This window comes from Lingula anatina, chromosome 3 (assembly GCF_051362555.1).
Source record: "Lingula anatina isolate TDL-2025a chromosome 3, LinAna3.0, whole genome shotgun sequence".
Taxonomy (NCBI): Eukaryota; Metazoa; Brachiopoda; class Lingulata; order Lingulida; family Lingulidae; genus Lingula; species Lingula anatina.
In genome coordinates, this window is record NC_141769.1 from 5261732 (window position 1) to 5510638 (window position 248907).

Genomic DNA, 248907 nt, shown 5'->3' on the forward strand with positions numbered 1-248907 from the left:
GATACCCAAAGTCTAAAAGTGAAACCCTTGTCAGATTTTGGGTATTCCCTCAATAGAAATGCTTTGTCTATGGAAATGGAGCCCAGTAGGTTTGAGGGAAATTTTATTCAACCAAGGAAGCACACGATCGACTTCCTTGATTCAATGAAAAACAGTGTATCGTTCTTCCTTTAGGACAACGGATTGTAGTCATAAAACGTCCACATTAATATCTTTTTAAATAAAGTAATTTTAAACAGAGTTTTTTCGAGATTAGCGAGTTATATCTTCTGAACGGTTTCATACCTCGACGCCGATATAAAAAATGAGGAGAGGAGAAAAGCAGAAAAAAACATCACTTTTAAGCATATCTTTGGCCTATTTTGATGTTAACACTAGCGTGAGATAATAGTGGAATGTTATTTTGATTTTTTTTTGCCTGAAAAAAAAAAACATGAAAATGAGTTACGCACTGCACTTAAATGCTCTTAACACGTCACATCTCTATATCTTGGTGCTCATTTTCAAATGCCATTGTGTACCGGTCGGTAAGAATTTTGTCACACACGATCATTAAACATCTATGTTTCGAGAAAAGGGATAAAAATACAAGTTCAAGAACAAGTTCACTTATGTTTTAAATTTCTATTTTTTTCAGAGTGGTTTCTTTGGTTGGTTCTTTATGAAATGTTTTCTTTGCTAAGGTGGCTGTATGGTCCCTTTTGGAGAAAAAAACTGACCTGTATACCTGTAAAGGTTTATTTCCTTTTTCATATTTCCATTTATTAAACCCCTAACCAATGTATATTCACCAGCTCCCTCTGAGATCTTAGATGCAGACTGTACGCAGAAATGAAATATAATCACGTAACATAATTGATCTATAAGTTCCCAAAAGAAAATTGCTCAAGTAGCTCCATCGTGTAGTCACCGGAAAAGAAAAGTTGGACAAATGATAAAAGACCTGAGGTAGTTGATATAAGGCTGACTGTTTTTAGAGGTTGTTAAGATGAATGAGGTGATTATAGCTAATTAACGAGTGGAATTAACGATTGAGAAACGAAACAGATGTGAGAGATGTATGGCGACAAAACGAAGAAACACGCATGGGCTCCGTAACTCGAAAGTATCGCGAATTGCGAATAGCGATATCACCTTTTATTTCGAGGCTATTATATGGGGCAAGTATGGGCGAGTTATGGCGTCGAGACGCTTGCGCTCGGTCGCAATGCGCGATGCTTTCGAGTTACGGGGCCCTGGCCAATCATAATAAACATCATCACGGTTGTCTAAGAAAAGCGCACAGTTTTCATAGTTGTAATTTCTTGTTTGTTTTACGAAATATTACCCTTATTAAATTACGAAAGCGACGTCGTTCTCATTTGCAAACAAATATTTTAACTTTTTCATTGAAATCGTGTTTCCCTTTTAAGTAAAAAAATAAAAAAATAATAATATTTCACTGTGTCAAAAAAAAAAAAAAAAATCAAAACGCAGCTGTTTTTTCAAACTTCCATAAAAATTCAATAAAATAGCAGGACCCTATGGCAAAGATACGTGTGATGTATTCCCTCTGTGGCCTTTTCTTTGAAAGAGGGAAAAAAAGAAAGTTAAGGCTCAAACGTAATATGACGTGTGATCCCTATGTCAAAAGCAATGCTGAAACTTATTTCAGTTGGTGATACACCAAAACGAAAGAGAAGACCCTTTTTTGCACCAAATCTTACTTGAGCATGGGCAAATGTGTTAAAATGCCAACGCCTAATCCTTCCATGCATCCCGCCGTCTAGATTCCAACATAGACATATCATGTTATATGTCATCGTGACATTAGTATAAATATAGGTATAACTATTATCATCATGTATCCTCACCGGATATAGAAGATGCGTGTTAATGATCAATTAAATCACATACGTGCTAGGAAATTGTTTTATACATGACGTCCATCTGACGTCAATTCAAAGTATTTGGACATACATGCATTTATGTATTTATATATAAACGTACCGCAGTCATGATGTGATAAATGCCATTTATTTCAATTCGATGAAACTTGGCACTTAGCGATTCAAACGTTTGACTCATTTACCATTGTAATATCAACGTGGTGCTAATGAGAAAAACTGAAGTCCAAAATTGCCGGAATGTTTACTTTTGCTGTGTTATATTTTATTCCGTTGTTTGTCCATGCGATGAAGAACTTTGAATTTTCTGATACCTATAATAACGATATGACTTGTTTTCGAGCAAGCTGCTTGTAAATTCAGGGTACGAATATACATCATGCAACTTACATTTTATAGGCCGACCACAAGAGATTTTGAAGCACCGAGTTTACACTCAATACTAGAAAGGTTTCTTGCTATTGCTTGCATACGTCTTCATTAAATCCTCCGTCGCCTCTGATCATTCGTATGCTTGATGAAGATGGACATCGTCATTACCTCAAATCTGGACGACTTTGAGGAGAAAAGAAAATTTAGTGTGTGACATTACTCAAAGATGCATTTAAATTAACTTGGAATCGATACAAGTTGCGATACGATGTGAGCACAGTCGATGTAGACAAACTGTTTGACACGTATTCCATGATTCGCCAATATGAGACGCCGTTCGTTATGTTTTTGACAAAATCCTTTTAGTTCCATGTTCGATATTCATACAATCTCTCTGAAGTCAATGTCGTCTCTTATTGTGATGACCTTGACCTCGTTTCCCTTGACCCTCAGTCTCCAAGTTAAATATTAAATCTTTTGGCAATTTTTCTGTCTTATTGTTCCAAGCTGCCCTATAAGCATACGTAATGCATTTAACTTTTAACATTTAACTTTTTATGGATGCACATTTATGTCTAAAGTGAAAACTATGGTAACTCAATGTACAATTCATTTGCACGTCAAAAACATTCTTGTTAATTTTACAAGATTCGCCTTACTACCCCATTTGTTAAAATCTGTTTCTGTTTTAAGTTATAATGTGACAAGAGCTTGAGAAAATGCCACTCCTTCAAATTTTACTGAGTGGCAAATTTGGTTCCTCTTCCCCTTTGGAAACCAATGAAAGATGTGCTTATATACAAAATCAGATTTGTTGTACGTCTACCTTTAAATTCGTTTTAAACAAATTTCGCGCGGCCACCGCCTGCCTCCGCAGAGACACCACACAAAAAGGGTTTCACGGGCAGTATACGAGCACCATACGGACATTACGTGGTAAATGTAATCAAGGCTTAACTTATGGAATTTATAATTAGCTGCAACTTTCTTGCTTTAAAACAGGCATAATTTTTCAGTTGTTTGGACTACTACTAACCTGCTTTGGGACAAAGTAGACTAGAATTTCAGTTTTTGCAGTTCCGACCAATTTTCGGTCTCATATTTGTTTGTGAAACCATTCCCATGCTATAAAACAGTAATGTGAAGGTTAGCTTACTTATAGTTCTTGGGGATGGAAAGTTTGAAGAGAGACAGAAAGGATGATATCTTTTATAGAAACTACGTAAGAGATCACTGTAATAATTACAAGGTACTAGTATACTGGTGTAGCAAGATCTCTGGTGAGAAATATAATAATAATCATAGGACAAATAATAATATAATATTTGAAGACAACAGGAATTTGTCCCTGTTAGAATTAACCAAAACCAGATCATCGTGACGTGACCATGTCCAATAAATGAGTTGAACTCCTGGGAGTAGTGTACCTCGGTTTACATAAGAGTTATTATTCGCAGCAAAGATAATTCATCATACACCAGTTCATCATACAAGATCAATACATGTCGTTCCCTAAGCTATTCTTGCACTCGGAAATGAAACAAGCTAAATAGCATCATCATCGGTGACATTACAAAACCGTTGTGCATAACTTGACGGTGATGATGTAATTAGTGAGAGACACTTTTCTCACGACACAGAAATAAATGCGTAACAACTGTAACACGGGTTTTGGAGAGCAAATTTTTGGCCCACTCTCACAATTATGGAACAAAAGAAAAGGCTGCAATATTAAGATTCAGCAACACTAAATTTGATGTTGACTACCAAGCGTTCAAGTCCCAATTCTAAATGGGGTAAGAGAGGACCAATTTTTGGTATAGAAGTTCTTTTGTACGGATGGCTCTAGTCTTGGATTATTATGATTTTCATTTTTTTGTTGACTATCATTATCTTCATTTCAAAACAAACGAGCCATCATATTGTCATATAAGTGGTGAACACCGATCAATAAATTATAAAGGCTATTGCACTCTTCATAAGATGCTGTTGGGTAGAATTTGTAACACGAAAAGATCCTCTGTTGATGGAAATAATATTGAGTGAATAAAATAAAATTTTAAGCAACCATTCATGCTAATTGAAAGCAGTTTCACTTTCTAGCACATGACAGTATTGCCTTTGGTTAAAAATTGAACTATATAGCTTTTATCGACACTTTTGCACGATAAAATATTGGCGCTTTAATAGTATATTTCAAATACAAATGCCGACCCCTATAGCTACCAGCTGTTTGAACGGGGCTTATTTGCTGAAACACAGCTTGGTACCGAAGGCAATGTATTTCTGCAAGTGATTCTATATACAATTTGATTTTTTTGTTTGTTCGTTTTAGTGCAGCGACTGCCACTTTTCAAGTACATGTAATCGTATTTTCATCGATTTGTTCTTGGATCTAGCCCCATGGTGTCATGAAAGGCTCGCTATCACCGAAACACAAACGTTTCCCGCGAGAGAGCTCTGACGATGGTGCAGGATGTTACGAACCATGTAGCTATGTTGGAAAAGTCGCCTCAAACGAAAAGAGATTGCCAATAGCACAATAAGGTGTAGAAGAGAAATGCTACATAATGAATGGTGTATCTGTGTTTTGGAAATTAATGTGGACTAAACGTTCCAATGCCGCCAATTGAGAGAGAGAGAGAGAGAGAGAGAGTGTGAGAGATTCAAACACGTACGAGTTTTGTTCTTTATTCTTATATTAGTTAAGATCCTATGAATACATTTTTCCAGAAATTTCATCTGTACAATTTCTAATAAACATATTTCACTTACAAGACCATAGGATATGTCCAAGCAAAAACATTAGCAAATACTCCGTCACATTCTTTCAGAAAAGTTAAAATATATATGAAATAAAAGCAAAATGATTGTTCCAGACAGCTCATGGAGCAAGTTCATAAAACTCTGTAAGCTGATGAAAATTCGCAATGCTCTTTCAAGACTCAGATATGTTAACAATCAAGGAAAATATATGTATGTCATTATATACTCAATGCCATAGGTGACAGAACTGCGCAATGTACACACGAAATCGCCTTAACACGTGGCATGGAAATCTTTAGTCTGTCTTCACCATTTCCCAGGAGAAACTCGTCTTCACACTTACAAAATAACTGTTTCTTTGGCCGAGCATCATAACTCAGCCGAACCACTTAAAACAGCGTAATAATTAAATGAATAACATGAAAACTAAAAATAAATAAATAAATAAAATACTCAGAAATGATAATTATATAAATGCTTAAAACTGCATGACCGTACAAAGACATGGCGAAGATAAAATATCAACGATTAAAAACGGCCTCTTCACCTAAATCTAATCAAAGCGTTTTGATCCTTTAGATCACTGATTATAATAAATTATCCGGTTTATTTCATGGCGTTTTTTTTTCCAGCTAGGATCCATACGTCATCCTTGTTGAAATATAAACCAATTAAGGAATGGAAAAATCTGGCCTCGCCCTGAAGTGAGGGGCAAAATGATTTAACAATGATCACAAAGAAACAAACACGGTCATTTTTGTCTTAATTAGAATGGAGACTATTCACTGGGTTTATTTCAAATTTACAGATTTATTATACTGATTAAGCGAATCACAATGGAGAGGCTCAACCCCCCCCCCCCCCCCCCCATAAAAGAGTCTGGTTTGCTTCATTAATTTTAACCTCTATATATAGAGCTGCAGTGTGCTAACATATAAAATTATCTAATACATCTTAATTTAGGTGTGAGCAAATTTTGTGGCAAATGTTGTCATTAAACAAAAATAATGTATTGTACAGTTAAGAACAGCTCTGTGCGCATAAAGGCAACAGTGCTTTGAGTTAGGGAACAGAGGGACAAACTGGCAAAACCAAAATAACTTTTTGTGTTCATCATTGCATGTGAAATCCACAATTTTTTGCATTTTTTTTTTTGAACACCCAAAGGTGGAAAACCTCCAAAAGTTTGAAAATTCCAATCATATATTTAATGAAAAAAAGGGGCGGGAGGGGGGAAGGGGACAAGCCATCACTTCATACCCCATGTGAAATTATTGAAATAGGGACTGCTGAAAACATTGGATTTAAAATAAACATGACTTCAGCATTAATATCATACAATACCAGATGCTATAAAACAAAACAATTTAAAATATTTTTAGCAATTAAAATAAATAAACCTCAGAAATGCTATCCTTTCACTATGTAATACCCCCTTTAAAGGCACACACAGAACAATAGACCTTTATTTAGAAATTCAAAATTTCTGGTAATTTCAACTTTTTTCCTTAGTCATCAAAGTAAGCCACATCCAAAACAGTTCTCCAGTCAATTCAAGCTAGCTTGTTTATGAGTTTAAATGCAAACTTCTTGGGCCAACAATTCCAAAACATTCCTTCAATTTCCCCCTAAAGATTTTAGAATGCAGTCCATTGTGCTTACGTTAAAACTGGTGCCAATGTGTTTATGTTACTTTTAATACAGATAAAGCAGATCTTCACATTGTAGGTAATGTGCAGTAGGCAATAATTAAAAGTATGTGTGTGCTTGTGTATGTGGTAATTATGATAATTATGCAGTAACTGCTTTAAATCTATACAAATATAACACTGTACACATCTGTGAACAAATTTTCAGCAAATATATTACTGATATATAACGTAAAGTGTGCGCCAGAATATACCAAACAAAAGTGAAAAATAATTATAAATGACAAGGTTTGTCAGCTTGTTGTGTCCATCTTCAGTAAAGATTTTACTGCTTGCGCAAAAAGTACTTTTCACTGTAGGATAATAATTACAATGTGTACATCATTATCACCTTAAAAGGTAAAAGATAAAAACTCAAAATGCTAATCCTACATAAACCACAGGGTTAATCAACTTGGTTCACATATACCAAAATGCTCATGCTGCTTCTAAAACAGTTCAGAATTAGAGCAGACTTTACCCTGAACACTTGAGAAACAGAAAATGTTTTGAATTAAAGAAGGGTTCAAGATGGGCATACAATAATTCATCAGTTTTAGCTCACACCAAAGAAAAAAAATCCATGCCACAAAATTTGTTTGACACAAACAATAATGGTAAGTATAAGGTGGTGAATTATGAGGAGTTTACTATGTGACAACTAACAATATTTCAGATCAATTGGGTTGATTCCAATTAACCTTCTTGGTCCAAATAAAGCTGCCCAATCAGTTGATAGACTGATGGAACTCAACTTGAACTGATGGCTTGGCCCATCGGGTTACCTTACCAACCCAGGTGACATGAAACTTTTGCAGCATGGATCCAGGAACTAGTTTCTGGGCTTCTTCTTAAAGAAGCATGCACTGTGAACTGAACTTAAGTGGCCAATACACAGCACATCACATCTAACCCAACCCAGACATGGGCTGTGGCAGTTTTGCTATTGATCCACCCAGAGCTGGCTGACTAGATTGCATTAGGATGTGGGCTCCAAGGGTTGACCTTATCGTGTCATGGAAACATTTCATCCCAGTTCAATCACAGCTGAGAAGTTTGAGAAAAAAATGGAGAAAAAAGAACAAAAATGAAACCCATCATGCAATAATTCAATGAGAATCATTCTACATGCACGCCAGATTGAAGTTTTGACTCACTGGTGCTCATCAATCCAAATCTACATTGCAAAATGGCCCTGAAAAGGCCAACTCTCAGCTTCATATTCCAAAAAGAAAATGTGAAATCTTTTGCAAAGTAGTCACTGCTGGCGCTGCTTAAGATCCAAATGAATGCACTCATTCAGAACCTACCATATAATTGGTTAAGTGAATAATTATTTTTACATATAAATGTAATGTAATGTCATATTACCATGCAGGAACTGAAAAGTGAGCTCCACTCCATAAATATGTCAAACAGAATTATCTGCTCCAAATGAACAACTTTCCAATGCAGACAAGATTAACTATGTTGGTTAAGCAGACTGTGTCATCTAAATCCAGACACAGTGACTTAATATGCTTTCCATTTTGAACTTTTAGCCAGGCGAATACATTGTTGAATTAGCGAGCATCCTCTGGACATATGATGGCAAATCTTATCATTGCTGAGTGCTCTTAAAATAAGATATGACTGAACTGCTTCTCCTTGTGATGAAATGACTGAATACTTCTTCAAATTTTTCCATTTCCAATTATTTAATGTTTTGGTTAAGTAATCCCATTTCTAAAATCCTTGTCACCTTGTTGTATTGGAATCGCTTAACCTTTGGTGTGGTTCTGAAACTGCTTACAAGAATGGCCTTGCTTTCTGGTGTTAAATCCTTAATACTTTAGAATTCTTGTCTGACACAAATGGCATAAATTGGACAGAACTAGTCTCTTACTGATCAGATGAAAATTTAGAGTGCTCTTTGTGCAGTTAAATGACCAGCAAAATTGTCTTTTTAAAAGTTAAATTTTGAAGATCTTGTGGCATAATTTTTAAGTGGCTTGAGCTATTGCGGTTTTTTTTTTCCTTTTCATTTTAATGCGACACCATCAGCATCTCAAACCAAATTGGTGTAGCTCATGAATAATTTGACTTAGAAAATGATAATTATGAATACTTCATTCTCCTATGTCTCTGTAATGGTGATTACTTGGTGCGGTTCTGAACCGGATTGCAAGCAATACCTCTCTAGAGGCAGTAAAGTGCTCCCACAAATACATTTACTCTAATACATCCGCTTGGAGTTTTTGGTTCAGTCTTGTGGGTTTTCAACCCAGGTGCAGAAAGCAAAAAACGTGATATACATAAATGGGTGTTTAAATTCCTTTTCAAAGAATAAGTAACTGATGCTTTCCCCATTCTTCTCTGGTTTTAAGAACTGTGCATGATCCAAAAAAAGTATGGTTTGGTTCATCCGTATATAAAAGCAACTGATCTTTCATTAAAACCATATGCCATTTGAACACTACCTTTGCCACTTCATGCCACTGAAATGTAACATACTAGGTAATAAAAGATAAATTTTCCATATTGTGAGTATCTTTTTATGGATTTTCTCACATTGTTAAGAAGCTGGAATTGTTTCGAGCAGCATGACATACTATCCTGGATTCATCAGTATCATTTTTCTTAAAGTCTGCAACTCATGCAAATGTCATTTCTTTTTCTTTTTTCCATTCACTGTGCTTGGCTCAGTCACATTTTTTGTGTCTTGGTCAGTTTCAGACTGTTTCTTTGGTGGTAAAACCGACCTTTGTTCGTCAAGGCGATTTGACTGTATACGCTGAATAAGTGTGAAGAAATCTTCATCTGGAACTGTTGGTGCTGAACGTACATCAACTGGTTGTAGATGACTTCTCTGGTCCTCTAATCTTGTTCCCTGTAAATATACAAAAAAGCTGAATATCAAAGAAGTCTACATTAATGACTATGCAAAAGGGGTTACTTTTTAGTATAGACAACTAAAAATTCAATTGCTTGACTATCACAAAAAGGAACTTACTTAATAATATAAAGAAATTAAAATTTTTTCCTTCAAATTATAATGCAGTTGGAACTGGTAAAAAAAGGCATGTATACTCATATCAAGACTACTAATTGGTGGGTACCATATTTTGACCACTCAGAAATGTACAAAACTGGCAATTGTAGTACTATTAAACCAAATGTTATCACCTGGCATAAGGAGCCATGTGCATAGGAGGTAAAAAAAAAAAAAAAAAAAAAAATCAGAAATGAAAAACCAAACTGTGATTAAGAGTTTCATGACAAAGACAAGAACAAAATTTGTAGGTATAATGAACAAGCCACTGGGAACTAGTGAAAATCACCACCATTTGCTCTCAAAATTATTAACATTTTTTTCTTTGTTTCACAACAAACATTAAGAGCAATACTTATGGACCAAATAATCACCAATGCTTTAAAAGGGGTGATTATATTGTTTCTCATTTGCCTAGGTCATCATGACATTTCAGAAATATGAAGAATTCTGTAATGGCTAAGTGTAAGTGCCAATGATAGCATTACATGGAATAAATATCAGGTAGTCATGCAATCAAATTCAGCATGCACATCACATCTGCACATGTTCACGCACACTTTATCATCCTTGTGCACGAACTGGAATTGTAAGTGAGTAGGTGTAATACTTATTACCCAAAACATGTGCACAGGTACATATCGGTTGTGGCATGTGCTTCCATGGACATGCTGTACTTTGTTGGATATACAGTGATGCAATTTGTTTGCGAAGCACTGCTGCCAATTACATTCATGCAAGCAGACAAAATGTATGGCTCACACGAGCAAAGATAAAACTCATGAGACCTAACAACATGCAAAGAAAAATAAATTTAGAATATAAAATTGCATAAAGGACAATGCTTAATTTGATTTTTTTGTAGGACAAACATCAGTTGAATGCTCTTGCTGAAACTACCCAGAAATCGCGCCATTATGCAATGTGATCCAGTTCATGTAAAAACAGCATGACAAGAACATAACTTGATACACACTTTCCATGTGATATATCTTGATACATCTGATGCAAAAACAAGTCTGCCTGGTTATTAATGAATAGGCTAAAAAAAACAAACAACAAAAACAACCACCTTGGCTGTAGACAGATGAAGAGTATTGACATATCGCTTAATCCCCTGCAAACTGCTGTTTGAGTCAATGAAAACAAACATGTTTTGCTCATAGTGAAGCAGTTGTCATTTGTTTTTTTTTAATTAAAACTTGTGAAAATGATGCTCCTCTTTCTACCATTTTTTTTTAGAAATAAGCAGCACACACTGTCAAAGTAAACTAGAGTCTTTGGAGAGGAAAAATATTTACCTATAAATCAGCATCAGAATAAATAAAAACATTAAATTCCTAACAATCACAAACACTTAATTAAATTTTTTATAAAAGTGTTAAGTAACAATTCAAATGGAATATTTTAACACCTATACTGGTGATAATCAACATGCAGTTGAATGATCAAATAATGTCCCACTATTTATATTTTTCTACATAACCTGATTTTGTGGTTTGAAACATTCTTCGAGTCTGCTACTAAAGTCCAAGTTTTGGTGTACAAATTTTCTTTAAATTAATGACATCCTTATCAAAAACTATGCCCAATACACATGACAATATTATAGCTGCTTTTGAACAGTCAGCACCACTGTTTGGCAAGAACATATTACCTACACATTGTCAAATTTGCTTACAGATAAAAAAAGGAGAGATTAGCTCGTCTCTATTCTGCAGTGTTATGATTGGTCAATTCCTTGTGAGAGGCTTTGTACTGGGTTGACCTCAATCCATCAAGACAATATTTGCTGCAGCCCTGAGTGCTGGTCTCATCTCTTGGGACAGGCTAATGGCTGGTGGTTACCTTACTGTGAGGTTATATAGAAACTGCAGAGATAAAAGTCCCAAGTGTGTCTACAGCTCACACAGTGAAACAGACAAATACAGCTGCGACAATCACGGAAACCAACAATAAACATATTTATGTGTTCTGTCGGGTCACCCACTGCATGTCCACTTTTTTGTAGTGAAGCGAAGAAATTTGACATAAATGCGAGATGGAGATATGTTTTTTTTTCAAAATTATTTGGAAACATCAAATGGACAATGCATAGACTATCTCTTATTGGCCAATACCTGGTGCAGTGTTTGAAATTGTAGCCCATCTCACATCTACACTTAACATAAATATGCAGATGTATATTGGAAGTCACAGGAAACTTAAAATATGCAGAACATTCTTAAAACAGACAAAGTCCACAACATTCAATCGTTCAGAACTAAGTATTGACTTACAGGGCCTGTATATAATAATTACTATCAATCAAGCCAATAATTCCCATTTTCTTCAGCCTCACCCAACAAAATTAATTAGGTCATTTTTGGGTACTTAACAAGCTGGCAGGAATTACTCCTTTATGTTCATGTGTTTTGCAACAGGAGATGAAACGCCTTCACTTCACCATCATTCTCTCTTAATGACGCAATTTTAAAGGGCCATTTCTTGCCTGATTAGGTGTCAGAGACATTGAGGTGCACAGTTCCATGGATAATTGTCTTATATGGCAAGGAGATGGCAACATATGTCATTCCATTCCATCATTCTTCTTTTTTTTCTTCACACCCATGTTATTGATTATTTTTTTCTGCTAAAACTTAAAAAACCCAGTTCATACCATATGTCTTGCAGAGAAAGATAAAGTATATGATGTAAACCAGCTGAGAGCTAATTCATTTTCCTGTAAATTTTATGAACAACCTAAACCTAACAATAAAGCTCCATAAAGGTCGATGCACAGGGGTACAATCTATGAAAATCAAAATCCAAGTTCTAAAATTTTATTAGATGCTCTCATGAATAAATCTCTGGTGCAAATACCGTGTTCTAATAGCAGGATGCCAGCAGAAACTGATATTTCTGTCAAGGTAAAGAACGACAGGCTATGGACTGATAAAGTTGCAAAACATGATTTATCCATGGCTCAAAATACCGTCTAGAGCTGAACAGAAAGTCTCCATCATTCTATTTAATTCACATTTCCAACACTGCTTCATAACAAAACCATCACAAGATCATTTGGAAAAAATATATATATTTATAGCAACAAGAAACGAAGTATGTAATTCTATGTTGGACTGGACCACAGTTGAAAAATTCTCAAGTTCAAAATTGCTGTAATTTATTAATTTTGGTCCTACTCTGTCCAGAATCTACATGATCAAAACACAGATCTTTATTCCATTTAGTCCATTCAGGGTGAGAACTGTGCAAAGCCATATAACCTCCATGTAACTCCATATAAAACCCTAGCTGCATAAGTTCACACATTGCTTTGGGGTCCAATCACTGTTTGTTCAAATGTCAATGGCAATATAATGATGCACTTTACGGAGGAAGTGGAATATACGCTCTAAGGTGTGCTGCAGTAAACTGTAAACTATGGGTTTCGATGAAGTACAGTCATCACTTACAATTTTCGTAGTTAATACTAATATCATTTCACTGATTATTTTCAGTTATTCATAAAAGCAATTTCTGACACAAGGCCAACTACTTTGTAAGACATCTGAATCAACATTTTGAAGTTTAACTAGGGTAATAAAACATTGTATAATGGATGTGTATTATTTATAATGTTCCAATTTAATGAGTTCTAACCATAATTCTTCAGCAGGCTTATCTCAAGATGTTTCGGGTAGAGCAAAGATTGAATTGTTGGTGTCCAAACAAAATCATGACCAATGCTGATTTTGTTGGGGTATGCTTATACTAAAATTGAGCAAACATACAGTAAATATATACATTTCAAGGCACATTCACAAATGCACTAACTTCATCAAACAACAGGTTAAGCATCTTCACCAAACAACATACCCCTGTAGTTAAAGGAAAGTGCTTTCAAATCTGGCTCACAGATTTGTTTACAGCCTAATTCACATTCTCTTGATGATAAAATGACACAAAACCTACACAACTGTTTAGTCTAGCCACTCAGCAAAGTAAAAAGCCAGTTGCCCACCAACCAATCCTTTCCCTTTTTGCACTTCGTTTGAGCCTATCTCAATTAGTCTTAGTCTAGTTCAACAAGATTCTGCAGGTATCTTGGGAGTTATAAGTTTAGGTTTGTAATGGGATGCATCCTGTATAAATCTGTTTCACATTTAAGATACACAAGTTATTCAATGACCCGAAATGATGTGTTTTTTTCTGTCTGTCTGTGTTGGGTTCCCAAAGGGTCAATATGTCAATCCCACCCCCCCCTCCTCCAAACAAAAATTGTTGAAATTCTTCCAGATAAACAGTTTTGTTGAATGAAAATTTTGGCAAAATGACCAAAACAGAGAGAGAGAGAGAGAGAGAGAGAGAGAGAGAGAGAGACTACAAAGTTTGACCAGATAGTCTAGACAACTGTCTTATGAGCTCTAGTCCGATCAATCCATATCCGTCAGTCTAAACCTGCCTATCAGTAAGAACGTCCAGCCTACTCCCCAGATATCCATGTCTTACCCGGCCTTGCATGCACCGAGGCTGAGTGTGATAGATAAAATTTGATTTTCACATGACTGAGAGCTCTGGCGTGGGTTACTGAGAATGATGAGATGAATGTAATATAGAAATCAATTCAAGGCAATTTGGCTTTCCATATTCCCCGTAGAAGAACAGAGATTTGCTTTAGCCCAGTGGCAAACTCGGCATCTTCACAAATATTGTTGATCATAGTTGCCCGCAAGGGCAGGAGCTTAGTTTAAGTGATGCACTGAATAAAAAAATTCTTAATTTCATTTCTTCCGTTGTTCCAAATAGCTTACTGATCCTGGGCACTGACAACATGCCAAATGAAAAGACTGTAAGCTACAGATCTTTCAAGACTATATTAAGTAGCCTCTGAGCCCCACACGGCCTGTCTGCGTTCATCCTGGCACTTCAGCCATTTTGTATCGTTATACTAACCTTGACATTTACCAAACCATCACCGCCTATCACAGGGGCGGATGGAATATGTGTTCTGGGTCTTCCAGAAGAGGGTCAGAATTTTTCAAGTTTACATTGAAAGGCATCCAATTTTTTCTGTCGGAAGACAGACAAAAAAGGAGGATGGATCAACAAAGATAATTTGGAAGACTGTCAGAAAATATCTCTGGAACCGCCCCTGTATCAGTTGTCTGTAACCACAGCAACAAGATATTCTCATCCTTAACAAGAGTTGAAAGCATAATAAATATCAAAAGATGAAGTAATAATTAGTTATGTGATACATTAAAGCATGATTTTTAAAAACTAAGCTACCAAGTGGCAATATATACATGTAAGTTTTGGAAGCCAGCTAAACAGTCAGGTAAAACGATTTATCTGTATTGTTCCAATTAATTCCAACACAAAACTTCTACTCCAAACATTGAGCACATAATATACTGAAAAAAAAAATCATTTAAAGTAACTTGTAATTTTCTTAATAAAAATAACAATTTTCAACTATTTCAATTCAATTTATTCAGACTATAGCCATAAAATTGTTTTACGTATGTTGAAGTTGGCAGTAGGCCCGTTAATTTTCCCAAGCAACAGTTGCCTGAGCTTTTGATCTGGATAATACAATAATCATTCTTAAATGACACAGTAAACTTGAACAGAAAGAACAGAAAGGTTAGAGGTTTGGAAAAGATAAGCTCCGTGCCAGTTAACAATTCTGTAAGAATATAATGGTAGTCTCTGGAGGGAAGACTCTGAGTCACTTATGTTTGTTTATGAGTCCTTATGTGGTTAAGAAGCCCAACTGGGGATTTGCAATGTTTCTGGCATATTTGGCACTGGGAGTCTATATTTGCACTAATCTGCATGGGAACTATTCTGGGAAGTCACTCTCTTGCTGCCTTCACTTTCTTATTTTCCATTTTTTCAAAACCTCAGAGCAGTCAAGCAACACCAATCTCGGTCTCTAGCTATAGTGGAAAGTTACACCATTTCAGGTTAACTTTAAGATTGTCTTTGAAGCATTCGTGTTAGTATCCTTTGTTTCCCTGCCCTTGTGCAAGCTCTCAGAATAGAAACAGCTTGGGAATTTGGTGGTAATCCATTCTAATGACATGACCTGACCATCAGAACATTATCTTCAGCATCATTGCCTCAGTGGAGATAGACCAATCTTTCAAGGACTCCAGTGTTCATGATCTTGTCTTGTCACTTTATCCCAAGATCAGAACCTTGGGAATTCAGTTATTTTCAATGTTTCTTATATGTAGTCCATGATTCACAACCATACAGAAGAGAGGGGCGACAACTGCATTGTATATTTTGTGTCAAGAATAATATCATGGTGTTGAAGTATTTTGTTGCATAGTCTTCTCAGAGCTTTATCTTGTTTGCCATCACTTGTGATAACACTGCCCTATATTTGAAAAAGTGCTTCAGAGCTGGTTGCTGGTTGATAAAGTGAGTGTATAGGTGGTTGTGGTGCTTCAGAGCCGGGTGCTGGTTGATAAAGTAAGTGTACGGGTGGTTGTAGTGCTTCAGAGCTGGGTGCTGGTTGATAAAGTAAGTGTATGGGTGGATGTGGTGCGTCAGAGCTGGGTGTCGGTTGATAAATTAAGTAAATGTACGGGTGGTTGTGGTGCTTCAGAGCTGGGTGCTGGCTGATAAAGGAACTCTGCTTTCTCTAAACTTATTGTAACTTATCTGCAGATCATGCTTACAAAGTTCTGAGGAACAGCTAAGAGATTTTGTAAGTATATAATGTTCAACTAAACCAACAAAACAAAAAATTTACAACTCAAAGTTCATGTTGCTTAAACATTTTACTCTGCATTTATTTACTAGAACTCAACATATTCCTAACTCAAGAAAACAAACAAAAACTACAGTTTTTTTTGTTAACTGTGCCCCAAATAAGCAGAAGCTTCAAAAAAGCATAATTATAGCTGTCTGGAGGAAAAAAACAAGTAAAACTGCAGGCATATTTTGTAAACAAAACTACAAATAATAACCCAAGATTCAGGAGAACATTTCCCTTTTCCCAATACACACATTATATGCCACTTTCACTCAATTTACCAATCTCTTTTGTTTCAATATAACTCTAGAGAGGCCACTGATCATGATCTATGGATAAGTAACTAACTAAGCAATATTGATTCCATTCAAAGATGCCTAGTTTTCATCCCCTTGCGAGAGCTGTTCCTGATATTGTGAAAACATCAAAGGAGTGTACCTCGCCCACACTGTGTGAAAGAAGTATTATCTAACCTGCTTCTGAATTAGTAAAACTGGGTGGTATTAACAGCAATAAGGGCAGATGCATTTACAAATTCAATGCAGACCTTATAAATATGATAATCAAAACATTTGTATTAATCCTACATAAGACTTAATTGCAAATTAAGTACCTCCAGTCTGGACCATAATGCATATGTTAGAGTAGTATGATAGGTCTATTTTCAAACTGGTCATAAGGAACATCAATAGCATGATAAACCTACTTTTAAAGAGTCACTCTGGCACAGAATTTAGAAAACATTCTCCGATTTACTGAGTGACTTGTTGCTAATTCACTGCTTTTGTGTAAGGGAAAACTCTCTCTCTGTCTCTCTCAATACAACCAATATCATGGGAGAAAGATACATATTGGAACAAAAATGAAAAAGTTTCCTGCAACAGCTGTTCACATGCTGTACAGGTTTTATTGATCACTGATCAAATGGAATACAAACACCTTCATAAAACCTTACATGTCTGAAGCAACATTTTGTTTTGTCTTAAGCAATCCAATGTGCATATGTAATAAATATACCATCTAGTCTACGAGGCATACACAATGTACACATGCCCAGAGCCTGCATGGATGTCGCATACACCTCGCTGACAAGCAGTGTACCTGACTTGGCATACCACTGCAGTTATCAAGAACAAACCACCTAAGAGTGTGCTGCAACTTGCAGTCAGGTGTGACATGTGAGATGCATCACTTCTGAATCTTTTGTTTTCAATAAATGTCATAGAGTACATCCTGCAGGCATTCCACCTCAAACAGGCCATTATTATTATTATTATTATTATTATTATTATTATTATTATTATTTTTATTATATAAAATTGTACACAGTAGCAGCCGTACTATACCTGATATGCATAACTGAAAGTTTGTAATACAGTAGTAAGCCTAAAATACAGAATTAATCTTATTATCATATTTTCTACTTCCAATGATGCAGGTATTTATATTTCTAGAATGTATAATTAAACAATGACTGAATAGTTTTAAAAGACAATGACTCAGCGAGTGCTTTCTCAATTACTGAACAGGAAAAAAACCTTAAATGGGTTTATATTACCTAATTAGTTTTCAAGAACTAGCTAGTTTTATTGCTGTTTATTGCAAGGCAAGGTAATTCCTTAATGATGACGTCTGATTAAGCAGAAAAAACACCACATTTAAAGAGTTAATATAATTATTATATCAAGTTTGGGTATCACTTATTTTCTTACCCACTTTAAAGAAAAATGACTGATTCCATAATTCCACAGTTCTGTATTTCTGACAAATGCAAAAACTTCAAGATGATAGTGAAGTAAATGAATTACAAATTTTGCATCACTCTATCATAAACTCAGTCAAAGTTGAGGACATTTGAGCCTTGGCTCTAACCTTTGACCTTATGCTCTCTAGTGGGCCAAAGTCCACTGAATAATATTAAATTAAAAATCATCTGCATTCAATATAGGTCTGCCACTATCTTTTCAGTTAACACTAACAGGATTATCACATCTTAAAGATCTGTCATTTTTACCAATTAAAACTGTGAAAGTGCCAATAATATGGGGGAAATAAAGTCAAACATAACATAGTATATTATCGACAAAAATGCCAAGCTTTGAGATATTAATGTTTGGTTTACCAAAGACCTTAGATAAAACCTTCCATTTGCTAAGGAAGAGCATTTAAATTATTGAAAACTGTCAAGACATGAGCAGGGGCGTGCCAAAAAATGGTGTTCTTTATGTTATTGACTGGTGCTCAATCTTAATATGACAGGTGCTTGCTTAACTTATGAGGTTACTGGATTGCAATAGTCTGCTTCAGGAGGATTTTTTTTTAAATGGGGCAAATCAAAATTTGTTAATATCTTTACTTATGAAACTTAATATGAAAGTAGTTTTTTTTTTCATGCCAACTTCTAATCACAATCACCATTTTCTTTTTTTATCTTGTTGGAAATGTCAGCTGTTGCTTAGCACTCTTCTTGAACATTACTCCTTTGGTTTACCCATAAAATATTCATTTTATCAGACAATCTTATCTCCTCATGTCTCTTGCGGGTTGAAGAGCATATTCATTGCTTGTTTTATGGAAATTAGTGCTGGCTTGACACACTTGATTAGTTCCACAAATGGCAGATAGGGCGACTTCAAGTACAGAGGTTTAAACATCTGAAACTTCTTGCGCGACCAATAAACCTTGATGGGCAATTCAAGAATATTCCTACCATATAATTTAAAAAAAAAATTTAATCCAATGTTAAGTATGCAACACTGTTAACCATCTGACTACATTGAAAGCCAACAAATCCTTCAAACAATTGAATTTCAGACTGTGCCAAAAACTTATCAGTCAACTGACTCTTGGGGACAACAGGTCTGAGCATCTTATGGCCCTGTAGCAGTAATGGTGGCCAGTAACTGAACAAATTTACAACATTTTACTGGCTTCAGTTTAGCTGGTATCTGGCTGGAGACCAGTGTTGGCATTACACACTGAAATTTATGTAGAAAATTTATTTAGGACACAGATTCCATTCAATGTACGAGTTCATAAAGATCATACGCATAGCTGTTTTATTATATTTTTTGGTAACCAACCAAATGACCGTGCAACCAAACTGGACATATTTAGAAAATTTACAATAATAAATTTGATAATAAACATCATGGATAATATAATAAATAGTACAGTACATGGACAGTATAATAAATAAACAAATAAAATACAACCGTGACAGTGGGGAATGTCACTGAATTAGTTCAAGATATGCTGGGATGTGTACAAAAGCTCAGGAGAAAAAAAAGATTGTTTTGACAAAAAAAAAAAAAGAAGAAAAAAAAAACCCCACACACCTTAGTACATCAAGTAGTACTACCTGGTTTTCTAATCAGATTAACAATAATCCAACAGCTATTTTAATAAACACGATTATCATTATAAAGAAACACACAGCAATTCTATCATATCTACCCAATCCACTGTCAGTGAAAACCATTGTTTCTTCTTTGATTATACTTATAAGCAACTACGGAATATACAAACCCTATTATGAGTTTCATTCATGCTTACAATTACTTCACAGTAATAAACTGCTCTTGAATAATGAAATGAAGAGATGGGATAATAATCTTTTCTATATTTAACTCATTGTGACAGTTATTAGACAACAGTGTGGAAATTTTACGTGTAGCAAAGACTAATTTTAATCCTATTCACATTCCAACAGTGCTGTTAACACCAAAAAGTGGGTTTATTGGACCATGGTTTACTTCACTGACTGTTTTAAATTATAATATATATATATGACACATTTTCTTTTCAAAGCCTCAACTCCTTTGCAAACCCTGCCCCATATTTCCATAAAAGCCTCCCTCACTGCTGCAGTTAGGGCATTCTCTCTGGCCACAGAAAACTTAAGATGGTGAAACGGAGCAATCAGTCAGGAAACAATTATCCTCTAGCTGTCTTATCTGATAGTAATAAAGAACACTTACACAGACACCTGTAGAGATCAATTTCTTTACAGTTTAGTTTAGGTGTCCTTGATCACAATTTACATCCTTTGTATGCACTGACTAGGAATGCTATTTGCATGTTTTCTGGGAATGATCGTTTGGATAATTATGGGATTTTGAAAAAGAATCAATAGCAGGGGAATATTTTTTCTGATGATAATAAGAAAGGATAAGTTTTCCCTCCTCTTCAGCATCCTTTGCTATTTTATCCACCAAGTTGCAAATTGAGCAGACAACATTCTGTTTCTGAAATGTATTGTAAACTGTTTGTCTACTGCTAGCATCCATAAAAATCCTAACTTGAACAATCATATGTCACGTGCCGCAAAAGAAATCCAAGGAGAATGATACATCTCTTTTTATTCTTATTTAAAAAAAAAAAAAAAACTTTTCAAGAGGCAATCACATCTGTTTACATAAGCCTTACAGTTTTCAGATATCCAATACTGGTTGAAAAGCCAACTGAAGATAACTGAAATGATGACAAAAAACAGTATTTTATCTATATAGCATCAGACCTAGAAATTCCTATCCACCAGCAAAACTTTGCTTTTTCAAAGTTCAGAGAGGTCTTTTCTGAGAGTTGTGGAAATCTGATATAAAATTTTTGAAAGTGGGGTGTGGTAGGGTGGAGAAGGGGAGGGGGTAAATTCTGCCAGTTGATGGTCTGCTGTTCTTATTTCCTTGGCACTGCCAGGTTTGGGGAAAAAAACAGAAATCCCATGATACATCCTAATCATCGGTATGCGATGTTATTTCTCTCAGGACACAAGTATGTCTGTTTATATTAACTATGGTCATGCTATGTAGGATAATATATTCTAACAGCATGAAAAACTTCTCAGTCCTTTATTATTGATCACCTTCCAACCACAAGCAAGTGGGTACTAGAAAAGCACTCAGAGAATGCAGACCTCTGCCAAGGCAGTGCAATTCTACTTAACATCATTTATTATTTGGTTAAAATGTAACCACCGAAATCTTACCAATATGAATTCTAAGTTAGACCATTTCTGGCCTATCCTGAAATTTTAATTAAAATCCGTCCATAACTTTTTGAGTCAGGCTGTTTTAACACTAACACTTTAACACTTTTAAAACTAACAAACCAACCAAGGCAAAAAAAAAAAAAAAAACATAGTTACCCAGATTAGGTATATCTATCCAAATATAACATTTCCCTGGAGACTTCAACATCCTTATTCACTACCTGCATCCAAAGAATTGAGATCCAAAATCCATTTTTGAGTTGTAAGTTTGTGCCTCAACATAGGACAGCATTTCTTTCATAACTTACGGTAGCATAAGAACTTTTAGCTTTCTGAATCAAACAAGTGTGTATATCAAGTTTAAGTAATTTAAATAAATTGATTTTAGAAAACTTTAGCAGCCTTACCATTGGCCAGGTTGTACTAAGAGTGACACCTATACTCAAGTGAGGTCTCTCTTGATGTTGTTTACATAAACAGCACGTTCATGGAATGTGTGACCCAAACCAAGACGAGTATATACAACGTAAAAATCCATACACATTTCCTTGAAAAGGGATATCCTGCACACTGTTAATGGGGCATTTACAGCAAATTGAACTGTAGCTTGCGGCAAAAACAGGGGATTGCACTTCACCGACTCATCACTTTCACACAGGCAAGGAACTGGCAATCGGAAAGGAAACTGTATATTTGATAGGGAAAACTAGACCAAAGTTAGGTGGTCAAGTCACTTTTTGGGAGGTTATGGGAACGTCTATAATTGTACTATAATCGTACAACACAGCAACAACACTGGACCTTTGTTTCCAATGGTAGTGAATATAACAGTTAATTTTACAAGCCAGAATACCGTGCACGAGTACAGGTTTTTTAAGTTGACAATTGCCATGACAGCTGGTGGAGTTTAAGAATTTATCTGTATAAGAAATAGTTTCATTGGATATGTAAATAGTTAAACTGAATTGAAAAATATATAGGGTGTTTAGACTTTCAATTTTTTAAATCATGTGGGTGGATTAGCAGTAGATTAGTTTGGCAAAATTAGTTGAAAAGACCAGAAGCAATGATCAGTAGCTCAGGAAACCTACATCCCAGTGCCTCTTAGACTGGGTTCCCATGCCTAGATCGATCCATCAGGATCGGTCTAACTCCCTGGGGAGTCTCACTAAATTGCTATCAACTAACCTGCTTAAATGTTTGTCACGCCTACCAAATTATCTAGAGGGTAAAGATAATTACCCCCTAACAGCTTTACTAGGTGTGACAGACATTTAAGCCGGTTAAGTTGAAAGCAATTTAGTGAGACTCCCCAGGGAGATAGATCGATCCAAGTATCTGTGGGAATGGTCCCTTACTGCTACATCTACAACAACTGTGATTTCCTTTCTTTTCTTCTCTTCCATTTTTAAATCTCCTACATGCTGCGAATCCTTAAACTGTTCTTCAACTATAACAACAATTCAAGCCTAAAAAGTGTCTACTGGCATTTATCTTTATGTCACCTAAAAAACAATTGTACAGAACTGTAACATTCTGTGAAAAGCATCATTAATCAAAACCCTGCAGGTAAATAATTGGAGGCTTTTGTTCACATTCTACTGGGACAAATGTCCTCAGAATGAAAAGATCAATATAACAGAAAAGTTATGCAACATGCAGGGGGAAGATAACAAAATGACCACATTTCATGTTATTATTATTCCCACGTTGACTTTTCAGGATAAAATACATTAAAAATTCTAGGAGACGTAATGACAGCAATACATACAAATCTATACCAACATATACATGAAGGCACACACGTACACACATAGCACTAATGAAAGCCTGTTCATATAAATAATGAGAAAAAGTAAGAAATACTTCACAATTATTCACCAATTTTAAACAGTAAAGGCTAAAACTGGGCGAATTTGCCAAATCGAAAAAAATATATATATATGCTAGTAAACTTAACATGCCATTATATCAGTTTACCTACTGGGTCATTCTGAGGCCACATTAGTACAAGTAGTTTCTCGTCCTTAACAAATATTGCTTTGCAAATATTGAACCCCACTTCACCCTTATCATCCCAGATGATCATCCATTATGAAACCACTTCACCTGCTTCCAAACATGCCTAACAACTGCTAAAACAATGGCTGAATCCAGGGCAAATTTGAACCAAAAACTTACAAAAATGTTATGACATGCATGCATTTCATTAAAGAGTGCACTGGGTGGATTTGGTGAAACTGTAAGGATCTGGTTAGTATTACACTTCTCTACAGTGTTGAGTCAGCATACGAAAAAGATGAAAAGGACACAAAATAGCACAGTATTTTCTTTTTTCGTCTATTTTTTTTTTTTTTTTTTTGTAATTGAAGTCTGAGGTACCCCATGGCTGACTATGCACCCAATGACTCTACAACTCAATAACACAAAAAACAACAACTACAAAACAAAAAGAGCTAAACTGATGGATTACGTAGGATCTCTTGCATGACCTAGAAACTTAATTAGAATCATAATCTACCTCCCGGAATTAGCATTAAATTGTTTTGGTTGTGATGATGCTGGTGCCAAAGTCCCAGCATTGAAAAAGGTAAACATCTTTGGCATAAAAACAATTAAGACAAGAAAATTCACCACTGGTAGAATGAATTTACCTTATTATGGTCCGAAAAATCTTTCTGTGGTTTCTAAGAAAATGTAATTACCATTGGCATACGATTATATCTCTCATTATAGGTCATTTCACTAAAGAGAGCTGTCCATAATACCAATAATCCCCCAGAAGATTTATGTTCTCTAATTGGAAAACAAAAGCATAAGGATTTTGCGCCCAGAGTAGGCACGATCTATAACAATGCTGAAGCACACACGGCACTAGTGGCTAATTTTGTTTGAAGCCGTGAGAAACGCACTTCATCGTTTTCTCCATATTGGCATTCTTCTAGCTAAAAAGCCTTTATCACCTGCCCCGGTGTTTTCATTCATAATTTCTTTATTGATATTTCTGACAAGCTACACCATGCAGCTGCATGGATAGCATTGTCTATGCTGTTAGGGATAATAGCACAGCCATTTGCCGAGCAAAATGGAATGAATATCTGACCATATTCCAGTCCACAATAGAGAAGCCATTGATTAGGTTTGTGCAAGCTCATCCATATGGCTCTACATGATGATATAGGTCTATGTCATGATATAAACATCATTTTTCAAAATAATAATTATAATAATCACAATAATAATAATAATAACCATAAAGAAGTACAGTAAGTAGTTTACAACAATGTTATTATTGGATATAGAAAAACTGCCTGTTAACACATTCTTACATCAAGCAATAAACAAACAAAACAAAAGTAAATAGATAAAAACCATAGCAGAAGGTTTTGTTGTTACAAAAATAAAAATATCCTATGTCATCTAAAAGAGCTTTAATCACAATCATTTTCAAACCAATTCAGGACCCTTGGACAATCTCCCTAAGAGCAGAATGTCACATATCAAAAGCTCCAGCTGAAACTGTTCTAATGCTAACCAAATCTTACACTCCCATGGGCATGACTAACCTCCTATCCTAGTGTGGTACACAACAATATATAAAAGATTTCATGTGAACATGTAAATCTCAATGGAAATCTAACCCGACTGCCTACCAGCAGGGCTGAAGACACACCTGGAACCCACTAAACAAAATAACCTCACACACCACTGAGATTATACATCTGGGCATTTTTCACACGCTGTTTCTGCAATATATACAAATCTAGGAGGAATGATCCTAGTCCACCAATGCAAAATCGTAATTCTTAGTGTTTCTTAGTAAAAAAAAAAACCTGGAAACCTTGTCAAAGAAACAAGGAAGGAATGAGATAAAGAGATACAAATCAATACCTTCTTTGAAATCTTCAAATCCTGTGGTTATATTGTCACAGATCCTCCTTATACACATGTATCTACCCTAAACTGATATCTTTGGCCAAAAGAGAGTTTATTGGGAGAATGGTTTTAAAATTCCAATTATAGCCTCTCAGTAATGCATGTGTAATTTGCTAGGAAATGACAAACTGCCTTTGCAATGATTTCTGTTGGCTGGGTCAAGTCTTTTAGAAAAACAAAACATTCAGGGCTAATATGTTAAGGGAGCCTGAACTTAACTATAACTTTCAGCTAGTACAGTCTCCAAAACCTGGCGAGACAAAAAATTGATCTCCTCTGTAAAGCCAGTAAAGGTAATTATCCATTTGAACTTGCAAGAAAATTGACAATTATACATCCTGCTATCTTCTGCTTTTGTACCTCACACAGAACTTCTGGAGATTGAAATGACCCTATATTTTCCCATGCTCATTTTTTTCTATGTTTTATCATATCAGTAATAAAACAAAGCTTTTTTTTTTTTACAAAATCTAAATCACCAGTATTACCTTCAACACTTAATGATTTACCTGATCCACGTACAAGATAACCAGCAAATAAACAAAATGGAAAAAAAAAGAAAAAAAAAAAAGATCATACCTCCTCTCCCGAACTGGCTGCTTCAATATCACAATTCAAATTTGCAGTGGCCATTTCTCTGAATTCTGTGAATGAATTCCTGGGAACGGTCTACCTACTTCCCCTCCACGACTAACAGCCAAGCTAATCCTCACTGCACCAGAGCAGTAATTATATCTTTTCTCTTTATATAAAAAAAAAAAAATCCCACTAAAGATCAGCTATAGGTACACCCAAAGACATCTCCACATCCTTTTTTCCGACTCTCCAGGTGCTCAGGCTGCCAGACGCTTACAACAGGATGTCCAGTTTGAATAATGTTTTAAGGTTATAATATATGAAACACTTTTAATCTCATTCCTATTGATCCAAAGGATGAAACTGTACAGGCTGTTCCGTGTGCGTGAAAGCACAGTTTGTATGCTGGCTGAGAAAGAGATAGATAGAGAGGCAGACAGGCTCTCTGCGTATGGGCTGTTTCTAGCCTATTTTTTAAGACACATGGGGATTTGAGGGTTTATGAATGCCTTTTCTCTATCAGAAATAACTGATTTTTTTGTCAGGTAAATACAACTTACACATGAACTGAGAGTTTTAGGAAATGTTTGTTTGTGGCTAGTCTTATATCCCTGCTGCCATGCTGCATTAAAAGACCTATAAGGGATTTCTTCACTTCTTTCATTGAGGTTATACAGTTTGTATAAGAACTCAGAGAGAGAGAGAGAGAGAGAGAGAGAGAGAGAGAGAGAGAGAGAGAGAGAGAGAGAGAGAGAGAAGGGGGGAGGGGGATATGCCTGTGCATGCTCTTATCTTATGTCTCACTGCTTATAGGAAATAAACACAATTAACAACCTTGCTTCATATGATTCTCAAAGGAGAAGACACAAGTATGGTAAGCAAAAGGTGGTTACACTTCAATATTTAAATTTTCTTGTCATTAAACATTAAAAAAATCAATAGAGATTGAGGTTTATCACAAGGTTAAGTATTTATAGTCTGAATTATACAATCTAATGCATAGCATATTCTAGACTCATGCTAGCATATTAAATTTTAAATGATAAAGATATGTTAGCTTACAACAATGTAAAATACTTGATTATCTGCTTTTGTAAAGAGGTTTTTCATATATATTTTTTAAGTATCACTTACCAAGCACTGTTTTTGAAAAATCAATTTATTTTGTTAGAATTTAATGAACGATTATTTTAAATGCATCAAATGCATTATAAGATATGCAAAAAGCAGCAGTATCGTACTATAATTACAGATTTTGAATAGGACAACAAGTTAACTAACACCTTCCAAATGAGTTATTTCAAAATACTTAAATTTTACATTGTATACTGGAGTCTCAAATTAAATACATATTAAATACACATCCACAAATCACAAAACAGCCATTACACTTCTGAACAGATGCTTTAAAAACAAGAGACCAATTATTTTGGAAAAACATCTTGCAGTATGGATCACATTGTCAAGGCACTAATCCCAAGCAAAAAGAGTTGTCTTTCAATCAGAACTGTTCCCCCCCCCCCCCCCAACCCACTTTCTTTTATGAAATTGCACACACAAAACCACGATAAAGAATCCTAGAATACAAAAGACGCAGTGCCAACATACAGTATTCATTTACAGTAAAGAACACAGCTATTGTTCATACACATTAAAGGTGGAAAAAAATACAATAGGTTTATTGTCAAATCGATTTATCTCAAAGTGCAGTTTGAAGGCATCTCAGAAGCACTTGGTAAAATTGTGATATTAGTCAGGAGGCATAGAAAATGAAAGGTCAATGCAAAAACTGAAAGCAACATTGATGTCTCTTAAGAAAGCATGCTAAATGTACCACAGAATGTACGAATGTACATGTTATAAAAAATGCCCAAAACACAATTCATTAAAAATTTGGTATAGACAGGTAACACTATGGCTATATGCGCAGACATGATATGTCTGTACATAAAAATGAATGGCAGAAGAAATGAAAGCAGACACCTGAAAATTACTAAACAGCCTCACAAAATGGGCAAGAATAGAAGTATACAGAGCCCCTGAGATAGACTGTGGAAAAGAAAAGAGGACCCATGTCAGCCAGGACAGTATTAAAATAAATTGATGATAATGATGATGATTTTCTTAACAATCAAGGAAAAGTAATTAAAAAAAAAAAAATAAAAATATAGAGACATTTCATTGAAGTTAGCAATAAAAAAGGGGGTCCTACCTGGCATCTCATAAGCATTTCAAAGAAGTTGTCGTCTGGTACAGCGGTGTCTGGACTGTTGTGGAGAAGCTGACCTATCACAGCCTGGCTATTATTCAGCCCTGGAAACTGGGGCAGATGTGCCCGTTGGTCATTCATCCTTGATCCCTGGATCCCAGCCACCATGTCAAGAAACTCATCTGCTTTGCCGGAAAGAGCTGGAATTAAAATGTTATTGGCATTAATGATTATTTCGATCATCACTTTAATCTGTAAGAACTGGTGCTGCATACAATGAAAATAAAGAAATACAAAGTCCTTTCGGAAAATGACTGTCCAAAATATATGTTACAGTACTTAAAATGTATAGTTTTAACATGTTGACTTGAGGTATATTGGGATTTCCCTTATCTATAACAAGTAATGATATCACTACATATACCCCCTGCACAAAAATAGTCCCTAATACAAAAACTGTCCAAATCTGCTAAGCTGATTTTCTGATGCTACTGTTTTCAAAGAAAAAAAGTAAGTAAGCAGTATCATTTTTGACTTACCTAGGCTATTTTTATTGGGAACTGGATGGTCACCTGTCACCTTGAATGAACATCTTTGGTCCTCCATGCGGCGGCTTTGAAATTTCATGATTTGGTTAAAGAAATCATCCTCGTCATTTCCGCTGAAGTCGGTTGTATGCTGAAAATGGATACAGAGAGAGGTGACCAAATTATTTTTTTTACTGTAACATAAAGCCAGTTCTACTTGTTTATTTTACTAACCTTACTTAGTATAGAAAAAACTGTGGATAATTCTGCCCATGAGTCTAAAAAGTTATCCTAACCCAACAGTTAAAAAATTGGGTTTAAATTGGGTTTTATCAGCTCACTGTTTCCAACTAAGAAGTGATAAGAATTCAGTTTCAATACTGATGAGTATTATGCCTCCAATCAAAGGGAACAAGTCACTCAAGAGAATTTGCCAAGTAACTGATTCCATTACGATGACTTTGATTTTCAGCTCTAAAAGCCTGGTTCATTATCTGTTTGACATAACAACTCTACTCAAAGGCATTTTTTTCATATTCTCTCCTTTTCTGCATAAGTTAAATATGTTAAGGCCAATCTGATATGGGCATCAAGTAATTTTGTTGGCTATGCAAGCTATATCATGATTCAAGGTTGTTGTACAACTGTGAAACTTGTGAAACAGCTAACTACTTTGTAAAAGTCTGTTGTGCCTATAAACAAGGCTGTTGTGCATGAGATAATTGACCACCCTGTTAACAAGGCTGTTGTGCATGAAATAAATGACCACCCTGTATACAAGGCTGTTGTGCATGAAATAAATGACCACCCTGTAAACAAGGCTGTTGTGCATGAAATAAATGACCACCCTGTAAACAAGGCTGTTGTGCATGAAATAAATGACCACCCTGTAAACAAGGCTGTTGTGCATGAAATAAATGACCACCCTGTAAACAGATATTCTCTGTACTGCTCATTTCATGTCAGGGGTGGTAATCCAGGGGTTTTCCAAGATAATATACCAGCTTTACTGTGAAATAGCCACACCATAGAGGTAAGTGTTTAAATTTTCCCCAGGCACTCACTCTGACTTACCCCCTTTCCAATGGTTTTCAAAGTGACCACTTTGGCGGCGTGAACTGTATCCCCACTGCTCTGTGGGTCGCGATTCTCAACATCGATATCCGTCGCCACGGTGGCAGACTTCTGTAGCCTGTGGGATTTTGGCTTGGTATGGGATTTATGCTGGAATATCCAAGTAATAATGATTGAAATACAGCCAGGTTGCCTCAAATTACAAACTAATAGGCTTAAAGCTAGATCTTCGTTATAGGTTATGTTGGTGTTACTTAATATGAAATACGCATAATACTGAAATTTAGATTAGGCACAAAGGTATCATCACGTTGCACCTTCTTTCCATTAATCTGAGATAATACTGGACTGAAACCTAGCCTGAAAAACAACTTCAAGAACATCAAGTACTCACATTTTTCTTGTCAGGAGTGAGCTTCATCAGCTCCATGTTTTCCATGCTGTGTCTTCTCTGGCGGTTTGAATTGCGGGTACCTGTTAGAAACAGAGAAGGTAAGTTTTGAAGACTATTCATATTTAAGTAGATAAGAATATATCCTGTCAATTAACAATGTAAAAATAAACATACTAAGATTATTTAATAAAATACCTAAATCTTTTAAAGTGATTAGATAGCCAACAAACAAAATCATAATGTCATCATGTCCTCGAGAAATGACTTGATAGTCTCAATTAAACTGTTTTCAAAATTGGTGCAAGATGGATAAAAATTCATGCCAGTTTATTCATTTTGCAGTTATTTAAAGGGTATCACCCTGTGTGTTCATATCTTAGCCATCCCATAATATTTCTGCCTACCTCCGCTGTCGTCTGTCCTGTCTGAATCTGTCGTGGTGTAGGAGGAAGCCAGGCTCTGCTGGTCTGTGCTGATACTTATAAATAAAATATAATAATAAATAAGAAAATATCGTAATTGAAAAATACTATTAAGTGTTTGCGTAAAAAGTGGCAATAGTTTAATAGTAACATACCAGAATTGTATCTTTAATATATCTATCAAAATATATCAAACAACAGGTACAAGTTGTTCTTTTCTGAATGCTTATCTGCCTGTAGAACTGAAGGAAGGTCTGTAAAATCTAATACATCTGTTCATTTACTGGCCATTGTCTCTGCTTTCAAAGCCTTTGGGACAAAAAGATTGATTCTTAGACCATTTTAACTTTGAGTGCTAGATGGCTAACTGTTTGTGGCACAGATTGATCTCATTTTCAAGACATCACAATGAAATGTTCATAGCTGGTTTTGAACACAATGCAGTCTTCCCAGCTAACACAATATACATGTTATCTTATTCTTGTACAGATGGCTTTGGATCAAGATGTGCAAGAAATCACATCTAACACACTCAGTATTCAAACCACAAGTGAAAAAATTTAAAGGAAGTATAAATTCACTCCCAAAATTCTACATGGTTCATTGCAGAAAGCACAAGATAAATCAAGATTTTTTTTTGCTTCTCAATGCAAAATTTTGTGTGGGAATGAATAAAACCCAAAGTCAAGATGCAACACTTCCTATATAAATATATCCGAGAGCAACTTCTTTTTTTTCGTGCAAAAGTAAAGATTGTGACTAAATGGACTGACACTCAGCAAATACTAATAGAGGTATCACTGAATTTTTAGTCTCCCCCCCCCCCTTGGACCCTGTTGTTTTTTGCTTTGTTTTGGAGGGCAAAGAGAAAACAGTAATGGAAAACATTCCCAAGAGGACCACTTTGTTATCCAAGTACATCGGTTAAAACGTCTGTAAAACTATCTGAAACACTGCCTGAGGTAATGGCTAGACAAGATTGCATCCAACTGATAAAAATTGATCCCATTGAATTCCTCTCCATCTTAACCCACACAAGGGAATAATTACATAACTATAATTTCAGAGCTGAAACAGGCTCGCTTTTTCATTTTCAAAATTTCCATCACTGTAGTTCGGCATGCCAATGACAAATATCAGCCGAGACTGCCCATGTGCTCTTATACATAACTACAAAATCTGAATGACAGGACATGGGTATGTGATTGACATGGAAAGCTTGTTGCTGATAACAAGAGTGCCTTAAGCATGAAAATATGTGGACCTCAAAACAAGTAAGAGGCGAGAATGCATCTGACCTGAATTTTGGGTTATAATTACCTGGATGTGTCAAGATCTGATGGCAGTCTCTCACTGGGACTGATTCCAAGTAGAGTCCTGAGATCAGACAGGTTCATCTTGGCAGTGGCTTCACCTGTGGAATCTCCAATCTAAAACATTAAATATATGAAATATTAACCATTGATATACATGGCATCCATATGCTGGTGGAAATACAGCACCGGTATTTATTTTCCATTTATCGTAAATGTTGGAATGTTTAAAAAAGGTTAACATGGTTTTTTGTAATAGGTCTACCTTTTACCTTATTTTTGAGAGTTTATAACATGACAAAGCACTTGCAAAGAAGGTCCAGCCAGTCTTGGTACTACCCAAAGTTAAAAAGATGGTGAAGGAAATTACACAAGTTGCATATACCTTAGATAATTATGAGACAACTTCATTCTTTTTATAATCTAAGGCAGCATTTCTTTTTTTTTTCTGCCACAAAACCAACTGACAATGTGAATATCAGTTTCAACACAATGATATGATCAATAGTATCTCTTTTCTCTCATTGATAATATCAAAACCAATTAAGATCAGGTTCATGCAGCCATGCAGTGAGGTTACCTGCATCCAGGTGGAAGTGATTACTGCCATTAAGTCAACATTAATTTCACAGAGCTCAATCAATTTTGTCCCTTTTCCTGTTTAATTCTGTTTTGATTCAAGATTCATGACCCTTAACTCGGGTCAAGCACTGGTCATATAGGATACAACAACTGGGAAACCAGTAATGCGCTCTTACCTCTTTGGAGATCAGAAGGTGTTTGCTGGCAAACTGGAGTGCCTGCTCATGGTTCCCCAGTGCAGTGTGCGCATTTCCCAGACTCCAACATGCCCGACCCTCTCCGATACGGTCCTGGAGCTCCTGGGCAATCCGCAGGTGCCTCAAATGATACTCGATGGCTTTGTCATAGTCACGGAGTAGGGTGTAGGTATTGCCCAGGCTGTAGCAGGCCTGCGCCTCCAGTGCACGGTCTTGTAGCTGCTTGGCAATTTGGAGCGTTTTTCTGAAAAAGAAAATGAATAGCGAATCATTCGTTGAAGTTATAAGTTAAATGCATGTAATTTGACCATTGATCAATCTGCAAACTGGGTGCCCTGAATATTTGAGGACTTGTGGTATTTACTCTATCTAGTTGCCCTTTTTTAGGAGGCGGCAAAGAGCCTTCAGAAATTGGGAACACCCTGACCAACTCTACTACTTGAATCACAGCTAACTTTTTTAATGTGTTATACTTACCTCACTCTCTCCATTTGATTAATTCTATACACAATACCAATACTACTACAGTTCAATAATGAATATAGTATAAAATTTCCACCAAAGATTTGGATAAAAATTGCAACTTATCACAAATACATATTGATTATGAATATACTTCAGATCTGCATATGCCATTCCTTCCTATACCTATTATCCTAAATTTCTACCATCCTACTCATCATGCCTATTCATAGGAGTTCTATAATATCCTTAAGGAAAATGGAAGAATAGCAAGAACCTAATAGAACCTGGCTTACATCACAGCTAAATATACAAACCAGTCTGTAAACCTATTATCCAAGAAAAATACCATGAGCTTTTAGGGATTGTTTCATAAGGTTGAAGGTCTCAAGGACAAATTCAAGATAACATCTAAAAAATATTAGATTTCAAAAAAGCAACATATCACTAAGACACTCCAATAACAATAAGCATTTGCCAGAAAAAAAAAATCTCTGGTGAAATTTTGTCTGCCATTTGACAGCCAAGGCATAAGGTAAAAAAACAAAAGTAAAAACCTTACTTGTAGTGATCTGCAGCCACCTCAAACTCTCCAAGGAAGATGTGAGCATTCCCAAGATTGCTGTACGCCCTCCTCTCTGCTGCTTTGTCACCAAATTCCTTGGCAATGGCAAGACGCTGAAATGACAAATATTTTCCTGCAGTGTACCAGACAATTTTTGTTTCAAAAGCTCTTGACATTTGCGGTCTACCAAAAAGCTGTCAACATACCTAATCAATCTGCTGCCTTGCTATTATGAAATTACTTGGTGGTTATCTCTGAACTACATTTAGATCACATTTGCTACAATGTATCCAAGGCATTCAATAAAAACATACCAACAAAGATCTTACTTTCTTTCTTTCTCTGTTCATTTCTTTGAAGTCAAAGCCCTGTTCATTACTAATATACAGTATGCTGCCAAAATCAATTGAAAAATCACAAGAGTAACACCTTGCCACATTTAGTACTCCTTTTCTCTTCTGCTGTCCACACACACACACACACATACACACACACACACAAATAGCACTTATAAGTTCTTTTTATTCGATAGCTTTTGTTACATCCATGTAATGTCAACTTAGAAAGAAAATTCAGTCCTAAAACAATGGGTTCATACGGTGATACAGAGTTTCAGCTGTAATCTCACAGAAAAACTGTTTAAAAAGGTCTTCTTAAACACACTTGCATCCTACCATTGGTCTCTTTCTTCACAACAAATTTGACCTTTTCCAAGAAAATGCCCAACTGTATTTGTGAACTAAAACAGTCATTCTATTTACCAGCAGTGATACCACTGTAACACTTTCTTGATTAGCTGGTATCCAATTGCTTTGGCCTAATGATTACAAACAGGGGATTGTAAATCCAGTCAATAATCTTTATGAATTCAGACATAACTTGTTCAAAATGTTCTCAAGTGACCTTTATGGTATGGAGTTGTTGCCCATGCTGATTGAAAATGCAATTATTAACTGGATAGAGCCTGTCGTACTCTGGAAGAAGGCCATCATTCAAGTACACTTTATTCTGGCGTTGTACTTTTTAAGGCTATTATTTTTGTGCTCAGCGCCACAAGAATGTTATATGATCAACTGAATCAAAACTTTAAATGTGATAGATAAAACATCATGTTGAAATAAAGTGGATAGTTTTCACAATTTTAAAGTTTTCTTTATCAATCAAACATAAAAACAATATGAACCAAGATACCTATGTCAAGTCAGTCTGTCAGCACTGTAAACATGAGCCTCTGACGCAATCCATAATTAAACAGCAATCTCCATGGCATATGCAAAATTAATACTAAATGCTGGAGAAATCACTCTGGCCATAAAAACTGGATTCAGTTTCAATCGTTTTTTCTCCCATGTTGCCCAAATTTCTAATATTCTTTGTGACTTGACTAAAATAAAAAGAACAAGAACATACATTTGCAGGCAAAAAGATACTCAACAAAAAATTGAAATTTTGAAGTTCATCATAACTGGACAACTAAGATATCTGCAATTACTAGACTCATAAACATTTCAAAGAAAAATATATAATGTGAAGAGTGTTTAAAAGGTGCACTATGTACTTTTCAAACTGCCTACTGTAGGATAAAGTAAGATAACTAAGTCCAGTTACCAAATTTCTGAAAACTTTGTACAATGCCCACCTGCTGCGTGTTCACCATCTGGTGACTCTGTGGATGTAACAGCTTGGATTAGTTTTCATAATTTAACAGGAGCTCACAATTTTCTGCTCATGTAATGACACAACATCATGTTTTATCAGAGTAACAAATTTTCTGATAAAAGAGAGAGTTAGATTTTGTATTAGACCTGCCCCTAACATCTTGAAGAAGGTAGTAGCATCATGACAATATGTCGTTAAGCACCCACGCAAATTCTGTGCACAGCTTAATATATATATAAATTATGCATGTGCAGTGTGCAAACAGTGTGTTGACTTGTACACACGTGTTTGGGCATGCGAGTCCTATTTGCATTCAGGTCCAACCTCTGAGACTTCAATACGCAGTGTCCATCATTCTTTTAAAAAACACATCGACTTTTGATATTAACATATAGAACTCTAACTGGTAGTTTTCAAAAGACCCATGTTTAAAGAAACTTGTTAAAACCTCACCTGTGACTTTCTCATGAATTATGATAAAAAAGTTGGTCTGGCAATAATGAAAGGCCAAGTTGTACCATTAGTTCTTTTTCAAGAATAAGATATTGTGCATTCCCCAAGGCCATCCCAGACCTGCCTATTAATCTTACAGTCAATCAATGAATTCTGTACACAAAGCAGGCATCAAAATTATCCTTGAAAAGTTTTCTAATTATGTTAAAAGCATTTCAGGCAATGCACAGTTATCTAAATTGAAATGCTAATTATGATTAAAAGCCAGAATTAAGGTTAATGTGATTGTACACATTTTGCGTGATTAACAGATATGTAATTTTGTAATTTGTGAATTCCTTTACTTAAATATTTTCGGTGACTTTACCTGTGACACTGACACTGACACTGTTAGGACAAAAATTACAGCATACATACCAAAGGGGCAATTGCCAAAAGAATGTCAAAATTTGAGTCCATTTCTTTGAAACCTCTTTCTTTCTTGTATAAAATATTGTGGAATGACACTTTATGGTTTTTGAAGTAACTATTGACCAAAATCTTGGCTGCACTCAGCAACAAAATAAAAAGCCTGAGAATCTCCCTTAGGAATGTTCCCCATCTCAGGACTCATTAACAGACCTTAGATATTTCTTCAAAACCAAACTACAATTCACTCACAAGCCAATTTAAAATCAGCCATTGTGGTTCAACATAACAAAATAACAATCAAATACCGACTTATTGCGATATTTAATTAAATAAGGGGACGAAAAACATGTCCTGAAAAATTTTGTGCCAACAGAGTTACAGGATGTAAGGTTGACACAAAATGGATAATGCTGAAAAACCTATTTCTAATTTATTTTCTAGATCTGCTGGTCACTGTAGATGTTTCACATATATACAAAAGTCAAATGTCTGAAATGTTAGCATAAACGTACCGTCCATATATAAATATGTATATTCACCATCAACCAGTTCACAAAATGATCACTTTTTAATACTTTATACGCTAGTGTAAAAAATAATCCATAATAAATTTATCAAATCTGTTTGTTTCCTACTATCTCAGTCTAAATGCATGCTAATGCTACTGCCATTTCATATTCAAAATCCTAAGAACATATTGATTAAGAAAAAAAAAATCACTTCAAACGCCTAACTCACCGATTCACACTTGGCCATGTTAGCTTTTGTCTGCCTTTGGCACATAAACATTAAAGCAAATGCTAATAGATTGAGTGTAAGCAAATGCCTCTGCTACTGCAAAACTCGATGTGGTTCCAGGCAAACTCTTTGCGCAAAAGGTGCTCCGAGCAATTGAAGCCAGAAGAAGAGTGTCGTTTCCACTTCTGTTTAGCACCACTACTTGTGGGTGCAGCCATGCTGAAGTCCTCCTGTGCTATAGCATCCCATTAAGAAAAGTCTCGATTTTACTCTGATATTAAATGATATCACCCTTCATACTTAGCTTCTACGTTTATACTATATACTGCCAGTAATGTCCAATGAAAAGCCCCCTAATATTAGTATTGCAATATTCACCTTCAGGGCCCTCTTTCCTGGCAATGAATTTTTAAAATGAACAGGAGATGGCTTAAATTCCTACGACTTTGTTTCAGTGCCAGTGACAGATTACTGCAATGATTGCTGGGTTTTATTTACTGTATTAAAATGTGCAACAATGCTGATCAAAAATTTTTCTTAAATAAACTATTTTAACTGCTAAGTCTTACACAGAAAAATATAACAGCTAAGTTTCGTCTGCGAGGATGAACACTCTTTTGCTCATGCAGAACACGCATGTATGCACGCACATGCACATACACACACACACACACATACACACACACACAACCTGTGTCTTTGGTCTGATATTTCATTAGCAAAGAAACCGAGCTATGCTCTACTGGGGACTATCCATTATCTTCATATACGACTTCTCGCGGGACTGCAGATTAGTGCTCCCTTAAAAAGGGTTGTACAGATCAATAAATAATGCTTCACAACATTTTAATGCCTTCATTACAAAGTCAGTCTGAATTTTGTCATCGACTTTTTAAAAATTTATACAGCAAACACGTGACCAACCCGAGTGTCAATGCTCATGGTCATATAGTTATAGGAATGATAAAGCGGGCCAAGTCCAAATTGTATTCTAATACCCAGGGTATTGTGCTATTTGACTTGTATTTAGACATACTTCACTTATAAGGTCACATCTTGGTGTTGTATTGGCTTTTGGTCACATATCTGCTATCTCTGTCTAATTTTAATACTCAGTGAATTGAATAAGACTTTAGTTTGCATTACATAAGTTATCTGTACTTTTTTATATATTTTGTTAATCTGTGTGTGTGTGTGGGGGGGGGGGGGGGGGGTTTGGGGGACTCTGTGTTATGTACTGGATAGATGGGTCACCATCATCACTTTGATTCTTAGGGTGAAAGCTGCAATACGACCTACAGACAAATAAAGATAGAGCTGTTAGAGAAAAGGCAATGCCAGGTCTAACTTTGGCCTCCGTGTCTGTACAACACTATTAACCTGCAGAACTATGAAAATAACTTCCAACTGCCATTAGAGCAGAAGAGAATTACCATGGCTTCAGCATTTAAAAAATGCCGCTAGGGATATCCGATAATACTCTGATTTCCTTCTACATTACTCAAAAGAATTTTCTCTTTTGGCCATTTTTGGTTCCATTGGGCTGTATCCCTAGCCAGCCAAGTGCATGGAGGTTTCTTGAGTTCTGCCTATACTTGAAGGAACTCAAGTTAGCATACGGCCATTATTGATCCATAGTGGGGTACGTCTGGTTCGGTGCCAGTTTCAATCTTCTGTATACTGTACAATCATACGTATTATATATTGTTGAGAAGGCATACCCATCATCTCTCATGTGTGCAACTGCCAGCTTTATAATGCTAATACTCCATTACCAACTACATAGCAGCCAAACTTTTTAACTCACAACCAATCATCAATCAATCGATCTATTGACCAATCAGTTAGTCATTTATTCATTAAATACCTCTGTTGTCAGGTACACTCGGCACCTTTGATTATCATTATTTTAATGACTTTTGAGGAAAGTCTAAATAAAATCCAAGGGAACAACAATGAAAATGCAATTACATATTCTCAATACCGGATTCCAAGAAAACAACACAAAGCTATCTTCATTTGTTTCTTTGAGGATAGCATTAAAGGTACTTAATGGGGTTGACCAAAGTTGAACCATGATAAAAAACAGTGGCATATACATCATCATCATCACAGAAAACACTAAATGGAAAGAAATAGACTTTAAAACAAAAAGACATGCATTCTTGCATGTATCATGTATATTAAATCATAAAAAGAAACAAAAATTGTGATCTTACTTTTACAGAATTATATCAAATAACTGTTGTTCCACTGGATTTTCTAGGCACTTCATTTTGTGGGAATAAATCAATTGAAAAGTTGAAGTAGGCAGATTCTCCTAAAATAATTTTTTCTTTTGGCAGAAAATCAATAAGTTAGAACAAAATCGCTAGTTTCTTATTCTCTCTCTCTCTCTCTCTCTCTCTCTCTCTCTCTCTCTCTCTCTCTCTCTCTCTACAGCTTCCAAAGTGTTCACAAAGTCACTAGAAGCATGAGGGCTTGAAAATTTAAACATAATATGCAATTGTGTAATAAATAAATGATTCAATTACAAATTCATTCATGATAAAATTACAATTATATCTACTTGTGAAATTTATCAAGTAAAATTTTTTTGGGTAGTGAGTCTGTAACTCTGACATTAACAACCCAGATGATAACCTTTTCTTTTCTATATTAAAATATTAATACAGATTTTGTATGAAATCTAATATGTTATCTGATCTCCAAGTTTCAAAGGTTGAAAAAGCTCCTCCAGCAATATATGGGACAAATGATGGAACCTATCCACAAACCCACTCATTGCTCTCCCATACATCTTACTGACAATCTTAACTTTCTGAATTCTCCATGGGCAGAGTGAAATAAGGAGAAAAAAATGCCACAGACAAAAACATGATGAAAATTACCTCCTCATGGTAGCGAATAGCCTGAGCGAAATTACCCAACAGATAATGGGTATTGCCGAGGTTACCGCAGGCTCTTCCCTCAGCTGCTCTGTCCCCAAGCTCTTGTACGATTTTGAGATTCTCCCTGAAAAATCAATTCAAAACAATATGAAAACATATCTGAGTCACATTTTTCATCTTTTACAACATTTTCTTTGAATTATGAATTTAAAAAAAAATTGGTAATTGACTGGTCCTGTGGGTCTAAATAAAGAGATAAATGTTTATCTATATTTCTAATACGCTGACAAGCAAACTATTTTGTAACACATACACAAAATAGACTATGATAAAAATAAGTTAATTAATTCAGTCTCCATGACACATCACTCAACTAATTACTAAAGCACATATCATTAAAGTTACAGTGACTAATCTGCAATTCTATTTGTAGAATTAATCTGGGTCAACCTGACCTACTTACTCATAATAATCTGCTGCCTGTTGCAGGGCCTCCTTGACCTCTGGTGTGAACTCCCCAGGGTCCTGTTGACCGTTACGCCCAACTTGCTTTCCTTTGGCATGATACACGTTACCAAGATTGTATAGGGCTCTAGCTTCTCCTACCTAAAATACATTCATCAAATTGAGAGACGGTTAACAGAAAATAGAGTTAAAGACAAAAAAAAAAAAAAAAATAGAAGAATGGGACACAAGAAAGGAACATAAACCTCAAATAAAATCCACTGGAATAAATACCAAAAACATTTTGAATTAAAACTTAAATAAAATTTACTGAAAAAAACAAAGATAAATTGAGAAACTTAAAGAAAACAGATATTATTTGGAAAAATTGATAAAAGCATGACCTTTAAAAAAATTCCAGACTTCACTTTTTTTGTGGAACTGAAGCACAGTCCAATTTTTAAACTCATTTACTTCACTGTGATGATCATGTAACAGTTTTCAGATTGTCTGTAATACATTCTTATTTTCATTTTATATCACAAACGTTAAAAAATTCAACTGCCACCTTATGAATCTTCTAAGACTGAAATAAATTACAAATATACTGACAGCGATCAAAAATTATTTGGTAATAGTCTGTCTCTAATATCGTCATACAGAATTATCAATCATTTACACTGAAGTGGGAAGAAAGCTACATAATGACCAGCAGGTAAACATATCCAAAGCTAAAGTTCAACAGAAAATGCCACTCTCATTCAAATGATTCAGTTTCCACTCCCATGCAAGCACTCAGAAGAAAAGAATTCTCATAAAACTTTAAAATTCAATCTCCGTAATCCATTGACTCAGATTCCAATCTTTTCTCCCTTTATATCTGCCATTTTTTTCTACAGGACAGAGCAGCAAAACTGTCAAATGTACAGACATAAAGCAGAAAGAAATGATAACAGTGCACACATACAAAAAAATTTTTTTTTGAAAATTTGATGCAATATTACACAATGCTTAACAGTGAAGTCGCCATCAATTTTCATTTATGTACTAGAGGTTACATGGACAATCAGAAAATGAATCTAGCAAAGGGCATCAGGGCCATGGAGATTTTAAATCACACACTGAAAATGTCAATAAGTGCATACAGAAAAAGAATGCAATTAGGATTGTTTTCAAACGCAAGCTGTATTTTAATCCTTATAATCATTCCTTTAAGTATGGATATCCTTTAAGTATGGATATCATAAGTCATATGATTATTATTTACAATGAAAGTTGCCTTGCTGATGTCAGATGCAGGTGATAGCTATATGTACAGATGCTGTGTCTGTACATAAAAAAGCAAACCATGCCAAACTGCATTTATCTTCATAAAGTGAACAAGATTCCATAATTATTTGAAAGTTTTTCATTCCCAGTTATAAAATATATCCATCTCAGCAGAAACTGTCGTATCATTCAGAACTTTTTTTTTTAGAACAACAAACAAAACATTCTAGGGAGATCAATCAATTTTGTTTAAATCTAGTAAAAAGTTGCAGTATGTGTTTGAATATTCCCACAGGTTTCAGCAAGCCTAATTCAAAATCTATTCAGGAAGTCTCTGGGTAGCCTAGTTAGCCGAGTCGGATATCAACTTGAGGTTCAATGAGCTTTACACTAAAAAGGCTGCATGTACTCCTGGGTTTTCAACATCATGCATGTAAAACATATTAATTTCAAACAAGCTGGCTCTGCCAAACATGAATCAATAACAGTGGGGATACAATATAGACAAATCAGCATCTTGTGTTTGAAACTTCTGGAATCCATATTCATGATATGCAGTTTGCATGGTTTCCAAACCCCTGTGGATTTAAAAAAATCTTGATTGAATTTGCTTTTTTCTTGCATTTATATTGGAGAAGAAATTGAATGTTGTGTCTTTTGGATAATGAGCCATAGCAAACTCCATAACATTAGAATAATGACACTGATGGTTTCCTTTCATTTGTAACTTATAAAAGAGGGGCAGCTTCTGGTTTCTGTTATTTAAAATCTTTAAATTAAAAAAAAATGCTATACATCACCTTTGCCAAAAAATGAAAATAACAGCAAACACATTACCATGATATTGACATTTTTGTTGAAGTCAAGAAAATTGAAGTGATGTACGTCTATAATAGGAAACTCCAAACAACATTTTTCATGCAACTTAAATCATAAGAATTGCCTCTTAATTGCTGCTTGACCTTCACTGCATTTCTAGAACTGTGCAACATTAGATACTTCCATCTGTCAAACACTCATACACTTTAGCAAGTTAATTATATAAATTAAACAATGTATGCAGTACTGTCAAAATGCATCTTTTTTCAAAAGAGAGATATATAGCAATTAGTTTCATTATAATATTCATTTAAAACAGGATTTAATATGGTGACATTATTCACGAATGAAAATTTTAATTGGGAATCAAAGATTAGAACGCTAATAACCAATATAACACATACGTTCAGCATATAGTTCACCAATAGCGATGGCATCTCAGTTTTTTGTTCAACTGTGGTAGAGAAGCAGTTGAGATTGCTCATTGTATTCCAGCAGAAAATGAAATGTTCTGTAGGAGTAACATGAACTAATATAACAACAATAATTTGAATTAATTATTTTTTTTTTTTTGGTTGGAGATGGAGATATAATGGTATCCTTTTTATATGCACAGTTCTATATAGCTAGAATGTAAAATTAAGATTATTCCTTTTGGCACTTATTTCGACCAGAAATTGGAATTAAATGAGTCCTCAGATGACCATATAATGAGGCTCAATAAAACATCTTTGTATTATCCTCATCTTATGGCACAAATTTGCGCAATTTCCGATCGAAAACAGTGCCAATATGAAATCACCCAATCTCTCCACACCAGTAAAGCACACTGCTTTGAACTTCTCAACAATTCAAACATATTTCAAATGTACCCTGCCAATTCGTCTAACATTTCTGGTTAGCCTTCCACCTTCTGTAGGCTGAAATATGTTCACATTATAACATGATGACAAAATGTTTATTTTTAATTTTTATATCCAGAAATGATTAAAAGTGGCCCTAAATTTACATCGATTCTGTTAGTATGACAGTTGACATTTGAAAATCACCTCTAGTAACTATCACATAAACTATTATTATTATTATTATTATTGTGTCATTATTATCACATAAATGAATCCTTTGGCCAGAGGCAATCCCTTGCCAGATTTATTATTGTGCTTCAACCTATAAAAAAACTTCTTTATCATGACTTCTAATTAGTACACAGAGAGTAATGCACTTTCAATCCTCTTTTTCAGGAACTGTGCACTTTGTAGTAAAGACTGAAAAAATGATGGAAATGATAAATTGATGAAATGCAATGGTAGCCAGAGGGCACAATATAAACATATTAGGGAACTGAAAAGAAATTATTTATAACCATTACAACTATCATGTTGAAAATGAGAATGTTTCACCTTGCGTGTATTTTCTCCCTACAAGTTGAAGGCTGACGAAAGACTGCTGAAAAACAAATCGGGATTCTTGGGTAAAAATGTGCACAAATAGGATCACAATTCAGAGGAATAAAAACAAACGTGACTGAAAGACAAACTAATTTGTTTCAAAATCAATATCAAAATGTCAATCTTTCTTCTTTTCTTTTTTTCACAGAATTTATTTTATTTTTCCTCATTTTTGTAGTATGCAGCTTTGTCTCACACATTGTTTGCATTGAGAGAGAGAGAGAGAGAGAGAGAGAGAGAGAGAGAGGGGAGAGATGGCTTTTTGCCCTTTGGCTTGAACAGAATAACACCAGTCAAACCCAAATATATGGCTTCTCTCCATTAAGACAATGTCTTTGTTTCATCTTCTGTCAACCTGTTCTAGTTGGCAGAGTCATTTCACCATGGATGAACCTGCCTTAATTGCTGATTAAAAATAGAAGGAAAAAGAAAAAAAAAACTGCCAAACTCTCTTGGGATGAATACAGAGCCTGTGATCTTGAAGAAAAATAAAAAATCTCCCTTAAAACGGTTGGGTTTGGTCCAACTCTTTTCAGCTGATTGTGCAGGAATGGAGACTGATAACTAACTACACATAGTTTTATAATGATAGGATGTGCAGTCAACTGAAGACGAGACCTTGATTCTAAATAAATGACTTAATCGGGCAAAGTCACTGAATGGAAAGCTCAGGAGCAGTGGCAATCTGAATCTGTCTGCTGAACAGAGACGATTCGTGTTAACAGTCAACTCAAGTCACATTTTCAGAGTCATATATCCTATTTTCAGATTCTATGTATGCTAAGTGTGTGTGTGTGTATGTGTGTGTGTGTGTGTGTGTGTGTCAAAACTGTGTGGTTATCAGTCTACACTATTTGCTACTTATATTATAAACTGGCAATGTTATCATTCTATCTGTCACTGAAGGAGGTCATGTTTTCAGTATCCTTTTGTCAGACTGATAAAAGTCTATCTGTCTGTCTGTTTGTAAGTGGCTATGATATCTAAAAAGTTCCTAACACATTTAGTTTAAATTTTAAAGAAATACAGATATTCAGATGGGAAAGAAATAATTACAACTTCGCCTGAATCTTGGGTCTCCTAATATCTTAAAAAAATTGTTTTATCTTAGTTTTAGATATCTTTTTCAGTCAATAAATGTTTTTCCTTAGTGGAGGGCTGTCTTTTTGAAGTTCTCATTAGTTGCTACTGGTATTCACTACACAGTGTTAAAAAGACAGATCTATATTGACATTTTCAGTGTCCAAAGAAAACTAAATATTACAAGTAAAGGTCACACCAGTTGTAGCTTGATATGAAAAGGATAGAGTTCAGCACTGTTCTCTGTGAACTGCATTCATCTGAACTTGCTCTAGGAAGTTGGTAGTCTGATTGTCATTAATCATGTGTGTCACAATGGGGTACCTCTGTAATCTACAGGTCAGTGACCATTCTGACCATTTAACTCAAAGATAAAAAATATTATCTGGTAAAAAAAGTGTTTGGTGCAATTCCAGTGTCTACCTGATTTAGGTCCTTCATGGTTTTAACCAAAACTTCACTGGACTCTGTTTAAAAAAAATAAGAAGAGAACAGCAAATTGTTTTCTTGTGTAACTTGTTTAATGAAAATGGACTTTCCCTGTAAGTAGATCTAATCACCTTGCAAAAGAACAGGATTATCAGAGTATCTGGTTACCCATGTTGTTCTGGTATCAAACCATTTCATAAGCGGTTTTGACTGGAATGCGAAAGTTTTTTCCCCAATAAGTAATAAAGCTAATCTTAGGCTGTGTGTTCATGTAATCTGATCATCATTTTTTGATTGGTTTACACATCTGCGCATTTTTCCAAGAATTCAAATTCCTAGAAAGAGATAAAGGTGAAGAAATTTATGCAAATAGAAAAAAAAAATGCCATTTCTACCATTTCATATAAACTGCAGTGTCAAACCAATGGTCCTCCAACATTAAAAGCATTTTGTACAGAAAAAATTATATAATATTATATATATTGAAGTTCCTTTTTGTATTTTTGCATGATCAAAATTGGTAATTAATTAATTGATTAATAAATTACTTAATTCTTTCTCTCTCTCTCTCTCTCTCTCCCCCCCCCTTGCCAGTGTGAAAGAGTTAGAAAACTTTAAGAATGGATATCTCACAATCACTATCAGTACTGATAAGTTAATTGGAGTGTATGTGCAAGTGTGTGCATGTAGCATATTTAGATTGTCTATGTTTTTCAGTGCCATTTCATGATCATAGTTTTTTCTTCTTTTTACAATAGATGCTTTCCAGGGCACTTACGGTAAAGTGCCATGAATTTCAAATGGCTCTTGAATTTCAAACGATCTTAAAATCGGCCGTCTGGAGTTTTTTCTGTACCATGAATTTCGGCCAGTAAGCAATTTTGCGCGATCTTGATTTCGTGAATTTCGTACGCCTTAAAATCGGCCGCCGGGCTATTCTCGCGCTTATAAAGATCTAACAGTCGGCAATGTTGCCCTAGCGTACCTTTACCTGAGTACTACGTGTGCGGCCCAAGGTGCAAGATAACGATCGGTACAGTTAGTTTAGGATGCTAAACAACATCGTCATATCCATTCATTCAGATAACAGGAGAATCTATTAAGAGTTGTACTGTCGGGCTGTTGTTTCTTTACCGCAGTATTCGGTGTGAGATAGCGATCGGTAGTTTTGCTGAGGCGCACAATCGCATTGTTAACAGTAGAGACTTCAGTAACAGAACAAAAGAGCAATATTAAGAGCTGCAAAAAAGATTACCATTATTGCTTTCTTGTCTCGCTCAGATCGTTCACGATCTCCCGCTGACGATCTTCCGCTAATGTAGTCACTTGAAATGTACAAATGAAATGAAAAATATTTTTAAAAATTATAAATTCCAATGGGGAGGGATGGAGGGTTAAAAACAATCGAGAACGATCTCCGGCTGACAATCTTCCGCAAACGAAAGCCACTGAATGAGTATGAGCTTTCTCGTTTCACTCGGATTGCGACGCTGACGATACGAAAATTGCGTTATGGTCTCACCCTTTTAGCTTACGAAGTCTCTTTAACAAATATGAAAATTGCCTCCTGGTCTCTCTCGGATTGCGAACGATCTCTCGCTGAAAATTTGAAATTTTCCTTTCTGTCAATCAGCTTTGTCAGTTGCCGTGCGTATGAAGGTCCGGAAGGTGTCCCCTTTCACAAATTGGCCTGTAGTTTGCTTAGTGTTTTGTACCGCATGAAGGTCACTCTTGTCACTGCTGCATACGCCGTGGAATGTGTATCTTAAAGTTCATAGAAACATTTTATTGTGTTTTGTAAGCTTTAGGAAGTAGTTTCATCGTGACTGAATATCAGCGTACACTACAAAGTAGTACCATTCATCTGTGACGCATCATAAAAGCTAGGTACGTCAAATTACTCTAAGAAAATTTCTTACAACGTCCACGGCTGTCCCGACAAGCCAAGACGTCATTAAAAAAAAAAAGTCGCAAGCCGTCTAGCCGTCTTTTAAAATATAGGCCGTCCGGTGATGTCAAGGGCGTGTCAAAATTCTTTAAAACTTTGCAGGAAAAATCAATCTTCCTTTGTTTCTCTGGCTCCTTGTTTAGCCCGATGATCAGATTTATCTAATGCCCCCAGGTCTGCTGGAGCAGCTCTTTGAAAATAACACACAGGTAGATTTTTATCTGAGATAAATATCGCGTTCGATACACTCAAGACAAAAGCTACCTGTGAGCTGAAGGGCGCTTTACCCTCTAATTAAGAGGTAAAGCAAGTTCCAGCTAGATGGACGATTAAGATTGGACTTCAGATGATAAGGAGTATTGTTTACCTCAGTTCTGTGAAAGCAAACGAGAAGGGTGTCAGAACAATGGTGCATATATAAATTATACAGAGAATTTGTACATTCAGGTGACGTTAACTTATAATCGAAGGGGATTTTCGATAATATTCCTTGAAAAGTACACTAGATTTATAGAGAATAATATCATGGTTGGCCAAAAAATTATATACGCACAGTGTATCCGTGCGTATGCCTGGTTACGCCTCTGTCGCAAACCAGCAAACCATATCCTGCTGGCTACATGAAAATTGCCTTCTAGCATGGACAAAAAGTCCAAGCTTCTATGCTTGCTCGGATCGCTGACGATCTCTTGCTGACGAATATAGTAACGAAGTCCCTTGAACTAGTGTGGAAATTGGCTTATTGTCGCGCTCAGATCGCTCACTATCTCCCCTTGACGATCTTCCAGTCCCTTGAACGAATATAAAAACTGCCTTTTCGGTTTGCTCTAGATTACCTATCTCTCGCGTTTGTTTGAAAATGGTTTCAATGACAAAACGTACACGCTTTTCAAATGCGTACATTGACGCAACTATGCGCCAGGAAATCAGTTGCTGCTGCTGGTTAAGATTGGGTTGCCTGAGCGAAAAAAAAAAAAAAAAAAAAAAAATATAAAAAAAAAACGGCCCTGCACCCCACCCCACCCCCAAACCTAGTATATTTGATCGAAGACAACAATCAGCGGTCATCTTGGTCGCAGCGCACGACGGAGAGAGACCGTAATACACAGTTCGGCTGCCGTGGCGAAGGCTACCTGTGCGCCGCACATACCGATCTGCGGTTGTAGTGGCCTCCCCGCATGGAGGAGAGGCCGTAGTGCCGAGGCCGGCTTCTGCAGGGAAGGCTACGTATGCGTCGAAGACACTGACCCGCGAACGGCGAGATGAGGACGCATTCACGCGTAAAGCTCCGCCCGACTTTAACGGTAAAGGCAACGAACCTGGTCGCGGAAGACACTTATAAATCGCAGATGAAGGCTACCTGCACGTGCGCCATAGACACTGATCGGCTGTCGTCTCGGTTTCAGTGCACGGAAAGGAGCACCGGTACCACTCAGCTTCCATAGTAAAGGTTATCTGGCCGTGGCAGACGCTAATCGTCGGCCGTCTCTCCCTCCGTCCACTCCCGTTCTGAGCGCCAGGATTGTTTTTGAAAAACGACACTAGTTTCTGGCTGCCAGAATCGCTTTTGAAAAACGACACTACTGATAACGATGCTGTTTTGCGGCCCTAGACAACAGTACTGCTCTATCTATGGGCCATACACAGTGATCGGGTGAAAGTACGTGTATACCTTTGGTCGCAATTACCGACACTCACACATCATACATTATGGTAACTCTAAATAGATCGTCGGGAGAAGATAACAGAAGGCCTAGCGACGAACAGACAACTTCCGGTCAAAATTGACAGAATTCCATGAAATTCGAACTTTCAGAAGTTCTGAGCACCTCCATTTCATGAATTTCGGCCAGAACGATCTTTTCCCAAATTTAATTATTTTCTACTGTTCGAAATTCATGGCACATTACCGTACACCAGAAAGTAGTCCAGCCTTCAAAAAAAATGCTTCAAAATAATAACTCAGCATATAAATCAATGTTAACTATATAACAGTTGCATAACATACTCGGCAATGTGATTATATTTTAAGGGGCACTTTCAAAGGTTTAATGTACTAAGAAATATTTAATTCTTTAAACACGTGCATATGGAGGTTGGGTGGATAAAGTGCATTTCAGTTTCAAAAGAAAGAAAATCAATTAATGAATAAAATACATTTCAGTTGGAACTTTATACCCATTTTTTATTTAATCAAATAAGACAACATTATCAAATAAGACACTTTGAAATGGCCCCAAAAGCAACTACAAATCCCAAATGATGCTGGCACTGGGCTCCTAGATTATGGCTGATCTGAATAAAAACAAAGAAGCATTTCATCGAATTCAAACCCAAGCTTAACAAGGTTTTTATGGAAGATCAGTAGTACTTACCTTCTCTCCCAGCTCCCTCGAAATTTCAAGGTGTCTTTCACAGCAGGCGATTGCCTCTTCAAATTTACCCAGAACTTTTAGCGTATTCCCCAGGTTACCGCTGGCTTTTGCTTCCCCAAGTTTGTCTCCTATTGTTCTAGAAATGTTAACAAGTAGAATAATAAGCTAGGACACTGTTCTTTAAACAAAAATATTTTTGATAAAACGTGACACAATACCATTAGTATTTATTTACAGTATTGTTTTCCATTTATCTACAAAGAAAATCTTAAGGAGCAAGGAAAACTTAGGATTGAGAATTGAACTACATCAAACTGCCAGTGGACAGCAGTGGAAAACTTGATTTTCCTTTTCAAAAAAGCCATAGACAATGTTCAAGAAAACTATTTAACTCTGCAGTAAATAAATGTTAGCATAAAAAAAAAAAAAAAAAAAAAACTGAACCTTTTAAACGCTAGTGTCATTCCACCATATTTCTTGCTTTTTTTACAACTATTCAATTTTTTTTTTTAATTTCTCTAGTCAAAGAAAAATAGTTTGAGGAATGGACAACCTAAGTGTGTACACTGATTAGATCTACTATTCAAAATCACTCTAAAAGAGGAAATTAAAATCAGGACGAACAGAAAATATTATCATATAACAAAGAGTGCTCATGAACGTGCACTATTTTTAGAGTAAATGGTCATTTCTTTCATTTCTTCTCTTCCTTCAAGTACCAATTAAATGAAAAAATTGCAATTAACCACTCTTTCTTCTGTGAAATAAAATTTCCTCAGTGCTCTTCAGCGTATGACAAAAAAAAAAAAAAAAGAAAAAAGTCAATCAACCCAGTTCACAGATACCATGTGGACACATTAAAAGTATTCTGTACTGGCTGACATACATAAAACCTCTAAAATAAAAGACTTGGAGCATTCCTTTGCTAAATCACGACGTAATTGCTGGTTGCTGAGATATTGACCAATCAATATTATACGGAGTTCCACTAGGAAATAAAAAGGAATCAATCAAAAGAACCAGAAAAAAAAAGAGATTCCAGGATCATTAACGAGAGGGCCGCTGGGTTAAATCATGTATGAAATATAAAGAGTGTATATGTTGAATCATGGACGTCATTCCTATATCCAAGTCCATCAGCCAGGTGTATGTTTTCCATGAACGTTCTCATTTTGTTACAAATCATTAAATGAAGTGAAAATATTTAATAAAGGTTATCTATCCAGTCTGACTTGAACAGCTTGGGCAATTTTCAAAGTTTTTAGCAATGGTGACTAAGACCATACATATTGCCCATGTTTGTAAAATTCAATTCTTTAATCTATCAGGTGGGAAACCACCTTCTGTGGCCTAAAAATAAATAATAACATTCTACCCATTTGCAGTTATTTTGCATTTTGATTATTTCGGAGGTTACTGAGAGAAGCAAGGATGATCACCAGGTATTGATAAGGCAGAAACCACCAAATACGCCAATCCTGCCCATTATACAGGGGGGTCCAAAAAGAAGTTTCCAGTTTTGATAAAGTACCATTTTCTGCTGAAGGGAAAACTTGACAATTTTTTTTTTTCATAAACTTGTCTCAGAGCATGTAAGCTTTGTGTGGTGTATTTTTTCCTTGTATACCATCATTTGTGAGCACAGCTCAATAGTTTTTTATGTGTTCAAACCAAACTCCATGGCACTGCATCACTGAGTGCTCAGCATGTCATGCAAAATTCCCTGATCACCATTCGATTATTATTCTTGAGAGTATGGATAGTTTGGGGACTGTTGGCATAGGCACTGTTTATAAGGTATTCTCACAGAAACAATTTAGATTGTTTTCAGGTTTATAGGTTCTTGAGCTCGCAGCCGAACTATTTTCAATATGGGAGTTATGTGCTCTACACAGCATCCTGCACATGAATACTAGTAACAAACAGAATGGATAAGAAGGCAGATGACTGTTTTGTGATTTGCTTGCGGTGCTCAGCTGGTGACTACAATTTTTTAAATTCACGCCATGAAATGTTTGAGTTGTTAAGTCAGCATTCACAATCACAGACCCAAGGCTTAAGAACACAAACGGCTATTTTGTGCATAGAGCTCAAACATAATGCACAGTCTAGTAATAATACCCACCTTGCTAAATTCAAATCATGTCTGTGATACTCCAATGCCTTTCCATACTCTCCAAGATAAAAGTACGCATTTCCAAGTTGACTGTATATAGCTGTCAGAGTCTTCAAATCGTCAGTGCCTATTTGGACTGCGGCCTCGAAGTATTGGACTCCAGCGCGGCAGTCTCCCGCCTTGCACAGCCGTTCCCCTTCCAGGGCCAGCTCCATACAAGAGCCCTCCATATCTGGTAAAAATATCAAGAATGAAAACATTCCAGTCAACATGATGAACCATCTTGATTGATTTCACTCACACTCTCATTCAGAGATAATCTGTGCAGGAGCTAAAATGAAAATTGTTAGATTAATGAAATTTCTACCCCCCCCCCCCCCCCCCCCCCCCCCCCCCCCCCCCCACCAACATAATCAGAGTTACAAGTAGTATTTCCTTTACCATTCCCACAAAACAACATGACAAGTAAAATGGGGCAGAACCAAGAAATTTGATCATCTGAGCCCTACATATTACAGTTACAATGGCCTCCTCATCATTTGCCAATGCAGGCGAGGAAATAAATATATTTTTTAATCGGTTTGCCCTAGCCCCTCCTCAAAGCAAAGTCCTGAATCCCCCCCGTGAAGGTCTTGTACTTGAATGAAGCTTAACCCCGCTATCTTTTACACAGAGCTGTAAACCCAGGCGATGTGTCCTCCTGAAACCAATTAGATCAATACCAATATATTTTCATCTCCCAAAAGAACAACACACAGAATGGGCCAATTTCATTACACAGCTGGCTAATCACCACATTACTGTACTTGGAGTGATACTGCAGACTTTAACAATAGTCATATAAACTGTCGATTTGTTGAGATTTATGAGCAATTAAAACCTAATTTTCTGATTTTCAGACAACTAATTTTGAACTGCAACATAACTTCTATAGACATAAATTTTGATAACTTACGGTTAAATGTCTCTTTTTTTTCACTTAAAGGGAAGTTTTTTAAAAGTGGTAAAATATCTGTTAATAGTCAATGTTCAGGTAATTAGCTTTCTTGCACAGCAAGAATGTTTAAATTATATTCCCATTCGATTGTTTTTTATGTCAAACAGAAAAATTGAGAAATTGAGTGATTTCCGGTCAGCAAACATGAAATTGCATTTCACCATGACTTCCTAGTTCAGCATGCACTAGTACTTGCTAAGTCACAGAGCCCTAAAAACTCTTCCACCATTCTTGCTAACTCTGTTATCACCTGTTTTAACCACACTAAATTGTAAAAAATATTTTACAATCTTTCAGATTAATCATGGATTTAAAAAAAAAACTCAAATTGTGCGTAAACATAGTAAAAGTGAAAAGTATTGAAGGATAATTTATGAGATTTTATCAGATCATGACTCTAGTATCTTTTTCTCTATCCATCTATAGCTAGTGTATATACACACACACACACAGTTTATGTTTGACACAATCAAAAGTAATAGGACAAATATAATGACCTTTTACAGAAAACTGAGACAAAAAAAATCGAATTACTGTCACTGAAGGCTGTCAATTGCAAAAGGGAAATTGCATGTATAAAAAAATTGACTTTTGTGATGCTTTATCAGATTTAACTAGCGAGAAAACTGCATTATCCTCACATCATTTTTCTGAAATACACATAAAGACATGAGACAAAAATACAATTCTATGCCCTGGTTTCAAAGTAATATCACATTTATTCAAGCACATGCCAACTTCATGTGTCATCTAAGAAAAACTGCTCAGTTTCAAGCAAGTCTTAGAAATCTTAAAAGCATTTGTACACAGTGGCCTACAGGAAATGTCAATCTTACGTCACATTTCTGTTAAAACCTCTTAATAAATTTTTCACAAAATCCAGGATATGTTGTCAAAGATGTGTAATTCTTGGAAAAGACAGGTTAAACAGTTAAAATTCTATAAAACAGTTAATTAGAAATTGGCTGTATACATTATAGCTTTAAATCATACATTTTAAAACTAATTATTATAACTTTCCCAGTTACTTTTTACCATCGTTTCACCTACAGCTAAATAAACAAGTAAGTAAAACAGGTCTTACTTTTAATAGTGCACCAAGTGAAGCACAAGCTCTACTATCAATTACTAAGTAGGGTTCCTTTTGCCAGCCAACTGAGAACAAACTTATATCATTAGTCTTCAGGTCTTTGCTGGTTTCCCTAGAGAAGAGTTGGAGAATCAATGCTCCATCAAGTGTATGTCAATATGACGATAAGAACATGTTATCTATCCTTATGGATTTATGATTTCAAAAAGGAAAATGGTCCCAGACTCCCAGGCCAACCATTCTTATACCATGTACGTCTTATCTTACGTAAGTTCAAAGAAAACTAATGACTCTCCTCCTTTAAGAAATATGTCACATCCTTCAAGATATGAGTGCAAGTTACTTACCTAAGATAATAATTGTTCATTTTTTTTTTTTTTGCCAAATACTTCAGAAAAAAAGACAGTGAATTAGATGTCTACATCAATACAGGATGTCTCTAAGGGGGTATAGGAACAGGAAATTTGCAATCTACAGATATCCCGCAGAGCTTACGACAATTCAATCACTTGCAAATTAATATTGAGGTTATTAATTCTCTTTTCAATTTCTATATGTTACGATTACTAAACAGTATATATACAGAAATGTAATGGAATTTTTTTAAGTATCTTCACCACAAACTGACCACACCACTCGGCAGACAAGATCACTGATGAAACTGACCCAACATTAGTGTGCCTGTTTAAGCCCTCCCCCCAAAACACACACACTTTTTTTTCCAATTTCTGGTAAGAAAAAATTAATAATTCTAAAAATATTTTTAAAAAGACAAAACATAAATTTTCTAGAGATTTGACCTCATACTTAACTTTACAAAGCAGGCCATTTGGTAACTATTTGTAACTCCCTTCACTCTTAGGCACAACTGACATCATAATTTAGTAGCTGACAGAACAATGAAGGTGGTATGATTGTCTCACTATGATTCAAAACCCTTACCACAAGGTTTGCCACACGCAGTTGCTTGCCAAATCCAAAAACATAGTCTTAACTCAACTTGCCAAAGCATCTTTATACCATTACCTTAGTTCAACCAGATGCTATCTCAGTTCACATTTCAATTTATTTTATCCCCAGAAGATTGTTTCAATTCCTTGGTAAATGCCTTTAGGAACAGATATTCCAGGGATCATGGTTAGGTATCTTTATTTACAAAACGCATCAGTCTTATCAAATTAATAACAAAAGACTGCAGCAAGGGAAAACAAAAGGTGGAAATGTCCATTCATTTTGGTTCCTTATAAATGAGACATGCATCCAATCTCACACCTTTAATTTGATGGAAATTTTTTTTCTTTCTTTTTTTTTTTTTGTACTGGTACACCAAAGAGATCTCAAAGGCTGTCGAACTAAAAGCCAACAAGTAACAGATAGTAACACCTTTTATTTTTTTGTCTGTTAACACTAAAAGACAAATTCTCTTAGTAAAAACGTTCACATAAAATTTTTTCTAAACAGCTTGTAACCCAATAGTCCAGCATCTAGTAAAAGTAACTAATCTGATATTCTCTGTATCCCTGTATCAGGCAAAACACATAGAGAACTATTCTCATTTTGTTAGCTAATGACACCATACATTTTGGAGGGAGGCACAGGCTGCTGTGCACAGGGCACTCCATTTCTAAAAGAGAAGGAAGTTTTTTCATCATAAATTGACCATACTTGGTCGCAATCAGATTGAAGATAAGAAAAGAGAAAAAAATTTACTGTTAGAAAAAGACTGTATAATAGCATTCAATGAAATCATCTTACAACATGTCATACACCCCATTTCCATAGATTTTTAGATCGATCTATCCCTGTGGGGAGTCTCACTAGATTACTGTCAGCTTGGACAGCTTAAGCGTCTGTCCCGCCTACTAAAAGCTGTAAGGGGGTAATTAACTATGGTGCCTGCTCGGCTGACTGCAATTTAGCGTGAACCCCCAGGGAGTTAGGTCGATCTAAAACTTAATCTTTAGATCGATCTAAATCTCTGGGAAAGCACCCATATTTTAAGTATTGTAAAGCGATATGGTATGGCATACAATGGCAGTCTGTACAATTAAAGTCACATTATTATCTTATGTTCAGGAAAGCTTACAAGAATCACTTCAAGTATGAGAGTCAGTCTACTGGTAAATCAGTTAATCACCTGTGTTAAATAGTGTGGACCATATGCCTGTGCAACTGTACACTGAAATTCAGGGTAGCTAATGAAAATAAAATATATACTAGAGAATTAATATAAGCCAATTGCCTCAAGTAGTTGATCCACTCTTTTTCCCCAATTTCACAAGTGTAATAATTCACTTCTGAATCATGCAATCTCAAATTCATTTTATTTCAAAATGTCCTGGATTTCACTTAGCCATGGTGACACCATTTGTTGACAATTTTTAAAGAGAATGAAGCAGTTATATAATCTTTCTTCAAGTCTTTCCCTTCCTAAAAAAATTTTTTTTTACGGTTTTACCCGACACCTTCCTTTAACTGAAGAACCTGGAAATTACATATGGCTGACACAGAGTAAAAAAAAAAAAACTTCTCTGATTGTAAGTCACATTTTACGTTATTAGCAAAAACTAAAATCATGCAAAACTGGGCTTAGCTACAGTATCTCTCCTCTGTATCTCTGTACACCCGATAGACTTTTTTCTTAAACACCATTCATTATTCAAGATTTTTGACATTTTCCAAGAACGACAGTTAATAGGAAGTAGCTAACATGATGAAGCAGCAGACAACAGAACTGTGGGCTGGCAGAAGCCACACATTCATTATGGAAACACATCATGAACAAATGAGACCGAATATATAGCTTTTGTATGTTGTGCTAACAAGGGATCCTGGCTTGCCTTGCTTTGCTTTTTTCCCTGTTTTAGGTGCTGAAAATATCAGTTTTGTATAAACAGTTTTGCCTCTTTGTCATCTTTAACAACAAAAACACCCCCTCCCTGTTTAAACAGCACAAAAGGAGCGCAACAAAAAAATCTGATTTTCCTGGAAATTTTCAAATCTTGAATTAACTTTGGACTACGCTATGAAACAGTAGTACCATGTACAAATCTGTATGCAGAATTTAGCTGGGTTAAACCAATTTTGAATTTTTTGTTTCAAGTTTTTGAGCCAATCTCGTAATGGAGTAGGGGTTAGCCAATTTTACATGTGATCATAAAAAATCAAATCTAAAACTTACTAGTTACTTCATAGGTTGCATTTTTTCATGATAGGTTTACTTTGTCTCTTAGTTCACAACTGGCATCTTTATTCTTTTCTAGCTCTATTAAGGTGCATGTCCACAAAAAATGAAACTAACAAAATGTATGATTTTAAAAATGTTAAGTACACAAACAACTTCTTGTTCAAGTAATTTTGAGTCTGAGAGCAAGTAATTACTTTTTGATCATATTTTAACAGATAAATTAAATGACATGAATTATGTCTCAAAAAATAATCAAATTTACCCTTTCCCGACGAACCCTGCATCATGATACAGTTAAAACCCTGACTGATTTCAAAAGACACTAAGAACTGAGCTCAAAGAGATGGCGGAATTTTTGGGGAAAAAATATCGCTTATGCATGGGTTAAGGACTTTTTTATTTTCCCAGATTGTTACCGAGTTACAGCAAGTGTCAGGAAAGGTGGATCAAAGGTTGGTTAGTGGGAAGAAAAATACCATTTGCACCAGGAAAATTTGTTCATTTAAAGTACAAGATTTTCACAGAAAAATCATAACTTCACAGACTGGTTTCACTAGGCAAGGCAATCACAATCAAATCAAACATCTCCTGGGATAGACCATAGCCATTAAGAGTGACCCGATGCAATCCTGACCTGAAAGAAAACAGTGGTCAAGAAGACATCACTTCCTCTTGCTGCTTACATCCCTCAATATCATGCAGATGTTTTTTCTAGATGAACAGCTTTTACTGAGTAGTGAATAGTAAATGGCTGATGGTGCCTTCCTGGGTTATGAATCCCAGTTAACTATATTGATTTTTTAATCTAAGTAACTGGTGGAGTAATTTCAAGCAACTTCAGAGTACGGGCACATCTGATGTTGGTTAGACATAGCATTGGGTCCACACAAAACAATATCCTGTGCCAAGAAGTAAAAGGTGCTTGAACGCTTTTAATTACAGTACTAGTATGTACATGGACATTCAGCAGAGAATAATGCATAAAGCCATGTTATTAAAGGAAACATCTTCACAAGGAAACGAATAATGTGGTACTGTGACAAGTACATGAGTGAGCGAATCTAGAGAATCTAGGCAAACATTAAACAGTAGAATTTTTCACCATTTCATGTACGACACAGGCAATGAAAAATAAATTGACCTTAACTTGTTTTCTTCGTTATACAGTTTTTTTTTAGGAGAGAGAGAGAGAGAGAGAGAGAGAGAGAGAAGGGGAAAATATCCATTTAAAAATACAGACATGCTGAAAACTTTTCAGAATGGCCGGACATTTGGACCAGCAGTAATGAAAATTTTGTCGGACCAAATGGATTTTTGTCGGACCGAAAATCACTCTGTTCATTTGAGACAGATACTACCAGTACGATTAGGGTAGCTTACTTTGTTTGTGAATGTGATAGTTTTGAAAAGGAGGAGAAAAATGCTTTGGGTTTTATATAATTTTATTAATGAAGTATGTCAAAAGATGACTGTAAATTCAAAATTGCGGTTCTTAAAGCTCTTGTCGGTCCTTTGGACCGACCAAGTCCAATTTTCTACCGGTCCAGACAAATTTTCCTGGTCATGACCGATCGGACCGACAGTTTCAGCATGTCTGAAATATAAAATCAAAATCAAAAATTAAATGTCAAAAAAGGCAGCAAAGCTGTTTAATGTTCAGTCAAAAAGCAGAACATATTGATGCAAGTGCAAAATCATTCTTAGGTCAAATTTGATGCAATATTGCATAATGTGTAACAGCATTATCGCCACCAATTTTTGAAATGGACATTCAGAAAATTGGGCTGGTGTATATGGATATACATAAAAAGAAGGTATGCAGTATCTAATAACATCTTTAAAGGCATGCAATGCACTTTTGATCTTTATAGAAAAAAATAATTGATTTTCCTGGAAAACTGAACGGTTTTCCCCCTTTTCACCATGGTATACCCTATCCAAAACAATGGAGACTACTGGTACATGATTTCTATAAGCCTGTTTTATTGATCTAAATTTTTAATATTTATTGTCAATAATGAAATCAAACATTCTCCATCTCCATTATAAGAGTAAGGGTGGCTCAAATGCTAGTTTAAAGATCATTATTTAGTTAACACTTTTGGATACAGCCTACTTTGGCAATTAAGCAATGTGTTGACAATTTTCAGAAAATTTCAACTTTTGCTATTCAGTCTAACTCTCATGTAACTTAATGTTACATGATTTTTCAAGAGCTGAATTCAAAAGCAATTTCAAGGTGGTCTTTTCTGTGAATACAAATATGCACTTTCTAATGTATGTGAGCCAAAGAAACAACACTTTTGCACCATCACAAGCGTTCACCAAATTGGAAAAAAAGGAAATATATTTTGGCAAAGAAAATGAAAAATACTTAAAGGGATAATAACTCTTCATATGAATCTATATTTCACAATAAAATCATTGTGAATAACTCATAGAAATATAATATATTCTGTTTTACCACAAAAATGGCAGTTATAGCTATTATTCTGATATCTGAGCTTGTCTTTAGACCACGTGACCTCCATTGATGGCTATACTCTGTTAAAATCTCTTAAGAGGTTTTAACAAAAAACCAAACTTTTTAGAAAAAAACCAGGGACTAACTTTGAATGTAAAAATGGATTCAATAACCTTTGGTTAGTATGGGAAAATTGTTGTTTACTCCAGGAAAATTCATTTTTTGGCCGAAACGAAGAGTTATTATCCCTTTAATTCATTAATGGTTTATTACTGATTTGTGAAAATGGGTGCAAGGCTACAGAGAAATTACATTTTTGCATGACATCACCTAATGACAAATATTTGAAGGGATAACAACTGTCCATTTTAGCCGAAAAAATGGATTTTACTGCAGTAAATGACAATTTTCCCATACTTACCAATGGTAAAAGAATCCATTCTGCCATTCAATGTCAGTCCCTTTTTTCTAAAAAGTGCTTTTTTATAACAATATCTTAAGAAATTTATAGTTTAGGGGTTGGGGTTAGCCATCTATGGAAGTCATGTGGTCTTATGGCCAGCATTGATTTCAGAATAACCACGATTTCGGTGGTAAAAGAGAATTAATTATATTAATATGTCTATGGGTTCTTTACAAAGTATTTATTGTAAAATATGGATATCCTACGGAGACCTTTAATCCCTTTACTAGTAAGTACCAGTAGACATTTACAACAAGTGAAGAGCAGGTCAAAAAAGGAAAAAAAAAAAGCAGACATCATATTTGTGTCAATAGGTACATACTGGAATTAATCATACAATTCAGATATCATAGCGGCAAGGCTTTCCCAAGAGAGCTGTCTAGCCATCATTAGGACGGCCACTGGCCTCAAACGATGCTCTATGTTTTCAAAGATGGCTGGATTGCTTATGAAATATCTGGGGAATGATGGTATATATATTTGTAGTTGGACTCCCTGTAAAGCGATGACCAAATAATTTTACAGATCAACACTTTGGACTCCCTGTACCCCAAATCCTGGAAAAAACCCTGGCAAAGCGGGCATATGCTGATGATGCTGCAATGTACACATAGTGATCTCTGTATGTACACATTTTAATGTACTGTAGGGAGCCAGTTGAACTACCAAAACAATATTCACAATAAAGCAGAAATCTCCTACAAGTACAAGGTGCTAAGAACAAAGTTCTGAAAAAATATAATATGTCATGTCCAAAATCAAATTTTCATCAAATCATTAGCAGGAAGTTTACCACCTGGCTGAAAACAAAGGGAATCACATTTTCATGGGACACATTAAATATTTTATAGACATAAATCAAAACATTTTCACACATAACGCTGAATGGAAAATCAATTATCAATTGTTACCACGAGTTGGGGCCATATTTAGTATTGAAGGAGAAGTAAAGATTAGAAATGAAATACAGAAAGTATGTACTAGTAACCCTGTTTCCTTTCGATCACTGAACTCACCAAAATTTGATTATGCTAGCCTAGGGATAATTTGCACTGGGAATAGAAAACGAAACACCTTCTTCAAACCTTGGCCAATTTATTATATGATTTATCATGTGATCTATCTAAATTGCTGAATGGAAAGGAAACCAGAGCTGCATGGATGAACAGAAAAAGCCAGAGCGATTTCAGCACCACTGTCTTGTTCTGCCACCCTGTATAACAAACTATGTGGATATCTACAGTACAAATCCTGATATATGCAGCAAGTGACAAAATGGCTCTGATATACAGGGTGTGTTTTCCCCCAATTGTGTGATCTCAGACTATCAAACCACCTGTTAATTGAATTGGTTTTCAGAGTATTAAATCACAAGTCAATTACACTGGTCATCTGGGTGAAAGATCTGGACCTAAACCAATATAAAACTACTCTGCTTCTTATAACCTACAGCTTTATACCCTTATGAAAAGCATTTGGGGTTTGTGCTTTAATGTTTTCCCCCTCTTTTCAGAAAATAAGCCCTTTGCATTAAATAGGTTTGAAACAAGTACATCAACTGAACTCATGGATGCATGAAATTGAAACCTTATTATATTTTAACATTTTCGCAGTTTAATCCGATTGATGGTTGATATGCACCATGCCACCAAGTCTGAATCAGAATTGTAAAGAATACTGTAGATATTATAAACAGAAAACAATGAAAAAGAAATTCTGGAGATATTATATATAGAAAACAATGAAAAAAAATCTGTTTTTTTCCATTAGCACAAGTGCTTGGTATTGACGTCACAGATGTTTTAGCATGTTCCACTGTGATACAAGAGGCCATGATCTACATGTGCATTATACTGGAATATTGTGATGTTGGTACTAGGTTGATAAATCACACTTGGGATTTACCCATCAAACTGAATTTTCCTCAAGGGAAAAAAGCAATTTACTCCTACTCACAAAATGAAATCATTGCTCTACTCCTCCCTGAATTTGGTTTACTGTTTTATTGCATTTTTTATTTAATGATTTAGCTTTAAATGACTGGCCAGTCATTTAGAACGCCATATCTTCTTGTACATTTCAATTGGCATCAGTGCTTTTATTTGAGGGATATTTTAGTTTTTTAAGGTTTTTTAAGGAAAGATTTGTAGCTTTTCTAGATATATACACATGGAAAAAAATACGTCTTTCAGAAATTGTATACCTTTTGCTTGGTGTAATCAAAATTTGCACAAAATGACTGCAAATGACTAAAGTTTAACATTTTACTAGTACTTAGGCTCTATTCCCATAGATTTTAGATCGATCTATCCCCGCAGGGAGTCTCACTAGATTACTTTCAGATAATCCGACGTAAATGTCCGTCCCGCCTACCACAAGCTGTAAGGGGGTAATTAACTTTCGTGTCTACCCGGCTGACAGCTATTTAGCGTGAACCCCCAGGGAGTAAGGTCGATCTAAAGAAGGTCGATCTAATCTATGGAAATGGGGTGTTAGTCTCAGGTCCCAGAAAGTGGCACTCCCTTAATTAAAAGGATCGACCAACATCATTGACGCCAATGTCACTTTATAATATCATAACTCATAAATAATGGAGCACAATTGGAAGAAACAACACACACTCATCACATCACCAATATCTTTACTTCGGACACAACGGGGAAATACTATTACTGTCACTAGTACTGTAGTACGTACTACTAGTAGTGAAAGACGTTCGTGTGCATGTATCATTGAAACTTCCGAACTTACTAGGAAGTAGTTCCTTGGATATGTGATTAAAAGCCACCAATAAATAGCTTAGGGCAAATAGTAGAGATAATATTTGACTCAATGGAACTAGCATCATGATCAACTAACTCATTGATTTAGGCCGATTGATTTAGGCAAGTTACGAGTTTGACGTTACTAGTACAAGCCAGTAAGAGACGAATTTCGCTTTGTAAATATTACAGTTAGAAATATTAAAGAACCACAAAGTGCATGTATACTATACCTGCCCTATTTGCTTCTTATAACATAGAATGGGCCTTCTCTGTTAGATATTCTTCGGTGGCTGCTGTACCAATATTCGTTGAATGGGCACTTGACTTTGCAGTGACGGTTGTTGATTTCTCGAATTACGCGCGAGAATTTGCGTTATCTGAACAGGGCGAGTCTAAGATGAAAGGGAGCACAGTTATCATTTACGACTTCGGCGTGAAATATGTAAAATAATGTAGGCTTTTAAGTTCAGATATTTTAACTACGAAAAAAAAATATTGATATATAATTCAAACAATTTCATGTTTGATATTGATTGTGTCTGATTATGCAATCTATATCAATTTTCTCTTCCCAATAAAAATATCTCTGCCCTGTTTGACCTAATTAGATCCAACATGGTGGACATGCGGCTAATTCTTTGAAGCAACGTCCACATCACGTTAGATATCCTTAATTCGTTGAATTTTGAACTGTTTTGTTTAAGCTCTAAAATGCCTGTCTTGAAGGGAAAAGCGGACATATATTTTGTAAGTATTTTCATGCTCAACTATTTAATTCACGAGCAAGAAAAGCTCGAATTTTGTAGGTTATAGGCACTTCTAATGTATCTGGTGGTCATGCAACATACCCAGTTATAGTAGTGACTTTTATCATTGTATATGCTATTCAGATAATTATGTTTTGCAGTTTACTTACTGATTTTTATGTTCCACTGGAATGAGATCCGCTCTGAGTCTCATTATATTAGAAAGGGACTTGACATTTCTTGTTAAAATATCAAAGCAGATCATGAGGTAAATCTTAAAACTCATTTATTAGAAAATCAGAGAGATGTTAGCCACAACATTGCTGAATGTAGAAAATATTAAAGTCAGACACTTGTAGTACAGGTCAGCATAGTGTATAAGTACAAATATTTCTATCTCAAAAAAGTTTTTTTTTTTTCAATATATGTTACTAATTTTTCATTTTATTTTGATGTTATCTATATTTGAAGGAGGAAGAGGATCTTCCATACGAAGAAGAAATTCTAAGAAATCCATATGCAGTGAAGTGTTGGCTTAGGTATATTGACCACAAGAAAGCAGCACCCAAGAATGCAGTCAACATGATCTATGAAAGAGCGCTAAAAGAGCTCCCAGGAAGGTATGTTATTACTGAATACTCCACAAAAATTTGATTTTGAGTAGGTGAAAAAGTTCAATGATAGTGATAGTTTAAAAGGATCAGTTTGGCTAAAGGCTGGTGAATTGGAAAGTTATCTTTTAAGCCACAGATGTAGCATGATTTGTTGGCAAATAACTTAAAATTAACAACTGAAAGGCCAAAAATCTTAAGCACTATAAGTACTATATACATTTATCATGTAAAATCAAGTAGATAATAAGTGAACACAAAGAAATGAAATCAAGATATAAGAGCAAAATTCAGATATGGGCAGAAAACATAGTCACATATGCTATTTTTATCTTTTATTCAGCTACAAGCTCTGGTACAACTACCTGAAGCTAAGGAGACAACAGGTCAAAGGTCATTGTATCACAGATCCTTTATATGAAAGTGTCAACAATGCCTTTGAACGTGCTTTGGTTTTCATGCATAAGGTAGGAATATTACAGGAATAACCAACTTTTAATTAAGCCATGTTTTCAGACTTGAGTTGGTTTTCTGTGGAATCAAATTATTCTGAGATTTTTTAATTCAGCTTCTGATGGAGCCTAAGGCAACCACTTGACCCCCCCTCCCCAATTTGTTAAAGTGTTTGATCCCTTATAGAATTATCAGAGATATTTTAAAGGCCAAGCCCCTATTGTGGGAGATTTACCTGATTTTACACTTGATACATATTTATTTGTTGTCCTCAGATGCCTAGGATCTGGTTAGACTATTGTCAGTTTCTAATGGACCAGAGTAAAATCACCCTGACGAGAAGGACCTTTGACCGCGCCCTGCGTGCACTCCCTATCACTCAACACAATAGAATATGGCCACTGTACCTTACCTTTGTCAAAAAATACCCACTTCAAGAAACAGCTGTCAGGGTATATAGGAGGTATTTAAAGGTAGGTTTTTAATAAAGATTTGATTTCATATGCTTCATCAAATCAGTGTGGTCATCATTTTGCCAGATGATAAAGATGGGCAGCCTCTTTAAAGATAATAATTTTTTAAAAGTGTTCTACCGTCTTGGTTACTACTGCTTCTATTACTGTTATTGCTACTACTACTAATCCAAAAATGTTTATTTAGCTCTTCCCAGAAAATGCTGAAGAGTTTATTAATTATTTGACTACAATTGATTGGCTGAACGAGGCTGCCAAGAAATTAGCGGACACCATCAATGACGAAGATTTTGTTTCTAAAGCAGGGAAGTCTAAGCATCAGGTAAGCTTTAAGAAAGCTGGGAAATTTTATGGAAACTTCTTCTTTGGGAAAGACTTATTTGGCAATGATAGAACTTTGATGTTGAGCTGTACAGACTTCTCATGTTAGACGTTTTCCCAAAGCAATGGTAATAATAATACGATTTTATCAAATATTACATATTTGTCAATTGCAAAGTTATACCTTCAACTAATAACATGAAATTTAAACTGCATTAACTTAATTCATTGTATTATTATTATTATTATTATTATTATTGATAGCTTTGGAATGAATTATGTGAAAGTATAACAAAAAACCCAGACAAGATCTCAGATTTGAAAGTGGAGCCCATTTTGAGACAAGGCATAAAGAGATACTCTGACCAAGTTGGCCTTTTATGGAATTCACTGGCAGACTATTACATTAGAGGAGGGAATTTTGAAAGGGTTAGTGGTAACTTTGTAATACTTACAGCAAATCTGATGTTGTGCAAGGCACAGTTATTCATCAAATGCTATTGATAATTTGTTTTGACTGAACACAAAGGAAGAAACTTTATTATTTCTTGTTCAATTTATCACTTACTTGAAAGAGAATTGCACTTCAAAGAAAAAGAAAAATGAACTGAAAATTCACCATTATCAGGCCCATAGCCTGAAATTTCAAAGAGGGGGAGGGGGGGGAGTTCTCTTTTGGAAAAAGTGAACCTTTTGTCTTGAAACTTTCATGTGCCTCTGTCAAATTTTACTCAGAGCAGCCCCATTGGCAAAAAGTTGGTTCATTTCATAAGTATGCTAGGAAAGTTATTACTGACAGTGTTATTAATCGTTCTTTGGCAACCAGTTATGCGTGAAAACTTTCTTCATTTGTAGTATAATGCTTGTAAAATCTCAAAGCCTTGTTAGAAAAGTTGATGCAGTGGTTTATCTTTAGTTTAAAATAATCTTTTTCTTTAAAAAATGTTATACTTGAAATGAAAAGTTTTGTTTTAAATTTTTTCATAACAGGCACGTGATATCTATGAGGAGGCCATCCAAACTGTTCTGACAGTGAGGGATTTCACACAGGTATTTGATGCATATGCACAGTTTGAGGAGAGCATGATAAGTGCCAGGATGGAAACCACAGCAGAGATTGGTCCAACTGAAGAAGATGACCTTGACTTAGAGCTGCGATTGGCTAGGATGGAGGAGCTGATGGACAGGCGGCCTCTACTGTTAAACAGGTATTTCTTATACATATATTGAATATTCAGCAAGTTTTCAAACAATCAAACAATTTAAGGAATGAATTTGAGGGAAGATTTAATCTTATGAAGGAAAGTATTTTAAGTATTGAAATGTTTATGAAATGAATTTTTGAAAATGTACCACTGATGGACAATCTTTGTATTTTCCAGTGTTCTTCTGAGGCAAAACCCACACAACGTCCATGAGTGGCATAAAAGAGTGCAGCTTTATGAGGGAAAGCCAAGAGAGGTATATTTAGAAAGAAATTCTTGTTATTGTGACATATAGAAGCCAATTGGTATGCATTAAATATTCTCGTATATAACTTTAACTGCAGCTCCAGAAAATGATTATTTTTTTGTATTTGACAGGCTTATTCAGCAGTTATCAAATTATCACTATTAGTAACTCATTTGATTTGCAACTTGGTAGTTACTCTTACTAGTTAGTTCTGTTTTGCCATATGGATGCACTGATTGAAAATGTGATGTTAGGCATACAAAATTAATGCAAACAAAATTTTCTCTGTGTTAGATAATCAACACCTTCACTGAGGCTGTGCAGACGGTGGACCCCAGGCTGGCCTCTGGGAAACCCCATACATTGTGGGTAGAGTTTGCCAAGTTTTATGACACTGCTGGGCAAATTGAGGATGTGAGTAAATTATGAACATTGAGTATCAAAATTTTAGTGAGCACCAGGGTGTGAAAATCTAATGTCTTTGGATTACAGGAAAACAGTTCAATATTGTGTTTTTATTCTCAAACCTCAGATCCACAGTAAGTTCAAGATCGATGTTAACTGTATAATAATCACACTTGTTATTCCATGAAACAAAAGTCCTAGGTAAGCTTAATGCTACTATATAACCACCATTATTATATCCAGGCCAGGATCATCTTTGAAAAGGCAACCAAAGTGGCATACGTTAAGGTGGACGACCTGGCTTCAGTTTGGTGTGAGTGGGCCGAAATGGAAATAAGACACGAGTAAGCACTAGCCTTTTATGTTGAATGATTTTAAATCTAGACTTCTTAAATTCTATTTTGAACTTTTGAAAGCATACTGCAGTGAAAGCTTTCATCCCAGCATCCATGTCTTCATTGATCCGTGGTTTCCTTTCTTAAGTCTGTGTAAAAATTAATAAATTCTGAAATTATTCAGCATGAAGCACAATACTAACTTACATCAGAATAACCACAAGTCTATTTCTGTGGAGTTTGTTTTTTCACAAATGAAATTTGTCTTTTAGCTTAGCCTGTAGACAAGATCTTGACTATCCATCTCCTCAAGATTAATTTTAAAAAGGGCTGCTCAATTAAAGACCATAACACACGGTTGTGTAATTTGCAGTAAATTTATTTATTCATATATAGACCTGGTAAGCTACTTTTTATGGTGATCTTACTTATACAAAGCATCAGAAAACTGAAATATTTTAACTTAAATTATTAATATGAAACTTGTTCATTTGCATTTTATCTTGCTTTGTCAAGATTATTGGTCGTATTCTGATTTTAGGAATTATGAAGAAGCCATTAAACTTCTTCAAAGGGCCACAGCATTGCCTCCAAGGAAAGTAGACTATCACGACATAGTAAGTCTTAAGACAGGGTGAAGAAATGAGAAATGTTCATTTTTTATGCACAGACTAAGTGTTTGTTAACTCACTTCTAGTGAACATTTATGTCCACTTTTGAAATTTAGTAACTGGTACAGTGGATACCACTAATATTATCACTTTTCATAATTTAATGTATTTCAAAGTTTTGTGTGGAGTTTTCTTGTTTTAATATATTTATTTGATTCAATCACATTATTTTAGAGTGAACCTGTACAGAACAGATTGTACAAGTCCCTGAAGGTGTGGTCACTGTACGCTGACCTGGAGGAGAGCTTTGGCACCTACAAGGTGAGTGCTGACTGAATTCTCTGTTTGTTCTCATTACAAGCAATACAGCAAAAACTGCCTTTTACAAAACTTGCTGTGGGCTGTCAAAATGTGTCTTACTTTCTATGCCAAAGTTGAGTAGCACTGTGCATAAGAAACATGGGGAAGGGTTTTGTTTGCTTTAAAATAGAATATATGAATTAGCTTTAAAGTTTGCTATTTTCTGTCTGACCGGACAATCCTGTTGGAAGAATAGGATCAGAAAGATCTTATACATTTAATTTTTCCCATTGGCAAAAGGAAAGTCAACTTATTTATTTTATGTTTTGCAATCCCTTTTCTCTGTATAATATGTATATTCCTAACTTCTTATTGCATTGAGAGTTTGAGAAATTTCTTTAATTTTTTCTCCAAATTTCTGAATTTTCCATTTCAGCCTCTGTGTACAAGGCATGTGTACTTTGATTCTGTATAAATTTTTTTTTTTGTATTTTTAGCATACTATTATTTTCTTGAATTGTAATCTTTATGTTCTTTTTTTCCCCCCAGACATGTAAAGCCGTGTATGACAGAATAATAGACCTGAGAATAGCCACTCCTCAGATCATCATCAACTATGGCATGTTTCTGAATGAAAATAACTACTTTGAGGAAGAATTTAAGGTAGAAAATTACATGATAATAGATCCTCATTTTGCAATGAAGATTTTAACTAAGAGAGAGAGAAAAAAAGTGAACTATATTAAGATAATGTAGGGATGGCTCTTGCAGATTCTTTTTCTTGCATTTGATATATGTTCAGTAACTTGGAGTTTTAGCCCTGATATGAATATTTACGGAAGATTTATTAATCAGAAAATTAAATTTCAAAGTCTTAGTTTGTCATTTTTCAGAATTCATTATGTTAATGTTAACATTTTTTTACATTAGGCATATGAGAAAGGGATTGCCTTGTTCAAATGGCCCAATGTGTACGACATCTGGAACACATACCTCACCAAGTTCATTGAAAGATATGTAAGTAGCATCATTAAACTAGTATGTGTGATTTTATAGAATAAATGATTTATGGTCACAAAAACACACTAAGAAAAATACAGTAATCCATATATCCTTTGTCAGTAGTGCACCAGAAGGTACAATTTTTACTATTCTCTCATGCTCTCTATTCTCTCTTGTATTTAAATAAAACTTTCTATTTCTTCAAATAATGGTAACAGTTATAATCCCAGTTATGCTATTGATATTAGCTTTCGTTTGGATATATAATTTGTAACTGTCCATAACACTGATGATGAGATTTTTTTACGGGTTAACAATTGTCTTTTAAGCTATTTTAATAATCAGTCAGCCATGCCAAGTGAACAAAAGCATTCAATATTTTAAAATATTTAATTTCAATTAAACACTGACAATGTTTTCTTTTGTCATTCTTCTTATTATGCTGATTGTTATTTTATCACAGGGTGGAAAAAAGCTGGAGAGAGCTCGAGATCTGTTTGAACAGTGCCTGGAAAAGTGCCCACCTAAGTTTGCTAAAGGTAATACAACTTCAGATGGATTTAAGATTCTAGTCGTTTTCTGCTATTTTGGTCACTTCATATGTTATCGAGATAAATGGAGGTTTATCATCTTGATAGTTCAGCGCGATGTGATGTAATTTTAGTTCCCAGAATGTGATGTTCTCTTATAATGTTTTCTGCCATCTAAAACTCTAATGAAGTCTAAAAGATTGTTGAAAATGTGTATGCTTTTTATGATATATACCTTGTCGTGCTGAAATAGTAGTTAAATAAAAATATTTCACCATGTTCTTGTTCTGTGTAATAGCTCTTTTCCAGCTGCAGTAAATTTGAATGTCATTGATATTTTCAATTCCTGTCCTAGCTATCTATTTACTGTATGCCAAACTGGAGGAGGATCACGGGCTTGCGAGACACGCCATGTCTGTGTATGATAGAGCGACTAAAGGAGTGTTACCAGAGGAGCAGTATGAGGTGAGTTTTTAAAGGATAAAATATTCACCTATTTATAGATATAGCTGTGACCAGATGTGGGCAAGATTTTTATTGGGAAGGCAGCTGTAAAAATGTTGCTTCAACACCTTGAATTGTGCATAGTGTTTAACATATAGTCAGATTGTTATGAGGTTATATGTTTGAATGTGACAATGTATGTGTTCAGTTGTCAGGGCTAGAGTTTATCTAGTCCAGTATTTTTTTTAGCATGAAAAAAACTTGTGGTAGTCCAAAAGTATGCGATTCCTTTTGCCAGTGTAAAAGAAAACCAACCTTTCAAACCAGATTTAAATCTTTAATATTCCATAAATATTTTTGAATTAAAGAAACTGTTTTGCTTCTTGCTTCCTATACCTCTAGATGTTCAACATCTACATCAAGCGAGCTGCAGAGCTGTATGGAGTGACCCACACCAGACCAATCTATGAGAAAGCCATTGAAGTTTTGAATGAAGAACAGGCCAGGTATGTGGGAAAGTGTTCCCAACAGGTTTTTTACTTGAAGATAATTCTAGAATACAGCTAGAAAAAATATTTCCTCAATCACTGCAAATCACACTGAGAAAGGTGTTATGGATATTCCACCACATTTTTAACCTCATGATCATTCTAGAAAAAAATTTTTAAAAACGGTGTCCTTTCTGGAAGGATGTGGGGGAATTTTTCATGAGGTTTGAGTTAATTAAAACAAGTGTTCCTCTTTTATGTCCAGTTAATGTAGACTTTATGGCCAATTTTGATTTAATGTTTTAATGATAAAGATGATAAGAATTTAATGTATTTATTTAATATTATTTATATGTTAATTTGTAAAATCTTTGTTCATAGTTGGATTTTATCTCAATATTTATGATGACAACAATTTCAGAACAATTCTGATATGATTTTAATTTGTATCATTCAGTACTGTGAGACACTTTCATCATTACAGGAGTATGTGCCTCAAGTTCGCTGATCTTGAAAGGAAACTGGGAGAAATTGACCGTGCTCGAGCCATCTATGGGCATTGTTCACAGATGTGTGATCCCAGGGTGGGTATTTATATTTGAATTGCCATTGAAATGAATTAAAAAATGGACTGTTGAATAGAATATTGTTTGTCATTGGTTAAATGTTAACCTGAATGTATGTTTAGAATTTTATGAAAATATTAAAATTTGATGGATAAGTGGTACAGGTTGCCTTTATGGGCATCATCTAAGATGGAAAAATTGGCAGAGGGCCATGGATGACATAATACAAGACTAGAAAAGGATTGAGAATCCAAGTGAATTTGGGGTTAACTGTTTAAGCAATAAGGGTACAACTTTATATGCCAGGAATGTCTAAAAAAGCAAAACGAAAGTGACACAAAAGTGGTGAATTCTGCTATTTGCAATTATAGTCTGTGACTGCAATTAGGCAGAACCTAAGAGTGAAACTTAAGTGTTTTGAGTGAAAACAATCTGAAAAGTATCCGTTTGCTTTTATACATTGCTGCACAGCAACTGCTTATCTGCCATAATAACTACTGACCCACCTCTCCCCCAAACCTCACAAAGTTTTCCTTGATTTTTTCCTAATTCACAATACTTTGAGAAGTGTTCCTGATAATGACTAAAATTATAGTATCAATGCACAAACAAGCAAACATATTTTCAAAGCCAAACAATTTTGATTTTTTCTTTTCAGATTACTGCAGAATTTTGGCAGACGTGGAAAGACTTTGAAATCCAACATGGCAACGAGGACACTGTGCGAGAAATGTTGCGAATCAAACGAAGTGTCCAGGCGACGTTCAACACCCAGGTCAATTTTATGTCAGCCCAGATGCTTGCTGCACAGTCCACTAAAGAAGAGGCTGGTAGGTGGAGAGGATTCTCCTGAACCACTGGGCCATTGTGTGACAGTTTCTTAATAATAATAAGAACAGTTCTTTATTTTCAATTCTTCATATGTGCTCACTTTTAGAATTCTGATGTGGGTGATGAATGTAATCAAAGATTACCATGCCAATCACAGTGGCACATTCTGGTCCAGATTTTTTGTTTGTTTGTTTGTTTTTTTTGTGTGTGTGTAAAATGCATATGGCATGTGAGGCAGTCGATAAACCTGTCTAAAATTTCTGATTTGAAGGTAAACTTAAATCATATTCCACAAAACGTTCAGAAGTGACCAGTAAACTTCAGTTGAGTTCCGCTGTTTTCACAAAATTTTCACTTCTGATTGGCTGAATTTCAGACCCATAGAGGGCCAGGTTTTTCACTGTCAAATTTTCATACATACCAGCATGTTAAATGTGAACTTTTAATTTCCTTAATGCAATTATTATTAAATTTCTGGATTAAACGGACTAATTATGATTGTTTAAAAATAAAAGCTTGCTAAACAAAAAATTATGTACAGCTATCATAGTCTGAACACAGAAGTTCAAATTTATAAAGGGCATATTAGACTTCCTCTGTTAATGCAAATATACTTTCAGAATTTATCAAGTTTTTTTTTCTTGTCAGCTTCAGAAGAAAAGAATGAGATGGAAAAACTTGAAGAAAGAGCACGTCAGTTGGCTGAAGAAGCAGTGCGAGACCAACCCAAACCTCAGAAAGGAATATTGTTTGTTAGGTACACACAAATTAATAAAAGTAGTTTTTAATTTTGTTATGTCGAAGTTTTGTTTTCCATACTTTATATAATATGTTGCTTCAGTATTGTATAAAACTGTTAAGTTAAGGACATTGTTTCTTATCCTTTTATCCATTTAATGTATCTATTAATGCAACAGTACTTGAAAATACGAGTCGAATGAATAAGATTGTACTTATACAGTATGGCACTGAACTGAAGAACCAGTTACATTTTCCTCCCATTTTCACAACAGGAGTAATACAACTGAAGAAGAACTTGGTGAAATGACGAAGACCAACAATCCAGAAGAGATCAACATAGATGAAGACTTTGAAAGTGATGAAGAAGAAACAGTTGAAGGTGCAGTTTTTTCACTTACTTTTCAGTACTTTAAATAGTATTTTTAAGTACAATATGATAAAAGGCCTGCCCTTTATACCTTGGAAGATCATGAAAATCAGGATTTTTTGTCAGTTGTACTAATTTACATCTTCTGATTTATGTCATTGGAGTAGGATGTGTCGTAAATGGTTTTTCCTTTTTCTTGTCCTATGTTTTTATAATTTTGGATGTTTTTTTTTTATTTTTGGTCTTGTATGGGTCTTCACTTTGGTTTAAACTTTATACCTGACAAAAAAGAAATTGATGGATAACTAAGTCTTATTTTACCATTTTAGAAGTGCACCTGGAGAAACAAGCCATTCCGTCAGCAGTTTTTGGAACATTGGATAAGGATGATGATGATGATGATTAAAACTGGAAAGATGAAAATGACCAAAGATGTGGAAATTATGACTCCCTGGTGGTTCAACTTCTTACTTAAAAAAAAAAAAAAAAAAAAAAAAAAAAAAAAAAAAAAAAAAAACACTTATGAAACTTTCACAATAAAATATCACTTAGAATGGACAGCAAAACGAAATTTAACATTGTTTTGTAAGTAATCAGCAAAACAAAATTTAATAATGTTTTGTAAAGTGATAAGACTTTAGTGACCACTTCTTGTGTGACTATGAGAATGGACTGAGTATAAAGGTCTGGCCATTAAAAGATGGAGTTAGAATACTGTCAAAAAATTTTTAAAGAGCATTTTATGGCTGAATGGGCCCTGAGTTTCAGAGGTCCCTGGAGATAAATCCCTCTACCATCAGAATGCATTTGAAACAGTACAGGTATGTCGTCTCATATATCCTCTACCATGCCCAGTGATTGATCTTTCACAAGATATTCACAGATGATGTCTTTGGCTAAATATGGTCAATTTTCTAACTGTGCTGGCTAGTGGAAAATGTGCCTATAATATCTGCTGCCCTGGTAGAGGTTAACTCTCATACAGGCTGATAGTTGGTGAAAGTCTATTGATCTCAGAACCTCGGGGTGGATGCAGTGTGACTCAGTTAAGGCTGTTTATTTAAGCTGGTTCATGATTAAAAAAGATGGTCAAAAATCTTTTTACGGAAATTGATGAAACCAAGGTCACGCTGGGCATCAGTTATCTCAGAGACTGGAGTTCCACTTGGAAAATGTTATTTCCAAACAATGGATCTAAATTTATCTTTAATGAAGCTGTAAAGATAGAACCTTGCCAGACTTGTGAAATAAATTGCAATGCTATTGAAACAGGAAAAGACTATTCCTGTCCTGTCGTGGAAGCACTTTCTCTTGGGATCGCTTGAAAAAAAGGAGAGGAAAAAACCACTGAATACTTGCCGGAAACCAAAAAGCATTATAACTTTGTTTTTCCTGAAAAGTGTTCTGACACCCAAAACTTATCATGGAATTTGGATTTTTCATGTGAACGGTGCCTAAAACTTTCGAAAAATTTTAAAAATCGCAATGTGGAAAGTCAGACCGGAATTTTTTTTTTAAGGGTGGCATGCTCCATGTTGGAGTGGTGGAACTGGTTATTTGTAACCAGGGATTTTATGTAGAGGCCTGCCCAAAGAAGGGTTAGGTAACAGAACGGGTGTTCTGTGGGAACTGAGTAGATTAAGATTTAAGTTTTTGGCTGTTGTCTTGAGTAGCCAGCCATGATTGAATAGATTGGACAGGTGCTCACATTACTTGTAAAAATAGGTGGTATTTTTCCTCATTATTTTTTGGTTGATGTTAATTATTTTTAAAACTAAGGCGAGCTCGTTTAGGGATAGTTTTCCTGGAATAAATTGTCATATCCAAAGTGAATATATATTGTTTAATGCGATTTAAAAAGAAATTGTACAATGACGTCAGAGACTGGAGAGCAGTTTAAATAACTTCCATTATCTTGGGATTCTCTGCAAACTTTCTTTGGCCCGCTTGACATGCCTAATGCCCCTATTTCTGTTTTCAAGGTGTGCGACAGTACGCATTTCACAGTATCATATCCCGGAACAAATTTTGAATTGAGATGCACTACTTTCCAATCCCACTGAGAATTATCACTATCACATCGCGTACTAGGCAAGAGCGATGTCGCGTCTGATACTTGGAAGCGCGCACTGATACCCACCTTAAAAACGGGTAGTGTGGTCCGATCTACCGGTGAATTCGGGATCATTCGGTGCTGAGTCTGGTAGTTGGGTAAGCCTGATGGTGGACCCCGCCAACGAAGAGAAGATGTGCAATTCCACCCTGCCGTCTGCCGATGATTCTATTTGAAAGACTCTAAAATACTATGATTCTGATATGAAAAGACTTTGATTATAAGACGCTCAACTGCCTGGTTTCCAGAGCTATTTTTCCCCATATTGATAAAGAAAGATATAAATTAAAGGGTTTTATCTCTGGTTTTCCCCGGGCCTACACTTAAGACATGTAATTATGTATAATTTTCGTAAACTTTTGTAAATATTATATATGTTATTATTTACAGTAAATGTCTGTAACACGAGTAATGAAAAAAAGTTTTTATCTGGAAAAAAATGGAAGGAATATGTCGTGCCCGACATAGATATCTTAAATGATGTTACGTGTTGTGGTCCAATAGTTCTCGAGTAATGTGGCGGCCTCTTTGTATAACGCCGAGGTAAAGAAATTAATTATACAATTATAGGTAGTTAAAGGGCGTATTCCCATAGATCTTAGATCGATCTATCCCCGTGGGGAGTCTCACTAGATTACTGTCAGATAATCCGGCTTAAATGTCCGTCCCGCCTACTACAAGGTGTAAGGGGGTAATTAACTTTGGTGCCCGCTCGGCTGACAGCTATTTAGCGAGAACCCCCAGGGAGTTCGGTCGATCTAGTTTGGATCGATCTAATCTCTGGGAATGGAGTCAAAGTTTGCGTCATCGAGCATACATGTAGATAAGTAATAAGTATATAAGCGATACCTTGAGAGGGGGAGAGAGAACGAGAGGGGAGAGCGAGAGGAGACAGCGAAGAAGGAGGTTGGGAGCGACTGAGTACGGAGCAGACGAGTTGAGTTGGTGACTTCACTTAGAATATGTAGCTATCTACCGAGCGTCAACAAATAAATCGTTTAACTGGTCATGGGTTTTCTTCGCGCGACCATACGTAAATCTGACACGAACCGTGGAATCTTTGGATTGCGTTATCCACTAAGTAAGTCTATGGGTGCTTTCCCAGAGATTCAGATCGATCTAGAGATTAAGATTTAGATCGACCTAACTCCCTGGGGCTTCACGCTAAATTGCAGTCAGCCGAGCGGGCACCATAGTTAATTACCCCCTTACAGCTTTTAGTAGGCGGGATAGACGCTTAAGCCGGCCAAGCTGACAATAAGGGTGCTTTCCCAGAGATTTAGATCGATCTAAAGATTAAGTTTTAGATCGACCTAACTCCCTGGGGGTTCACGCTAAATTGCAGTCAGCCGAGCGGGCACCATAGTTAATTACCCTCTTATAGCTTTTAGTAGGCGGGATAGACGCTTAAGCCGGTCAAGCTGACAGTAATCTAGTGAGACTCCCCACAGGGATAGATCTATCTAAAAATCTATGGAAATGGGGTGTAATCTAGTGAGACTCCCCACAGGGATAGAACGATCTAAAAATCTATGGAAATGGGGTGTAAAACGTAATGTCCTATTTCGAGCCCACGCTTGAATTAAGTGTTCAAAATTATATAAGGCCACACTTTTTTAATTTTATGGATGACATCCTGCGCGCGCACCGATTTTCGTCCGTTCTCCAAAAAAAAAAAAAAAAAAAAAAAAAAATCCCCCCCCCAAACCCCTCCCTATCCAGCCCAACCATGTGTTCAGGTTCTCTAAACTGACAGTAAAACTACCAGCAATTCATTAAACACTTGCTTCATTTTTTTTAAAAATTCTGTGAAGTGTTTACAATGCTTTAATTTTCTGAGAGTACAAATTAAGACACGCTGTTTATTTGATATTTGTTTTATTGGATGCTATACCAACAGAATGCATGAAATAACCTTAAATAGATTTGGTAATATGCAGCATATATATTCATGACTTTTTACCTTTCTACGAAATAGGCCCTATTCACAAAGCTTTAATATTTTGAGAGCATGGATAAAGACATGTTGTTAGTTTGATACGTGTTTCTGTGGTAAATTAGTGTTTCCAGCTGTGTACTGAAAACATAACTTTTCTTAAGCAGTTTTTTTTTTTGGACTGTTTTTTTTTTTTCGCCCGCTCGCACCGACTTTGGGGTCCCCAGAGGATGTCATCCATAAAAATAAAAAAGTGTGGCCTAAGTTTAGGACACTCATTCCATATGTATGAAAAGTTTCATTACAACAAGGCCGTATCGTAGGCGGCATTGCAGATTTCCCGCACAGGAATTGTTCGGTGGACTTGAAGTGGTCGTGGCAAGGGCTGAACCTGTTTTTTGGTCTCTTTCCCTTCCACCTTAGGAGGCATAACAACAATGAAGATGTTTAAAGGTGTAATGCGCATGCACGAATTTGATAAATGTTACTTTACAATTATGCCATGCATTTGTATCTTCAGTCAGTATGTTTGTGCACTGTCTTTGTGTTTGACATCTCCAAATTCGGCGTGCTGTAATATTGATGGGACATGTAAAACAGATTCATTTCTGTGCTATGTTTGTGAATGGACGTCTGAGGTCAGCAATTCAGTCCTTATCGACGATAGGCGGAGAGGAATTTTACTTGCTGTGTTATGGAATTAATTGGCCTTGTGTAAAATTGTCGTAAAATCGCTATATGACCGATTTTAACTGGTTTTGATAAGATTTTTTTTTATCTTTATGGTAGACTAGTAAGGCACTCTAAGATCGTTTTATGCGGGTTTTAGGTGTTATTGCCTGGTTTTAAAATCATATCGCGATTTAACGACAAGCGTTTTCTAACCAGTCAAGTTGGCAGCCGAGCGAGCACGATGTCTCTTCGAGGTAGGCTGTGTGTCTGAAAGTTGAAATTCGTGAAGTTGAGACTAAAATAAGGGAAAGTAAAGATTTCTTGCTAATGCAGTTTTAGGGTCGTCTTGGCAGCCTGAGGCTGAGCACGAAAATTCATGCGTTAGCACTCCTATTGGCGATTCTGATATGTAGGCCCCTACAGTTTGTGCAGAGACAGTACATATCAGAATCGTCAATAGGAGTGCTCACGCATGAATTTTCGTGCTACCTGAGGCTCGAGCATTGTTCGAAAACGTGACGACAGCTGGTCATCGCGCCGGAAGTTCCATCATTGTGTAATTTGTTTTCTTAAGCGTTCTGTCTGGTTTTTTTAGCAGTACTTCAGGAGGTTCAAAACTCCAAAGGTTCGAAAATACTTTATATGGGTAAAGCTTACATGACACTACTTACTACATAATACTCCAGCAATTTGGTGCAGAAAAGAAGGGGGTGAATCATGAGTAAAAATGTGCATTAGCTTGGTAGTTGGGTCACAAATGCAAATAATCAAACACAATTAAGCCGAGGTAAGACACCAGAGGCTGTCAACATCAGCCGTCACCAGCCACCCTTAAATAGGGACGGGGGTCGATCTACCTAGCTGACATTAAAGATCTGTAACGGCCGAGTCTCCTGTTCTACGCGCTTGCCGTGGTTTAATTAAAGGGTCCTGGCCGCTATACCACCGAATGGTCAGTGAGTGTGAACATCTACTCACATCAGTCTGATGAAGGCCTTCGCCCATGTTGTTGGCCCATTGTATTTGTATTTGATCATGCCCGGATGTAGGGTGATAACTTCTGCATTCTTTATTTCGTAAGCCCGGTGTAATGCGAGGTTAGAGGAGACCGACTTAAACTTCAAGGTGGGAATTTGATTGTGCGTGTGGCATGCACGGGATTTACAAACGAGCGACGGGATGATGTAGCCTGCAGTATTTGCGGTAAGCGAGCCAAGTTTTAGGTCGCTCCGATGCCTGGCACTATTTTAATTCGATTATTAGTACCACCAGCGTGTACGCTGGCAGTACTCATGGTTTTAGTCCCGACCCGTCTCGTACAGCTCCGCCGGCTCCGCAGGATGACGTGGGATACAAGTCACCGTTACCGCTCTCCTCCTAGACCGCAAGGACCTGTGTCCCCATCTCTTGGATTTAGGTCACATATAATCTCAGCTTGAACCCCCTGTTTTTTTTTTTTTTTTTGTCTCATTCGGTGCATTGGCCTGGGCGTGACGCTTGTTGAAACGCACCCTTGTCAAAATTTTTGAAAATTCAATGCTACATATCTCCTAAACCGAAGGAATTATAGGAAAAATTTCTACAGTTGGCTGACCGAAAGTCATATGTGGAGATTTCAAATATGCCCTTGGATTTGACCTTTGACCTTTGTTTCAAGGTCAAACGGGCCAAAATTTTCTAAAAATGTGAATGTTTTGCGAAAAATAAAAATTATTCCTGCCAATTTTCAGAAACTACACAGATTTTACCAATAATATTATGGGCAGGTGTTACCCTTAAGGTTATCTTTCATCTTCGTGCGTTTGGGGTCAATCAGTGCATTTTCACCGGAGTAGCGGCCATAAGTTGCTGAAACTGAAAACTCTCTCTAATTCTGGAACCGTTAACGCTAGAGACCTCTTGCTTTTTGCATTTTGTAGAGCTTGACAAGTGCAACACTGAAAGTGGTTTCCATTTTTTGTTTTCGATACGGCTTAGGCGTTGTGCTATATCAAAAAGTTCAACATCCAATATTCAGTGGTGAAAATAAAATGTGAAATACTCCCAAATTAGCAGAGATATGCCCATAGTTACTATTGAACTTGAATAGGAAGTCATATACTGGTAATCTATCTGTGGCCTTGAAATTGACCTTTGACCTACTTTTCATGATGAACTGCACTTTGCATATCTCCAAAACTGGCAAAGATAGTTACTGTTGAACTTGAATAGGAAGTCATATACTGGTAATCTTACTGTGATTCTGAAATTGACCTTTGACTTTCACCATGAACTGAACTTTGCAAATTTTGCAGCCCTTATATAGTAGGCCTATCTCTAAAACTGGTAGAGATACGCCCTTAGCTACTGTTGAACTTGAGTAGGAAGTCATATATTGGGAATCTTACTGTGACCTTGAAATTGACCTTTGACCTACTTTTAACCATGAACTGAACTTTAGAAATTTTCTTTCCCTTATATCTCGAAAACTGGCAGAGATACGCCCATAGTTACTACTGAACTTAAATAGGAAGTCATATACTAGCAATGTAACTGTGATCTTGAAATTGACCTTTGACCTACTTTTTATGATGAACTTTATTGTGCATGTTTTCTGGCCTTTATATCTCCAAAACTGGCAAAGAAATACCCATAGTTACTATTAAACTGAACTTTGCATATTTTCTTGCCCCTCTTATATTCAAAACTAGCAGAGATATGCCCAGTGTTGCCCCTAGGTTTTTTTTCTTTTGTCAGCATATATGCAACACTGATAACACATTTCAAGGAAAACCGACAGGCCTATTGTCTAGAAAATCACAGGAGTGATCAATGTTAGGAAAATACAGGTCAATTGGAAAAACCATTTGATTGGACCATTTTTACAGTTGTTCTTTTTGCATTTATGCATATTTTGAGAACTCTTGTTTATTGCATTTTATAGAGCTTGTCAAGCACAAGACTGATAGTGGTGTCCCTTTTTCTTTGGTTTTCCATCCGAATGCGCTTACTTCAGCTGGTGGTACAATATCCAGAGGCGGTATCGCCTCTCTGATCCTCTAGTTATCTTTAAATTTCTGGAATCTTGTTTCACAAGCTTACTCTATTTTATTGACTCTGTGGGGACTTTACGACACTCTTTAACCACTTTTGAATAGGCTTTTTTGCATTGTATTAGATTAATGTGGAAGTCTTAGGTTGTTCTAGGTGGTTTTCAAATTTATGCACCCGGTGTCACGTGTACGGTCCGTTCTGCGTGAACCATCCGTCCTGACCGCTTGTACACGCAGCAGACGCGTGTATAAGCCGTTCCGTGAATGATCCGTTGTTATTCACCTGTACTGTTATATTCGGCTAGTTCATTTCCTACCTCATTATACATTTACTATGATGGGGATAAAATTCATGTTTTAGTCGATAATTTTGATAGAGAATCAGCGTCAAATTACAGTTCGACGCATGGATGAACCTACCGTGGACGGACCGTCGTTATTCAGCTGCTGGCTACTATTTTAGTATCGATTTTACTAGGCTAGTGTGTTGATATGGCCACCTGAGGGAAATCGCAGAGGTGAACATCTAAAAGATATGAATGCTTCTTAAGATTATGTTTGAATTTGCAGTATGTTCTCAACAGCGCATGTTTATTAGGGAATAAGCGTGTATTGATGACTGTATAGAGACGGACTGTAGTTTTGGGACTTGGCAGCAGAGACATAGAATTGGATGTGGACAATGTTTTATTTTTATGGACAGATGCAAGATGTCTGGATATATTGTTATTACCTGCATCTGTTATTGTTGTTGTTTGTGTTGCGTGGCACTTCCTACATTATGAAACATTGTATCAGAATTGACAAAAGAAAAACACTTTGTGCTCTTTTATCATTAGATTGGTTGTTCATCATTTTTAGACTCTAATATCACTGCTTCTAACACTTTTGTCGTGTGTATGTTTTCCATACGAATGTGGTAACTCCATCTGGTGGTACGTATTGTAATACCCAGAGGGGGTATCGCCTCTCTGATCCTATAGTCAAATATTGAAAACAGTGTGAGTATTAGAAATATATTGGTGCAGATTCAATTAATTATAAGTTCTAACTTCACGAGATAGCTGTTATACATAACAATAAACGTGATAACTTTGTGCTCTGCAGAACAAGTCTTCACGGCAATCTGTCGAGTCGATTTCGCCTCAGCAGTTCAAATAATCTGACTTATTTCTAAACACATTTATTTAGAGTCTATTAACGGCTAATGTCTGTTTGTAAAAGCCAGCTATCGTTTAAGTTTTGCAATAAAAAAACCCTGCAGGACGGAAATTTGCACAGATAGTAAATGGCCAGAGATATATTATTAGTCGTTCAATCAGTGAAGGGGAATATTCCGCGGTCGCGTCTACGTTATTAAAAGCGACAGTGACTAGACAGAGTAGTTCACTAGTATCTTACCAGAGACGTTGTTGTTTTTGGTCCGATAAGACCGTGCCCTAACACTCGCACGGCTGAGCCATATACTAATATAGCGTTATCCAAGAACATTAAAAAGTAAAGGCACGAACTGTACAGTGGCTTAGCTCGTCGGGACCTGGGCCAAAAAAAAAAAATAATAAAAAAAAAAAAATAAATAAAAATAAAAATAAATAAATAAATAAATAAATAAACCAACCAACCAACCAACAAACCAACCAACAAACCAACAAACCAACCAACCAACCAACCAAAAGAAACATGTCTCAGGAGCAGTTCCACACGATGCTCGAAAATATCCGCGGTCTGACGGAGCATCGTCAAGTGGAGGCTAAGAGACAAGGCCTCCGACGGGCAGAGGAGAGAGAGAGGGACTCTCTGCAGGACTTGACAGATCTGTTTCACCTTTGCCATGGAACAGTCCCATCAGAAACTAGACAGCGGATCGACCAAATGGAACGAGCCATCGCCCGTGGCCGCGATACTGTAACATGCTGTGCTGCCAGACTGGTCCTCAAGACCGGCCGAGGTGCCCTAGCGGCAGAGAGGGGTTATTGCCTTCACCAGCAAAATGATTATTATGGGACTGAATGGGTTGTACCCCGCGACCACATCCGCCGCTCTTTCCTATCACCTGATAAGGTGGCCTGTCTCCGGACAGAGATTGAACAAATACAACAAACTTCTTGCGAAAATTGCACCGCCTACATCCGGCGATTTTGCAACCTCGCGAGAAAGGCATACAGTGAGACACTCTCCTTCGACGCCGAGCAGCAGCTGATCATTACTTATGCACGGTGTTTGAAGTATCGTAGGTTCACGCGCAGACTCGTAGCCGTTGCACGGCTCAACACCCTCAACGAGACACTTGCGTTCGTGGTCAACTCAGAGGTCGGCGCGCAGCTGTTCGAAAATGTCGTCGGGGAAGAATCGCGCCGTGAGGAGCCGATGGAGGTGGCTGTCAACTCCGCCGACAACCCGATGGAGCGCCTCGAGTCAGGGATTAAAACTGACCAAAGAAATATACAGTCTAAATGAAAACCGCGCAATGCCGCTCGCAACCCCAGCGGCGAAAATAAAATGGCCAGAGATATATCAGGGGCTGGTCCGAAGATGGACCCCCCTTATGCTTTCACTGTGGCAAGGCAGGCCACAAAAAGAGAGAATGCTAGCAGCTGAAAGGTCAGCAGAAGCGTGAGATGGACTCAGAAAACTAGCTAGTGCAAGAGACCTACCCGACCCCCGAATAGCCGTAGATATAACGATATTAGGTGTGAAGTGCCATGACTGATAGATACGGGGGCCTTTTGCACAAGGTATTCATGACTATTTGTAAAGAAATTAGGTTAAGATTAGTACAGCCCGCTAGTGTTACTTACGGAGTGACAGGTCATGTTTTGCCAATAATCGGGGAAAAAGCAGGTTAAGGTTGATAAGGCTTACTGATAATTAAGGCTGCGGTGGTGGCTGTTTTGATTGCGGACAGAGTTGACCTGACTACGCCCAGGAGAATATCGTCATAACATTCTTCACTGGTGTGGACGTCAATGGCCCCTAATGCGATTTTGGGGCAGTTGACCTGTTAAAAGTCTCGCCACAGTTGCACCGAAGGCTCCCTGACTGGAGTTAAATGTGTGGATGAAGTCTTGACCAGATTTGAGAACGTTTTCAGCGTGGATGGAGATCCACACGGCAAATGCAACCTCCCAGCGATGAAAATTGGCACAGGGACGACAAAACCAATAAAGCAGCGTGCCTATCGGATCTCGTTATCTAAAGTGGTGGAATTAGAAATAAAGGAAATGCTTTAGATAATTAGACCTAGCCATCAGGAATCAGGAATCAGCGGCGCCGCTTTTGAACTGTGGTCGGCCATATTTAGTTGGCAGATCCATAAGTACTCTGATCATCCATTCTGAATGGGGCTTTCATTAAGTATAAATGTCTAGATAGACAAGTACCAGTCCTATTTACCCACGCTTACTGCTCCCGTCGCTTTATCGTGAAGGCGTGATAAAAAGGTGCCACGAGGAAGCCGGGGCACTGCGCAACAGGCAAGACTCTAGACAAAATACAACAGAGTTATGTCTGCCGAGGTCAATAAGCAATTGGACCGCTGTGCCACGTGCAAGGTGCATAGCCTATTCCTATGCCTACTACAACGAATGGGATATGGAGAAACGCCCCTACCCACAGCTATTAACCAGATAGTAGGTATCGACCTCATAGGTCCATTCGTGGAATCACCGAATGGCAATAAATACGTACTATTACTAGACAATGTCTCAATCTGATTGACCACTTATCAGGGTGGGTAGAAAGCTATCCTATTCCGAATCAAACATCTCAGGCCGTTGAATCCGCATTGGTTAGAGAATTCTTCCCTCGATTCTTGTTTCCAGAAATTATCATAATGGATAGAGGAATAGTGTTCTGTTCTTAGGCTTTTAAACATTTTCTACAGGTTGTCGGCGTGGAATACAGACGCACCATCAGTTATTGAGTTATTCACCTGAAGTGAAGGAAAGACAGAACGTGCCAATCGCTGCGTTTAAGAAACCTTGGCACCAAACCAAGCAGTTAAGTTCACAATCAAATCGACTATATCTTCATGTCAAGAATATATATATATATATATATATATATATATATATATATATATATATATATATAAAACAGGAGTCAACAAAGCAAGAAGAAGCACATTCAACAAACCAGATATTGGAAGCGACCATGATTTGGTAATGATGACTTTAAAAGTGAAGCTGAAAGCAAATTAGATGGGAAAGACCAAAACATATTTTGATCTTGAGAAACTGAAAGATCCGGAAATAGCAGCAGCATTCCAAGAAGAACTAGCTGGTAAATTTGTACCACTCCTACGTTTAGATTTCATTTCTCAAGAACTATGTGACGAGTTTACTAACACGTTGGGAAAAGTTGCAGAAGAGAAGGTCGGAAAGTCAAAGAAGGTCAAGAAGTCATAGATTACACCTGAGGTACTTAGTTAATTAAATAATTAATTAATTAAGACGTGTGAGGAGAGAAGGGAAAAGAAGAGGAAGAAGAAAATAGGTGATAATGAGGTGGCAGAGCACAGAACATCAAATACAAGAGCAAGAAAAGCACTTACTTAGGCCAAAAACAAGTGGATTGAAAACCAAACGAAAGAAATTGAAGATAAACTTAACAAACATAACACGTGGAAGGCCTAGTTATGAGGCTGTAAAGTAGCTAAATGGTAGGAATGAAACCAAGCGGAAGCAAGCAAGTGTAACTGAAGATGCAGATGGGAGGTTGCTGACGAGAACTGAAGTTATCTTAGAGATATGGAGAAGCTGTTGCGAAGAAGTACAACTATGAGATACAGAAGGATGCCATCAAAGAACTGAAACAGAACAACTCACCTGTTGCAGATTGCATCTTCGCGGAGTAAACCCAAGTTGGAGCTAAGGCCACAGCACAGGTACGGTTTACACAAGTTTGGCAGTGAAATCTTTTAAGATTAAAAGAACTAAAATCATTGGTAAAAGAATTAGCTCACGAATTAAAATCTGCATGATGGAGCAAGGTCTAAAGTGATGGTTGATGATCGATTCAGTGAATGATTGGTGAAAGACAAGACAAGGATGTCTACTCTCTCCAGCTTTATTCAACCTGTTTTTGTAGATGATTATGGAGGATGCTCTACATGAATACCAAGGAGAAGTGAGATGTGCAGGAAGAAGAATAAAAGACCTACGATTTGCTGATGACATTGATATTTTGAAAGAAAGCGAAGAAGGATTACAGGACATTATAAGAAGACTGGAAGAATCATCTAGGAGGTAATATGGGATATGGAAACATATGCAGAAAATAGCGAAGCAATGACTGTTGGTAAGAGTTAAGATATGGGGCACGACGTGGTGGACGTGATGATCAAAGGCGTAAGATTAAAGCAAGAACTTCGCTTACCTAGGACCGAAGATACTAGTATTATAACTGTAAATCAGAGGTGGAATGCGAGTAAGGATTGGAAGGGCCACTAGTGTGGACAGCACCTGGGGTGCAAAGAACATAAAGATGGACAACAAACTGCATGTTGTTGATGAGATCTGTGGTAGTTGCAACTCTGCTCTACGCATGAATATAAAAAATGAACAACGATGAACAATGAATGGGTTAAGGCAGGGCTGGGTTCCAGAATTTGTGGGCATATGGGCACAAGATGGAAGGATTTGTTAAGATTGTGAAGAAGAGTAAGTTCAAGTTTTTTTGGGCATACAGTACGAGAAAGAGGAATGGTGAGTGCAGTGATGGAAGGTGGAATGCAAGGACAGCCAGCAAGAGGGAGACCCCGAACAAACTGGATGTTAAATTTGAAAGAATGGAGTGGAGAAAGTGGGGCTGAGTTAAGTAAAAAGGCGAAGAACCTGGATGGCTGGAGACATGCTGGTAATACTTGGGTGCACCAATGGCCTAATCGGCTACGAACCAGCTGAGTGAAAATTAAAGGATCCCCTTCTCATCTTGGGAAATCGGGTAGGTCTATAAATTTTTTACGGTCGTAACTAATGACATTTCTTAAACCTTTTATCAAAATTCATTCTTCTTATATCTAATTTTACCAAATTAACAAAAGGACGTCAATTAGAAAACGATATAATAGATACATATTTCAGTATAATGCGCGCGCCAGAATGTTTTGGTATTGAAGTTAAATTTTCTGGCCTGATATGGCACAATTACCTGAGGTGGCACATCTCAATGTCTTGTGGCCTTACTAGGCATGTCTCCGAGCACGATCCAGTATTATATAAAGCCGGTCAGCGTAGAGTGAAGTAATAAAGTACATCTCCAAATTCGGTGCGGTGTTATGTGATTGATGGGACCACAACAGATTCATTTCTGTGCAATGCTAGTGAATGGACGTCCGAGTTCAGCAATTCGGTCCTTATTGACAATAGTCAGGGAGGAATTTTACCAGCTGTGTTATGCAATTGGCCTTGTAAAGTACCAAATTGTCGTAAAATCGCTATATGACCGATTTAAACTGATTTTGATAAGATTTTTTTTTATCTTTATGGTAGACAAGTATGGCATTAAGATCGGTTTATGTGGCTTTTAGGTTTATTGCCTGGTTTTTAAATCATATGGCGATTTAACGACAAGCATTTTCTAACCAGTCAAGTTGGCAGCCGAGCGAGCACGATGTCTCTTCGAGGTAGGCTGTATTTAAATACCTGAAAGTTGATGTAAAAATTCGTGTAAGTTGAGACTAAAATAAGGGAAAGTGAAGATTTCTTGCTAATGGAGATGCAGTTATGGCGTCTGGTCTGTAGCCTGACACTCATTGTTTGAACAGGAAAACGTGACGACAGCTAGTCAGCTGTTGTCATCGCGCCGGAAGTCCCATCATTTTGGAATTTTTTTTTTCTTAAACGTTTTTTTTAGCAGTACTTCAGGAGGTTCAAAATCCCAAAGGTTCGAAAATACTTAACGTGGGTACAGCTTACATGACACTACTTACTACATGTCTACTCCAGCAATTTGGTGCAGAAAAAAAAGGGGGGGGGCGTGCATCATGCTTTTAACCTACAAGAATGAAATTTTGTACAGTTGTGGCGAATGAAATTTAAAAAAAAAATAAATAAAAAATACTGGATATAGGGGCATGTTTGAAAATCACCATACGGCTGCCAAGTACAACATGACCACCCAAATTCTTTTATTGATTACTTTCAAATTGTCTTTGTAAGTCATTTATAGAACTATGCTTTATTCATACTTTCTGCACCAGACTGAGCTGGTGAAAATGTACAGAGATATAATAGCAACAATAATAATGATGATAGTAATAATAAAATACATAGATAAAAAGCACCAAAATTACATATATAGAAATGTACCATTATTATACATACATATCCAGTATTTCGTAATCATAAGCTAGGTGCGGTCTGAATGCTGAGTCAACTGCTCACTGTGCCACAGCACTGATCATACACTAGCATATCACACTACAAGTATTGTACACATGACTAAGATTTAGATATTAATTATGCACGAGCCTGTTTTCTGCTATGTGAAACAAACCTTCATATTTATGGTAAAGTTTATATGTAGTTGAGTACTGAGAATGATATGTCTCTGTATTTTTCATTTTCCATTTAATTTTACAAAAATAATTTTATACTGTTGGACCAGGTGTAAGTTTTATTATTGAAGTTTGAGTAAAAATTTGCTACTTTTATGGTTTTACAGGTAAATATGGAATGAGTCCCCTTCTGAAGATGCTACTGAGACACAGAAAGAAGAAATGTTTTTTCATTGCCTTCGCTTTCTGCTGTGGAATCCTTGTTCTCTTGTACATATGGGACTATTATGGGTTATCAGACGTCCTGTATGAGACATCGTTTTCTGACTTTGCATGGCCTTTAAATATAAATCTTGCAGAGGCTGTTAGAAAGATACAGAATAACGAGAAACTTGACATTGCGCAAATTAATCCATTTCCGTTCAAAATACGTATGCAGAATGAAAACCTGTGCAAGGATGTGATAGTGAAAAACTCAGCTATCTTTGTATTGATTGTGGTTAAATCAGCCTGCTGGAGCTTTGAGAGTAGACATATCATAAGAAAAAGCTGGGGTAATGAGAAGACGATAAGCGTGAATCACTCCGGCACAGAGTACCAACTAGTAACAAAAAGAGTTTTCCTCATTGGCCATTCCTCATCATTGGACAGTCAGTATTTACTCAGAGAGGAATACCAGATGTACAAGGACCTCATACAAGGTGATTTTGAGGATGGATATTTCAACAATACATATAAAACAATGATGGCTTTTTCGTATGCATCTCTTCACTGTCATAATGCTCACTTTGCATTTTTCGTGGACGAGGACTTTTACATATCTAAACGAAACACAGCACAGTTTCTTGCCTCTCTCCCTGCAACAAGTGCACAGAATTTATACATAGGCTTTTCATTATTTACTAATACCAGAGTTAATAGGAACAAAAAACACAAAAGGTATGTACCACTAGCAGAGTACCCATACAGTAGAATCCCTCCATATGTATATGCCGGAGCATACATTCTCTCTATGAAAAATATTAGGGACATGTCTGTAGCAATGCATTATGTGAAATTCTTTAGAATGGACGATGTGTACCTTGGGTTGATAGCATACAGACTTGGAATTACAATCTCAGATGGCGGTAAGAGGTTTTTGATGGAATTTTATACCTCCAGCGATGTAGTCAATTCTCATGTTATCGCTTCGCATGGATTTAGAGGCAAAATGTCGCTGATGCGGGAGTTTTGGGACTTGGCAGCAGAGACGTAAAATTGGATGTGGACAGTTTTATTTCTATGGACAGATGCAATATGTCTGGATATACAGTTATTACCTGCATCTGTTATTGTTGTTGTTTGTGTTTGTGTTACATTATGAAACATTGTAACAAAATTGACAAAAGAAAAACATTTTGTGCTCTTTTATCATTAGAATGGTTTTAGACTCTTATCACTGCTTCTAACACTTATGTCATTTACATGCATGTATGTTTTCCATACGAATGAGGTAACTCCATCTGGTGACCAGTACAATACCCAGAAGGGGTATCGTCTCTCTCATCCTCTAGTCAAATATTGAAAACAGTGTGAGTATTAGAAATACATTGGTGCAGATTCAATTAATTATAAGTTACTATTACTAATACCTGTGTACACCGTTCATCTTTTTGTGAACTAAGTACGCTCTCATTCAGAGCATTTCTTGCAGGGCATGCAATTTCACATTTTGTCTTTTGTGAATTTCCTGTTTTCGTATGCTTTTTAAAGAATTGATATGTCTCGAGTTGAATGTGTGTTACTTGTTAATTGTTGGACTTTTATGTTAAAACTAGATTCCCTGTGAGTGAGCTTTTTCTCACTCACATTAAATAAATGCAGTTATATACTGAAACTTTATAACATTGACTCCTACTTTGGTTCATCAGCTTGTAAGGAAGATCTGGATTGACTAATTTGTTTTGGGAAAAGGTGAGGGGGGCAAAACTCTGTATATACATTCTTAGTATATGGACCTCCTGTATATTGTTTTATATACTGTATTCAAGATGTTAGTGTAATATTCTGCACTGTTAGTATAGGGTCACATTTGTATTGGAAGCATATACTGTGCTCTGAAGTCCTGTATTATTACATATTGTGTTGCAAGTTGAGGCATACTTCATTGCAGAGTTTTATTCACTGCTTGCATGCACACACTTGTAATAAATTTATCAAGCAATATGAAAGCTCACAAGTACCATATTTAGCAGTGCCCTCTTTCAAATGTAATGATGAACATTTTGGATGTAAGGTTGTATATTTGCATGTTGTTAGTTTTAGGGGGAAGGAAATGGAAATCTCTGTAACTTGCAAAAATAGGGATATGGTTACTTTTAGCTAAGTGTCCAAAATCAGACAACTTTCAAGGCCAAATTGAGAAACATGCCATAATGATACTAGAAGTTCACCTCAGCAGCTTAAAAAGAGAGATTTATGAGCTATTACCGTGTGTGTGTTGAGATATATGGCATATAGGACATATTTGTTTTAATGGCCCTCCGTGTCGTGCAATTTAAGTTTTGCCACATTTAGTGCTTAAGAGATTATAAACTAAAGGTAGTGACCTATGAAGGTCTGATGGCAAGATTTCAGAATAATTGTGATCATTGCTGTTTTGGTGGTAAAATAGAATTTATGAAAATTTGATGTGCTGTTTTCCATATATATATTGTGGAATTTTGAAGAGTTGTTATCGTATTAGCATTTTTGTATTTGGCAGGGAACAAATTATTCAACAGGAAACTGTCAGACACAGATAGTATTAATTGATTGATTTTTTAAGAACTACTTTATTATGTAGTTAATTAAGAAGTTTAAATTGTTTATCTCTGGATTATTAGCATGGGGGAAGTGGACAGTATTTATGAAAGTTCTAGTCCTTATGATAATTGAAGAGTAAATCCAACAGCAGCGTTTTAGACAGCTCATACTGTTAAAACCCTGCCTTAATTTTAAGAAATCCCACTGGTACTTAAAAGTACAATCTAGTCTATGAGAATGTTATTTTAATTTTCCCTGTACCTAAGAAAAAAATATTGCCAGTTGCATTAACTTTCTCAAATATATCCCAGAAAGTTAACAGAATTGAGTATTTCATGTATAATTGTAATTTGCATTACTTAAAAATATTAGTTTGAAGTGGGTTATGTGATAGTTTGAAGTTGTGGAGTATTATTCTGAAGTGGGACACTATCTTGCATCTCAAGCAAAAACCTGTATGTCCAACATTCCTTGCAATTTTATAATCAATAAAATAAATGTTCAAGACTGGTGGTGTGTTTTCCTTTATTGGTCAAATTTTGAACAGAGTTGGGCTGCTCACCTGGTACCCAGACTCCATTGACTTCATACTAAATAATACAATTTATTTGCAATAGCAATCAACACAGACAATTACATTTAATTTCACTGTTCATAATATCTCATAAGTGATAACTTCCTGATACTTTAGCCATAAGGACTCCAGACATATGAGGTGCTGAAACCAGCATGTGAACAATATTTTTACTGGCCACCCTGGTACAATTTACCCCTGCTTCAACCCATAAGTGCCATTTGCCAGGGGTGGAGACGGGTACCATTTTTTGGAGGACTGGTAAAACCTGCCTCCTGCAGGACTATCACAAGGCCATTTGGTCTTGCATGCTTTCATGAAACTATTAGTATTTTTAAACCCACTGAATTTGTTAAAGCATCTTTTTTCACTTTTTTCTCCAAATCTCTAATCTGTAAAAAACATTTATAAAATGACAAGTGGAAACTCAATTCCACTTGATGAAAAAATAACTTTAATGTTTTTGTAGGATTTTGTATTTTTTCCCCACAGAAGTTAAGTTTTACTCACTTGAAACATTTTAACATTCTGATGGATACTCAAAACTCTCCAGTTTATTTATGAAAAGAAAAGAACATTTAAGTTCTCAAACAAATTATCCAATCAATTAAATGAACTTAATTCAACATCAGATTTTTTCTAAGTATGTTAAATTTGGAATAAGTTAATTAAAGGATATAATTTAAACCAATATTAATTTAACCTTTCATCACAAATGATGTTGAAATAAGACAATCTGATTTCTCCTGCACACATTGAGAAAACATTAGAATAAAATGTGATATAAATGTAAATTTGGAAGAAATTAAATTTGAGTTGGCACTTTATATTCAGTCAGCGAGAGAAAATCAATTAAATATTAAAAATTGTTTCAATTTTAAATATAACCAGCACTTGGGGCATACCTCAAGTGTTAGACTTCAGCAGAAATATTAATTTATTCTTTAATTATTCCCCCAATCACAAAGGTCTGCCATAATTAGCATTATGCTAAAATTAGAAATTCAAATACAGTTTTATATATCGTAGGGTAATCTTTAATTAAGGAAAGATGGCTGAACATTCAAGAATTTATTACTATTATTTATTTTATTTAATTATTCATTTTTTCTCACTGAATGCCTTAAGTTAGCTTAAATCTCTTATGCACTCTAAAATTACAATCATATGCAAATTTTATTCAGTATCAATTTTTGAATTCAAAGTAACTAAAAGATACCAAACGAGTAACAAAAACAAGCACTTATTTCAGATAGGTGCATAATTTCCACATATTTTCTCCATTTTTAAGGACAAACATTTAATATAATGGGTCATTCCAAATGGAACTACTGTTCTGTATAGGTTGATTCAGTTCCACAGGGACTCTTGCTGAATGCAATCTGATTAACAAACCTGACATTGAGTCGAATGCAGAAAAACTGGCAATTATGCGAATATGTATGAAGCAACAAGAGGCCTGCTAATCTCTAAATCTGATTGCATTTAGCAAGACTCCCCAGGGTATTGAATCAATCTATGTTGAACAATAGTTACATTGGGAATGAGCCCTTAGCAAAAATAAATTTTCCTTGATATTTTAAATTCCCCTTCCTCACCAGTGTACATTATATCAAATACTTTTCTTAGATCTGAATTACAATAATTATTCCTAATAAATGCCATTTTTTATTTTAAAGTTTCTAGTTTTTGGGTAAACTAGCAGTTTAGATGGAGACAGTTGAATGACTGTTAAAATAAGGATTTTAGAACTCAAAAACTGATTATTATTCAATATAAGTTAAAGAAAGGAAATACCTTCATGATAAAGGAAATTACATTAGTTCTTTGGTACAGTGTTTGCCTATAAAACTTTATGTGTTTAATTGCCAATCTACCTCACTGGATATATAGCCCGCCCACAAGGTCTATTAAAGTAATACAAACTACCATCCATATGTATAAAGGTGTTGTTACAACAATTACCTTTATTTTTGCAATAAACAAAGACAACATGAAATTCCATAATATGTGTGAATCTAGCCAAGTTTATATCTATTAGCATGCAGTAAACAAAATTAACTATCCTCTTAAGCCTAGTTAAAATTCTCTCAACATTGCACTGAACATCGCTCGATCAACATTTGTAGAGTAATGTTCAGTGATTTTGAGTAAGGCTGCTAAAATGCATTCAACAATTTCACTCGATCAACATTTGTTGTGCGGTGGAAATTCAACTTCCGAACACTTTGAAGATCCAGGGGTGGTTAAAAGCTCTCATCATCTCTCAACAACAACAAATGTTGAGTTGACCCACTCTGGATACTGCTGTACATCACTCAACAGGGGGCTAAAAACTCAGTCAACATTTGCCGTTAACAAATGTAGAGCAATGTTAAGTGAAATGTTTAGAGCATTTTAACTAAGCCTAATAAAGCAGGGGGAAAAAGAGTCAATTGGCTTTTCACAGTTACTAAATGCTTAGTATTTTTGATCATGTTTACAATTTTGAAACGTCAAGAAAGTTACAATTGCAAGTATCAATCAATTGTGGGCAAACTTCATGCTAAGGTCTCACACTTTTACACAAATCTTATGTCATATTGGAGGTAAGCCCCATTTCTTTGTTAAAATGCTTTTTACCCACTTTCATTACGATTTTTAAGTTATTACCTTTGCTTTTTGTGAACATCTACTGACTTACCAAGCATTTTGGATATAAACACAAAATTATGAGATTAAAGGCACAAATCTTACTTTGCCCAACACATAAGATATACACTAAATGTATAATTGCACATGAATAGAAAGACTCTAATGATTGGACATTTATTCAATTTTTTAAAACGTTTGCTCTTACAAAATTACAAACATTTGCATTTGGTAAGTGTCTCTCTTCTGCACCATCATTAATTTTATATAAAAAAGCAATAAATCTGCATATTTGGTCTCACAAAAGAAAATTCAATTTAATAAATTATTCATAGCTTGTGATTCACTGATATGTAAACTATACTTTTTTTAAGTGAAAATAAGACACAAATCACAATAACAAGAACTGGATCTGCATGCAAACATCAAACATGATGTTAACATTTCTATATTCATGATATGATAACAAACTGAAATCAAAGACAAAACACCGTCTGTTTGTCAACCCTTAAGAGAAGCATGGACCTCTGACAACTTATTCACGTTATTCAGTTCAGCCCAAGTAGAGACAGGCCGTGTCATCTCTATGTCATTTCTTGTGTGTGCGTGCATTCCTGTGTGTGTGTGTGCGTGCTTGCGTGTGTAAAAATAAATTGTGCTTGGTGATATGTAACCATACATTGGGGCCAAGGTCACATGTCGAGTTTCTTATGATAAACAATATAAATATTTACTAAATAATATGTTAAATAAATTAATTAATTAAAGTATTCACTCTACTTACATTTCCACTCATCACTTTAAAAGCACTAATGAAAATTTAATGCTGTTTAATTGACTTGTTCTTTTGATTAAACACAGTGCTCTGTAAGTAATCCCCAAGGGTATGGACGCTATGTAAATCATTAAACTTTAAGATAAATATTATTAGTTCAACAACAATAATAAAATTAACAACAAATATGAACTGTCCACTTGTTCCAGCTGTCCCTCAGTATCTCTCTAGTTCTTTTACAGCATGGTAAACTAACTTCACAGCCTGTACAAATAATATCAAGAATGTGGCACATTTCTTTGCCACACAGTGTTAAAACAACTGAATACTATGCTAACAAGCAACCTATTGTGTAACAACTACTTTGATAAGACTGGAACAGTATGGCATCCAGAACAGTTATTTGCCTATAGTATCAGTCCAAGGCTTCTTTATGTTTTTCTGATGACTTTCCAATACTTACATAGCTTTAAAACTTATCTACATGTGAAGACACCTTGTCCACAATTCACAAACAAAATCAATACCAATATTCTGTACAAGAGTTTTAATTGTACAACTGTGGTTAACATTACCTTACCCAATTAAAAGAAGCCTACTAGTACCTACTATTTTGGAAAAAATTCTGATTAGCTCAGAGTATTTTATCTCACATAATATTGTCAGCACAACCAATATTTAATTAGGACTGCAGAGAATGGCTGAATCTTTTCCTTTGTGGCAGTGCATGCCCTTTGTCCATGTACAACTTTGTCAGGACTTATCATATTCAGAACCAACTCTCAAAAATCTTTCTGTCATTTTTCCACGTATTTTGCAGTCTACCCATTGCTAGCACTAGCACCAGCAATGTCGTGGCCTGTCAGCTGGCGCTGTCGGTTTCTTGACCGCCATATTTTGATGGAGTTATCATCACTGACGGTGACCAACATCTCGGGATCCTTAGGATTAAAGGCAACAGAATTTACTACATCAGTATGTGGGTACTTCATCAAGCATATCCCATAATGCCTATCCCATAGGTAGCCATGTTTGTCTTCAGCACCACTGGAATAGTAAAATCATACCAATTGTATAAATTCTAAATTCAAAGTGTGTATCTAAAGTTAATATTTCATATCATTAAACATTGCTTACATTACTGTACAAATGTAAATGAAAAACCATTCAGCCCATTTACAAAGTAGTTTTAATGTGAAACGGCTTCAAGAAGTTGCACATTATTTATAATAAATACTGTACAGCTGGTGTAGAGGTTAATTTTAAGTTCTCAGTTTTTAGTCAAATTTAAGAAAAAATGTTAACAGAAATAGCCTACTGCTGTGGACTTAATTCTTTAACTGACAACTTAAACCTGGATGCTGTCATACTACTAAAAGTCAAAACACTAACATCTCTCTGCAAAAGCATAACTTGCACCAATTTTTTTCTTCTTTCTTACCTTGCGACATACTCATCACACACATCCAAGAAAATGAAGAAGCACTCATCATTTGGGGTATAAGCCTTGTGAGCTCTCAACATTGTCCCTACTTCCTTCATAGTTTGCAGGTCTATTACATGGATGTCTATCTCCTGGGCAATGGGAGGTGGGTACAGGGGGTTTTCTATGTGGTAGTTCTTAGGCCAGGGTCGACTGTTCACATAGAGATATCTGAAACAGAATTTGTAAACTGTCATCAGAGTGGGTTGATGGTAACGAAATATTATCATATACACCTACACATACAACTTGAAAAAAAAAAAAATAATAAATAAATATATATATATATATATATATATATATATATATATCAAACATTTGAGTGTTATTATATCACCTTAACATGTATAAAATATAGAATAAATTTTTTTTCTAAGGAATCATTACTTGATATAATAAAAATTTCATCATAAAACACAATCATGTACCAGTTAATGTGCCGTACAACTGTCCACATGACAGGTCATGTGACACCAGGTCTGTCACATGACACATCACGTCACCAAAGCTGTCATATCACTTACCTGTGATCAGGAGACAGGCACATGCCAATGATATGACCTCCAAGGTCAATCAAGTGGTCAATCCCATCATAATTCACACCATCTTGACCATCAGGAGGCTGGTCCATCATTGAACCAGGCTGAATAAGGGTGTGGGTGTCCTGCATCTTGGTACGCTCAGGGTCGATCTTCTTAATCCCTATCAAATGGGGAGTATAGGTGCTGTTGCCTGTTGTGAAGATCAGATACTTCATCTTGGCTTCTGTGGGTGTCTCAGGGGCACTGGCTGTGCCGCTGCTGCTACTGGCTCCTGGGGAAGGGGAAGGACTGTGACTGATATAAGAATTACTAGTGCTGGGAGCATACATGCAAGGAGAGAAAGAGTCTGTGCTTTTTGATATATGCGTCACAGCTGGACCTGCCTCTGCCATGCTCGCACTGGTCAGCTTACCAGATCCACCTCTTATTTTCGGTCCAGCTGACCCTGCCCGTCTATTTGCGCTTGTGCACGCTTTGCTGGTTGAACCCAATGAGTTCTGTCTGTCTATCTGTGTCTTTGTGTTTGCACTGGGGGCACTGCCAGCTCTGCTTGATCCAGCTGCGCAGGCATTTGAATTCATGTTTGAGACTTTTAGACCTGCAATAGGTCTGCAGAGGGCACCCTCGGCATATTGCCTCTCTCCTATCATTGACCCGTCTGAACAGGCCTTGTCAGATGTCTGGCAAACATGATCGTTTTGTTCTTCGATCCTCCAAACTATCTGATCTTCTTTTCGAGCTTTCTTTTCCTCTTTTTTCTTCTGGTTCTCTCTGGTGGCTCTAGCCACCCCCTCCCCATCGTCTTCCCTGTCAGACAGCCTGGCAGACTCAGCACTACGATAATCTTCATTGTACAAAATTGATGCCCCTCGACCTCTGTCAGCATTAAACTGGTCAACCTCAAGGAGCTGAATACCCTGTTCATCTTCATAGATCTGTATTCTTTGTGACTTCCAAACATTCTGTTCAACGGAGTTTTGGCTCACGGACCTCTTTAACGAGCCTCCTCTGGCCAAACTGTCATCAAGACCCAGGTCAGAGTTGGACTTGGAATCGTTGGGGCATGTGGCCACAAGGATGGTACGTATGGAACTGGCGTTGATGTTCAGGAATCTAAACAGTGTCATCATTACAGATTCCCTCTCTGATTCCGTGGCTTGGAAGGCCTGGAAAAGGAGAAATGTACAGGTTTTGCATTCATTGAGCAATTAGTGTGATCAAAAAGTACAGACAGCACATATTTATATAAATGCCAGTTTGGGATCAAATTCATTAATCTGATTATGAAGTGATATCAAATAAGAATTATGTAAAATAGTGTTGAAACTGGTTAAATAGATAGACTTACTTTTAGACCAATTTATTGATTATTTTATCAAAATGTACAGTATACATTAATAGCTGCATTAAATTCAAAATCAATGAAGCACACATTAAAAAATCTTCAAACTTGTACTTTGTCATCATTTGACAATTCAAACTACAAAAACACATTGCGTTGACATGCATGTTCTTAAGCTTCTTTAATTCTGCAAGCTCCAAGCTCCAATTTTCCAAGCTCACTTACTTTATTAATTGAAATGGTGGAACACGAGGACAGGTTTCCAAGCCAATAAAGATTCCCAGCCAGCAAGTAATTCTCATCATACCAGCAACCAAATATGTCATAGGGCTTGTTGATTACCCGGCACTGAAGCTGAAACTCATCTGAAAATCAATCATAGCTATTATACAAATCTGATATGAACAGGACTTTAAAAAATACATTTGATCAATTTAAAGCTACTAATTTAGATGTTGTTTAAAGCTTACAGACTGGTCTTTCAAAAGAATAAAAAACTATACTTCAAAAACTATCAAAAGAGAAATAATACTGAAACAATGACCAATGCATTAAACAATTTAATTAATTACATACAAAAAACCAATAACCTTGAATTTTAATTTAATCTATTAAATGAAGCACTTCTTTTGGCACAGAGAGTATAAGACCCATAACATTAAAACTTGCTTTATTACCACATAAATAACAATTTCATATACCTACACATTGACAGATTTAGGTTATAAAGACTTGGTGTCTTCCCCCCCCCCCCCCCCACTCCCCCAATTTACCTGTGACCAATTACCTGTTCGTTCATCTTATGAACTGATGTAAATCACAATGGGATTATTATAAAATACCCGCAACAGAAAATTAGCTACATGCAATTACATGATACTTCCTCACAGAAATAATAAAATCTTTATTGACTAATTTTTACATGACATTTATCTTTGAGCAAACTGCTTAGAGCTTTCTTTAAAAATACAACTGGAACCTTCCAAAATTTATGCCACTGGTCATGGAATAAAAGTTAACGGTTATTGCTCTATTATATAAAGCTTTATGATTATGCACAGGGGGTAAAATACTTCACTACATGCTAATTAAACACATCCTGCTAACTGCATCATTTGCAATCCCATAATGCACATATAGCAACTTGAACTTCACAGGCAAACAGGGGAGAATATTTCACCAAAATGCTTCTTTTTTACTGTTTTTTTTTTTAGATCAGTAACACTGATCACAGCTTTTCTATATGGTTTTGCACTATCTTTGTTACATTTTTTCAAAGTAGCACAGAAAAAGCCCTCTATCGTCCACTGAAACTGTACAGCTTGCATCAAGTAAGAACCTACTTCAATCTAAGCACTAGAAAATAATCCCAAAAGTAGAATATTCCAAGACAGAAGTATGCTGTAACACTGATTTACACTATTATTTAAAAACTTTAAACAATAAAACTTTTTAAATAAAATAAAACAACCTGATCAGAACACTAGTTTTCAAACTTGAGCTTAACTAAAAACTAACTAAATGAATCAAGATATTCCAACAGCGACATTGCCATACAGGTAAATATAAGAGTTCTCTATATCATTATTTCTGAGGCTCAGTAGCACAATCTCATTAATCCTGCTACTTCCTGTACGTCACTGTAACGTTACTCCACTCATATCATCATTACTGGAGGGCCATGGGAAAGATCAATTTTTTACTTACAATGTTTTCACCTTCATGAAGTAAAGTTGACTAAATAAATGAATAAAAAAATGGATAAATCACTCCTCCAATGATAAAAGGAGTAACGTGTAAGAGTGAGGATATCAGAGTTATTTTATGGAGGACATACATACTAGCAGATTTGTAGACCTGTTGATGTGGAGGGGGGGGGGGGGGGGGGAGGGAATCGATGCAGGTAGTATAATGATATGTTAGTTTAAAACTAACATTCGTGTATAATATGTTAGGGAAACATTAAGGTGTTATTGCTGATAAGGACATACATTTATGAGGTTATTCACTAAGAGGTATTTTGGTCCAAAACTGATGGATTATTTTAATTTATTTTCTTAATAAGGCCTGATGATATAACGTCAAAGACCCATTCTTTATGTAGACAAATATGGAGGTGGTTTGGTAATTTTTAACCCACATGTATGTCATGAATATGTAGATCTAGGTTATATATTTTGGTATCATTAGTGTATTGTTAATGATAATGAAATTTGAGACTGGTTTCTTAGAGATATATTAAGTCTGAAATGGAATGATTACTAGTACTCCTATTTAAATATGGTGAAATGATATAACAACACATTATATGGAGCTGGTTTGGTAATATATGATAACTATGCATGGATTAACTGTGCAATCTTCGTTGGCCTGAAAACACTGTCTAGACAATACAATATGAGAATGTTTATCTGAAGGTATCATGGTTCAAAGGCACTATACTGCGGTCTTATCCTCATTATCTTGCATCCTAGGTGTTCAATCCAAAGTTATTTCAATATTCAGAGCACATTCAGAAGAGACGACTAACAGATCCGCGTGTCAAATAGGGCGACCCACTAAAAAGCTTGCTGCTTAATATATTACCCATTGAATGCTAAACAGATTCCCCGTAGGGATTATGCAAGTGGGTCGGCCATGTTTGATCCGCTGATCTGTTAGGGTGCTGTTCAGAATGCAAAGGGAAATGCCTTGGACACATGTTGGCCATTTTTTTTTAATAAGAAATTTTTTTTAAACTAGAGGATCAGAGAGGCGATACCGCCTCCGAATATTGTACCACCAGCTGGAGCAAGCGCATTCGTATAGACCCCCACATACACAAAATAAGGGACACAGCCACCAGTTTTGTGCTTGACAAGCTGTAAAAATGCAATCAACAAGAATTTTTAAACTATTGCAAAAAAAATATATGGTACAATCAAATTTAAGTTCTTCGTTAGGTAGGTCAAGGGTCAATTTCAAGGTCACAGTAAATTGCCAGTATATGACTTCCTATTCAAGTTCAAGAGTAACTATGGACCTATCTCTGTCAAGTTTGAAGTTAAAAGAGAAAGAAATTAGCAGAGTTCAGTTCATGATAAAAAGTAGGTCAAAGGTCAATTTCAAGGTCACACTTAGATTGCCAGTATAGGACTTCCTATTCAACTTCAATAGTAACTATGGACCTATCTCAGCCAGTTTTGGAGATAAAAGGGAAGCAAAATTTGCAAAATTCAGTTCATGGTGAAAAGTAGGTCAAAGGTCAATTTCAAGGTCACATTAAGATTGCCAGTATATGACTTTCTATTCAAGTTCAATAGTAACTATGGACCTATCTCTGTCAGTTTTGGAGATAAAAGGAAAGCAAAATTTGCAAAGTTCAGTTTATGGTGAAAAGAAGGTCAAAGGTCAATTTTGAGGTCACATTTAGATTGCCAGTATATGACTTCCTATTCAAGTTCAATAGTAACTACGGACCTATCTCAGCCAGTTTTGGAGATAAAAGGGTAGCAAAATTTGCAAAGTTCAGTTTATGGTGAAAAGTAGGACAAAGGTCAATTTTAATGTCACATTTATAATGCCAGTATATGACTTCCTATTCAAGTTCAATAGTAACTACGGACCTATCTCAGCCAGTTTTGGAGATAAAAGGAAAGCAAAATTTGCAAAATTCAGTTCATGGTGTAAAGTAGGTCAAAGGTCAATTTTAAGGTCACATTTAGATTGCCAGTATATGACTTCCTTTTCAAGTTCAATAGTAACTATGGACCTATCTCTGCCAGTTTTGGAGATAAAAGGAAAGCAAAATTTGCAAAGTTCAGTTCATGGTAAAAAGTAGGTCAAAGGTCAATTTCAAGGTCACACTTAGATTGCCAGTATATGACTTCCTTTTCAAGTTCAATAGTAACTATGGACCTATCTCTGCCAGTTTTGGAGATAAAAGGGAAGCAAAATTTGCAAAATTCAGTTCATGGTGAAAAGTAGGTCAAAGGTCAATTTCAAGGTCACATTTAGATTGCCAGTATATGACTTCCTATTCAAGTTCAATAGTAACTATGGACCTATCTCTGCCAGTTTTGGAGATAAAAGGGAAGCAAAACTTGCAAAGTTCAGTTTATGGTGAAAAGTAGGTCAAAGGTCAATTTTGAGGTCACATTTAGATTGCCAGTATATGACTTCCTATTCAAGTTCAATAGTAACTACGGACCTATCTCTGCCAGTTTTGGAGATAAAAGGGAAGCAAAATTTGCAAAATTCAGTTCATGGTGAAAAGTAGGTCAAAGGTCAATTTCAAGGTCACATTTAGATTGCCAGTATATGACTTCCTATTCAAGTTCAATAGAAACTATGGACCTATCTCAGCCAGTTTTGGAGATAAAAGTGAAGCAAAATTTGCAAAATTCAGTTCATGGTGAAAAGTAGGTCAAAGGTCAATTTCAAGGTCACATTTAGATTGCCAGTATATGACTTCCTATTCAAGTTCAATAGTAACTATGGACCTATCTCTGCCAGTTTTGGAGATAAAAGGGAAGCAAAACTTGCAAAGTTCAGTTTATGGTGAAAAGAAGGTCAAAGGTCAATTTTGAGGTCACATTTAGATTGCCAGTATATGACTTCCTATTCAAGTTCAATAGTAACTACGGACCTATCTCAGCCAGTTTCGGAGATAAAAGGAAAGCAAAATTTGCAAAATTCAGTTCATGGTGTAAAGTAGGTCAAAGGTCAATTTTAAGGTCACATTTAGATTGCCAGTATATGACTTCCTTTTCAAGTTCAATAGTAACTATGGACCTATCTCTGCCAGTTTTGGAGATAAAAGGGAAGAAAAGTTTGCAAAGTTCAGTTCATGGTGAAAAGTAGGTCAAAGGTCAATTTTGAGGTCACATTTAGATTGCCAGTATATGACTTCCTATTCAAGTTCAATAGTAACTATGGACCTATCTCTGTCAGTTTTGGAGATAAAAGGAAAGCAAAATTTGCAAAGTTCAGTTTATGGTGAAAAGTAGGACAAAGGTCAATTTTAAGGTCACATTTAGATTGCCAGTATATGACTTCCTATTCAAGTTCAATAGTAACTACGGACCTATCTCAGCCAGTTTTGGAGATAAAAGGAAAGCAAAATTTGCAAAATTCAGTTCATGGTGTAAAGAAGGTCAAAGGTCAATTTTAAGGTCACATTTAGATTGCCAGTATATGACTTCCTATTCCACTTCAATAGAAACTACGGACCTATCTCAGCCAGTTTTGGAGATAAAAGGGTAGCAAAATTTGCAAAATTCAGTTCATGGTGAAAAGTAGGTCAAAGGTCAATTTTAATGTCACATATAGATTGCCAGTATATGACTTCCTATTCAAGTTCAATAGTAACTATGGACCTATCTCTGCCAGTTTTGGAGATAAAAGGGAAGAAAAATTTGCAAAGTTCAGTTCATGGTGAAAAGTAGGACAAAGGTCAATTTTAAGGTCACATTTAGATTGCCAGTATATGACTTCCTATTCAAGTTCAATAGTAACTACGGACCTATCTCAGCCAGTTTTGGAGATAAAAGGGAAGAAAAATTTGCAAAGTTCAGTTCATGGTGAAAAGTAGGTCAAAGGTCAATTTCAAGGTCATAGTAAGATTGCCAGTATATGACTTCCTATTCAACTTCAATAGTAACTATGGACCTATCTCTGCCAGTTTTGGATATATAAGGGACTAAATGTTATAATTTTGGAGTTACCATAATGTGCCTTAAATTTCGTACAGAAAAAATTAATTAAAATAAAGAAAATGTCATTTTGGTCAAAATTCTTGAAATAGGAGGTGCTCTGAAGTTTCAGAAGTTCAAATTTGATGAAATAATGTCATTTTTGAACACAAGTTGTCTGCTGTGCCAAGCCTTATGTTTTATTTTTCCAGAGTTCAAAATTTATTATCCATTACCGTACTGCACATTTTGCTTTTACCACCAATATGTACTTTTTGATACAGCGTAACTCGAAAACCGTATGGAATACAAAAAAAACGAGACCACTTCCAGTGTTGGGCTTTACATGCTCTACAAAATGCAAAAAAGAATGGCTCTCTAGCATTAACGGTTCCCGAATTAGAGACAGTTTTCAGTTTTGGTATCTTATGGCCGCTACTCCCGTGAAAATGCACCGATTGACCCCAAATTCATGGAGATGAAAGATGACCTGAAGGGTAACACTTTCCAATAATATTATTGGTTAAGTCTGTGTGGTGTCTGAATAACAGGGCAAAAAATTTTTTTTTCGTAAAAAATTTCATTTTTTAAAAAATTTTGGCCCATTTGACCTTGAAGTAAAGGTCAAAGGTCAAATCCAAGGGTATATTTGAAATCTACACATATGACTTTTGGAAAGCCGTCTATAGAAATTTTTCCCATAACTCCTTCCGTAGGGTAGATAATTAGCATTTAATTTTGCCATTTTTAGACAAGGGTGCATTGCAATGAGTGCCACACCCAGACCCCAATACCGACAAAGCCCAAATTTTACGTGGAACGAGTTGAGATTATAGGTGACCTAAATCCATGAGATGGGTACGGGGGCCCTTACCGTCTAGGAGGAGAAGCGGTAACGGTAGCCGTCCGGCGGAGCCGGCGGAGCCAACGGAGCCGGCGGAGCCGGCGGAGCCGGCGGAACGATCCGGACGGGACCGAAACCATGTGTACCGCCAGCGCTAACGCTGGTGGTACAATAAGACAATTGTTTGCAGTATTGAACAGAATAATAACAAGCGTGACCAAAGACATGAAAAGTGCTGCTGCCAAACCTCTATATTTCTACCTCATTTTTTGGGATTTCTAGTCAAGGTCACTGCAACTTTGTGTTTTAGCATAGTACTGAAGCAAAATGTCACCATAAATACAGCACTATAAGGTATTCCCTTAAGAACTTAAGAATCCCAAAATTGCCTGAAAGCTCCCATTAATTTCCTGCTTAAAAGTCTTCTTTCCAATTAGACAGAAAAAATCCAGAAAAACATAAGCAAGCTGGGGATTTGGTTTTTGGTTGGAAAAAAAAAGGCACATTTACCAACCTAATTAACCAAAAGCATTGTAACCTGACCTATAAAACAATAGCCAATGCTGCAGCATATGTGAATATATTGTATACATGTATTATGTCAGGACTTTAGAATAGATAAAAAAAAGACAAAAAAGTAAAAAATTCTCTTTGTTCCCAAAATGGTCACTAAATGTTATGCACAGTTTCAACTGTGCACATTACAATAAATGGCCTAAGGGCATCAAAGATAAATATTTGTTGTAAAGACATCAGGGAGATAGATATGCAGTTCTTCCAAAACTGAAAGTTGTCTTTCTTTATACTTTGGTTCTTACTTCGGTATAATGAGACAAATAGTGCTAGGTCCCTCAGTGACTTCAAATAGTGCCTAGTGAAAGGAAATAACATCTTTCAAATTGTGTCAGGGTCCTCTCACTGAACACTTCATCAGACTTGCAAAGGTACTGTGCACTATCTTTTTATAAGTTTTTTTTTTTTTTTTTTTGAAATGAAAGATGTGCACTGTCCCAGTTCCATGGCAGACTTGCTATTCAAGCCTCAGTTTGTAACCACATAGATGAAATAGATGGAGAATTGTTCAGAAATGATGACTTCTGCTGACTGATTACATATGTATCATCTTGGTCAATTAATCTTCCTGAATATTCAATATCAACCATACTACTCAAGGTTGTAATACTAAATAATGGAAGTGATTTTAAAAAATTAGGATGGAAGAGACATGGAAGTTTCAAAGTAAATGTATACATAATGTTTGTTTTCTAGAGATCCTTAAAAAAGCACATAATTATATCTGTATAAATAACAAACAATCATTTTTCTTTTTTGACATTTTAGGCAAAAAGCCTTTTTTAGTAATCCTATTTCTATTTCCCTTGCTACATGGTCTAGAATGAGTGGTTGATGTAATTCATGTAGGTGGGGTTAACTTCCCTTCAATAGGATGACATTTTCTATTTTCATTAAATTTGATTTACAAGATCTTAATTTAGACAGACTAAGACCCCATTTCCACAGATTTTAGATCGATCTATCCCTTTGGGGAGTCTCACTAGATTACTGTCAGCTTAACCCGCTTAAGCGTGTGTCCCGCCTACTAAAAGCTGTAAGGGGGTGCGCGCTTGGCTGACTGCAATTTAGAGTGAACCCCCAGGGAGTTCGGTCGATCTAAATCTAAATCTCTGGATCGATCTAAATCTCTGGGAATGCACCCTAAAGGTACAGTTCTGACTCGATCTTTTCAATGGTGAATAATTATCAAACTTTTAGATACATAATTTTATTATGGCAAAATCATATTTCTATGTTACATTTGTGATGCTTTTATTGCACAGAATAGAACTATAGAGTAGCCTGCTTTTTTAATATTGTTGCTACACTCAATGGGAATGTTCTTATTTTAAGAAATTGGGACTTAAAAAATAAAGTATCTGTAAAATTTACTCCCCCCCCCCCCCTCCACTGAAAAGATGGAGTAATTACCATATGTTATAGTGTAACTCACCCTGGAGGCTGAAAACTGCAATTTCCCCAGAAGTGCTGTGGGACCCAAAGTGAACGCCAGATACAAGGAGAAGTGTGTCGTTTTCATTGAATTCTGAAAACTGTGTGTATTTCCAAGTCAACTTGGTCAAATCTTCTGAATATTTTAGAGTGGCTGGGTATCCTGCATTCCACACCTAAAAATACAGATTTATCTCACTGAAACATTGGACCATTCAACACTAATGTAATTTTTGTTTTGCTTTGTCTTTTTCAACTGTGACAAACATTCTTAGGAATCCAGTTTAACTTGTTAAAAGGCAATCAAAATGGCTTGCAAAGGCAGAGTTACTTAATTTTGACTCCAAAATGAAAGCAAAAACCTTTTCTATTGATGCTTTCCTCTAACAACGTACATTTTTTTCTCATGTTTTATAAAGCCATCAAATCTACTATCTTACTTAGAAAACAGAACCCTGGATATTAACAATCCCATTCTTTTGGTTATAATTCCCACACTTTTGACAAATAAATGAACTAAAGAGAGGTTTTTCACTTCAATTAACCTCAATTTATTTTGTACAGATAATCACTGGCCAAAGAAACAGCATTTTTTCTTAAAGCTTTCTCTATTTTGTTTAAAATCTCTATGAATCTAAATCAAAGAACAATATTCAGTGTGGTTTCTGGGTTCTTTTCAAAGGAAGGTGGTCCTGTATCACTCTCTTATTATATTTCCTAATCAAATTTAACTGCTAGCAAACATATCTCTGGGACAATTGCCAATCAAAGGGCACAGTAAGCAACATCTGACCTGATCAAATTCATTATCATTATCAAATCAGACATTATACACCACTGAAGTGTGGGATATAACATACAGTACTTATCCCAATCAATTTAAGAGTCTAATCAAACACAAAAAATAAGAAAGAAATGACAATTTTTTTAATTCTGATTTGTCAAGAAGAGATTAGATGACAATAAATTGGGGATGAGTTCCACAGATTAAAATGGGTTCATAATTGAAATCTGTTCAATTAAAAGTTTCAGCAGCTGAAACAAGAGAACACAAAATATTACAATTTAATATACAATTACTGCCATTTTCTTTTTCGTCTGCTATATATGTTGTTTTTTAGACTCTAGAAATGTGATAATGATGATAAGAGATGGGCAATTCAGTCCATGTGTCTTTATTTTTTAATCAATTTTTAATTAATCTCTCTTTAGAACTAAATTAGGTTTGTCATTATGGTTTTGTTTCTACTCATGTCAGACAACTTATTACAAAATAGAGATCTATGCACAAGTTATTCAGTCAAATTTTGACTGGATACAAAAATTTATATTGCCATAAACCAACATTTTTTTCTTTTTTCAGTGATCAAAACACTGGCTTTTTAGCCATTTTTTCTTCAACAAAAAAAAAAAAAAGCATATATATATAAAATGTACCTTATATCAACATTGAGTACATGTGTAACAGCTTATCCAATAAGCAAGTTTTTAGAAGTATTTCCCTTGCACCTGCACAATCAGGCTGAGCCCCTATCAAAGGGTGATAATAATGGTTGGAAATCAGTAACTGATCATACCTTGTCTTGACATGGCCTATATAGGCATAATATCCTCTTTGCAGTTGTTTAATATCAAATGTCACTCTTGATTACAGTGCAGAGCACCCAATATCCTTTCAGGCAAACCAAAATCGATGGTCTACACTTTTAATTCAATAAGTTCAGTTTTTAAATGAATGAAAAATTTACCTAATGGATATGTAAACAAATTATAAATCTCAAAATAAATATGAAAAATGCATAAAATCTGGTGAGAAAACCAATCTATGAAAAAAGTTTAATCTATGAAATGACATACCATACTCAAGTTAAGCATACTGTCACATTTAAATACTGGCCCCACACCAAATGCCAGCAAGAATGAAGCCAAGACTGTAAAATTTCTTTAATTTGTCCAGCAACTGCCCATTTTTTTTTTTTTTTTTTTTTGTGCTTTGTGCCAGTATATTCAAACACCCTGATTGCAAGAAAGGCTAACAGCCTGTGAAGTTTTCTGGCACAGCCTGGGTTAGGCAGCACGTGTCCTTACCTTGATAGTTCCATCTTTGGAACTAGTTGCAAAATATTCCCCGTTGTGAGAGAAGCTGACGTGAAGCACCTGATCGGTGTGGCGGCCTGGCCCTTCCTGGAGATTCTCACTCTGAATCACGGGGGTGTGATAGTAGAGTCTCTGAAACTCGTAGTACCAAGATGTCTTCCCCGGAGCTATTGGCACCTGCCTGTTAATATCCAGCATTCTGGGAAAGAAAGTTTTATTTGTTTAATAATAAACTGTATACATATGATTACCAAGTTATTGTATGGAAATAAATGTTAATGACTGGTTTCCCTTCTGCATTTTTTTTTTTTGGCAATAAGTTTTTTGCCAAATCAGATTGGCAAGATGTTAACCAAACTTTTTTTTTCAACTGACCCAATTTTTGCATTCTATCTTGACACCTAACAAACAAGGCTCATGATCACCTCAAGTTCAATGCAATCTCAAATATAAGGACTGAAGTTGACGTAACTGTACTCTAAAATTGTTTACCTGTAAAAAAGTTCCATCCACAGAAATTCATCATATGAAACACGCATCCACTGCCGACACGTCAGACAGGCATGGAGAACATCGCGTGCACTCAAGAACGAGAAGATATGGTACAGAACCCCATCTGGCAACTGCTGCCAGATGCTGACATCCTGCTCCGAATCATCATCCAGCTTGCAACTGTTACCATCTTCACGGGCCTCCAATTGTTTTGCATCTTTGCACTCAGAATTTGGCATTCTGTTGTCTATTTCCACATCACAATGACAAAATTTTCAAAACTGCTCACTCTTCGTTTCACTAAGTTTGTTTTTGGCTTTAAAAGTCTGAGCTTCTGCTCAACAACTTCTCATTAAAAAAAAAACTTGTCTGTTTTTATTACGAAAATGTTCCGTGTACAAATTTCTAGTACACTTATGTTACTATCCTATCGTTGACATTTTAAGAATCAGACAGTGATGGAGAAGAAGAAAATCAAATCCATAATCTTAAGCATCTTTGTAGAAAACAGTCCATTTTCCAGTCAGAAATGAGCAGGAATCACAGTCACCTTTTTATATCAAGTTTTGAAGTGTAAACTGCATTCCTAAAAGTGAGAGCGGCTAATGTGTTTTTCACGAAGAAACCAAGAAGTCTCACTTTTTTATTACTGCTGATACTTCCATAATCCGCAGAAAAAAATGTCATGTCACACGTCAGAGAGACAGCAGATTCGTTGTCACGTTTTAAACTGGAGATTATCACATGGTCCAATTTGAAGCAATCTGTAGATGTTTCCAGATTCTTCTCAAATATATGTTCACTTCTGGAAAATCTTACTTCTTGGGAGTTGGGAAAAATCCTGACAAGAGAAGAAAAAGATATCATTTGAAAAAATATCATAACTGCTAGAAGTGTTCATAAATAATACAATATAAGGTCAAGCACAAATAAATATATAACGCAAAATTAAACATGCAGACATAAAAACTTACAAGTCTAAAGTGCAGAATTTTAACTGAAGAATCCCTGAAAAAATATAAGGAGCTCTAACACCAGATTATAATCCATAGCACTTCAAAATAATCTGTTTTCAAAAGAAGACTACAAAAATTACTTACCATGTTTCTGGCACATATTTATCAGGCCTGTTGGTTTTAAGTCTTGGTATAACAAAACAATGTCAAGAAAAACACCCATTTTCAAATTTGTCTATACAATCTTACTGTAAAGAAACGCCACTTGATAAAAACTTACCCTTTTACTGGTATGATGCTGTGCTTCTCCTCAAATATTGATTTTAGAATACCTACAAAGGCAAAGATCATATTTAAAATAATTTAAAGAGAAGAAATTATATTTATCACTGTATCAAGCCAAAATTGTGATTAAATCAAGATTCATGAAATAATTTCAAAGGTGTTGTTATTCTTCATTACCAAGACAGCAATTTCACTTGCAAATTATTATTGAGGAAACCCACTTGGCAAAATTGGTGTGGTGCAATCTTATGAAACAGAAAAGGATTTAAAAATATAAAATAAAATGAAGAAAAAAAATCTTGCTTTATCTCTGAATACAGATATATTTAATTTATCATAGTAAATCGGCTTCAACATTGGAATCTACTTGCTTTATTTTTCAGATATTAAAAAAAAATTTTAATAATGCATTTATTTTTTCATCCCCATCTATTAGTATATAGTACACACGTATTTATTTATATATAACTGTATTGATCTGTCCATTCATTTCTTTACTATTATTGTTGTTGTTGTTGTTGTTGCTGTTATTAGTCCTGGCTGTCGTATTCAGGCTAATTGATCCCCAGTGCATCAACCACATATATATCCTGTCAATTTTCAGTCATGCACACAAAATCTTTCCACTTGAATAAATCAGATATTTTTACGTCACAAGTAACTTATAGCTGGTACTCACGTGGCATAGGTCTATTCATTACTACATTTGTACATGGGGCACATTTTATGTTGCCATGTGGGATCATAATATATTAAGTAGCAATGTGTGGTAGCTTATTTTTTTCCAGAAGGCATTTGATTTTCATTTTTCATGCTAATTTGGATTTACTCTTCAGTGAATGAAAGCATACTAGTACATGGATGCTATACTTCTCTCTCTGCCTCTGTCTCTCTTTCTCTTTTTCCATCAGGAAAAGGAAATCTCGAGAGAGAGAGAGAGAGAGAGAGAGAGAGAGAGAGATGCAAAAGAGCTTGTTTTCAACACAAAATAATTTCATTTTCTATAACCAAAATTGCTATCAAAACAATTACCAAAAACTTTGTATGCCAACACAAGCCATAATTTTGAAGGAGCATGGAATAGATTGTAAACTGTTTTTACAAATGAAAATACTGGTAATACTTCTTTTTTAATAGCTCCAAATCCATTAGTCTGAGTAATACAATACTCCTATTCAAAATTTCGTAATATTCACTGTTGTACACTAAAAGTTTTAATGGTGAAAATCATTTCTCATGCCCCTTCTCTACTCACACTGCTAAAAAGGCAAGGAATTCTGCTACCTTTTGAGATAAGCTAAGATAAACTTAAACTGTCCACTCATTATCAGAATACTGCCTGGTTAACTGGCTCAGGCAATTCCAAGCAGCCCATCATAGAAAACACATAAATGTACACACTCATCTACTCTGACTGTATCAGGCTTTGCTCATTCAATAAATGGACTTCAATTCTATTAGTCCCAAGATTTTAGTGTCTGGTACATATAAGGACCATTCAAAATGAGAAGAGCCGAATGCTAGCTAGGCCACGACCTAAATATGGCCGACCTACATGAGAGGAAGACTACTTAATCCTGTAATGGTCTCTCCCCCTCTCATACACCTCCCCACGTGTCGTCCCTGCAGGGGCACAGTAATTCGATCTCAGCTCAATTCAACCGGTCCAGGGATGATGCATGGGAAGACGTGCACGCGAGAGGCGGAGAGACCATTACAGGATTAAGCAGTATTCCTTTCATGTAGGTCTGCCATATTTAGGTCATGGCCTAGCTAACACTCGGCTCTTCTCATTCTGAATGAGGCCATACCCACCCACACACCCACCCACCTACACACCCACCCACCCACCTACACACCCACACACCCACCCACCCACCCACCCACACCCACCTACACACCCACCCACCCACACACCCACCCACCCACATACCCACCTACACACAATAAACATGACAGAGAGGAATTATCTCATTACAGGATAAAACCATATATCTATCATTTTGCCACTGCTTGAAAGCACTTGCTCATTTTGTTACACACCAACTCATTTTCACAGTCACATTTGGCAAATGGCCACAATTTCATTTCCATTCCCAAATTATCACCATAGCAATGACAGAAGCACCGATTCTATTCAGATGCTTTTACACAGGCAATACCCTAATAATACGAGTAACTGGACAGATTTTCTCAAATTTCATTTATAGCCTCATACAGGTTTAGCAGGACAGATGTTTACAAAGAAAAATTAGATGATGTTGAATACATGTACTCCACAGTGAGAATGTTCCAAATACAATTCACCTATTCCATTCTAACTCTGGCACATACTGTGGATATCAACAGGAGTGTTTGGCCTTTCCACGCATGCATTACACCATTGTTTAGTGGGTCCTATGTTAGACATAATCTGTATTATAAAACTTAGAGAGATGGACAGCTTAATGAGTCGGCTATCATGTACAAGAGATCAAGTCACTTAAATGGAAACCCAGCACTCAGCAAGGCCAGTTAGTTGGATTAGTGATCTTGATAGGTCAAAACAGCTGAAGGCAAATGTGAAAGCGAGTTTAAACCAGTCTAAGTGTTTTGATACTTACTGTATACATGAATATAATATATGATGTGTTTTGGGGGCTCCACACTACTATACTAGTCAATTACTACAGTGTACCTCTCCATATATATTAGCAAATACCGTGATATCAAACGACTTAAATAAAGATGAAAGGGAGCCACAGATGTGTTAATTACTACTGCTAGAAATCCTGGCAGCGCCAACAGTTACAGTGCATACCTTCTGTTTATGTGCGTCAGTTTCACGTTTGGCTAATTGCTGGCATGGTAACACTACTGACATACGGATTTCTGTAAAAATTACACGATGAAGAGTACATGTTTATACACTTAAACGTACAAACATTATATTTAAATTTTTACATAAAACTTCACGCGATTCGCCCTGTTTCTCTTGTTACTTACCTACGCTGGTTGTGCCTTCCTAATGACATTGGGTGCCCGATTTAACCAAGTCCAACAAGTTTAGAGGAGGTGGTCCAGGGAAAGAAAATGTAAGTAAAATACTCTCTTTTTCGATTGTTCCAGCTGCTTACCACCTCAATTCAGTCTCTGATACCTGATAGACATAGCCCAACGACCCAGCACATAAAAATTGTTTGCAGCTCGCAGTGTGGCGTAAAAACTTAGATGGGTACAACACCTATTCTTCCCACAAGTCACTCCATCTTTATTTTGATTTGTAGCTCGATTTCATGCCGCCAGATGGCAGCATTACGCTAATTCTCCGCAGTTTCGATCTCGGCGTCAAAATATCAAATTACGGGGATTTTGGGTGGATATCAGCTACATATATCGATTTTTTTTGCATTTTAATGCACATGAACTACTCCTCCCTTTATTATACAAGTTTCAGTTTGATAGTAACAATTGTCAGTGCTTCACTTGGGCTGCCCAATCAGGTATTAGGTGAATTTTAGAATTTATGATAAGACTTATCAAGTTTTCCAAAAATACACTCTTACCAACTAAAAACCTTTGCACAAAGTAAATTTTTCACAACATTTAAAGGTGTGATGAAAAATTAATTTTTGTTTGATGAAGAGTGTAGATATATACTTATAACAATTTATGTATTAAAACCTGAAAAAATCCGCGAAAATTTTGACCTAGATACGAGCACTTCTAAAGGTGCGTGTGGTGCAGCGTTTGTTGAAAACTTGGACCTAAATCTATTTAGGTCCAAGTTGAAAATAAATACGCATTGATTACATATAATGATGCATCGCCATCAGTCAGTAGAAGTTTTCTAAGTTGCTTTATAGAACAATCACCACTGCTATATCAGTTTGCCTTAGTTTAAGTGTTTTCTCTGCTGCTTAAACCGAGATAACCCAACACCTCGATCCGTACTAGTAGTTCCAAGTCGACTTGATCAGTGGCACGTACAGACGAGGTAAAATTATCTACTTGAGTTTCAATTTAAAAAATCACAAAACTCGTTTTCGATAAAAAATTGAGCACTTTTCACAGGGGATGTTATATATATAATGTGCTTTATTTACAGTATTTATTTATTATTATTGACAGAGTTTGATTTTCCAGTTTATGCAGCGGACAGACAACACTGGCATCTCTGGTGGATACCTCTTGTGCCACCTTGAAGACAGATGATATTGATGATGCAAACTTAACAGAAGGTATTTTAAGTCATTGTTAAGAATTAAATTAAAGGGACAGATTGTAAGTTTTTGATTGCACATTAAGTATATAAAACAGTTATGTGATGGCAAGTACTTTTTATCATATTTTTGCAGATTAATGGCAAGAATTAGTGTCTACAGAAATAATTTATCATGTACATGTACCTCCTTACAAACCTCACCACATATGCGTGTTAACCATCTTAAATTTGTTATTTGTAGTTGGAAATGTAGAGCTGGAATTGATAGTAGAATTAAAAAAAAAAAAAAAAAAAAAGAAAAAACATCCCTCAATGTGGATGAATTAGGACTTTTTATTTTCCCAGATTAATTTTGTTACCGAGTCGCAGCGAGTGTCAGGAAAGGTGGATCAAAGATTGGTTAGTGGGGAAAAAAAAACATTTACATCAGGAAAATGAGTAAAGTACATGTATGAGATTTTTTCCAGGAATAGTTTATGCTGTGCTACTTTCAAGGGCTTTTGTACTTAAAACACAGGTAAGGAATTATGTTAGATGAAATGTAAACTTTTGTTACATGATATGACTCAAATGGGACATGTGATGGCTATTTCAGAAGAAAACTGGAGGACTGAAAAAAAAAAAACTTTTATTCTTGTTCATGGTGTTCAGGGACAGATTTTAATTTTGTTTCTGAAATACAGTACATTAGAAAAGTATTTTTTTTTTTTTTTGTGCAAATTAACATCTTTTGATATAGTGATATTGTATATATGTGTTGTAACAAATAAAAAAGTAATGATAACATAAAAGGAATTCAATGCAGTTTATTTATGTACTGGTATATAAATAATCATGACCTTGTACAATGTAATATAATAAAAAAACAATACAGTTGGTGCATTACCATTCTCTAATTGGTAATTGGATTGCCAATTGTTGAGTGAACAAGTATATATCTTAATATAATGAACAGATGTACTACTTTAGTTACTAATAATTAAAATATTTAAGCTAAGGCAGTGAGATCTATAACTTCTTAGTGTGGTTATAGATTTACCTTAGACACAAACTGTGACGCATATTGCTACAATCATATGTTACAGTACAATATGAAGCATTTCAAATTTACAAGGAAAAAAGAACTATACATATATAAAGTAATAGATAAGTAAATAACAAGGTTAAACTGATATAAGTATTGTGAGCCTAAAAGAAAGATAAGAGAGATATAAGAATTAGGTAATTATTATCAATCATTGATTTATTATTTTTATTTTGTGTTTTTATCTAAATATTTGATATTTCTTTTCTTTTTGTTTATTCTCAGTGAACTAGAGTATTTGACAAAATATTGTGAATGGTAGTGTGAAGTTGTATTATACACAAGGAGGAGATAACAAAAATTTCCCAACTGTTGGTAGATTTCCAACTTTCTGTGAGCCAAAATATCATTGGTGTATGTGGCCCCCTGGACCTCTTGCCATATTTTTTGATTTTTTTTCACTAAATTGCTGATTATGAATAGCATTAATCTACAAATATTTCTGATAACAAACTAGTCCTGTACATAAACCAAAATTATTCCGAAAATTAATGGCAGCGAACATATGTCTTCAGTCATGCTTCCCTCTACAAAGTCTGTGATATGGATCCATCAGTTAAAAATGGCCTTGTAAGGAAAGATATTTAAGAACAGAGAAAACTTTGAGAATAAAATGCCCATTTATCAATATCATTTTGATAAACTACAGCGCCTGGAAGCATGATAGAAATAGACATGTATAAAGGTGACTAGCACAGGGGAGATAGTGCATTGTGTTCACTTCTCAACAACTGCAATCAAAATTTTGTTTGCCTGCAAGATGTTTTAAAAGGCTTAAGAGGAATTATGATTTGTCACAAGCTACTTCATGATTCTGCGTTTGACCAGGCTTTTTATGTTTGGAGACGAATGCAAACTTCAGCTCATTTATTCTAGAAACAATGGTATAATGGTTATAAAGTATATATCCACACCTGTTTTCCAAACCATTATATTATTTATTTATTTTTGTTGTCCTTACAAAAATTAGTTTCTCAGCGTGTTAAGCCTACGTGTGTAATCTGCAATTTCAGTGTACTTCTCACTACTAATGAAGTTAATTTTTTTTAACATGTCACATTGGAGTTGTGTATTATGGCTGTCTGCAGTCACAAAGCTGCCTTTTTATTGATACAAAAGAGCACCTCTATGCCTTTAAAAGATTTCTGTAGGTGGGATTACACAGCACAGAGCCAGCTTGTCAGTTTGTTTTTATACACAAGTTATTATTGATGTTGTTGAGGGGGAGAGGGATAACTCAAGGTATGAATATTTATTTTCAGTGTATGAGCCAATTAAGTGACCTGTTTGCTTAAATTACTGATGAGATTGGTTAAAAAAAATGTTCCTTTCTCTTAAAAAAGATCTAAAAAGGCAACACATTTTTAAGTAAATTTGATTGATTCTTCATCATTGGTGAAAATTGTGTGTTTTCGTGATCTCAGGTGAGGTGCACTAACTGCAGGTGTGCCCAGTTCATGTTCTATTGATCTCGGAGTATGCCACCAGTACTGCAGGGTACAGTCAGGCAGTGTAAGGCTCATGAGCAGCATGCCATATTTGAACTTCGTGCTGCTTTGATCCATATTTCAGTTTGACTAATGGATCAATTGTTGTTTGATTTTTGTTAAAAGATGATTTAACCTGAAATTCAACCAACTACAATTACATTAAAGGGTCATGGTTTGTTGATTTAAGCAACCTAAGCTGTGGTAAAAATTGGCAGATTGATTCAGTAGACTTACATGTGTTTAATGCGAAGGGTAATCATTCCTTGCTTTTCATTTTTTAAGTAGCCAAATTGGATTATATGTCTGCTTGATTTTTTACATGTCACAGTTGCTTATCTGACACCAAATATTTAAAATGTGTATTGATTTTTATGGTATATGCATGTGTTTAATATACACCTTCCTTCCACTTGACAAATTTGAATGAAATAAAATGAAAAGAATTCCTGAAATGACAAAAATTGTTGTGATGGCATTATGCTCATTATTTCATTCTTTCAGTCACATAGAAATAGATTATAAATATGAGACAAAATGGCAGAAAACCCAAGTCTGACAGACTTAATCAATAATGTTGAGAAAAGTTCACATAGACTTTGACAAAAACATTAATTGATATTGTTTTTAAAACACATTGTCAAGATGAATCCTGATTTTGCTTGTTTTATGACATTAAAATACTAAGAGTGCCTTCAACTGTTTACAGAAGTCTTTGGCAAAATGCCAATTTAAGTAAGTGAATAGCTGTTTTTGTTTAATTATGACATGAAATTTGATAAGATTTTATACAACCTTAATTTAATTGTCAATTAAGATGATTGAATGAATATTTTTCATGTGAAAACATACCTTAGAGAAGTGGATTAAAAATATAAAAAGTTATTTGAAAAAAAATGAATGTAGAGTGAGTGCCAGTAAAATTGACATATTTATGTATGTGTCTATTACCAAAGTTATACTAGAGTTGGCACAAAATATCATAATCGGACACTTACAGAAAATCAGTTCCTTAAAGTGTAGGATCTAAAAACACTTACAGTTTGTGATTAATTGCCTTGTTGTCTCAAGGTGGGGACATCATTGTTGACACACTGGTCTGGAAACGTGGTAAACATTAGGAAAACACAGGGCCACATGACATCAAATATTTGGATGATTGGTTTACAAACCATTTTTTAGGAGGGAAAATGTGCTTCAAAACAGGCTTAGGTGTTTGGAGGACCCGATCTGTGGATTTACAGAAACTTTGTGTGGGGAGAAGGCAAGTTTCTGCTCATTTGTGGTTAATTTATATTGGTAATGTTATGAATTTAAATGTTTTTATCAGGTCACATAATGGAGAGTGGAGGATGTAATAATATTGTTTAACTTTAATGTATATGTGTGTTAATCTCTCTCTCTCTTTCTCTCTCTCTCTTTTTTTTTTATGAACTGGAATTAGCAATTCATGTATGATGTATAAAACATCATTTTTAGCAAGCTATAAAATAAAAAAGGCGGGATATATATTGTTTTTTTTTTTTTTTTTTTTTTTTTTTTTTTTTTTTTTTTTTTTTACAGTAACAAACTCTGTAACTATATTAAATTTAATGTCTGATGATTCCTTATTTGAAAGAAATCTGAGGAATTTACTGAGGTGCCACAGAAAAAACATGGGTATGGTTTCCACTCTTGAGGCCATTCTGGATAAACTAGTATTAAATCAAATTCACATAGTTCTATTTGGTTAGCTCTATTGATATGAACGAAATGTATCCCTATCAGTCCAGGTGAAAAATTCTCCTTTCTCTCCTTGTGTTATCATGCAAATATCATGCTGTTCAAGGATCAGGTTATTAAGTTCCAATATTTGATTTGATTTGACTTGCTCTTACTGTAGCTGAAGTTCAGCATTGATTGTGAAAATAACCTGTAGGCAGTATTTGTATATCAAGCTATATCTTCAGAAGAGATTTATGTGGGGAGATGATGGAAGTTCTTATAGCTGAAAGAAAACTGTGATGATTTCGGACTGTCACATATAGCAAAGGGTTTTATGTCACTTACAATTGTGTTTACAAGTGAGATTTTGTCTGAATAAGCTTCTTAATTGTTGTCTGCTAAGACGTAGATGATTTGCGTCAGAACTGGAACCAAATTAATTAATTCATGCTGTGAAAAGACGCTTTGCAATATCTGATCATCACTTGGCTTCCATTAGGCCTAATTCCAAACAAACTGACCTTTCATTTTATATAATACTTTTTCTATCCATGGGTAAGTTCTGTACATTTTTATGTACAGACACAGATGTGTCTGTACATATTGCCATCACCTGCGTCTGTCGTCGCCGTCGCCGTCGCCGTCGCCGATCATGTCGCCGTCGCCGTGCACTTTCAGCGTTAACACCATAAGTGGAAGACAGTTTTACTTTTTGGTTTTATATTAACAGAGCTGACTAATATTCATAAAACGCAGGTCAAGTTCGAAAATCAGCATGATCGGGCCATTATTGAAGAATTTATGCTGTTTTTTCACTTTTTAGCATATATGCAACACTGTTAACACATTTCAAGGAAAACCGATAGGCCTGTTGTCATGAAACTCACAGGAATAATCAATCTTACTAAAACACAGATCAAGTTCGAAAATCAGCATGATCGGGCCACTATTTTAGTAGTTATGCTGTTTTTTCACTTTTCAGCATATATGCAACACTGTTAACACATTTCAAGGAAAACCAATAGACCTGTTGTCATGAAACTCACAGGAGTAATCAGTCTTACTAAAATGCAGGTCAAGTTCGAAAATCAGCATAATCGGGCCATTAATTTATAAGTTATGCTGTTTTTTCACATTTCCTCAGATTCAATTCTTAGGCATGTTAACAGTCTCATTATTTAACTAATAAGATTCGTAAAAGTGTTTGTTTGACATTTCCTGCATCTTTACAACATTGTTAGTTGATTATGTAAAAATGATGGTAAACTTAACATGTTAAAAAATTGTTAAAAATGGAAAAAAAACATTTCAGGACAGTGCTGTCTTGTCTACATTTTGGCATTTTGAAGGTATGACTTTGAAGTTCCTTGGGTCTGAAGACCTTTGCTAGGCACATTTTCTGAATATCCATGATACTAATATTTTATTATTAAAAATTGATGGTTATTATCCTGTTAAACATTATGTAATATTGCATCAAAATTTGAAGAAACCCCTATTTTTGGCACTGCTCCCATGATGACCATTTAAGGAAAACCTGTCATTACAGGATAGAAACATGGGACATGAATAAAGCTTCAGTGGCCAATGCAGTCTGTTTGGTAAATTTTTCTGGCAGTTAAACTGTTATTTTTTTTTTTATTTTTTTTTTTTTTATTTTTTTTTTTTTGTGAAAATTTAATTTTTATCTATTGGCATTTTCAAGGTGTGACTTAAGAACCTCCACGAGCTTGAAGACCCATGCTAATCACATTTTCTGAAAATCCATGATACAGATCTTTAATATTAAAAACTGAGGGTCATTCTGCTGTTAAGCATTATGTAATATTGCATTAAAATAGAAGAAAACACAATTTTGGGTGCTGCTGCCATGATGACCATTATGGGAAAACCATGTTACTTATGATTGTCAAACTTTCAAAAAAGAAACTAAAGACTAAAATGCAGCCTGAGTTGGAAAAGCAGTCTAATTGGCTTCTTTTTCTGGAAGTTATACATTTTAGTAAAATATTCACTTTTATCATGTTGGCATATTTATTGTGGGACTCGAAGCTCCCATGGCCATAAAGCCAAATGGTAATCAAATTTTCTACATGCCCATGCTATTTATAGTCAATAATCAAAAATTGGTGATAATTATTCTGTAATTTATTATGTAATGTTACATCAAAATTGACAAAAATCTTTTTGCACTGCTACTACAAACATTATGAAAAGAGACTGTATTACTTATTATTATTTTCAACTTACAAGTATGATTTGTAGGATTGGCATGCAGTTCAAATAAGAAAGCCAGCTCAAATGGGTTATCAATTATTATTTAATTTAAGCAGTTTTATGTGAAATTTTCATTTTTCTCATTCTGGCATTTTCAAAGTGTGAACTTAAACTTCCATGGGCCTGAAGCCTTACGCTTGTTACACATTTCACTTACATTGGTATTACCTGTTGAGCATAATTAAAATTTGATGTTGAATTTGCAGTTAAGCATAATGTACTTTTGCATCAGAATTGACAGTAGCCTATTTTGTGCATTGTTATTGTCTGCTTTTTGTCTGTACATTTGACAGCTTTGCTGCCTTGTTATCCATATATATGTGACAAGGGAAAATTCTTTTACTTAAAAAATATATTTTTTCTGTAAAACTTCATTGGAAAATATGGCTGTTCATTGTACCACCAGCGTTGGCGCTGGCGGTACACATGGTTTTAGTCCCGTCCGGATCGTTCTGCTGGCTCCGCCGGCTCCTGCGGCTCCGCCGGCTCCACCGGATGGCTACCGTTACCGCTTCTCCTCCCCCGTACCCATCTCTTGGATTTAGGTCACCTATAATCTCAACTCGTTCCACGTAAAATTTGGGCTTTGTCGGTATTGGGGTCTAGGTGTGGCACTCATTGCAATGCACCCTTGTCTAAAAATGGCAAAATTAAATGCTAATTATCTACCCTACGGAAGGAATTATGGGAAAAATTTCTACAGACGGCTTTCCAAATGTCATATGTTTAGATTTCAAATATGCCCTTGGATTTGACCTTTGACCTTTTTTTCAAGGTCAAATGGGCCAAAATTTTCAAAAAAATGAATTTTTTTATGAAAAAATAATTATTTGCCCTGTTATTCAGACACCACACAGACTTAACCAATAATATTATTGGAAAGTGTTACCCTTCGGGTCATCTTTCATCTCCGTGAATTTGGGGTCAGTCGGTGCATTTTCACAGGAGTAGCGGCCATAAGATACTGAAACTGAAAACTGTCTCTAATTCGGGAACCGTTAATGCTAGAGACCCATTCTTTTTTGCATTTTGTAGAGCATGTAAAGCCCAACACTGGAAGTGGTCTCAGTTTTTATGTACAGACACAGATGTGTCTGTACATATTGCCATCACCTGCGTCTGTCGTCGCCGATGCCGATACCGATGCCGTCGCCGATGCCGTGCACTTTCCTTGTAAACACGATAAGTGGAGGACAGTTTTACTTTTTGGCTTTATATTTACAGAGCTGATGAATATTCATAAAACGCAGGTCAAGTTCGAAAATCAGCATGATCAGGCCATTATTGTAGAAGTTATGCTGTTTTTTCTTTTTTCAGCATATATGCAACCCTGTAAACACATTTTAAGGAAAACCGTTAGGCCTGTTGTCATGAAACTCACAGGAGTAATCAATCTTACTAAAACGCAGGTCAAGTTCATAAATCAGCATGATCGGGCCATTATTTTAGTAGTTATGCTGTTTTTTCATTTTTCAGCATATATGCAACACTGTAAACACAATATAAGAAAAACAGATAGGCCAATTGTCATTAAACTTACAGGAGTGGTCAATCTTACTAAAACACAGGATGAGTTCAAAAATCAGCATAATTGGGGCATTATTTTAGAAGTTATGCTGTTTTTTCACATTTACTCAGATTCAATTCTTAGGCATGTTAATAGCCTTATTATTTAAGTAATAAGATACGTAAAAGTGTTTGTTTGACATTTCCTGCATCTTTACAACATTGTTAGTTGATTATGTAAAAATGATGGTAAACTTGTTATCGTGTATTGTGTAATAAAGTGTCAAAAATGGAAATAAACTCATATCATTGCAGTTTGTCAGATTCAATCATCCACTATGTTCAGAATCTCAGAATGGAGGAAATTGGACATTTAACACTGTTCTATTGATATTTTTCCCATCTCATCAGTTTTCTTAGTTGATCATATAAAAATTGCAGTAAACTGTTTATTTTGTTTTATGTTAAAAAAGTGTTAAAAATGGAAATAAACCCATGTCAGAACAGTGCTGTCTTGTTTACATTTTGGCATTTTCAAGGTGTGACTTTGAAGTTCCATTGGCCTGAAGACCTTTGCTGGTCACGTTTTCTGAATGTCCATTCTACTAATATTTTATTATTAAAGATTGATGGTCATTATGCTGTTAAACATTATGTAATGTTGCATCAAAATTTGAAGAAACCCCTATTTTGGGCACTGCTCCCAAGATGACCATTTAAGAAAAACCATGTCACTTATTGTTTTCAAACTAACAGGAAAGAAACATGGGACTAAAATACAGCTTCAGTAGGCAATGCAGTCTGTTTGGTAATTCTTTCTTCCAGTTAAACAGTTTTTTTTTTTTTTTTTTTTTTGTGAAATTTAATTTTTCACATATTTTTCAGCTTATATGCAACACTGATAACACAATATAAGAAAAACAGATAGGCCATTTGTCATTTTACACACAGGAGTGGTCAATCTTACTAAAACGCAGATTGAATTCGAAAATCAGCATAATCGGGCCATTATTTTAGAAATTAAGCTGTTTTTTCACATTTCCTCAGATTCAGTTCTTAGGCATGTTAACAGTCTCATTATTGAACTAATAAGATACGTAAAAGTGTTTGTTTGACATTTCCTGCATCTTTACAATATTTTTAGTTGATTATGTAAAAATGATGGTAAACTTGTTATTGTGTTTTGTGTAATAAAGTGTCAAAAATGGAAATAAACTCATATCATTGCAGTTTGTCAGATTCAATCATCCACTATGTTCAGAATCTCAGAATGGAGGAAATTGGACATTTAACACTGTTCTATTGATATTTTTCCCATCTCATCAATTTTCTTAGTTGATCATATAAAAATTGCAGTTAACTGTTTATTTTGTTTTATGTTAAAAAAGTGTTAAAAATGGAAATAAACCCATGTCAGAACAGTGCTGTCTTGTTCTTATATTGGGACTTTCATCATGTGAATTTTAACTCTCATGGTCATGAAACTATAATCTTATTGAAGGGGTGGATTGAGACCATCTTCTGGGTCTCCTGGAAGACAGTTAGATTTTAAAGTTTATATTGATGGGTATCTATTTTTTTCTTTTGGAAGACCATCAAAATGGAAGATGGATCAATAAAGATACTTTAGAATACTGTCAAAAATATTTCTGGATCTGCTTCTGTTATTGACCATGTTACCTGTTGTGCATAATGAAAAATCAGTGTTGACTGACTGCTATTATAAGCATTATTTATTGTTGCATCAAAATTGACAAAATGACCTCTTTTGCATCTTTTTTTTCTGTTTTTTGTCTGTACATTTGACAGCTTTGCTGCCTTGTTTTGTATTCCATACGGTTATCGAGTTACGCTGTATCAAAATATACATATTGGTGGTGAAAGCAAAATGTACAGTACGGTAATGGATAATAAATTTTGAACTCCAGAAAAATAAAACATAAGGCTTGGCAAAGCAGACAACTTGTGGTCAAAAATGACATTATTTCATCAAATTTGGACTTCTGGACTTTCAGAGCACCTCCCATTTCAAGAATTTTGACCAAAATGACCTTTTCTTAATTTTAATTAATTTTTTCTGTAGGAAATTTATGGCACATTATGGTAACTCCAAAATTATAACATTTAGTCCCTTATATCTCCAAAACTGGCAGAGATAGGTCCATAGTTACTATTGAAGTTGAATAGGAAGTCATATACTGGCAATCTTACTGTGACCTTGAAATTGACCTTTGACCTACTTTTCACCATGAACTGAACTTTGCAAATTTTGCTTCCCTTTTATCTCCAAAACTGGCAGAGATAGGTCCATAGTTACTATTGAACTTGAATAGGAAGTCATAAACTGGCAATCTAAATGTGACCTTAAAATTGACCTTTGTCCTACTTTTTCACCATGAACTGAACTTTGCAAATTTTGCTTCCCTTTTATCTCCAAAACTGGCAGAGATAATTCCATAGTTACTATTGAACTTGAATAGGAAGTCATATACTGGCAATCTGGATGTGACCTTAAAATTGACCTTTGACCTTCTTTTCACCATGAACTTAACTTTGCAAATTCTGCTTCCCTTTTATCTCCAAAACTGGCAGAGATAGATCCGTAGTTACTATTGAACTTGAATAGGAAGTCATATACTGGCAATCTAATTATGACCTTGAAATTGACCTTTGACCTACTTTTCACCATGAATTGAACTTTGCAAATTTTGGTTCCCTTTTATCTCCAAAACTGGCAGAGATAGGGCCATAGTTTCTATTGAACTTGAATAGGAACTCATATACTGGCAATCCAAATGTGTCCTTAAAATTGACCTTTGACCTACTTTTCACCATGAACTGAACTTTGCAAATTTTGCTTCCCTTTTATCTCCAAAACTGGCAGAGATAGGTCCGTAGTTATTATTGAACTTGAATAGGAAGTCAAATACTGGCAATCTTACTGTGACCTTGAAATTAACCTTTGACCTGCTTTTCATCATGAATTGAACTTTGCAAATTTTGCTTCCCTTTTATCTCGAAAGTTACGCTGTATCAAAAAGTACATATTGGTGGTGAAAGCAAAATGTGTAGTACGGTAATGGATAATAAATTTTGAACTACGGAAAAATAACACATAAGGCTTGGCAAAGCAGACAACTTGTGGTCAAAAATGACATTATTTCATCAAATTTGAACATCTGGAACTTCAGAGCACCTCCCATTTCAAGAATTTTGACCAAACTGACCTTGTCTGTATTTTAATTAATTTTTTCTGTAGGAAATTTATGGCACATTATGGTAACTCCAAAATTATAACATTTAGGCTTCGTTCACATGCAATGTCTATTTTCTAAATTCTATTTTCTATTCGCGCTATCTTATGATCACGGTCTGTGCACTGAATATCCCGCCGCGTAATTACTGGCAGCGCGAGCCAGTTACTTATAGTAACTTATAGTAACTGGCTCGCGCTGCCAGTAATTACGCGGCGGGATATTCAGTGCACAGACCGTGATCATAAGACGTGCCGCAAATAGAAAATAGAATTTAGAAAATAGACATTGCATGTGAACGAAGCCTTAGTCCCTTATATCTCCAAAACTGGCAGAGATAGGTCCATAGTTACTATTGAAGTTGAATAGGAAGTACTCCAAAACTGGCAGAGATAGGTCCATAGTTACTATTGAACTTGAATAGAAAGTCATATACTGGCAATCTTACTGTGACCTTGAAATTGACCTTTGACCTACTTTCATCATGAATTGAACTTTGCAAATTTTGTTTCCCTTTTATCTCCAAAACTGGCAGAGATAGATCCGTAGTTACTATTGAACTTGAATAGGAAGTCATATACTGGCAATCTAATTATGACCTTGAAATTGACCTTTGACCTACTTTTCACCATGAATTGAACTTTGCAAATTTTGGTTCCCTTTTATCTCCAAAACTGGCAGAGATAGGGCCATAGTTTCTATTGAACTTGAATAGGAACTCATATACTGGCAATCCAAATGTGTCCTTAAAATTGACCTTTGACCTACTTTTCACCATGAACTTAACTTTGCAAATTTTGCTTCCCTTTTATCTCCAAAACTGGCAGAGATAGGTCCATAGTTACTATTGAACTTGAATGGGAAGTCATATCCTGGCAATCTAAATGTGACCTTGAAATTGACCTTTGACCTACTTTTCACCATGAACTGAACTTTGCAAATTTTGCTTCCCTTTTATCTCCAAAACTGGCAGAGATAGGTCCATAGTTACTATTGAACTTGAATAGGAAGTCATATACTGGCAATCTAAATGCGACCTTGAAATTGACCTTTGACCTACTTTTTATCATGAATTGAACTTTGCAAATTTTGGTTCCCTTTTATCTCCAAAACTGGCAAAGATAGGTCCATAGTTACTATTGAACTTGAATAGGAAGTCATATACTGGCAATCTTACTGTGACCTTGAAATTGACCTTTGACCTACCTTACGATGAACTAAACTTTGATTGTACCATTTTTAGTTATATATATTTTTTGCATATTTTGAAAATTCTCGTAGATTGCATTTTTACAATTTGTCAAGCAAAAGACTGGTGGCTGTGTCCCTTATTTTGTGTATGTGGGGGTCTATACGAATGCGCTTACTCCAGCTGGTGGTACAATATTCGGAGGCGGTATCGCCTCTCTGATCCTCTAGTTTCTTGCAGTATTCATAGTCATAATAAAAAATTCATGACCGAAACTGCATAAACTCTTACATTGGCAGAAATAGAGTTTATTTTTACTGTAGGATATTATAGTATATGGTCTTAATGATTATCTCAGAAAACCTGCATATTATAATGATGTATATAGACAAGAAAGACTAAATTAAAACAATGACCATGTGCATGCTGGCACTTTAGTGTCATTATTATGATCAAACTACTGACTACATACAAAGGTATTTTTCTTTCTCTGTTGAACTATATAGGTATTATGTTTTTAACTTAGATATCCAATATACAGTATGTTGGATCTTAGCTTTAACACAACATATAATTAAATTGGTATAGTCATTTAACTTAAGCACTGTAGGCCAAAATGTAACTTAATTAAGTTATTGTCATCATGAATTTTTTAAAAAGCAAGGTGAGTCTCGTAGGAGTTTGTACAGAAATTTATGTGAATATAGAAAACTTAATAATTCCATCAAGATGAACATTTCATGAGAGAAAAATTAACCAAAGGTTAGCTTTATGATATTTTTCATGAAGAAATACAATGCGCTCGTGATCTGTGAAGAAAGATTCCATCTGTTACATTGTAGTCCATGAGAGGGAAGAAAAAAGGCTACAGTTCAGGGGAGAGGTAATTTTAAGCCTATTGACATTCTTGTCTCCTGTTTTGTTGACTTTAGCTTAGGGTGCCATATTGTGACTAGCAAGCGATCCATTGGATTACAACTAGCGCGTATCATTGTAGAGATCCCTCCTTGCATTAACCACTGCAAAGGACATCAACAACAGTGTAATTTTGAATTTTACATAAGCCAGCATGTTTAACAAGCAGATTTGCTCATGCAATGCGTAACGTGCACATGGCTTCTGGAGTAATTGTTCACAGGTGTGAAATTAGGAGTAATGCACATGTGCATGACCAGTACAGGTAAAATACAGCCTACAGCATCTTTACTTGTCCATTTCCCTGTTCCTCTGGATGAGATAGACCTGTGACAGTAGAAGTGTCAACTGAGAGAAATTTCTACAACATTGAAGCTTGAGACAGAGCATGAAAGGAATTAATGTTCCCCTTTAGCCAGGTAAATTCCAAAGGTATTTTAATGTATTGGCTGTTATTATTATTATTATTATTATTAAAAGTAATGTTAAAGCAAATTGTTTTCTTCATGAGAAGTACTTTTTGGGGAATAGTTTGTGGCAATTTGGAATCCATCTGCGTTACCTTTTGATTCATATTGGGCAGTGAACAATTGATTCAATTTTTACATTCAGCTTGAGTGTCTTATTTTTGTCCTTTTATTAATATTGTCGTAGAATACAAATAAAATGTGATAAGGTTTTTTAGGGCTAGTCTGTCTGAATTAGATTGAGGGGCTATTGGCTATGAAGGAGCTCAAATTGAAGGGCAAATGATGCTTAGGAGCATGCAGAGAGAATAAAAGTGTCTAGTATGTTTTCACCACACACCCTTTTTTTGATGTATTAGCCTTCTCGACAAGTATATTGGCCTTCCTGATGTTTGTGCAATCTCATGATATTCACAGGTTGTTGTGGTCTGTTTTTTTTATTATTCTTCAGAAAGGAAAGCAACCTGTTAGTGCATGGAGGGTATGTGTTCCGGTGCTTGAATGAATGAATGAAAAAAAGTAAATGGGCCATGCTTTTTCAATGATGTTTGTATAGTAGGTCTAGAAATATACAGCAAGACTGAATACGTAAGTACTAGTATGTTATACAATGTCACATTTGATAGCATCCATCCATGCAGTAAAAAGAGGCAAGACGGAAAGGAAAGCAGTTTGAATACAAAAAGTGGAAATAGGGTCAAACTGTTGGACTTAAAAAGGGTTCACTTTTCATCAGTACCTACTGCACATTTGCCTAATGCTTCAAAATACAAGTAGTCTTTTGAAAAGTACCCAGTGCAGGATTTTGACTCTTAGAAAAGATTTTTTCTGGGGTTCATTTACAAGTATTGATTTTAAGAAAAATTTTTTCTTTGCATGTTTTCTGATGAAATAATGGTTAAGACTGTACCATATGCTTTGCTTTACAGTGCTTTTTGAAGTACATGTACAGTACCTGTATGTCAGCTAGCTAAACAGTATTGGTGGATTAATTTTATCTTATATTGTTTGATAAAATTGCCTTTGGTAAATATATAAGTAAGTGGCCTTAATTGTAAGTTATTTTATTATGACTCTCCACTGCCAACATACTCATACATGTCTGAATATTGAAATGTTTGTCATTCATGCTTGAAGTGGGAGTAAATTATTGAAGACCTGGGGTTTACCCACTGATGTTGATCTTTGGCGTGAACAGACAAATTGAATGACAAACTAGTTTCTTCAAGTAGGCAATTATGACGAGTCTTATCATTTTAAGCATATAGAACAAGATTCATTGATCAGGATTACAAATTAATTACTATCCAAATAAAAAATACAGTTCACCTGTGGTAATTTTCCGTCTGACAGCCTCTTAACAAGTCCACCGTTCATGACCATGTGGGAGTATCCCAGTGGGAAACGGGACACCAGGCTTTCTGGGTGAAATTCTTTATAGTTTTATCACGTAGGTCCAATAATCTGCTCAGGAAATTATATCAGGTATACATGTATCTTACGTGGATTATTTCAAGTCAAATGTATGTATATATGTAGGAGTTCACTTTGGGTAATTCGGTCAAGGTTTTCTACTAGCACTGATAAAACAGCAGACTGGACAGAAGCATTAACTTGTACAACTATTATATACAGATGATAAAAGTACACTTCTAGTCTTAAGGTAAGTTACTTATTACTCTATTTCTTAAAAATCAGGCGTGAAATTCAATGATAGAGTAAGGTATAGTTATCAGGAGTTACTAGTTATCTTACAACAGGTATCAGACAAAGTGGTCAGGTGTTTAAAGTTCTCTATGAGGTGATAATGTGCACTATATTACATAAGCTGTGATCTGTTTATTCATTTAAAGAAAATTTTGTGTTAACAATTCTGTAAAAAATACAAATTACAATTTTCATGTTTAATGATAGCCAGCATGAGGGATATTTCTATAACAATTAAAAGAGATTTTTCTATTGTGCCCTGATTATGTTTCCCTACAGTTGGAACAGGTCCATGCCTGCGTTTAATATAACAAAAATTTCCAACAGACTCCAGAATTCAGACTGGGGTGTATTCTTTGCTTTAGAAAGGACTAATTAATTAATCTGTCTGTGGATGGGAATTAAGTATCCAGATCTTCGTTCATGCAACATTCATTTATTAGGTTCGTGTGTTTAAAGAAATGTGCCTTTCTTTTGGTGTATGTGAACATTTTACAGTTGTGTAGTAACAGCAGTATGCAAACGTGTCCTCACATTTAGTTTGGATTTAATCGTAAGCATGGGCGCGCAATGGATATGTAGTGGAGGGTGAGGGGGGAGCTTTTTTTGTTTTGTTTTGTTTTTTTTCTTTTTGTGTGCACATGTGTTTGCAAGTACAGATGTGCTGAGTTAAGTGATTCAGGAGCAATATTTTTCTTAAGTTGCCCCCACCTACTACCCTCATCAGTAAGATTCTGAATTCATATCAATATCATCAAAATAATAACCTTGAAAAAAATCTATGTTAATTCAGATTAAAAAATTCATACACTGTATCAAAATTTTGGGTCATTAAAATGTGTTAAACACATGTTGTAAATATTATTGATAAAAATATTTAAAGAAACATATGTATTATTTTAACTGTTAAATTGCCACTTTTACTATTTCAGTTCTGCATGATTTGTACCAAATTGTTTTGGAGAACAATTCTGATATTTTAATCAAAATATTTTGTTTGGAAACGTATCGTCTACATGTTCTGTGTATGTTATGGTCACATTGTGTAGTAAACAGAAAAAAAAGGCAAAATGTCAAAAGACTAATCTGTTTTGTTACACAAATCTTTGTCAATCTTATTGATGAAAAGGTTGTGCAGGGAAACAGATTGTTATTTACTTCTTACTTTTAATGACCGCTGTGTGCATTTTTTTGTCAGCTTTGTGGTAAAACAAATCTGTGTTTATTCCATTGATTTTTCTTTCAGTAATAAATCCATTGACATTCTCAGCTGAAAAATGAGGTTGATGCTAGGAGCCAATTGAATTTGTGATCTTTAACAGATCTTTCGTACTAACTCATGTTCAACAGAGTGCATGAGTACCTGTGGTCCCAAAGGTTAATTTAGATGACCTCAATATGGCCTCCAGGAGGATTTTGTCTTGAAAATATTTTTATCATGAAACATGTTTTTATTACAGACTATTGAGTTAACACCTAGATGGCTTGATTTGCAGTAGAATCAATGGAAAAAATCAGTGATTGTTGAATAAATCAATGAGCCATATGTGTTGCACTTAGGCTGCAGATCATAAAGTACATTTTTCACCGTTTTTTTTTTTTTTTCCCTGTTTCGCATGATTTTGACTGGTTATGTAATTACGCTATGGGTTTTTTTACACCCACTCTCACAAGTCCACATCCAAATGTATGGACCAATTTATCAAACTTACTCTGAATGACTGACTGTGTTAAGGTAATTGGGAAGGGGGTGGATGGGTCCATTAATTTAGATCTCTAAGACGTAATAGCTAGTCTATTAAGTTGTCAGTTTCTTGAAGTGGTTTGAAACAGAAAAGTGTACCACATATGATATGAAAATGGCCTTGAAATGATTGGCTGGAGTGGATTGATTTAGATGGGACACTAGTCTCTACCAAGGCAATGACATTTTGTCTCCTCTATTCTATTCTATTCTGGTCAGAGTTGTCTCTGTCACAGTGCATTATGTTATCAGGTAAATATAATGAAGGCCTCAGTTTTGAACACCACTCACAGAGTAATACTTGAGTATAATTTATGTATTATTTAGTGATTATATATATATAACAATAATTATAATTATTTTACACTGTATTTTTATATCCCTTCATGAAAGGATAGCCTTGCAGTCAACAATATTATTATTATTAATTTTTCAAATGATTTGCTTTTGGTGAGATAATATTCCTCAATATCCTTTCCCATGAAAGATTTAACTGTCTTAATGTATGCTATCTCAGGTATGCAAACTTATGATATATTAGGAGTGTTCTAACAGTTTTATAAAATTAAGTTTGAGTTCAATCAAAATAATACAATGATAAATATTGAAATGTTAAACAGGTAGAAAAATGCCTTCAAAGCCTGAATTTACCTGTAAGATGATTGGGGACTGTGTATAGCTGAATTATGTATATGATATAGCAAAGCGTAGGCTTGTGTCTAGATTATCAGGGGTGAATGATCAACATATACATATGATATAGAAATGTGAATTGGACTGCGTGGTAGAGAAGTATAAAAAGGACCATCAATGTTAAGAATATTTTATAGATACATGTAGTTAGTCTGTGGGATGAATATAGCATTGATAGACAGGAATAGGTACAATGGTGAGTGGCTCTTTGGAAAAATAGATAAAAGATCCTTAGATTCTCAAAACAGTGTGCTAGTACAACAACAACAACAACTGCCAACAATGCTAATCGAGGCATCTTCAAAATGAAAGGGAGTTCATGAGAGTTGTCCTTTAGTTATTTATGAAAACAAGTTCTGGATTGCTAGGTTCTAGTGACTGAGGTGAATCACCTGCAGGTGACTGCGCAACACTTGGTAGGTAAAGAGGATTTTCTGTGGTTATGTCAAGGTTTTAAATTTTATCTACTTTTCTTTGGTTTAACAAGGTTTCCTATCTGATTCTGTCATGCAGTGCAAAAAAATAGTAACATGACATGCATGCACGTACGTACATTAAAAGACTGGAAGTGTGCACCCCAGCAATTCTACTAACCGAAGCAAGAAATTGCTCAAGCGAAGTCCTCTTCAACAGGAAAGCAATGAAAAAGAGGAAATGTGCTCAATGTACGATTTCCTCGAGTATGCCTTGGTTACAAAAATTTGTCAGACTAGCTTTAGTACATATATGTGATTTGTTGCTCTTTCAGTGCTGGGAGACTCACAGCCTTTGATAATATTCTGTAAAAGGGCAGACAAGGCTGTTTGAAAAAAAGGATTAAATACAGTAAATGCTCATAAAAATTTAAGAAAGGAATTAACCATTTTTTCCGTAAACATTGTTTTGTTAATTATATCTAAGATCTAATATACCATCCGTTTATTAGATCTTAAGTTATATTAAAATTGTTCATTTAGTGCTTCTGAAAAGTTAGTTGACTTTATAAATGTCAGAGAGAACATTTTTTTAATATAATTAGAATGATCATTCATTTTCTGAATTTTTTAAGCTATAGCAGAAAAGTCTTTCAGAAAGATAGATTCCAAAATGCAGTAACAATAAATATAGACAAATACTTTGGCCAATCAAAAATAAGTTTTCAGGTGAATGAGGCAATGCATTATAAAGCTATAAATGCACCCATTTGTATGTATACATATTTTGATGGATAATATCAGTACTGCAAACCAAGGTTATCATGTTTATTTCTGCAAAGCAGAACAAGACAAAGCACTTGACAATGTGTATTTAGAGTAGAATTTTTTAAAATGATTCTCTTTGTTGGCTCTATCTCTTTCTCTCTCTCATTGACTCTCTTATTCTCTTTCTTTGTTTTAAAAAAAGAAAATTTGATTTTGAAAACATAAATTTAATCCTTGTGTGGCTTGAGCAAGGCTTATTTTGCATTTTCTCTCCAAGTCAGGAAAACAAGAATTTGAAAAAAAGGAGAAAGTGCATTTATCTCTAGGAGAAATTTATGACTTCAGAAACACTTGATCTTCCAGTGAATGGTAAGTGCTAGGTCCTATTACAGCTGATAATTTAGTACTGATATATAGCATCTGGATCCAGAAGATTAATACTTCTGCGTGGGAAGTGTGGGATTACACTTATATTCCTAGTAAACACTAGGTTTGAGATTATTAGAGACCTGTTTTATTGTATGCTCAGAGTTCCTGCCAAGTTTACTGTGTGGCTAAAACTGGATGAATAAGTTATATGTGGTAGGTTCATATAAATTTGATCTTTTCATTGGGTGGAAAATTGTGAATTTTACAGATACTGTATTTTTTTAAGTAATAATTTCTTAAAATAAGAGCATACCCGGTACCTATTGAGTGGTTGCAACCAAATTGAAAAGCAGAATACCTTATAGGTATATTTTATGCATTAAAAGAACTTCAAATACTATACAAAAATATAATATTTTAAAATGATGTATCTGAAAGTTTGATAATTTTTGCCCATGAAAAGATTGAGTCATTAACGTTTGCAGTTTCTAGTAAGACTTAGTGCTTGATCATGACAAGGGCACGTTTTTGAAGGCGGATGTAACAAACAAGTGGATATTCAGACTCTCTTGTCTTAAAACATATATCTTGAAGGTGGGGGGGGGGGAGATGCATGACAGTTGCAGATTTGTTTTGAAATGGATAACATTATTTTTCCTGACAAAGACCAGGCAAGTTCAAGTTAAAACCTCATTTATCAAACAACTAATTAACATATACATATACATAATTTAAATGTGAGAACTGTCCATTTCTTGTTCACTTGCATATTTTGAAGCATTTTTCTTAAACATTAATTAATTGTTATATAGTTAATGATAGAAATAAAGAACTGTTTTCCTCAAATATCAAGTTTTTTTTTTCTAAATTGAATGCCTTAATTCAGAATCAATATTCTTTTTTAAAAGATGATGAATTATGGGCTAATTTGTGTCTTAAAGTGAATTCAACAGTTATTGAGCAAGCTCAGGCATAGCAATTGTTTTCTAATAGCCAAGCTTACCAATTGCATCAAGGCAAAAATGAAGAAATCAATAGAATATTTCATAGGAAGCTACTGTCGACAAGGAATGCTGAATGAACATGGTCTGCACTCGGTCAGCGCTCTACGTAAATTTGAGTAGAGTTCTAGAATTTGATAATAGAATCTAGTGGTATGAAGACATGAATCATCATTTGCAAGCTAAATTGCCGTTTCAACCACAATTTTACTTCAAATGCCACAGTTGCAGATTTCTTATTTTCTGTCACGTTTTTCGTGCTGAAGTCTTTGTCTACTTTTGTTTAGCCAGGTAGCTGTAGCTAGTGCAGGACAATATCATAAGATACCGAAAAAACTGCTTGACTGGTAAAATTAGCAGATGTGTAGGCTGATATCCATGTCTGAAATAGAAAAGGAATTGAATGCAAGACAGGTTAGGGAAAATGTGTTTAAAGGAATATTTTGTCAAAATATAGAGGAGTTGTCAGTTATAAAATACAAGTCAGTTTTCAATGAAAACTGTATGTATTTATGAGAAGAATTTCATCAGCTGTGGTATAAGGATGAAGTGTTGTTTTTTTTCTTCAATCAAACAAGTCAACAGCTAAATATTGAAATCTTGTAAAAGCTTCATACATTTTTGATGTCAAAATTATGTCTTTTGTGAAATTGTAAGACATTGAATAGTTTAAACCGTTTGAAAGAATGCTCAAAATTTCAAATTGCAGTTCACTATCTATATTCATATTTCAAGTGATATGTTTTTTGTTTTCTTTCCACAAATGCTAGAACTAAAAAAAAATTGATGATGTTTACAGAAATCATATTTTGATAAGGCAATGTGGTAGATTCTCACCATGGCAACTTAAGGTGTGTCACCTTTGGTGATCTAATCATAATTATCTCTTAATAATGATGAGATAGGTTACGCAGTAATTAATCTATAGCAACAGACTGACATGTAGATCTTAGACTTAAATATAACAGAAAATTGTTCGTAAATTTCTGGAAATTTTGACATTTTTTTTCCTTAATCACCTAAGTATTTCCCATCCAATTGTGATTTAAAATTGTAATCTATAAACCTGTTTTCCAGTTCAGAATTTCTATTTTTTTCCGTTTAATAATGAGTGCAATTCACCCGTCTCCCTAATCTCTATTATGAAACAGACTCAAAAATTTGAAACTGATAACTTCAGCCTGAGTTTTAAATAGTTAAATATTTTATCAGCGGTTTTCGGTATGCTGTACTTTGGTGATTATAAGGGGAATTGCTATACTTTCCTGAAAATGTCCATTGTTTATCGTGTGCTTTGTATAGAGTTACTGTAAAGATTTCTATGTATGTGTGTAGTACATAAAACCATTGAGCAAATGACACTTGATATAACTACAAGTTCTCCTTCCCTCCAGTGCTAAGTTTCTTAAATATTGAAACGCGTACCTAGAACAGATCAATACTGAGGTGCCGGGATTATCAATAGTTTCAATTACTTAAATCCCAGAGGATGAACACAAGGTACTGGTGGGAGTCAGGTTGACAAGACTTGTTTAGGTAGATTGTTGTTTGTAATGATGTAAATGTGTCACAGAATGGAAGATCCGATGTCCTTGAATGTATTGTGATTGCTTGCTGAGTTCTCACACATGATTTGAGTACAGATATTGGGTAAATTCAGTCGTAGGAGGAAGTCACGTTATCAGTCAGTCTTTTAATTGGATACTTGTGTGAGTATACCGTTGTTATTTTTTAAGTGCATGTGACTAAACATGAATAATATTTGTTGCTGAGCGTATTCTGGTGATGGATTAGTAATCACTTGTGGTTTAATTTAGGGGGAAAAAGACCCATATAACATTGTAAATTTTACTAGTTCATGATGAAAAATAATGCGAGTTTCTGTACATGTAGATAAGGGCATAGATTAGAAGTTTATTATACAAAATATCTTCCAGGTGAATAAAAACCTTTTACTTTACTGTGCATTTTGTCTGTGGTCTGTGGATTAACTGGTTGTCGGTGGTCTGTGGATTAACTGGTTGTCACTATAATGCCTCATGGGACTTCCCTTGTACACATGTTTGACCCAAAGTGAAGACATCTTTTGATCAGTTGAACCATTGGAGTAATGAACCCGTAGACTGTTATCTCAGCGTTAATTATGACATTTGTTACAATTTGAATGGTCTTGATTGGTACAAAAGGTCACAGTTAAATGTTAATGAAGCAATTATTTATACTTTCAGTTCTTAGCAGTTAGCCTGGGATATTTTGCCCGTGATTGTATATTTTGTGATTTAAGATATTTCAAAATATTTTTAAAATATGTTTTTATGATGATATACAATTTTATGTCTTTGGAATAGTAGGTATGTACGTGTCACTACCAACCATAGAAATATATATTTTTGAGAATTACATGTGCATGCATGAGGAAGAACATTTTAATAAGACGAGTTAACATAAAAAATGGGTATCTAGTTGAAAGGACTTTTAATAGATTTAGTTTACTAAGGTCTTATTCGTATATTCCATATGTCACCAGTCTCAGTAGAGCTTACCACAGATAACAATATACTTGGCATAGTTTTGGCCGTGTCATTCATACTACATGGCTGTAGACTTTTCTCACCTCCCTTGGGAGGAAAGAAGCCATATGAGGAGCTGAAAGCTAGCATACGGACAATATGATCTTTCACTGCCAGCTAGACCAGGTACGCTACCCCTGCTGCTATACATGTTCCAGCTAGGTGAGCATCAAGCAAGCAGAAACCACAGGTACTGTTTTTGAAGAATTTGTGTGGACTCCAGTGCTCATGCCTAATTCCCTCTTTGAGGGCCAATTGACACTGACCACAGATTGTTGGTACAAGGGTATAGGTACAAAACCTTCTTCTCCTGATAGCATTTTGATAATTTATTACATGAAAGTGAAAGAATTCCAAAATAGTAATGTAGTCAAAAAGCAACGCTGATGATAGGGAGTAATTAATGCTTAATGTTGCATTAGCATTTTGGTGCTGGTGCTACATGTATTTTGGAGTCCATATGGATGTGATATTTATTGGACTCATCACAGATAGTACAAATACCACAGAGACCAAGTCTTTAATGCACCTTAATGGTGGTCATTATGGCTTAATTCTCAAATCATTTATGCATAATGCTGACTGGCAGATACTTTAGACATGCTTTAATGCGAGGATGATTATGGTGGAAAACCACTGTATATTTTAAAGATTGTCAAAAACTGTGAATAGACCAGCATCATTGATGTCTCAGTTGGTGATCTGTGTACTATACTACAGTAGGTGCTGATGTGACAAAAAAAATGAAGTGTTCATATAGAACAAGGGAGCATGCACTATATAACCAATGCATTTCCAGGCAGACTCCTCTACTTTTGTGCTAATTGTAATAGATCTCAGGATGCATGTGCAGCATACATGGCAATTAAACCCCATTCAGTTGGTTGTGTTAATTGGGGTTTTAAGATTATGGGTGAAAATCATTTGTTTACGAAAGCAATCCAAAACAATCATAGCTTATACAATCTAATCAAATCTCTGCACGGAAGCAAGTTTACCTGGTGCCAAATGTAATTACTGGTAAGCTTTGTTCGCTTGCCAACCTTAAACCTACTGCTATTTTTTTCCCATTTGAAAAAATATATGTGCAAAATTATGATGCCGATTTCCTTGAAATTAAGGATGGTCACACTCAGTCAACTTTTCAGTTTTGTGTGGTGTAGTAAAACCTTTTTTTATTTACTTCTTATCAAATAGAAGAAGCATAAACTTGTATGAGTCTATTAAGAGCTGATATTAATTACAGAGTTCTAAGAATTGTGATCTTTTCTGAGCCGAACATGATTGGAAATGAGTCACTGCTGTTCCATAGCACTAATCATATACAGTTTGACAGCTAGCATATGGTTACAATACAATTGCCCCCAGGGTGAGGGCTAATACATAAATATTATGTAAGAGTCACTTTCAATCCTTCTAGTCGCTCAGATTATATGAAAAAGTTCACTAATGATTCATTATATTGGCTTACATACATGTACATATATATGAACTAGAAACCAGAGAGGGCAGACCTCCACCAAGGACTTCACACTGATAAATTGTGGTAGTTGAGAGCACATTTGTTGCACAACAGGCCAAGGTCATTGGCAATATTTTGCAATGGTGATGATACTTTAAAAACATTCTTGGATCCAGATGGTGATCTGAATCGCCAATTACCACCAATATCCAATTATTTTTAAGTTTGCCCATTTGTGGCTTAATCTGAAAATTTCATTAAAAATCCATCAGCATGACTCGATGGGCTGGTGACAAACAGTCAGATTAACAGAGGTTAATAAATACCCCTTAATCCCTAAACAATCAGAATGTTGGCTAACGCATATCAATAAAGTCACCAGCAATCTCTAATTACTCACAGTGTTTGCTAATGTATATGAACAATTGATTGAAACTTCGATCCCCAGGTGAAAATTGGAGTATATATACTGATAATCAGTCAAATTCCTGGGCTACACTTAATTGAATACAAATCTAATTTGATTACTTCTTGTTTTATTTAAAGGTGTCCTATCTTGTATTTCTCCACCAAATTAATTTTTCCTCGCAGAAAAAAAGGAAATTTTCCTCTTCACAAATCATTGCTCAGCCTGCCCCAAGATACCATAGTATACTATAGCTTGTACGTAAGTTATTAAACCTCTTACACTAAGGCAAATAAAGAATGCTAACTTTTTAGCTGAAATATGGTAGCAGAAGACAGCCATTTCACTTATATATCCCAGTGGAAGGAACTTCAAAAAAGTCAAAACTCCAAAATTTAAATATTAATGATTAAAAAAAGGTAAATAAAAAAAAAAAAAAAAAGATACCAGGTACTCAGATTTGCATTTTTTAAAATTTGAAATTTCAATTTTTCTTATTTTCAATTTTTAATAGAGAACGTTTCACTAGTTTTTAGTTATTAAGTTAAAAAAAGCACATTTAGTAATATTTTTCTGATATCCTCTCATATCCTTTTTATAAAATTTTCTGACGGTCTTTTATAAAGAAAAAAATGAAATGTCATTGTTCTGGGTTTTTTTTAATAACCTGTGATTCTCTGAAAAAAAAATTCAACTAATGACGTAATGGGTATACTGTGTAACAACTGAATGATTAATAGAGAGTTTCCTTTGTAAATAATTGATGACTGTGAAGATGCACATTTTTTTTGTTGTAGGAATAAAGAATGGTGGGCAAATATATATCTCTATATTAAAATCAAAGTGGTTTAAGTCTTCCTTGCTACCCTGGCAGTCACTTCCAACGTATATGCTGTCAATTTTAATAATATGGCAAAACCGGCCTAGATACAAATATTATTATTGATTTACTAGGAGGTGAGGGGTGCAGAGGGATATTGTTAATAACAACAGAAATGTCTTTATCAGAACGCAAGTAGTTTTTAAGATAGAGTAAGGTGTCAGTTGATTCCAGGTACCAGTAGAATGTGTGTAATTTCATTTGCCAGCATTTTTAATTGTGTCTTAAAATTACTTTGATGTACGTTTCATTGCTGATGGCAGTCCAGAACTGTAGCAAGCACTTTCAAATTTCTTTTTCTGAGAATGTGGAGCTTTCTCCCCTAAATGAAACCAATTTTGAGGTATTGGAATAAATATCGGATTTTAAATCAGAGTAGATCTTTTCAAGCTAAAAGAGTAATGCTTACAAACCCCAGCCCCCCCCCCCCCCCCCCATCCCAGCATATAGCTGGTAGGCCTACTGCCTTAGTCTCTTTTAAATAACTATTTAGCCCTCTGATCATTGTTTAAAAAATCCAATTTAAAATTAATTAGCCTGATAATGGTAAAATAATGCAAGTTTGATGGGGTTTGAATAAATACTTATTAAAATAATTTTTATACTCATCAGCAACCAAAAGGCACAAGACAGTTTATTAAAATACCTTTAAAAAAGTAGCAAAGCATTATCTGCACGAGTTTAAACCAAGACATCATGTGACATGTACTTTTGTTAAAGAGCTTTAGGAGCCACTAAAGTCAACATAAGCAAGCGCAGCATCTCTACTATATTTCATGGGCACATTTGGGACAAAAAAGCCAAAATATGTAGTTAGTCGGCTAACATATTTTTAAAACTTTATTTTGTATGAAAGAGACAAAATGTCAGGGTTATCAATGAAATCGATGTACTTCCGTCTTGGGAGTTCAACCCCCGTAAACCTCTTTAACTCGGTGTGGGATGCAGGCAGTTAGTATGTCATACTAGTAGATCATTGCATATAGATGGCAGTTCAATTATTGGACATGCAGTGCATGTCTGCTTTTAAGTCTCTGTTTGAAAGGTCAAGGATTTTATCCAGCAGATTTTGATCCTATTTCCCCCCATGACCACCTCTAATTTTCAAATGTTAAATCAAATAAGACTATACTTGGGGATTGGCCTACATGTGCCCTGAGTTTCAGAGTTTGCTGGAAACTCACCTGTCTTCTGTCAACACATCTCGGCCATTTGGTGGTAATAACAGAGGTGCGCTAATTAGTGAGCTCTGAAACTAAGGGTGTGTGAGTGGCTGCATTCACAACAGATGAACTGCAGACTTACTAGTCCGAGGATCAAATATGGTCAACCCCACTTGAAAGCAATGCCACTTAATTCCCTAATGGTCTCCCTGCCTACCACACGCACCTTCTCTGCAGGGGTCTAGCAATTAAACCTCAGAGCCAAGATTTAAATCTGTTTAATTATTAGGCGCCTACAGGTAAGACTGTGGATCATCTGTTCAGAATGCAGCCTATGTGACTTATATGTAAAATTTCAATGACTGATTAGAAGTCAATACCCTTGGCACCTTTAAATGATTTGTTATGCATGCTGAAGATGGTGGATTGTTGATTGAACTGTTGTGTACCTTGAAGGCAAGTTTGCATCCAGGATTTCTTAAAGGAGGCAAATTAAAATGTTGTAAATGGGAATTAACCTTTTCCTATTTAAAATTGGCATTTTTTTTTAAAATTAAGATGACACAGAGCCAAGGGACAGAGAGGGCTGGGGCAGAGGACAGTTTTCATTACAAGATAGATAATCTTTTACTTTCTAGACTATTATTCAAGGCTTGTTAATCTGTTTACCTGATTGCATTCAGCGAGAGTCCCTGTGGAGTAAGATTGATCTACTTAGAACAATAGTTTCATTAGGAATAAGCTCTAAAAGTCAATAAAAGTGATTAAACTTGCAACTGTATATCAGAGCATAATAAAGCAGATAAAGCATGCGTGCGTGCAAGCACATGTGGAAGATGGAAAATGAAGAAGCTGGCATCCATCCTACCTGTACCTCTCGATATCCCAGGCCATGATCAATCAATAGATGTAAAACTATAGTCATGAATATTCTATACTTCAAGTTGTAGATTTACCAGTATTATTTAAGCTCAAAGCTCAAATAAATACTAGGATTGATTCAGTTGATCTCAGGTTATACAAATGGTGGATACACAGTTTCATTCTGTTCATAAGAACCACAGGCCCACTCACAGTTTTTTCAGGGCAGTACAGAGAAATTCAATTTATTGAGTGAAATTAGATGAAAGTGTTATATGAGTACTCATTAAGAGTTTGGGATGGTATACGTGTACATAATGTACCATTCATTTGTTTCGTGGTATGTTATATTTAGAAAGTAGGATGAAACTTGATAAGAATCTTTACTGATTTCTTGGTAGTGATTAAGATGAGCTTTCAGATTTTTAAAGATTGTTTTACCTGATTTCCAGGAGAAGGAAAATTATGAGAATCAGGTGTATAATACCTAGAAAAATGAAGAAACATAATATGGGTTGTATCTGATTAAGATCCTGCTATTAATTAAATCTTTCACAAATATTCAGAAAGAAATATCTTACAGTATTCAGAAGCTTGTATGAAAAAAGGCACCTTGAATAACTCACATGAAGCAGATATTGTACGTACCAGCATGTTTACATCTTATATTTTTAGCATGCAAATGGAAGATTGTTACATGAGAGAACTACAATTTGTTCTTGCTAGGCTGTTAGTTATGTATATGTACAAGTTAAAAATGAAGGTAGCAGCATTTAGAAACACTAAAATTTTCTTAGACCATATTTCAGATCATTTTGTGGGACAGGTGATTACACTGACACCTACAGGTGTGTTTCCCTTGAAATGTCCTTGTTATTAAGAAAAATGATGGGTTGGAGATTCTGAGGGCGGGGAAAGCATTTCTGTGAAATACGTCCAAGCTCTAGAAATTTAGAATTTTTTGTAATTGATTGATTTATTATTATCGATATTTCGAAGTTAGCTAAAATAGTCCTCTGGTGAGCTATTTAATATGTCTATACGGCTATGAAAAGATGGACTTTTCACACGCTCTGAATTACTGGTTATTGATTTTAGAGGTCTCCTAATGATTTAGTTTAGATTTAAGGGGGCTGGCAAAGGGGGCACTAGACACTATATTCCTTAAAGGTAAAAAAAAATCAAATGTGTTCTATATTGAGTAGTGGTTTGTGCTGATAAAACTTGCAACTGTACTCCCCTTGACTTTGTTTTTTATTTTTTTTTATTTTTATTTTATTTTATTTATTTATTTATTTATTTATTTATTTATTTATTTTTTGAATGAAAATAATTTTATGTGGTATTTATTTACTGTTTGGATAGAGAATATAAAGTGACATGTTTAACTTACTCTGATACATGTATTTTTAATTTAAGGACTGTAATTAGTATGAACTTACATGTAAATTGGAAGAATTTTTATAAATTTGTAGGTTTATAAGTATAACTGCAACAGTTGTGGCCATTCCCTAGCTTTTGTATGATAATGAACAATTTGTTTGTGAAAGCAGTAGACCATATGATATTTTCTAAGTCTGAATAATTGTACCACCAGCGTTAGCGCTGGCGGTACACATGGTTTCGGTCCCGTCCGGATCGTTCCGCCGGCTCCGCCAGCTCCGCCAGACGGCTACCGTTACCGCTTCTCCTCCTAGACGGTAAGGGCCCCCGTACCCATCTCATGGATTTAGGTCACCTATAATCTCAACTCGTTCCACGTAAAATTTGGGCTTTGTCGGTATTGGGGTCTGGGTGTGGCATTCATTACAATGCACCCTTGTCTAAAAATGGCAAAATTAAATGCTAATTATCTACCCTACGGAAGGAGTTATGGGAAAAATTTCTATAGACGGCTTTCCAAAAGTCATATGTGTAGATTTCAAATATACCCTTGGATTTGACCTTTGACCTTTACTTCAAGGTCAAATGGGTCAAAATTTTCAAAAAAATGAAATTTTTTACGAAAAAAATTTTTTTTTGCCCTGTTATTCAGACACTACACAGACTTAACCAATAATATTATTGGAAAGTGTTACCCTTCAGGTCATCTTTCATCTCCATGAATTTGGGGTCAATCGGTGCATTTTCACGGGAGTAGCGGCCATAAGGTACCGAAACTGAAAACTGTCTCTAATTCGGGAACCGTTAATGCTAGAGACCCATTCTTTTTTGCATTTTGTAGAGCATGTAAAGCCCAACACTGGGGGTGGTCTCGGTTTTTTTGTATTCCATACGGTTTTCGAGTTACGCTGTATCAAAAAGTACATATTGGTGGTAAAAGCAAAATGTGAGTACGGTAATGGATAATAAATTTTGAACTCTGGAAAAATAAAACATAAGGCTTGGCAAAGCAGACAACTTGTGTTCAAAAATGACATTATTTCATCAAATTTGAACTTCTGAAACTTCAGAGCACCTCCTATTTCAAGAATTTTGACCAAAATGACATTTTCTTTATTTTAATTAATTTTTTCTGTACGAAATTTAAGGCACATTATGGTAACTCCAAAATTATAACATTTAGTCCCTTATATCTCCAAAACTGGCAGAGATAGGTCCATAGTTACTATTGAAGTTGAATAGGAAGTCATATACTGGCAATCTTACTGTGACCTTGAAATTGACCTTTGACCTACTTTTCACCATGAACTGAACTTTGCAAATTTTGCTTCCCTTTTATCTCCAAAACTGGCAGAGATAGGTCCATAGTTACTATTGAACTTGAATAGGAAGTCATATACTGGCAATCTAAATGTGATCTTAAAATTGACCTTTGACCTACTTTTCACCATGAACTGAACTTTGCAAATTTTGCTTCCCTTTTATCTCCAAAACTGGCTGAGATAGGTCCATAGTTAGTATTGAACTTGAATAGGAAGTCATATACTGGCAATCTAAATGTGACCTTGAAATTGACTTTTGACCTACTTTTCACCATGAACTGAACTTTGCAAATTTTGCTTCCCTTTTATCTCCAAAACTGGCAGAGATAGGTCCATAGTTACTATTGAACTTGAATAGGAAGTCATATACTGGTAATCTATATGTGACCTTAAAATTGACCTTTGACCTACTTTTCACCATGAACTGAACTTTGCAAATTTTTCTTCCCTTTTATCTCCAAAACTGGCAGAGATAGGTCCATAGTTACTATTGAACTTGAATAGGAAGTCATATACTGGCAATCTAAATGTGACCTTAAAATTGACCTTTGACCTACTTTACACCATGAACTGAATTTTGCAAATTTTGCTTTCCTTTTATCTCCAAAACTGGCTGAGATAGGCCCGTAGTTACTATTGAACTTGAATAGAAAGTCATATACTGGCAATCTTACTGTGACCTTGAAATTGACCTTTGACCTACTTTTCACCATAAACTGAACTTTGCAAATTTTGCTTCCCTTTTATCTCCAAAACTGGCAGAGATAGGTCCATAGTTACTATTGAACTTGAATAGGAAGTCATATACTGGCAATATAAATGTGACATTAAAATTGACCTTTGACCTACTTTTCACCATAAACTGAACTTTGCAAATTTTGCTTCCCTTTTATTTCCAAAACTGGCAGAGATAGGTCCATAGTTACTATTGAACTTGAATAGGAAGTCATATACTGGCAATCTAAATGTGACCTTAAAATTGACCTTTGACCTACTTTTCACCATGAACTGAACTTTGCAAATTTTGCTTTCCTTTTATCTCCAAAACTGGCAGATATAGGTCCGTAGTTACTATTGAACTTGAATAGGAAGTCATATACTGGCAATCTAAATGTGACCTTAAAATTGACCTTTGACCTACTTTTCACCATGAACTGAACTTTGCAAATTTTGCTTCCCTTTTATCTCCAAAACTGGCAGAGATAGGTCCATAGTTACTATTGAACTTGAATAGGAAGTCATATACTGGCAATCTAAATGTGACCTTAAAATTGACCTTTGACCTACTTTTCACCATGAACTGAACTTTGCAAATTTTGCTTTCCTTTTATCTCCAAAACTGGCAGAGATAGTTCCATAGTTACTATTGAACTTGATAAGAGAGTCATATACTGGCAATCTAAATGTGACCTTGAAATTGACCTTTGACCTACTTTTCACCATGAACTGAATTTTGCAAATTTTGCTTCCCTTTTATCTCCAAAACTGGCAGAGATAGGTCCATAGTTACTATTGAACTTGAATAGGAAGTCCTATACTGGCAATCTAAGTGTGACCTTGAATTTGACCTTTGACCTACTTTTTATCATGAAGTGAACTCTGCTAATTTCTTTCTCTTTTAACTTCAAACTTGACAGAGATAGGTCCATAGTTACTCTTGAACTTGAATAGGAAGTCATATACTGGCAATTTACTGTGACCTTGAAATTGACCCTTGACCTATCTTACAAAGAACTTAAATTTGATTGTACCATATATATTTTTTGCAATAGTTTAAAAATTCTTGTTGATTGCATTTTTACAGCTTGTCAAGCACAAAACTGGTGGCTGTGTGTCCCTTATTTTGTGTATGTGGGGGTCTATACGAATGCGCTTGCTCCAGCTGGTGGTACAATATTCGGAGGCGGTATCGCCTCTCTGATCCTCTAGTTCAAATTTTATATTTAATATCATCTATGGAAATGAAAGATTAGAATAATATTTTTAGACCATGTTTCCAGCTTAAACCTACATATTTTTGTATTTTGAATCTGTACATTTTTAGAACCATTCAAATGCCTTAGGAAACCGGACACCACAGCTGCCATGATCAGAATGTAACGTGTGGTGATCACAAAAGAATTGTGAACATCTCCATAACAAATGATCTCTATAGCAAATGACCCCCGGCCTCCTGCTGATAAAGGCAGCAGCATGTAAGTATGATATCTTAATGGTGATATTTATTTGAATTTTTCAGAATATTTTAAATTGCTGCATTCCGCAGATAGAAGATCTCCTTACCAGCCTCAGTGATTCTGGTGATGGGCCAAATGGCACCTTGAGGAAATATTTCTTTACATCCAGGAGTGGCACATTGAGTGAAGAAACTGAAGCAACTGACAATACAAGAAAGCTTTTTTCCAAGAATTTCTAGGAAAGGCAACATAATGTTAGGCTATACATACACCAAATATATCAGGTATGTGGACAGTATTCAGTTAAAACCTACTTTAATTTCTTTCATAGTCTTTCACTTTATTATCTAATTTATCAAAAAAAAAAAAAGACAAAAAATGGATCAAGGTACCTTAATTTTGTTACTGAGTGCTTGGTTAGATGTAGAGCAAAGGAAAAACACCTATACCAGATTAACATTTTGTTACTTTGAAACATTTTTAACACTCAAGATAATTTTGACACTTATATTGATAATTTACTTTACATCTTAGAAAATTTAAGTATAGTTTAAGATTTCTCCTGCATATGGATATTATATTTGATGGTTCATAGCAAAGATGGTTAATGATTTTGCAAAGTTGTTATTTTTCCGTCCGGTATATTAAATATTCCTCTTTTTTCATATTGTCATTTTTAAAAGCAGAACTATGTTGAATTTCAATTGGCCATGGTATAGGGGGTATATTATAATACTGGCACTTATGCTTTCGTTATCATTATCATTGGAGAGGGGGGTTGTAATTATATATTTTATCAAATTCTTTTTTCATTATATCTTTTCTAAGATGATATAAGCATGGCTTAATTCACTATAGTAAAATAACATGTCGCTATAAAATGATTGATGATATAAATATACAGAAAATGATAATGCCTTTTTTTCTCATTTTGTGAATCAGAATGTTGAAGATAAATTTATGAAGAAAAACTTGATATATAATTTTGAGTCTTTTGTTATCATAGGCATGCATAGGCACATGTGTGTGTATGTGTGTCAGGGATTTGCACGTAGAGGGTTTTATATTTTTACCATAAGCGGCAGATGTATTTCCCTGAAAAGTGCAATAAAATACTAATGACAAAGATGCATTCAAAGTAATGTGGTATAAATGTACAACTTAATAGCAGTCTGCAAAATAGAAAGGAATTTGCAATTCATGAACCAAGGAACAACACGCTTATTAAACTAGCTACAAAGGATCTATTGCCTAAGTCCCAGCATGTGGATGTTGCTCCTGTTGTTTGAAGTTCTGCTTCTGTAACTCACTAAAAATCAGATTGTGATGTTGCACATACATTTTGTTATTGAATCAGAGTTTATTACAACGCCTACCATTTGCAATTTTTTTTTCTTTTTTGAATCAGTTATTTTGATCTTCTTTGTTACATTAAAATGCAACCTAAGGAGACAATCAATAATCACTGACATTTTGGTAATTTTTTCATGATTTTTATAAATCACAGGAAATATAGGCATCAGTAGTAAATCAATCATCATAGCCATTTGAGTTCCTCTTTGAACTTAAAATATAATATGTATGAAGTTCATATTGCCATTGTATATTTTGATAAAAGCTACTTGCAGCTAAAAACAAGCTAAATAAACATTTCGCAGCACTATTTCTAAAATAGTTCAATGGAGGTAAATGATAAAAAAGTGCATAAAGTATGCGTCAGTTAAAACCATCCGAACATTTTGCCAAGGTTGCGTTTAAGGCTGAATAAAAACCTAGTGTCATATCTAAGACCTAATTACAGTTCACTCAGCTGTTCATTGGCACTTGCGGAAAACGAAATGAATATTCATGGAAATATTTCACTGTTACTGGTAAATCGCAGGAAATGATGGAGACAGTAGGTACATTACGATGTGTGTGGTGCGTTTTGACATTATTCCTCACTAAAGCCATCTGCTTTTATTTATCGCACTTTTTTTTAGATCATTCTTACATTTGCCATAACAATAAAATTATTATTATTTATTTTTTTATTAATTTACTCACACAAAATAGAATTGAGGAATTTATTCATTCATTTTTTATTTTGTTCAAATTTAATGAGTTATAACCAAAAACGTATACCAAAAGATGTGATAGTTTCATTGATCAGACCCATTCTGTTATATTATATGTGTATTTCGATTGTTTGTTTCTTTATTGTTTCCTTTCTTTCTCTTTTTCTGTATGTTGTGATGCAGACTAGCCATAAAAAGACAAAAGAATTATATTGTCTTTATCTTCAGAACACTGTCAGCTAATGTTCTAGTCTTGTGTGTGTATAGTCAGTCACAGATTTCCTTTACTGTGGTGAGCAAATTGAATATACATGTATTGCTGAAACATTAGAGCAGGATTTTAAGCGTGACAGGATAGCATGATGGATTGATTGATTACAGTTGCTGTGCAGTTATTGGGACATCAGCAGGATAAGCCAACAGTTAGACAAGGAATATGTTAGACTGGGTTCCCATACCTAGATCGATCTTAGGGACCATTCAGATTGAGAAGAGCTGAGTGCTAGCTAGGCCATGACCTAAATATGGTGGACCTACATGAAAGGAAGACAGCTTAATCCTGTAATGGTCTCTCTGCCTCTCACACACCTCTCCACGTGTCGAATCTTGATTGGTTGAATTGAGCCGAGATTTAATTACTGTGCCCCTGCAGGGATGACGCGTGGGGAGGCATGTGAGAGACAGAGAGACCATTACAGGATTAAGTGGTCTTCCTTTCATGTAGGTCCACCATATTAAGGTTGTGGCCTAGTTAGCACTCGGCTCTTCTTGATCTGAATGGGGCCTAACAGGATTGATCCATCTCAGAGGGGTTTCTCGCTAAATTGTTTTCAGCTAAAAGCAGCTTAGGTGTCTGTCACACCTCCTGAAGCTGCTAAACGATAATTAATTACCCCCTTACAGCTTCAGTAGGCATGACAGATATCTAGGCTGCTTAAGTCAATTGATTGCAATCAAGCGAGAATAGATTGATCCACAGTTAGTATGATAGGGTCTGTGAATGGTCCCTTAGACTTCATGAAAATCAACCTAGCCAAAAGCATCAGCTGGATGCCATGAAGGATGTCTGTTAGGCCAGCTAAACTTTTTACTGAATCAGTGAATTATTCAAAAAATGATAGATCTAAACGAGCTCTATTTGTACTTTTTATAATTAGGCTATGCGAATTCTCTAAGCAATTTGACAGATTTTTGTATGCAAGGGAGATTCGATGGCCAAATGCTTGGAAACAATAGGGAATGGAATACAGAATTTGAGAAAGACCCTTTTTAGTCATGATTGCCATTTTAAATTGTCCTAGTCTGAACGCAGCTTTAGGTGTGAAAATAGAAACATCAGTGTAGGGCTAATGTCTGAGAATTGCTCAGGAAACCACTAATGGTATTATCTGGTATGGATTTTAATGTTAAAGATGTATAAGAATAACATCTCGCTGCATTGGGTTTAAAACAATCTTGTCTATCAATTATGCCATTTAAAACTGGTTTTATGTAGCTATGCAGATCAGTGTGAAGTAATACCTGCCATATACTAATTGTGATCCAAATTTTTCATTCTTTTTAAAGGTTTAGCTCTCAATGAAAAGTTTTGAGTAATCTGTTTTTATGTTATCAATTTATTAATCTATTTATTTATTGTGGAACAGACAACTTTTCATCAATCAGAGGGGCATTTTTTTCTGGCATGGATTTCACAACTCATTTTGTAAGTTGTTAAGTACACTTTGGTTTTAGGGTGATGATCTGAACAACATATTCTATGGACAAGTATCCCTTTAGAACCTTGTCTTGATTTACCAGGAAAATGTTTCAAATGATCTGAATGGTAGCACACATTCTTATTTTTAATAGGTTTTATTGAAAAGATTGCAGGGGTGATGTCAGTGCTGATTACACTAAAAGGGGTGACTTTATTGGTGGTTACAGGTGCTCTCCTTAAGTTCCATTCTCTCTGCAACAGGAAGGTTTTAAAACTATAATGTCAGGAATACATTATATGAAGTTAACTCCTGCACAGCCTCACAACGGTTAAAAACATTGTAAACACCAATTGGGCTCAATTTTCATTTCACATACAGAAAAAGAATCTGTGCTTCCTGTCATGCAAGGCCCATTGTTGGCCAAGCTTAAATTACAGCAAAAGAAATTATTGATTGCATTACACCAGACAAATACTATGTAGTAAAAGAAAGAAATGGTTTTGCATGACTGCTGTGTGTAGAATGCTGAAATTGTGATGTAGATGAAGCATGATATTTGAGGCGGGGTATACTAGGGTACACTTACATTTTTAAAAAAACGTACTAAACCCAGTAATTGTACCACCAGCGTTAGCGCTGGCGGTACACATGGTTTCGGTCCCGTCCGGATCGTTCCGCCGGCTCCGCCGGCTCCGTTGGCTCCGCCGGCTCCGCCGGCTCCGCCGGACGGCTACCGTTACCGCTTCTCCTCCTAGACGGTAAGGGCCCCCGTACCCATCTCATGGATTTAGGTCACCTATAGTCTCAACTCGTTCCACGTAAAATTTGGGCTTTGTCGGTATTGGGGTCTGGGTGTGGCACTCATTGCAATGCACCCTTGTCTAAAAATGGCAAAATTAAATGCTAATTATCTACCCTACGGAAGGAGTTATGGGAAAAATTTCTATAGACGGCTTTCCAAAAGTCATATGTGTAGATTTCAAATATACCCTTGGATTTGACCTTTGACCTTTACTTCAAGGTCAAATGGGCCAAAATTTTCAAAAAAATTAAATTTTTTACGAAAAAAAATTTTTTTTGCCCTGTTATTCAGACACCACACAGACTTAACCAATAATATTATTGGAAGGTGTTACCCTTCAGGTCATCTTTCATCTCCATGAATTTGGGGTCAATCGGTGCATTTTCACGGGAGTAGCGGCCATAAGATACCGAAACTGAAAACTGTCTCTAATTCGGGAACCGTTAATGCTAGAGACCCATTCTTTTTTGCATTTTGTAGAGCATGTAAAGCCCAACACTGGAGGTGGTCTCGGTTTTTTTGTATTCCATACGGTTTTCGAGTTACGCTGTATCAAAAAGTACATATTGGTGGTAAAAGCAAAATGTGCAATACGGTAATGGATAATAAATTTTGAACTCTGGAAAAATAAAACATAAGGCTTGGCAAAGCAGACAACTTGTGTTCAAAAATGACATTATTTCATCAAATTTGAACTTCTGAAACTTCAGAGCACCTCCTATTTCAAGAATTTTGACCAAAATGACATTTTCTTTATTTTAATTAATTTTTTCTGTACGAAATTTAAGGCACATTATGGTAACTCCAAAATTATAACATTTAGTCCCTTATATCTCCAAAACTGGCAGAGATAGGTCCATAGTTACTATTGAAGTTGAATAGGAAGTCATATACTGGCAATCTTACTATGACCTTGAAAGTGACCTTTGACCTACTTTTCACCATGAACTGAACTTTGCAAATTTTTCTTCCCTTTTATCTCCAAAACTGGCAGAGATAGGTCCATAGTTACTATTGAAGTTGAATAGGAAGTCATATACTGGCAATCTTACTATGACCTTAAAATTGACCTTTGACCTACTTTTCACCATGAACTGAACTTTGCAAATTTTTCTTCCCTTTTATCTCCAAAACTGGCAGAGATAGGTCCATAGTTACTATTGAACTTGAATAGGAAGTCATATACTGGCAATCTAAATGTGACCTTAAAATTGACCTTTGACCTACTTTTCACCATGAACTGAACTTTGCAAATTTTGCTTCCCTTTTATCTCCAAAACTGGCAGAGATAGGTCCATAGTTACTATTGAACTTGAATAGGAAGTCATATACTGGTAATCTATATGTGACCTTAAAATTGACCTTTGACCTACTTTTCACCATGAACTGAACTTTGCAAATTTTTCTTCCCTTTTATCTCCAAAAATGGCAGAGATAGGTCCATAGTTACTATTGAACTTGAATAGGAAGTCATATACTGGCAATCTAAATGTGACCTTAAAATTGACCTTTGACCTACTTTTCACCATGAACTGAACTTTGCAAATTTTTCTTCCCTTTTATCTCCAAAACTGGCTGAGATAGGTCCATAGTTACTATTGAAGTTGAATAGGAAGTCATATACTGGCAATCTTACTATGACCTTGAAAGTGACCTTTGACCTACTTTTCACCATGAACTGAACTTTGCAAATTTTTCTTCCCTTTTATCTCCAAAACTGGCAGAGATAGGTCCATAGTTACTATTGAACTTGAATAGGAAGTCATATACTGGCAATCTAAATGTGACCTTAAAATTGACCTTTGACCTACTTTACACCATAAACTGAACTTTGCAAAATTTGCTTCCCTTTTATCTCCAAAACTGGCAGAGATAGGTCCATAGTTACTATTGAACTTGAATAGGAAGTCATATACTGGCAATCTAAATGTGACCTTAAAATTGACCTTTGACCTACTTTACACCATGAACTGAATTTTGCAAATTTTGCTTTCCTTTTATCTCCAAAACTGGCTGAGATAGGTCCGTAGTTACTATTGAACTTGAATAGGAAGTCATATACTGGCATTATAAATGTGACATTAAAATTGACCTTTGTCCTACTTTTCACCATAAACTGAACTTTGCAAATTTTGCTTCCCTTTTATCTCCAAAACTGGCAGAGATAGGTCCATAGTTACTATTGAACTTGAATAGAAAGTCATATACTGGCAATCTAAATGTGACCTTGAAATTGACCTTTGACCTACTTTTTATCATGAACTGAACTCTGCTAATTTCTTTCTCTTTTAACTTCAAACTTGACAGAGATAGGTCCATAGTTACTCTTGAACTTGAATAGGAAGTCATATACTGGCAATTTACTGTGACCTTGAAATTGACCCTTGACCTACCTTACGAAGAACTTAAATTTGATTGTACCATATATATTTTTTGCAATAGTTTAAAAATTCTTGTTGATTGCATTTTTACAGCTTGTCAAGCACAAAACTGGTGGCTATGTCCCTTATTTTGTGTATGTGGGGGTCTATACGAATGCGCTTGCTCCAGCTGGTGGTACAATATTCGGAGGCGGTATCGCCTCTCTGATCCTCTAGTTTTAAACTGAAAATGGCTCAATTTCTTTCCTGGGAGTTTTTTCAGATACAATATAGCATTTCTTGGAAAGGGGTATATTAAGCATCCTAAGGCAGGGCAGTATCAAATAATGAATCTAATTTTGGGTGTTTACCATTTATGAATAATTGCGTATTAGTGATGTTAATTCCCAGGTATTTACAGGTCTGTAAGGAAGTATTTATCCTAAATCATATACTGTACATTAGAAAGATTAGCATGCAGGCAGGTGAACGCATATGGAATTGATATCTTTAACTTGTGATGACGTTTGAACTTCTATTTTTGTAAATGTGAGGACTATTTCTCAGTTCCCATTTGAATGCAATAAATGGCATCAGTTAACCTTATCACAGTTTATACTAACCATTATTATTTTTATTATTATTATTAATGCTATGCTGTTGCGGTTTACTGAAGTAATGAATAAGGAGTAAATGAATGCAGTTGACTTAGTTTATAACTATATTTATATTAGACTAAGTATGCTGGTCAAGTTGGAAGTTAGTAATATTATGGCTTGCTATATGTCTGTCCAAATTTTCTGTCTGTCTGTTTGTCCACCCACCTGTCTGTCTGTCCACCTATCTGTATGTCTGCCCATTTGCCTAATTGTCTGTCTCTATGGAAAGTCAGCTGTCTGCCTCACAGTCTGCATGCATAAAAGTACCGAGTTTCTGTTTTTATTGGGGGGGGGGGGGGAGGAAGACACATGCACATATACTGTGTTTATATGTGTTCGGATGTTTGCTGTACAACTGCATGAACAAGTACATTAAGATTAGTAGATCATCAACATTTTTCTGAACTTTCTTTCCAAAAAAAAAAAAAAGCATTGCCATGCTGCCCATTCATCATGGCTGCTGTCTTTTTACATTGCCTACAGACTATTCTTACTGTATGAAGCCAGACCAGACCAATAAATGGCGAGTTGTTATTTACTTTTCTTGCCATGGAAAGCAATCCCAGAAATAATAGATTCCCACAGTTTCTTTTATTAGATTTTGCCTTCCAGCAGATTGCCCATTAAGTTACAATGCATGAGCTCCTCACACACAAAGTGTTATCTGGATCAGTCTTGAACTGGGCATGTGTTGAATGGAACTGCTTCAAATGGTCTCAATTCATAGTTCAAAATTTCAGTACTTATTGTAGTTCAACTTAATGAAATGTTGTCCCTGTTTTATGGTAGAAAATATGCAGCTTATGTTTCAGACAGACACTGATTTTAATAACGAAGACATTATACTACATGTATCTACTGTATATTTGTATTTATCTTAATTGAACTAATGTAAAGTTTAGGCCCATTTTCAGAATTAAATATGACTTATTGCCGTCAACTTCAGAGTCAAAACCTTACAGTTAGGAACCCTTAAACACAGACCAAATTTGAATATGATTATGACAGGTTTTTTTTTTTTTTTTTTTTTTTTTTTGTCTTAGATGGTCGAATCAGTCTAAAAAGCCCACACAGTATGTATACAGGGATGGTGATCACATGACTGACTATGAGTTCACATATAGTACTCTGGTAATGGAAGCAACATATCAGGCTTGCTACAAACTCTCTCACTGCTGCAAATTTGCAAGAACATGAGTACTTTCTTGCAAACTTACTTCACACTTTTATGCCAATAAGGGGCAAATTTGCAAGAATATAAAGACCCTGCAAACCTGGCACAAACTTGAAATATTCTTGCTGCAATGCAAATATTTCTTGCAAATTTCTTGCTGCAAACTTTTCGTTTTGACTGTGTTATAGTATATTAGGGGATAGAGATCCAAATGGTACATGTAGTCAATGCCCTGCTACATGAAAAGTCAGTTAATACACTAAATTAATTTTTTTAGAATAGTCATAAAAATTTTTAACTCATGCATTTCTAGCAATCTACCAAGTCAACAATAAACATTACAGAAACATTAAAAGATTCATTTCGTATATGAAATAAAAAGTGAATAATACATCTTTAATATTAGTATTGAAAATTTAAGATGAATAATATCAGTAATTTGCCATCTCAAACACAGATTCATATTCTGAGTGATTCAAAGTGAATGGAAAATTCAGTTTGTGTGAATTTGGCCTACATGCACATCTTAAACATGGGGATATTCATAAGCAAGTCTTTTAGCTCATTTACGTTGTGATATGGGTGGATTTTACCTACAGTAGGAGAGACCGGCAAATGTTACAAAAAAAATATGTGCACCTGATAAATTGTGATTATATTTCTGACCATAAGGTCTGCCATTTTTTCGTTGTTAAGACCAGACTATTTCTACGTCTATGGCTGTTATAAAATTTACTTCATATTACGGACTCCATATGTCCTTGAAGAATTTTTTTTTGGAATCATTTCAAAAACGCAATATTTATCTGGAGACCAAAATAGAAAAGTGTTTCCTGTCAAGTGATTAGAAAAAGATCAATCATTTCTCATGTTATTTAGACCTGATTCCCATGTGTAGACACCATCGGCCTACGGAGATCGATCCAACTCTGCGGGGACTCTCTCTTAGTGCAATCAGCTTAACTGAATGGCACGCCTCCTCTTGTTTCAGACGTACTAGTATAAATACCAGCTTTTCTGTATTCCACTGAACACTAGGACTGGAGCTGTGTAATCTGTTTAATTAATTGCATTAATTGAGAATCCCCATGGCGTTGGATCGATGTACATAGACCAGTGGTATCAAAGGGAATGGGGCCTAAGATTATGATATTAACACTTTTCTTTCTGGCACATGTTTTAATTGCAGGTTTTACTGATAAAATGTCTTTGATGATCAAGAATAATTCTAAAAGGTACAAAATAAAAATTCTATTATTGGATGGGGATTTGGAATGGTATAATGCTATATTTGTTAAAAGAGGGTTCTCTTTTGCAATCAAGGAAAAAATGGTTTAGAAAGCAATAAAAGTGGCATTAGTATTCATGTAAGTCCTTTTTTCAACTTGTACAAACTTTTAATGTTAATCTACTTCAAATACAGTACATTTTTGGGGAGAGGACTTAGAAGATTTTATGGCACAAAATAATCATGACCATTTCTCTCCAATAACATGTAGTGAATACGTAATAGAAATATAATCCAAAATCTTGATGTGGTCATCCAGGTGGTAAAACTAGCACTTGCACCCTGAGAAACATAAGGAATGTCACCATTGAAGGAGATGCCACAACTCTACACCTCTCTTTTGCTGATCGAGTCATGCTAAATCCCAGTGTTTGTTTATTGCCAAACATAAAAGTAGCAATAGAAGCTGTAATAGATATGTTACTGATCCCGCACAATGTACTTGCCAACTCTTGGGGGAGATGTTTTTTCAATTACATTTTCCAGCGCCATGGAAAACATTGAATAGGCAGCAAAATGCAATAACTTCTGGGCACATAACAGTAGTCTGATAGCTGTAATTGAAGGTTAGAATGTCACGTCTCTGGTGGGAATCATCACTCGTAACAGTTGATTGTTTCTCTTTATTTAAGTGCTGCTGGTTGTTTGCCCAAGTTGGAGATATTTTATGTAATCTTATATATCTTACATCTCATACAGCTGAGATCTGTCATAATTCAAACCTCTGTGTATACATATAATGAACTGAAAATGTAGAAGCTGACAGGTGTCAGGTTTGAAGCTTTATATTAGGCATTTGTACACACACACAGAAATGATCATATTTCTCTCCAATCATACATGTATATAGCTGTTTCTGTTTTACTACTGGTAGTATCTCAAAATCAGCCATCAGTGTATATATCAGCCATCAGTGTACTACAGTGTATCTCAAAATCAGCCATCTGAACTTTTTTCCTGTAAAATCCCAATAGGACCCGTTTTTGGAGGCTTAATAGTTTGATGTCAGATGTTGAATGATTAAAAAATTAAAGAAACTCATCAAGTGTAAGGTGTCATACAAAGTAAAGGGCTGACATGCAAATGTGTATGTGCATGGATGCATGGGCATGGAGAATGTACCACACTGATTAACTCTATTCACTAATTCAATATTGAGTATTTTAAAATTTATTTTCCAATTAAGGCATTACATTGTAATATTTAAGTTCATATGCCTATGTTCTAACATGATGGACTCAAGCTAACTACCATCTCTGTAAGCTTTTGCTTGAAGAATTTCAAATAAAAAACATAATACATATAACACTGATCATGATGCGGAACTGTATACCTTTATAAATTAATTGATCAGATACTTGTACATATAATTTGATTTAAAATTCTTTGGGGCATTACCAATATACCTGTAGTTAAGTTCCTGTACTAACCTCTGATCCCAGAATCTATTTGCCGAGAAAATTCGGATGAAACATGTAAAAAGCCAATTAAATGCAGATCATAGTTTGTCTATTTACCTAATGAATGACCAAATGGATGTATTGATATTGATTAACTAAGCTAGATGATTTCAGTGGGGATTTGTAAAATGCTAAAGATGACAGAATTAATTTGACTGGGGAGAGATTTCACAGATTTGTTATGATCAATCGGATCCAAGATCAAGTTTAGCCAGCTATAGTATAGTACTATACAAGCACCCGTATGTTAACACTGCAGCTTCACTAAATGCCAGCAATATTGAATGTGGACCAGCGAAATTTTGTAAATCATGCAGTTCCTAGCTGGTCACTCTCTTCTCCTGAGTTTGTAGATTTTAAGACCTTGGACCTCCTGAAGGTCAAGTAGCCTAAAAGTTTTTGACACAGACTGTATCCTTGGTACAATGTACCTTTAATATATGACATTGTCAGCAGAACTTGGTGGGAGAGATTTGATAGGTAATTACAAATGAAAGTGTTGTATTTTCTTGTGTTGTTATTTACTTAAATTAGAATTTCAAAAAAATGTACTATTGGATTGAAACTGGAGAGATTGAATTAGATATGTTCATTTTTTTATGTTGGGCTTCTTGGTTTGCAGCACAGTTTTGGGGAAATTGCCAAGATCATTGTATAATATATACATGTGGCTTATATATGGCTTTGGCTGCTCAGTCCAAAAAGTGAATCGTGTTTGAGAACATTATATCTTTATATAACTGAAAGTTTGAAAAAACGACACACCCATCAATAGCAATAGTCGTTTTATTCTGTGCTGCTTCCCAGTAATCATTCCATAAGTATTGTATAGATTTGTATAATTTGTTGCTAAGATTGTTATGACTAGTGTAGAGAGCCTGTAAAATGTAATATGTATGCATTTTAGTGCTCAATAAAGATTATTATTATTATATATGGTAATAAGTAATACCCTTAGGCTACTTCGATGATGTCCAGAAAGTATTATTCTGTATTTCATCACTTTATTGTCAATGAGGCTTAGTCAGTTAGTGTTGATCAGGTATTTTATTTTTTTCTAATTTATAGTGTCAAGGTTTCCAGTTTATACCAATATGCCACCTATTGTTAAAATGTTATCTTTCATTTTAATTTTTTTCAGCTTATATTATTTTGATGGGCTGCAGAACTAGCCAGTTATATAGATAAAACAGAGAGTGAACTGAGGCAAGGCAGTTGGATGCATGGAGATAGAAGCACATGGCTTGGGTAGTACTATGTTAACTTAACTGATCAAGCAAACAGTTTCAAAATCAAATTCATTTTTATACTTTGATGCATAGAGGATTTTTATGTACAGGTTTAAATGATGTGAAATTTAAAAGATATGAAAACTATTTTGGAATAGCATGTGGTAAAAACAGTGAATTACAATAATTACCCCCTGTATGTCCATGTATTAGACTATTTAACACTTTTACTTGAAACAAGAAGAATATTGTGTTCGAAACTGTTATTTCAAGGATTCACTTTGGAAACCATTCAATAGAGGCAGTATGTGATAATTAGGCTTTAACGATCTAATATGACAATTGGAAGTACATGCACTGTGCCTACATTGGCTAATTGTTCACTGAATTTTTCAAGAAAATAATTATCACATGATGGTCTTACTCACTGATGGTGGTCCTTTTTCTTCTCACAGGCCTCACTGGAGGGATCTATAAAGGCTGCTGCAAAACAAGTTATTAAATCACTTCAGGATGGCAGTGCCCAGTTACATGATAGCTGTCTATGTGCTCATTCCACTTGTAGTCATCCTGCTTTTGATCTTAGTTTTTTATTTGCTCTGCTCAAAACGTTATAAACTGAACTGGTTTGAGCGCAGTATATTGGAAGAAGATGGATCGAGTAAGGAAATTTTATGTCAGAAAGAGAATGATTTTGGAACTATCCAAAAAACTTCATCATTTTCATCTGCCTCTGCATCGTCATCGACCAGACGGCCAAGTGCGCTGCTCCCACCTATCTCCCCCTTGCCAACTGAAAGGGATGAAGACTTCTACATTCCAAATCCTGACCGAATCCGTGCATACAGTTTTGCAGCTCCTCCTCGTAGTCTAAGAAAAACTGAGGAAGGTAATTTTTGCATTTTTTTTCTGGCACTTATAGTTGTGCAGCTGATTACCATGCTGACAATTAAATTTCTTATTTAACCAGTTGTTGTAATTACTTGTGCAACTAAGGATGTTTTTCCCTTTGCTGTTATGTTATTGTTAGAAAGCTGAACTCAAAAAGTTACGAATTTCGATAAAATTTCAGGATAGATCAGAAATGGGCTAGCTTAGAATCAGCTAGATCTTGGTGGATACATGCATATCTTAATACATTTGTAGGTACATGTTAGAAGAAATGATATTAATATACTACACAGACAACCAGAGAATTTGGTTCATAAAGTTCTTAAGTGAGAGAAGTTCTGAAGATGGACCACACCTCTTTGAACCTGTTGTCTTACCTATAATTATCTTACCATATACACATGACAGTTAATTTCTACTTCAGGTTCCCCCTTACCGTCCCCAGACAGGAAGGCTTCTGCTGTTTCGATTGGTGGAACAGGCCTGCAGGAGATCACGTTCAATTTCCAAACGGAGGACATCATGCGCTCTGTGTCCACTGTTCAGGTGCCGAGTCAGAGGCAAGGCAGACGGGCCTCGATGCAGGACAGGATAGATCTTTCAAAACTGGATCGTTCTCTGTATGACAAAAGGGTAGGTTATGATATATTTCTCACGATACCTCAACCATATAAATTTTGAATGGTTGTCCATTTGCATTGGGGAAGGTTGGGGGTATTGCAATCAAATTATTGGCTTTCATACAGGTTTCAGTTGAGTCTTTGCTAGTAGTTAATTAGTTAAAAAGTATGAGAACAGGATAGACTAGAAATATTACACTGTACTTGTTGAAATAAACTTTCTAAAAATGCAATTTTAACAAATTTGAACTCGTAAAGAAGTATTTAAGTAATTCTTCATTATGGCAAACTTTTGTGTTAGTTATGTCATAAATTCATCTCTTTAATTAGCAAAATTTACGAAAAATGCAGTCCACTGCCAGTGAAGACAGCCTCGGCTCCATAAATTTCTCCCTAGACTATAACAGGGACATGGGTCTTCTATGCATCCGTCTCATTCAAGCAATAGATCTTCAGTCACGCACGGCTAGCAATGGTGTCAACCCGTACTGTAAGATGCATATTCTTCCTAAGAAACAGCATCAGGTGAAAACAAAGACACACGAGAAGACCACACACCCAGAATTTGAAGAGGAGTTTGTCTTTGAGGTCCCCGAAGATGAGAAGGATTCTGCAACCTTAGAGATTCTTGTGTATGATTATGATGTGTATTCTCAAGATGAGTGTATTGGTTGTGTTCATTTTCCACTCAGAGATTTGGATTTGAAGATGACGGAGAAAGTTGTCCTGTGGAAGGGGATTGTACCCTGTGAGAAGAAGGAGAAAGGGGTAAGTTAAAAACTTTTAAAGATGATACTTGCTTAATATTCCCTTTTTCTCTTTTTAAGAAAATGTTAAAAGGTTAAATTAGTTTGAATGAGTGGGGTTATTAGAAAGTGTCTCATTCTATGCCTGCAAACACAAAAACGGACATTTGCACGCAAGCACCCTCACCGTGCATTTTAGTTATTATTAAGAGTTTATTATGGATCTATGGCAGAATATATCTATTAATAATAAACACCATTATCTTAAAGATTTGAAATATTATTCATGAACATTCATTCTGCTTGATTGATGCACATGTAGCACGTACATAATACACGTATTATATACCTGCATATGTACTGTATATTGCTGTATTTTGTGTCAGTCTTATATACTGTAGTACTGTGAGCTATTGGTACCAGCCACCCCTAGTTTCAGATGCTTCTGGAAACTCACTACCATTATAAACATGGCTCTGCCATTTTCAGTATTGTGCTGTGGCCTCTGAATCTCAGGGTGGATGAGACTTGATGTACCTCAGAGAAGCTATAATTACGTATCCCTTACGAAAATTTCCTATAGGATTTCCTATAGGATTTCCTATAAGATTTCCTATAGGATCCTATAAGATTTCCTATAGGATATCCTATAGGATCCTATAGGAATTTCTATAGGATCCTATAGGAAATTGTCCCTTTTTCCTATAGGATCCTATAGGAAATCTTATAGGATCCTATAGGAAATCCTATAGGATCCTATAGGAAATCTTATAGGATCCTATAGGAAATCCTATAGGATCCTATAGGAAATCTTATAGGATCCTATAGGAAATCTTATAGGAAATCCTATAGGATCCTATAGGAAATCTTATAGGAACCTATAGAAATTCATATTAACTGCTTTGAATATTTTTACAGCTTTTTATATATTGTTGGATCTTTGGCAAAATTGGTAATAGGCACTGGTCCCTCAAAACAAAAGAGAATATCATGTTTACATTCTTTATTCAATATGTATAAATGTATGTACATATTCCACAGTATGGTATGCAACCAGCTTACTAGAGAACTGTTTTATAGATTTTTGCAAATTTAATGGTGTTGCTACTGCTTTTTAATTATAAGTTCTATAAGTTATCACAAGTATCCAATATGTCTTGTCAAGCTGTGGCGTCACTGTCTGTTTCTTGTGTGAGTTTGAACTCCTGCCAGAATGAGTGGCTAAAACCTCCCTTGGCCAGACCATGTCCATTGTCAGCATACTGCTTTAGTCACTTAATAATTGAAGAATTTCAGACAAAAGTCTTTTGCACATTGTTCAACTTTACTGTGATAAGTCTTTTGCACATTGTTCAACTTTACTGTGATGGCCTTCTTAACCTCTGCCTGAGTTGCGTTGAACCATTTGCAGATGTATTCTGAAAGATAGACATTGTGAATTTCAATTAATTGTACATATCTACAAAAATGCAAAATGATGAAGGAAAAATTTTCTAATGAGATCAATAATAATCATTGCACCAATTCTATTTTGAGCAATTCATAGCCTTTATTAGTTTACTGAATTTTTTTCAAAGACAAGGTATTAAAGCTGGATAATTTGTAAAAAAAAAAATATATATATATATATATAAAGAACATGAACATATTTCATAGGACCAAGTCCACAGGAACAATCAGAAATGCATTTTAAAATGCAGAAATTTGCATTGGAGAAAACTCTACTCTGGTTAAATATGCAATTGGGCCATTACAGAGCTGCCAGGGCCAAAAAAGTCCCAAAAACTATAAGAAAACTCATTTCCGAGGGTAAACAGTAATTCCCTATTCTCACCAGTCTTTGCTTGACCTAAATCATCAGTCCAAACCACAAAAAAGCAATCCCCAAGTTAAAATTTATAGCTTTTGTGTAAGCAAAATGGTCAGATTTTCACAATGCACATTTCATTTCCGTTATGTATAGGTTAGCAAAAAATATTTTTAAACAAACTATGGTGTTTACCTCACATTAAGGGTTGAAAAGAAATTAAAGGGAAAGAAAACTTGGCAAATAAACGATCCTGAAGAACGTGTGAGGTAATGAAATTTGCCCTGACAGCCCCTCTAACATGTTAATTGTATGTTATTTATTAGCATGGGTCTTCCTCAGTTATATATCATGATGGTCCCTTGGAGGCAGTTGTGGATAACATTAAATAGATAATTTTTAATAAATCACAAACCAAAAGTTAAATGAAATGTCATTTTTTTTAGATTCAACTGCATTTAAAGAAATATGAACAATTGATCACAGTTTTTATCCTATAAAAAATAAAGAGACTAAACAATGATTGCATTATGTATCCTTTTTTCTTCATTATAATATATAACTTGTTTAATGTAATATATATATTTATAATGTTTACAAGGTACACTACAAATTAGATCAATTAATTATCTCATTTTCAATTTGATTAGATGATCCAATGCATTACTGTAATACATACCTTCCTCAATCCGATTTTTCTACACTCTGTACCCTTCCACTATGCTCCTGAATTTAAACTGTCTTGATAGCTGTATACTCATTTGCTGCTTGTCTCAAAGCAAACAAAGACTTAGACAGGATACCACACATCTGATAACACCTAATAGGCGGTTACTGTTACTAGTGTAACAATAGCTACAGGAGTAGTGACCTAATAATAGGTGCCAGGCTAACAAAAGAAATTCACAGTTGTTGAATATGTGGTTATGGCTGGTGGAGTAGGGCATTCTCTAGCTAACATCAGTTGACTGTTAAACCTTACAAATGATTGAGCATGGTTTATAATGTATCTTTATATTATTTTAATTTGTCCCCATTTCCCATCCTTTATGAGGGACATTACTATACCCATAATGTTCACTTATACTTTTACATTATATTTTATATATTAGGCAGGATTGCATTTTCACTTTTTAAAACAGCCAAGGTCAAGTAAAATCCGATTAGATAAGGTTGACGTTCAATATAATAGAAAAAATATGAAGTAAGTGAATATGATCACACAAAAAGTAAAAATACATTATATACTGATATTATGACCAGTTTCATTATTTTTCATTCAACCCGGCTTTATAAAAAATCACTATATGAATTAGCATGGGTTCCTATAGAAATTCATATAAGATTTCGTATAGGATCCTATAGGAATTTTTGTAATGTTCTGAAAATATATTTAAAATTATATACTGATATTTAGACCAGTTTCATTATTTATCATATAACCTGGCCTTATAAAAATTTCCTATATGAATTAGCATAGGATTTCCTATATGTTCCTATAGAAATTCCTATTAGATTTCCTATAGGATCCTACAGGAATTTTTGTAATGGTATGAACATAAATAAAAAATAAAAATTATATACTAATATTTAGACTAGATTCATTATTTTAATTCAAGCCGCCCTTATAAAAATTCCCTGTATGAATTAGCATAGGATTTCCTATAGGTTCCTATAGAAATTCCTATAAAATTTCCTATAGGATTCTATAGGAATTTTTGTAATGTTCTGAACATATATTAAAAATCAAAATCATATACTGATATTTAAACCAGATTCATTATTTTTCATTCAACCCGCCCTTATAAAAATTCCTTATATGAATTAGCATAGGATTTCCTATAGGTTCCTATAGAAATTCCTATAAAATTTCCTATAGGATTCTATAGGAATTTTTGTAATTCCCTTACGAAAATTTCCTATAGGATCCTATAGGATTCCTATAGGATCCTATAGGATCCTATAGGAAATCTTATAGGATCCTATAGGGCACCTTTCCTATAGGATTTCCTATAGGATCCTATAGGAAATTGTTGGAAGTTAAAATCTTGAGAAAAATGCATAACTTATAAACAAATATCATTCTAAACAATAGATATTTGATATAAGTCAATCTTATCAGTTTAATTGTCAATTATATATCACTATTAAAGCAAAAATGCTTTTTATTGTTTGTAATGCACAATCTTATAGTCTTCTATAGGATTCTATAGAAAAATTCTATAATTTATATTTTAAAGAAATCTTGAAAAATTGATCATTTGTAAAGTAATCTTCTATGGAGAAGTATTTTATCATTAGGAATGATTTTGTACCAAATCACTGAAGCTGAAATTATTTTTTAAATTTATGTTCAGACCATTACAAAAATTCCTATAGGAAATCTTATAGGATCCTATAGGAAATCTTATAGGATCCTATAGGATTTCCTATAGGATTTCCTATAGGATCCTATAGGAAATCTTATAGGATCCTATAGGAAATCTTATAGGAACCTATAGAAATTCATATTAACTGCTTTGAATATTTTTACAGCTTTTTATATATTGTTGGATCTTTGGCAAAATTGGTAATAAGCACTGGCCCCTCAAAACAAAAGATAATATCATGTTTACATTCTTTATTCAATATGTATAAATGTGTATGTATAAGGAATTTTTATAAGGCCAGGTTGAATGAAAAATAATGAATCTGGTTTAAATATCAGTATATGATTTTGATTTTTAATTTATGTTCAGACCATTACAAAAATTCCTGTAGGATCCTATAGGAAATCTTATAGGAATTTTTATAGGAACCTATAGGAAATCCTATGCTAATTCATACAGGGAATTTTTATAAGGCCGGGTTGAATAAAAATAATGAGTCTAATCTAAATATCATTATATAATTTTAATTTTTAATTTATGTTCAGACCATTCTAAAATTCCTATAGGATCCTATAGGAAATCTTATAGGAATTTCTATAGGAAATCCTATGCTAATTCATCCAGTGATTTTTTATAAAGCCGGGTTAAATGAAAAATAATGAAACTGGTCTTATTATCAGTATATAATGTATTTTTACTTTTTGTGTGATCATAATATTCACTTACTTCATATTTCTTCTATTATATTGAAAGTCAACCTTATCTAATCAGATTTTACCTAACCTTGGCTGTGTTAAAAAGTGAAAGTGCAATTCTGCCTAATATATAAAATATAATGTAAAAGCATAAGTGCGAACAGCATGGGTATAGTACTGTCCCTCATAAAGGATGGGAAACGAGGATAAATTAATATGTTTATAAAGACAAATTTTATTATAAACCATGCTCAATCACTTGTAAGGTTTAACAGTCAACTGATGTTAGCTAGAGAATGCCCTACTCCACCAGCCATAACCACAGATTCAACAACTGTGAATTTCTTTTGTTAGCCTGGCACCTATTATTAGGTCACTACTCCTGTAGCTATTGTTACACTAGTAACAGTAACCGCCTATTAGATATTATCAGATGTGTGGTATCCTGTCTAAGTCTTTGTTTATATGAGACTAGCACCAAATGAGTATACAGCTATCAAGACAGTTTAAATTCAAGAGCATAGGGGAAGGGTACAGAGTGTAGAAGAATCTGATCGAGGAAGGTATGTATTACAGTAATGCATTGGATCATTTGGGCATCTAATCAAATTGAAAATGAGATAATTATTTGATCTAATTTGTAGTTTACCTTGTAAACAACATATCTATATTACATTGAACAAGTTATAATTTATAATGAAGAAACAAGGATACATAATGCAATCATTGTTTAGTCTCTTTTTTTCTTATAAGACTGTGATCAATTGCTCATATTTCTTTAAATGCAGTTGAATCTAAAAAAACTTTACATTCATTTAACTTTTGATTTGTGATTTATTAAAAATTATCTATTTAATGTTATCCACAACTGCCTCCAAGGGACCATCATGATATATAACTGAGGAAGACCCATGCTAATAAATAACATACAATTAACATGTTAGAGGGGCTGTCAGGGCAAATTTCATTACCTCACACATTCTTCAGGATCGTTTATTTGCCAAGTTTTCTTTCCCTTTAATTTCTTTTCAACCCTTAATGTAAGGTAAACACCATAGTTTGTTTCAAAATATTTTTTGCTAACCTATACATAATGGAAATGAAATGTGCATTGTGATAATCTGGCCATTTTGCTTACATAAAAGCTGTAAAATTTAATTTGGGGGTTGCTTTTTTTTTTGTGGTTTGGACTGATGATTTAGGTCAAGCAAAGACTGGTGAGAATAGGGAATTACCGTTTACCCTTGGAAATGAATTTTCTATGAGTTTTTGGGACTTTTTTGGCCCTGGCAGCTTTGTAATGGCCCAATTGCATATTTAACCAGAGTAGAGTTTTCTCCTCTGTGGATTTCTGCATTTTAAAATTCGTTTCTGATTGTTCCTGTGGACTTGGTCCTATAAAATATGTTCATGTTCTTTATATTTTTTTTTTTACAAATTGTCCAGCTTTAATACCTTGTCTTTGAAAAAAATTCAGTTAACTAATAAAGGCTATGAATTGCTCAAAATAGAATTGGTGCAATGATTATTATTGTTTTCAGAAATTTTTTCCTTCATCATTTTGCATTTTTGTAGACATGTACAATTAATTGAAATTCACAATGTCTTTCTTTCAGAATACATCTGCAAATGGTTCAACGCAACTCAGACGGAGGTTAAGAAGGTTATCACAGTAAAATTGAACAATGTGCAAAAGACTTTTGTCTGAAATTCTTCAATTATTAAGTGACTGAAGCAGTATGCTGACAATGGACACGGTCTGGCCAAGGGAGGTTTTAGCCACTTATTCTGGCAGGAGTTCGAACTCACACAAGAAAAAGACAGTGACGCCACAGCTTGACAAGACATATTGGATACTTGTGATAACTTTTAGAACTTATAATTAAAAAGCAGTAGCAACACCATTAACTTTGCAAAAATCTATGAAACAATTCTCTAGTAATCTGGATGCATACCATACTGTGGAATATGTACATACATTTATACATATTGAATAAAGAATGTAAACATGATATTCTCTTATGTTTTGAGGGACCAGTGCCTATTACCAATTTTGCCAAAGATCCAACAATATATAAAAAGCTGTAAAAATATTCAAAGCAGTTAATATGAATTTCTATAGGTTCCTATAAGATTTCCTATAGGATCCTATAGGATTTTCTATAGGATCCTATAAGATTTCCTATAGGATCCTATAAGATTTCCTATAGGATCCTATAAGATTTCCTATAGGATCCTATAAGATTTCCTATAGGATCCTATAAGATTTCCTATAGGATCCTATAGGATTTCCTATAGGATCCTATAAGATTTCCTATAGGATCCTATAAGATTTCCTATAGGATCCTATAAGATTTCCTATAGGATCCTATAAGATTTCCTATAGGATCCTATAGGAAATCCTATAGGATCCTATAGGAAAAAGGGACAATTTCCTATAGGATCCTATAGGAATTCCTATAGGATCCTATAGGAAATCCTATAGGAAATCTTATAGGATCCTATAGGAAATCTTATAGGAAATCCTATAGGAAATCCTATAGGAAATTTTTGTAAGGGATGGTCTGAACATAAATTAAAAATTAAAATTACATACTGATATTTAGACCAGATTCATTTTTTTTTCATTCAACCCGGCCTTATAAAAATTTCCTATATGAATAAGCATAGGATTTCCTATAGGTTCCTATAAGATTTCCTATAGGATCCTATAAGATTTCCTATAGGATCCTATAGGATTTCCTATAGGATCCTATAAGATTTCCTATAGGATCCTATAAGATTTTCTATAGGATTTCCTATAGGATCCTATAAGATTTCCTATAGGATCCTATAGGAATTATTGTAAAGGTCTGAACATAAATTTTAAAAAATAATTTCAGCTTCAATGATTTGGTACAAAAACATTCATAATGATAAAATATTTCTCCATAAAAGATTACTTTACAAATGATCAATTTTTCAAGATTTCTTTAAAATAGAAATTAAAGAATTTCTATATAATCCTATAGATGACTATAACATTGTGCATTATAAACAATAAAAAGCATTTTTGCTTTAACAGTGATATATAATTGACAATTCCACTGATAAAATTGACCTATATCAAATATCTTTTGTTTAGAATGATATTTGTTTATAAGATATGTATTTTTCTCAAGATTTTAACATACAACAATTTCCTATAGGATCCTATAGGAAATCCTATAGGAAAGGTGCCCTATAGGATCCTATAAGATTTCCTATAGGATCCTATAGGAATCCTATAGGATCCTATAGGAAATTTTCGTAAGGGATAAGATGATTGTTTAAATATGGCCTCCAAATTTCAGGACACCGCACACGGAGACCTGATGTTTTCTCTTACCTATCTTTCCACTGCTGAAAGACTCACAGTGGACATACTCAAAGCAAGGAATTTGACAGAGAAGGATGATGGGAAGGCTCAGATAGGTAAAGCATTATGGGATTGCTTGAGAGATCATACCAACTCTTTCCATATCGTTAGTTCAACAAAAATAATACAAAAATTACAGAAAAAGGGGTGGAAAAGTGATTCCTTAATGCTTTGGTTTCAACCTACACAGCCATATTTAACTTAGATCAAAATATATGTATCATGTATATTTCTCTTTTTCAGCTCCATTTGTTAAAGTATTCTTTATTCAAGGAGGGAGGAAAGTAAAGAAAAAGCGCACCAGGGTGATTCATGGTGCTTCCAATCCAGTGTGGAATGAAGCCTTGGTATTCCATCAAATAAGCAATGCCCAGCTTAAGACCTCGTCAGTCGAACTTGAAGTGTTTGACAGTAAAATGCCAAATAGTGAACTTATAGGACGTGTGCGCGTAGGGGCAGACTCTCAAGGGGAAGAATATGAACATTGGTTGAATATGTTACAGTTGAAACAGGCTTGTACTATAGCTCGGTGGCACCCCCTAACTCTATAAGGGAAAGTTTGTTTGTTTGCTTGTTTGATTGGTTTATATTTAGGGTCATGTCTGAAGTCAACTTAGGTGTTGTGCACAGTATTTGCTGAAACTTGGGTCAAAGGCAGATTTACACTGGGTCAAAGCTGGTTTGAGTATTAAGCAAACCTGGTGTGCACCCAATGAGACTGACAGGATAAAAGGCATACTTACATAGTCTAGATATTGTGAGCGCTGAGTGCATTTTGAATGCTTGAGCTGTGAAAGCAAGAGTTGGAGAGCACAAATAAAATGCCATGTTTAAGTGGAATTCTAAAAGAATGTGATTAATTTAATGTTTTTAATAAAAGGAAACCCTGCCTGAAACAGCCGCCATCAGTCCTTCGCGGTCCAATATTTCTACAAAACAGACCAACATTCCACTCTGAAAGACCCTGTGGGCTTGTGTTGAGGGCTTTTTTGTTTCCGCTGATGCATAGCTGTATGACACGTAAGCATAACGCACCAGCACATCTAATTCAGTTATTGGTTTTATTGCTGATTTAAAGGAAGAGGCACACAGGTTTAACCAATTTTATTCCTGATTAAGATAAATGATTGGTTATCCCTGATTGAATTTTATTTGAAATTACTGGCAATGTATTTCTTTTTTTATTGATGATATTTTGTGGAATAGCTATATGTAACAGACATGAATGGCAGGAGTTTTGTTATTTTGCAACTGAAGCACCATTGTGTGTGCCCATGTTTGTGTGCATGTGTGTGGGGGGTGGGGGAGGGGGGAGAATGGTTAAACTGTTCAATAGACTGCTCATGTTGAGGTTCCAGCATGTAACAAAATGTCTACTTTTCCTGACATCATTGCATGGTCAACCTAAAAATGCACACTGAGTATATCTCACAGCAATTAATTCTGACTTGAGTGAGTTACATGCACTCCTTACTTTTTTCACAATTTATGTTAAGATTTAATTATTTATTAACTATTAATATCTGTTTGAGATATTAAATACAGGCTTCTTAAAACAAAAAAAAGGAAGTTTTGAAATATTAAAAACCCCACCACTTTATATTTAATATCAGTAAAGAATACTGTAATCACCTTTACTACAACAGTAATATTTCCATAAGTACTATATTTTTAGAAGCATTTTTATCAGACCTTCCTTGTCTTTTCTCTATTAAAATGTGTATGATAAGAGTGATTTACATAAGGAGAGATATGTGAGTTATTTGTAACCATAAGATTTTGATTTATTTTGAATTGTTAAAGTATTATAGCAGAGTATTAGCTGCTTGAGATTGTATTTGTTGAATTTCTATGCCCTGAAAGACGGATTTTTCTCACTATTTTCAGGCAGTTAAGCTTATAAGGCATCTCTTAGGGGAAGTAGACTTGTTATTTTTATATTGGTTAATGTTTAAAACATCGTTGAAGCAAAATGATCACCTTTAACTATTGTTATTTTTCGGGTCTTGACATGAAATTTGTTTTAGTTTCCAGCTTCTTGTAGCATATCAGTGGATTAAAAAATAAAAAAAAAAAAAGAAAAAAACAGATGCCTTAGTGTCAGTGCAGTCAGCTGAAGTTATTTTATTTTATTTATTTTATTTATTTATTATTATTATTATTATTTTTTTTTTTTTTTTGCCTTAAAGCAGAACCTTGATTAATGCAAGTGTTTGCTTTGAAAATAAAACAGTTTAAAAGATCATGCAGTTATATTGGTGTGATACGATATTTATTTTGATATACAAAAGGCTGGTCTGGGGAAGTTGGTATTATTTCTCATTTTTGTTTTATTTTTGATTTAAGTTATAAAATGCCATGAGTCACTTTCACTGTATACCAGCAGTATGATGAACTTGTTACCAGTATTCTTTCATTCTTGCTACATAAAAGTAATGTACCATGCCTCTTAGCTTATGGGTATATTGTTTTTGAGTAAAAATGATATATACTTTTTAGGAGTAGGGGTTGGGGAACCTCAGAAGCTAAGGGAGGGGAATGTGATTGCCCCCCCCCCCACTCCCCTGGTCTGCATTGTAGTACATATGTTGTTACACATTGGCACTTAACATACATGATACAATGTATTGCGTCCTTGTGCCCCACCCCCTCCTTAAAATGTGTAAACTATCTGAGAGATATGATTTTGTTGTTTTGTAGTAGAAAGAACTCGTATCAGTTTTAGTTTAAGCACAAGCAAGTGAAGCAGTGTTATCACATTACACGAGGCCTATACATTGGCTCTTAGCCTATATGTTATAAACAGTAAATTTTATCTTTCACTTACATGTGATGTTATTTTATGTAGAGCACCACTGACAGGAATACATTGTACAGTATTATGTAGTAAAAGTGATGATTTTAAGCTGCTCTCGATTATTTTAAAGACTATAATGAAGATTTAATGATTTCAATTAAACGAAATAAAGGCAATCCTTCCCAAAGGTTTGTACCTTTTTTATACATTATTCTTCAGCTGAGTATTTACCACGTTTGATTTGTCGTTTTATTGGAATTGCTAGGAAACGAGGAAAGAGAAAGGCTTATCTGAAATTGAAATTGAAATACTGTTCTTATTTGAACAGTATTTCAATTTTATTCTGATTATCATTTTTAAAGTTATTTTCATACACATTCTGAATTTCATTACACTTTTGATCAATTAAACTGTATTTTTTCTAGAAACAGATTGTTTGCGATATTTATTGATGCACAAATAAGATGGCTCGGATAGCACTTTCTTAATAAGTGAGGTATATGTGCTGAAGTTGAGTCATTGTGCCGACATTTTTCACAACTAATGCATTTCATCCGAATGCTCGCTTGATAGAAATATGAGAATATTTTTAACAAACATTTTGCCTCTTTGACTTCTTTTCTTAGAACATTAGACAGCGATCGTCCAATAAAACAAAATGTTATTTAGGTCCAACTTAAAATTCTTAATAAAGAGTAACGTGCATAGTTTTCTAACCTACCTATATTTGATAAGCCGACTTGGAATTGTAGCCTACTATGTGCTTGTTTCCAACCAACAAAACTGAGGACTTTCATGAGTTTCGTCCTAAAGTCTAGACTTTGAAATAGAGCAATTGTGGTCAGGAAAAATTCATTGTCCGTCTTTATTCTCGGTTCAAGGGAAGAGAAATATTCTGATGAACTCCAAAGATGAAAACCCCGCCAAAAGTAAAAGAAGACAATGATCGGACTACCTGATTCTGATCATGACATGTAGCACGACAGCGTCAGAACTGCCGCAGGGTTAAAAATTTGTATAGAAAGAATGAATAGAAGACAACCGAATAAAACCCAGAAATTTTATAGCTTTTATGTAGCTGTTTATCCGCAAGGTAGTCGGGAATAAGAAATCCGTCAAATGTTTGCAGCAGTCTTTGAAGTGATAAAGCACCTCTGACTTTCCATGCATAGGTTATTACTTTTTAGCACAATGTTCGTTAATAAATTATTCAACCATGCCCGACGCAAAAACATTTTTCGTGTATTCCATGATATTTAAATTGATGATTATTGAGAAAATTGAAGATCGTAGATAAATAATTCAATGCACTGCAATTAGGAATTTTCTGCACACCAAGGTGACATGAATTAGCACCATGTACTAGGGAAAAAACAAAGTTTGCAACGAAAGAGGGGTATTTCGTCGAAAGACTGGCATATAAGTCATGAGTAATTCAAAACATACACTAGACTGAAAGGCTCTATACATAATATTTCGTGACTTTTCAAATGGTCTTTCTCTCCCTTCCTCTCTCTCTCTCTCTCTCTCTCTCAGGGCAAATCAAAATTCGTATTTTTTCGATTCTTGTTGTGCTTAAAGTCTCATTGCCAAGTGTAAGATTGATTTATTTGAGGAAATTAATACAATGAAATTACATTGATAGTGTTTTAGATTCGTAACTTTTATTAGACCCCTCCAACACAATGACCATGAGAACGTTTTATCTTGGACATAATATTATGTCCAAGACTTTATAAACAAACATAATGAAAATATTTCACACAATGACCCCTCTACAACAATCAACCACAGTTTGAAACGACCTTTTTAATCAATTAATCATCTGTTTTATAAAACAATCCGAAGGTCCGAATTCAAAAGGTTGAAATGTTCAGGTACTGATGTCACAACATAGAAAATGTCTAGATTTCTAAAGTACTCTTTATATAGGTAAACTGAAGAGACGGATGTCTGTTAATAGAGAATAAATATGACATCGAAAGTTACAATTAAGCAAGTCTACAGTCTATTTCATTACTGGTACATGCTTGTGTAAACCCTAATGATGGCAGTTAACCATAACTGTGACAACATCTGTAAATTTGCCAAAGTTTCGTCAATTCTTTTTGAATATTCATTTTCAATCCTTAGCCATATATTTTGTAGAAATTGTTGCCGAGTTTATGTTTACTTCTGTTCTTTAAAAAAGTCTACATCAATATTACCCGCAAGGAAGCGTGGGTACTCAAATAAATGGCTTGATTTCTTTTTTTTTCTTGATTCCAATACCATCACAGCAAATATACATGGCAGTTTTCTGTCTTTATATTTACCTTTAAAAGCCATTGCGATATCAACGTTTTTTTTTTTTTTTTTTTTGTTTTGTTTTTTTGATTGTTACGCGTCTGGATTGATTTACGAAATTAATTGGCTAGTCTGCAAATGGTCGATCCGGGGTATAACGAAATGTAAGGGTTATTAAAAGATGGATATTGATTCTTTTGTCAGCTTCGTCCTTCACTATCAATAGTCGATTTTTCTCTGTTTTGCTTTGATGAAATACGGTTAATGCAATTCGAATATTGATTGGGTTATTTCTGATTTGTGTCCTCAGGTGTGTCGATAAGTGTTTGTTCTGCTCCGAAAATATTGAATAATGCCTTCTAACAGATGAAACGGCCGCGGAAAGGCTTCGGGAAACTGTTCCTATAAATGCGTATAATTGAAGAAAACCAGTTCTGTTTGTACGGAGCCATATATTTTGATATGATAGAACATTAGTTTGCAAGCTACGTCGATTAGTCGAGTCCAGACTGCGGTAGTTGACAGCGTCTACATTATAGTTCATATTCACAGACTATGATAATAAATTCAGAGATGTACCTGTAGCCAAGTTGTCAACCGTACCATTTTTACATCTGAAATCGCTTGTACCGAGCGATAGTTTGAAAAATTTTTCCAGCATTTGCATTGGTCATTTTTATTGGTTGATTGATTGATTCATTTATATAATATGCGATGCAAGCAATTAATCCTCAAAACATTTGCCTGTAGATATTTTCTAGATAGCACAACGGCAGCCGACAAGGGAATGACAGGCCTCTGTACTGGCCGACCTGAAATTCAGAGAGAGAGATAGAGGGAGAGAGAGGCGTGGGAAGGGTCCTGTACTTTCTTACTTATACAAGGCTCATCCCTTACATTTCTTCATACATATACTCTCTCTCTCTCTCTCTCTCTCTCTCCACCCGAAGTGTAAACGCCAATCAGCTTTATAAAAAGGGGAAATTATTAAAATCCCCTCTTTACCCGCTCTGAGCACGTTCTCCTGTCAGATACCCTATCCCTTCATCATCGAATTTGAGTCAAAACGCGTTGGAATAAAAACAAGAAATCGACTCCTATGCCGAATCCGAGATGAATGGATCTATATGCGAAACAATACATTCAACTCACTAGACCCTTGCATCGATCATTGAAACAATGGTCAATATTGAACGTCATGTTAGAATAAAGAATAATCCATAGGTAAATTTACCAGCAAGATTGGTTTATGAGTGTGGTATTTTTTCAAAATTTGAAGCTTCGTCAGTCCTAGCTGGCCCAGCGTTGTTTGTGGCTGGGAAGCGTTCCTCGCCAATTGATTATTTTCCGAAAGGCACGATTCGGGTTTTGAAGAAAAGGGTTTTGCTACATGGGATATATTATCTTGTTCTCCGTCGCGAGAGAAATTTGAACATCTAATCTCGTTTTCCTACGTGGGAAAGAAAGTTGGAATAGTTGGCCACTTCTATTAATAACACCAAAAGAATGGAGTCAAGCTACGTCGGACGGATATTTCCATTCGTGCTGATGATGCTAGTGTTCGCGGCACACATAGAGGCTAAGTATTGTAAGTAGATAAAAGTTATAAAGAAGTAATGTGCCTTTTTCTTTCTTTTTTGAGTGAAAAAATATTTTGTAGGTAATCACTTCTTCTCTTGGTGATTTAAAAAAGACAGCGTTAAATACTTTCCAATGAAAATCACGAGGTGGGCCAAGACATGGAAAATAAATCAAAGAGTAGCAAATTCCACCAAATCCAGAAACCTCTTTTTATTTTATTTTTAAAAAAGTGTCATATTACAGCACTGAATTTCGAAAATTAGATAAGACTTGCACTGAAGCCTTATCAAAATGAAATCATGTAATGTAACTGTGGTACTTGAGATTTTTTTCTTCAAACACTAAGTAAATTGTCCCACCCTACTATTTAATGAAAATATAGATAATAGTAGTTTTAGATACTTTTCATCATAGAAAATTACTTTTTAGATATAGACACATAATCTGTTATACCTAAAATAGCAGATAAATTTACTGAGCTAAGCAGTAGTATTATTTTGTTACTGAAATTTCTTACAACCTAATTTTTATTGTTAAAACAATAAACATCATATCCGAATGTAAGTGAGTTCGAGTAAACATAGTCTAAGCAATATCTGTCGTCCCTTTATTTCAGTTTCTGCACTGCAGCCAATTACGTATTTCGACGGGTCCACTGATATTGACCACGCGGATGGTAAGTGAAAAACTCTTTTGCAAACCACGAGCGTACCAAACCTTGACAGCGTGCACCTACGTAATAGTCTAAAAGGCTAAATATAAATGACATTAAAACCCAATGAAAAATGTCCATTTTCATTCAGTTGAAATTTTATCATTTCTTTTCATCCTAAATAACTATCTGTTCTAAAAATGTCAACAATTTTTTCGAAGCATTTAAAATAATTCATTCAGATAATTTCACAGACAGACCTTGCGTTTAGCAGTGTTATCCTGACGAGCGCATACACCTACGCCTGCACAAAATATAAAACCAAGTGCACATCAGAATAAGCATACGTGTACGTCAATATAGTCGTTCCTAAAATTCCCTTTAAAATGTGTTCATCTAATGTCAGGCATTTTAAAAAATCTTTAGGAATGCTAAGAATAAAGTCAACAAAAATATGCTTAAAAATTATACACTGTCACCATCTGGTGACATAACGCCTCTATACATCACTCGTGTAACAGTGTATTATCTCACACTTGTATTAATCTGTTTTACATTAAAACATTAAGTTGATCTCTTTTTATCTGGTAGATATCAAATTCCTCAGTTGATCAGCACTGAGTGTCATTATTCTATCAGGTAAACGAATTTTCGCTCCTTTGTAAGGATTCAATATTGACGTCAAACGGAAACTCGCATTCTCTCTTGAAAGTAAATATGCATACAATGAAATGTACCATCTCACCTACTGGTTCGAAGAGGCACGTTGCAGAGAAGTCTCTTACACTTTGTTTGGAAGCTTTAATGCTGGATTTAATCAGGGAGTTATATCGCAGACGATGTAATTCCCTGATTTAATGCACATGTATTATTTCCTAGACGACAAGGAAATAGTAGTCTTACATGACGTTCATTCAAATTTTAGCCCTTTCCTGAAATCGATATAAGTGGTGGAGCTGTTTTGTCCCATTTGTTAATCCTATTTTTTATATAAGAATTATACTTAACAGTACGTATGTCCTGTTCAGGGATTGCAAAACTGCGTTATTTTAAGCAAAACTTCTTCCGGATATTAAAACATAACCCTCCATGGCAACTCATTTATATCGGATATCTATAATAAATCAAAAAATGGATCTATTTTTGATGTTATAGGACAGAGAGGGTGCCGGACGTAAATCCGATTTTTCACGTATCTCGGTATGCTCGAAGGTTTTAAAGTGGCATCCTTTTGAGAGTACGGCACAAGAAATCCATTAAAATAGTGTAGGCAATACACGTTCAAGTCAAACATGAGTTGTAGGCCTATCTCTCTCTCTCCGTATAAAGCAGGCACAATATTTTATGAAGTGGAATATTTCTGATTAATCTCGAGTCAAAGTGTACTATAATTTTGGCTAAAAATGTTAAAGGAACTTTCGGTCTGTTGTTCTCTTATGACGCGGAGCCAAGTGATAGATCGAGTAGCCGCCTTGTCAGTGTAAAAGAAAGATATTAAAGAGATTTTAATTCAAGAAATAAATTTCTATTTTTAATACTTATTTATCTTTTTATCTTTTGCGTGCAATGTGACAGCTAACTTAAAGTAATCATACAAAAGACAAATAGACAGAAACTAGAAAGAAAAGGGGAAAAAACTTCTGTATATAGGTGTGTCCATTAAATCCATTGACCTACAATATTAGGTATATTTAGTTTATTGAGCTAGCCCTTTGGGTGGTTACAATCTTTTGATGAAGTTACGATTCCAGATAAAGTAGAAACTTGATGAAGGCCTTGACCTACAGATGTATTCTGATTTAAGGTGAAACGAATAACGGGTCTTGGCCCATAAAATTGATTTTCGCAAAAAGAAAAAACAAAATAAAAAAGGAGCCAGTAATTTGCAACTCCCGTGTCCGTGCACGTGCAGTTTGTTAATTTGTCAAAAGCATAAGCACTCGTGCACATCCACACACACATAATTGGCCAGAGTGTGTATATACTCTGTCATCTCCCACTACAGCAAATTTGGGGTTATTCCATTTCAATGTCAGACATTATCAAATCGGTTGATCTTTGAATAATTTCTTAAGCCTAATTTACATTTGCCATGCGATTTACGATACTGCCCGTAAATCCCGCTTTCGTAGCCTATACGATTTTGTCAAACTAAAACCCCTGACAAATTTTGAAAATCTAATCCGTAGGCCGTAGTACTGCTTAGATGACAGCGCACAGTTTCTTTACTTGGTGTAATTCATTCGCACGAACTTGAACCTGTGATTTTTCCGTACTCTGACCACGTGGATGCTAAAAATCGTTGAGATCTTCACCGAAAACTTATGGAAGGAAGCTTACGATAACTGCACTGAGACCGAGAGGGCTCCTTGGGTTTACTTTTCAAACGACAAACCGAATTTTCCGTTCATGTCGTCAAGATAATGGCATGAAATGGCATGACACCCGCCCGTGATGTAAACGTACTCGACGTAGCCCGTAGTCACTTACGATGTCAAAAATCGCACAGAAAATCGTTCCTGTATACGATATCACCGTACGGCGTTCGTGGCAAATGTAATCTAGGTTTTAAGGTGAAATATACGACTTTTTATAGATTATTTATAAATTTTGAAGTCACAATCAACATATAATTTACAATCTATTGAAAATGTGGTCGTTTGCTCTGGTGGCAAAATCTTATACATTGCTCCGACGCCTAATTCTAAACATTGTTTTATTTTTTCTTAACCCGTATAAATATTAAATTCTAGCAAGTCAAAAATGCTTACTAAAATCTTTAAGTCACCAGTTACCATAGGCGGCTGTTAATGTCATATTGACCACAGACTCGCAAGTTTTGAAATAAATATTTGACGATGTATAGCCAGTGAATACGTGTAAGTGGGCCCCATAAAAAAGAGCATCAATTTTTAAAATAGATGCGCGGGTAGCTCAAGTTTCACCCTAATTATCAGTGACAGGATTTTCTATAGTTTCAGTCAGTGGCAACTAATGCAGACGTATCGCAAATGTTCTACAAGACTGAGCTTTGCGGCTTCAAAAGCACTACATATTTGTATACCTCCGACACAATGTCATGTTATACATGTACTACCCCCCTCAAGTCCTCCCCCCTTAAGTCGCCACTCAAACACAACACAAAAACATCAGGTTTTAATCGATTCTCAGAGAGACTATATTTATAAAAATTGCGTTATGTTTTCATAAAAATATGGATGTATTTGATACGGAACAAAACGTTTCGGCTGACGTTTGCTAATTGCAGGAAGTGATTTAATAAAAAAGCAAACGAGTAGCCATCGGAAAGTCTCTAAAGTATGTCCTTAGATTCCATTGACCTCTGAAATACAGGACGTGTGATGTTGCCAACACTGAAGCAATCAAAATGTTTATCAAGTTTACACAATAGAACACCCTATTTATCTAAAACCTTGAGGGGAATCCATTGTGATAAGTACATTAGTTGGTAATGGAGTGTAGCAGTAACACAACATATGCTGGTGATGGTGTCGATAAATTGACTGGATGGTCCTAGCTGTCAAGAAAGGCAAGGGAACGGAACATATTGATCACTGATATTCTTTTTCCTTAACAAATCCATTAATTTGACGTAAAGTAGGCTTTGCATATGTCGTCACCCTATAACTTGACACGTCGATTGTTTCTAACAAATCTCGGAGGGTCCCGTTGGGAGGTAGTATTCACAGTTCACGGGAAATAAAATCATCAGCTCACAAATCACAGAATATAAAACTTTATTCACAGCTCAATGTTAAAGCGAGTTGAAAATCACGAAAATCACGAATCACCGGTTATAAGGACTTCGTTTCACGAAGGGGGGAGAATAAAAAACTGCATGAATTGACGAGTCACGGGAATGGGGTGCTTCAAAGATCACGCTAAGTAATATGAGTGTTTCGCGCATCTCAATAAATAAAATGTGACTTTCACGTTAACGATAAAACCCAATGGGACCCTCATCGTGTGGATTGTATTATTTACTTTGGCATTAGCTGTAATTTGCGAACTTCGGGTGACTGAAAAAAAAGGTCCTGAAGCGTCCGGCTTATGCGAATTTTACTAAACCACATTCTACATTCTGTAAAACGGTCAGAAATGTCTTAAAAGAGTAATTTAATGATAAAGTCTTTCTGACATATGTGAATACATCAGCCCTGAAAGATCACAATTATGACCGTTAGAAAAACTGAATATGGGAATTTAAACGATTCCCAGCAAAATTCAAGTAGTGTGAAATATGGCGGGGTTCAAATTTAAAAAGGGAATCTTTCACGCAAAATGAAAATGTTTTTGGTGTCCTTCCTTAAAAATAAATTACATGACAACACCAAAAATACTGCTACATGTAGGCCTATGCACTTTAAACATTAGATGTTATAAAATAGGTAGGCCTAATAAATTAATTTCGCATTCTGACTTTTACAGCGAGTCGCCTCGCGTTGACCAATTTGTTAAATTTTAAGAACCCGGAGGTGAAAATTATCAAAGCGACCTTATACCAATTTATCTTGAGGATTCAAAAACCTGTTCCTCAGATTTTAATTTTTCTTTACATTTGGGTTAAAGTTATTATATAACAGTGTATACCATCCATGTATTTTCTTTCTTTCAGCAAGCTTGGCAACGTTTGGGGGCACTGACCACACTGTGATTGCCTGGTTCAAGACATACGCAAGCAATGGAGGCATTTTTGCTAAAACCGCCAGCGGCAGTAAGTAGGCCCCCTACACCAGAGAGAGAGAGAGAGAGAGAGAGAGAGAGAGAGAGAGAGAGAGAGAGAGAGAGAGAATTTTAATGAGAGAACGCTGTGAGGTTTAACTCTCGTCTCAGTAATGCACCACTCAAATATCATTTTCCCAATTTGTACAAAAAAATATAAAAATATTCCACCGTAGGTTTACTTGTGTTATTTATTTACTTATTTATATATGTAGGCCTATATAGCCAATCTAAACTTAACATTTCTTAACAGACTATATAACATTACAAACATAGGCCTACAACCTATGAATTGACTTTTATACTGCAGCAACCTGGGCTAGTAAAGGAAAGTGTTTCTATATCAGAGACGGCAACATACAGACGGATTCGCATGGCATTGGATACATAAGTAAGTTTTAGCAGTCTAGTAGGCCTAGGCCCTGGTGACTTGTTATAGTGCCTTTTCGTTATGCCCCTATTTCACACAGACCACGAATCCCACGAATCGCCAGGAATTGACAAATTTCAGGATTCGTGAGATTTTGTCCGTTTTCTGGTCTAATTCGAGACGCTCTACGATTCAACCAGTTACGATACAGGTGCGATAGTGGTACGAATATTCGTGGGATTCGGCTGGAATCGCACGAATATTGTCCAGATATTCGCTACGATTTTTTGGAATCGGGAGTTCGTGGCCAAAATTTTGAACAGCTCAAAATTTTTGGCACGAATTCCCGATTGATCTAGAATTGAAAGAACTGACTACGATTATATAGGCCTACGAATCTGTTAAGAACTTCACGAACTGATTACGATTTAACCACGAATCCTGAAATTTGTCAATTCATGGCCATTCGTGGGATTCGTGGTCTGGGTGAAATAGGGGCTTTAGGGACAAGGGGGAATGGCAGAGGGTGGGGGGTCTCCTGAGGGGGGGGGCGAGCACGTGACCTGCTGTGCCCCCCGCCACGACAAACTGCAGAACAAAAATTGGGCTCTGAGAGATTGAACTCATGTCCAACTCTGGATTATATAGTGTCTCAATGACTCATTATACAGTATGCACGATGGTATATAAATGGTATGTTACTGTAGGTTTTGAAATTCTCTACATAAATGCTGCGTGCATGCAGTATAGTGCATCTTCCATGAAAACCGCCTACGAAGTTCTGTAAACAACATGGCTACTGAATGAAAGGATGCGGATGTTTCTTTTAGCCAAGGGGGAAGATGAAGTAGATCTGCTTCGATCCTTGATTGTAGACAGTGTAGATATATGGTGTAATTTCCAAAGACCTCTGAAATGTGGGTTGAGATATCAGCTCACTCTGATATAGTACCGTACGAATGTCACTACTGAAATATATATTGTTTGATGATTTTCAGGGGGATCCAAGGTTGTGAATGACGGGAAATGGCACATGGCCGCCTGGCAGTTCACTGCATCCAGCAACTCGTGAGTTGGGACCTCTCCGCCATCTTCAAAATGCCTCGATCCTGCACTAATATAAAGTGATGATTTAGAACTAATGTGCAAGAAATTTACTGACTTTTTACGATTTCGCAAAATATGTTCAGTGACACCTGTTATATTAAAACTACTTTGGCCTATATATATGTTTTAAGATATAAATGTCCAGGACCTGTTATAAGAAAAGTGAACCATTTTCAATGGTAAACTTGAATTCATAGGATTGCTTTAAACAGAAAGCCTGAATGTGCATCAACCAGTAATGAAACTAAATTTTTCATGAAATAAGTGGTACTTGAAAATCTGTTACAGGTACAGACTAACAGTTGATGGAGTTCAGGACACAACGGGCACTTTGGCATTGGCGACTGACGACGGCAACCATGTGATGCGTATTGGCAACTGTGCCGATAACTTTGTAGGAAAATTCACCGGTCACCTACACACTGTAATGTATTACGATTACCGCATTGGCAATACAGACTTGGAGTATGTCTACAGAAATAGCCTTAGTGAGTATTTTATGCAACTAATCTATAATATGAGATTTCCCACACAGGTTTTTCTGCACTCCTTTTGAAGTACACTTTTTTGTTATATTGCAAACAAAACCTTTGCAGCGCCATTTCTTACCAAAGCGAATATATAACTAAGGTGATTTCTGGTGGATCAGTTGTATAATCTGGTGAAATTTAAAAGGTTAAGATTCTGAATTTATATGCATGCAAAAGAGAAAAAAGAAATTCCACGCACCTTGTACATGTGAGTGTCTGTAAATGATGATTGAAAATTTCATTAAATTAAAAAAAAAATCTAAATAGAAAAAACATTTTTTTTCATTATTATTATTTCAGATTCCCGAGAATATATTTGGATTGAAGAAACCTATTTTGGTGGAGATGGACAGTATTACAAGAACTCCACTGAGGCATGGACTGCTGTGCCAAATTGGTCACGGAAATTTAACAATTTTGGCAAATTTGATTTTTCTTTGTCTGTTTGGGTGCGAACAACTCATACTGGAAGCATTTTGAGAAGAACAGAGAGTTCAGGTAGCTTTTTGCGTATTCAAAATCATGTCACATATAAGTATCTTGCTATCTCAAAACTTTCTTTCTGCTTAATTGAGATAATTAGAAAGTATTAAGATTTTCTAATAGTCTGTGCCCATATATTTTAGCCTGTGGTACTGGCCATATGAGCCCCCAGGGCCCAGTTTCACAAAAGTACTATAGCCCAAAAGTGGTCCAATCTTTTAGACCAAAAATTCTGCCTATTCAGTTTAAGATAAATCAATAGTTGTCTATTCAAAAAATTATGTCAATTCCCTGAACAATAGCAATGCATTTCCTGTTATTGATATTTATTTAAAATGTCCAAAATAATATTTCATTTAATTGGACTTACTGATTTACCTTGGGTCAAAGTCCATTCAAATTTCACTACCCCCTGACATAAATAAGCAACAACTCTTGAAACTGGTTTTCTAGCTCATTATTATTATCATTTACTTAACCAGAGTGTTAAAAGTATATATATATACCAGTCAATGCCTCAAATAGATAATTCAGAAGAATTCCTGGGAAAGGGGATACTGTCTGGGCAGGGGATTGTCTTGGAATTGATTTGTCCTAGGGGGAATTGTCCAGGGAGAATTGTCCTAGAATCAAAAAGAGTGAACTTAAAGAGTGAACTTAAAGAGTGAACTTTTTTTTAGACAATTTTAATTACAGGTGGCACTGCTTCAATTTTTCTTGCTTTTATTATGGGGCCAGTGTTAATGTGACCGACCACATGTTTATAATTATGTTTAATGTGCAAAGATATATTTGAAATATAAATAGATTTAAATATTAGTTAAACATTAATTTTCAGGCACATGGGTGTCGCATGGAAAAGTATTATACATCAACTCAGCTGGAAAAGCTATGTTTGATGCCTATAGTGTAGGAAATGTTGGTAAGTGAAGAAGAATAGCTAGATTATTTTATTCAAAACTCCAGCAAAGAAAGGAGCCAATGCTGTGTTTTCATCAGCAAAATTTCTTTTCATAGGTCTTATAAGTGGATTAGACATTTAGATTTGTTAGCATGAATGCCCAAATTAACGACTTGAGCCACAAATTACGTACTGGAACAATTTTAGTCAGTTTGTCCTTTTAATTATGTGGTGGGAGGTGAGTGGGAGTCATTAAATCAGTTTTTATATAGAGTGATATCTTTTAATAAACAGGGCTGAGTCAATGAAAACCTATGTCTAAAATTTTCAACTTGAGATATTTTAGCATAATTTATAAATGTTAAAATACAAAAAAGACTCAAACTGGCTGTAATATTCTTCTTCTTCTATGTTTAATTATTAACTCAGCTGTTTTAATTCCTTGGTTTTTTTATTCTTCGAAATCCAGTGTCAACCAGCGTTGTCAATGACGACCAGTGGCATTTCATTGTGTTTACCCAGGAGATGCAGACCACAGCCACGTAAGAACACCTTATTTTTATGTACTTACATAAGAATATAACATTATCAAATGATAATAAAACTGAAGATTAATGATGTGAAATTCTCAACAACAGACTGTCTACCTTCTGAAGCAAATGAAAGCTGTGTACAATACAGCTCCAACAGTGTCAAGTCGTAGTGCAGTTAAAAAGGTACATTAACTTACAGGAAGTAAAACCAAGGCTGTGTTCAATGCAGTTTCAAAATCATTAATTGTGTATTACAACAGGAAGTAAAATCTTCCACGCACATCCTTCCTGTATATAGCTCTGTACGTCAATCCTCTTCCATCCAACTGCCCTTTGTTAAGTTTTCTGAACCTCCACTTTAATCGGACAATACAGAAGTATGCTGTCAATGAAATACGTACTGGTAATTATAAAATTCACATACACTTTTAGTGTATTAAGTGTTAGTTATAGATTCAACATGTTTCAGAAGCAAAAATGGATCAGCTTTATTTTTATTTTTGGTGTTTTGAGAATAAAGATGCTGGCAGTGTATACATGTAGATCTGCCATGAGGATCTTAAAAAGATGTTTGGGAGGATGTTAGAAAATATTTTTAATTACTAATTAGCTTTGGGTGGCTAAAAATGTTAGCTTAGTGTGTGAGAGGGTGGCTGCCTCCTAGTGTGGTCTGTGACATTAACTTATATCCAATTTTTATGTACAGACACAGATGTGTCTGTACATATAGCCGTCATCTGCGTCTGTCGTCGCCGTCGTTGCCGTCGTCGCCGTCGTTGCCGTCGTCGCCGTCGCCGTGCACTTTTACCGATAACACGATAAGTGGAAAACTGTTTTTTCTTTTTGTTTGAAACTTACAGAACTGATGAATATTTATAATACGCAGGTCGAGTTCGAAAATCAGCATGATCGGGTCACTTATAGGGAATTTATGCTGTTTTTTCACTTTTTTCAGCATATATGCAGCACCGATAACACGATAAGTGGAAAACCATTTTACCTTTTGGCTTGAAACTTACAGAACTGATGAATATACATAATACGCAGGTCAAGTTCGAAAATCAGCATGATTGGGTCATTTTTAGTGAATTTAGGCTATTTTTTCTCTTTTTTCAGCATATATGCAGCACCGATAACACGATAAGTGGAAAACCATTTTACCTTTTGGCTTGAAACTTACAGAACTGATGAATATTCATAATACGCAGGTCAAGTTCGAAAATCAGCACGATCGGGTCACTTATAAGGAATTTATGCTGTTTTTTCACTTTTTTCAGTATATATATATGCAACACTGATAACACAATATAAGAAAAACAGATTGGCCAATTGTCATTATACTCACAGGAGGGGCCAATCTTACTAAAACACAGGTTGAGTTTGAAAATCAGCATAATCAGTCCATTATTTTAGAAGTTATGCTGTTTTTTCACATTTCCTCACATTCAATTCTTAGGCATGTTAACAGTCTCATTATTGAACTAATAAGATACGTAAAAGTGTTTGTTTGACATTTCCTACATCTTTACAACATTGTTAGTTGATTTTGTAAAAATGATGGTAAACTTGTTATCATGTATTGTGTAATAAAGTGTCAAAAATGGAAATAAACTCATATCATTACAGTTGGTCAGATGCATTCATCCACTATGTTCAGAATCTCAGAATGGAGGAAGTTGGACATTTAACACTGTTCTATTGATACTTTTCCCATTTCATCAATTTTCTTCATTGGTCATATAAAAATGGCAGTAAACTGTTTATTTTGTTTTATGTTAAAAAAGTGTTAAAAATGGAAATAAACCCATTTCAGAACAGTGCTGTCTTGTTTACATTTTGGCATTTTCAATATGTGATTTTGAAGTTCCATGGGCCTGAAGACTTTTGCTAGTTACATTTTCTGAATAACCATGATGCTAATATTTTATAATTAAAAATTGATGGTCATTATGCTGTAAAACATTATGTAATATTGCATCAAAATTTGAAGAAACCCCTATTTTGGGCACTGCTCCCATGATGACCATTTAAGGAAAATCATGTCACTTACTGTTCTCAAACTTACAGGAAAGAAACATGGGACTAAAATACAGCTTCAGTAGGCAATGCAGTCTGTTTGGTAAATTTTTCTGGCAATTAAACAGTTTTTTGTGAAAATTTAATTTTTCACATATTGGCATTTCCAAGGTGTGACTTCGAACCTCCACGGGCTTGAAGACCCATGCTAGTCACATTTTGTGAAAATCCATGACACTTATATTTTATTATTAAAAATCGGTGATCATTATGCTGTTAAGCATTATGTAATGTTGCATCAAAATAGAAGAAAACAATTTTTGGTGCTGCTGCCTTGATGACCATTATGGGAAAACCGTGTTACTTATGACTGTCAAACTTTCAAAAAAGAAACACAGGACTAAAATGCAGCCTGAGTTAGAAAAGCAGTCTAATTGGCTTCTTTTTCTGGAAATTATACATTTTAGTGTAATATTCATTATCTTTTTGGCATATTCATTGTGGGACTCGGAGCTCCCATGGACATGAAGCCTAATGATAATCCTATTTTCTACATGTCCATCCTATTTATAGTCAATAAACAAAAATTGGTGATAATTATTCTCTAATTTATTATGTAGTGTTACATCAAAATTGACAACAATCTTTTTGCACTGCTACTGCAAACATTATGAAAAGAAAACTGTGCTACTTATTATGATTTTAAACTTACAAGTACGATTTTTAGGATTGGCCTTCAGCTCATGAGAAAACCAGATCTATTGGATTATCATGTTTATTGTATTTATGCATTTTTTGTGAAATTTTCATTTTTCTCATTCTGGCACTTTCTAAGTATAAACTTGAACTCTGATGGGCCTGGAGCCTTATGCTTTTACTTTCGTCTGTGTTACCTGTTGTGCATAAGTTGATGTTGACTGTGCAGTTAACCATAATGTATTATTGCATCAGGATTGGTAGTCTCCTATTTTGGGCATTATGGTTTTGTGCTTTTCTTAAGGTGTGACTTATGGGCCTGAAGACCTTTGAGTGGGTCAGTCTGTTAATTACCCTTGGGTATCAGTAGATCAATTTCAGAGTTATAAAGTCATTTGCTTTAATAGGCCATTAAATGAGATTATGTAAAGCACACTTATTGATATTTCCCTGTAAACTCCCAAAGGTAAAGCCCTCTGCTAGATTAATAATAAGGAAGCAGTGATAATTATGCAGGTAAATTTTGTTTAATATTGCAAATAAGTTATATATATATATATATATATATATATATATATATATATATATATATATATAAAACTGGAAGATTAAAAGTTTGAATAGCATCTTCATTGGAATTATATTTACCTCAAGCTCTGCCAAGGGGGTTATATTTTCACCCCTGTTTGTCTGTCATCCACATAACACAAAAAGTTATGGACCAATTTTGTAGAAATTTTCAGGAACTGTCGGAAGTGGGCCAAAGAGGACAATGATTAATTTTTGGTGGTGGTCCGGATCAATAATCAATCAATTATCAATAATAATCAACAATTGCTGCCTTGGCAGAGGTCTGCACTCTCAAAGTGCTTTTCTAGTTTTGTTGTTTTCCTTTATAATTTTTTCTCAAACACTTGCATTTGTGACTTTTAACTCTCTTCTGCCTGGGGCTCTGCATATTTTCTGTATTTCTACAAAAGCAGTTGTATTGTTTTTTATATCTTTAAACATTATGTAATATTATTTTATGCACTGTCATCATTTTTCAAATATTGAGACTTTCATAATGTGAATTTGAACTCTCATGGTCCTGAAACTGTAATCATATTGAAGGGGTGGATTGAGACCATCTTCTGGGTCTTCCGGAAGGCAGTCAGGTTATTAAGTTTATATTGACTGGTATCTATTTTTTCTGTTGGAAGACCATCAAAATGGAGGATGGATCAACATAGATACTTTGTAATACTGTCAGAAAATATCTCTGGGTCTGCTCCTGTTATTGACCATGTTACCTGTTGTGCAAGATTAAAATTCAGTGTTGACTGAGAGTGCTATTATAAGCATTATTTATTATTGCATCAAAATTGACAAAATGACCTTTTTTGCATCTTTATTTTCTGTTTTTTGTCTGTACATTTGACAGCTTTGCTGCCTTGTTATATCTTTATTTTCTGTTTTTTGTCTGTACATTTGACAGCTTTGCTGCCTTGTTATAGGTGGAGGATATATGTTGATGGAGTTTTGGAGGCTTCACAGCAATCCATGGCCATGACTGAGGACTTGGGTGACCATGTCATCTTTATTGCCAACACCTTTCAAGGATATCTCAAGGAACTATTTTATTACAACTACAAGATATCTGATGAAGAAATCCTGTCTCGATACAATGGGTTTCAAGGTATATTCAAATATTGCATTGTGTATGTTTTGGAGGGTGGGGGTGTTCCATCTTGTCCTTTTGCTGAAATTAATTCACCAACCAAAGTTGAAGGTTTATTCAATCTGGAAGAAAATGTGGAGATATGTAAACAATAAAACTGCAGATTAATCATGTAATAATTACTTTTTTATTTGATTTTTGCCATTTATTTAATTGAGCCTACCCCCTGATTTTAATTTATTTGCTTTAGAAGTGCCACTCTTGTGTTTTAGATGATACCTACTTGAACTTCTGTTCCATGTTTTAGATGACACCCAGTGTCCCACTGGTTGGCACCCATTCCAAGGCAGCTGCTACTACTTTGAAGAAGCAAACTCCATTGGTTATGATGGCATCCAGGCCAAAGATTTCTGTCATAGTCTGGGGGCAAAGCGTGCCAGCATCAGCAGTCAGTTGGAGCAAGACTTCCTTTACCATGTGCTGCAGGTAGCTAAGACAGTCATCATGAGCAGTAATCCTTTTGGCTACCATAAAGTGTTGCACTATGAGCATTGTAGACTTTATACAACAAGACAAAAAAAAAAGAAAGAAAGTAAAAGATGAATTTCCAGGAAATTTTAATAGTTTCAGTTATCACCAAGTTATACATCCCATGGAAAAAAATACAGATGGAATCTTTAATCTTATATTTTGGAGTACTTATTTCAATTGATGTTTTATCTATTATGAGTAAAATTATATATTTTCTTTTTAATTTTAAGCATTTTCATGGTTCTAATTTCAGAAAATGAATTACACAGGACGTGATTGGTGGTTGGGACTTCAACAGGAAGATAGCAGCGTGAATGAGTACAACTTCTGGGACGATGGCTCGCGCGTGTTGTGGAGTCTTTGGGACAGTAGGGATCCAGACTCCAGTGCAAAAGACTGTGTGCGTTGCTTACAGGATCGTGCCATGGAGTGGAACGACCGATGGTGTGTTTATGGTGATTTGTGGAATGTTGTTTGTGAAAAACCTGAAGGTAAGAATACAATTACAGTGTATGTTTCCCTTTGGCTTTTATTGACATAACAAACAAATGTTGACTGAATAAATTAAGGAAAAAAGGCATGCATAAAAATCAGTCAGTGACTAATGAATGAAAGGTTTTAAGTTAAATTAATACATGATGAAAGGTGAGGGCTTGCACTTCATTTTGTGTATTACTTTATAATTGTATGTTTTAAGATTTACACTCTCTCTCTCTCTCTCTCTCTATATATATATATATATTCAAACTAAATCAAAATTATGATGCGTTAATGCAATATTTTCCTTCAGGTCTGTAAAAGTCACCAAAGATTTAATGTATACATACATATGTACAGAATAAGTTAAAGCTTAATTATATATCTCCTATCAATAGCTATGCATTGCAAAATTGTCAGGTATTACTTAATCCTACAGTGTAATGGCATGAAAGCTGCAGAAATGTTAGAGGTGATACCGGGTACATGCGGTTTGAATTTTCATTCACGGTTTACATATTTATCAGTATAAACAAAGCTAATGAAACTTTGCTCTTGTGTACAATAATGTTTTCTGATTTGATTACAGAATGTCGCTTTGTACACATTGAGGGACAAAAAATAAACCTCAATGCCTTTGACAAATCCGTAACTTCAACAACTGTGGCAGATTGCAAACGTGCTTGTTTGGATGAGAAGACCTTCACTTGCAGGTAAGTGCAGATATGTCAAATCTAATTTTTTTTTTTTGTACTTGAAAGCAGGATTAGGTGGGTTTGGTTAGGGTGGTCAGTATAGAGATGGTAATTAAGGTAAACAGCTATAGGGTGGGGGTGGGGATCGAGGGGGTACTGAGTACATATGTAACAGGTTTTGGGATAAGGTAAAATGTGCAGAAGGGAAGGAGGAGAATATTGATTACCATGTTGGGGATTATATATTAAGAGGAATAGCACATACAAGTACTAATTAAGGTTGTTGTGATGATTTTTTTGGATACACAGGTAGGAGTGCGGACAAATTAACAATGTGAAATGTAGAAAAAAAAGCCAATGATGATAACATAAAGATGGCAGTGTAGCTGACGTTAAAGTGATGCTGACCTCAAACTCAGTGGTTTTGTGATCGTCTTAACTATCATGGCACAAAATAAGCATAATTTCAAATCTTCAACTATAATTTCTGATATTGATGATGTAGTTCTTGATTTGAAGAACTGGGTACGTAGATCAATCATCATTACAAGTTAATGGGAAGATAAAACTCAACTTGCAGGTCTTTCAATTTCCGTGTGTCTGACAGTGCCTGTGACTTAATGACCCACAACAGATACACTATCACATCTAACCAGTGGGTAGAAGATGCCAACACAGACTATTATGAGAGACAGTGTACTACAGACCAAGAAAATGGTACACAATTTGTTCTTTTTGTATCTAAATTTATTTGAATTCAGTGCTCTACCTGTCATATGGTAGCTTAATTTTTTTTAATGCATTATGTTTGAAAAAAAAAATTATTTTATCTTTTTACAGATACTAAGTAATTATTGGGCTAAAAATAATAAGCAAGAACAGTATTGTTTCACTGCCAATTAATAATTAAGATCATGATGGTTCTTTTTCCATAACTGCCAAGATTGGGAGGTGTGTGAATCAAATAGTCCAGCTGGTCTCTTTTTAACTGTCAAATTGTGAAAGAACCTTTACTAGTATAATTAATGTATTTTGCTTATAAATCTGTTTCAAATTGTTTCAAATTTGTGAAAAAAAACCTACTTGTACTTCAAGAAATGAAGGAAAGAAATAAATCAATTTACTTCTGATTTATTTCATATTTATTTAGCTTGTGAACCAGGGTGGTTTGAATGGCGTGGACAATGTTACAAATTCTCTGATACCCAGTCGAGTTTTGAAAACGCCTCCTCCCAGTGTCAGTCAGATGGGGGTAACCTCGCCAGCATTAACTCTGCAGAAGAGATGAGTTTCATCAAGGAGAAAGCCAGGTGAGTTTTTTTTTTCTTTTTTTTTGAAACTCCACAAAATGTGTTTGTAACTGATTACCAAACAAGGTGGTCATGCCATTGTACTCTTAAATCTTTTGGATTACCACTTTGAATAATGGACAATTAATCTTGGTAACATTGAAAAATCTCATCTTGGGTTTGGCATGATTAAAAACTGCCTTAAGTGGCCAAGTATAAGTCAACTTAGATATTGAATTTATCATTGATTTTGCTAATGAGTCTTGTAGAATTGATGAACTACTCAGGCTGGGGGAGGCGTAAAAGGAAATGTTTTCCCTGTTTTACAGGACATTCTACAAGGATAAATCTTTCTACATTGGAATGCAGTGGGGAGGTCATGGCCATTCTTGGATAGATGGATCTAGTGTTTTCTACTCCAACTTTGCTCATGGTAAGAACAGGTTCTTAAACAAAAGAATAAAATGTATAATTTATTCAAACTCATGTATGAGATATAGTGAATGTTATGTATGTAATTTAAACACCTTAGGCTATAGTTTACTAGACTATAAGATATTTAAAATGAATGAAAAAAAGGTTTCCCATGACAGCCACATCATGAAAATATTTGGACTGGTTGGGCGAGTTTCACGATGCCTTTTTAGCTTAAGATATAGTCATCAGAAAGTTTACTTTCTGCACATTTGAAGGAGAGACTTAGTTAAAGAAACTCGTAATAATCAAGATAATTTATTATTAATTGTGTTCCTACTCTTATCTGTGTCAGGTGAGGGCCGTCTTATGTCCATCACATGTGAGAACAATATGGCGGAACTGGACTGTGGTCAAGGACAAGTTGTCAGGGTCTCCTACGCAAACTTTGGACGCACCTCTCTCACACACTGCAATGGTACAGTACAGGTAAATGTAACTTAATTATCTTTGATGGAAAAATATGAGATGTGACTAGCTATTATTATTAAGTACTATTATCATTATCTTAACGTTTATGTATAGTGATTTTATCACAGTTATGTACGTAACACTTTTGCCTATGAGATGTGACTATTTTGATTATTAATATTATTATTATTATTTTGATAGAGATCTGACTGTTTGGACTCCACCTCCCTCAATACAGTGGTTGATACTTGCAATGGAATACAGAAGTGCAGTGTCAATGCCAGTGGCGACATCTTCAGTGAAAGTGACACCTGTGGCGGCGCCACAAGATATTTGGAGATTCACTACAACTGCGTGCCAGGTTTGTATTTATTTGTTACTCATATTTTTTTTCCAAAATGCTATTAGTATTTGTTAGTTGGATTGATGTGTATCTTACATTGTATTGTGATATTTTGCTAACTCTAGATGTAGTGATACAGATTATAACTAAATATTTTTATGTACAGACACAGATGTGTCTGTACATATTGCCATCACCTGCGTCTGTCGTCGCCGTCGCCGTCGCCGGCGCCGTGCACTTTCCTTGTAAACACGATAGGTGGAGGGCAGTTTTAATTTTTGGCTTTATATTTACAGAGCTGATGAATATTCATAAAACGCAGGTCAAGTTCGAAAATCGGCATGATTGTGCCATTATTGTAGAAGTTATGCTGTCTTTTCACTTTTCAGCATATATGCAACCCTGTAAACACATTTTAAGGAAAACCGTTAGGCCTGTTGTCATAAAACTCACAAGAGTAATCAATCTTACTAAAACGCAGGTCAAGTTCGAAAATCGGCATGATCGGGCCCCTATTTTAGTAGTTATACTGTTTTTTCATTTTTCAGCATATATGCAACACTGTAAACACAATATAAGAAAAACAGATGGGCCAATTGTCATTAAACTCACAGGAGTGGTTAATCTTACTAAAACGCAGGTTGAGTTCAAAGATCAGCATAATCGGGGCATTATTTTAGAAGTTATGCTGTTTTTTTCACATTTTCTCAGATTCAACTCTTAGGCATGTTAACAGTCTCATTATTTAACTAATAAGACATGTAAAAGTGTTTGGTTGACATTTCCTGCATCTTTACAACATTATTAGTTGAGTATGTAAAAATGATGGTAAACTTGTCATCGTGTATTGTGTAATAAAGTTTCAAAAATGGAAATAAACTCATATCATTGCAGTTTGTCAGATTCAATCATTCACTATGTTCAGAATCTCAGAATGGAGGAAATTGGACATTTAACACTATTCTATTGATATTTTTCCCATCTCATCAATTTTCTTAGTTGATCATATAAAAATAGCAGTAAACTGTTTATTTTGTTTTATGTTAAAAAAGTGTTAAAAATGGAAATAAACCCATGTCAGAACAGTGCTGTCTTGTTTCACATTTCCTCAGATTCAATTCTTAGGCATGTAAACAAAAAAAACCTATTTTGGGCACTGCTCCCATGATGACCATTTAAGAAAAACCATATCACTTACTGTTCTCAAACTTATAGGAAAGAAACATGGGACTAAAATACAGCTTCAGTAGGCAATGCAGTCTGTTTGGTAATTCTTACTGCCAGTTAAACAGTTTTTTGTGAATATTTAATTTTTCACATATTGGCATTTTCAAGGTGTGACTTTGAAGTTCCACGGGCTTGAAGACCCATGCTAGTCACATTTTCTGAAAATCAATGATACGTATATTTTATTATTAAAAATTGACAGTCATTATGCTGTTAACCATTATGTAATATGGCATCAGAATAGAAGAAAACACAATTTTGGGTGCTGCTGCCATGATGACCATTATGGGAAAACCATGTTACTTATGATTTGCCAAACTTTCAAAAAAGAAATACAGGACTAAAATGCAGCCTGAGTTGGAAAAGCAGTCTAATTGGTTCCTTTTCTGGAAGTTATACATTTTCAAAGTGTGAACTTGTTACACATTTTACTTACATTGGTATTACCTGTTGACCATAATTAAAATTTGATGTTGAATTTGCAGTTTAACATAATGTACTTTGCATCAGAATTGACCGTAGCCTATTTTGTGCATAGTTATTTCCTGTTTTTTGTCTGTACATTTGACAGCTTTGCTGCCTTGTTTCTTATAACAGTTATAGAAAGGGTCAATACAGTTTTATGCAACTTCATTAGTATATTACATACATGCAGCAAAAGCTTTTTCATGTTGAAATTTTCTGTTAATTTTTGATTTATTTCCAGCGTCTGTATATAGTTCATACATCGTCTCCCCCACTGGATGTCAGTGTTACTTTAACCACAGCAGATACGACTGTGCGTGCTGTGCAGCAGGCTCATGCCAGTGCGGGCCAAGCATGCCGCATAAGTGTGTAACATGTGGAGGCAGCTGTTCTAATACTCTGCATGATCACGGTTAGTTTACTTTGTCTTTATCATGTATTTTTTATGAGTTCCCATCAGCAGTACAAATGTACTCTTTCACAAGCATGTATGTGCATGACATACATTTGGACGGGGTGGGGTGGGGGAGGGATTGGATTGTGGTGGGAGGAATGGGGTTTAAGAACCTCCCTTTTAAGAGAAAAAGGACAAAATTTTTGTCTTGGTTCTGTGCCATTTATATTAAGTTGGGTCAACTGATAGGATAAAAAGGCCTGCTTTTTCAGAAAAAGTACCTCTCACCGTTTAAATTGCACGCTACATGCCCAAAAGTGTTTTAAGCACCAGAATATGAAACATTTGAAGTAAATTGAAATTACGAGATAAGGCATGTACTTCTTGAACAATTTAAAATCATTTCACAATATCATTGTTTCACAGGCGAGTCAACGTGTGTGGTGATGTCAGCAGCTGGAGACTACAACTGGTATGATGATTCTTGTCAGCGCACTGATCTCTTCCATGTCTGCAAACAAGGTAAAGATGATGTAAAAATGGATAACATTCAGTATCTCTTTAATGGGCCAATCTGTTATGTAAGTTTCCTAATTTACATGATGTTTATACAGTATTCTATAGAACAAAAGATTTACAAAAATTGGGTGGACAAACGAGTTATTGATTCTGTTAGAAGGCTGTTTTATAATTTCACACACCAATACCCAATACTGCATATCTTCTAGTTTGCAACATCTAAAAAAGTGCATGGGTGTGAAAATAGCTTCAATCAATTTATCTTTCTCTTTTTCTGCAGCACTAATCACAATATTCTCGTAACTTGTTTTCAATGTGAACAATTCTTTGTTATTTCAGCACGGGAGGTTATAGCCCCACTGCAGTGCACTAATGTGATAGCGTCAGGCAGTAACACTGCTACTTGCCCAGAAGGTACGCGTGTAATGTCACTGCAGATAATACTGCAACACTTATGCATGAGATGGTATTTATTTAATAGACCCATCAAACCAAAGTTGTCTAATATTATACAAAGTATTAAAAGAATACTGTACGAGCATCAGTTGCTCCCTCTGCATGCAATTTTTTTTTGTGGGTAAATTATTACTTTTCTTAAAAAATGTGTTTTGTATATGATATACCTTTATATAATAACAATGTACAGCATTTTTCCACTGATTGGATTAATCTGTGAAGTTAACCTGGGATATCCATTTAGATTGTTGGATCAGTCAGGGTCTGTTGGTGAGATTTATTTTAATAATGTTTTGAAGTATGGATCATAATAAATAAAATTTGTATCAACTCAGATATCTTAAAGAGTTTGTGTATTTTCTTTTCAGATGCTCCCAATGCTGTAGCCTGTCACTGCAGCTGCAGCAATTTTATTATCAAAAACTATGGCCGTGAATGCGACTGTAGCCTGTGTGGCACCCAGACAGAGACGTTGGCGCGGTGTTGTGCAAACACGCCGCCTGCTGGCTATGATCCAGGTAAAGTGCAATTATGGTTATTTTACCCAAAATATAATAATGTGTATTTAGTTATTTTTTCTGTGAAGTCATGTAATAATGTAGTAATGCTATTTAATAGATATATTGATAACAATTTTTTTTATGTTTTGAGTAACATTAGAGGACATATCTAGACACCCTGTGTTTTGGAGTCTGTAAATGATAAGATTTTTTGCTCAGCAGATGATGGTACAAAGCCAGACTCTGACACTGAGGGTGCTACATATCTGGATGGTAGATATTCTGTGAAATGAGAGAAGAAAGACTTCTTGAACAAAAAGCATCGTAGCAAAATTTAATCCACGAGTGGACTTAGTAGATAAAATATTACGGACCTTTTAATATGAAATTCTGCTTTGTTCCAGGCCCAGACTATAGAACATTTATGCAGTGTAAAGATCTACCAGATGGCGACCCATATACTGGAGTCACATGTCCTGCTGGTAAACTTCATTGACACATTTGTCTCTTAAATGTCTTACGGAAAGCATATATATATCTATGCAGGGCTTTTGAACTTTATACATAGGCCAAAAGTATTGTTGTAGAGCAGAAAAAAGCTGTTCAGTGCATTACAACATTGATAATATCTGCATGCTGTCAGTTCAGATCACTCCAATTATCTGGGTTGTGGAAGATGCAGATTAAAAAACCAACCAATGGAAAGTTTTTGAAAAAACTTTTTCCTAAAATTTTTGTACTTTTTGGAATGTGTATATTATTTATTTGTTATGTGTGGTTAAATACTCATCTTTTGCAACATCCAACATTCTCAAAGTACTGGTATACTTGACAAGTGGTATTAGAAAAACATTTTCCCTTTCTGCTTTTTCCTTCAGATGAGTATCCTACCATGACTCAATGTGCCTGTGGTTATTGTGGGCCATGGTGGATGAGTGGCAATAACACGTGTTCGTGCGATACGTCTGTCACCAGCGACTGGGTCACTGGCCAGTGCTGCCGTTTCTTGTTCTCACCACGCACTGGAGGTAGGTGGATTTAGATATGCAATTTAAATTGTAGATTTTGGAGTTGAATTTTCTTCACTGCAAAGTTTCAAACTTCTGCAGTATGTTGAATTATTGTATTATTATTACTGAAATAGCTTGTTTTTTAGTGAAATTTTTTTTTTTGCATATATTTTGAGATTTCGATCAACTTTCCTATTTTTTGCACCAAAGTCATGCCTTGTATATGCTTTGCAGATCAACATGTTGCTAAATGGGATTAATTAACCTTGCAACAATTTGTGAAATATGCCGTGTCACAGTAACTTTGGTGTTTTAGAAGTACCACACACACACACACACACACACACACACACACACACACACACACACACACACACACACACACACACACACACACACACACACACACAGCGAGAGAGAGCATCAATTTATTAATGACAGTTGCCCTTATATTGTCTGTCACAGTAAATGACAAAAATCTGAATATTCTCACCTGTCTATCCAGGTAATATAGCAGATAAGTACATCCGCTGGCAAGGCGCCTACACAAGTGGCCATGATGACTGGAGCAAAGGAAGCACCACCCTAACAGAATGCTTACAACACTGTGAAAACCAGGTGAGTGTGGAAAGTAAAGTTCTCAGAAATACTTTCTTTGGTCTGGCATTTTTTTTTAAATTGGACATGTGCATTTGATATGAGAGTTTTTTCCTAAAAAAGTCTTCCTAAAACTAGTGTTGCTTTGGTAACTTAAAATATCTATTTACAATTAATGTATGCTCAGAGCTGAATTTAAATAGATCCATCTCTGTGCAACACATTCAGTATCCATCACTGTCTCATACAAAACAAAATATTATTATTTATTATTTTCTCCATCTCTCATTTTCCCAGGTGGGTTGCCGTTCCCTGAATTGGAATCCCTCCACTGGGGCATGTATTTTGAGTAAAGAAAACCATCGTACTGCCCCCTCTTCTATACAGACCCAGGGTTCCTATGACCTCTATGAGAGATACAACGCTGCCCTAGAAGGTAGTTATACTAGCTTCTTAGTATATTTTTTCATTGCTTTTCAATAATATGAAATATGTCAAGTTGGTATTTTAGATTTTTCATTCAGATGACTTATGATTTTAAGCATAAACATTCAAAATGAAAAACTAGTCAAACAAATATTCTTAGTTAGATTAAAGTCTTGCATAAATTAATTGCATTCAGATGTTATTTGTAACATGGAAAAGCTTTGTTGAATTAGCCATGTTTTAGTTGGGAAACTGGTCCTTATGAGAACAGATGTGCTTGATTAAGATTGGGATTAACATCTTGTAATTATTTGATTTCATTGATTATTGTTTCACAATTATGTTTGAAAAAACCCTGGCCACATTTACTCATGAGCTTCACATATTTGCTTATAATTTTAAATGTACAAGAGGGTCCATTAAACACCACAAAAGCTCTTTAATATCAGCATGTGTTTTCTACACAGTCTTCAGTTGTCTCTTGTCTTTTCTATTTCAACTAGATCACCCTAGTCTCGTGCGTAATTACTTCCATCACATAGAAGGTTATGCTGTAGCTGGCTACAATGTTTTGTCTTCTGCCATGGCAGTGACGGTGGACACCTGCCTGCTTCTCTGTCTGGAAAACCCAGAGTGAGTGCAAGTAGATATTTTCAAGAAGATGGAATGAGAATGCAATTGAATTTCTGACTTTAAGTGTTAAAGTCTGGAAAATTCAAAACCAGTTATGAATACCAGATTAATGTTATTACATCCAAATCTTCCTACAGTGTAAAGTCTGTGTTTTTGTGTAAGTAGATGGCACAACTCTTTCAGGAGTAAGATTTTTTGGGATCAAAAAAATATTACTGGCCTGGGTGGCCCCCTGGATCCCATGTTTACTGACTTTTTCACTTAATGGTTGTCTCATCCCTGCTTTTTACTTGAGCTTTTTTGAGGTCCTAGGAAATATTACTACATATGTGTTTTCTTGACATTTTCAGCTGCAAGTCTGTGGACTATGACTATGTGTCTAGTGCTGGATGTTGGCTTAACTCAGAAACCAGAATTTCAATGCCGTCAAGTTTTAATATGTATTACAATTATGACTACTATGAATTTATTGACAATGGAGGTGAGTATATGCCAATCAGTTAGCTTTTTTTCAGCAACCCCAAATTATTAGTTATAGGATACCTGTTAATGTCTCAAGCTGTTGAGAAAAGGAAAAGATGTTTTCTAATAGCCTTTAGTTCACAATTCCAAGGATTTCTATTTACCAATGTTTCAGAGATAGTATTCACTTACTTTGGAACAAAAATAGTACCAAAGCTCCTATGTTTTTTTCTTGTTACAAGAGAAAAAAATGTACCTGTGTCACTAATACTTGTATTAGGAACAAAAATAGCATAAGTGAAACAGCAATGGTTTGCTCTTCTGAATGATTTTTGATTGGCAAGAAGAATAAAAATGCTGTTTGACAATAAGTAGTAGCAGAATTTGCTGTTCTTGGCAGTAAGAATGGTATTGATAATTTGTTGATTGATTGATTGATTGGTTGGGCAATCTTGATAATTTGTTGATTGATTGATTGGTTAGGCAATCTTTGTATCTTGTTTTAACTTAATGTTTAAACTTAGGTTCTTAAATTGAATTTTTTTCTTTCAGATCCACAGTTGAGCTGCAATGAAGTTACTGAAACAGGCAATTATGCTTACTGCGGAATGATAGGTAAGGTCATCACTTACGACCAGCTATATATTATATTTAATAACTTATTTACATATGATAGGTAGGTCATCACTTACGACCAGCTATATATTATATTTAATAACTTATTTACATATGATAGGTAGGTCATCACTTACGACCAGCTATATATTATATGTGATGACTTATTTGCATACATCTAAGTTATAATGGCTTGTGAAATGAAATGATAGGTGAGGTCATCTCTTATGGCCACCTATATATATATATATATATATATATATATATATATATATATATATATATATATATATATATATATAATATATATATATATATATATTATATATGTGTCAACTTACACATATGTAAGTTATAATGGCTTGTGAAGCATACAACTCTTTTGTGCACACTTTGTATACACCTTAGCTACATCCCTACAATGTCTTCTGCTTCTGTACCAGGGCAGTGACTTGTAAGTATAGGCTAAGGCAGCAACAGCCAACTATATGTCATATATTAGCATGATATTTGCTGACTATGAAAACAATTCCATTGGGAATGAAAAATAAAAAAGAAGTCGATATATTCTGTAAATTCATCATTCTTTATTGGAAAATGAAAAAAGTGAACTGACCACCCCCTTTTGTCTTGGAATGTTTAACACCACCTAGTGTTGATTATATGAATTTTAACTTATAAGTTAAACTTTTCATTTTGTGCACAGAATTAAAAGTTAACTTATCAAAATGCTTTTGGTCACATCAGGTTCTTCAGTTATAGCTTCAATTTTGTGTAGAAAGTGAAATCTTACAACTTACGATCATTATCAATAGTCGACAAAGATGAATGTACGTCAGAATACCACTTATAATGTTCATTTTGCAGGTACTTGGATGGAGCATTTCAATATGATAGAGTATGGAGCCCTGGCAGGATACAACAATGTTTTAAATTATGGGACAGCAATTAATGACTGTTTACAACTTTGTCATGATAACAGTAATTGCAAAACCATTGATCAAAGAAATATTGACTCAGGAAGTGAGTATGACGCATTTTATTATTATTTATTTATTTATATGTTTATTTGTATTTATTACAACCAAAAGAATGAAGTGTAACATTCATAGTGTAAATACAAAAGGGTATTAAAAGTACAAAAATCACATTGCCGAATGCTTACTGTTTGTTTCAGTATTGATCAATATTCTGTAGACAAATAGAAGAAACATTGAAGTTCATTAAATAAAACATTAAATAGTCTTCCTGTAATAAACAATTTCTCAATTGTTGGATTAATTAGCTGTTATAGTATATAATATGATTTCTTTCACTCAGCTCATGTTTCATTTGTTGGTTTTCTTTACAGGTTCTGATTATGTGTGTGACCTTAGTTATGACACCAGATTTACAGTGGGATCCACCTCTGATTTCATGACTGGAACCTGGCCATCATATAATAACTTTGTTTTCAAAGGATTTAGAGGCAAGTACAGTCATCTGGTAGAGGTAATGTGTTTTTAATCAAATTATATATACTTTTCTAAGATTGTTATAATGATTCGAGGCTTAATAATTTTGGATGTTAAGACATGCTTGTTTACTGTATTGGAAGATAACTGCAAAAGATAACTGTTGGAAGAAAGTAAATAAGTACATTGGTCCAACTTGACAATGAAACAGAAGAGTAAATTACATAAGTCTGCATAAATAATAATCCTATAGAAAGAAGTACCACTTAACTTTAGCTAATTGTAAGTTAGTATTGATTATTTTGAATCATTTATTTATTTTCCTTTTTTTTTCAAAATGAAATTTTCATTTAAGCAATTTTTTTTCTTTTTCATACCACAGGGGATTATTTGAAAGACTCTTTCCAGCACATCCCTGGACATTACGTAATGTGGTCAACGTTATCCACCCTGACTAAGACAGTAGCTGAGTGCATGGCTCTGTGTTATAACAATGCATATTGTAGAGGCTTTGATTACCGTAGCAGTGACAGCACCTGCACCTTGAAAAACCAAAACCGTTTCAGTCAACCAGCTAAGTTTTTCGTGGCAGATGCAAATTGGGATCATTATGAATTTATTGGATCAAGAGGTATGAAAATTGTTTTGAAAATGAGTAATAATTTTTGGCCAAAAAATGGAATTTTAAAGTGAAAAAAATTATTTGTAGAATAGAAAGATTTGATAGCAGTTAGGTATGTCATTCAAATAAGTTGTAATTTTTTTCATTTGGGTCAAATTATGAATTTGTGCAAGGGTAAAATTCAAAATAGTTTTCATTGAGATGTTGGTTAATATTTTATCAATTTTTTCTTAATTCCAGCATCTATAACTTCTTGCTCGTGCAGCCATGGTTGTAGGTCTCTACATTTTCAAAATGAAGTTCAGGATAACACAGGCAATCGTTGTTATTGTCATGGTAACGAGAGGGCTACCTCCCGCTGTTGTACTGCACAACACAAACGAAGACCACGTGAGTACTAAAAAATTTGTTAGTTATACTTCAAATGCCAGAAATTTTGAGAACTAAATTAAAGCATATCTGAAATTTATTGTTATTTGTATCTGAAAATAATAATTTTAAGTAAGTATAAAATTAGGAAATGTGAGGCATTTGACAGTTTGAATGGTTAATTACCATAAACCCAATGAGACAACATTATCCAACTATCATGCTTCCTGCTAAATCCCACCCACCCACCCACCCTTTTTCAGCTTGCCCCCCAGGCACATATTCCCCAACAGGTTACTATGGCAAAGTCCGGTGCACCCCCTGTCCCCTGGGGACCTACTCCAGTGACCGCGGAAGTACCGAGTGCAAGGTCTGCCCGACTGGTCACATCTCCAACCAGACTGGACAGATGACCTGTGTCCTGTGTCCTTACAGTAAGTGGACAGTTTTCAAGATAAGAAGTTCTTGGGTGCATATATAATGTAGTGGTCTGTTTGTATGTACAAGTTGACACCAGTTAATTATAAACTTTTAAAGATATGAATATTGTTCAATACAGTGTGAAAGTTGTGAATTTGATGTGGAAAGTGGCACACTGTAGTTCCTTAGTCTGTTGAGAAAAAAAATTCACTTTATAAGTTTGTTTTTAATTGCATTTATCTTAATAATATATTGTGTAAGTTTTATGTTGGACTTGGGAATAAGTTGACTTCCAAACAAATCTCCTGGAATTGAACCTGTTGTCAACTCAGTTACATGTACCTATTAAATGTTTACAAAAGTTGTGAAGCTAGCTCTTAAAATTAATGTCAGTTTTGAACTTTTCACATTTTACCTTTAAGAAATGTCCTTACAAACATGGATACTAAGAAAAAAAACTAAATAATTATTTCACTGAATTTATATTCTGATGCAATGTTTGTAATGAATTTGATTACAGATGGTGTTACAGATGAACTAAAACAAAAATGTATGCCATGTAAGGCAGGATATGTGACAGATGGCCGAGCCAGTCAATTCTGCAGACAATCAAACTGCCAGGCACCAGGTGTCGCTGCCTGCCAAGGACAGTCTTGTACAGAAGGCAGATCGTCTGCTGGTTCAAGCTTTGTGGTGATGTTTCCAGAGACGTTGTCACCCAATGCCACACTGAAGTTGTTCTTCAGTGCAGATCCTTCAGAGTCGGTTTCTGTTACCGTTACCTCTCCAGGGTATTTTGTTATCTCTTTGACTCTCTCTCTAGCTAGCTCTGTTAAAGCTTGACTTTTTCTCTCCCTTTTTGCCTACCTCCCTTTCTTCTTCCTTAGTAATAGTAATGCCAAATAAAGTTCAATCAAAAGTGAAATTTTTTTAACCATATATTTTTTTCATTATCCCAACTACAATTTGATTTTGTAAAGACCATTTCTTAAGTTGATTTTACTTTTGAACAGCAATTAGATTAACATGAGATATTATATAAATGATGATGCTTTCTCTTCAGATGGTCAAGTCCTGCCATATCTGAGACAGTCACAGTGTCATCAACGGGCACCACAAATGTGGTAATTCCCAGAGAGCTGATGATGACGGGAACATCTAAGAGCTCAACAGGGTTGCTTATTAGCTCTTCAGCACAGATCTCTGTGCATGGTAGGTGACGATTTGTGACTGGACTATAAGAGAGAGAGAGAGAGAGAGAGAATGAATAAGAAATTGAATCTTTGGAAATTAGATGTACATTTATAACAGGATGACTGTTGACAAAATCCGAAGTTAACTGTAGTACAAATAAAGAAGTTACAACTTTATACACACAGGTTAATATAACAAAAACAGATCATGATGAAAAATAGCCATGATCTGGATTATATCATATTATTTCAGGAGTGCTATCAAGCAGTGGAGATGGTCAGGGAGACTGGTTTCAGGTGCTGCCCACAGCCTCCCTGGGTCTGGAGCATTACGCTACCTGCTGGACACCAGGCCCTGGGGATAAGACACTGATTGGTCAGTATACATGGTCATGACCATATGAATGGACAATGGTTTCTACAACTGTGCTAGCCAGGGTCCAGTACCATTAATTTTTTTTTTAGTTTTACTAATACAGGATTTATTATTCATTGATTTGGCTTGTCTAGTTACATTTTAAATGGCTTTGTAAAAGAAAAAAAAAGCTTGTCCAAGAATTTCTGTGTTGGATAGTGTTTTGTAGTATTATCAGTTTTAGCATTTATGTTTTTATTTGCATTTTAGAACTTTTTATCTTATGTCACTAAATTGAAGGTGGATTCTTTATTTTGACTTGACTCTACGTAAATATATCTTTGTTGAAATTTCGAAACATTGATATTGAACTGAATTAGAAATCGGAGACCATTTTCCCTTGAAATAGCCTTATAACAAAGTGAGGTAATGTAGTTTTTTGATTTATACATAAACTTTTCTATTTTCCAGGCATTGTTGCCACTGCAGACAACACTCTGTTGGTCATAACTCTGACAGCTGCGGTCACTTTAGATGGTCAAGATTACATGGATGGACAAAAGATCATTGTGACTCTGAACCAGCATGAAACACTTCAACTCCAGAGTGATGGAGACTTGACAGGAAGCCATATTTCTGCCGATAAACTCGTGGCTGTATTTAGTGGCAATATGGCGCTGAATGTGACTGCTGGGCAGAATCAGAACCAGACGGGCACATCTGTTGAACCAATGCTGCCTGTGGCAACATGGGGGACTGTGTTTGCCAAGGTAAATGAGGGAGACATGGTCACTTTATGGCATACAGTGTCTGTTAGACATTAATATATACTAGCAAAAAAAAAAAGAATCTTGGAAGTTTCAAAACTTTTCCCTTGATCAATAAGGTACCCATTATCCAAAACTGTTGGCAGAATGTTACTCTCTAGTTTGGGTTTTTGATATTTGGGTCACTATTGTAATGAAGATGGAGTTTGGTGAATTTCAATTGTGGAGAAAATGATGAAAATTATTTAAATATCCTGGATTTTTAAAAATTATTTTATTATATATATATATATATTTTTTTTTTTTTTTTTGGTGTATGAAGGTCTTAAATATGTTATGCACCTTATAAAAAATAATAAAGTACAGGTAATATAGCTATGATTTTAATGTAAATTAACCATGACTTAATGTTGCTGTATGGCATTAATGCATCAAGTTTTCAAATTTTGGTATGGAAATTTGAAACTTCTGGCCTCATTTCAGCCCAGTGTACCAACAGGTCGAGTGGATTTTGTTTTGATCATGTCCAGCTTGGAGCACACAGTTCTGACCATGAAAGATGGACGTACAATGAAATTGGTCAAAAGAGGGCAAAAAATCATCATGGAACATGTGAGTGGTGAAAGTGAATTCTACATTACGGCTTCAAAACCTGTTCAGGCAGTGGCATTTATAAGTGGTGGGGATGTGGCTCCTCCTGCAATGCTTCTACTGCCACCTTTTGACCAGGGTGGAAATCATTTCTCAATGTGAGTATATGCTGTCTGGTTGAGGTTTGCTTCCTTTATGTGTGCTTATTAATTCAAATAATTAAGAGATGGATGCAGTTACAAAATGTACTATATATAGCCATTCACTTGCAGCACCTGATATAATTAACCTTAAATTGGAATGGGCACCATGCACTTGATACCGGTACCTTGTATTAATGCTTAGAAGCTGTTATTTATACAGCACATGTGCAAAGTAACATATATTTTACAGTTATTGACTTTGGCCCACAGCTTTAAAACAGCACATACTTACTGAAAGGTTATGTTAACTTTTTATTAAAATATGTATGTGCATGAAGATCAGTGTCCACCAAGATAGCAGAAGCTGCAACATCACTAGTTGTCATTCCCTGCTGTTGTCATCTGATCGATGATATGTTTCGTGTACTATAGTTAGTCAAAAGGCATTTATTATGTCATAGGTCAATATTGGGTTTTGTCAGACCTTTGCCATTCCCAGATATAAGGTTATATTCTATGCTAATTAATATAATTATGATCATCAGTGATGTCTACATGATAAGTAAAGGTAACAGTAAGGTTGATTGCAACCTTGTTTGGGGAACTTCTTTATATCATGCACTAAAGATGAATTTTTTTACAGTCCTTTTTATTTCAAAAAGCAATGATTTAATGATTTTATTTTCCCTTCACAAGTAATTGCTCAGCTGGCCATTTCTCGCAAATCTACAAGACCCACAAGCAGTTATACATGTACAAATTGAACACATGGTATTTGCTGGAGTTTAATAGAATAACAGTTTATTATTGTTATTATTATTATTATTATTATTATTATTATTAATATAAATTTTTGGTGTTTTGCAGAGGTTTGCCATCCACCAGTAGAATAACTGTATTGGTTGATCCTTGCCAAGCCAGTGGGATGCGCATCAATGGGCACAGCCTCCCCCCAGACACTCTAGCGACTCCCTTCCCCTCAGCACAAAATGCCACAATGGTTGCCCTTACTTTTTATGCCCATGCAGGTCTTTTTACATTATCTCATGCGGGCGGCCATGGGTTTGTTGCGCAGGCTCACCATGATGAGATTGTGGGGGCTTTCTCCATTGGGGTGCTCTTAAATGTCAGGAACTCTGTGAGTGTGCTTGCTACGAGATTTTATTCTAAGGCTCTGTACAAGCCAGATGATCTCATTTTGGTCAATTAGCAAAATGTTTACCCGCAAAAGTATAAGCAAATTTGGAACAAGTTAAAGATTGTCTTTTTATCATTATTTTTAATCAAACTGAAAAAACTTTGGTCACTGGCAATTGATATGAGCAAACTACAATGTAAACAAAAGGAAAATAATTATGTGCAGTTTCAAATATACTGTAAGTGATAAAAAATTATGTGTAACTTAACCATTGATCATGATAATTTGTTTCAGTTTAGATGTTTCTGTTATTTCATGTACTAGTACTGTGTTGCATTACAATATCAATACAATACATTGCTTCACTTATTTTATTATTGTTTTAACATTAATCAAATTTTTGAGATAAATTAACTGTATGAACTTAGAAATAAAGGCAAAGTAACAGTTTTGCATTGAATTTGATGGTAACAAAATATTATTACTGAAAAACTTAGCATACTTAGTATGCATATGTACTCTTCAGTGTAAGATTTCCGTCGTACTTCTAGGTAACAAGAAGAACCTTCCAAAAGCCACACAGATTTGGCACAGGTTATGCCATTAGCGACAACAGTAAGATTCTCGAGACAAAGTCAGTGCGTCACCTGATCGTGTGCCTTAACCTCTGTATGGAGGATCCCACGTGTCATAGCGTGGTGCATGCTTTTGCAGGTGCAAACAAGGGTCAGTGTGAACTGGTCGCACATAATGTTGCTGATCTTGCAGACGCAGTGTTTACACAAACGGATGTCCACGAGATTTATCAAGACGTAGTTATAGTAACTGTGTAACATAATCTACAGCATGGAATTACCTAATGCCCAACAGAATGGGTAGTCTGGTATAAAAACTTGTAGTAGTTTCGACTGTCTGAGAATTTTAAGAATTGAGTGATATTGACTTGCAAGTCCAAAATAAATTGCATCCCCCCCCCCCCCGCACATCAGAATCATTTAATTAACATTGATTTGATATAGACAAATCTTAATGTATTTATTTATTTTTTGGAAAATTGACAAAAAACAAGCGAATGTTATGCTTATGTTCAATCTATATTTTATTACTACTGTTATTGTTATCATGTGATGTGCATTTATTATTATTGTTGTTATTGTTATTTATTTATTTGATTATTATTTTTAAAACTATTTTGGTGTGTGTGTGTATGTGTGTGCCTAAAGATGGAGCTATGGAAGTGCCATATTAAATGAGTGAGAAACTGTACATATCAATAACATACTTGATCTGTTGTTTTATATTTTGAACAAAGTTCAGTATGCGTTGTTGTATTGGCACCAACCCCAAAAATTACATATTTTAAAATTTATTTATATTTATTTTGTTATTGTACCACCAGCGTTAGTGCTGGCGGTACACATGGTTTTAGTCCCGTCCGGATCGTTCCGCCGGCTCCGCCGGACGGCTACCGTTACCGCTTCTCCTCCTAGACGGTAAGGGCCCCCATACCCATCTCTTGGATTTAGGTCACCTATAATCTCAACTCGTTCCACGTAAAATTTGGGCTTTGTCGGTTTTGGGGTCTAGGTGTGGCACTCATTGCAATGCACCCTTGTCTAAAAATGGCTAAATTAAATGCTAATTATCTACCCTATTATTTGCCCTGTTATATTCCTCTTTCAAACGGCTCCAGGTTCTGCTGGAAAATGTCTCTGTATCTGGCAGCGTTAAGGTTTTCATCCAAAGGAGACAATGGGCAAATACCGCTGCTGCAAATGGCACCCCAAACATGTACAGAACCACCTCCTCCAGCTATTGTTTCCTGAATATTTTCAGTTAATAGCCTCTCCCCAGGGAGCCTACGCACTTTCATAGCTAGAGGAGGTGGTTCTGTACATGTTTGGGGTGCCCTTTGCAGCAACGGTATTTGCCCATTGCTTACTCTGGACGAAAACCTTAACGCTGCCAGATACAGAGACATTCTCAAGCAGAACCTGGAGCCGTTCGGAAGAGGGATATACAGAGACAATTTTAGATTGCAACATGAAAACCCAACACCCCGCAAAGCCCGCTTAATTGCAGTCTATATCCGACAAAACAACATTCAGCTGATGCCACAGCCAGCAAAAAGCCCAGATGCAAACCCAATTGAGCACATGTGGGACGAACTTGGTTGTGCTATTCAGAGGAGAAACCCTCCCCCTGCAAAACTAGATGAACGGCGAGATGCCCTTTAAGATGAATGGACCAGAATTCCTTTCCAAAAAGCTGTTACTCTAGTTCACAGTATGCCACGCCGTCTGGCGGCCATTATCCAAGCTCGGGGTGGGCATACCCGCTATTTAGATTAATAATGAACTCTGAAGATGTTTCTTGACAATTTCTCCTAATTTCATATTAATTGTCAATCACAGTATAAATTTTTGTTTATTTTTTCCCTTGGTACTGTTATGTTAAAAATGTACTCTTTTGGGGGGCATGAGAAAAAAAAAACCTAAATAAATTAATCCTTTTTTCACATTTGCATTGTTTGTTTCTCCTTGACTTTACCAATCCTCCAGCTTCACATATTTAACAATATAAACAGTATTAATTTGATAACATTAATAATAATGAAAGAAACAGGGCGATATGCATACCAAAATTTCCGTGTACCAACCATTTTGGGCAAGAGTGTATAACCCCTCTATCCTAATCGTTTTAACAATAATAACAATGTAGCAAATTGTTGCCTGTATTAAATGTTATGGCCTTAGGGATAAAAATTACATATCAAATATTCAATAAGACTCATCATCCTAAAAATTATGATGCGACGAGTCAGCAAAAGTTATTATTTACCAACAATTTTGCACAAATTTCATTTGCAAAGAGGCCATAACCTTGACTGGTGCAAGTAAATGAAAAGAAGATACCTGCTTTCAATTAATTAATATATTTTTATTACAATGTGTGAAATATATTAACTATTAATTTTCAGTGTGGTATTCAACATATTTTTATTGTTCTGTCATTGATTTGCAGTGAAACTGACAAGTTGGAAATTGATAAAGAGGGGGTGTTATCAAAGTGACCAAATTTTCTTTCAAATGATCGCATTGCTGGTACATGGGATAGGCCTGCAGCAGTTACTGGATCAATGAAGATACAGTATTTTATAACTGAATAAAATATATTTTTATTCTAGGTTTCTTGTTTCAATTTTTCTTATTAATGAGAAAAAAGGGGAAATACACCATCAAACTGAAATTTTCCTAATTGTTACTAACAGTTTTTAATGCTTTTCCCAAAACACCAAATGGCTTCACTTTTCCCATCCATTAAGGGTAATATATATGCTAGACAATGAAGAAGAAGACCAATATGGATTTTTGTTACAAATCCATCCTGTTGATATGTTTTATATAAGACTGATACACTGATAAATCTGTGTTATATATTTATGATGTTAAGTACTTGTCAAATACAGCAAATTTTCACCATGCCTGTCTCTAAGAGTAATATAAATGGTTTCTCATTTTTCAATTTCAATATTTAATATAATATATAGAACTTAATAACATTTTCATGGGCTGTCAAACTTGATTTAAAAAAGAAATAGACATGCTACAAAGAGCTCATGTAAATTAGTCCACAGCTTGTACAAGTTCAGAGAGGCAACGACGTCTGTTAAGATACTTCATAGTATATTACCACTTCATGGGATAAGAGTTACTACTTCATGATAGAAGGCGACTTCATTGGTTAAAAAATAAGGACCCTTAGGAGACTTCATAGTATATTACCACTTCATGGGACATTGTATCCAAACATATGTTTCAGTTCTGGTTGGATGTGGAAATAAGGCGTAATAGAGGTCGTTATGATGCTTCATTCTAGACCATGATTTCGAGAGTGACGTGTGTATTTGCAATGTGTGTGTGTGTGTGTGGGGGGGGGGGGGGGGGGGGGAGTAACATTACTCGCATGATAGTGCGTATTTTATCTCGTTGGAGTTTAATGAAGCTGTTATTTTCAGATGTTCTCGTAGATACCCGTGAGATTAACTTCTATAAATAATGTACTTTATTTCAAGAGCTAAGACAGGTTTTTTGTTTCATACGCTCCATATTCTACATGACTTGTCTCGCACAATAAGGTGCTGGCAATAGATTCGCACGCTACATCCGCACGCTACTTGGACCTGCTTGCCGATGCGGATCCAGGTTCAAATAACTGCTTTTATCTTTGCACGCACAGTATCAATCACTGTTTTTATCTTCGCACGCACAGTATCTTGATCGCCTACATCCATATGCGAATTTTGATGCACGTTTGTCAATTTCTACATGGACCATATTGTATTCGCACGCAATTTGACTGCAAGTTGGGTCCATATTTCGCTCGCTACGTGATGACAGCCATCCCTACTATAAATATTTCAATTCAGCCCACATATACGATACTTGCCACACTCATGGATGGACGCTCCGCATGCTATTGGCCCTATTACTTCCTATCGCTGGCTGCTAAATTTCGGGCTTGCCATATTCGCACGCTAATTCGCCCAGGTTTAACATATATATGGGTATTTACATATATATATATAATTTTTTTTGCATGATTTTCTTTCGCACGCTCTGGGCAAAATTTTTTACAATTCTGCACCTACCCATGTTGCCTTAGGTGCATCGCCGCTGATACGCGCACACACTGGCCTACGCCGTGTTCCGTTTTACCCACGCTGGGCTTACAAATAGAGCCGCAATTTTGCAAATGAACGTACTTTGCAACTGCAACGCATTTTGCAACCAAAGAAAATCGTGAAAACGAAGTTTTCAACCGGAACGCATTTTGAAACCAGAATTTTTTCTTAGTCAATAAAAAGTGTGAATTTCTATAGAGGTAGAATTGGAATGAGGGCGGGGTTGTCTCGGCTAGGTACGCTTACATTGGTCAAGCTTTCCCTGGGGTGGACAATTTATTATATACATGCATTATCTATTTCACATTGTTACTTCCTAAACCATCATAGTTAGGAACTTGATACGTCGGGGATTAATAAACCTATCATTACAGGGATTTGCAAAGGCTCTTCGGAATTTAATTGTGACTTGGGGTGTGGTCGACCCTGGGGGTGGTCTATTCTAATTTTACATCGTTTTTATATTAGGAACATGAAACGTGGCTACAAATAAGGTCAGGGAATCCAATTTAAAACTAATTCAAGGCCCCACACACTCGATCAGGAATCCTAGCGTTTAACTGCTGTTGTGTCTTAACACAAAACAAAATGTTAATTACCCAAGAGAAGCAATTAACATGTGTGTTTTATGTTAAAGAACAATGGGACTTGGACCCTAGGATTTCTGAGAGTATGGGGTCTTGAATGGGTTTTAATTAACTTGAACTATATTCAAGAATACGACTGAAGGTCTTTTATTAAGTTCTGTCTGCTGCTTTCTCTACATTTCCCCTTCCTAACTCGAAGACCGCCTTCAGATTCACACATAATGCTAGCTGGGTCGGTCCAATCTACAAGGAATCTGACTTAAGTGCAATCTATGGAATCAGCTTCATTGCCTGACAAACCACTAATCACTCCACCCCCTAGGGACGGCCACACCCCAAGTCACACTAAAATTCCCATGCAGCCCATTCATGCACCAAAGACTCATGTTCCTAATTCGATTGGTCTAGGGGGAGATGAAATAAATTACGGTAATACTGTATATTAGTCAACCATCCCCAGGGACAGTCACACCCCAGGTCACACACACAAAAAAAAAAAAAAAAAAAAAAAAAAAAAAAAAAAAAAAAAAAAACGTGCCCACGCACACCCCGACATTTTAGTTTCCTCAACCTAAAGACCTATGGGTATATAGCAGAAAATACAATTTAAAGAAGATAATAATCAACCAACCCTAGGGACGGCAAACCCATAGTCACCAAAATCCGAAGGACACGTGCACATCCCTAATGGCAAGTTAAAATATCCCCAACGTCTCATGTTCCTCACTTTAATGGACAGAGGATAACAGTAACAACGATATAAAAATGTATACCTCCCCCCCCCCCAAAGGACTGCAAAGTCACATTACTAAAGATCTACGGGTAGATAGCAGAAATTACGATGTAAAAATTACAATCAACCACCCTATGGGACAACCACACCCCGTACTTCCAACCGTTTCAGGGACTTAAAAAAAAGCCTGGTTGAAAAATGCATTGAAATTGCAAAACTCGTTTCACGATTTTCTGTGGGTGCAAAATGCGTTGCAGTTGCAAAATGCGGCTCTACAACTGTCATTATGATTGTGAATGGGCCCTTAAAGGACAATATTCATATAAAAATCCATTTCTCGAATTCTGAAGATCCAGCACTTAATCTATACGCTACAGTTATGTTTTAATCGATCCCCGTCATTTAAAAATTATAAAAACAATCTATTAGTAGACAAAAAGCGTTTTAGTAAACCTCACCTCAATATGCATAAACGAAGCAACAGATCTGGGTCACGTGGTACTGTGACGACAATCACGATAAAGGTCTATGAGACTCAACTGAGGTGCATGGTGCATACAGACGGAGAAGTTAAGGAAAGTTGTGTTGAACGGAGTTGAGGAATTTTCGTTATGCCTCGGTGTGTTGCCGTGGGATTCACCCAAATTGCAGGTCTCGTTGACAATCTTTCTTTGTCTGTGACGGTCTTCCGTGACTTACTAACTTCGGTGACAATAGTTGCGATGCTCTAGATCATGGTCACCTCAAGTGGTTTAGATCATATCAAGAGCTGGTAGTCTTTCAGCTTAACTGTCATCAGTTGGCAAACTTACTGATTGCTGATGCATTTTAAATGCATTGTAGTTGACCAAAAGCTCGTTTACAACAAACCTGTTAATTATGCACCGCTGCACTTCCCAACCCAGGTAATAACAGGTATCAAAATCGTCTTGGTGGGCTTTCGTATTTTTTAAAATATCTCATTTATTTCATGGGGTGATTTTATTGGTATTTGTAAATGACGTTTAATATCAATATTTAAACAATTGAGTTCAAACACCGTCGCGAACATTAATAAAAGTAATTGCTCTTAGGGTAACTTGAAGCATGCGTATGCCCAGGCATTACTTCCGTGGAAGAAAACGTGTTGAAGAACAAACAGAAAAAAGAGCGGTATATTAAAGAAAAAATAGGAACTTATGTACTAAAATGGTTCGTAATCCTAATTCGTTTATGCTTTGAGGATTTGTTTCTGAATGTTATTTCATCTGAAGTATAAAATAATTTAAAAGACTTATCATTTTATACCTTGAAATACAAGTTCTGCGTCTGTACACAAAACTTTTTGCAAATTTGTATGCTTTGTCAAACCCAAAAACATGTAGCAGATCAAGGTAAAAGAGCATTGTTTGCTATAAGTAGCATGGGAAAAATCATTACTTGAATGTTTACTAAATGTGCAGTTTTACATACGTGAGTATAAAAAATTAAAAAATTCCAAGCACGCACAGCAAAATGTAGACTAACGCAAAACATCAAGAACAGCGTAATCTCAGCAAATGTGCCCCATATAGTAGCTTAATTTCCATTAATAATAAAATAATCATTTAAGTCAAAAAATTTCTGTCGATTTAATAAATGTTCTAATTTATCCAGAACGGTATATTTATTTAAGAGGAGGCTAACTGGAATATAGTTTTATTGTACCACATGGCGGTACACATGGTTTTAGTCCCGTCCGGTTCGTTCCCCCGTCTCCGCCGGCTCCGCCGCCGCCGGCTCCGCCGCCATGTCATCGTTACCGCTTCTCCTCCTAGACTACAAGGGCCTGCGTACCCATCTCTTGGATTTAGGTCACCTATAATCTCAACTCGTTCCACGTAAAATTTGGGCTTTGTCGGTATTGGGGTCTAGGTGTGACACTCATTGCAATGCACCCTTGTCTAAAATGGCAAAATTAAATGCTAATTATCTACCCTACGGAAGGAATTATGGGAAAAATTTCTACAGACGGCTTTCCAAAAGTCATATGTGTAGATTTCAAATATGCCCTTGGATTTGACCTTTGACCTTTTTTTCAAGGTCAAATGGGCCAAAATTTTCAAAAAAAAAAAAAAAATTTTTTTCGAAAAAAAAATTATTTGCCCTGTTATTCAGACACCACACAGACATAACCAATAATATTATTGGAAAGTGTTACCCTTCAGGTCACCTTTCATCTCCGTGAATTTGGGGTCAATCGGTGCATTTTCACGGGCGTAGTGGCCATAAGATACCGAAACTGAAAACTGTCTCTAATTCGGGAACCGTTAATGCTAGAGACCCATTCTTTTTATGTACAGACACAGATGTGTCTGTACATATAGCCATCATCTGCGTCTGTCGTCGTCGCCGTCGTCGCCGTCGGTGCCGTCGTCGCCGTCGTCGCCGTCGTGCACTTTTACCGATAACACGATAAGTGGAAAACCGTTTTTGCTTTTGGCTTGAAACTTACAGAACTGATGAATATTCATAATATGCAGGTCAAGTTCGAAAATCAGCATGATCGGGTCATTTTTAGGGAAGTTACGCTGTTTTTTCCCTTTTTTCAGCATATATGCAACACCGATAACACGATAAGTGGAAAACCGTTTTACCTTTTGGCTTGAAACTTATGGAACTGATGAATATTCATAATACGCAGGTCAAGTTCGAAAATCAGCATGATCGGGTCATTTTTAGGGAAGTTACGCTGTTTTTTCACTTTTTTCAGCATTTTTGCAACACTGATAACACGATAAGTGAAATACCGTTTTACCCTTTGGCTTGAAACTTACAGAACTGATGAATATTCATAATACGCAGGTCAAGTTCGAAAATCAGCACGATCGGGTCACTCATAGGGTAATTATGCTGTTTTTTCACTTTTTTCAGTATATGTGCAACACTGATAACACAATATAAGAAAAACAGATTGGCCAATTGTCATTATACTCACAGGAGGGGCCAATCTTACTAAAACGCAGGTTGAGTTTGAAAATCAGCATAATCAGTCCATTATTTTAGAAGTTATGCTGTTTTTTCACATTTCCTCACATTCAATTCTTAGGCATGTTAACAGTCTCATTATTGAACTAATAAGATACGTAAAAGTGTTTGTTTGACATTTCCTGCATCTTTACAACATTGTTAGTTGATTTTTTAAAAATGATGGTAAACTTGTTATCATGTATTGTGTAATAAAGTGTCAAAAATGGAAATAAACTCATATCATTGCAGTTTGTCAGATGCATTCATCCACTATGTTCAGAATCTCAGAATGGAGGAAGTTGGACATTTAACATTGTTCTATTGACACTTTTCCCATCTCATCAATTTTCTTCATTGGTCATATAAAAATGGCAGTAAACTGTTTATTTTGTTTTATGTTAAAAAGTGTTAAAAATGGAAATAAACCCATTTCAGAACAGTGCTGTCTTGTTTACATTTTGGCATTTTCAATATGTGACTTTGAAGTTCCATGGGCCTGAAGACTTTTGCTAGTCACATTTTCTGAATAACCATGATACTAATATTTTATAATTAAAAATTGATGGTCATTATGCTGTAAAACATTATGTAATATTGCATCAAAATTTGAAGAAACCCCTATTTTGGGCACTGCTCCCATGATGACCATTTAAGGAAAATCATGTCAATTACTGTTCTCAAACTTACAGGAAAGAAACATGGGACTAAAATACAGCTTTAGTAGGCAATGCAATCTGTTTGGTAAATTTTTCTGGTAGTTAAACAGTTTTTTGTGAAAATTTAATTTTTCACATATTGGCATTTTCAATGTGTGACTTTGAAGTTCCATGATCCTGAAGACCTTTGCTTGTCACATTTCCTGAATATCCGTGATACTAATATTTTATAATTAAAAATTGATGGTCATTATGCTGTTAAACATTATGTAATGTTGCATCAAAATTTGAAGAAACCCCTATTTTGGGCACTACTCCCATGATGACCATTTAAGGAAAATCATGTCAATTGCTGTTCTCAAACTTACAGGAAAGAAACATGGGTCTAAAATACAGCTTTAGTAGGCAATGCAGTGTGTTTGGTAAATTTTTCTGGCAATTAAACAGTTTTTTTGTGAAAATTTAATTTTTACACATATTGGCATTTCCAAGGTGTGACTTAGAACCTCCACGGGCTTGAAGGCCCAAGCTAGTCACATTTTCTGAAAATCCATGACACTTATATTTTATTATTAAAAATTGATGGTCATTATGCTGTTAAGCATTATGTAATGTTGCATCAAAATAGAAGAAAACAATTTTTGGTGCTGCTGCCTTGATGACCATTATGGGAAAACCGTGTTACTTATGACTGTCAAACTTTAAAAAAAGAAACACAGGACTAAAATGCAGCCTGAGTTAGAAAAGCAGTCTAATTGGCTTGTTTTTCTAGAAGTTATACATTTTAGTGTAATATTCATTTCTTTTTAGCATATTCATTGTGGGACTCGGAGCTCCCATGGACATGAAGCCAAATGGTAATCATATTTTCTACATGTCCATCCTATTTATAGTCAATAAACAAAAATTGGTGATAATTATTCTCTAATTTATTATGTAATGTTACATCAAAATTGACAACAACTGCTACTGCAAACATTATGAAAAGAAAACTGTCCTCATTATTATAATTTAAACTTACAAGTACGATTTTTAGGATTGGCCTTCAGCTCATATGAGAAAACCAGCTCTATTCGATTATCATTTTTATTGTATTTATGCATTTCTTGTGAAATTTTCATTTTTCTCATTCTGGCACTTTCTAAGTATAAACTTGAACTCTGATGGGCCTGAAGCCTTATGCTTTTACTTTCGTCTGTGTTTCCTGTTAGTTGATGTTGACTGTGCAGTTAAACATAATGTATTATTGCATCAGGATTGGTGCTTTTCTTAAGGTGTGACTTATGGGCCAGAAGACCTTTGAGTGGGTCAGTCTGTAAATTACCCTTGGGTATCACTAGATTAATTTCAGAGTTATAAAGTCATTTGCCTTAATAGGCCATTAAATGAGATTACGTAAAGCACACTTGTTGATATTTCCCTGTAAACTCCCAAAGGCAAAGCTCTCTGCTAGATTAATAATAAGGAAGCAGTGATAATTATGCATGTAAATTTTGTTTAATATTGCAAATAAGTTTTATATATATATATATATATATATATATATATATATATATATATATATATATCAAACTGGAAGATTAAAAGTTTGAATAGCATCTTCATTGGAATAATATTTACCTCAAGCTCTGCCAAGGAGGTTACATTTTCACCCCTGTTTGTCTGTCATCCACATAACACAAAAAGTTATGGACCGATTTTGCAGGAATTTTCAGGAACTGTCGGAAGTTGGCCAAAGAGGACAATGATTAATTTTTGGTGGTGGACCGGATCAATAATCAAACAATTATCAATAATAATCAACAATTGCTGCCTTGGCAGAGGTCTGCACTCTCAAAGTGCTTTTCTAGTTTTGTTGTTTTCCTTTATAATTTTTTCTCAAACACTTGCATTTGTGGCTTTTAACTCTCATCTGCCTGGGGCTCTGCACATTTTCTGTATTTCTACATAAGCAGTTGTGTTGTTTTTTATGTCTTTAAACATTATGTAATATTATTTTATGCACTGCCACTGTCATCATTTTTCAAATATTGAGACTTTCATAATGTGAATTTGAACTCTCATGGTCCTGAAACTGTAATCTTATTGAAGGGGTGGATTGAGACCATCTTCTGGGTCTTCCGGAAGACAGTCAGGTTATTAAGTTTATATTGACTGGTATCTATTTTTTTCTGTTGGAAGACCTTCAAAATGGAGGATGGATCAACATAGATACTTTGTAATACTGTCAGAAAATATCTCTGGGTCCGCTCCTGTTATTGACCATGTTACCTGTTGTGCAAGATTAAAATTCAGTGTTGACTGACAGTGCTATTATAAGCATTATTTATTATTGCATCAAAATTGACAAAATGACCTTTTTTGCATCTTTATTTTCTGTTTTTTGTCTGTACATTTGACAGCTTTGCTGCCTTGTTTGCATTTTGTAGAGCATGTAAAGCCCAACACTGGAAGTGGTCTCCGTTTTTTTGTATTCCATACGGTTTTCGAGTTACGCTGTATCAAAAAGTACATATAGACTAATATTGGTGGTGAAAGCAAAATGTACAGTACGGTAATGGATAATAAATTTTGAACTCCGGAAAAATAAAACATAAGGCTTGGCAAAGCAGACAACTTGTGGTCAAAAATGACATTATTTCATCAAATTTGAACTTCTGGAACTTCAGAGCACCTCCCATTTCAAGAATTTTGACCAAAATGAACTTTTCTTTATTTTAATTAATTTTTTCTGTAGGAAATTTATGGCACATTATGGTAACTCCAAAATTATAACATTTAGTCCCTTATATCTCCAAAACTGGCAGAGATAGGTCCATAGTTACTATTGAAGTTGAATAGGAAGTCATATACTGGCAATCTTACTGTGACCTTAAAATTGACCTTTGACCTACTTTTCACCATGAACTAAACTTTGCAAATTTTGCTTCCCTTTTATCTCCAAAACTGGCAGAGATAGGTCCATAGTTACTATTGAACTTGAATGGGAAGTCATATCCTGGCAATCTAAATGTGACCTTAAAATTGACCTTTGACCTACTTTTCATCATGAACTGAACTTTGCAAATTTTGCTTCCCTTTTATCTCCAAAACTGGCAGAGATAGGTCCATAGTTACTATTGAAGTTGAATAGGAAGTCATATACTGGCAATCTAAATGTGACCTTAAAATTGACCTTTGATCTACTTTTCACCATGAACTGAACTTTGCAAATTTTTCTTCCCTTTTATCTCCAAAACTGGCAGAGATAGGTCCATAGTTTCTATTGAAGTTGAATAGGAAGTCATATACTGGCAATCCAAATGTGACCTTAAAATTGACCTTTGACCTACTTTTCACCATGAACTGAACTTTGCAAATTTTGCTTCCCTTTATCTCCAAAACTGGCAGAGATAGGTCCATAGTTACTATTGAACTTGAATGGGAAGTCATATACTGGCAATCTAAATGTGACCTTGAAATTGACCTTTGACCTACTTTTCACCATGAACTGAACTTTGCAAATTTTGCTTCTCTTTTATCTCCAAAACTGGCAAAGATAGGTCCGTAGTTATTATTGAACTTGAATAGGAAGACATTTACTGGCAATCTTACTGTGACCTTGAAATTAACCTTTGACCTACTTTTCATCATGAATTGAACTTTGCAAATTTTGCTTCCCTTTTATCTCGAAAGTTACGCTGTATCAGAAAGTACATATTGGTGGTGAAAGCAAAATGTGTAGTACGGTAATGGATAATAAATTTTGAACTCCGGAAAAATAAAACATAAGGCTTGGCAAAGCAGACAACTTGTTGTCAAAAATGACATTATTTCATAAAATTTGAACATCTGGAACTTCAGAGCACCTCCCATTTCAAGAATTTTGACCAAAATGACCTTTTCTTTATTTTAATTAATTTTTTCTGTAGGAAATTTATGGCACATTATGGTAACTCCAAAATTATAACATTTAGTCCCTTTTATCTCCAAAACTAGCAGAGATAGGTCCATAGTTACTATTGAAGTTTAATAGGAAGTCATATACTGGCAGTCTTACTGTGACCTTGAAATTGACCTTTGACCTACTTTCATCATGAATTGAACTTTGCAAATTTTGCTTCCCTTTTATCTCCAAAACTGGCAGAGATAGGTCCATAGTTTCTATTGAAGTTGAATAGGAAGTCATATACTGGCAACCCAAATGTGACCATAAAATTGACCTTTGACCTACTTTTCACCATGAACTGAACTCTGCTTATTTCTTTCTCTTTTAACTCCAAACTTGGCAGAGATAGGTCCATTGTTACTATTGAACTTGAATGGGAAGTCATATACTGGCAATCTAAATGTGATCTTGAAATTGACCTTTGACCTACTTTTCACCATGAATTGAACTTTGCAAATTTTGCTTCCCTTTTATCTCCAAAACTGACAGAGATAGGTCCATAGTTATTAATGAACTTGAATAGGAAGTCATATACTGGCAATCTTACTGTGACCTTGAAATTAACCTTTGACCTACTTTTTATCATGAATTGAACATTGCAAATTTTGGTTCCCTTTTATCTACAAAACTGGCAGAGATAGGTCCATAGTTACTATTGAACTTGAATAGGAAGTCATATACTGGCAATCTTACTGTGACCTTGAAATTGACCTTTGACCTACTTATTATCATGAACTGAACTTTGCAAATTTTGCTTCCCTTTTATCTCCAAAACTGGCAGAGATAGGTCCATAGTTACTATTGAACTTGAATGGGAAGTCATATCCTGGCAATCTAAATGTGACCTTGAAATTGACCTTTGACCTACCTTACGATGAACTAAACTTTGATTGTACCATTTTTAGTTATATATATTTTTTGCATATTTTGAAAATTCTTGTTGATTGCATTTTTACAGCTTGTCAAGCACAAGACTGGTGGCTGTGTCCCTTATTTTGTGTATGTGGGCGTCTATACGAATGCGCTTACTCCAGCTGGTGGTACAATATTCGGAGGCGGTATCGCCTCTCTGATCCTCTAGTTATTTGTTTATTTTGTATTTGAAAATTGCCCATGTCACCCTGTTAATTAGAAGGTATAAGCTGGATCAAGTCCGTGCTAAAATTCCTATGAAGCTGTGCAGGAAAAATTCTTCCTTTGTTTCTCTAGCTCCTCAATAAACCCGGTGTTCAGATTTTATCTAGTACCCCCAAGTCTGCGGGAGCTGCTCTTTGAAACTAAAGCACAGGTAGATTTTTACCTGAGATAAATATCGCCAGCCATTTAACCCTCTAATTAAGAGGTAAAGGAAGTTCCAGTTAGACGGATGATTAAGATGGGACTTGTAAAGGTAACGGGCATCGTTTACCTCAGTTTAAGAAAAGTATCCAAGACGGAGTGTCAGCGGTTTAATAAAATTAATTGAATTTCACAAATAACATGGCCCTCATATGCAATAATCCACAGTACCCTTTACTCATTCAAATGCAGTGTTTTATACAACTTGGGATAACCATAATTAAATGCTCGTTAAAGAATTGACTAGACGGGAATGGTTTTACACAGCTTCATGAGGATTTAGATCCCTCGGGTAAGAGATTTGAATGAGTATTAACTTTTATCAGAAGCCAGAGAAGTCATCTTACAGGTAGACAATGCAGCTCAGTTTGACAGCTAAGCACGCTCTGTTCTCCAGTGGCTCGATTGTCGTCATCGGACCACGTGACCACGTGGCTCATTAACTCCCAGGCCGAGCAAATAGGACGTTTTTTAAAGCCAAAAATTTACAAAATGAGCTTTTAATTTGTGTATTTGGATAAAGATATCGTTAGTTGGGCATGTTTTCTGAAGAATATGTTCCGTTGAGGGCCATTCTGACGGTATGAAGCAAATCCTTTAAGTAATTTGAAAAAGAAAATGACAGCACACAGCACTGAACAGCTGAGTGATTGAATGTAGGTCAAGGAATCCAATAAAAAACTGATTGTTGTGTGCTTGGGGGAGATGAAAGAAATTGTGATATGTATAAAATATAAATCATCCACCCGGGTGCAGGCACCAGATTTAGCCTACGGTGTTATGGCAACCCCGTTCCCATCCCGATTCTATCTCCAAATTATTTCAAATAGTTCCAATTGGTTGCTCAATGCGTTACAGTCGCAGATTGCGTTTTCAGGTATTTCTTTGGTTGCAAAATACGGCTTTACAACTATCTTAAGGAATGACTCCCCAGGCTGTAGTGTGTTAATTTACGATCTTATCTTTCACGTTAAAACCAAGTAACAGGGTATCAATTACAAGTGCTTGGGTGAGGTGTAAGCACAAAATAGTTAAATAAGCAATCATAAGCAATAAACTTAACTTTTTCAATTTATCAATTTATTCTGAATAAATATAAATCTTCAAGCCTGTTGATCTCGCAGATCAACTACGTTAATTAGGTTGCTAAACAACAAGTAGGCCTACCCCCCCCCCCCTCCGAACGCCTTATTAACAGGTTTCCAAATGCAGACTGTGTAAGATAAAAGTAATAAAATCGCTGGTTCAATTTTTTATTATTATTTTACAGTTTTACAGTACATTCCACGTGTGTGTATCACAACTCCGCATGGAGTCTACTCCCTAACATGGAAAACAACACGTGTCCAACAAAATCAGAACTCCGCATGGAGTCCACACTCTCCAACCTGCAAGAACTACTCACTTTTTACCACTAGAGGGACCCACTGTACAGCCACCTCCAACACAATCCAACACAATCGGTTACAATCATAACAATATTTGACATTCTCCCCACCTTGAAATATATTACATATATTTCAATGAATTATACAATAATAATAAATCTTACTTATTAATAGCAATACAATACAGTTAATAGTGTGCCAATTATCAAGTCCATGTCCAGTCCTTTGTCTTAATTCCAGTTCATGATAATAATATACACAGTTCACACTGAACATTCACAGTTCACTTACATAGTTCACAGTTCATCATAATAGTTCATAAGTCCAATATAGTTGGTTTTTTAATCTTTCTTCCATATCTTGAATATTGAGCAGTTTCTGTCTCAGTTGTGTTGTTGGGAGAAAGCGCATGATCAGTGTCAAATTGTTGCTTTCCTGTAGAAATGTTAACCCTTTGATCATCTAACTCAGGTTCTACTGGCAAAGATTCTAGACCTACCCCACTACTAATTTCAAGGTCATGTAACTTTTGTATTGGTCTGGTAATTAACCCTTTACTAGTTTTGACCTCAACTGACCTAACTAGACCATCTCTACCTGGAAAAACCCTTTGCACTACTCCCAATGGCCATAATAAACGTGGAGAATTTTGGTCTCTCACTAAAACTACTGATCCAATGTTTAACCCTTTCCCACCTGAAACACTACTTTGACAAGATGGAAGGTTACGAATGTATTCTGATGACCATTTTTCCCAGCATTTGTTCAACAATTGATTTCTATGATCATACATGGCAACCAAGTCTACATTGTTCATATCAGGAATTTCTTCCAAATCATTCAAAGGACCACTGGTTAACAGTCTTCCTACAAGAAAATGTGAAGGGGTTAAAGAAACCCGGTCCTCAACATCATCTGCAACAAAGGAAAGTGGCCTGGAATTGATACAGGCTTCTATCTCAAACAGGGTGATTTCTAATTCACTTCTAGTCAAAGACCGTGTGCCAATAGACTTCTTCAAAGACGATTTCACAGATCCCATCAAACGCTCCCACCATCCTCCCCACCAAGGGGCCAAAGGAACAATGAATTGCCACTTAGGACTATTTGAACCAAAATACTGCAATACAAGCTTCTTTGCTGCAACAAATCCACGTGCATTATCTGAAATAATGACTGAGGACATACCACGGCGGGCAACAAAACGCCGAATTGCATTCAAAGTTTCCTCTGCTGAAAGAGAACTCACAAGCTGTAAATGCACAGCCCGTGTAACAGCACAGGTGATCAGCAAAATATAAAACTTCTTGCTGCCAGTATCACAACAAAAGAGTGGACCACCATGGTCCAAACCTGAAACAGAAAAAGGTGGCGCAGTGTTCACTCTCGTACTAGGAAGTGGGGGCACCGGCTGACTGCTAACTGCAGTATCTAACCGTTGACATGTGATGCATTCTCGTTTCACACGTTTACACATGCGCCTTGCACCAATAATCCAATATTCATCTCTCAATCTGACCAATAAAGAGTTCACACCTGCATGCTTCAAAGTGTTATGCAAATGTCGAATGAGTAACAATGAAAAATGACCCTTTGGCAGAATGATAGGATGTTTTGCCTCATATGACAGATGAGAAAACTGTAATCTGCCTTTAACCCTCAATAAACCATCATCATCAATGAAAGGTGACAGTTTAAATAAAGGGGATTTTTTTGACACAGACTGTTTCTCAAGAGCACAGGCTATTTCTTCACTGAAATTCTCTCTCTGCACAACAGATATCAGGCGCACTTTAGCTTCCTGAAGCTCCCTAAGTGTCAGATCTCCAGTACAACGAGCTTCTTTACTGGCTTTTAAATTGCTAATAAATCTCAAAACCCAAGCCATAATCTGGAGGGTCTTTGTAAATGTACTCCACTTTTCAAACTGGAAAACAACATCAGGGGTTTCAAACTTGAGCAATACAGGATTTGATTTCATTTCAGAAATAACCACCCCTTCATTCACATCTGATTCTGACACAGTTTCCAGGCTAGAAATCTTTGGTGTAATTTCACGGAGGAAAACTGGTCCATGTAACCAGGTTTCAGATACACAAAGCTCTGGACCTGAGATACCTTGCTCAGTAAGTCTGCAGGGTTCTGATTACCTGGACAGTGCAACCACTGAGATGGGTCAGTCAGACTCTGAATTTCAGATATTCTGTTTGAAACAAAAGTTTTCCACTTTCTTGGATCACTTTTTATCCAAGATAAAACTATGGTGGAATTAGTCCAGCAAGTATAAGGAACATTTGCTGAAAAATGTAAACTGTCTCTCACAAAGGACAGCAGTTTTGCAGCTAACAATGCTGCCAACAATTCAAGCCTAGGTAATGTAATAGGCTTCAGAGGGGCTACCCTGGCCTTACTATACACCAGAGAAGTACGCCATATGCCATCCTTGGACAAAGTGTGTAAATACAAACAGGCACCATATGCCTTTTCAGAGGCATCACCAAATGCATGAAGCTGATATACCTCTACATCATTCCAGTGACCCACTGTATAACATCGAGGTATTCTCCACCCTCTCACTGCATGCAAACCCTGCAACCAGCACTTGAACTGCTGTGCAATGATATCTGGAATAATCTCATCCCAGTCTAAGTGCAATCGCCATAGCGACTGAAACAAACACTTGAGCACTACAATGAAAGGTGCCAACAACCCCAAAGGGTCAAATAAGCGTGCTAAATAACTCAAAATAACTCGTTTGGTAACACAAACATCAGAAGACAATTCTAATCCATCAAAATAAAAACAATCCTCTGTAGGCATCCACTGTATGCCAAGGTCTTTAAGCATTTTTTCAGTGACAGTCCGGTCACTGAATTCCTGACTGAGCAACTCGCCCACAGTGTCACTGTTTGAAACCCACTTTGAAAATTTCATGCCAGCTTGTTGCATTATGGAGTCTGCCTCTCTTATAAATGCACAAGCTTCAATCTCATCATCACATCCAGAAATGAGATCATCCACATACAAATTCTGATTTAATTCATCCACTACATGAGAAGTAGGGTATTGGGACAAATGATGTTTCACTGTGCCATTTAACAGAAATGGGCTACACTTATTACCAAAGGGAACCCTCGTAAATCTCATTGTTTTCACAGTACCCATATCATCCCATAAGAAACGATGGACATCACGGTCCTCTGGCTTCTCTTGAATCTGCAAAAAAGCCTTGATTATATCAGCGCACACAGCAACTGGCCAACGTCTGAAACGAATCAATATTTCAATGAGATTTGGAATCAAGGAAGGGCCAGTTTCTAAACAATCATTCAGAGATATTCCATTGTAACCCTTTGATGATGCATCAAAAACAGGGCGGATTTTTGTACTGGCACTCCCCTCTTTGATAACAGGCCTATGAGGCATATAATAGACAGGGTGTGGCAGCTCAGACACATTGGGAATATCTTCAACTTGTTCAATGAAACCATTTTCAAGGTATTCACTTAAGACACCATGATACTGCTTTTCTAACGTAGGTGTTTTAGCCAGTTTTTTAGAGGTGTTATTCAATCTCTTTCTGGACTGAGATTCATTTTCCAATAAACTACCTCTAGCAAATTCATTTTTCCATGGTAGAGAAACTTCGTATCTACCACTGGCTAAATGCAACACAGAAATTTCAAACTGTTTCATCAAATGATCATCTGAAAAGGATGACTCATCCTTGGCTACCCCTACACTCTTTAAGTCCCAAAAACTATGGGCTGCTTTTTCAGAGAAGTCTGATAGACAGAATAGCTGATGAGAATGTGAAACAAAAGAGGTCTCAGAAACAGGCACTACTCCTGATACTATCCAACCAAAAATGGATTTCTGAGCAATCAAATGTTGTGAAAGTTTCACGGTTTCACCATGTCGGAGACATTTAATAATTCATGGACGATGTCTATAATTTCAAGTCATAACTTTTATTATTCTCCATAATACATTGTGTCAATTTTGAAGAGGCTGAGTAAGGCTTGTGTACCTGTCGCATTAAGAAGCCAGTGATAAGAAGTGCATGAAGCCATTGGCTGGAGTATGTACTAAAAGTGTGTAATATTGAATAGAGAATCAGAATGTACCTGAGCAGGCAACGAGTTCACATTAAACGATTGAAACTGGTCATTTTTGTCAGTGTGGATTTCCTCTGTAGCGTCTAGACGTAAAGATTTCGACTGCGAATCTGGAAGGCTATATACTAAGGCTATATACTAAAGCGTTATCCTAACTAAAGTATCCAACGGTGTCCGCATTTCGAGCTCAAGTCTAAATTACGTTTATATCTAAAATTGCGTGGTTCCGGACACGTTTTGGCGTCGCTCGCCAGTTAAATTTTTACGTTTCGCAAGAGGAATATCTGAGCTTACACAATGGCCGAGGGGATGCAGCAACTCGTGGAGACGCTGCAAATAATTGCACAGGACATTCAAGGAGGGCATGTGCGTTCTATCAAAGAGAAGAGAATAGAAGAGGCGGCTAAAGGTATAACAGTCTGCGACGGAGCGGTGGTGTCGGAGGTAAGATCGTACCTAGACGACTTAGAGGTAATGTATGCTTCTTTACATGATATTGTCGGGGGAGCAGTTAAATTGGTAACGAAAACGTCAAGGGGGGCCCTCAGGAGGGAGATAGAGAGGTTTTTGCAAACGCAGCCACAAAGGTTGGAAACCCCGTGGAGAGTTATTAAAGAACACATTCAACGTTCTTTTTTGTCTGCGAATGAATCCGAGCGCCTTAAATCGGAATTGGAGGTTTTACGTCAAGCATCGTTCGAGACGTTGTTGGAATTTAATAGAAGGTTTAGGGAGGCGGCAAGTCGCGCGTACGCCGCTCCACGTGGCGCGGATACGGAAAGATTTATAGTAAGAGCCTATACGCGCGGATTGTTGAATCAGCAATTGGCTGAGGAATTAATTGTCAGGGGCCGACCTGAGACTCTGGAGGCTGCCATTCAGTGGACCGAAAACGAAAATTGCGGGAGAGAAATCTTTAGGCAAATGACCACGCAGGGTCACCACGCGCCGCAAACTAACACCATCACACAAAACAAATTTGCCGAGAAAGTTTTTTCACCCAGAGTAGAGGAAGATATGGACATATCTTCCGTAAACGCGGTCAATAAAGATACTGCACTGCTTTTATCTCAACTACAGGAAACCTCTAAACACATACAACAGGCACTAAAAGCACAGGAGCAAATGCAAACGCGTATAGCAAAAGTGGAAACGCGCGTATACAACTCCCCAAACCCCACTCCAAAATCGCACAAACATACACAGAGGCCACACCAACAGTCGCGTTCGCAGGGAAGTTACAGTTTACCGCGAGGGGTCCGAGATAATACTGGCAGGCGTGAGGAGAGTACGATACGATGTTTTCACTGTAACAAACCGGGTCATAAAAAAGCGGAATGTTACCAACTCAGACGACAGAGGAACCATTTAAACTAGTTACGGCAGGCGCTATGACCAAACCACTAAGTTATAGATTAGGCGTTTCACTATCCGTTAGCGGCGTGCAGTGCAAAAGTTTGATTGACAGTGGTGCCAGTTGTAGTTGCCTGCGTTTAGACATGTTTTTAAAGATCTGCAAAGCAACGGGTAGAACGTGTTTTTTAGAGAAGACAAACGAAATTTACAGTGTGTCGGGAGAGAAACTCGAGGTCAAAGGCAAAGCAAGAATAAAAATTGACGGGGCCAGCATTTTCGAGGTAGTAGTGATCGCGAATATTGAGCATGAAATGATACTGGGGATCGATATTTTAAAGAGCGGGAACGCGGAAATAAATTGTGTACAAAAAACAATGGTTTTCTTCGGCAAAGAATGGTCTTTGACCGACTACGGACGGCCAGGTCTGATCGCGGAAATAGTTCAGTTGCCACCGTCATCGGGAAATGACGATATTGACGCGATGATCAACGAATGCCGCGACGTATTTAGTTCTACCGAGAATCCCCTAGGCAAATGCGACCTGTTGCCGATGATAATCGACACCGGAGACAATAGACCCGTTCAACAACGAGCTTATCGCGCACCACTAGCAAAAAGGGAACTCATAGAAAAGGAAATACAAAATTTGCTCGATAATGACGTGATTAGGCCGAGTCACAGTCAGTGGAGTTCCCCGGTACTTCTTACGCCGAAATCGGACGGTTCCATGAGATTTTGCGTCGATTACCGCAAAATAAACGAGATAACAAAGGTCGATAGGTACCCGTTGCCACTTATCAGCGACATCTTTGACAACATGGGAGGAGCGGCGTATTTTAGCGTCCTGGACCTGAAACAGGGGTTTCACCAGTGCACGTTAGACGAGGCAGATATGCATAAAACCGCTTTTATTTGCCACAAAGGTCTATTTGAATACAAACGCGTCCCTTTTGGTTTGGTTAACGGACCTAATCACTACCAGAAGCTGTTAGATCGCGTTTTAAACGGCCTTATTGGGAAGTCGGTGTACTGTTACATAGACGACTGCGTGATTTTCTCGAAAACAATGGAGGAACATGTCGAACATGTGCGTCAGGTTTTAGAAAGATTCCGCGAAGCTAACCTCAAAATCCACCCAAAGAAATGCGAATTTGCCAAAGGTGAAGTACATCTCCTTGGTTACATCATAAGCAAAGACGGGATTCGCAGCAATCCCGACAAATTACAACCAATTAAAAACATGCCGACGCCGCGGAAAGCGAAAGATGTTAGGTCCTTTTTAGGCACCTGTAACTATTATGCGCGTACGGTCCCTGATTTTGCGAGAGTAGCAGCCCCATTGTACAAACTAACGAAGAAAAACGAGCGATTTGAGTGGAGGGAAGAGCATCAGAGAAGTTTCGACAGATTAAAAGAACTGCTGATGTCCAACAAAGTGATGGCACACCCGCGAATAAACGAGCCGTACAAACTTTACACAGACGCTTGTAATCACGCGATAGGCGGTGTTTTGGTGCAGACGGACGAACAAGGGGAAGATAGAGTGATTCAGTATGTCAGCCACAAACTGTCACCCAGTCAACAAAGGTATTCTACCATCGAAAAAGAAGCTTACGCGGTTATGTACAATGTCAACAAATTGCGACCGTATTTGTGGGGCGCGGATTTGACCATTTACACCGATCATAAGCCCTTGAAAGCGCTATTTTCTTCTAAACTGCAAAATGCGAGATTGCAAAGATGGGCGGCAATTTTAGCTGAATACAATCCTAAAATTGAATACATAAAAGGCGCGAAAAACGTGTGCGCGGATTTTTTGAGTAGACTCCCATCAGAGCGCGAGGAAATAGCCATTATCGACACGGAAGAGGATTGGGTGGATCCAAGGTCATTTCCGGATAGCATGGCTTTACATAACATCCCAATTGAAGCCGATGGGTTAAATGTTGATGATATAAGACAACACCAAACCGCGGAATTTCCGGCGGAGATAGCTGAAGCCCAAAACGAAGACTCAGATTACGAAATTCTCCAAGGGATTCTTTACTCGGTCAGACCACCTAATCCGACAGAGCCCGATTATCCGCGTTTATTGCTGCCTAAACAGTTCAGAAACAATATCATTGACCGCTGCCATAAAGATGTGGGACACATGTCCGTTTATAAAACCCTTTGTCGTGTCAGGGAATGTTATGTTTGGAAAGGGATGAGGAAACACATTTCTAAATGGGTAAAACGATGTCCGACTTGTCTAGCCCATAAAAGCACCCCCCAAAGAACGACCCTAGGTGAATTGCCAATGCCCGCTTACCCATTTCAAATAGTGGGAATGGATTTGATCGGTCCGTTTCAAGAATCACCAAAGGGGAACAGGTATTGTTTGAATGTTATCTGTCACTTAACAGGCTGGGCCGAAAGTTATCCCATTCCGGACAAGTCTTCAAAAGCAGTCGAATTGGCTTTAGCTACAGATTTCTTTCCCAGACATAGCATACCAGAAATTATCATCACAGATAGAGGTAGCGAATTTAGTGCGGGGGAATTTCGCAATTATCTTCAAACAATGGGTGTAGATCATAGGCGGACTACAGCTTATAATCCCAAATGTAACGGCAAAGTTGAAAAATTTAATCAATGTTTCAAAGGATTATTGGCCCGCCTTGTTAACAACAATACTCGCACCTGGGAAGAACAGATAGCTAATGCTTTGTTTGCTTACAGGAATAGCGTTTCCTCAGTGACGGGTTTCACACCTTTTTTCCTAGTTTATGGCAGGAACCCAAGGATGCCATTGTCAACATTGGTAGGTGCAACAAATAATCACCATCCTCTGAAAGGTCGGCTTAGTGACCTATCGGATTCTTTAACGGCAGCCCGAGATAATCTTCAGGCAGCTAGACTTGAGAACAAAAGGCGATTCGATGCTAAGGCGAACGCCAACAAAATAGAGGTAGGTGATTCTGTTATTATCTTCGCACCTGATAATGTGACGTTCGGATCTAAGTGGGACCCGATGTGGACAGTGACTAGACAAAGAGGCAATGTCTTCTGGGTAAGCCACCAGCAGACAGGTAAGTCACGTGTGGTAAACAGGGACAAATTGAGACTCGTGGACAGGGGTTTGGCGTGGGATCAAGTAAGACCACGTGCCCGCCGTGTATTTAAGAGACGACCCAACCCAGTAAGAGCTGAGTTGCAACTTGGTACCACGCCAGTCAACATCAACGCTCCCAGGGCAGAGGTCACTCAGCACGCGGCGGTAAGTAAGCACGACAGGCGTAGACACATAGCCGACAGGGACGAATCCGAGCTACCGGTAAGTGTTACAGGTGAGTCACAGGCAGCTTCACGCAGGCCGACACTGCATGCAAAACGCACGCACAACACCATAACACGACACCATACGCCTACGCATTCACATAATACCAGGTTTAGGAAGCGATGTCTTCAGGCGACGGAACAGGGAGACGCGCTGTTGTCGCAGGTGGAAGGGGACGAAACAGGGGGTCCCCAGCCAGTCAAAATGTCAAGGATAACCGACAGTGGGTCGGAGGAGCATATGGAAGTCGACTCCATACAGAAATAAGAGGATGGGTTTCTAAAACGATAGTTTTAGGTTTATTGTTTTTGATTTTAACTCCGGGGATAAAAGGGGAGTTACAGAAGCTACCTGATGGTGTCCTAGTGACCCAGAGGCAGCCATTGAGGGTAACGAAAGCCGTATGGACGGTATTGGTAACCATAGATAAACCTCGGGTAATGAGGGAGGAGATTATGGATCGGTTCGGCAGCATTGAAGCCGAGTTGCGTAGAGCACGAAGGGGGGAGTATATCACCCCAGAGGACAGGGAACAGTGGCGACAGAGGATAACTAATAGCCTTAACCTTTTCTACGAGTTAGAGGACTCTCAAGCGGCCGTACCAGCTCTGGCCAGGGCGGGTTCGGTCGGTCCGGGCGAAGGGCGTCATTCGTCTCGGACAAAAAGAGGGTTGTTTGACTTTGTGGGATCGGCGGCTAGTTTCCTTTTTGGCATCAGCACGGACAAAAGTGTTGACCAATGTCGTAAGTTAGTTCAACAGACAAGACAGGAAGGACGCCAAATAGCCCATCGGGTGGGTATGTTGGCGACGGTAGTAAATAAAACAATCCATACATTAAACACAAACATACAACACCTTAACTCGGTGCAACATTACTTAAGAGAAAGCGTAGCTAATCGTATCAACAGTCTCATCCAGGGATTAAATACAACGCAGAAGAACTTGACCAAGTTATTGGTGGCGTTCAATATTGAAAGAGCGGTAAGTAATTTTGAGAAATATATAGATCATCAGCGGGAAATCTCGGAAAGATTTCATCGACAAAAGATGTCACTGGAATTAGGTAGGTTGACGGAACTATTATTGCCACCAAGGAAACTCAGGGAAATTCTATTAACGGCAACTTCCGGTAAGGAATTGAGATTTATTAATGATCTATTTTGGTATTACCGTTTTCTCACTGTTTCACCCATTCATGATGTTGACACATTAATTTACAGGGTTAACATACCATTGACACACAGTGCTCAATTTTGGCTTCACAACATCCTCACTTTTCCGGTGCCCTATAATTCAAGCGGGCTGTCAGCACATGTTCAATTACCTTACGAAATGGTAGGCCTTAACCCCAAAACAGGTCAAATATTTTTTCCCGATTCTTGCATAGGTGAAAATCCAGTCATTTGTGCGTCGGGCCCCTTTTATAAAACGGGTTTAAAATGTGAGCGCGCAATCATAACGGGAGACGTAAAACATAGGGAAGCGTGTAACATTAAAATATCTAAGAAATTAAATAAAGGAAAAGCAACAGAAATTAATCCCGGTCATTTTGTGATAATAAGTTGGGGCGAAACGTTATACACAAGGTGTGATAATTCGGAAGAACATTCCTTAAAAATCGACGCGGGTACTTACTTGATTAATGTCGATAACGGTTGCGAAATACAAGGGAATGATTACACATTACCGGGCATAATTCATCAAATCGGTAAGGTCGAAATTCGCCCTATTTCTATAAACATGACTAAAAGGTTAAATTTGAAAGACATCATAGCGGAACAAGACGCCATCAAACTGCTTAAATCATTTGATTTAAAGGATATGGCGCTTGAATCTACTGTCCCATTGCAGAAGGTTTTGTGGGAAAGGGAAGACCCCTGGACAAAATGGGTACCCGATCAAGATAATATTTGGGGCTACCTAGGCACGTTTGCTTTGATTTTTCTGGTACTGGGGTTATTAGCGTTCCTCACAAAACGATATTGGCTAATGAAATGTAAACGTAGTATTTTTCAGAGAAAGCGGAGAACGGACGAGGCTAAACTGCAGACGATAGATGAAACCAGCCAGGAAGCAACGGCGAGTCAGTTGACCGTAGTGCAGCCTAGCGCACCTCCGTTGGCTGAAGATGTTGTGTCACTGCAGACTGCAACGGGGAAACCCTTTCGCGCCTTGTACTCCAGAGATCCACTGGGGGTTTTAAAATATAATGATATTGAATAATTTCTTTTCATTTGTAAAGTAATTTTTTCTTTACATGGCGAGCTCGTAATTAGATTAATCAATATTAAATCATGTAAAAGGGGGTTTAGGGTATATCTAGCAAGAGCGGGTATACCCACCCCGCAGTTTGTCACGTAAAATATTGAACTATCACGAATTACTTGTGGGGTAGATAACCTGATTGGTGTAATTGACGCGAACAAATTTTTTTTCTTTTTCCGTTACGAATTGCAGGGCCCAGCGAAAGAGCGATTCCGGTACACGACGCTAACGACTTTCTTTTTTATTTCCGTTAGAAATTGCAGCAACTACACAAAAGGATGACATATGCCGGTTTCCAATAATTGCTTTCCATTAAACCTTCATTACTTTCATGAAATTCACCATGCAATGTTTTGAGTGTACTTTTAGTGCGCAAGGAAATTCCCATTTCCACAGACCAACCACCATGTTTGGACAGATTTTAATTCGGGGGCTACGATGTGACAACGCCAGAGTGTGTGAATTGGTGTCGTCTGTGACCTACGCTGCACTCCGACGGTCTTCATCCCAGCTGCAAGTCTCTATTATCATCAGTACTCCGAGCGTCATGGTGGGCTACGATTCGTCTGTGTTCGGCTGGACGTCGTCATTTCGCATTGGCTACGCGCAATATATATAGACTCTGATTATAACAAAAGACTCATATTCTAGAAGGAATGAATTGTTAAAAGCAAATGGTCGAGAGACAACTCGATAATTTTTTTTGTGCTGTCTGAGCATTGGATAAACCTATGTCCCTCTTCCTAAAATGAAAAAAAAAAAAAAAAAATTAGGGAGAGGCTGGCGCAGCCGGCTCTCAGCACCGTTTTACATTTGCTCCACGAGGTTGCTTGCTCTTACTCATTATAATTATAGAAGTATTGAACATCCTTAAACCATATAGCGTACCTATGAACATGATGCGGACGACGTCATCATCACTATAAACTGGGAATCTTTCAATGCATTTACCTTTTGGCGATAATGCTTATGCTTAAAAATATCGAAGTTTGCACTGTATATATGTTTACGGAGTTGATAACATTTCTATTGTAATACCTATCTCTCAATGTATAATATTTTAGACTGTTCTTTATATTGTTACTTAACTATACCTATTCTGGTGTAAATATTTCATTCTGGTGTAAATATTTCATGGCACATAATTTCAACACACTGCTTACATTATTATTAAAACTTAAGGTGCATAATATAACCCATTTAATGCAGTACATATTAAGAAAGAAAAATGTCATAAATATTCTATTTTTCTTTGTTTGGGAAAGGGAGGAATATGTCGGAGACATTTAATAATTCATGGACGATGTCTATAATTTCAAGTCATAACTTTTATTATTCTCCATAATACATTGTGTCAATTTTGAAGAGGCTGAGTAAGGCTTGTGTACCTGTCGCATTAAGAAGCCAGTGATAAGAAGTGCATGAAGCCATTGGCTGGAGTATGTACTAAAAGTGTGTAATATTGAATAGAGAATCAGAATGTACCTGAGCAGGCAACGAGTTCACATTAAACGATTGAAACTGGTCATTTTTGTCAGTGTGGATTTCCTCTGTAGCGTCTAGACGTAAAGATTTCGACTGCGAATCTGGAAGGCTATATACTAAGGCTATATACTAAAGCGTTATCCTAACTAAAGTATCCAACGGTGTCCGCATTTCGAGCTCAAGTCTAAATTACGTTTATATCTAAAATTGCGTGGTTCCGGACAACCAGTGAAAAATCGCCAATATGAATCCAGGCCAATGAGGATATCAATGGACACCTTCTCCCCGGGACTATTTTCCACATTTACCACTTCTCCCTCAAGGGAATTAAAAAAATGTGGAGGTACTAATGGACAAGAAAGTGGCGCTGAAATGACTGGGACTCCAGTTGCCATGATTGAAATTACACCCTGATTTTCTTTTAAGACAACATTGTAAACATCACTAAATGAAGTTTGGGTTGAATTCTCATTGCCAAAGTTACTATAAGAAACACATTCACGATCAACCCATTCAGGTGAAACCCTGTTCACCAAATCTTGGGAAATGTAAGTTTTATCAGACCCTGTATCAAATAACACATTGGCATAAACACTCTCCTTGGGTCCTTGAATCTGAATTTTCACAACTTGCAAAAGTACCTTGCCCTTCCCAGAAAGTGAATGGTTAGTTCCACCTGACCCAGGAGCGAAATCCTTGACCTACACCTAAGTTGGATCTAACAGGGCATGCTTCAGTGACTGATTTAAATGCACCACAAAGTAATTTGTTGTGGCTACCATTGCATTTAGTACATGTAACCCTACACCTACTAAAATTGTGACCCTTCTTAACAGCTAAACATCTAAAACATGCACCTATCTGACGTAACATGCGCTTTCTCTCATTAGGTGAGACTGCTGTAGTACTTAATATCAAAACAATGGTCAATAGAGTGACCTGTACGATGGCAATAGGCATATGAGTTACCTGAACTGTTCACACTTGTCTGCAAAGCTGCTGCAGTGCATGGCAATGTTTTTGACTTTCCTGTTGAACCACATGTAGTAACTCCCATTGTGAATGACTGTGACCTTTCCATACGTTGAATTTCTCGGTGTAAAATATCCATGGACCATTCCAGATCACTCTCCCGATGCAGACTGTCACGAGCCCACTCCAGTCTCATGGTCTGTGGTAACCTTGATATCACCAAGGGCGTGAGGATAACTCCATATTGTCGTCCATGAATTCCTAAATTTTCCAAGCTCCTCACATGTGCTGTTAGGTCATTGTAGAATTTCCAGTACTGAGTAATGGTTGGATTGGATGGCAGAGTTATTTTCAATACTTCCTGGATGTGACTGAAAATGATTTTCTCACTATTTCCAAATCTATCTATTAATAGTCTTTTTGACACTTCGTAGTTGTCTTTGGTAAGGGTTAGACCTGCAATAGTGGCCTGGGCCTCTCCCTCTAGCAAAGAGCGCAGATACGCAAATTTGGAAATAGTGGAAATGTCATTATTGTCAATGACTGCACAAAATTGATCGAAAAAAGCGGGCCAATCCAAGACATTGCCTGAGAATTTTGGTAAGTCTATTTTTGGCAGCTTAGCGGACGGACAATGTTTTATATCACTGCTCACCTCTCGTGTTTGGTCACTGGAAGGTGGAGATTTTATAGACTGTACCCGTCTCATGGCCTTAACATACCATGACTTGGCCTAATCTCTGAAAGCTGCCGCCTCCCGTTGGTCTGCTTCCATGTCCTCACTTGATTCAATTTCCATTTCCACATTTATTTGAACTTCATCAAGTTTAGATATCCTCTTTTCCAAATCCGAAACACAGTCTTTTAAAATGTCAATATCCTCTTCTTCACTTTCCAAAATATCTCTGATTCTTTCACATGAACGAGTCACCCAACCTCTCACTGAGGCTCTGGATTTTTTTACCTTTGACATGACTAAGCGTGTAAATCCTTGACGCTGTAGTCCTGCAATATGATTCCCGGCTCGCGGCACCAAATGTAAGATAAAAGTAATAAAATCGCTGGTTCAATTTTTTATTATTATTTTACAGTTTTACAGTACATTCCACGTGTGTGTATCACAACTCCGCATGGAGTCTACTCCCTAACATGGAAAACAACACGTGTCCAACAAAATCAGAACTCCGCATGGAGTCCACACTCTCCAACCTGCAAGAACTACTCACTTTTTACCACTAGAGGGACCCACTGTACAGCCACCTCCAACACCATCCAACACAATCGGTTACAATCATAACAATATTTGACAGACCAGGGCCGTAGCCTCCGGGGGGGCAGGGGGGGGGCAGCTGCCCCCCCCCTGGGATTTAGAAGTTTCCACACTGGTAGGGGGACACCCCCTCCCCCCTCGGGGGCTTCGCCCCCTCGTGTCCGCTTACTGCCCCCCCTGGCATTCTGCTCAGGCTACGGCCCTGCAGACTGTGCCGTAGATAATACTTTCGGGTCAAATGAGAGCCAGCCAAGGGCACATTTCGGGAACACTATTGATCACGCCATGTTGGACATTCACAGGTGTAGGACCAGAACAGAGCATCTCGGAAACCAAGGGACAGACGTAAATCATTACACTTGCGCGTGTCTTTCCTCATGGAGAAATGAATCTTTTCAGAGTGGGACGCGACTTGATCAAGACAATTGTAGAGCACAATTAAATACACGACCTTCTCTGCTTCTTTTTCAACACTATTATCTATTTATTTATCTTTAATAATTGATTCCTATTTGTTTATTTATCCATCTTATAATAGCCTGGTTAACCTGCCTGGTTTACATAGCCTGGTTTACCTGATCCATTAGTCTTACTTATCAAGCAGATCTGGGAAGGGAGGGCCTGTAGTATATTAGTTTGGGCTTGTCATGACGTGCGCCCTCTAGTGAGCATGTAAGACAGAAGCACATGGTTCAGTAATAAAGTCAGTTGTGAAGATATTACATTCTGGCGACAAGGATGGCGAGGATTGGCCGTCTAAATGAATTTGACGATAGTAAAGAAAATGTTGAGTGCTACATAGAGAGGTTAGAGCAATATTTTTTAGTCAATGACATAGAAAATGACAAGAAAGCTGCAGTGTTACTAACAGTTATTGGCAGTACAGCGTATGCAAAGCTAAAAAGTTTAACTTCGCCGGAGTTACCCAGCACGCTGAGTTATGACCAGCTGAAGGGCCATTTACAGAATTATTACGCTCCAAAGCCTTTGGTAATTGCTGAGCGATTCAAGTTCATGAAAAGAAACCAACTTGAAGGTGAGAAGGTTAGTGAATATCTATCAGAACTGAGACGATTGTCAACACATTGTGAGTATGGAGACTTTTTGAATCAGGCGTTGCGTGACAGATTTGTTTGTGGTCTGCTTCATGAAGGGACACAAAAGAAATTATTAGCAACCAAGGATCTTACACTTGAAATGGCATTTGACGTTGCCATGGCCATGGAATTGGCACACTGCCATTCTCAGCAATTCAGACCGCCAATAGCAGAGCCAGCCAATGTGCATAAAGTAACTACTAGCAATTCAAAAGAGAGCAACCGACCAGCGGTAAGGAAAAAACAAAAGTGTAAACAAATGCTGGCGATGTACAGGAAATCACTCTCCAAATGACTGCAGATTTAAAGATGAGAAATGTTTTGTATGTTCTAAGGTAGGACACATTGCTAAGGTGTGTTGGGAAAGAGGGAAAACAGTAAATGAGGTCATCGAAGATACCTTAGAAAACCACTCTGACATTTTACACATTTATTCATTAAAGAACAACAGCAATAGGAAAGGGGTCTTCGTACCCATAGCAATCGATGGACAAATAATACAAATGCAAATCGATACCGCAGCTGAGGTTTCAGTGATAACTGAGGACACATACAAGAAACATTTCAGTCATAAGAAACTGGGTTCAGCAGATGTAAGGCTAAGAGCCTACAATGGGGAGACCATCCCGCTGATAGGGAAAATCACCGTGAATGTTGTTCATGAAGGGCAAAATCTCCAACTGCCACTTATAGTAGCAAAGGGCAGTGGTAAGCCGCCTCTACTTGGATATGGATGGCTACAAAAATTGAAATTAAATTGGAAGGAGATATTCGCCATATCACAGCCTCTGGTGCCAAATGTAGGAGAGGAGCTTATGAACAAATATGAAAATTTGTTCTCAGAGGGATATGGGAAAATTAAGGAGTTCAAAGCTCATATCAGAGTCAAAGAAGATGCATCACCTGTGTTCTGTAAGGCCAGGCCTGTGCCTTACGCATTAAAACCAGCAATAGAAGCAGAGTTGAATAGACTAGAGCAAAGTGGCATTATAGAAAAAGTAGATCACAGTGAGTGGGCAGCTCCCATAGTGGTTGTACCCAAAAGTGATGGGTCAGTGAGAATTTGTGGTGACTATAAAGTAACTGTGAATCAGGCTGTATCACAAGAACAGTATCCACTTCCCACGGCCAAGGATCTGTTCTCAACGTTGGCAGGGGGAACTGTTTTCACAAAGATCGATCTGTCTAGTGCCTATGCCCAGTTGGAGCTCGATGAAGAAAGTCAAAAGTATCTTGTTGTGAACACACACAAGGGGTTGTATAAGTTCAAGCGCTTAGCTTATGGAGTCAAAAGTGCACCTATGATCTTTCAGTGTGTAATGGATCAAATGTTGAAAGATTTTGATGGCGTTATTTGTTCACAAGATGATGTTTTGATCAAGGGCATAGAGGAAGATGGTAAACATGAAGAAGATATCAAAAAGGTTGAAAAAGTGTTACAGCGATTGAAGGAATATGGAGTAAAGGCTAAGAGAGTGAAGTGTCGCTTTCTGGAGCCTAAAGTTGAATATCTGGGACATATGGTGGACAAAGCTGGACTTCATCCTACAGAGGAGAAAGTCAAGGCTATTCGAGATGCACCCGTGCCCAAGAATGTACAGGAGCTCGAGTCATTTATTGGACTTGTAAACTACTATGGTACATTTTTCAAAGACATGTCTACCACACTTGCACCATTAAACAGACTAAGGCAGAAGAATGTCAATTGGAAATGGACTGAGGAATGTCAAAAGGCATTTGATGCATGCAAATGTGAGTTAAGCAGTGACAGAGTGCTTACACACTATGATTCTCAACGCAAAATAAAACTAGACTGTGATGCCTCGGCATATGGAGTGGGGGCAGTCATTAGTCACATCATGGATGATGGTTCAGAGAAACCAATAGCATTTGCATCACGAACTCTGAGCAAAAGTGAACGCAACTATGCTCAGATTGAAAAGGAAGCACTAAGCATAATATTCGGTGTTACAAAATTTCATCAGTATCTGTATGGAAGAAAATGGACTCTAGTGACTGATCACAAACCACTCCTTACCATACTGGGCCCAAAGACAGGAGTGCCTACACTCGCAGCAGCAAGAATGCAACGGTGGGCTATTATTCTGTCAGCATATGACTATGACATCCAGTATCGCAAGTCAGAACTACACAGCAATGCAGATTGTTTGTCGCGTTTACCACATGAGGTGTCATCAATTGGCAGTGATTGCACAATATATGTATGTGAAGTAGCTACAGAGCTACCACTTACTGCTAGTGACATAGCTGAGGCCACTCGGAAAGATTCTGTATTAAGCAAAGTCATGGATTATACGATGAGTGGTTGGCCAGAGTATCTAGATTCAGAGATACTCAAACCATATCATGTCAGGAGACATGAGCTTTCAGCAGAGCAAGGGTGTATCTTGTGGGGAAACCGTGTTGTGATACCAGAGATCTACCGTCAAACACTGCTAGAGGATTTGCACTGGGAGCACCCTGGAGTGTGCGCTATGAAAGCAATAGCAAGGAGTTATGTTTGGTGGCCAAATTTAAACAGTGATATTGAATGTAAGGTGAGAGAATGCAGCGCATGTCAGTCTGTGCGCAACATGCCACCAGCGTCACCATTATACCCTTGGAAGTGGCCAGTTAGGCCATGGAGCCGTATTCATTTGGATTTCTTTTTTAAGGAAGGGAAAACATTCCTTTTAGTGCATGATGCACATTCCAAGTGGCTCGAGGTGATACCAATGTCTAATACAGATGCCGAACACACCATCGATGAACTTAGAATACTGATTGCATGATATGGACTACCTGAGGAAGTTGTATCTGATAATGGACCTCAGTTCAGTTCAGATAAATTCCGGGAGTTTCTGAAAACAAATGGCATCAAACAAACCTTGGTTCCACCTTACCACCCCCAGTCGAATGGGGCTGCGGAAAATTCAGTGAAAAATGTGAAACGAGCATTGGAAAAACACTTGCATGATGTGAAGTACAAAAATATGTCATTAAAGCGTAGATTAGCAAATTTTTTGATGCGTTATAGATCCACTCCTCACACTACCACAGGAAAAACTCCTACAGAACTTTTTCTTAAGCGACAGATTCGCACACGTTTCAGCCTACTTAAACCCAATTTGGCTGATGTTGTAGAGGAGAAACAAATGCAACAGAAACGACATCATGATAAAGCACCAGAACGTTGTTTTCAGTGTCACGACCGTGTACGTGTCAGGAACATGACGGGCAGCAAGTTGGATAAATGGTTGACTGGATCGGTGATTAAAGTTTTGGGCCCAAGGAGATACTTAGTACAAACTGAGAAAGGACTAAAGCATGTGCATGTTGACCAAATAATACCTGCATTTGACCAGTATTGTTTTTCAAAGGTATTTTCATCTCCAATGGTGGAGATGCCTGTAATTAATGAGAATTTTGGTATGACAACCAGACATGTGTCAGACACACCAGTGCCTACCAGTCAGGTCACTAACACTGGTGACATAAATGTAGAGGAAAATATTAATGTGGAAATTTCAGCATCTCCTGGGAAAACCCAAGTCACTACAGGTGACGAATCTGTAAAAATTAGCAATTTTGAAAGCAGGTACCCAGTGAGAAATAGAAAACCAAAAGTTATTGTTGATGTGTAAATATTCAAAGCAGCAAAGAACTCAAAACACACTGTGACTATTAATTACACTGTCTTAAAAAAGAAGACTGTTGCATGACCTAAAAGACTTGTTCATAACTGTTTATGTTCATTTTTTCTTTTCAGTTATTTTACTACTGGTGTTGTGGAATTTTTTAACGGTGTTCTATTTTTAGTGTTTAACATATCAGTTCATTTGGGAATCTATAAAAGTGTCACTTACAAAGGGGGAAGGAATGTAGTATATTAGTTTGGGCTTGTCATGACGTGCGCCCTCTAGTGAGCATATAAGACAGAAGCACATGGTTCAGTAATAAAGTCAGTTGTGAAGATATTACAGGGCCCATCTCCACCATTCCCATTTTCTTCAACGCTGACCATAATTTCCCATAATGTATGAATTTTAAGAAATACTGGATCCTCGCCTACATATGCCTGTGTATTTTAAAATTACTCAAAACATGCATCCAGTACCACTAAAGAAACCCTATTTAGTCATACAAGTAAATTAAAACGTACATTTTACCTATTTTGGATAATATTTACAGTACAAAAACATTATATTTCAAAAACGTTCTCTCTCATAACGTTGGGCCAACAACAGGTACTTTTTCACCATTATCCCATGAAGTCGCAGGCAATATCTTATGTGGAGATGAAGTCGCATTTTATCCTATGAAGTCGATTTGACAGTAAAATCAGAGCATTTTTCCCATGAAGTGGTAATATACCATGAAATATCTTAACAGACGTTTATTCACTTGCGTCAGGCTAGTTCTTTTCCCACTCCCGCTTCAGTGAAAGGTGGGTATGGTTTATATTCCGCTGCTACTTCTGGTGATTAAGGGTGGTATGCCCTGGAATCCTTTCCCTACAACGGATCAAAATTTTACTATCATGAGATTACATGTTGAGCAGATTAGTTTTAACTTCGAAAAGAATTTTATTTATATCTCAGCTTTCTCAATTTAAAAGATGAAGGTCATGGGTCTATAGACTAGGTCCTATATGCACCATTCAAACAATATATGTGACGAGGGTGATTTAGAGAATGTCATTCAGTTTGAAAAGAAAAAAATCAACGTAAAGTGTAGATTTATGTTTTCAATTTATTTAAAAATTAGCAGTGAACTTTAAGAACAAGTTACCGTTTATTTATCCGTATCTGTCATAATTCGTGGGCCTGTTTTCCCCACACGGTCCCGTGCAGTCGCAGCGCTGATATTTAAGGTCTGAATTACACTGGTACTTCTGCCCAGACCTGCTGCTTCTCTCACACCTCTGGGCAATACACAGCTGTTTTCCGTCCTCTCCACACGAAGCCAGCAGCCATTTATTTTTGATAGACCTACACACGCCTCTCCCCATATAATCCTTCCAAACGCCGGTCCCAGAACCTTGACAGTTCTCAGCATCGTAAGGGCACTTCCGATATCTTTTGATAATGGGACTCCAACACTTCATTCTGAATTGTATATTTCTGTATTCCGCGCGCGACCAGTTGGTGTAATCGATGCAGTTGGTGCCATCGTCCTCACACCGTTGGCACTTTCGAACTCTAACTCTGTTTTGCCAAACACTGTTGCATAACCTCTTGCACGAACTCCACTCGCTCCAAGGACCCCTCTTGAATAAGTAACCATTAACTTTAGACGCAGCTACTGTTACTGCAACACAAATGATTAATGCACGCCAATGCATTTTTTCTTTGTCTGCATATATTGTTCATAGTGAATTGCTCAGCAATATTGAACGCCATAATGACAAGTTTTCAATTCCGCATATTATGCGAGTACATGTGGTTAATCGTGTTCGTATTGTCATGATATAGTTAAATATATTATAGTAGGATTGCGTTCAATCACATCATACTGAAATTAGATATGGCGATGAACCACATGTAGGGCCTACTCGCATAATATGCGGAATAGCATAAGTCTCAAACTACTGCGCATGCGCGAAAAGTACGCTGTTTGAAATAAACAAATGCATTTATTTTCTCTTCATTGTAATAGGGGAATTCCTTGCTCATTTATAGTGTCATATGTGGCACCAAGGGGATTTTCCACCCCTCCCCCACTCTTGATTAATAAAATTATTCATCGGGAGGGATGAAAATTATATTGCAAAATACATTAAAAATCGTAGGAAGGTTAATTGCAGATAATGCTGTGAGGATATTCTAGGGGGTCATGCCGATACTCCCCCGCACCGTTACTCCCCCGCACTAATACTACCCCGCACCGATACTTCCCCTTAGTAAATTTTTGCATTATGCACATCGATACGATCCCACACCGATAGATCCCCGCATCGATAAATCCCCTCTAAAATTGCCGTTATATGCGTACCGTTACTCCCCCGCACCGATACTCCCCCGCATCATTACCCCCCCTATGCAATTTCCACGAAACTGAGGGTCTGGGTAACGGAGAGTCAGCCCTCCATTTAATTATACAGGTCAGGGTCAGTCTACGTAAGTGGGTCAAAATCTAGGGCGGGGCTGAATTACCTATGCAAATTGATGGGAACCGGACTGTCTATCATGGGAGAGTCTGTCACCTCGCATCGATATTTTTTCACATAGAGATTTGAAAAATTGGTCAACGAGTCGGAAGCACGGCCTATATTGTATAAGAAATACTTTTTTCAAATGGAAAAACGTTTTGGATATTGGTGAGATATGTG

General features: G+C 35.9%; 7 protein-coding genes and 2 long non-coding RNA genes across 25 annotated transcripts; 5 read left to right on the top strand and 4 right to left on the bottom strand.

Moving 5' to 3' along the window:
• Nucleotides 1–4937: 4937 nt before the first annotated feature.
• Nucleotides 4938–63184, bottom strand: LOC106180751 (G protein-signaling modulator 2). Its single transcript, XM_013564853.3, has 14 exons — nucleotides 63018–63184; nucleotides 51831–52053; nucleotides 49706–49841; nucleotides 40357–40499; nucleotides 39894–40017; nucleotides 33739–33854; nucleotides 32694–32958; nucleotides 31943–32052; nucleotides 30605–30678; nucleotides 30201–30280; nucleotides 29807–29956; nucleotides 28745–28883; nucleotides 28209–28405; nucleotides 4938–9581 (listed from the first exon to the last, which is right to left on the bottom strand). Exons 2-14 carry the CDS (start codon nucleotides 52049–52051, stop codon nucleotides 9357–9359), a joined length of 1980 nt encoding a protein of 659 aa, XP_013420307.1. The 5' UTR covers nucleotides 52052–52053; nucleotides 63018–63184; the 3' UTR covers nucleotides 4938–9356.
• A 161-nt stretch (nucleotides 63185–63345) lies between these two features.
• LOC106180750 (pre-mRNA-splicing factor SYF1) lies at nucleotides 63346–75296 on the top strand. 2 transcript variants are annotated; one of them, XR_001240148.2, is made up of 23 exons: nucleotides 63346–63534; nucleotides 64005–64153; nucleotides 64488–64611; nucleotides 64873–65070; nucleotides 65258–65392; nucleotides 65656–65820; nucleotides 66382–66599; nucleotides 66774–66852; nucleotides 67138–67257; nucleotides 67492–67592; nucleotides 68125–68200; nucleotides 68429–68515; nucleotides 69044–69157; nucleotides 69425–69511; nucleotides 69960–70035; nucleotides 70382–70491; nucleotides 70873–70976; nucleotides 71443–71542; nucleotides 72183–72354; nucleotides 73004–73112; nucleotides 73369–73475; nucleotides 73793–73936; nucleotides 73972–75296. XR_001240148.2 is itself a non-coding variant. In XM_013564852.2 (22 exons), the coding sequence occupies exons 1-22, from the start codon at nucleotides 63499–63501 to the stop codon at nucleotides 73867–73869; spliced, it is 2544 nt and encodes an 847-aa protein (XP_013420306.1). In that variant the 5' UTR covers nucleotides 63346–63498; the 3' UTR covers nucleotides 73870–73965. The 2 variants fall into 2 exon arrangements, 1 of the variants encoding a protein (XP_013420306.1); XM_013564852.2 differs by lacking the exon at nucleotides 73972–75296 and having other exon boundaries at nucleotides 73793–73965.
• Nucleotides 75297–85361: 10065 nt separating this feature from the next.
• On the top strand, nucleotides 85362–92005 carry LOC106180776 (beta-1,4-mannosylglycolipid beta-1,3-N-acetylglucosaminyltransferase brn). Of its 6 annotated transcripts, XM_013564894.2 has the most exons (4): nucleotides 85362–86101; nucleotides 86305–87159; nucleotides 87746–87841; nucleotides 88882–92005. In XM_013564894.2, the coding sequence occupies exons 3-4, from the start codon at nucleotides 87829–87831 to the stop codon at nucleotides 89967–89969; spliced, it is 1101 nt and encodes a 366-aa protein (XP_013420348.1). In that variant the 5' UTR covers nucleotides 85362–86101; nucleotides 86305–87159; nucleotides 87746–87828; the 3' UTR covers nucleotides 89970–92005. The 6 variants fall into 6 exon arrangements, with proteins under 6 accessions (XP_013420348.1, XP_013420346.1, XP_013420351.1 ...); XM_013564892.2 differs by lacking the exons at nucleotides 85362–86101; nucleotides 86305–87159 and adding an exon at nucleotides 87366–87625 and having other exon boundaries at nucleotides 87804–87841; XM_013564897.2 differs by lacking the exons at nucleotides 85362–86101; nucleotides 86305–87159 and adding an exon at nucleotides 87366–87583 and having other exon boundaries at nucleotides 87804–87841.
• A 2000-nt stretch (nucleotides 92006–94005) lies between these two features.
• Nucleotides 94006–114472, bottom strand: LOC106180778 (F-box/WD repeat-containing protein 5). 2 transcript variants are annotated; one of them, XM_024076383.2, is made up of 10 exons: nucleotides 114184–114472; nucleotides 113999–114069; nucleotides 111194–111245; nucleotides 109958–110798; nucleotides 109457–109664; nucleotides 107370–107544; nucleotides 99071–99210; nucleotides 97486–98669; nucleotides 96920–97132; nucleotides 94006–96525 (listed from the first exon to the last, which is right to left on the bottom strand). In XM_024076383.2, the coding sequence occupies exons 4-10, from the start codon at nucleotides 110194–110196 to the stop codon at nucleotides 96300–96302; spliced, it is 2385 nt and encodes a 794-aa protein (XP_023932151.2). In that variant the 5' UTR covers nucleotides 110197–110798; nucleotides 111194–111245; nucleotides 113999–114069; nucleotides 114184–114472; the 3' UTR covers nucleotides 94006–96299. The 2 variants fall into 2 exon arrangements, with proteins under 2 accessions (XP_023932151.2, XP_013420359.2); XM_013564905.3 differs by lacking the exon at nucleotides 113999–114069.
• Nucleotides 114473–114893: 421 nt separating this feature from the next.
• Nucleotides 114894–174461, top strand: LOC106158899 (synaptotagmin-5). 7 transcript variants are annotated; one of them, XM_087010099.1, is made up of 9 exons: nucleotides 114894–114909; nucleotides 115324–115418; nucleotides 148267–148488; nucleotides 160846–160952; nucleotides 161389–161822; nucleotides 162249–162457; nucleotides 162775–163212; nucleotides 171394–171514; nucleotides 171702–174461. In XM_087010099.1, exons 5-9 carry the CDS (start codon nucleotides 161447–161449, stop codon nucleotides 172007–172009), a joined length of 1452 nt encoding a protein of 483 aa, XP_086866225.1. In that variant the 5' UTR covers nucleotides 114894–114909; nucleotides 115324–115418; nucleotides 148267–148488; nucleotides 160846–160952; nucleotides 161389–161446; the 3' UTR covers nucleotides 172010–174461. The 7 variants fall into 7 exon arrangements, with proteins under 7 accessions (XP_086866225.1, XP_086866224.1, XP_086866228.1 ...); XM_087010098.1 differs by lacking the exon at nucleotides 114894–114909 and adding an exon at nucleotides 114920–115174; XM_087010102.1 differs by lacking the exons at nucleotides 114894–114909; nucleotides 115324–115418 and adding an exon at nucleotides 119076–119237.
• On the bottom strand, nucleotides 164179–166893 carry LOC147762813 (uncharacterized). Its single transcript, XR_015333679.1, has 2 exons — nucleotides 165677–166893; nucleotides 164179–164608 (listed from the first exon to the last, which is right to left on the bottom strand). It is a non-coding gene; the product is annotated as an uncharacterized LOC147762813 (long non-coding RNA).
• LOC147762814 (uncharacterized) lies at nucleotides 166895–170073 on the top strand. Its single transcript, XR_015333678.1, has 2 exons — nucleotides 166895–168624; nucleotides 169678–170073. It is a non-coding gene; the product is annotated as an uncharacterized LOC147762814 (long non-coding RNA).
• A 3358-nt stretch (nucleotides 174462–177819) lies between the features above and the next one.
• LOC106180720 (uncharacterized) lies at nucleotides 177820–212909 on the top strand. 4 transcript variants are annotated; one of them, XM_087008811.1, is made up of 41 exons: nucleotides 177820–178129; nucleotides 178739–178798; nucleotides 183411–183509; nucleotides 183828–183908; nucleotides 184886–184955; nucleotides 185283–185482; nucleotides 185825–186022; nucleotides 186846–186929; nucleotides 187378–187450; nucleotides 191650–191831; nucleotides 192121–192299; nucleotides 192598–192835; nucleotides 193411–193534; nucleotides 194097–194233; nucleotides 194667–194826; nucleotides 195135–195238; nucleotides 195575–195708; nucleotides 195892–196051; nucleotides 197967–198137; nucleotides 198546–198641; nucleotides 198978–199052; nucleotides 199463–199612; nucleotides 199999–200076; nucleotides 200473–200622; nucleotides 201110–201222; nucleotides 201499–201637; nucleotides 202131–202260; nucleotides 202611–202741; nucleotides 203275–203337; nucleotides 204205–204360; nucleotides 204689–204805; nucleotides 205174–205422; nucleotides 205654–205803; nucleotides 206046–206216; nucleotides 206723–206993; nucleotides 207266–207414; nucleotides 207649–207771; nucleotides 208222–208520; nucleotides 209001–209266; nucleotides 210119–210389; nucleotides 210941–212909. In XM_087008811.1, exons 1-41 carry the CDS (start codon nucleotides 178048–178050, stop codon nucleotides 211220–211222), a joined length of 6165 nt encoding a protein of 2054 aa, XP_086864937.1. In that variant the 5' UTR covers nucleotides 177820–178047; the 3' UTR covers nucleotides 211223–212909. The 4 variants fall into 4 exon arrangements, with proteins under 4 accessions (XP_086864937.1, XP_086864938.1, XP_086864939.1 ...); XM_087008812.1 differs by lacking the exons at nucleotides 177820–178129; nucleotides 178739–178798; nucleotides 183411–183509; nucleotides 183828–183908 and adding an exon at nucleotides 184429–184580; XM_087008813.1 differs by lacking the exons at nucleotides 177820–178129; nucleotides 178739–178798; nucleotides 183411–183509; nucleotides 183828–183908 and adding an exon at nucleotides 184643–184734.
• A 15786-nt stretch (nucleotides 212910–228695) lies between these two features.
• LOC106159196 (uncharacterized) lies at nucleotides 228696–230730 on the bottom strand. Its single transcript, XM_087007760.1, has 2 exons — nucleotides 230722–230730; nucleotides 228696–230492 (listed from the first exon to the last, which is right to left on the bottom strand). Exons 1-2 carry the CDS (start codon nucleotides 230728–230730, stop codon nucleotides 228696–228698), a joined length of 1806 nt encoding a protein of 601 aa, XP_086863886.1.
• Nucleotides 230731–248907: the final 18177 nt, after the last annotated feature.

Coding starts and splice junctions, on each gene's coding strand:
- LOC106180778 (XM_013564905.3), bottom strand. CDS start 110,196: ATGCCAAATTCTGAGTGCAAAGATGCAAAACAATTGGAGGCCCGTGAA. Junction 99,211..107,369: donor TGCAGTTTTCAGCCTCCAGG/GTGAGTTACACT, acceptor ATTGATTTTCAG/ATGAGTTTCAGCTTCAGTGC. Junction 96,526..96,919: donor TGTGATGAGTATGTCGCAAG/GTAAGAAAGAAG, acceptor TTACTATTCCAG/TGGTGCTGAAGACAAACATG.
- LOC106180750 (XM_013564852.2), top strand. CDS start 63,499: ATGCCTGTCTTGAAGGGAAAAGCGGACATATATTTT. Junction 65,071..65,257: donor TATATAGGAGGTATTTAAAG/GTAGGTTTTTAA, acceptor ATGTTTATTTAG/CTCTTCCCAGAAAATGCTGA. Junction 73,476..73,792: donor TGAAGAAGAAACAGTTGAAG/GTGCAGTTTTTT, acceptor TTACCATTTTAG/AAGTGCACCTGGAGAAACAA.
- LOC106180720 (XM_087008811.1), top strand. CDS start 178,048: ATGGAGTCAAGCTACGTCGGACGGATATTTCCATTCGTGCTGATGATG. Junction 192,836..193,410: donor TGTTTGTGAAAAACCTGAAG/GTAAGAATACAA, acceptor ATTTGATTACAG/AATGTCGCTTTGTACACATT. Junction 205,804..206,045: donor ACAACACAAACGAAGACCAC/GTGAGTACTAAA, acceptor ACCCTTTTTCAG/CTTGCCCCCCAGGCACATAT.
- LOC106180751 (XM_013564853.3), bottom strand. CDS start 52,051: ATGGAGGGCTCTTGTATGGAGCTGGCCCTGGAAGGGGAACGGCTGTGC. Junction 29,957..30,200: donor TCACTCCTGACAAGAAAAAT/GTGAGTACTTGA, acceptor TGGATATTCCAG/CATAAATCCCATACCAAGCC. Junction 9,582..28,208: donor AAATGCTTATGAGATGCCAG/GTAGGACCCCCT, acceptor GTATATTTACAG/GGAACAAGATTAGAGGACCA.
- LOC106180776 (XM_013564892.2), top strand. Junction 87,842..88,881: donor GAGCACGATGTCTCTTCGAG/GTAGGCTGTATT, acceptor ATGGTTTTACAG/GTAAATATGGAATGAGTCCC.
- LOC106158899 (XM_087010099.1), top strand. CDS start 161,447: ATGGCAGTGCCCAGTTACATGATAGCTGTCTATGTGCTCATTCCACTT. Junction 162,458..162,774: donor GTTCTCTGTATGACAAAAGG/GTAGGTTATGAT, acceptor CTCTTTAATTAG/CAAAATTTACGAAAAATGCA. Junction 171,515..171,701: donor TGATGGGAAGGCTCAGATAG/GTAAAGCATTAT, acceptor TCTCTTTTTCAG/CTCCATTTGTTAAAGTATTC.